This window comes from Brassica napus, chromosome C4 (genome assembly GCF_020379485.1).
Source record: "Brassica napus cultivar Da-Ae chromosome C4, Da-Ae, whole genome shotgun sequence".
Taxonomy (NCBI): Eukaryota; Viridiplantae; Streptophyta; class Magnoliopsida; order Brassicales; family Brassicaceae; genus Brassica; species Brassica napus.
The window spans coordinates 50,775,469-51,024,798 of NC_063447.1; the positions used below are offsets into that span (position 1 = coordinate 50,775,469).

At 33.4% G+C, this 249,330-nt stretch overlaps 25 protein-coding genes, 2 long non-coding RNA genes and 1 pseudogene across 37 annotated transcripts; 13 read left to right on the forward strand and 15 right to left on the reverse strand.

Moving 5' to 3' along the window:
• Window positions 1-2,171: 2,171 nt before the first annotated feature.
• LOC111209711 lies at window positions 2,172-3,745 on the reverse strand. 2 transcript variants are annotated; one of them, XR_002661139.2, is made up of 2 exons: window positions 3,637-3,745; window positions 2,172-3,486 (listed from the first exon to the last, which is right to left on the reverse strand). It is a non-coding gene; the product is annotated as an uncharacterized LOC111209711 (long non-coding RNA). The 2 variants fall into 2 exon arrangements; XR_002661140.2 differs by having other exon boundaries at window positions 3,602-3,701.
• A 6,670-nt stretch (window positions 3,746-10,415) lies between these two features.
• On the reverse strand, window positions 10,416-12,324 carry LOC106391202 (ribonuclease H2 subunit A). Of its 2 annotated transcripts, none has more exons than XM_013831800.3 (9): window positions 12,163-12,324; window positions 12,005-12,089; window positions 11,861-11,932; window positions 11,592-11,715; window positions 11,420-11,507; window positions 11,199-11,336; window positions 11,036-11,123; window positions 10,835-10,955; window positions 10,416-10,739 (listed from the first exon to the last, which is right to left on the reverse strand). In XM_013831800.3, the coding sequence occupies exons 2-9, from the start codon at window positions 12,078-12,080 to the stop codon at window positions 10,562-10,564; spliced, it is 885 nt and encodes a 294-aa protein (XP_013687254.2). In that variant the 5' UTR covers window positions 12,081-12,089; window positions 12,163-12,324; the 3' UTR covers window positions 10,416-10,561. The 2 variants fall into 2 exon arrangements, with proteins under 2 accessions (XP_013687254.2, XP_013687255.2); XM_013831801.3 differs by having other exon boundaries at window positions 12,005-12,082; window positions 12,163-12,235.
• A 14,276-nt stretch (window positions 12,325-26,600) lies between these two features.
• LOC125586169 (receptor like protein 24-like) lies at window positions 26,601-28,562 on the reverse strand. The gene has a single exon (XM_048755992.1). The coding sequence runs from the start codon at window positions 28,560-28,562 to the stop codon at window positions 26,601-26,603; it is 1,962 nt and encodes a 653-aa protein (XP_048611949.1).
• A 16,864-nt stretch (window positions 28,563-45,426) lies between these two features.
• LOC106385182 (non-specific lipid-transfer protein 3) lies at window positions 45,427-46,214 on the reverse strand. The gene is made up of 2 exons (XM_013825129.3): window positions 45,793-46,214; window positions 45,427-45,641 (listed from the first exon to the last, which is right to left on the reverse strand). Exons 1-2 carry the CDS (start codon window positions 46,128-46,130, stop codon window positions 45,632-45,634), a joined length of 348 nt encoding a protein of 115 aa, XP_013680583.2. The 5' UTR covers window positions 46,131-46,214; the 3' UTR covers window positions 45,427-45,631.
• A 7,266-nt stretch (window positions 46,215-53,480) lies between these two features.
• Window positions 53,481-55,693, forward strand: LOC106446691 (stromal cell-derived factor 2-like protein). Its single transcript, XM_013888466.3, has 6 exons — window positions 53,481-54,018; window positions 54,097-54,237; window positions 54,682-54,822; window positions 55,025-55,074; window positions 55,168-55,297; window positions 55,433-55,693. The coding sequence occupies exons 1-6, from the start codon at window positions 53,911-53,913 to the stop codon at window positions 55,517-55,519; spliced, it is 657 nt and encodes a 218-aa protein (XP_013743920.1). The 5' UTR covers window positions 53,481-53,910; the 3' UTR covers window positions 55,520-55,693.
• Window positions 55,694-64,092: 8,399 nt separating this feature from the next.
• On the forward strand, window positions 64,093-70,017 carry LOC106446690 (potassium channel AKT1). The gene is made up of 11 exons (XM_048756440.1): window positions 64,093-64,432; window positions 66,661-67,017; window positions 67,084-67,141; window positions 67,223-67,540; window positions 67,631-67,876; window positions 67,960-68,058; window positions 68,162-68,194; window positions 68,284-68,469; window positions 68,562-68,756; window positions 68,850-68,925; window positions 68,998-70,017. Exons 1-11 carry the CDS (start codon window positions 64,260-64,262, stop codon window positions 69,837-69,839), a joined length of 2,583 nt encoding a protein of 860 aa, XP_048612397.1. The 5' UTR covers window positions 64,093-64,259; the 3' UTR covers window positions 69,840-70,017.
• Window positions 70,018-72,929: 2,912 nt separating this feature from the next.
• On the forward strand, window positions 72,930-76,948 carry LOC125586387 (uncharacterized protein At3g43530-like). The gene is made up of 6 exons (XM_048756441.1): window positions 72,930-73,810; window positions 73,884-73,964; window positions 74,532-75,290; window positions 75,364-75,525; window positions 75,618-76,497; window positions 76,579-76,948. Exons 1-6 carry the CDS (start codon window positions 73,274-73,276, stop codon window positions 76,842-76,844), a joined length of 2,685 nt encoding a protein of 894 aa, XP_048612398.1. The 5' UTR covers window positions 72,930-73,273; the 3' UTR covers window positions 76,845-76,948.
• Window positions 76,949-77,753: 805 nt separating this feature from the next.
• LOC106437085 lies at window positions 77,754-80,264 on the reverse strand. Its single transcript, XM_013878020.3, has 2 exons — window positions 79,866-80,264; window positions 77,754-79,375 (listed from the first exon to the last, which is right to left on the reverse strand). Exon 2 carries the CDS (start codon window positions 79,368-79,370, stop codon window positions 77,754-77,756), a length of 1,617 nt encoding a protein of 538 aa, XP_013733474.2. The 5' UTR covers window positions 79,371-79,375; window positions 79,866-80,264.
• Window positions 80,265-80,288: 24 nt separating this feature from the next.
• LOC106449938 (FBD-associated F-box protein At2g26860) lies at window positions 80,289-82,238 on the forward strand. Of its 3 annotated transcripts, XM_048756444.1 has the most exons (5): window positions 80,289-80,469; window positions 80,693-81,354; window positions 81,430-81,553; window positions 81,635-81,772; window positions 81,851-82,238. In XM_048756444.1, the coding sequence occupies exons 2-5, from the start codon at window positions 80,696-80,698 to the stop codon at window positions 82,088-82,090; spliced, it is 1,161 nt and encodes a 386-aa protein (XP_048612401.1). In that variant the 5' UTR covers window positions 80,289-80,469; window positions 80,693-80,695; the 3' UTR covers window positions 82,091-82,238. The 3 variants fall into 3 exon arrangements, with proteins under 3 accessions (XP_048612401.1, XP_048612400.1, XP_013747052.2); XM_048756443.1 differs by having other exon boundaries at window positions 80,289-80,532; window positions 80,693-81,553; XM_013891598.3 differs by having other exon boundaries at window positions 80,290-80,469; window positions 80,693-81,553.
• A 4,583-nt stretch (window positions 82,239-86,821) lies between these two features.
• On the reverse strand, window positions 86,822-89,850 carry LOC106446688 (two-component response regulator ARR12). Of its 2 annotated transcripts, none has more exons than XM_048756446.1 (6): window positions 89,459-89,850; window positions 88,919-89,071; window positions 88,447-88,806; window positions 88,198-88,274; window positions 87,163-88,101; window positions 86,822-87,075 (listed from the first exon to the last, which is right to left on the reverse strand). In XM_048756446.1, exons 1-6 carry the CDS (start codon window positions 89,586-89,588, stop codon window positions 87,007-87,009), a joined length of 1,728 nt encoding a protein of 575 aa, XP_048612403.1. In that variant the 5' UTR covers window positions 89,589-89,850; the 3' UTR covers window positions 86,822-87,006. The 2 variants fall into 2 exon arrangements, with proteins under 2 accessions (XP_048612403.1, XP_048612402.1); XM_048756445.1 differs by having other exon boundaries at window positions 86,822-87,081; window positions 89,459-89,843.
• Window positions 89,851-98,948: 9,098 nt separating this feature from the next.
• LOC106446687 (deSI-like protein At4g17486) lies at window positions 98,949-100,718 on the forward strand. Its single transcript, XM_048756447.1, has 3 exons — window positions 98,949-99,335; window positions 99,536-99,823; window positions 100,101-100,718. Exons 1-3 carry the CDS (start codon window positions 99,194-99,196, stop codon window positions 100,418-100,420), a joined length of 750 nt encoding a protein of 249 aa, XP_048612404.1. The 5' UTR covers window positions 98,949-99,193; the 3' UTR covers window positions 100,421-100,718.
• Window positions 100,719-102,567: 1,849 nt separating this feature from the next.
• Window positions 102,568-103,224, forward strand: LOC106449937 (60S ribosomal protein L39-1). Its single transcript, XM_013891597.3, has 3 exons — window positions 102,568-102,707; window positions 102,817-102,920; window positions 103,014-103,224. Exons 1-3 carry the CDS (start codon window positions 102,705-102,707, stop codon window positions 103,060-103,062), a joined length of 156 nt encoding a protein of 51 aa, XP_013747051.1. The 5' UTR covers window positions 102,568-102,704; the 3' UTR covers window positions 103,063-103,224.
• Window positions 103,225-104,112: 888 nt separating this feature from the next.
• Window positions 104,113-107,294, reverse strand: LOC106446694 (probable receptor-like protein kinase At1g80640). 2 transcript variants are annotated; one of them, XM_022701207.2, is made up of 10 exons: window positions 106,973-107,294; window positions 106,396-106,557; window positions 105,995-106,257; window positions 105,789-105,921; window positions 105,557-105,620; window positions 105,345-105,441; window positions 105,097-105,199; window positions 104,791-104,909; window positions 104,621-104,710; window positions 104,113-104,454 (listed from the first exon to the last, which is right to left on the reverse strand). In XM_022701207.2, exons 1-10 carry the CDS (start codon window positions 107,112-107,114, stop codon window positions 104,326-104,328), a joined length of 1,302 nt encoding a protein of 433 aa, XP_022556928.1. In that variant the 5' UTR covers window positions 107,115-107,294; the 3' UTR covers window positions 104,113-104,325. The 2 variants fall into 2 exon arrangements, with proteins under 2 accessions (XP_022556928.1, XP_048612405.1); XM_048756448.1 differs by lacking the exon at window positions 106,973-107,294 and adding an exon at window positions 106,662-106,809.
• An 844-nt stretch (window positions 107,295-108,138) lies between these two features.
• BNAC04G56340D lies at window positions 108,139-110,533 on the forward strand. Of its 2 annotated transcripts, XM_013888456.3 has the most exons (5): window positions 108,139-108,680; window positions 109,604-109,657; window positions 109,736-109,798; window positions 109,876-109,944; window positions 110,047-110,533. In XM_013888456.3, the coding sequence occupies exons 1-5, from the start codon at window positions 108,327-108,329 to the stop codon at window positions 110,275-110,277; spliced, it is 771 nt and encodes a 256-aa protein (XP_013743910.1). In that variant the 5' UTR covers window positions 108,139-108,326; the 3' UTR covers window positions 110,278-110,533. The 2 variants fall into 2 exon arrangements, with proteins under 2 accessions (XP_013743910.1, XP_048612406.1); XM_048756449.1 differs by having other exon boundaries at window positions 108,145-108,680; window positions 109,604-109,798.
• Window positions 110,534-111,392: 859 nt separating this feature from the next.
• On the reverse strand, window positions 111,393-114,952 carry LOC106449936 (hydroxyproline O-arabinosyltransferase 2). Its single transcript, XM_013891596.3, has 8 exons — window positions 114,379-114,952; window positions 112,774-112,841; window positions 112,404-112,605; window positions 112,216-112,313; window positions 112,058-112,127; window positions 111,894-111,965; window positions 111,693-111,806; window positions 111,393-111,617 (listed from the first exon to the last, which is right to left on the reverse strand). Exons 1-8 carry the CDS (start codon window positions 114,769-114,771, stop codon window positions 111,558-111,560), a joined length of 1,077 nt encoding a protein of 358 aa, XP_013747050.2. The 5' UTR covers window positions 114,772-114,952; the 3' UTR covers window positions 111,393-111,557.
• A 2,475-nt stretch (window positions 114,953-117,427) lies between these two features.
• Window positions 117,428-119,179, reverse strand: LOC106391265 (protein MEMO1). The gene is made up of 7 exons (XM_013831872.3): window positions 119,000-119,179; window positions 118,710-118,794; window positions 118,556-118,624; window positions 118,372-118,484; window positions 118,170-118,281; window positions 117,774-118,092; window positions 117,428-117,701 (listed from the first exon to the last, which is right to left on the reverse strand). The coding sequence occupies exons 1-7, from the start codon at window positions 119,049-119,051 to the stop codon at window positions 117,576-117,578; spliced, it is 876 nt and encodes a 291-aa protein (XP_013687326.2). The 5' UTR covers window positions 119,052-119,179; the 3' UTR covers window positions 117,428-117,575.
• An 8,747-nt stretch (window positions 119,180-127,926) lies between these two features.
• Window positions 127,927-128,763, forward strand: LOC125586170. Its single transcript, XM_048755994.1, has one exon. It carries the CDS (start codon window positions 127,927-127,929, stop codon window positions 128,761-128,763), a length of 837 nt encoding a protein of 278 aa, XP_048611951.1.
• Window positions 128,764-134,148: 5,385 nt separating this feature from the next.
• LOC125586171 (oleoyl-acyl carrier protein thioesterase 1, chloroplastic-like) lies at window positions 134,149-135,205 on the reverse strand. Its single transcript, XM_048755995.1, has 4 exons — window positions 135,146-135,205; window positions 134,612-134,782; window positions 134,451-134,536; window positions 134,149-134,326 (listed from the first exon to the last, which is right to left on the reverse strand). The coding sequence occupies exons 1-4, from the start codon at window positions 135,203-135,205 to the stop codon at window positions 134,149-134,151; spliced, it is 495 nt and encodes a 164-aa protein (XP_048611952.1).
• A 656-nt stretch (window positions 135,206-135,861) lies between these two features.
• Window positions 135,862-136,636, reverse strand: LOC106420774 (annotated as a pseudogene).
• A 6,437-nt stretch (window positions 136,637-143,073) lies between these two features.
• LOC106394077 lies at window positions 143,074-149,671 on the reverse strand. 3 transcript variants are annotated; one of them, XR_007322877.1, is made up of 11 exons: window positions 148,303-149,671; window positions 147,717-148,172; window positions 147,335-147,636; window positions 146,504-147,220; window positions 146,139-146,417; window positions 145,832-145,993; window positions 144,827-145,744; window positions 144,509-144,724; window positions 144,095-144,355; window positions 143,635-144,007; window positions 143,074-143,382 (listed from the first exon to the last, which is right to left on the reverse strand). XR_007322877.1 is itself a non-coding variant. In XM_048756452.1 (10 exons), the coding sequence occupies exons 1-10, from the start codon at window positions 149,630-149,632 to the stop codon at window positions 143,702-143,704; spliced, it is 4,944 nt and encodes a 1,647-aa protein (XP_048612409.1). In that variant the 5' UTR covers window positions 149,633-149,671; the 3' UTR covers window positions 143,412-143,701. The 3 variants fall into 3 exon arrangements, 2 of the variants coding, with proteins under 2 accessions (XP_048612409.1, XP_048612407.1); XM_048756452.1 differs by lacking the exon at window positions 143,074-143,382 and having other exon boundaries at window positions 143,412-144,007; window positions 144,095-144,352; XM_048756450.1 differs by lacking the exon at window positions 143,074-143,382 and having other exon boundaries at window positions 143,412-144,007.
• A 783-nt stretch (window positions 149,672-150,454) lies between these two features.
• LOC125586172 lies at window positions 150,455-151,488 on the forward strand. Its single transcript, XM_048755996.1, has 3 exons — window positions 150,455-150,921; window positions 151,014-151,303; window positions 151,361-151,488. The coding sequence occupies exons 1-3, from the start codon at window positions 150,455-150,457 to the stop codon at window positions 151,486-151,488; spliced, it is 885 nt and encodes a 294-aa protein (XP_048611953.1).
• A 12,482-nt stretch (window positions 151,489-163,970) lies between these two features.
• LOC106407731 lies at window positions 163,971-165,812 on the forward strand. Of its 2 annotated transcripts, none has more exons than XR_007322879.1 (3): window positions 163,971-164,480; window positions 164,865-165,220; window positions 165,345-165,812. It is a non-coding gene; the product is annotated as an uncharacterized LOC106407731 (long non-coding RNA). The 2 variants fall into 2 exon arrangements; XR_007322878.1 differs by having other exon boundaries at window positions 163,978-164,480; window positions 164,917-165,220.
• Window positions 165,813-171,483: 5,671 nt separating this feature from the next.
• LOC106366294 lies at window positions 171,484-172,134 on the reverse strand. Its single transcript, XM_013805884.3, has one exon. It carries the CDS (start codon window positions 172,132-172,134, stop codon window positions 171,484-171,486), a length of 651 nt encoding a protein of 216 aa, XP_013661338.2.
• Window positions 172,135-187,062: 14,928 nt separating this feature from the next.
• On the forward strand, window positions 187,063-189,593 carry LOC106394086 (putative clathrin assembly protein At2g25430). Its single transcript, XM_013834692.3, has 2 exons — window positions 187,063-187,286; window positions 187,399-189,593. Exon 2 carries the CDS (start codon window positions 187,422-187,424, stop codon window positions 189,360-189,362), a length of 1,941 nt encoding a protein of 646 aa, XP_013690146.2. The 5' UTR covers window positions 187,063-187,286; window positions 187,399-187,421; the 3' UTR covers window positions 189,363-189,593.
• A 9,913-nt stretch (window positions 189,594-199,506) lies between these two features.
• Window positions 199,507-201,398, reverse strand: LOC111205074. The gene is made up of 2 exons (XM_048756454.1): window positions 201,281-201,398; window positions 199,507-200,473 (listed from the first exon to the last, which is right to left on the reverse strand). The coding sequence occupies exon 2, from the start codon at window positions 200,463-200,465 to the stop codon at window positions 199,845-199,847; it is 621 nt and encodes a 206-aa protein (XP_048612411.1). The 5' UTR covers window positions 200,466-200,473; window positions 201,281-201,398; the 3' UTR covers window positions 199,507-199,844.
• A 287-nt stretch (window positions 201,399-201,685) lies between these two features.
• LOC125575270 (receptor like protein 21-like) lies at window positions 201,686-206,471 on the forward strand. The gene is made up of 8 exons (XM_048756453.1): window positions 201,686-202,253; window positions 202,885-203,040; window positions 203,128-203,196; window positions 203,332-203,406; window positions 203,520-203,588; window positions 203,698-203,772; window positions 203,888-203,962; window positions 204,088-206,471. Exons 1-8 carry the CDS (start codon window positions 201,866-201,868, stop codon window positions 206,280-206,282), a joined length of 3,102 nt encoding a protein of 1,033 aa, XP_048612410.1. The 5' UTR covers window positions 201,686-201,865; the 3' UTR covers window positions 206,283-206,471.
• A 2,647-nt stretch (window positions 206,472-209,118) lies between these two features.
• LOC106394108 (EIN3-binding F-box protein 1-like) lies at window positions 209,119-212,162 on the reverse strand. The gene is made up of 2 exons (XM_013834715.3): window positions 211,832-212,162; window positions 209,119-211,566 (listed from the first exon to the last, which is right to left on the reverse strand). Exons 1-2 carry the CDS (start codon window positions 211,854-211,856, stop codon window positions 209,720-209,722), a joined length of 1,872 nt encoding a protein of 623 aa, XP_013690169.2. The 5' UTR covers window positions 211,857-212,162; the 3' UTR covers window positions 209,119-209,719.
• A 27,674-nt stretch (window positions 212,163-239,836) lies between these two features.
• LOC106371452 (probable sugar phosphate/phosphate translocator At2g25520) lies at window positions 239,837-241,203 on the forward strand. Its single transcript, XM_013811523.3, has one exon. The coding sequence runs from the start codon at window positions 239,960-239,962 to the stop codon at window positions 240,995-240,997; it is 1,038 nt and encodes a 345-aa protein (XP_013666977.2). The 5' UTR covers window positions 239,837-239,959; the 3' UTR covers window positions 240,998-241,203.
• Window positions 241,204-249,330: the final 8,127 nt, after the last annotated feature.

The window sequence follows — 249,330 nt, forward strand, 5'->3', positions numbered from 1 at the left end:
AAAACTCACACATGAAAAATTCATCACTACAGTATATATATATATATTAAAAGCAATTTATCACAAAACCAATATATGGTTGAATCCATAGAAATGTATTTTAAACTATTATATATTTATCAATACATGTCTGTTAACACAATAACTTAACAAATATTGATACATATATAATGCATAACATAATTAATAATAATAACACTTATTATGAAAATACAATAGTGTTAGGATTTTAATATTTGATTCGATTTTATTATTTGCATGGTGAAATTCTAACATTATTTTATTTACATAATAAATATTAATTATTATTATTACTAATTAGATCATATGCAGGTATTAACTCTAGAATAATTAAATGTTATTATTATTAAGTATATGCAACTATAAGTATATATTGATGGAATAAATATATTTTCGAAATTATCAATATCTAATAATATTTTGATGGAATAAAAAGAGAATTAAATATCTTGTTAGGATATTGTTATGAAAATACAAAAAAAATAATGTAAGCAATTTTCTAAGAATGATTCATTTAAAATATCACACATAAAAAAAATCACGACTTCTCTTTTAATAGTATATAGATGAGTGTTTAAATATATTTTTGAAGGAAATGAAATTAATAAGAAAATTTCTATATATTTTATCACTATTTTGTAACAATTAGAAAATAGAGTAAGTAGGAGAAAGAAAAAATGGTTTCTTAGACAATTTTTTAAAAAAAATAATTAAAATAACTAAATTATATTATTGTATTTGAAATAATTTACTATTGTGAATATTCTAAAGTCCAACATAACGTAAAACTACGTTTGAAAAATGTCAAACAAACGTACTATAATTCAATACAAGTTTTTATATTGATTTATACATGCAACTCTACTTTACAAATTGTATCTGTTATACGAATTATCTAAATTCAAACCAACTGGTAAATTACAACTGTCGCCACAAATTAGAAGATATATTTGGCTATCAACGGATTTTAAACTTTGTGTCCATGCCATTTTGGTAAATCCATCTCGGTCTTTTGTTTATTTACGGTTGTGATTTCTAAGCAGGAATTTAACTATTAGAGTGCATAAGGTGAAACAGTAGATCTTCTTGTTTGTCTTGGCCTTCTAAAAAGGTGAGTGAAATCTGTGGTCTAACTTTTCAAACTATATCCCTGATACGTCCCAACTCACCCTCACTAAGCCCAGAGCTATTCAAACCCAAATCCAGAAAATCATTCTAGTCTCCATCAGGTTAGTGGTGATAAAATTTACCTGTCTATGCACAGCCTCTCTCATGCATGACATTCTTTTTGCTCGCTCAAAAAGAACCCCTTTTCAATACATTACAAATTTAAAATCTTCTGTTTATACAATATAATTTTCCGTTTCGTCAGAAAATTTGATGTTCTCTTGTGTTGTTATATACATGTCTTATGTTGTTGGTCGTTACAAAGTACTCACCAGAGATGAGAGAAAATCTCTGAAAGTGAAATACATACAATATTGTATATGCGCAGTGGCGTTGCCTAGATTTTTCACAAGATCTAGCCATGTGTGCGTTCATTAACACCGTCATCTTCATGGGCACATACGGATCGAGCCATCTAAGGTGTAAAACGAAATTTTGCGTGGTTGAAATCGAGAGAATCATTTAGAGGTAGCTCAAAAGTAGTTTATCTGAAAAATATGGTAATAGAACGAAGGGAAAATGAGAAAAAAAAAGTTGTGTTTGGTTTACGCATTTTCAAATGAGATGTTTAGTTCTAACGAACCGGCGGAGATATACAATAAAAATAAACTAAAATCCCTAACAAATTTGTCTTTGGTTTTAAAAATTTATGCACTTATCTAACTCTTCGATCGAGTTCATAATTCTAGACAATGAGCACGCTTTAGTTAAGTTACTCAACGATATTGTCCTCGACTGTGCTTGTTTGTCTTTGTCTAGAACCGCATTTGCATGTTGTAACATAATACAATTTTCTTTCAAATGAACGTTCTTTGAAAAAAAAAATTTACAAGCAAAAAATAGAATTCGTTTGATTTTACGTTTCCTACAGTTTACAAATAGATTTGAAGTAAAAAAAAAAAAATCTACTTAACCTAGAGAGCGCATACATGCACACAAACGAACCCACATAGCTGGAACCAACTAATTTTAAATCATTCAACTCAGAAATCGATACACAATATGGTTCATATTTTCCATTAATTTGCTTCAACAATATTAGTATTGAGTACTGACTTAGCTAATTAAAGCTAGAACATATTGTGCATTTGAGACACAAACATCACAACGATTGCAATATATACAAAGATCGCTTCCGATGTGATACACACATCTGACCACACAATTCTCACCGGTACCAGTATCACCATGGTTTCAGCCCAACGACTCATCAGTCAACCGAAAGATAGAAATTGTAACAGTAGGACCGAAAATTAATTACTGGTATTGATATTTGTCGACAAACAACAGTATTTTTCAACAGCCTCAACAGTACAAAAGCGGAAAGACATGACACATCACTGTGGAACCAACACAACAACTTCATACACTATAGGCTTTTTTAGTTTGCATAGAAATAGTGTGTTCTCAAATTAATCTAAGAAAACAAACCACCACAAGAATATTCTCAAAATATTCATGTCAACAAATGTAACATTATTACATGGAATCAAATATTAATTTACAAAATGTCAACTAATTATATGCCAACATAATTATTCTTTTGGTAAATGTATAGACTATAAAAAATAATTATATAATTATACTTCGTGGAATCAAAATGTACGAGCAAACCATTTAGATAACCAAGAAGCCAGCGACTCTTTCTTGTAATGCAAATATCATGACCAGAGTACTCTTGCAACATCTTATACACGCAAAATGAGATGATATGATGATCACATGAATCAAATGATATACTATGTATCTGAGTATAAAAAGTAGGAGCTAGGGATTAAAAAGCCCCGAGAAAAGGGACTAATAAATGATAGTATAATATATACATGAATCGAGAAAATTAAGGACCAGCCTATTAAAAACTAGGTTGACATGCTTAATTTCATTTAACCACGCGTAAACTCATAGATTAAGCTTTCTCGATACTACCCATACATTAAAGTATAATGAATGGTGAAAGTTTAAAGCTCTCACCTCGCATGCAATCAGATCGAACCAAAATCTATACAAGGAACAAGCCATCGTTTAAATCGCATATTAAGCTTACCTTTATTTGAGATGAACAAGAGAAGTAGAGAGATTGTGTATGTGAGAGAGAGAGAGAGAGAGAGATTGAGACAAAGAGAACAAGGACAGGCCAAAGAGATCAGCACTAGAATCTGACAGAAAGAGCAGTGAGCACGCAAGAGAAGTAAATGCAGTATATGCAAATTACCTTTGTGTGCTCACTCTCTTCTGTCAGTTGCTATGTTTTTCTTTTGTCCCAACTCATTCACTCGCAGTTCTTCCATCTCCAGAGATCTACAACATGAAAAAGAGAACATTAATCACGAGATCAGTGAAACGATGAGAAGATAAAGGTTAGATCTGGGTTTTAACTAAAGTAGACAAGGAACCATAGAGAGAAAATACACACATATGAATAGAGGAAAGAGATACTATTTAAGACACCTTTTGGAAAATCAAGTCTAGGGTTTTTGTCTAAATCGAGAAAAAACATAACCAAAAAGCAAAAAAAAAAAAGAAGAAACAAAGATCTGATGAGAAGATAAGAGGAGCCTTATCTCTTGCTCATTCAGAGAGTCACCTTTCTTTATGGCTTTTGTCGGTTTCTTTATCTCTCTTACATGCAAAGGGGACAGAACATTTTAATTGATATATAGAGTTCCGTTTCATGAGCTAAAAGACGCAACGCACAAGACTCCAAAGATCTTCATATTTGAGAGAGTAAATAAGGGCCTATTGACGATGGAGCGAGGTATATAAAGACTGTTAACAGGTTTGCCATCTTTGTTAATTATTTTTCTGTTTCGACAATAAAACTGCTTTTAATTTGTTGATTTGCATTAGTTTATTCTTGCCTTTAATTTAATTATTATTTTTACACTTAGTTTCTTCACTTTCCTTTGTTGGCGGAAGACCAACACCAACAACCCCAAAATTCCAAAATTGCAAATAGTAAGAATGATAGTTGGGCTATACGATATATCTTTACTCTTGATTTTATCTGTAATATTTTTAAATTATCAAATATATATATATATATATTAAATTTTAAAGATGAAATCCATAAAATAAATAAAATATTATATGAACTCTATTTACTAAAAAATAATTTAATAAACTGAAAATATGGTTTCAGAAATATATTTTTTCCTTTGTTAATTATCTTTTAGTTTATTCTCTAATATACCGTCAAGAGAAATGGGGTGATATAACCAACATTTTTTTTATAATTCACCGTATAATTAAAAGGTTGACAAAAATATAAAGATGAATCCATAAAATAAATAAAAGATTATATGAACCCTATTTACTAAAACATTAATTTAATGAACTGAAAATATAGTTTCAGAAATATAATTTTATTTGTTATCTTTTTATTCTCTAATATACAGTCAAGAGAAATTGAATGATATAACCAACATTTTTTTTTTTATAATTTCACCATATGATTAAAAGGATGACAAAAATATATTTTGTCAATACATACCAAATTGTACTTTGCTTATTTTCTTTTTCTATAACTTCTTCACCCCATCTATCTTATTAATCTCATAACTTTTTAACTGCCAAATATTTAATTTTAAAAATGTATGATTTTTTTTAATTTTTTGATATTTCATCACTTGGAAGTTTTTTAAACAGAAATATACATATATTTTAAAATAGAATAGTTATTAATTAAAACTGTAAGTCCATACTATATAACTTTCCAAAAACTAGAAATATAATAGAATACAATTTATCTATTTTACAAGTTGAATTTATTTTTAGTTCGCTAGTCTATTCCATTATTCATATTTATATAATATGATTTAATATTAAAATATTATATATTATTTTTAATTTTTAATTTAATTAAAAATATTACAAATATATATTATTTTTATATTTGGGTTTATGTTTTAGTAATTAGAATTTAGTGTTTGGTAATTAGGAGAGGTATAAATAGCCTCAAATGAAATCCATTAAGATATTAAAAATTTTAAATTTAAATTTTAAATTTATTAAAGATATTAAAGTTCAAAAAAATATCATTGCAAAATTGGAATATGGAGGTATATTGTCAAAGTGGTTAAGTTTTTAATATATTAAAATAAGTTTGTTTAAATTTGAAAACTATTTCTTGAGAAATGAACACATTATATATTTTCATATAATAATGAATAGTGTTAATAACATAGGAATGTGAAAGTTTATGTTATTACGGTTTTAATGTGTATGAAATAATTGTCATGAATAGTATCTACAAATTTTTTCTGTTTCCAAATTAAAAGAACCTAATCTCTATTTGTAGGGATAAAAACGGCAAGGTATTGTATAAAAATTAAAAGAAATAAAGAAATAATTAATTTTAAATAACTATATGGTACGAAAACCTATTAATTTCTAGAATGTGACTTGTGGTGTATTTAGTTCCCAGTTCATCATCATTCAACATGTTCAACGCTAAATAATTTACTTCGTCTAACTTCATTTTTAACATGCTCACTACATATTTAATTTTTAAATATTATATTCAATACTTTTATTATAAGTAATCTTATAAAGAAGAAATAAAAATAAATTTAATAAAGAGAAAAAATTGTTATAATACAAAATATCATTCGGCAGAAAGTAAAAAAATTTAAAGAAAAATTAATTTTCTTGTTATTAGTATAGAGAATTTTATGTACTTGTATCTAGGATCAATTTGTAATATAGTCAACTTCTCAATAACCATAAAAAATAGAGCATGCATAAAGGAATAATGCATTTAGTGATATCTATTCATGTCTTGATGACAAAAAAATATTATTCATGTCCTCTAATAAATTTTGTTACATTTAAATTTTTCTACCAGATGAATCCAAATAATAAGAAATTTCTCTCTAAAATTCTATTAATTATTCTAGATATGTAAAATTCTAATAATTATTAATTAATAAATATAGTGTTTAATTTTATTAAGCAAAAATATTATATATCGTATAAGCTGAATGTATTTTGAATTTTTTGGTTAAAAATTATAATATGAAATAGTAAAAAATAAAAATAACTTGTTGAATCTTAAAACCATTGTATATAACAAGTATATCATATGCTGAATATATAATACGTGTCTTTGTATGATTTATTTTACATCAAAACTTTGATTTAATTTAAATAAATTAGAAAATTAAGAAAATACGATTTCTTTTTTGCAAAAGAAACATACTATTTGTGATAAATGGTTTAGTTTAAGATTTTAGTTATTTATATTCAGTTACGATGTTACTGTTCCACAAAATACAACAAAAATCAAATGATCTATTTTGAGTCATGCAGAAATTATTTACTATCTTCCCACGAAAATTAAAGTTATGAAATTCTATACGTTCAAAATATAGAAGTTTGGTGTTTCCAATGAAAGTTTTTATTTTTTTATCATAAATTTATTCATATTAATTAATATAATTATTGAAATAGATTAAACTCTTTTAAAATATGATATTGAAAGGATTAAATTTATTTTCAAATATATAAATATCCAAAGCTCTTGTCTTGAGAGACAGAAAGAGTATCTGATTGTGTGACAGAAACTAAACAGTATGAGCTTAATTCTCCATAAACCGTGATCATCGCTTTAAAACTTTGTGTACATATCAAACCTAAAATGGTACTAATTTCTTTACTCTTATTATTGACTGCCAGAGATGATTATAAAATTACTTAGATTACAGTAATTATTGATCAAGATAGTTGACTTCCCAGTTCACATATTAGACATTATTGTTAGTGTTTGGAAATACAAATAAAATATGAAATTATATTTATATTCTATTAGCGAATATCTTCAAAATGTAAGAGACTCTCACCAAAAAGTTATTTGAAGGATTTTGAATAATTTTCTCACATTTAAAATACTTACTAATACAATAATAATAACATTTAAGAAATTGAATATTATTATATTTTGTATTTAGAAACCTTGATGAAATAGGGTTTTTAGTAATTAACCCTCCAACTAAAGATGAATCGTAAAAAAACCCTCAACTAAAAATCCTGTGAAATAAACCCTCAACTTTAATTTCGTTAACATATGTTACCCTCCGTCTAAAAAACCGTGACGGAGGGTAACATATGTTAACTGTTTATAATTAAGTTGAAGGTTTATAATGTTGAAAACTTAGTTGAGGGTTTTTTTACGATTCAAAAATAGTTAAACGGTTTTATCACTAAAAGTCATTAAATGCTATTAAAATATTTATTATCATTTATACATTGTTTTAGATTGATTTATAAGCCTTTAAAACTAATTTATAAATTTTAATATATTATTTTTTATAAATTAATTTATACATCCAAAATTAATTATTTTCAACACTACTTACAACTTATTATAACTTCAAAATATTAAATTATTTGATATTTGAAAATAGTGATATAAAATATTTGTGTGTTTATATCGTCATTGTCAAATATCAAATAATTTAAAATGTCTAAGTTATATTAAGTCTTAAGTAGTGTCGAAGATAATTCATCAATGAAGTCAATCTTTCTATTTAGAGCATGATGCACTTTTTCCTATTTTCATGATTTCCGTCATCCAGCTCATACTTTCCTCCTATCCCCAAAAATAATGCATGATTATTTGTATTCTCATTAATTTCTAAATAAATATGTTATATTTTTCTTTTCTTAATCAGTAGTATATTTGATATATTGTTCTTGATTTATTGTATTACTTTCTGTTTCAATATAATGTTGGATTATTTGATCCTAACAAGTAGCAGAAAATGTAAAAACTTATAAAATCATTGTGAAACTGTATTAATCATATGTAAAAGTATTAAAATATTTATGAAGCTTTATAAATCGGTTATAAAGTAATGTATTAAAATTTATAAATTATTTTTAAGGGCTTATATCAATCTAAATTAATGTATAAATGATAATAACTTTTAGTGATAAAACCCCTCAACTATTTTTGAATCATAAAAAAAACTTCAACTAAGTTTTCAACATTATAAACCCGCAACTTATAAACTGTTAACGTATGTCACCCTCCGTTGCGGTTTTTTAGATGGACGGTAACATATGCTAACAGAATTAAAGTTAAGGGTTTATTTCACAAATTTTTTAGTTGACGTTTTTTTTTACGATTCATCTTTATTTGATGGGTTTAATTACTAAAATTCCGATGAAATACTAGCAATACTAATGCTTTTCTCTCCAACATTTTAATTTTAATTTTTATTCACTGTCTAAAATGTTGAAAGATATAGAACATCGTATATTACTTCTATACATTGACAAACAGTCACATATTAAAAAAAATGTGATCACATTTTCAAAGTCATTTGGAATATAAAATAAGTTTATCAAGATAAAGGGATGGGTAAAGAATAGATTCACTGGAATATGTCTCGAATAAACCAAGAAACAAAGTTTAAAGTAGAGAAGCTTTATCGAAAGAAAAAAATTAAGAGAATTTATTGGCTTTTTATTGGACGAGTCATATTAGAATGACGTGGTTTCAATAACCTCTCTCTCTTCCTTTGTTTTCTCTAACCTCTCTCTAAGTCTTCGTTAAAAAAAAAAATCAATCCTGGTGGCCGGTGGGTTCACCACCGCTGGTCACCAACCACTTTTTTGTTTTTGTTTGTAAATATTTTCGTTAGGCGACTCTTTTCTTCCGTTTATCGGATAAAAACTTTGCAAGGTGACTTTTGTTGTGTGTTTTCCAAACCCGATTTCTCTATCCTTTGCAAATCAATATCCCGTTTGATTTTGTTAGATTCCAGTCTTCTAGTTAATCACACTTTTTCCTTCCCATATATGGTATTAATCTTAGCGTGCAGAATTTTATGACGGAGTATCCATTGTGTGTTAGAGATTAAGTTGTTTGATTAAGCGTAGAGAGAAGAAGCAAGCTCAGATTAGCTGGAGTTTCTTTATCAGAAACGTTTTGGCAAGGCCCAGCTTTCATCCCTTTGAAGCTATTCACCGGAGTTCACTTGTAACGAGCGGATGAAGAATCGAGCATAATTGACGGCGAACAGCGATACGAGGAACAGTCAAGTAGATTCAACTAGTCGAAGAAAGTTACTGAAAGTTCCCGTTCCGGCATGTCTCCGGCGAGACTGACAGTGCTATTTCTTTGACTCTAGAAACATCGTGACCCATCTAACTGTACACGTGTCGTTCATGCTTTAGAGTTTTTATATTAGCGAACACGTGGTTTTAATCTTATCTTTTGTTCGGTTGGGTTTCGATATGGACTGAATATATATTAGGATGGCTGTTGTATCTACTTGTTTACATATTGGCCCAAGAGGCATAATAAAAAATATGTTGAAAAAAAAAAAAAAAATGACGTGGTTTCACACTAAACTAGAGAGTCGCATGAACCGGTCTGACCGTCGATTTAAGACAATAACTCCCTGCCGTTGGATCTGTCACTTTTGGAAGAGACCTTTCCTTGTTTTCGCCATATTTCTCTAGGAGAAGGGGGTTCGATTATTCTGCTTTTGTCTATGCGGAAGTACGTATGTATTTATTCATTGTCAATGTATTAAATCCAACTAATCTGCTTCTTTTTTTTATAACACCATCCAACTTATCTGCTTATTCTGCTTATTTCTTTCGAGTATTTGAACCAAATCCAACTAATCTCCTTTATCGTCTAATGTCTAATGAAGATTACTAATGAATCATTTTCGTCTGGTTAAAGACCACTAGAACACTGTAACCCTTAGAACATCTCAGTAAACTTTTTGAACAGTTATAGTGAACTTTTTTTCTTTTTTTTTTTGAGAACCAACATTTATAGTGAACTTCTTCTAATGGTTACCAAGAACATTTCCTAATGCTTATATTTTTCTGAAAGACACTGCACAAATATTTGACGTAAATTATTAGGACATTTCCAATAGTATGGTTCTCATTTGTTAATGAAAATATTTTTAAAATATTTTATTATTAATATTTATTGTTAAAGATTTTTTAATTAATATATTAAATCAATTCAATCCAAAAATGAGACTAAAGTTCTAATTACAAGCCGACTCAAAATTTTTAATTTTAAACATTTCTTAACTAGCTTTGTTCGACCAATCATCCCAGGCACGTTCCATTAGTTTGAATCTGAAATCTTTGAGAATCGGTTACCGTTTTCATTAACGATAACCACACAGAGGTGTAAATTTTCTACAAAACAAATGGTTAAATGCAGGCTGACCTGGCCTAAGGGCTAGTTGACAGGATACAAGTAAAACTGGTTGGGCATAATAAAAACTAAGAAAAACAAACCAAACAAAAGTCATGCGAATCTAAATATTCAAAATAATAAACATTCAGCGATCACGAGTGACAGACATCTATTAGAAGTAGGATTAGGCCTTTATTGAGGCTAAAACTGAGAAATCTGTTGGATTTTGCGAGCCTGGAAAAACTTGCAACGCCCTTTTCCACTTGACTCGATTTCTTCGCTTCTGCTCTCGCATGTTGTGAACCCGAATTTGCTTAGTTTCGACTGTCTCTTGGTACTGCTATTTCCATTACCACTCTCTTCAGCTTCATCTGATTCCCTACACAAAAAAATTAAACTCAACATGAGATTCTGCCATAGAATGAGATTAATAAAAGATGCGAAGTCAATAGAGCAAAAAGAAAACAAACTAACCATGTAACTTCAACCTCGCTTTTTAAATGCGTAGTGCAAGTTCCCCAGCTGAAACGAACCAATGAAGGGAATCCAAACACAGAATGTTTGTGTTGGGTCAACCATGCCTTTGTCTCAGGATCTATATTTTGCATTACAAACATATTAGTATGCAACAGTTGATAAATACATAAACTATAAGACGCAGAAAAAACAGTATACCTCCAGGATATCCAGAACCGAAGTTTCTGTTAATGTTTTCTCCGGTTTCTTCTACCAACCATTCTCTCAAGGCTCTGTCTCTTGTCACCTGAGCAGGTAATATACATTTACCGGCTTTCAGCTAGTGAAAAAGTTTTGACATAGATAGTTATAATCCAATTACCTTAGCCACAATACTTGCCCCACTAACAACAGGATAAAGACTGTCTGCTTTCTTTGAAACGACAAACTTGATGGAAGAAAACCTCTCAGACAATTTGACTCTGTACTTCTCTGGATCTCCCACAGTATCAAGATAAACCTGCAAAAGGAAATTTAGAACTCTAAATCTCTAAAATGACATTCTCTCACAAAAGATCTTTCCATGGAGAGTGAATCAATCACCTCTGTAAGAAGTACTCCCATGTCTAGAACCTGTTTGATAAGCCCCATAGCGGAGTTATGTGAGATCTCATTTAAATTGATCTTGTTTCTGTAAGAAAATAAACCAAAAGCTATAATGTTATAAACAAACATTTGAAGCCAATCAAATCCGTTAGCTTCAAAAACTACTAACATTGCGAGCATCTTAGCAGAGAGCTCCCGTGGACCAATGACATCAACAGCCCATCCAAGCGACTTGTCAAGCTTTAAATTCTCATATAGTTCTTCTCTTTTATCTTCCTTTAGAGTCTTTGAATCTGCAAACACAGCACCAAAAACGTTTAAGTCATCGAAAGTGTCATGCTTTCACTTGAATACACAAAACAAATACTCTAATCTAAACGAAAGGTTACAACTTTGTTAAAGGGTTTTCGCTAATAGGCTTAAGGAATCGAAATTGACCTGCGAAATGGAGAGAGGCGAGAGAAGACTGGTAGGAGAGGGGGCAGTACAAGCATCCATACACCATTGGTCCTGTTTGTGAAAACAAAACTGAATCAAAAGACGTTCTTGCGAAATCATCAGAAGAAAGAAAGAAGAGGGAACCTAAGACAGGACCCCTCCCGGCTTCGTCGATGCCCATGATGCAAGGTTGAGAGGCCCACTCTGGCGTCGATTCCATTCTTTTCAACTAAAAAGATTATATGTCAAATTGGTGTCTATTAAACAAGGAAGAAGCGAACTTTAGAATACGAGAAACTCACCGGCTATCTATCTATCTGGAGAGCTCAGCAAACCGGAGAAGGTACCGGTTATTCCCGGCGAGCGATAACCTAGAGCCAACAAAAATGAGAATTTTAATAACATTGCTTGCCGTTTTGATTTTATCATATAGGGGAACACCAGGGTGCCTCTCCCAAAATAATAGTAATAAAAATCATAACGACTATTTTTAGTTTAAAATTATTATAATACAAATTATAAGATTAATTGAATATATACATTATAAAATACTATATAATATTTCAATTTAATTTTATATTTACTAAATTACAATATTTTTTATTTTTATTTATATATTCGCAACCAAATGTAAATGCTAGTAACAATTAGTTTTTTATTTTGAAAATTTTAAATTAACATGAAATGACATTTACAATGTTTTTATAGTTGTTGTAAGACTTCAGTAACCAATACAATCCCAAATACTGGATTTTTATAATTTAAAGTGCCAGATTTGATTTGGATAAATAAATTTAGGGATTTGGAATTTTAGATTGGGTAAAATTTTTTTTTAAAAATGATAAAAAAAAACACTTCTGTCAAAATAAACATGTATTATTTATAGATCTAATAATTTTAAGTCAAACAAAATATGAAAATTTAAATTACACCACTAGATAATTGAATAATAAAGTTATTAATTAAAAATACATGGGAAATTAATATGCATTTCGCCAAATTAATGACTATTTTTGATAAAAACTAAATGATTTATTTGAAAATACTGTAATATAATATAAATATATATTTTTGTTTTAACACACACAAGATAATACTTTTTTATCAGTATCATTAACTAAGAAAAAACATTAACTTATAATTGGTTTGGATTTTCTGATTAAGATTGATATTTAGGAGGTAATAAAGGCTTAGCTTTTGAAGTAATAGTGATTTTCTACTTTAATTAATAACTAGATTTTAATCCGCGCTTATAAATCACAAATTTTTATTTTATTTTATTTGTCCGAACTGATTTAAAAATTAACATTATGTTTGTTTTGTATCTTAAAAATTGGGTTTTTATATTTCTATGTTTTTATCATTTTTTTAATGTAGTATTTGTTCGAAATTTAATTAAAGATTATGTGTGTGATATAATAGTACACATTTTTTATATTGAAGAACAATACATTCTCATTATTGAAATGTAATAATGATATGAATTGTCGATTTTAAACAAAAAATGAGTTTTTTTGTCGTATATTTGTATCATAGTTCTAACCATCAATCTACATTATTTTTTATCCCTATTAGATTTAAAATCCACTGCTATTTTTGAAAGCTATGTATTTTTTTTTGAACTATTTTGATAAAATTTGAATGAATTTACCTTTTTTTAGAAACAAATAATTTAAAAGTTGTTCTATTATAATATTTGAGTTTCAAGCAGTGTTTTCATATCTGGTCCAGATCCGTAGTTGAACCGGTATATCCGACAGCCTATATATAATCCGGTTCAGATTTAATGAAAAATTCATTTATTAAAAATTCAATAGAACCCGATAAAAACCTAAAAATCCGCTATTAACATGTGATCTGATACGATGATAAAAAATCCAAAACATCTGATAATATTTTTTATTTTTATTTTATTAAATTACTCATAGACATTTTAATATTAATAAGCTTGTGATTCTTTAGACTTTGATAAAAAAATTATAAGAAAATAAAAATAGAAATTGTTTCTATTGATATGATATTATTAGTTTATTTTTTCTATTATTAATCTAGTATATTTTTATATTTTGTTTTAGATTCAAAATTTTACTTTATGATAATTTTTAAGATATTCTTAAATTTTCGCAATTTTCATATTAATATTATGTACAAAATGGCATAGTAGATAATTTTTTAAAAGTTTTGTGTATATACTCATTTTCGATTAATAATATTATGAACGGAAAGTGATATTCAAATAATATAATCAATATTGATAGTCTGTCGCAAAATATAATAGGAAGCGAAGATCATAATATTATAACCAGATTAAAAGTGCAGGATTTATATTTTTCTGAAAGTTATAAATATTTATTTATTGTAAAATTGTGTGACTTACAAATTTTGTAACCTAAAACATTTATAAATATGTTGATTGTGTTTGTGTATGTTTGCAATATAGTCTTAGTTTTTGAGAAAGATTTTGAAAACGTGGGATTTCATTTTATTTGCTGAATAAGAAATATTTCATTGCATATTTCTTATAAACTTATAAAGTCTTGAAAACCTAAATTATTAAATTTAACCAATTGATGTGTTTTCAATTAAGACCAGAAAACAGTTTTTGGTACTGAAACTAAAAATAAGTATAGATTATGAACCCTCAAATATTATTTATGAATTTATGATCATTATAAAAAAATTGCTAAATTATTTAATGTTTTGTGTACATTGTTTTCATAGATTTGAAAAAAAATTTGGAATGAAGGTTAATAAACTTACATCCATAATCTCTTTTCACCGCAGGTTTCAGAATTGTGTAAACGTACTTAACGTGGAAACAATAAAATTACTGCCGTCTACTTTTGCAACTATCTTCACACCCCTTTAAGCAAAAAAAAAACTATATTGGAATCCAGATTTGTAAATCATTCAAACATTGCCAATAAGTTTAGGGAAATTATCATAAATACCACATTCATAATACCACTTTTCATGTTTACGCCGCTAATTAATTTTACTTTTACTTTTAATGAAGTGTATAAGACATTTATATCATATGGTTAACTAATCTAGAATTAGGGTTTAGAGTTGAGGGATGGGGTAGAGTTTTTGGAATGTGAAAATTTAGAATTCTAATAAATATATAAATAAATACTTAATGTATATATATATATATTTATTTATTTTTTATTTTTTAAAATAGTTTCAAACATATTTTTCGATTTTCAAAAAGAAATTTTGAAAAAGTTTCAAAAAAAATTATAAAAAAGTTCGAATTTGAAAATAAAAAATATTTTTTAATTTAAATAATTATTTATTAAATATATAAAGAACAAAGGTATAAAAGTTTTTTACCACTTAATGAAAAATTTATTTTTCAAAATGTCATTTTATTGGTGGTAGAGATGAATAATGATACTATGAAATTGGTAAACCTGAAATTCTCTTAAAAAAACATGGTTCATTTGCTAGGGGAACACGGTTTCTGGGAATCGCCACCGAGGAACATCTCATGGATCTTAATCGGTGATTCTTATCTCGAAAACCGCTAGTACACTCGCCATCGGAACAAAACAACCGTAGGCGACTGGAACCGATCACTCATTGGTGTGCCATTTAGACACTAAATCTACATGTTCATTCTAAAAGAGCAAATATTTATTCTCAAAAGATATAATATCAAAGCATAACCGATAACACAAAGAGATCTACACATCAATCCAACATTTGGAACTTTCCAGAGTTAGATCAGAAAGCAATATGAACATGCATAAGCTGTTGGGGGACAGATTCTCAGGCTCTTATATATCCGATTCGAATATGTAGAGGCACAAGATTTCAGAACGCAAGGAACAAAAATAAGAAGAAAGTTGTAGTGGGAGAACTTGAAGATTAAGCTCAAAGTCGCTGGTATCATCATCGCCTTGATTCTCATCATCATCCCCTCGGTTTGTCCTGGCTTCAGGTGTACTTGAAAAGTATAACACGCTGAGAGATTATAAGCCGAGATCACTTCATTCAAGAGACCCACTGGTTTAAAGAATATGTCCGTCAAGCTTGTTCAGTGGCATAGGAAGTAAGAACACATGCATGCTTCATATATTGCGTTACTTGTGTGTTATTTGGGGTCTATCTTAATCCGCATAAGCTTAGATCTCAAGATTACCAAAGTCTAATTGATAAGGTGTTGGTCCGTGTGTCACCTTGGACTGTTAAGAACTTATCTTTTGCAGAAGGTTGCAGCTGATACAGTCCATCTTTACCAAAATTTTATAAAATTTGGAATGTCTTTATGTGGAGTGCAGCTTCTTATTCTGATCGAGCCGCGAAGGTAGCTTGGAATTCATGTTATTTCTTCGAAGGAAGCTGGTGGATTGGGATCGAGAAGCTTGGAGGGTTCAAACCAAGTCTTCGGTTGAGAAAATTACATTATTTAAGATCAGGTTTCTGGTCCTATGATTTTTACTACTCATGAAACTGGATTTGGCATTGATTATTAAAGCTTCAGTCTCTTTCTCGTCCTTGCTTCTGCCATTTTACTAAGCCCTAATACGATGGTTCCCTTTCACCATCTTCCTTACTTTTGCCATTTTACTCGATAGGAAAAAAGAACAGAGATGCATATGAAAATGACTACAAAACATTCACCATTCTTACTTTATAGAAAATGAAACAGAAAAAAACATCAGATAACGATGAGACAAAGCAATCAACCACTTTGACATACAATTGAAAGATCCTCAAACTGAAAACAAGCCTAACGGCTTGTACGTTTACTGGGACCAATTATCTTGAGGAGTAACTCCGGTTTGTATGAAGCAATGACTTGTGCTATTGCCAATCCAAGCAACACTCCAAGTCCATATCCAGTAACTACACCTTTCCAATTCAATACTTGTTCCTCTTCTTGGTCTTCTTTAGGTTGTTGTGTCGGTGGCGCAATAGTCCCAAAGCAAGTTTCTTGGAGAGGAAGACCACAAAGCTCTGCATTCCCTTCAAAAAAAGATTTAGCTTGCCCCGTAATCTGTGTTCCTTGTGGCATTTCGCCCTTCAGTTGGTTGTGAGACACATTTATGTACGCCAAAAAGGAGAGGCTTCCAAGTCCATTAGGAATAGTCCCTGAGAGGTTGTTTTTTATATGTCTAGTGACTCGAGCTTTCCCAGATTGGAGAAAGACCGGGGAATATGGCCTGTGAAGGCGTTGTTTGATAAGTTGAGTGAAATCAATGCTTAAGACCAATTGATTCACTAATCCGTCCTTCAATTCTATTCTCAGAAAAATCAATGGTGGCGTATAAGGTAAGGGCCAACTGGTGCTCCATTAATAGATCTTTGTATCGCAAATCTATAATATCAATAATGTTATAGAATGATGCCTCCTCGTACATACTACCACTGTGTACCATATATAGACCACCATCTTCGTTCATCGTAAGTGAAGATGCTTTCCAATTGACAAAATACCTTTGTGGCAAGCTTCCAGTAAACTTATCATCCGATATCTCAAATATACGAAGCTCTGGAAACCCTAGAGGACCTTGACCAGGAGGAGATATAGAGCCATAGAATTTGTTAGAACTGAGGATAAGGACTTGCAAATTCGGTAAAGCCTTGAGCCAAAAAGGAAACTTGTCTTTGATTTGGTTGTGGTCAACAACTAGAAACTCTAGAGATGAGCAATTTAGAAGAGATCTTGGAAGTTTCCCGGTTAGTCGATTGTGTCCAACGTCAAGTGTTCGTAGAGAAGAACTGAGATAAGAGGCGTCAGGAATACTTCCTTCCAAGTTGTTCTTCCGGAGATTCACAAGCTCAAGTTACTCAAGCATTGAAGAACTGTGACGACCAGCTTCACTAAAACCCAGACAACAGAAGATCCAACAGTTCTTCAGCAGTGCTGTCTTGAGTGTTTGGTAAATCCGACGGTGAGATCTTCTCTTATTGAGCTGAAATTTGGCAAAGGTGTTTTTGACTGGTTTATCTTGGATTTGTACGGTGGAATTAGTCTCTGGTTGCCGGAATCCTTGTGAGCTGAGGTCGTTTGGTTGCTGCTGGTTTTTAAGCTTTGTGTTGCTCTCTTGTTGTTGTTGTTCTTGTGTTGAAGGTAGCTCTTTGTAGCTTGAGTCTCTGTTCTGTTCAGGTTGTTGAACAGGGAGGACGTGGTTGTACTCACATACATTTATATAGTGGATTGTTGAGTGGACTACGGTCCCGTAGTTTTTCCTTCTCACATCGAGGAGGTTTTCCACGTAAAAAGTGCTTGTTTCATTTAGTTATTGCTTATACTATATCCTGCTATCATCGAAGTATTTTCCTCATAGGTTCACAGAAGGTCAGGGGAACACCACCGTTACATTCCGCTGCGCCTCGTGCCCGCTTTCCCCAGCAGGAGCCTAGATGTGGTAGATGAGTTATCAACTTCAATAGAACCAGTGAGGTAGTTTCCATGCAGATTAAGATACGTCAAGGATGGCATAGTGAGGAGAGAAGAAGGAAGGGTTCCAGAGAGCTGGTTATGAGAAAGCACTAAGTTACGAGAGCTTTGTTAGATTCCGCAGTAGTGAGAAACTACCAGTGAGTTCATTTCAGGAAAGCCTTAAAACGGAAAGAAGGCTGAGGTTATTAAATGAGGAAGGTACTTGTCCAACGAAGCCATTATTCTTAATAGATAAGACCTCTAACCTGTTGAGATTGCCAAATTCCTAAGGAAGTAAAGATGGGATGAAGTTGTTGTGACGGAGGTTAAGGTAACGAAGATGGTGTAACCGAAATAGGCTACTGTTGGACTTGAGATTTCCACTGAGGCAGGCTCTGAGTTGTAGCATAGTGACCACACCGGTCGAGTTGTCGCACTAGACTCCATTATAGGCATCGAGGTTGCAGTGGCTGCTATCAAACTCGTTCATGAACTCAGTGAGAGCTCGAGTCTGATGGGGACCACAAGCAACATAACTACTATAATCTACATTGAAAGTGAAGAAGCTTGAAGCGGAGATACAACATAGCAAGATTAGCGAGAGAAAATGCAAACGCTTAGGTGATTCAGACATGGTCTTATATGAAAATTTTGAAGAAGAGTTATTTTGGTTTAAGAAAAATGAGAGGGAAGGTTGGTGGTATAGATAAAAATACATGGGTTTCAATTGGAGATATGTCACCCATACAATTTGATTTAGAAGTTTTTGTATTTTGGGTTGGGGTACAGTATGGCCAAGTGGCTAATTGCCATTCAAATCACGAAGTGAAAAACGTGGATTGGAAAGACATCAATTTTGAAATTTCTCACATATGTGTTCACATATAGTGAATTGTTAAGTTTCAAGACTTGGTAACTTGAGGGCCAGTCAAAGACCAAAGTGGTCACACGTTATGGCGTAGCTAACAAACACCCTTACACGTGCCACACACTAAACGCGTCATCAGCAAATGTCAATATGTGAATTAGCGGAGTACAACTATGTGATTATTCGGATTAGATGTTTTCATCTCTTGGTTTGTATTTAAAACCCATGACTGTTTTATTCCTCTGCTTTTGGCCCTCCTCTGTAGAAGTCAAGCCAAGTTGACTTTGATGTATCAACGAAATGATTTTCTTTTTATTGAGCTTTTATTTTGTATGTAACTGTCTTGTCTTCTATTCTAATAGTGACATTTTTAAGGGTTAAAGACGTTTCTTAATTCAGAAAATTTCTGTGGCGTTTGCTTTTTTTATCCTACTCCTCTGTTTGGAGACTTTTTCTTCTATCAAGTGTGAAGTGACTCGAGTTGAGTGCAATCAGTATATTCAAGAGAGCAATGGATTCAGGAAGTAAGGACCTTAATTTGCTTGCTCCACTTTAGATTTTGTATTGCAAATCTATAAACTATAAAGTCTGTATAGGTATGGGAAATCACTTTGTAACCGGTCGTTTTGATTACCATATATAGACCACTATTTGTTATTCATTGTAAGTGATTATGTTTTCTAATTCAAAAAGTAATTTGGTGGTAAGCTTCCAAAAAAACTTATTATCAGATATCAAGTATTCATAGCTCATGGAAACCCCAGGGGACCTAGATGAGGAGGAGATAAAAAGACTAGAAATGTATATACAAATCTATATTATAATAGATGAGTTTTTGCTCATTCCTCAGTGCGTCACGTCAGCGTTTTATGGGCCCCACTTTTAAAAAGTGTGAAAAAATGTCAAGTTCATGGCTCAAACCCGGGTTATTGAGATATATCACCAACATTTATACCACTAAGCTAAATGATACTTTGTACATTGATGGTCGAACCTAATATATATTTATGAAGGTCAGAAGCTTTTGTCTCTTCGGCTTCCTCTGAGGGTCGGGCCTACAAGTGCGTTATGAGTTTCATTTTTTAAAAGTGTGAAAAAATGTCAAGTCCATGGCTCGAACCCGGGTTATTGAGATATAAACACCAACATTTATACCACTAAGCTAAATGATACTTTGTACATTGATGGTCGAACCTAATATATATTTATGAAGGTCGGAAGCTCTTGCCTCTTCGGCTTCCTCTGAGGGTTGGGCCTACAAGTGCGTTATGGGTTTCATTTTTAAATGAGATTCATCACGTTATATGAAAAAAAACTCAAGTTTACAACAATTATAGTTTTCTCATATTGTAAATTGTTGTCGTTTAACATGAGTTTGAGTTCTTTTCATCACTGTCTCAAACAAGTCTGAGTTACACAAAAAACGTCATGTGTCTGTTCGTAATCTATTTTTTCACCGGTGAACTCTTCATGTCCACATCTTAAATTGCTTGATCATAAATGTTCCTGATTTGTAGCCCATATATAAACCCTATATATATGATTCTCATCTTTGATGAACCCAATCTGCATCTCCACAAAACTCATTGATTCCTCTTTGATTTAACCAACTTCTAGAAAATGTTTCTCTCTGCCTCTCCAATTCGTCAAACCGGCGTCCCGGCGTCTGTCACTCAACCTTCGAATCTCTCTGTCTTGGTCGTAGTAGTAAGACCATAGCCTCTGGCTTCCTCGCTTCTGGGATTCCCTGAACTTCAAGAAAGACAGGGAATTTGTGGGAATCACGGTTCTCTTCCTTGATGAAAAGGTAAGTTAATCTTCGATCTATAACACTTATTTAACATAATTGTTTTAATTTATTTCTTAATTCTTTGTTGAATAATATTATTTGCAAATTCTGTGATTCATAGGTTTACTCCCGTCGGACGTGCTAATCATTACATGCCATCTTTGAAAGCTGGTTCCATTGTGAAAGTCGATCGTTTCGAGATTTCTAGGTGCTCAAGCATGTACAAGATAACTGATCATCCATTCCTCATTCGTTTCATCTCACTAACCATTATTGATGAAGTCATCACGAGTCCTCCTGAGATCAATCTTCAGTGAAGATTAGACTGTTCGACAATCTCCAAGTGATTGTGAACACAAACCTAGAACTCCCAGATATATTATCATATTGCATCTGTGTTTATATTATGTTTTAATATCATAACTGATATTTAAACTCATAGATGTGGTTGGGCAAATCCGTTCTGTCCAGGGCTCTGGCATCACCAAAAAAACAACTCGAGTCATTATTCGTCTCCTCATTGATCCGTAAGAAAAAATCAACACATAATTCACTTTATATTACTGTCTATATTGTGCTAACATCAATAATCAAAAAAATTTCATACCCAAGATTTGTGGTCGTCTATTTATCTCCCTTACTTATCAATCTAATTTTACAAAAATCTTTATTTTACTGTTTAAAAGAAACCACAATAACCCAAACAATCAAAACACTAGAAACTAGAATCCCAAAAAAGACGAATCATTAATGATCACCTCTCTTTTTGTCTAATCTTACAAATAAACTTCAAAACAAATATTCCAAACCAATCAACTCAACTAAAACTCAACGACACATACATTGAGCCAGCTAAACAAATATAAACTACACGGCCAAATATTTAACAATTTACAAACTTATTTTCACAGATGCTTACGAAAAAGACGAAGACGACAACCAAGATCAGTGAAATTACCTAAACAAAAAAGCAGAGTAAATTACAAACTCTGATAAATACAACTAACAATGATTTTTGTTTACATATTACCATCAAATAAAAGAGAAACAAACACAGCCACACCAGGAGATACAAGAGACAATCCCAAAAGACACAAAGGCGGCAACAACATCTCCACCTGCTCACTCCTCTTGTCTTATAAAAATAGCTTACATGCTCAATGTCAACATGCCAACGTTATTGTCTTCTTATGAGAAATACATATATTCGTTTAAAACCCTTTAAGACCCAAATACTAATTGTCACTCATTTTATAGTTATTTCTACAAGTCTTCATATATTTGTTTTAAAGGTCCGGTAAAAACAACAAGTTTAAAAGTAAAAAAACATATAACCAACGTAATAAGAATAAAAAAATTATTACTTAATACACAAAACTAAACTGGAAAAAAAATATCCAGAAACAAAAGGTACTCTCAACAAACTTAATATAATTTACGTAATCTCAACAGTACAAGTAACAAATTAAAAAGACAAACAAACAAACAATAAGTCTCAGTGACACAGCAAACAACAACACGAACTATATCAATCACATTACTAACACAGTTTAGTCATTCATGAGTGGAGAACAGTGCATACACAGTACATCATCACAACTCTAACCCTATAACAATAAAAAACTTAAAAAACAATGATCAGCCCAAAACGCAAAATTCACAACTACAATAACCCTAACAAATATTGAGATTAAACAAGAAATATGTCTACAACCCCGCGCTTGCGCGGGGGCAATGCCCCTAGTAAGATAAAAGAAGACTAGAGATGTAAACTTGTACGTGTATGTGTTCTATTCTATTAAAGATGTATATCTATATATATATATAAATATGTTTGTCTCTCTCCTGTGATGCCACGTCGGATCCAGGCTGGAAAGTCGATCGTCCACGGCTTGACACGTGTCTCAAACGCTGCGTTTCGTTAAGCGTTGACAAATGTGGGCTTTCTCTCCTGATTTTATTGTTGGGCCGTGAGGTTAGCTGTTCTGTCGGGCCCGATGGGGTTGTGTAGTTGCTCGGAAAAAAAATGAAAGGTGTTCTCGCCAACCCTAATACGAAACGAAGATCCCCTTTCCCCTTCCTGCGGCGGTGAACTGATGACGTTAAGGCTTCCTCATAATTTCCATTTATTAGCTCCATCTCGAATTGTATTCAAAGCTTTCTAATTATCTTAAAGGCGGTGCCATGATCTGTATACATAGAGGTTTGATTCCTTCACTTGAACACATATTGTTCGTGTTTAATTGAATTTCCTCCAGAAAGGTTTTGCAATTGCGAACCTCTTGATGTTTTGTTATATATTTAGTTATGGTTTTGATTTTAGAAATAAACCCTTTTTGATTGTTCAGTTTGCAAAATACTCTCTAACCATTAGTGTTTGTCTGTTTTGGTATTTAAGTTTTCCGCTGTCATATGAACTAGCTCGAGCAAGAAATGGAGATCAAATCAAGCCAGCCGAATCGTCCTCGAGAACCTTGGTATCAATCCAGCCGAATCGTACTCGAGGTCCAAACTCTTTTTTTTTTCAGAAAATTTTTCTTTGTTAAATCTCTCACTCATACTTTCTGATAGTGGCTTCTTTCGCAGATTCATCTATCTGAATTGAAGGTGGGACAGTCCAGGTAGCGTGTTGAGGCAAGGCTTTTGCGTTTCTAAGAATCCCGAAATGTTAAGAAAGATGGTGAGCTCATGGGCTTTGATATTCTTTTGGTTGATGGCAAGGTTAGTCTTTTCGACTTAATTTCTTATTTCCACCTTATTATCTCTTATGCCACCATCCCTTCATAGTCGTAGCTGAACTCAAAACTTTTTTTTTCGGAATTGTTTTCTTCGAAGTTTTATGCAAGTCTGATTATGATATGTTGTGACAAAGAATTTATATATAACTTTTCACAAAGATTCCTATTGATTCCTCCTCCATCTCTAGCTGATTCATTTTCTTAAAAGCTTTTAGTTCTCTTCTGAGCTTTTGTTTATTTAATCTAATAGCTCAAAAGAATTTTACGATGGAGCTAGATAGTTAAGAAAGAGGCTGAACAGTTAAGAAAGAGGCTGAACGCAGTATTTGATGTCATCAATGGAGATGATTAAAAAACTGTTAGCGATTCATCAATGGTGGGGATTCAACGTTACACTTATCATCATGAAAATGGATCTTCTAGGTAAAATAAATCTCATAGTTGAAAAGATGACATTTTGTTTGCTTAATTCCTGGTTCTGTGTTTTAAATGCGTGTATGTCTTCTGATATTATCTTGTTCTATATTTTCAGATATCTTTCTGTGGAAGAAGTTCAAAACATTAGAGCAGGTGTTAACACCTCGAGCCGGTTGTGTTATTGTTTCGCTTGAGAGAAACTTATTCTGTTAAATATATATATTTATATATGTAAATGGGTTAATATAATTTTCAACTATCTTTAAGTAAAATCACATTTAATATATATTTTTAAATCGAATAACCTATGTAAAACCCAACTAAATGAGTTTATATGAATTTTTATTTCTATTAAAAGTCCACATAACAAGATTTTACCATTGTTTTAGTTTGTTCTCTTTATATGTGAGAGTTCTACATTGCCATTGACAAAAACAAAATCAAATGATATATTTGCAGGTTCTGTACCAGTGATCATATATAATTGACTACTTATACCTGAGAGGTTTACATGGTGTTACTATGATTGGAAAAGTCCGTTGGTTGGTCCGTGGATTAATATCGAATGACTTATAGTATTAATTAATGTTATATTGCTAATATTTGTTTATTCATTAGTATTTAAATAAGGATAATTAATTATATGGGTTACATTATAGTGTCTGTGTTTTTTTTAGGATAGTTGTTTATTCATTAGTATTTAGGTAACTTAGGTGGTCGACATTTCATTTCTAAAGTACCTTAATGACTTCTAATTTTTAAAGTAAAACTGATGGCACAAAAATTAATATACGAGTATGGGTAATTTCATAAAGGGGTTCCTGAATTAATAGTATTGATATAATATATCCTACTACCTTATTCTTACAGAAAATAAAATAAATATATTTCAAATAAATCAACACAGGTGATGTGCGACATAACCTCACAAAATATAATCAATATATCAGAAATTATTTTGGCATAATTATAACCACATAAATATAATAGTAATATTTTTAGAAAAAAGTAACTAATTAGTACATCCATAATATTGTTAGGTTAAAAAAAATATTCATTCGCATATTCTGATAGAAAGAAATATAAATAAATAAAAATTCAAAAGTAAAATCATTTTAGTAGTTCCTAAGTGTTGTTTGAAAATTAAAATTAAGTTTGTTGTAAGCAATATATATATATATATCAAATATATTATATTTAAATATTTATTTAGATTTATATATTATGTATTTAATGTAAACGATATATATGTATATATATTAAAAATATACTTTCCATATAATTTTAAAATCATTTGTATTTTGTTATAGAAATTTAAACTTCGATCACAAATTTCTGAATGGGATCTAAAAGATATTCAAATTCAATGACATCTACAAAATTTAACTAATATGTAATTCTTATATGACAAAAAATTATATTAAATGTTTACTCTAATTGTTAAAATTATTTTAAAATTCACATTCCGCCCGTAGGGCGGGCTGGCCCTAGTATATATATATATATATAAAGACTAGAGAAAGTTTAGCTTTCTTAATTTAATGGACAAGAAATCAGAACATAGCATTGGATAAATATTTAAAAAGACTAGAGAAAGTTTAGCTTTCTTAATTTACTAGGACTGACGAGCAAATCCAGTGTGTATGCAGTGCCGGCCCTGATGAGAAGCACACCAAGCACCAGCTTCCAGCCCATCCAAAAAACTTGAAAAAACCAGCTTTTTTAAACAAATTATTGATGTATATATATGGTAATTTAGTAAATACTATACAAAATAGGCCAAATTTTAGAAAAATGCTTGTGGTCTTTCCAATGTCAGGACCGCTACTGTGTGTATGAAGAAGTGATTTGTGCTATTGTGACTCCACAAGACATAGCCTATACTTAGTCACTGCATTCCACTCTTGTTACTATGAGATTTGTTCTATTTGAGCAATTTATTAGTTGTCTCTATATCCCTTTTCAACTTAAATTTTCGCTGATGCATCATATATATTACTCCCTCCGTTCCCGAAAGTAAGATTTTCTAGATTTTTTTCTTGTTTCACAAAGATATATTTTATATATTCTTAAGGTACTTTGTATACTTTTGAGAAACATTAATTACAAATGTTTGAATTGATTAGATTTAATTGATGGAGGATAATTGAAAATTGTATAGAAAAATAAATAATAAATTAAACTGTAAACATTTATTATATTCTTAATAAACGTGAAATCTCTAGAAAATTTTACTTTCGGGAACGGAGGTAGTAGGTCTCAACAGTTTCTTGGGTTCTTCTTACCGAAGTGTGATTGATCAGATCCCATTTCACCACTTTCCTTGCCTCTGCCACTTTACTCGGTAGAAAGAAAAAACATAAATCCATATGAAAATGACTCAAAAACATACACCATTCTCGCTTAATAAAAAAATGAAACAGAACAAAGCATCAGATAATAAAACACAAACACAAATAGATGTTTCCATACAAGAGGAATCACATCAACCACTTGACATAAATTGAAGGATCATACACAAACCAAAAACATTCCTAACGCCTTATGCGCTTGTTCGGACCAATTATCTTAACGAGCCACTCCGGTTTGTATGAAGCATACCCTATTGCCACACCTTTCCAGTTCAACACTTGTTCCTCTTCTCCTTCTTTTTCCTCCTTAGGTTGTTGTGTTGGTGGCGCATTAATCCCAAAGCAAGTTTCCTGGAGAGGAAGACCACAAAGGCCTGCATTCTCTTCAAATGAAGATTTAGGTTGCCCCGTAATCTGTGTTCCTTGTGGTATTTCGCCCTTGAGTTGGTTGTGAGACACATTTATGTACCCCAAAAATGAGAGGCTGGCTAATCCATTAGGAATGGTCCCTGAGAGTTGGTTGCTTGATAGGTCTAATGACTCGAGATTGCTCAAACTGGAGAAAGACATAGGAATATGACCTGTGAAGGCGTTGTTTGAGAAGTTGAGTGCAATCAATGCTTTCAGAAGACCAATTGATTTAGGAATCTGTCCTTCAATTTTATTCCCAGAAAAATCAATGGTGGCGTAGGAGTTAAGGACATTCTCTTGCTCCATAGATAGACCTTTGTATTTCAAATCTATAGTTTCTACGTTGAAATAGGATAGTCTCCCGGAAGTACTTTTAATGTATACCATATATAGACCACCATCTTCGTTCATCGTAAGTGAAGATGCTTTCCAATTGACAAAGTATGTAGGTGGCAAGCTTCCAGTAAATTCATTATCAGATATCTCAAATATACGAAGCTCTGCAAACCCGAGAGGACCTTGACCATGAGGAGATATAGAGCCATAGAATTTGTTAGAACTGAGGATAAGGACTTGCAAATTCGGTAAAGCCTTGAGCCAAAAAGGAAACTTGTCTTTGATTCTGTTGTGGTCAACAACTAGAAACTCTAGAGATGAGCAGTTTTGAAGAGATCTTGGAAGCTTCCCCGTGAGTTGATTGTGTCCAACATCAAGTGATCGTAGAGAAGAACTGAGATAAAAGGCGTCAGGAATACTTCCTTCCAAGTTGTTCTTCCGGAGATTCACAAGCGTCAAGTTACTCAAGCATTGAGGAATTGGACCCGTGAGGTTGTTGTAACCTATCCGCAAATCCGTGAGAGACCTATAATTGCAAATTGAAAGAGGTATGCTCCCTGTGAATCTGTTGTGTGATGCAGAGAAGACGTTGATCGAGAGTGGTAGAACTGGAATTGCTCCTTCAAAACTGTTCTGATCCATAAATAAATTCTTCACCGATGAATTTACCAAAACATCCACTGGACCTTCGAAACCATCAAGCAAATTAATTGAAACCAACACTGTGTTTAGACGAGGAAGGTTCCACAACCACTCAGGGACTTTTCCTTTGATTCTGTTGTCGGACAATCCTATAAACTCCAACCTCTCAAGGTTCTTTACTATATTTGGGAACTCGCTGATACTGCATCCAGTTAACCACAAATTCTCCAAGTTGCTTGGGTTGTCTGACTTTGAACCTAGACTGTCCGGAGATATACTGTTACCAGAAAGATCAAGGAGCAACAAAGATTTGAGAGGGGAGAAGAGACTTAAGTCAACTGGATAGCTTGTGTTAAAGAAAGAAAGTTCAAGAACCTTGAGGCTGATGAGCTTTGAGATAGGCTCTATGATTGTTCCTTCAAAATGGTTATTCCCAAGGTACATGGACTCGAGCCTAGATGAGTTAGGAAATTTAAGAGATCCGGTGAGATCGTTTCTACGCAGATCTAGAATTGATAAGAAAGGCATGACTAGAGAAGGAATGGTTCCAGAGAAGTGATTATAACTGAAATCTACAAATGAGAGTTTGGTTAGATTTTGTACAAGTGGGAAACTACCAGTGAGCTGGTTGTGGTCAAGATACAACTCCATTAACGAGGTTAGGTTACTAATAGTGAGAGGAACTTGCCCGAAAAAGTCACTGGAGCAAAGAGACAAGACCTCTAGTCTGTTGAGATTTCCAAATTCAGAAGGCATTGATGAACTGAAGTTGTTGACACATAGATCAAGGTGACGAAGGTGGTGCAACTCAAACAGGCTACTGTTGGGATTTAAAGTTCCAGAGAAATGATTATAAGAAAGGTCTAAAACCGAGAGCTTTACTAGGCTTCGTACAGGTGGGAAACTACCGGTGAGTGTATTTTGGGAAAGGTCTAGAACGGAAAGAAGGCTTAGGTTATGAAATGAGGAAGGAACTTGTCCAACGAAGCCATTTTTCTTAAGAGATAAGACCTCTAACCTTTTGAGATTGCCAAATTCCGAAGGAAGTGGAGATGAGATGAAGTTGTTTTGACTGAGGACAAGGTAACGAAGATGGTGTAACCTGAAGAGACTACTATTCACTACAAGAAAACGTGCCCATAACAACGAACATTTACGACGAAAATATTTCGTCGTAAATTTACATGGTCTTTACAACGAAATTACGAGGAATCTAACTTTCGTCGTAAACGCCATGTAAATTTATGACGAACTGATTTCATCGTAAACTCCATGTAAGTTTACGACGAATGTACGTGGAATGAGAAATACGTCGTAATCATTACATCGACATTACAACGAAGCATGTTACCATTATATTTAGGTGAAAACGTGTATTCAATGTGCTTTAACTTACCTAATTTCGTCGTAAAGTCGTTGTAAATAATATGTTAAAACCATGTAAAATCCATGTAAAATATTCCTTGTAAAATCGTTGTTATATTTAAACTACCCAACTCGAAAATTTCTCTATATATATGTCATTTCTCACAACTCTTTTCCTCGCAACACACAAACGGGAGAAAAAAAATCAGAAAAAAAAATCAGAAAAAAAAAAGATTTCAAAAAAAAATCTAAGAAAAAAATGGCCGGTGGCGGTAGTATTTACGAGTTACGGAGTTGGATGTATTTGCACAAAGATTCCGACGGGAGGGTGACGAACGCATTTCTGAGCGGGCTAGAGACATTCATGCACCAGGCGGGCTGTACACCGATCACACAGGAAAGCGGTAAGATGTTCTGCCCCTGTCGGAAATGCAAGAATTCAAAATTTGCACGTAGTGAAACTGTATGGAAGCATTTAGTAAACAGAGGATTTACACCACAATACTACATTTGGTATCAACATGGAGAGGGTTATGGGGGAAATGAAGCTAGTAGTAGTAATAATAATTTTGAGGATGGTCATCATAGTGAAGAACCGAATCATTTGCATAATGAATATAATTATCATCAAGATCATGAGCAGATGGTAGATCATGATAGGGTTCAAGATATGATTAGTGATGCATTTTTAGAAACAACTACAACAATAGCTGATGGAACGGGAAATGTAGAAGAACCTAATTTGGATGCAAAAAGGTTTTATGAAATGCTAGATGCTGCAAATCAACCAAACTACACTGGTTGTAGAGAAGGTCTCTCTAAATTGTCTCTAGCAGCTAGGATGATGAATATTAAAACGGATCATAATTTACCTGAGAATTGCATGGATGCATGGATGCATGGGCGGAGTTGTTTAAAGAGTATTTGCCAGAAGACAACGTGTCTGCTGAATCTTATTATGAGATTCAGAAATTGGTTTATAGTCTTGGGTTGCCTTCGGAGATGATTGATGTTTGCATCGACAACTGCATGATCTACTGGAAAGAAGATGACAAGTTAGAAGAGTGTCGATTCTGCAAAAAACCACGATTCAAACCGCGAGGCCGTGGGAGGAATAGGGTACCGTACCAAAGGATGTGGTATCTACCAATTACAGACAGATTGAAAAGATTATATCAATCTGAGAGGACTGCTGCATCGATGAGGTGGCATGCGGAACATGTCCAGAGAGATGGTGAGGTTGCACATCCATCAGACGCAAGAGCGTGGAAACATTTCAACAAGGTACACGCAGATTTTGCTACAAATATTCGGAATGTCTATCTTGGGTTATGCACCGATGGATTTAGTCCATTTGGAATGTCTGTTAGACAATATTCTTTGTGGCCAGTCATTCTTACGCCGTACAATTTACCGCCGGATATGTGCATGGAACAAGAATTTCTATTTTTGACCATATTAATCCCTGGGCCGAAGCATCCAAAACGGTCTCTTGATGTTTTTCTTCAACCGTTGATAGAAGAGCTAAAGCAATTGTGGTCAGAAGGGGTGAGGACGTACGATTGTTCCTTGAAAAACAATTTTACGATGCGAGCAGTTCTGCTGTGGACGATAAGTGATTTCCCTGCTTATGGGATGTTGTCTGGCTGGACAACACATGGAAGATTATCTTGTCCATATTGTCTTGGATCGACGGATGCTTTTCAACTGAAGAATGGTAGGAAGAGTTGTTGGTTTGACTGTCATCGTCGCTTTCTTCCACTTGCCCATCCGTACAGAAGAAATAAGACATTGTTTCGGCACAAAAAAATTGTCAGAGACGGTCCTCCTCCATATCTCACCGGCCAGCAGATCGAAGCAGACATTGATTATTACGGAGCTCAGGAAACAGTTAAAGTTGGAGGAAATTGGCATGTTCCTGGAAATATGCCTGATGGATATGGTGTGTCTCACAATTGGCATAAGAAGAGTATATTTTGGGAGTTACCCTATTGGAAGGATCTTCTCTTACGCCACAATCTGGATGTCATGCATATTGAGAAGAACTTTTTTGAGAACATCATGAATACATTACTTAACGTCCCTGGGAAGACAAAAGATAACAAAAAGTCAAGGATGGACTTACCTGATATTTGCTCAAGAAGTGAGTTACATATCAAGAGCAATGGAAACGTTCATGTTCCCATCTTCCGGTTGTCATCAGAAGCCAAAACAACCTTGTTTGACTGGGTTGCATCAGAAGTTAAGTTTCCTGATGGTTATGTTTCAAATCTGTCAAGATGTGTTGAACGAGGTCAAAAGTTCTCCGGAATGAAGAGTCATGATTGTCATGTGTTTATGCAACGACTACTTCCATTTCTTTTGCCGAGCTCCTTCCAGCAAATGTCCATGAAGCACTTGCAGGTAATTATAAAACGTTAATATATATACATATGTTATGAAATGTTATTAATTTGATTACTTTTGCAATATACAGCCATCGGCGCTTTTTTCAGAGATCTCAGCACACGTACGTTCAAGGAAGAAGTCATCGAACAACTTCATCATAACATTCCGATCATATTGTGCAACCTGGAGAAGATATTTCCTCCTTCATTTTTTGACGTCATGGAGCATCTAGTTGTCCACCTACCGTATGAAGCATTGCTTCGTGGACCTGTTCACAACGGATGGATGTATCCGTATGAGCGACAGATGAAACATTTGAAGGGGAAAGCAAGAAATCTTGCAAAGGTGGAAGGTTCAATAGTTGCGGGAAGTTTGACAGCCGAAACATCTAACTTCACATCATACTACTTTGCTCCAACTGTTCGTACGAGGAAAAGAGTTCCTAGAAGATATGATGATGGTGGAGTACCGACATCATATCCAATTGATGGTGTTCCTGACATTTTCTGCGAAATTGGACGGTTTGGTGGTAAAACGAAAGAAGTATGGTGGTCATGTGAAGAGGATAAACATAGTGCCCACACTTATATTCTGCTCAACTGCGAGGATGCAGTGACCCGTTACTTTGAAAGGTAAATATTTTTGTGAATGTTAATTATATGAATTGCAGTTAATTATGTATGACTTGATTATTTGTTTAATTTGCAGCATGTTTGTATCTCAAGTTGAAGAAGCAATACCAGGAATATCTGCAACTGATGTGGACACACGTAAAGATAAGCACTTTGTCAAGTGGTTAAAATCACAGGTACGTAATATATCTCATACATTGATTAATTAAGTAAGTGTTTTGATACTTCAATATTAATTAAGAATAACTGCTTTTTGCAGGTTGATTATGACGATCCTTTTTATCTCGTATGGTTTCACGAATTGGTTCAAGGTCCAGTTGCAAAGGTCACCACATCACCTATGTATTTCACACGAGGATTTACCTTTCACACATACGAGTATGGGAGACATCGGGCAACGAGTAACTACGGAATATGTGTGAAAGGTGAAACGGACTTTTACGGGATCTTGCAGGAGATTATTGAAGTGGAATTTCTGGGGTTATTGAAGCTAAAATGCGTCCTCTTCAAATGTGAATGGTTCGATCCTGTTGTGAACCGAGGGATTCGGTATAACAAATTTGGTGTTGTGGATGTCAATTTTGGGAGAAGATACAACAAATTTGAGCCTTTCATTTTAGCTTCACAAGCCGAGCAAGTAAGCTTCCTTCCTTATCCTCGGCTTCGAACTTCCGGGATAAACTGGTTAGCTGCTATCAAAATTACACCTCGTGGACGCATTGTCGCTGGAGAAGAACCGCCCTTGCAAGAAGAAGACGCTATCAATGAAGTTGAGGTACCAGAACAACCAACTGATGAAATCCTTTTGATCGACCCGCAAAACTTTCAATATGAAGATATTCCCGAAGATGCGACAGATGAAGCACGTGAAGACGAGTTCGAGAGAAGCGACGATGATGATTGTAATGATAGTGATGAGAACGAAAACGATTTAGAGTGATGTAATATTGATGAGAACGAAAACGATTTAGAGTGATGTAATATATGTCTCTGATGTTGTATTTCTCTATTGTAACGTATGTTTAAAGAAATATTGTTTTTTTACCATCCTAATGTATGTGTAACAAATGTTGTTTTATATAATATTTATTTGTGTTAATTTTAAAAAAATTATTTGGAGTTTTAGGGATTTAGAGTTTAAGTTGGAGAAAGAGCACAAAGTAGTAGAGAAGAAGAGATATGATGTTAGATGATATGTGACTTTGGGGTTTAGGGATTTCATTCTCGGTGTTTAGGGTTAAGCGTTGTAAAATCGTCGTAAACCGATGTTTCGACGTAATTTCGTCGTAAATGGAAAAACGCGGGCCTGGTAACTTCGTCGTAAACGTGGGCCTTGTAAATTCGTCGTAAACCAATGTTTCGACGTAATTTCATCGTAAATCGAAAAACGCGGGCCTGGTAACTTCGTCGTAAATGAAAAAACACGGGCCTGGTAACTTCGTCGTAATGTTACTTAATGTATGAGTTGTCTTGTATAATATCTATTTCTTAAGGTAAAAAATTTTATTTTGTTGAAGTTAAGGGTTTTAGTTGGATAAAGAGGATGAAAGTATGAATGAGTGATAATGGTAAAGATGATAACTTTGGGGTTTAGGGATTTGATTTTCGGGGTTTCATACTTTCCTCGTAAATTCGTTGTAAATAAAAACACGGGCCTGGTAACTTCGTCGTAACATAAAATATTATTTCCATGTAAATTCGTCGTAACATAAAATACTATTTCCTAGTAACTTCGTCGTAAATGAAAAAACACGGGCCTGGTAACTTTGTCGTAAATGAAAAAACACGGGCCTGGTAACTTCGTCGTAAACCAAAACATGGGCCTGGTAACTTCGTCGTAAACGAAAACACGGGTCTGGTAACTTCCTCGTAACATTACGACGAAGTTACGAGGAAACCGTTTTTATATATATGGGAGAAGTCTTTCAGACGAGCACTGCTCGTATCTTCCTCCCTAACTCCTCTCCCCCTCTAAGGTAACTTTCTCTCTCTATCTTTTTTTTTTTTTTTTTAAGTTTAGGTGGTTAGTTTAGGTGATTAGTTTAGAGAATTAGTTTAGGTGATTAGTTAACGGAATTAGTTTAGATGATTAGTTTAGAAAATTATTTTAAACAATTCGTTTAGGATATATATTAATTTAAATTTTTTAAATTTTCTAGATGGCTCCTAGACCGAGACCAACAGCTCCTGCACCTACGTATGCGGATTTGTTTGGCGATGGATCTTCCTCTAGCGGTCCATCGTCTTCTTCCGGGACAGTTCCGGACTCTCACACATCTCGGAGAGTTTCTTCGACCCCTCCTCCTCTTCAATCTCAGATGCCTCCCCCACCAGCTCCACCTGTCGCCCCGGATCAGCCTGCCCCACCGGCTGCAGTTCATCCCGATTTGCGGGTGCCAGCTCATGCACCATTTGCAAGATACACCGTCGAGGATTTGCTTGCCCAGCCCGGACGAGAGGGTTTACACGTTCTGGACCCCGATAGACCCCCGGGTACTTATTGGTAAGTACATAAAATTATTAATTTTAAATTTAAAATCTTTGATCAATTTTTTTAACAAATTTGTTATATTTGCAGGTTTGGGGCTAACAACCGTGTTAGCCGGAGCGTTTCAGAGACGATGAAGGGATATTATGACGGCCCTTATCCCAACTGGACCATGACTCCCGATCACGTCAAGACGACGTGGTTTAAATGTTTTGCGGTAATTATATTTACATATTATTAATATTTATATTGTTAATTAAATAATTATTATTTTTTTTCTAATCTTTTAAAATGTTTGTTTTTTCAGCAAAGGTGGAACTGGTCCGTAGGAATCACCGAGAGGGTGAAGAGCGAATTTATTGCAAAGGCGAAAACTCGTCTTTGCAACACCGTCTCCGATTGGAAGGACAAGTGGGAGATTTACGGCTATGAGGGGAAGCCGAGCGGGGTCACAAAGGAAGCATGGGATGGCCTCATCACCTATTGGAACGAACCCAGCTCCATCCGCAAAGCCAACTCCTGCTCCGCTTCCCGAAGAACGAGGGATAAAGATGGCCATTTGCCCATGGTTCATAGAACCGGCCAAAAACCCCATGCCGGAATTCGTCTCGAAGCTGTAAGTTTTATTTAAATTTATAATTTTCATTATTTTAAACTTGTATTTATTAATTATATTTAATTTATTTATTATTGTTGTTTATTAGTTGGAGAAGACGGGAGTTTTGCCATCTCTCTCTGACTTATTCAAGATGACTCACGCCTCACCAGATGGGGTTTTTGTGGATCCTGCATCCGAGAAACTCTTCAACGCTGTGGCGTCTCGGGTTGAAGAGCAAGAGACGCAACTTACCCAACAGTCTGCAGATGGATTACCCGTCAAGTTGTCAACCGAAAAGGTCGACCGGATCTTCGAGGAGGTAAAATTTAATAATTTTAATTCTTTTTCTTTATTTTATTATTAACTCTAAATACGTTTTTATACATATACATATAGGTGGCTCCTAGAAACAAGGGAAGGACGGTCGGAATAGGTTCCGTTAACGAAGTTTCAAGGGCGACTTCGTCATACTATTCAAGACGGGACCAGGACAACGACCGGATGCATGCTCGCATGGATACCCAGCAGCAGCGTTTGGACTCTCTCGAGGGTTTGCTGGATGTGATGGCGGTGGGAAATCCAACTTTGCAGAGAGCTTTGGCGGAGAGACGAGCAGCTCTCGGGATGAGCCAGCCGGATCCCGAAGCAGGAACGTCTACAGACCCGAACCCCTCAGCCAACTACTTCGATGACGATGATGTTGGCCTTTAGTTTCCTTTTTAATTTCTTTTGTTTTGTATAAAAAATTTAAATTCTATTTAATTAATGAATTTATAGTTTTTTAAAAAAAAATATTTGGTTTCATATTTAATTTTATTTCAAATATTTTAAATTTTAAAATTATTGTTTCTAAAATTTATATAATTATTATAATTAATTAATATTTTAAATATGGAGATGTAAATTCGTTGTAAAATTCCACGTTAAGTCCTCGTAACGTTTACGAGGAATTTACATGGAGTCGTTGTAAAGTCCTCGTAAAGTTTACATCGACTTTACGTGAAAGGCTTACGTGGCTTTTACAACGAACTATTACGAGGTATTTACATCGTCATTTACGAGGGCATTACGACGAATAGTTTCCTTCCGCTTTACGAGGAATTGACTTCCTCGTAAACGTAACTAGGACTTTACGACGAAACCTCCGTTACGACGAGCGTTTAACAACGAAACGCGTATCGATGTTAATTCGTCGTAAAGCCCCTATTACGACGAATTTACAACGAATACCGCCCTCGTAAAAAATATGTTTTCTTGTAGTGATTGCGCTTTAGAGTTCCACTGAGGCAGGCCCTGAGTCGTAGCTTTGTGACCGCACTGGTCGAGTTATCGCACCAGACTCCATTATATGGATCGGTGAGGTTGCAGTTGCTGCTATCAAACTCATTCATGAACCCAGTGAGAGCTTGAGTCTGATGGGGACCACAAGCAACGTAACTACTATTGTCGATGCTTATAGTGAAGGAGCTCGAAGGGAGGACACAACAGAGCAAGATTAGCTTGAGAAAATACAAACGCACACGGGATTCAAACATTATCTTTATGAAAAGAATCTGTTGAAGAAGATTTATTTTGGTATAAGAGAAATGAGAGAGAAGATTGGTGGTATAAATAAAAGTACATGGGCTTCAACTTGAGCGGCGCACCTAGGCAACTTGATATATTTTGGTATAAGAAAAATGAGAGAGATGGTTTGGTGGCATAAAAAATACGTGGGTTTCAACTTTAGCTAAGCACCCAGGAAACTTGATATATTTTTTTATAAGAAAAATGAGAGAGAAGGTTGGTGGTCTAAAGAAAAATACGTGAGCTTCAACTTGAGCTAAGTCTCCCAGGCAACTTGACCTAGAAGAAGTAGAGCTAAGCTAAGTGAAGTCTTTGTATAATTGTATTCTAGCTTGGAAAAAAAAGTATGGCTAAGTGGTTAATTGCCACTCAAATCATGAAGTGAAATCAACGTTAATTAATTTTTCTAGCGCATAACTTTGACTGGTTTAGCTAACAGAAGACCTTTACATGTATCAAACACCAAAACCCGTCATCAGCTAATGGAATCTTCAATTGGTCTGTGTAATGTCGTGGGGAGAGATGGGTAAATTAGCAGAGGTGTTTTCTGAGAACAACCCGAATTTCTCATCAAATATTTCTTGATATACATATATATAGTGTTACAAAAAAAAACATATATATATATATATGCATGTATATATAAATATTAGTATTTAATTGCAGATTTCTAAACACTATAGAAAATTCAACCGAAAATATCAATGGGGTTATTGGGAGATGAATTTGTGTAGAGTTTGTGAATTTTAAGAATTCATTGTTATTGGTTCTTAGATTGCAAAAATCTTAGTAGAATCTATTATTATTGGTTTAAGAATTTTCAAAATCTATTCAAATCTCTTGTTATTCAAAAACTTTAGTTATTATTGATTCTCTAATTCTAACTAAATCTAATGTTATTGGGAGATGAATTCTATTCATTTTTACTCATAAGACTCAACTTTCAAAATATCATATGTATCCAAGTGATTTTCAAAATCCTTGTGATAAAAATACTAGAATACAAAATAATTATTCTTACCAAATATCTATTGCACTTTAAATCCAAATTATATGTTCAAAACTATAATTCATTACATTTATATACTTTTACATTTTTGAATATATAATTATTTTTAAAATATTATATTTTTTAATATAAATAATGATAATTACATTTACAAATCTTAATAATTTTAAAATATTTTTTTTAACTAGATTCAAAAAAAAAATCGAATTTCAGAAAGAAAATTTGAAAAAAAATATTTTTTTTATAAAATAGAAACATAATAAAAATTAGAAAAATGTTCAAATTTGAAAGAAAAAATATATAGAAGCAACTTTTTATTTTTTTATTTTTTATTACTTATACATCTATACCGTAAGGGGTAAAATAGTCTTTTACATTTTTAATGAAACTTCTTCGGTCATTTTCTTTTTTTTAATGCTTTTTTGTGACAAATTTTTTTAAAATAGCTATTTAAGAAAATTGTTCAATTTTGTATGTATCAGTATTATTTTCTATTTAATTTGAAAGCAAAAAATAAATAATCATGCTATATGATTTAGAAAATAAATATGTTATATATTTATTTTTAAAAAAAAGATAAAAAAAAGTAACACAAATTCATGAAAATCTATATCAATCTAAAAAAGTTATGATCAAATTTCATAAGTCAATGTATATAAATTTTCACAATCCACATAACTTTTTTAAATCTATCAACTTTCAAAATTCACAAACTCTACACAAATTCATCTCCCAATAACCTCCCCCCCCCCTATATGTGTATGTATATATAATATTAGTATTTAATTGCAGATTTCTAAAAACTACGGAGAACCCAACCGAAAGTATCTAAATACTAATATTTATGTGTATATGTATATTAAGAAACTTTCGATGAGAATCCCCCATTGGAGGAGAGGTGTTCTGAGATTTTTGGCGGTTTTGTGAACTAAGTAGTATAGGCATTAAATACAAGAAGACTAGGTATTTATTTGCATCACTAGGATAAGATCCGCGCCTTGCGCGGAATTAAGTTATTATTTTTATTATATTTTGGAGAATGAAACAATAGTTTGGCTTCATTTGGATTAGGGGTGTTCAATCCAGATATCGGGTTGGTTTCGATTCGGTTCGGTTTTTTTCGGTATTTTGGTTAGTAAAATATAACTACTATTCTAAATTCCTATTTACTTTGACTTTAGTCTTTCACATACTTTTGAAAGATTTCAACTGGACAACTAAATTGATCAGCCAATCTTGTTGCTTTAAATCATTAGTATATATAAATATATATATATATATATAAATATATATATATTATTTAGTTTGAATATTTATTAAATAAAAATTCATATGCGTTATATTTTATGATCATTTGTAACTTATTATAACAAAAAAAATAATCTATTGATCACAAAATTTTCAGAGTGAGAATCTTCAAATTTCTAAAAATATATAGACGTTTTGAAAAATTCAAAATATAACATATAAGAAAAAATATAAATGTTTTTATTATATATTTAATGTGATTTTTTTAATATCTTTTAATAATATAAAATTAAAAAAAGAACTAACATACCAAAATTGTTATCAAATATTTATTATTCATAATAATTAATTTTCATATATACGTTAATCATATTAGGTAATTTTGTAGCTTCTAATTAAGGAAAGTGCAAAAACAATATTTGGTAGATTATTTATCAATTCAAATATTCGATAGTTAGTTTAATAAAAAATATAATGTAAGTTAACATGGACCAACCTATTTTTTTAAGAATAGTATATTTTATATAGTCATTTATTAAATGAGAATTTATAATCATACACTTCTATGATCATTCATATCGTTTTATAACTGAATATTTAAATCATCGATAACAAAATTTTCAATGTGAAATCTTTAATAAGTTTATAATTTATAAATGTTTTTGAAAATTCATTGAAAGTTTTAATATTAAAATATTTATGTAATCTTATGGTATATAGTTTAATCTATATATATATATATATATATATATGTTTTATTATTAAATGATATTTTTTACTCATATGGTTTTAAAATCATGTGTATCTTCTTATAATATTAAATAAAAGTTCATATTAATACAATTTTATGATCATTTGTAACTTATTATGACAAAAAAAATAATCTATTGATCACAAAATTTTAAGAGTGGTGATCTTCAAATTTCTAATAATTTATAGACGTTTTGAAAAATTCAAAATATAACATATAAAAAAATATAAATGTTTTTTATTATATATTTAATGTGATTTTTAAAATCTTTTAACAATATAATTTTTTTAAAAAGAACTAAGATACAAAAATTGTTATCAAATATTTATTATTCATAATAATTAATTTTCACATATATGTTAATCATATTAGTTAATTTCGTAGCTTTTATTTAAGGAAAGTGCAAAACATTTTTTGGTACGTTATTTATCAATTCGATAGTTAGTTTAATAAAAAGTGTAATATAAGTTAAGATGGACCAACCTATTTTTCTAAGAATAGTATATTTTATATAGTTATTTATTAAATAAGAATTTATAATCATACGGTTCTATGATCATTCATATCATTTTATAACAAAATATTTAAATCATCGATAACAAAATTTTCAATCTGAAATCTTTAATAAGTTTATAATTTATAAATGTTCTTGAAAATTCATTGAAACTTTTAATATTAAAATATTTATGTAATCCTATGGTATATAGTGTTTAATATATATATATATATATATATTTTTTTTTATTATTATTAAATGATATTTTTTACTCATATGGTTTTAAAATCATGTGTATCTTCTTATAATAAAAATGTTAAACCATTGATCATTAATTTTTAACATAATAATTTTAATAGTTTTAGTCATTTATTGTCGTTTTTAAAAATTCAAAATATAACATATACGAAAAAATCTAAATTTTACTTTTATAGCTAATTTGATTGTTTAATTTATTTTAATAATATAAAATTAAACAAAAAATGATGGAGGAGATATAAATTGTTATCAAATCTTTATTATTAAAATCATTAATTGTCATATATATATTAGTAATTTATGGTAATTCCGTAGGTTTGATTTAAGGAAAGAAAATAACATATCATATCATTATATCATATAGTTTGACCAACTTATGTATCTAACAACACATAAAAATCAAATGTGGACCTACTTATTTTTCAATTGAATGTAATTGACTACCTAATTGAGTGCCACCTATGCATTGGGGCCTATTTTAATTAATACAAAATTGAGGTTACATCTTTTCAAATGTTCCTCAATTAATATATAGGGATGTGCAAAAATAAAAAAAAAATTAATATTAAAATGAGAAATTACCTAAACAACCACATTTCTAATACAATTTTGCATGTTTACTTTAACCAAATTTACCTTCATTTTTAAAGATGTAAATAGACAATTAACCCTAGGATCAACTAATTTAAACTTACGATTTAGAATTGAAGGGTGAGATTTCGGATTTTAGTAAATATATAAATAAATATCTGATTTTTTTTCAAACTCTACAAAATAGTTCAAAAAGCATTCTCGAACTTGAAAAGGAAATTTTTTAAAAGTTAGAATTTGAAAACTTTATCGATTTGTTTTCTATTTTTATCAAAAATAATAATAAAAATACTATATGATTTTGAATTTAATAAATGATTTCTATTTTTTTTCTAACTGATTTTGTTATAGATAAAATAGATCCACACAAGACCAACGGACGAAGATATGTCTGTGGTTAACTATGCCGGCGAACAACATGATGTCTCCGGAACCTTAAACCCACACAGGGGCAGCAGAAGCCCAAACACGATACATGATACAGGGCACAACGATTACAATCAGACTTTAGACTAAGCAACTAGATTCCAAACTACTAGTATCCATCTCAAGAGTACAGAGAAACCTAAAGAGAAGAGAACCTATGAAAGTTGCTTGATGTGAATGTCCTCGGCCAAACCACCTACAAACCACTTCCTCCTAGAACAACGAGGCTCCACCTCAGAAACCAGTAACACGAGCTTCACAAACCGGCCAGTAATAATCACTCATAGATTCTGTCACACTCCCGGATACGACTGAGTCGAAGACGACTAAAGTACGCCTTTTTGTTTTGACTATTGAACGCCAATATATGAAACCACCACGGACACAGATCTCCACGAAATCTGCTCAAACAACTAGGAGCGAAGCCCACCCAAGCCGGAGAACATCGAACACAGGCCACGAACGGCAGAGAAACGGCTTAGACGGAACCCACAGCGAACTCATCGAAATAGACACACCCTGAAACAAAGAGTACCCCACCAGTAGCCTAGGAGATATGAACAATCAATAAAACTAACCAGATCTAACAAGAAATTCGAAGACAAAAGCTTCGGAAACTAAACCACTCTGTAAATCAACAGATCCAGAACTTCTATCAAAAGAATCCACAACAGATCTGGAAGTTTCAATCGATCTGGGTAAGCCACATCTCCTTACAAAATGGAACCACAGTCACAAACCGAGTTACAACTAAGCAAACAAGAAAGAACAAGAGAGATTTGGACCGGCCCAGGCGCTGAATGAGCCGCCTCGCCGGTCGACGGAGCTCAGGCACAGATGAGAAAGCAAAAAGACGCAGAAGATAAGAGCTCAGGCACCGCCTATTGCGTTAATAGATGATTTCTATAATTTCACTTTTCGGGCTCCCAAAATAATAATAAATTTGGCCGTCATTTAGAGCTATTCTCAAGTCTCATTTTTATATATGCATATAAACTTATTTTAATAAATGAATTTTATAATTTCACTTTTCAGTCTCCCAAAATAATTATAAAAATATTTGTTATGATTTTATTATTATTTAGCGAGGGATTACCTAGAGGAAAAAAAATGAGAACTTGTTTTTATTTTAATAACATTGCTTGCCGTTTTTATTTTATTATATCCAGAACTTAATTTTTATTATTATTTTGAGATAATTGAATAATAAAGTTATTGATTAAAAATACTTGGGAAATTAATATGCATTTCCCAAAATTAATGACTATTTTTAATAAAAATTAAATGATTTATTTTAAAAATACTATAATATAATATAAAATATAATTTTTGGAAAATGTGTGTATAAAATTTATAAAATGTATCCAAGTTATTTTCATTTTTACTATCGATTCTATTATTAATTAGCATATATCGTAGTGTGTTTGTAAAGAATACATAACTGCATAAAAAATAATAGATTTTCGTATATAGGAATATTTTGATTTATGATTTTATCTATTAGATTTTCTTATGAGAACTAAAAAATTTGTAGTTTTTTTACGTTTTTAGAAGAGCTAAATTTTAGGAAACAGAGAGTTATACATTAGCTATGCCATAACTATTAGGAATATTTGTAGGAAGTAAGGAATATTGTGACAATCACAATCTTAGATTGTGATTTCTAGTTTTATTTTATTTTGTTATAACTATAAGACTATATAGTAACCCGCGCTTTAATGTTAAAATTATATATTATAATTATATATTATAACATAATGTATACTTTAAGTGATAGAACTAAAGGTATAATTGTTATCAGGGGCAAAGCCATAGACTTTTTATAATGGGTGCACTAATATTAAAATTTGATATATGGTGTTTGCAAGTTTGAGGATAAGCTTTGGAAAAAAAAATTGTATATTTCGTCTATCACGTTGTAGTAGTTACAGACTTTGGATTTTAACAAATAAATTCGAAAAAAGTGGATCAATAACATATTATAAGCAAAACAATAACCGTGTGAAATTAAAAAAAAAGTATAGCTCATTTAAATTCAGAAAACATAGTTGCACAATAAAAGAAATTGAAAGTTATTCGATCCTCTAAACTGTAAAGGTTGTTCCATATGCAACCAGCACGTGAGACTTGCTGGTGGTTCGTTCCTAGAAGTTTCTTCTCATCTTCAAGGTCGTCTAATGCAAAGCTCTCATGGCGGCAAAGGTTGTGACACTCGCATGCTTATATTGCTTGCTCGAAAAGACTAATACACTAACCCGAGACGATTTATAGTGATTCAATCTCCTCGAAACAGATATCATCTCATCGAGCCGTAACAAAACCGAGTACGACACATTTATCTAAAAATAGATTCTCAACGTCCTCTTTCAGTAATGAGAAGCGGTTCTTAAGAACGTGAGTGCTCTGCTAAATGCATGAAGACATGTATGGAGAAAATGGTTCTTTCAGTAATACTTGGCATCATACTAAAGTTTCATCGATTTGTCGTCTCTACAGATCTGTCGACTTAATGGCGATAGATCAGATGAGTTACTTTTTTTAACAAAAATGTATAGAAGAATAAGGAAGCTTTATTGATGCTATGATTATATTGAAAGGATTGATAAATCAACTAATCGAACTTGAAGCTGAAGGTTTATCACGTAAAAGTGTTCGTCGAGAAAATTGTAGATGGTATGAAGTTATTTTAAAGGAATGTTAGTGTGAACGCATTAAATTCACTGTTTTGGTGAGAAATGTTTTCTGCGTGACACCTAAGCGTTTTACTAAATAAAAGCTTCTCGTGAAGCCACGTCACCACGTCACATTCTTTGCCAATAAACTTTTAAGATAAGTTCTAAAAATGTTTCTCCATTAATATACAGGGGATGCCACGTACGATAGAATGCTAGTTTCTTTTGTCCAATAATATGAGTTGTGTCTATCTCGCTTTGAACTTGGATGACTGATACATCGAAATCGAATGCCCCCTATGAAGGCTAAAAAAACATAATGTATTTTTCAGGTACAATAATAAAAGAAACATAATTTTTCAGCAAAAGTTTTTTTAGTGGTATTGCAAAGATGTAGATATATTTAATTCTCAACACTACGCACATATTCTTCCCGTTTCAAATTGATAAATGTTTAAGAGTTTACACACATTAAATTTTGGTTAGAACTTTTTTTTTGTGATTAATTTTTCTATAACTTTGAGCCGATACAAGTTTAAGAAACACAATTTTTAAAAATTTATAGTTTATCATTATTATCTAATAAATATATATTAAAATATATAAAAGTATATCTTTTTAAACAATTTTTTATTAAAAGCATGGATCATTTTGAAATGGAGATGGTATATGATAATGTAATAAAAAGGATTATAGTAAAAATCATATTCACTCTTAGAATTTCTTTAGTAGACACAGCTTTTTATATACATGCAAATAGACTAAAATATTTGTCATGTTGTAAACTCAGGGGAGGATAGCTGCAGGTTCTATCGCTGGTCGGTTATTAGTTGTAGTACTATCTACTATGTAATTGTATGGGCATGCATACACATATTCTCCTCGTTTCACCGTGAATATTATATATTCTATAGATCGTTGTGGCTGTATAACAAACACCGTACGTTCTTTATTTATAAATTATATCCACAAAAATGTTAAAAACCATCTATATATATATTTGTTGTTATTTGGGTGGGGGTGGGGGAAAAAGTTTCTTGTTTACATTCGTCATCGTTAGACCAATGTATGTGTCATTGTATATTTTAATAATTAATAGTTTTCACCATAACAGTTTCAGTTAGACTCTATATATAGAAATCTCCCGCCAGTATTGGATGTAGGTATTAAATTATAGGATTAAGATAACATCATCATATCTCAAAACATATTAAAATACAACTGAGGAAAACAAAAGATCACAAAGCCATAAGAAAAAGACATAGTGTGAGATAAGCGTCCATATATAGACGTGTTTTATTTTATTTATGCTAAATCATACTCATTAAGCTCCCACTTCACTTGACGCTGCAACACCACAAAAAAAATCAAGACAAGTTAGATCATAAGAAGAATTAAATCACGTTCACCAGATCGAGTAATTAAACAAGAAAGAAATCAAGAGAATGTAAAACTGAGAAGGTACACTTTCACAAAAAGAGGAAACTAAAAGACATACTTGTCGCAGTTAGTGCTCATGGAGATGGGATAGGGAATGCTAACACCGCACTTTCCAGGAAGACCAGCGGCTAGACTTGGGTCGAGACCAGAAACGGTCTTTGCAGCGGACTGTAGGCATTTGCATGCTTGTTGACGGTCTGGTGTGGTTTGAGCCATACCGTTCAACTTTGTGACTCCAGCACAACACGGAGGAGGAACATCCCCGCCTTTCGATAGGTAATTGGCACATGGAGCCAAGCTACTTGTCACTGTGCCACATGAGACTGCTGCATCTACTGATGCAACTATGCACACCGTCAATACAAGGCATGTGAAGAACCTCAGGGCCAAAGCCATTTCTGATTGCTTTTCTTTGTTTGATGAAGAATATGGATATTCTGTTTACTTGTTTCTAGTTATGCTTTGTTGTTTGATATGAGATCTGAAGAAGCTCATGATGGGTTTAAATAGGAATTTTAGATGGTAAAGGTAGTGACTAAGCAGGGTTAGTTTGTTGGTAGTTGGAATGCATTTACTTAATTTTGTTTTAGTTTCTTATACTAATTGCGAGAAGAATTTGAATAATAAGCAAAACATGATCTTCAACACTGTACATAATAATTAAGATTTTCCACTTCTCAGCTATATATATGTGTGAACTATGTAAGTGAGGTTACAATGCCGTTCGTTTTAGTGCATTGTGTAACTAAGGGACATAATCAATTTATCAGCTGTGTACTACGTAAATTGTTCTTTTTACTATTATCAGATATCAATTATATATGTTAATTAACTTATTTATCGTTTATCTTAACTGTTTAAAGATCCTTTTTAATTTGTAAACGCAAGGTTGCACGTAAGGTTTCTTAAGATGTACTGTAAATAGGTAAATAGGTAAAAAGGTAGGAAATGGTCGTAGTTGTAGTTGTCAATCACTTGTCAACTACTAGCCGTACTGTGTCTAACTAACAATTTAATACCGTCCTATTAATGCAAATTTGTAACTGAGGGACACGTGTATCAAACATCAAACCACACAACCCTCCCAACTAGCATGGACACACTCTCCGAATCCATTGGACCACGTTCTTATTTCAATTAAAGCATTGTCTACATTATAGTAACCTAACTACAATTATGGGTTATTGTTGGTTATTACGATCTCAATTGTCTACGGATTAAACCAGGAGTTAGTTCCAGCCCAACTGGTTCTTGGAATCATTAAATTGCACCAGCTGGGCTGGAGATTGAGCTATGGTTAAGTAAGCAAAACCGGATTTGTCACGAAGTTGTAAACCGATAGTTGTAGCTTGTGAGTTGTGATTCTTGAAACCACCATCTAGATCTACGGCATGTGAGACAGATCGATCGAGCTAATTAGGATATATTTGATATAAGATCGATCATAAAATTGTTAGAATAGTTATATCCAAGATGTTAAAAAAGTTATATCCAAGATGTTAAGAATTTCATTTTCAAATCCTGAACTTGCAATTTTATTGTGCATATATTCTCTTTGCTTTTTTTCTTAATTTGTTTCTCTCTTGTTTTTTTTTTGAACTTTATGTTTCTCTCTCATTTCGACAAAGCCTTTGATGGTTCTTCGGGACTGTGAACTATGGATTAGACGTTAGCTCATTTAGTGAATATTAATTGACGTCTATATCATAATGACACGAGAATGTCATAAACTCATAAACCGTACTCTCCATATACATAACGTAGTAGGTCAAGATCTGTGAGGGAAATCAATATTATATATATAAATTATTTTATGTATTAAATATTTTTATATATTATTAAATAATAAATATATTTAAAATAATTAAAAGTCAATAACTATTAAAAATATAATTAAATTGGTGCGAACATATAAATCAATTGTATTAATCCAAATTTTTTTTTATTTGATAGGATATGTTATTAAATTTAAATGATATTAACATAGATAATATATTTTAGTATATTTTTAATATTAATATCTATTAAATGATGATTTATACTCATATAGTTTTTTGATCATTTGTATCTTTTATAGAAAAAAATTTAAATTACTGATAACAAAATTTTCATTGTGGGATTAATAGTTTTAGTAATTTATAATTAAAAAAAAAATAAGTTGTCAATGATCGTTCAAAACTTTTATCAAAAAAATTGTTCAAAGTAAATTTTGAAACTAAAATATTGTATTTTATATGGTTTATAGTTTAATTTAAAACGATATATATATTAATCTTATTAATTAATTAAATTAGACTTTTTACTTATATAATTTTTGTAATCATTTGTATTTTGTCATAACAAAAATTTTAAACCATGGATCATAAAATTTGAATGTGAGACTTTTAACAGTTTTAGTAATTTATAGCCGTTTGTAAAAATTCAAAATATAATATATACATAAAAATCTAAATTTTTATTATATGGTTATTGTGGTTGTTTAATTTATTTAATAGCTTAAAATTAAACAAATATGATAGAAGATACACTATTTTTTATCAAATCTTTATTATTCAAAATCATTAATTATCATATATATTTTAGCCACATTAGGCAATTCCGTAAATTTTATTTAAGGAAATAATAAAGTACATTAATGATGAATTTATTGTTAGTTTAATAAAAAACTTATTATATAATTAGATGAACCAACATATTTCTCTAATGATTCTAAGAATCATTCTAATGATGACATGTGGCTACAAAAAGAAGTTGTAATGCTTCTCAAATAATATATATACTAGATTTTGACCCGCGCTTTCAAAGCGCGGGTTTATTTTTGTTTTTTTTTTTCAATTGACAAATATTTAGTAAATGTCACATTTTCATATATTTGTGTTTTATTTTATAAAAGACTTAAAAAATTTATCTTTATTTATCGTATTTCATTTTAAATGACTATTTATGTTAAAAAAATTAAACTTTATTTTTTTAATGAATTAAGTTGGTATAACTCTGATAAATTAATTTTATTATGGGGTTAATATTTTAATTAAAAAATTATATACTTTTAATAAAGATTTATACTTTTCAATAAAAAAATTCAATTATTTTTATGAATGCTTAAATTATATTAAGAAAAGAAAAAAATAATAATTAAGAATAGTTGAAAAAAAATTATTTGAACTTAGACTCAATGGTCCAAAAGAAAAAAAAAAGGTGAGAATTGAATCTGATTTTTTAATAGGCCCAAATGGCCCAAGATAGATTTGATTTGGGCTGGATCCAAAAATAATGACCCAATATAGATTTGTTATTAATATTACTTAATTGCCCTTAATGAAACATGCAATGTTAGTGAAGGAAACATGCCCCTAAGGTAATTATGACAATAGGATCCTGCTTTAATAGTATAGACTAGATTTTGATCCGCGCTTTCAAAGCGCGGGTTTATTTTCCTTTTTTTTTCAATTGACAATATTTAGTAAATGTCATATTTCATATATTTGTGTTTTATTTTATAAGAGACTTAAACTTTTTATCTTTCTTTATCGTGTTTTATTTTAAATGACTATTTATGTTTAAAAAATTAAATTTTATTTTTTAATGAATTAAGTTGGTATAACTCTGATAAATTAATTTTATTATGTGGTTAATATTTTTAATAAAAAAATTATATACTTTTAATAAAGATTTATACTTTTCAATGAAAAATCAATTTTTTTTATGAATGCTTAAATTATATTAAGAAAAGAAAAAAAATTAAGAATGGTTGAAAAAAAATTATTTAAACTTGGACTCAATGGCCCAAAGGAAAAAAAAAATGTGAGAATTGGATCTGATTTCTTAATCGGCCCAAATGGCCCAAGAGAGATCTGATGTGGACAGTGGGCTGGATCAGAAAAAAATGGCCCAATATAGATGTGTTATTAATATTACTTGATTGCCCTTAATGAAACATGCAGTGTTAGTAAAGAAAGGACATGCTAAGATAAAAAGGACAATAAGATCCTACTTTGATAGTATAGATATATAGGGGATTTGGTGTCTTTTACGGTTGTGGTATAACTAAATTTTAGGAAATCGAAAGTTATATATTAAGCATATCATAAATATTAGGAATATTTTTAGGAAGTAAAGAATATTGTGACAACATTAATCGTTAAATTGCTATGTTTTTTAATATATCCATATAATTTGTGGAATTTATAAAGTTTGTGAGCTACAAATAAGACATGTTATATTTAAATGGAAAATGTATAAACGGTTTAGTTAATACCGAATCTTAGGATTGTTTTAATATCATTGACAAAAAATTTAATATTCAATGGTAGAGTAATAGTTATTTTATAAGTGTAGTTCAGTTTTAATAGATTAGACATCGTATAAGAAGGGTTCTATAATAACATGTGATGGTAAGTTATTTACCAATTTATCATACAAATATATGCAAATGGCAACCAATTAGTTAGAAATTAGGGTTATGAGATTACATCTTAGCTCTTAAATGATTTGATATGTTGTTAAGAAATTAGGATAGCGCTACACACGTAGTGTCAAGAAGCAACCGTCTTTCGTCGTTCACATGAATCAAGATCGCTCGGTGTGGTTCACAGAGTCAGTATGAGTCTGTATAAGCTGATGACCAAAAAAAAAAAACTCGGCATTATATAATTGGAAACAATCTCTGATTGGTTAGGTAGATATTTTTTTTTGTCGATTGTATTATTAAGCCTTTTACGCAAAGAATTCTAAACAATGAGAACGATCAAAACAAATATAGAAAAGGAATACACCAGTAGGGATCCAAAGTAAACTAACACAAATCTATCTTGCGTGTGGATAACCAAAGATTTTTCATATAAAAGCTCCATATTTGCTTCTGGAATATTTAAATATCAAGGGAGATAATCTTCATATTAATCCAAAAACACCACGTTTCAAACTGAATTGGGAACGATTGCCACTCTCTTGTTAATACTCCAGCAGGAGTCACCGAGACGAGATAAGTCTTTATATTGCTCTATTGAAAATAACATAATCAAATAGATTACCATTCCATAGAATTTTATGCTGCCTTTCGAAGTAACCATAGTTTACAGCAAGAACTTCATCACCATCAACGATTGAAGCCGGTAAGACCCGTCGCCACCATCCGCAGTAAATCTGTCGATTACCTTTTCTAAATGGTTCAATTGAACCGAAGTTTTTGTCTTACCAAATCCATTGGAAGAAACATACAAAAGAACAATAAAAAAATATTGCCAGATTTAAAATAAATTGACAATCAAACAAACCAAGTGATAGAAAGTAAAGCGAATCAAACAAGCCGATGTCAGAGCTATAGAAGACTCCGGCTATCGGCTTGAAACTTAAAAAAAAAAATCTCTCTTTTTCTCTTGACGTTTAGGTAGATATTTAGGTGAACTAATGGTTGAATAAATAGTTCTACCGTTAGTTGCCAATTTTAAAAATATATTTACATGATTAAGCTACATTTAAGATGTATATTTACTAATATTAATGCATTAACTATTAAGCTAAAATATTATGGGAAAATATGACGTTTACCATTTTCAAGTTACCATTATTCATCTTTATAACCACTAAATGACATTTTCAAAAATACATTCTTTATTAAATGTCAGAAGATTCTTATACCGTTGTTCTCTATATATATAATAAATAATTATTTATATAATATAAAAGAAATTCTATATTTTCAAATTATAATTTTTCAAATTCGAACTTTTTTATAATTTTTTCTTTTTTTTTTGAATATTTTTTTTCAAAATTTCTTTTTGAAAATCGAAAATTGTGTTTGAAACTATTTTTAAAAAATAATTATATTTTTTAAAAATATTTATTTATATATTTATTAGAATCCTAAATTTTATATTCCAAAAATCCTACCATACCCTTTAACACTAAACCCTAAGTCTAAATTAGTTAACCCTAGGGGTATAAATGTTTTTTTATCCTTCATTAAAAATGAGGGTAAAAGTGGTTAGTGTAAACATGAAAAGTGGTACCATCAATGTAGTATTGGTGACAATTTTCCAAATATTACGGGAAATTGCCACAAATACCATATTTATAGTACTATTTTTCAAGTTTACACTAATCACTTTTACCCTCGTTTTTAGTGAAAGGTAAAAGATACTTATACCCTTACGCTTAACTAATCTAAACTTGGGATTTAGAGTTGAGGTGTAAGGTAGAGTTTTTGAAATGTGAAATTTAAGATTCTAATTAATATATAAAAATATTAAAAAAAATTAAAAATGGTTTCAAACACAATTTTCGATTTTCATAAAACAAAATTGAAAAAAAATAAAAAAAATTCAAAACAAAAATTTATAAAAAAGTTTGAATTTGAAAAAGTATAATTCGAAAACATAAAAAAAAATATTTTTTTATTTTTTTTATTTTAGTAATGATTTGTTTTATATATAGATAACAATGGTAAATGAGTCTTTTGACACTTAATGAAAAATGTATTTTTGAAAATGTCATTTTATTGGTAGTAAAGATGAAAAGTGGTATCATCAAAGTGGTAAACATAAAATTTCCCCAAATATTATAGTGTATAGTTTTGTTTTATTTTTTTACCTACAATTAAATTGGGTCGAACTTTGTATTTATGTTTTAATAGTACATAGTAAACTATAAATATTTTTTAACAAAATCTAATTTACATTATTAATCGATTTAACATTTTTTCGCTAAGTAATATTTTAGCATTTTTATTTAGTGTATTTTAAAGTTGCAGAATAATATTATTATTTTATATTAAATAGGAAAATTGTCTAAAATATTACTTAATTTTTAATTATTTCAATCAGTTTTATTAGTTTTAATAAAATATCTGTGATTTGTTTGATTAAATCTCTGATATATACTTATTTAATATATTTTTAATTATAAAATTTATTTGATGTTAATTTATGGGAAAATTTTATGTTTGAAACTATTTTGTAAGAAAAAATTTATATTTTTAAGTATTTATTTATATATTTATTAGAATCCTAAATTTCACATTTCAAAAACCCACCTCACTCCTCAACTCTAAATTATAAGTCTAGATTAGTTAACCTTAAGTGTATAAGTGTTTTTTACCCTTCATTAAAAGTGAGTGTAAAAATGATTAGCGTAAACAAAAATAGTGGTACTCTGAATGTGGTATTTGTGGCAATTTTTCTTAATTTATTGAATCTAATACTTTATTTGTATAAAACTATTTGATGTCAACTTAAACCAAACATAATCCCGAATGTATAATTATATGTTCATAAAAATAAAACGATTTAAGAATAAAAATCTAATATTTATTAAGTTTAAAGGAATGAAATTTTTTATTTATGAAAAAAATCTATTAATTTAATTAATTCTATATGAAATGATTTTTTTGTAGTATCTTTTATTGTCAACTTGTTTGTAGTATATAAACCCGTAAAAATAGTTATACTTATTTTAAAAAAAAATATATTAAAAATTTGAGTAATTTTAAATCAAATAATTTAAAAAAAAGATAAATAAAAAGTTGTTTAAAAAGGTTTGACGCAAGATTAGTTATTGCGTTGTTTGGAAACACATTTTTATTAGTATAATGTTATTTTTCATAATTAGAAAAATAAATTTAACTATATATTAGAATGGTGTATTTAATTTAAAAACTTACAAACAAACAAAAAAAGTTAGGTAGAGATAGGATTCTGTTTCAATAAGATAGATATTTTGAAAATTGTATTCTTGGGGATTCAAGTTTATTTTGTTTTTATAGAAAAACAAGAGAAGCAATTTAGCTTTGGGTTTGCCTCTTGGCAACCTGATGGACCATTCATAACGCGCCACCTCACTAAAAGTACACGTGTAATATTATTATTTGCTACATGAACGTAAGCGTGCGTGTTGTCTCGTAAACGAACTTGTAGAAGACGTCCGAGACGCGCCCATAAACCGAGAATCCAACAGATTCAGCGACCTTCCTTCCACTGTCTCCGGCGAGATCTCATTCTGATCCTTCACGGTGGCGTCAACGTCAGGGAAACAGCAAGCTCTCTCAAGAAGGAAGCCTCCCCCCTCATCATATCCTCCTCCTTCCTCCGATTCGCCTCTACGAACTCCCTCGGCGAGGAAAGCGATCCCCGAATTTCCCTTTTATCAGCAGAACTGGTTCATCGCTCTCCTCTTCCTGATGGCTCTGGGATTCTTCTGCCTCGCTCTCTTCCTTTACCTGAGCCTTGATCCCGATTCCGGCTACACCCCTGCTTCCGCCGCACCTTCCGGTAAAGAAGGTGTCGAGGTATTGCTTTTCGAATTCTCTAATCGAATACGAATTGTGGTTTGATCAGATGCATAAATGCTTTAACTCCAATGGCAGATAACTTATGGGAGCGCGATTAAGCTGATGCACGAGAAGACTAAGTTCCGTCTGCATTCACACGATGTGCCTTACGGATCCGGAAGTGGTCAGCAGTCTGTTACTGGCTTCCCTGGCGTCACTGATTCCAACAGCTACTGGGTACACAAACATCATATAGTTTTAATCAGATTGGAGTAATCTTATCTTGTGATGGAGTAATAGAGCTTTTGGTTAGCGTATAGATTACATTGTGAGAAGTTCTCACAATGCTTTTTGTTTTTGTGTTTTTTACCCAAATTGAAATACATTCATAATAGAAATATCAATATCCTTAGGCCGCAAAACCAAATAGCCCCAGAACCAAGAGCCCATAGGAAGCCGCAACTAGAATAGTGACTTAAACCCACACTGGGGTGGACATAGAATATATTGCACAATCTGTTTTAGCTCACACTCTAAGTCCCTTGTATTTCTAGCTCTGGTTTAAATAATGATTTCTTTAGGAACCCATTTGTGCACTTTGGTGATGTTTTTTTAATTTATAAAAGTGGTTTATGACTTATGGTGGAGTAATGGAGAGCTGATTGCATTATCTTGTAACAGATTGTTAAACCTGTGCCTGGGAAGACATTCAAGCAAGGTGATGCTATCAAGAATGGAGCAACTATCAGATTGCAGCACATGAAGACCCGAAAATGGCTCCACAGTCACTTGCATGCATCCCCTATTTCAGGCAACTTAGAGGTTTGTATTCCCTCATCTGCTGAGCATGGATGTAAAAGATCTGTCTTAAAGAGTTTTTTTAAAACAATTGGACACTATAGACAGCTACTTCCAGGATATTGATTTAGAGAGCTAGTAGTATGTGGATTCTGAAGTTCTGTGCCGGTTTCATTATGTAGTTGCATTGCACTCTCTTTATTGCTAACCCATTTTCTTTGTTCAGGTTAGCTGCTTTGGAGATGATTCAAATTCCGATACTGGGGATCACTGGAAGTAATAATACTAATAGCTATTTCATATTTGATCTAATTATTTAGTCTATTCGCATCCACCTAAAAACTCGCATAACTTACCATTTGCTCACAGGCTTACAATCGAAGGTAGTGGAAAGATATGGAAACAAGACCAAAGAGTCAGGCTTCAACACATTGACACTAGTGGCTACCTCCATAGCCACGACAAGAAGTACCAACGCATAGCCGGTGGTCAGCAAGAGGTATAGCTAAATCCCGATGTTTTCTTGTTAAGTCTTCAAAGTTTATGGCAATTGTCTTGAAAGTTTAAACTCATGCCTGGATATAATATTAAACAATATCTAACCCATGATATTTGTTTTTGGTTGGGTAAACAGGTCTGTGGAATCCGGGAGAAGCGGGCTGATAATGTTTGGTTGGCAGCAGAAGGAGTCTACCTTCCCGTTAATGAGAGTAGCAAGTAAGGTGAAGGAGTTGTGTTAACTTCTCTGGACGACTTTGAATCTCATCTTTTACTCTCTAAACTCAAAAACAAAAAAGTAGAAATATATATATATGTATGTTGCTAATCTGCGATTGATGATGATCTCTAGTCGCACGAATTTACATATTATTTTGGTAGGTATTTCGCATTGATCTTTTTTTTTCCTTATTTAAGAGTTTAATTATTATGTGTTTGTGATTGGAAACTTCGATTTCTCTCATCAAACAAACATCACCGAGAGTCGATTGACAAGTCCACAACTCAACAGTGACCATACAGCTCATAATTTTGTTTTAAATACATGAAACTCAAAAACATAAATGCATATAGCTCTGTTCTTTTCATTAACGTTGTGGTCAGCGTCAGAAAAACACACTAACGGACCGTAGCCGTTTCAGTCTTTGTTGATTGCCGCGCGACTAAAAAAGCAAGACGTAGCTAACGCTAAAATTTCCGGCATCCGTTTTACTCTTCACTGATTGCCGCGCGACTGAAAAACAAGTTACGTTGTTTCGCGGATGTTGTGTCAGCCATGGTTGATAAGAGTAATTTTCTTGACGCTGGTGCAAGCCGCAGCGTTGTGAAAATAACAGAGCTTATGAATATTGCAACAGAGATATCACCATGCTTACTTTATAAAAACCAAATTAATCAAGCATCATAAAAGATTACACTAAAAACACAGGGAAATGCTTCAATACACACTAAAAACACAGGGAAATGCTTCAATACAAGAATTTTCGCAACTAAGACAATGAAGGGATCAAAATCAAAACCGAAACGCTCATAAAGGTTTCTTGGCCACCGTCTTCTGCTTTTATGAAGCAACTGACTTGTGCTATAACTCATAACTACATTCCAAGGCCCTGCATATTCTATCGCCCGTTCTTTCACATTCATCACTTGTCTGGTTCTTCTTTGTTTGCTTGTTTCTGGTGGTGTATTGAAGGTTTCTTTTCTTTTGAATGAATGTTAAATTTATTTGAATCAAAAAAACATTATAATGAATGTGTCATGTTTGGCTTTAACACAGGCTATCTAAGAATTGTGAAACCAGTCATCTAGTAGCAAACCAAACCCCCCATAGCTTTATCATGTTTTCCGTCTCACTTTCTCTAAGACTGTCAATGCGGTTGCGGATCTCTTATCAATATCGTTTCTGAGCTTGTTCCCCATGACGTCTATCGTTTCATTCTCTCCATATGGTGTGGATCGCAACTTGGAAAGCGTACGTAAGAAGAAACATAGTTGTTTTATTGAAGGTTTCACTAGCGTCAAATGCAACTTTTTTTGATAAAAAAACTGTTGGAACTATATTTTTGACAAAATGCAGAGGGTGATTGTTCCGGAAGCTGTTTGGGCTAAACTGGTGGTCTTCATGGCCAGACTAAAAACCCTTTGCGCAAAAGATCTGCTGAAAACAAGAGATTACAGTGAGGGTGAAGATGATAGATAACATAACGATGAAGCACCCAGGGGCGTCCCTGCAGTACATGAGACCATAGGCAAGAAAAAAAATGGGGGCCTACACAATATTATCGAACATAAAAGAAAAAGCTAAAGAGAATTCTCAAAAAAAAAAAAACTTAAAAGTAATGGGGAAAGAGGAAGAGAGACAAAGTTAATAGTCGATGGAAAAAGTTAAAAAAAATACATTTTATTTTTAATATTAATTGTAGGTCCCATTATAATTTTGTATTGTTGTTATCTTTTTCCATTCTTCATTTGCACATTTCCCGTGTATATGAAACTGTCATTGTGATAAAAAAACATTAACTACATATTTCTTTTTTCAATGGAACCTTTAGAAAATGGGGGTCCAAGGCCTAGATTTCATTTTGCTCCGTCAAGAAACGCCTCTGGAAGCACCATCGGACACGGTAGGCCAGTTGGTTTAAGGTAGGCGTTGATGTTGCTGTGTTCCTCGTTTGAAACCCGGTGTGAAGAGTGATTTACGCCATTAATAAATGGTATCATCAAAGTTTTGTTCCGGATCACGGGGAAAACTGGGGTCCAAGGCTCAAACTTCTTGTTAGGCATGGGCATTCGGGGTTTCAATCGGGTTTCGGTTTTATCCAATCAGGTTTCGGTTTTTCGGGTTTATCAAAATCAGCCTCATTCGGATTATATAAAAGTTCGGTTCGGGGCCGGTTCGGGTTCTATCGGGTTCGGGTCGGGGTTAGTAAATCTTAAAAAAACCGGTACAACCCAATATACTTTCGGGTTCGGGTCCCAATCGGTTTTTCGGTTTAAAAGTACCTGATTTTTACCTATTTCATAACCAAAACATGAGTAAAATCGGTTCTTCAGTTTTAAAATACCTGTTTTGTACCTATTTTGTAACCAAACCTTAAGTAAAATCGATTCAAAAAATAAGCAACATCAACCGTGATCATTCAAAATCAAACGAAAAGTAAACATATTTACTGATAAAAAGAAAACCAAATAAATAAAAATATAAAACGAAAACCAAGTTCTCATGAAATGAGAAACATTGTTTAACGAAAACAAAATCTAAAACTAAATACTTCAAGATTGAACGGCCATCTTCAACCATCAACCTAATAGATAAGTATTTTAGATTTTCAATATTTCTTAGTGTATTTTGGATACATATTAGGAATTGAGATCATGTTTGGTACAAGATCTTTTCGAGGTTTTGAATGTTTCGGGTTCTATCGGATATCCATTTAGATTCGGATTCGGTTCGGATAATACCCATAACCCGAAATACCACAAAACAAGATCCATTCGATATTTACGTCGGGTTCGGATCGGTTTGGACTCATTTTTATCGGATCGAATTCGGTTCAGGTTTTCGGGTTCGGTTTATTTGCCCAGCCCTACTTCTTGTAGTTAACAAAAAAACATATTGAAGAAAGAAATGTTAAAAGCATATGAAAATCTATATAAAACATCTATATCAAGATTAGGGATGGGCACTTTACCCAATATCCGAAGTGGCACCCGAACCCGATTCGAAAAACCCGAACTGAAATCCGAACCGAAGTAGAAGAATATCCGAACGGATATTGAATTATGAGAGATTGGATATCCGAACCCGAACGGGTAATATCCGAACCCGAATGGATATCCAAAAATAACCGAACATATGTATAATTAACCTTATATTTCTAGTTTATATCTATTATTTTATATAAAATATTTATATTGATACTACACATATTTTAAGCTCATATGATATACATACAATTACGAAGAAAAATATTTGCTACTCACTTAAAATACATGTCAAATTTTTTTATTTCAAAAATTAACAAAAAGTTACATCCAAAATTTAAAAACAATAACCAAATTAATGTCTTTTTAGTTTCAAAATGTTATGTCCAAATCTATTAACCATTCAATCTATTAAAAATAAAAAAATTAGTTAAGTGAAAGTTATATTTTTAAATACGAGAAATTTGAGAAATGAAAATTTAATTTTGTTTTTTCAAAATCTAAATATCCGAACCCGATCCGAAATAACCAAAACCGAAGTAAAAATATCTGAACCCGACCTGAAGTACAGAAATGCCCGAACGAGTTCTACACCTCTATACCGAAATACCCGAACGGATACCCGAACGCCCACCCCTAATCAAGATGTTTTTCAATTAACTTTCTGTATTAAACGGAAAAATCATGTGAGTTGGAAGATTATGAGCAAATTTAGAGTAAAGATCCTACTATAAACTACATGTTACCTATTACGAATCTCTGTTTTTGGGGTTCTAGTTTGTTTGATTCAAAGATGATAAACCTCGGTGTAGGTGCTCGGGGAAGTTTTGACAGGCGGTCGTCTATAACTCCTCGATGGCTTCTTTGGTGTTTCTGCACTACGGACCTCCTCTTCACGGACTTCTTTCCCCTTGGCTTTAGTCTATGGTTCGCAGCGCTTACGTGTCTCCGTTGACATGCCGAGGCGGGTTCTTTCAGCTTAGTATTTCGCTCTTCGGTTCTTGAAGGCGACAAATGCCGAGGCGGTACTCTGGTGTTGTCATTGATCATCTTAGTGTCAGCATTTTGTCATTGCTCACATACCGGCGCCACTTAAGCTTGCTTGATCTTTTGTGGTGGTGTCTTTGACTTTGCCGGTTTAGAGACATACATGACAAGAAAAAACAGTGATTTGGCTCGATTTTTTCTTGATTCTTAGCGACGAAGGCGGTGTATAGCGTGGTCATACTCTTTTGGTAAGAGCTATTTTGGACCTTTCCACTTTTTGTTCACTTGGGCTTTCAAAAGACAGTTAAGATTGCAAGCTTAGATAACATCATCAAGCACCAACTACTCTGTAGGCAATATGGAAAGTCCCGACATCCGACGAAACAAGGTGAATCTCACTTTTGTGTGGCTATCGTCTATGGTTGAGTACAGCTACTGATACTCGATAATTAGGAGTCTGATCTATTAAAACACATCGGAGTGATGGGGGCGAACGAAGCTAGTTAGAATTCTTTAAATTGAGTAATTTTGTTCGAGTCGGCTTGTAATCAAAACCGTATCCTGCTGTTTTAATATAAATTTAATTATTAAAAAACATGATAAACCTTAAGTCACTTACTTACATGATTATAATCTCATTAATTTGCTACAACCAAACGAAAATTCAAAAACTGAATGTGCATACTTTTGGCATGAGCAGAAGTTTTAATCAATTCCATGTTGATAGGTCTTTCCGTCTTGACTTCTAAATCAAACTTACTATGATAGTATGTGTAGATTTTACTGATTTAAATAAGAAGAATAATTCAATAAGTCAATTGGTGTGAGACTAGGTTAGCCCAGGACAATTCCAAAAGTCAATTGGTGTGAGAGACTAGGTTATCCCACGGCGATCCCAAAAGTCACCCGGTGCTAAAACGAAAGAATACATGTTAAACTAGGGTCGGACGAGATATAATTTACTTGTAATCAAGAGTATTATTTTTTATATGATCTGTAGTTTGTGTTTTATGTTTACATTTGCAAGAGATGTATATGAGATATAATATTTTCTTAATTTAAAATTAATCAAAAAACTAATTTTTACTATTAACATAATTTTTTTTCTCTCTCTATTCATGCTACGGGCGTGTTAGTAACCAAAAATACATAAATTTATCAGTTAAAGAGTATTTCAAAATGTTTAGCTTACTTAAAATTTAAAGTGATATTAACTTTTATTGTGTATGTTTTGTTATTCTTTTTATAGATCATGATCATCATAATATTAAAATGTTCATGAATACATAATAGTTTTACATATTTTCTTTGTTTATTCTACTGTAATTATGATAATTTTGATAATAAGTAAAATAATTTTTAATACAAAAATCTTAGATTATATTTTTTCTTATGAATATTTTAAAATTTATGTCTTTGATATTATATTATTAATTATGTGCTAAAATATTATTTTAGGTTTATGTCAAATGAAACATTATTTTCATATATATATATTTGAAACTATTGTTTCTCATATCGTATTAGTTCTAGTTGTTTTTTCCGAAATAGGAGGTACGGTTGGACGAATTTTATTTCAAATGTGTCAATGCTGTGATTGTTTTTTTTATTAGGTTAGCATGTGTCATTTGTCGAGAAGAGAGTATATATGTTATGGGAAGTAAGTGTTCTAAATAAAACATAAGTTAGTGTTTGGACAAAACTACAACGCTTCAATTTCATGTAAGAACATGTTTTAGTATTTCACACTCAACTCATTCGTCCACCGTTCTCATTTTATTGTGATATATGCAGACTCAAACTTAGAAGTATAATAAGAAAAATGCATCTTATGTATATATCAAAACTCAGCCAATTTTGGAGACACAGAAGCAGCCAAGTTAAATAGAATTCACAGTCCAGTAGTCGGTGTGGAAAAGATGTAATTGAAATATACTCACAAATCACAATCATGCATACATAGGATTCTATATCCATAAGTGTCTGCACTAACTGTTGTATCTTTGAGATCAGAGCCAACAACCTTTTAGGGAGCCACAGTAATGAAAAATCAACACCAAGATGTTGGAAATTATTATGAGCTAAAGATAAATAGATCTTTTAAAGAAAATGTTCACTAAAAAAGTCATTTCCCCTCTTCTATCGTCTTCCTCTTTTCTCTCTGTTTATTCTGTTTCTCATCTCATTTTTCTGTTTTTTATCACTTTTCTTTCACAATCCGTTAAGTACAACAATGGGCTTAACAAATTTTTTTTCACCACCATTTTGTGTTGTTTATTAAGAAAAATGAATTGATGATTTTGTTGGAAAAAAACCTTCGTATTTATAATGGAGGATTAACACAAAAGAATGGATAAAGGGATTCATTGAATGTGAAATCGTGTGAGAAGTAGAGAGTAGGTATTAATGTGAATGTTAATAAAGATGCATGAACCAAGTTAATTTCCGTAACGGCACCATATTAAAGAAGTCTATTTGGCTTCCAACTGATATTGATCGGAATCGTTCGTCATCGGTTGGATTTCTATTGACAGTTGGCTGAACGAGAATTGTTGCTCGACAGCCACTTTCCCTAAGTTTCATATACAGTTTTTTTAGAGAATATGTATTTGGACCGTAGTAAACACATAAAACTCATTAAACTCAAGAATTAATGAAACATTGAATTTTGATTGACTGTGACACGTGTCGTCACCACAGACTCCGAATTAATGACATGAGATCTGATGTGGATGATCTAGGAGTGAAGGAAACCATTCTTTATATATATATATAGATTTAATGCTTCTAATGAAGCTGACTCTACGTCTTAAATTTCCTGAATACGATCAGCACAAGAAATGGGCCCTCGAGAGGTAGATGCATTTTGCTATTCTCAAGTTGTCGTATATTAGCTTAGTGGTGAATATCGTCAAAATGCACCTATTGTTGAAAATTGTTTCTTCAGCAAATTCTCCTATTAAAAACTAAATAAATATTGTTGAAAAAACAAAAAAATAATTGTCCTATAAAAAAACTTTTTCCTGGGTCTAAAATTCACATTCATCTAGATTAGGACCCACCCTAAGCAAAGCCAAGCTGCATGCATGTAGTCCACATTTCTTTCATGCATTTTTTAAACGTGGATTGAAATTCACTCCGTAATATATATAGTTAAGGTTCTTTCTCACATAACCAAAATAGTTAAGGTTTTTCTTTCATGCATCTTTTAAACATGGATTGAAATTCACTACGTAATATAGTTAAGGTTTTTCTTTCACATTCATATATTAGGACCCACCCCAAGCAAAGCCAAGCTGCGTGTATGTAGTCCACATTTCTTTCATGCATATTTTAAACATGGATTGAAATTACTCCGTAATATAGTTAGGGTTTTTCTTTCTCACATAACCAATATGGAAGCAGGCTTCCATTTTGGTGTTTAGTTAATCAGAGTTTGACTATAATCTTTCCAAACTTTTCACTTTTATATACATTTCCCATTCATTTTTTAACTTTACTTTTGGAAAATAAATGCGCTATCTTATAATCCTCATTACCAGTGACTCTAAAATCTAATCATTTAGGTGACATACTTCACCAAAAAAGTCGCCGGAAAGTTAGCATAACCCATTTTGTCAAAATTCAAGTTCCAACAAATCAACAATACGTTGGTTTTTATGATGGCCTATCGCTTTTTCCTTCATCTCAAAATGTAACAAAAAAATGAAATAAAAAAGCAACCAAATTTAAAATAGTTAGGCAAGATAAAAAACCTAAAGTATCTTTTGAAAAAATTAAATGTTTACTTCAATTAAGTGAAAATTATATTTTAATCAGCTAACATAATTTAAAATACATTGATTTATTTGTTTTGTTGTATAGGTCAATCAAACAATATAATTAGTAATCCTGATGATTGGGTTCATTTTAGTCAACTCTTTAAAAAAACTTTAATGTTACTGATCAAATACAGAAAAAACTGTGTGTACAGTTATGTGCATCTGAGTTTGAAATTGAATTTAAAACTTGAAAATTGAGAACAAAAAATAGAGGCCTTTTGACCCCCTCCCAAAAGACAGAGCATGCCAGTTTCTTCTTTTAGCTTATGTATTTTCAACGCTTTTAGTTTATGTTGGAGCGTGTGCCAAACCACAAAATAAGCCATGTCGCTTCACCTCACGAAGAGATGTTATCAGGTTTCTAAGATTCTTGTCGATCATTTTAGCTTTTCTTGCCCAAAGGGGATGGTGTACATGTCTATAAATGGTAGATACTTACTTGGAAGGTGTACCTAATTAAGAACAGTTGCAGTCGGTTGGCAGATTTTGATCGTGGAGAAGCAATAAGAGCTGATCTCAACCTGTCCAGCTGCTGAACTTATTACAATACCGTTTAAGTCAACTCTTCTTCTTTCGTCCATTATTTTCTTTGTTATCTTTTTTCCTCCAATGTTTTTAATATCATCGTAATACAGCTTTTACTACTACTAGGCAAAAAGGGATATTCTATTTTATTTAATTACGATTAGAGAAAACAACAGTTATTAACGCTAAGACGTGATGGTGGGTCCTATTGATACAGAAAGCAGCCACATTTTCTTGAAAATCAAGGGATATATACAAGGTCAGAGATGGCACACCCAATATTAACACGTACTCTGCCTCTTATACAGAGACCTGCAGAGAAAAGAGTCATGAAGAGAAAAGAACAGTCCTGAGAGGGAGAGAGAGAGAGGGAGAGAGAGAAGATCGGTCAAGAAAGAGAGAGATCGGTAGAGAAGAAAGAAAAGCATGGGGAGTCTCAGGAGTAGAGGGAGACACGAGATAGATGAGATCGAACAGCTTTCGAGAGAGAGTAGTCATTTCAGTCTTTCTACTGGAATCTTACCATCACTTGGAGCTAGAAGCAACCGACGAATTAAGCTAAAGAGATTCGTCGTGTCTCCTTACAATCATCAATACAGGTCAGGTCTCTCTGTCTTTTTACCACTTCTTGTTTGTTCTTCATAAGTACAGTTGACTTGATTCTTATTATTCATTGATTTCCGAGGATCGGACATACCAAAGTTCAATTTTCTTAGCTAAGAACAATTTTTTTGTTGGAGTTGTAATTCTTTTAATAATTAGATTAGATGGGAATAAAAGTAATACTATAAATTAAGAAAAGTAATCATACACCCACGTAATACTCTTTTTGGACGGCCGACCAAAAAGTATAAAACAACGATACAAAACAAATTTAGTATATAAGATAACAACAATACAACCACATTAGAGCTATAATTAATAAAATAATCATAATAGTGGGATGGTTAGAATATAGTGTGTAATATATATTAACATTTGGTGATATACACGGTTGAGCATCTGAAATCATTTTTACTTATTTCTATATGTTTATTTTCTTTTTAAAATATATCTATTATTAAATTTATTCTCTCTTCATTTTAATTACTTTCCTTCTCTTAAAATATGATAATTTAAATCTGTAATTTCGTTGACAAATAAAAAATCTGTAATTTCATTTTAGAATTTAGATTTTTCTATATCTAACATGTTTAAAAGTATAAAAAAACGAATATATTTTTTGTAAATATATTAACATTTTATGATGAAGTAAGAAATTTTCATTCTATTTAGAACATAAATTCCGTCTAATCTATATATTAATATACTAATTAGAATGACACATAGTTATTTTTATACATTTACATGATTTGTAAAGTTATATGTATTTCATATTAGCTATGGTACGCAAGTAATACATACTACTCCATCTGTTCCTAAAAAATGTATGTTTTGAAAAAAAAAATTGTTTTAAAAAGATACATTTTTTACTTTTTCAATGTATAAATTTATGAAAAATTGTAAGTTTAAAAAAAAATAATGGTGTTTATTAAATTTTTATTGGCTTAAAGTTATGAAAAATTGTTATTCACAAAAAAAAAAAGTATATTTAATGAGTTTTCTTAATATATGTTAAAAGTCTAGAATATGCATCTTTTAAAAACAGAAGGAATATTTAATAGTTTCAAGTTAGTAATATATAATTTATAGTAACAAAAATATGTGATGTAAACATAAAAAATAGTATACATAATAAATTTAATGATGTGTAATAATATACATGTATTTTCTTCCCAAAAGTACTGATTTGCTTAGTGAATTAAATTGTTAAATAAGATGGCTATAGCCTATAAGCTTTATTCTAAAGCTTGATAGAACTAATTAAACCTAAATTCTATCAAGGGTAACTATTCTTTAAGTGAGAACTACTGCTGCTCCACTACAATTTGATTACAAATAAATATATTTGAAAGATTTCAATAAATAACACAATAACATTGTACTTTTTCGTAAATTATAATATATCGTACAGATGTTACTTTATGTCAAAATATATCTATTTGCTTAACTTTGTCAAGTTGCACAGCTTTTTGGATTATTTTCTCTTTATTATTTTTTGTATCTCTTAGAAAAGAGATTATAGTATAATCATTTTTTGTTATTTGATTTACCAGACAATTGTAGCTCCTTTTTATTCAATATTTAGAATATTCAAATCCTAGTTCCCTATCGTTCTCGTTTGACAGTCAACAAACAAGATCTTATAAATGCGAAGGCAAATGTAGAAAATTCAAAGCGTTCTTTATCACATTGGTTGGTTGGATAATTGGCTTAAAGCTCCTTTGCTTTTGACCATAACACGTGAATGAACACGTGAATGTGGGGAAAATAATAAATGATATAGTGAATGTGCAGAATTCAATGCTTTGATTTCAACAACGGATGCAAACTGTGCAAATAAGTTATTCCCTCCATTTCAGATTATTTGTGTTTTAGGGTAAAATTTTGTTTCAAAATAAGTGTCGTTTTATAATTTTAATACAAAATTTATTGATTTTATATTTTAATATATATTTTTTATCGGTTGAAATGTGGTTAGGTGTATTGTTAATGATGTTTTTATCTAGTAAATATACAAAATTAAATATTTTTTTAATGTGTATGTCGAAGTCTAAAACGACAATTAATCTGAAACATACGTAATAAAAAGTAGAAATACTTCTAATTCACGTTTCATATTCATAGCATCATCAAACAATAACACTTTGAGGCTACCAAACAATAACGAAAACTATGGAATGATGATTATTGATTAATATACTGAAAATGGACGTGTTGAATGCAGGATATGGGAGGCTTTCCTAGTGGTTCTTGTGGTTTATACTGCATGGGTTTCCCCTTTTGAGTTTGGGTTCTTGAGAAAGCCAAGGCCACCACTCTCTATCACCGATAACATTGTGAATGGATTCTTTGCGATCGATATCATCATGACGTTCTTTGTTGGTTACCTTGATAAATCAACTTACCTCCTCGTCGATGATCGTAAAATGATTGCCTTCAAGTACTTGCGTTCTTGGTTCGTCCTCGACCTCATATCAACTATCCCCTCTGAGGTGGCTATGAAAATCTCATCCCAATCTTACGGATTATTTAACATGCTTCGGCTTTGGCGTGTTCGCAGAGTCGGTGCCTTCTTTGCCAGGTAATATATCAATAACCTTTTATTATTTCCTTCTCTTATCAGAACCTTGGCATTGTCTTTAAACAGGCTTGAAAAAGATCGCAACTTCAACTATTTTTGGGTCCGGTGTGCAAAACTCGTTTGTGTAAGATCATCAAAACATAAAATGTTCATTTACTTAAACCACACTACTCTCGAGTAACTCATTAGTTGGAGAATCTTGCAGGTTACAATTTTTGCGGTTCATTGTGCTGCATGTTTCTATTACCTTATCGCCGCACGGCACCATGACCCAGCAAAGACCTGGATTGGAGCATCTAACGCGAACTTCCATGACGAAAGCTTGTGGATGCGATATGTGACTTCCATGTACTGGTCCATCACTACTCTAACCACTGTTGGTTATGGTGATTTGCATCCAGTGAACACAAAGGAAATGATATTTGACATTTTCTATATGCTCTTCAACCTCGGGTTAACAGCATACTTGATTGGTAACATGACCAATTTGGTAGTCCATGGAACAAGTCGAACAAGAAACTTTGTAAGTTATCATTTTCATCACCTAACTAGATGTATAATAATTACACGAGGCTATTACAGAAACCTCAAACTTGGTTCTCCTTTTGTCTAGAGAGATACAATACAAGCTGCTTCAAACTTCGCTCGTAGGAACCATTTACCACCTCGTTTGCAAGATCAGATGCTTGCACATTTATGCTTGAAGTATCGGACAGACTCGGAGGGGCTGCAACAGCAAGAGACCCTTGATGCACTCCCAAAAGCAATTAGATCGAGCATATCACACTTCCTTTTCTACTCTCTTATGGATAAAGTCTACCTCTTTCGCGGAGTATCCAACGACTTGCTTTTCCAGCTGGTAAAACTATTTAAAAAGCATATATACTCCTATCCCATTTAAAAGATTCATTCATTTCATTTCTTCTCATTTCTTACATGTAGGTCTCAGAAATGAAAGCAGAGTACTTCCCACCAAAAGAAGATGTAATCTTGCAGAACGAAGCGCCAACAGATTTCTACATCCTTGTGAACGGTACTGCGGTAATAATCTTTTACAAAACTCTCTACGGTTTGTTGAATAGAAATATATATTATAAGAATGCAAGATGATTTTACCTCTTTGTACACTTTTGTTATGGTACAGGACTTGGTTGTTCAAGATGGTGGAACAGAAAATGTAAGTCAGCATTTTATGTTTATTACTTTTTTTATTTATAAAGAGTGGAGTTGAGAATTCATAAAGAGTGGTTATATGGAGAATTTCAGGCTGTGAAGGAGGTTAAAACTGGAGACATTATAGGGGAGATAGGTGTGTTGTGTTACAAACCACAACTGTTTACTGTGAGAACAAAACGGCTGTGCCAACTATTGCGTATGAACCGTACAACTTTCTTGAATATCATTCAGGCTAATGTTGGAGATGGTACCATAATCATGAATAACTTACTTCAGGTAAGAGCAAATATATATTTTATAAGTGTTAAGAGTATACTTGAAATTTGCACAACTATTTACTGGTTTTAACTCTCTATCTTTGAGAGCAGCATTTAAAAGAGATGAATGATCCGGTTATGGCGAGTGTTCTATTGGAGACAGAGAACATGCTTGCAAAGGGTAAACTGGATCTTCCTATCAACTTATTCTTCGCTGCTATGAGAGAAGATGATTTGCTTTTACATCAGTTACTAAAGAGAGGACAAGATCCAAATGAATCAGATAACAATGGCAGAACGCCTCTGGTCAGTGAACTTCATTACTTTTAATTTTTTTCCGCATCTAAGCTCTCTGGAGTCTATATAACTTAGATCCTTTCTTTTCTTGTCTTGAAACAGCATATAGCAGCATCAAAAGGAAGTCTCAACTGTGTGCTTCATTTGTTGGAGTACCATGCAGACCCTAACTGTAGAGGTACTTGCGGAAAAACATTTTTCAAGATACTTGTATATTGATTATATTGCTGAAACCATAATGTAAATGCAGACGCGGAAGGGAATATACCACTATGGGAAGCAATGGTGGAAGGGCATGAGAAAATTGTAAAAGTACTGTTGGAACATGGTGCTACCATAGAGGCTGGGGATGTTGGTCATTTTGCATGCACAGCGGCTGAACAAGGCAACTTGAAGCTACTAAAAGAAATAGTTCGACATGGTGGAGATGTTACCCGTCCAAGAGCCACAGGGACCTCTGCACTCCATGCTGCTGTATGTGAAGGGAATATCGAAATGGTTAAGTATCTCCTCGAGCAAGGTGCGGACGTTAACAAACAAGATATGCATAACTGGACGGCCAAGGATCTCGCAGACCAACAAGGGCATGAGGAGATTAAAGCATTATTCAGAGAAAAGAAAAATGAGAGGACGCATATTGAGTCGAGTGCCTCGGTTCCTATACTCAAAACCGCGAGACGATTCCTAGGAAGAGGTACTAGTGAACCTAACATCCGCCCTCCATCAAGAGAGGTGTCTTTTAGGATCACGGAAACAAGGCCAAGGCGGAAAACAAACAACTTTGATAACTCGTTGTTTGGGATATTAGCTAGTCAAAACGTGCAAAAGAACGGGCTAGCCACGGTGGACGAAAGCAGAGTCGTGAACCAGGTGAGGGTGACGATTAGTTGTAAGGAGAAAGATGAGGTAGCAGTGAAGCTGGTGCTGCTTCCAGGGAGTTTCAAGGAGTTGCTAGAATTGGGTTCCAGCAAGTTTGGTATTGTTGCTGCCAGAGTTATGAGCAAAGATCAGAACATGGCAGAGATTGATGATGTAGATGTTATAAGAGATGGAGATCATCTCATCTTTGCAACTGATTCTAGCCACTCCTAGAAGACATCCAAGTTCTGTATGGCTTGTAATGAGCAAATTGATAACGTTTGCTTTAAAAGCATTGTTCAAAAAAAAAAATGAATTTGAGCCTTGATAAAGATTGCGTAAATGTGGATCGACCATTGACCATTGACATCTTGTTTCTATGAATGTGAATGTGAAGAGAGCCCTTTGTATTTTCCTCTTTCTGCAAAGCCTCGAGTTTGTCGGTGCATCTAAATCCCAAACCAGAAAGATAAATAAATAAATTTCACGTACATCAAAATATATTACAGGAAAACAGCGGAGAGTAAACTAGTCTCAAGACTCAAGAGCATGTGACAAAAGAAGCTGCTGGGTTATTTTTGTTGATCAGTTACAAAGAAAAGGAGAAAACCAATGAAGTAAAGACAAATGGCAGAAGATGAGGTCAGTTCGTCATGTTAATCAAAGAAACAATATACTTTTCCAGCGGAAGATTCAACCAAGAAAATAGTTAACGTGGGTTTGTATCTTCTTTTTCTATTCCCTGTTGTTTCACTGAGATTTTTTTGAGGATTCTTCTTCACCGCTGTCTTAGAGCAATTTTAAGGGGTAATATCTCCAAATAGGTGTTTCAAATACAAAATAATATTATCTTAATACTTTTGTAAAATATAAGTATTACTTTATTTAAAAGGATGAAATTAATTATATGTTGACATATGACTCAAAATTTTTAGAAAATATTTCAAAAGTTCTTCTTTGATATATTCTACAAAAAAAATCATTCTCTTTTATACTCTTACATTTTTTTTTGAGGTATTCTATTGAAAACATTACCACTAAAATTATTAAATTTATAAAAATAGCAATATTTTATAATAATTTTTAATTAACATAAATTTATAAAAATATTATTTTACTAATTAAGAAATTAATTAATGCATTATTTAATAATAAAAAATCCAAACTTTTAGTTAATTTTGTTAGATATTTTCTCAAATTCTTTTGTTATAACTAAAAATAAAGTTCAAATTTATATTTAAAATTTATTTATTGTTAATATTTAATATTTTATAAAAAATGTTATATATGTGATTAATTAATGTAAATAATCAAATATGTCATATTAGGAGATTAATTAAATGATCGTATTATGACTTATCAACAGTAGATAAAAATATGACTCTATTTTAATAAAATATAGACTATAATATAATATGTCGATTATAATAATAATATTTATATAAAAATTAGCAAGAGTTTTTTTATATAATAACATTTTAATTAACATAAATTTATAATAATAATATATTATTAGTTATGAAATTAATATATTATTTTATAACAAAGATATTTAAACTTTTGTAGGATTTTGGTAGCTTTTCTCAACAAATTTTGTTATAACTAAAATAAAGTTAAAATTTATTTATTTTTAATATTTTATTGATTATTAAGATTTTCTATAAATATTATATGTTTGATTAATTAGTGTAAATAATTAAAATGTCATATTAAGTAATTAATTAAATGGTCCTAGTATAATTGTCAATAATATATAAAAATAATTACTTTATTTTAATATAATGTAGATTCTGAAATGTTTCTTCAACTTTATTATGAGTTCTGTTAACCAACTTCACAGTCAAAATTTATGTTAATGGAAAACTCATTACATGATACAAATTACTTGCATTGTGTGAAATAACTTTAAGATATATATATATATATAACACCATAATAATTTATTTGTAACTACCGCAAAGACATAAGGTAAATAAATAATTAAATTTGTGTATTATGTTGAAAAGACAACATATGCTCATCTTATACTAGACGTTGTTAATTCTAATTTTCCAGTTGGATCTTTACCTTTTAATTGGTTTTATATAATTGAAGGATTTACAGAAGAAGAAAAATAGTTGTTGCATATTCTAAATCATAAGAAATGGCAACAAACAAGTTTTCATCTCTTTTGTTATTTTCATTGATGGTATCTACGCTTATCCTTTTACCAATGGCTTCAGGTAATTTTCTTTTTTCAAATTTAATTTTTCTTAAATAAATAAACTGTGTACTAGAGTAGCTATTGTTGGAGAAAAAACTGTGTAGTAGTGTTCTACATAAGAAATTAATTGATCATTTCAATTTTTTGCTTTCCCAATTAGGAAAAATCCGTATATGTCCGGAAAGGAGACCACCTTGTAAGGCCAGCCAAGCATGTATACAAAACTGTGAAAATTTAGGGTACAGAACAGGAGACTGTGAAGAAATATATGCCGATGTATATTGTTGTTGTGTAGACAAATTGAAATCTCAGGATAATCCTCATTCACCTAGTGCATTCCCAAGTAATTAACCTCTCATTTATATGTATTTATATGACTAGGAATATATTTATAAGAATAAAAATAGAGAAAAGACAAAAATAGCAATAAATCAAGTTTTTGTTCCCAAACTATCACTCAAGGTCAAAAGTCACAAAAATAACACTTAATGTTTTATCAAAAATCACAAACTTAGGGTTTAGAGTTAAAGGGTGGAGTTTAGGATTTAGGATTTAGGGTTTAGGGTTTAGAGTTTAGAGTTTAGGGTTTAGGGTTTAGGGTTTAGAGTTTAGGGTTTAGGGTTTAGAGTTGAGAAATGAGGTTTTGGGGATAAGATTTCAAATTTTGAAAAATAAAAAAATTAAAATTTTCAAAGGATAAACTTAGAAAGATGCTATTTTGGTCATTTTAGTTTTTGAGTGCTATTTTTGTGATATAAACTTAGGAAGGTGCTATTTTAGAGATTTGACCATAAAAATATATTTATATGTGATTGATCTACATTATTATTACATTTGCCATGGCTACATTGTAAAACTACTTCTATCAAGTCTCCAACACACGTATTGACCAAAGATCCCAAGTTCCAGTTTCTGGACTAAACAATAATTTAACTTTAAAAGACTCTATCATCCGATCCATGTTATGAAAATAAAATATGACGTGAAAAATCAGTTCACATGATTATCAGCCCAGGCCCACCATAATCTAAATCAAAAATCAATATGATTGTATTCTTTGGGCCTTAAAGGATTTGCCAACCCAATCAACTAGGAATCAAATGCTGAGATCGACCAAATGGGCACACAAAAATCTGGAAAAGGACACTTCTGTTTTTATTTTTTTAATGAATTAATAATAAATCGAAATTAAGCTGAAAATACTATAAAACCTAAAACTTTAACTTATTTACATATCCAACCAACCTACCCCACCCACTAACCCGACCCGCGTGCCCTTCCCGGATCCTTCCCCCTAAATCAAACTAAATCCCTAATTCCTCTTCCCCGACATAACCAACAGAAAAAAATTCACGATCTCTCCCCCTTCCCTCTATCTCATCTCACTAATCAAACTCTACCACAATCATCACGATCTCCCTCTATCTCATTTGTTTCTCTATTTCGTGTTACTCTTTGAAACACTATGGCTCCAAAGACTCGTTTCACCGAACAAACGAACAAAGAAGGTGCGCCGGAGAAGAAGAAGAAGAATGAGTCAGTGGTGGAGAAGAAGAAAGCTGCGGTGGAGAAGAAGAAAGCTGAGGCGGAAAAGAAGAAGAAAGACTCTGTGATAAAGAAAAAACAAGCAGCGGTGAAAAGGAGGAGAGAAGCCGTTAAAAAAAAAAGAGATGCAGAGAAAAAGAAGATTGAAACCGCAGAGAAGAAGAGGAAGCGAGACAGTGGTGTAGACGATGAGTCCTCGTCCAATCCAACCAAGCGGCCTCAGACCGCATCTTCACCAGAACATCAAGCCGATCCTGATCATTATCCGCCACTATCAACGGAGTTACCTTCGCAGGATGATAGAGAGGGTACGCCAAGCCCATCAGTTCCGATTGAGCCACAAAAATCACCTACTCAAACACCCAATGAGGCGGAGAATCCACTGCAAGCTCCAATAACTTCTACCAACAGAGAATCAGGCTCACCCGAGGCTGCCATTAACAATGACGGGCAAACGGTAAACAAATCAATTAAAATGGTTTTGGAATTTTTATGATAAAATTGGACTAACAAATAGGAACCGTGAGCAGATTGGATCTAACAACATAGATTCAAATTCACATGAGGCTGCTATTGGATCTGCTGCCATTGACAACGACGCTCCAAGAACGGTAAACAAGTCAACTTAAATGGTTCTAGAAATATTTATCATAGGGTCGAAAAAAAAAATAAGTAGTGATTATATAAGAAGTGTAACTAGTACAACTAAAAGAATGAAACTAGTTCAACTGGTAATAAAATGTTGTAAAACAGAATCAATGGAACTAGTATAACTAGTACAACCACACTTCTTATAACTAATATAACTGGTATAACTATGAAAAGTATAATTAGTCTAACTAATACAACCGAGTATTAAATTACTAGTACAACTAAAAGAGTGAAAATGGTGCAACTGGTAATAATATGTTGTAAACAAATTCAGGATAACTAGTAAATTTTTTTTTATAAGTAATATAACTGGTACAACTACGCTTCTTATACGTAGTCTGACTAGTATAACTAGAGAAGTATTTTGTATAACTGTTTAATGAGATGGTGTTGTTGTTGTATAACTAGGCTTGCTGGTAGAACTAGTAATATTATTTTTAATTTAATTAGTGTAACTGGTACAACTAAGTGTTTATGTGTTGTATAACTCAGTTATTTATTCTTTGTATTTTGTTTGTATTTTTCAGGTTGAGAGTGATGATATGACCGTAGAAGCTGACAGACCTGCTGGTTTTTTCTTCAATCCGAGCAACTATGGAAAGGGTTGCAAGCTCTCCTCAAGGTGCCATCAACACGATTTTCTGAACAAGACGATTGGTAAGTTGGATGCCTCAGAGAAGAGTTGGTTTCAGGAACATCCTCAGTTCAAGCATATATTCCACATGGATTGTACCTCAACAAGAAAAGTGATGGGATTGTGGATGTTGCTACTTCGTACTATGCATACAGAGAAGGGTCGACAAGCTTGGTTTGGGGTAAACGGTGTTCCAATTAGATACTCTATCAGGGAACATAGCCTCCTCTCTGGTTTATACTGCCACTCATATCCAGAAAACTATCAGAGCATAGGGAGACTGAAGTTTGCGAGAAAGTATTTTAAAGTGAAGAAGACAAAGGATGGGAAGGAAAAGGGTCTGCAAGTGACAGAAGCGGATGTTAAGGAGAAACTTCAGAAGATGAAATTTGATGGTAGTGGCGATCGTCTGAGGATGGCGGTTCTTTACTTTCTGGCTACAGTTTTAAGAGGAAGGTCCAAAGCAGGATACTTCATTGAGTATTTCCTTCTCCAAGCAGTAGAAGATTTGGAGTTTTGCACCGAATTTCCATGGGGCCGTTACACCTTTGATGATTGCATGAAGGAGATTTTTCATGTAAGGGATCATTTTCGTGATGGGATCCCAGAGCATGCACAGTGGGTATTTCCTGGGTTTATCAACCCTTTGGAGGTATATGAATAACATTTTTCATAAGCATATTTGTTATAATATAACTAAAGTGATTGTGTGAAATGATGTGCAGATATTAGCATTTGAATGTATCCCTGTCCTTAGGGAAAGATTCAGAGAGCCTGTTCCAAACTGTTTTGATGGTTGTCCAAGAATGTGCAAATGGAAGTTCAAGAGGACCGGAACAACAGGATTTCCACTTGACATGATTTATCGGACGCTAGGAAACACAAAGGTAAAAGCTTATAATTTTTTTAAGTGTTGTTTATGTCATTTTCTTCAAGTTCATAGTTAATTAAATGTGTAATTTGTTGTTGGTCATTTCAGGAGATTATCAGTGTTTTGGAACCAAAAGGAAATGAAGTAGACCTTTTGTATGAAATAATGGATGAAGGGACTTTTGAAGACTTGGAGCTGATAGATGATTCGGATACGCTAGACATAGCTGTTGACAGTTGGAACAAGATCCTAATGGAACCAGGGAAAAAAATCTTCTGGCCGGATCTATATGAGATGGATGTGAGAACCCGAGAGCAACAAGAGGAGGCAGGAGGCGAGGCAGGGGGCGAGGCAGGAGGCGAGGCAGGAGGAGAGGCAGGAGGCGAGGCAGGAGGCGAGGCAGGGGGTGAGGCAGGAGTTCAAACAGGGGGCGAAGCAGGTCGTGAGAGTTTAAGAGAATTAGAGTTGAAGTTGAACAAAAGAATGGATGATGGATTTGCATTGAGAGACGAAACAATTCGTCTTCTGGAAGCAAGAGTAAAGGAGTTGGAAGAAGAAAAAATCCAGAGAGAAAGTTGGTCGTTCCAGGAGGGCGAGATGTATGGTGATAAGGAGGCTGAGATACTTGGTGATAAGGAGGGCGAGATGCATGGTGATAAGGAGGGTGAGATACATGGTGATAAGGATGGTGATGAGACTAACAAGGATGGTGATAAGGCTGATAAGGATGGTGATGATGAGCCTGATAAGGAGGGTGAGGATGGTGATAAGGCTGATAAGGATGGTGATGATGAGCCTGATAAGGAGGGCGAGGATGGTGATGAGGCTGACAAGGGTGATGAGGCTGAGAAGGATGGTGAGAAGCAGATTGAGGCAGAGGCTGACAAGGGTGATGAGGCTGAGAAGGATAGTGAGAAACAGATTGAGGCAGAGGCTGAGAAGGATGGTGAGAAACATATCGAGGTAGAGGCTGAGAAGTTGATGCAAGGTAAGTCATGATAACATATAACTTCAAATTTTATTTTTAATGATGATGATCTAAGTCAGGATGTATTTTTGTTCAATGTAGATACTGAAGATGGAGATGAGCAATCTACACTTCAAATTATGGCAGACACTGCAGAGAGATTTGAGAAGGCTGCTGCGGAAAAAGCTGTTGTGGACAAGACAGATGAGGTTGTAGATGATGATGCTTTGGAGAAGGAAGGTGAGGTTAGAGTTGATGACGCTTTAGAGAACACAGCTTCGGTTGGAGATTCACAGGATCCTGCTGAGATGCCAAAGAGGGTGCCCAAGCGTTCTCATTTGTTGAGGTCTCCTTTTACGCCAAACTGATTTGGCTGAACTATGTTGTTGTTTTTGGAACTTGTATGTGTTTGTTTTAAAACCTAAAACGGATGAACTTGTATGTGTGTGTGTTTTAAAACCTAAAACTTGTATGTGTGTGTGTTTTAAAACCTAAATCCAAACTTGGTGGTTGAACAGGTTGCAATTACAGGTGGGAAGTAAAACAACATTACAGCATCAACTATGCCAAAAAATATGAAAGTAGTATAACTAGAAAAACTAGTACACCTAGTGTTAAATTAAAAAGTGTAGGACTTATCTGGGAATCCACTTATTTGAAACTCATTATGCACACAAAGTTGTTTTAGTTTTTTAGTTGTACTGGTTTCTACAAAGTTGTACTAATTTATTAGTTATACTGGCTTGCACAAAGTTGTACTAGTTTATTAGTTATACTAGTTTGTACAGAGTTGTACTTTGGCAGTGAAACCTGAATATATTAGTTGTACCAAAGAGAAATACCATTATCTAAGTTGTACCACTCATTTATGTTAACATGTGTTTGCCCGGATACAATGAAATCATCACTATTGTGAAAATACTTGTCATGTATGTTTTTCAAAAAATATGTGGACAAATATGTTAACAAACCTTAAAAGTATAAGGTAGATCAAGCAAACTTTTGTGATGGAGGTAGAAATCCAGAAAAAAAAAAAAAACAATACAAAACACAAAGAAACCTATCCAAACACTTAAAATTAGACCATTTGAATGTTTTATTAATATGAAAAAACCTAAAATAATATTTAAATTTCAGATCCTCCATAGTTGTACTAGTTATTCCAGTAGAACCTATTTTAGTAAACTAGACATAGTTGAACTAGTTATTCCAGTATAACTTATTTTTAGTTTTACTAGTTGTACCAGTATAACAACACAAAAACATGAATGTTAGGTTTAATGAAGTTTTACCAATTGTACCTGTTGTACCTGACAGAAACAACACATTACATAAATAATTTTTCTGAACTCGACCTCTGTGTACATACCAGCAATTTTTCTAAACTTTCTGGCAACCCCTTTCTTGTTAACTTTGCTGCATGCTCCGGCAACATTATTAGACAAGTGAAAAATGCAATATCCATGGATCGCCATTGGGTACACCTCGTGCACCTTCTTGATGATGCATTGGTTTCTATCAGTACAAAAAACAAGCTGAGGATCATCTGGTATCAAAGTTTTCAGTATAGTCAAAAACCACTCCCAGCTCGCATTTTTCTCACCATCTACTACCGCAAAAGCGAGGGGATAATGATGATGATCTGGATCCTGAGCAGTGGCAATGAGAAGCACTCCTCCATACACACCCTTCAGGTGAGTTCCATCCATTATTATCACTTTCCTCATTGCTTGAAACCCTTCGATGCAAGCTTTAAGCGCAAAGAACATATACTTAAACTGCTTCTTCTCATCCACTACTAATCTTGTGATGGTACCAGGATTCATTCTTTCTAACATGTACAAGTAAGATGGAAGTCTAGCAAAACTCTCCTGAGGGTTACCACGCAAATCACTGACAGCTTTGTGTTTCCCTCTCAAAGCTGTAGAATATGAAACCGTGACACCTAGTTTGTTCTTCACCAACTTTATGAGAGACTTTGGATCTGGAGTCTTGTATTGGCCTGGATAATCTTCATGCACCACTCCTGCGACCAAGCTTGGTGTTCCTCTTTTCCCCCTCTTGGTTACACTTCCCTCTCCCCGAGTACACGTATGCATCTTTCTATACGTTCTGACACTGAAAAAGGCTGAGTTTTTCAGCCTTGCAGCTCGTAAATACCATCTGCATCCAACCCCACGACATTTCAATACATAAACAGTACGATTCGTCTTGATTATATCAACCTCAAAACAATTCGAATGCACTCCTGCGTCCACTAAATTCCTCAGCTCTTCCTTAGTCGCAAATTCTTGATACAAACTCATATCAATACCATCATCCCACTCAGCATTGACAATTGTGTCTACAGATGGTGTAACAGCCGGCAACTCCTCCCTATCATTCATTTCATCACCCTCTTCATTGCAATCCTCATGCTCATACCTATCTGATTGTCTTGGAGGAACAATTGCTAACTCCTCATGATTATACCCATCTGATTGGTTTTGAGGAACAATTGCCAACTCCTCAACTCCAGCCATACCATCATTAGCTCTGGCATCAATCTGAATTTCCTCGTTCATAGAAAACTGCTCGTTACTCTGATTTTCTGAGATATTTTCGGAAAACTCCACATGCAAAACACTACGCCGGTTTTTCCTATCCACCTCCATTAAATATCCTAAAACATCTTCATCATCCAAAATATAACAAGGCCTCTTATTATCCACGACCAGGGGATAGTAGCTCAGTTGAAGCTTCGTCGCAGCTACATCGATATTCATTTTCTTGCCTATTCTATCAACCAAGCGAGAATAGGTTATCTCCTCATATTTTCCTCTCATTACTAATGTATAAATATTTTTGTCTCCACCATGATCAAAATGTATCACCACAGCTCCAGTACCATCCATAGTTCCTGAAAAGAGTTAAAACCAACATTACAGCTTACAAGTTATATCAGTTATACGAGTTCTAAAGTCGCTAAAATACGGGTTATACTAGTATTACCAGTTATACTGGTTTACATGTAACAGTCGTTTATAAGTTATACTAGTTATACTAGTATTTGACTTGTCAAAGGACTACTAAGAGTTATACAAGTTTTACCCATAGTCTTATTCAGTGTTACTTAGAGTTGTACCAGGTTTACTAGTTGTACTAGTGTTATTCTTAACGAGTTTTACCAGGTTTACCAGGTGTACTCAACGTCTGTTGTACCAGTGTAACCAATGTAAAAAATGATTTAATCTACAATATCATGATTCATACTATAAGAACGTTATCTTAAACCATGGAACCTGACTCATAATGGTAACATACATATTATGGGACTAAAACTAAACAGAAAACAAATAAAAAAGAAGAGAAGAGTGAGAGAGAAGGAGAGGGAGAGAGTATACACTTACCAAGCGATTTCAAGACCAAGGACGAGGCACATTTGCTGTTTCAAGGACGAGAAAAGCTGTAGAAGAACCCTAAGAAACAGAATTAAAGGTTTGTGGATAAAAACTTGAAGAAGAGAACTTTGGTTGGTGATTGAAATGAATTTTCGTGGGTGGTTGAGTAATGAAGAAGATGAAGATGTGAGGGAGTTAATATGGATTTTGGGTGGGACCCAGGCGAGAGAAAGAGAAAGGAAGAAGAAAATTGGACGACCGAGATTAGAGTTTCCATTATTTGATCCAATGGTTCACATGCCACTTTCATTAATGGCAAATTGGTAATTTACCAGCCCTTGGTCCATGATAGATCACAATTGGTCTATGTAGACTTCTTTTTGTCTTTTTGGTCTGTTATAGATCATTGTCCATCAACTAGACACACAACGGTTGTGTTCCCAATATTTTCAGATTCCCACTTCCTTCCTCTTCCTCGTTTTTTTCAGACAATCAGTAGGCGAAATGGGTATTACAGTGGCGACAAATGCTTTCTAAGCTCTCCGATCTTTTCTGACTTTGTCGTCTGATTTCGATTCCAGAGCAAAAGTCGAGCCTCCACTAAACTTCACAGGTTTATTTTTCTCTGTAGGGTTTTGCTCCGTTCTAGCTTTCAACATTCTAGGATTTTGTGTGGGTACGTTTTTCATTTGTTGTTGCTAACTGTTTATTACATTGTCAACAAATGTTTCTTAGGTTCCAGGTGTTTCTGATTTATTTTTCTAGGGTTTCATCTGTGTGGCTATGTTACTAAACCGCTCTTGTTTTATTTGGTCATGGCCGTTGGATTGTAAAAGGTAATGGACAGAATCAGTGGACTACCCGATGAGTTACTGGTCAGGATACTAACGTTCGTTCCGACAAAAGTTGCTGTATCCACCAGCATTTTATCTAAACGATGGGAGTTTTTATGGACGTGGGTGCCTAAACTCGAGTTCGTGGATAATAAGTACGGATCAGACCTTGCAATCAGGGATTTCATCAACAAGAATCTGCCGTTACTCAAAGCTCCGGTCATAGAGAGCTTTCTCCTCAAATGTTATTCATCATTTTTTCAACCTGAGGATATCAACCAGTGGGTTGCCACTACGGTTTCTCGCCGCATCGTCGAGCTAGATATCGACTGTCAATATTGTTGGTCGGGAGAACCTTGTTTGTTACTGCCGAGCAGCTTGTTTACCTGCGAATCGCTAGTGACTTTGAAACTCAACGGCGAGATGATTCTGCTGGATGTTCCTCGGACAGTTTCTCTCCCTAAATTGAAAACTCTGCATCTCGGACGCGTGACTTACCTAAACAACGACTGTTTTCGGCTGCTTATATCCTACTGCCCAGCTCTTGAGGATCTGGTTATCGAACGAAATGGTCAGGACAACATGAAAACCGTAGCTGTGATTAGTGCGTCCTTGCAGAGGCTAACCTTACCGATAGGTCACGGGTTGTCTCCTTTCGTTGAGGAGTATGTGATAGTGACTCCTTCTTTGAAGTATTTCAAAGTTGAGGAATATATGTTAAACTACTCTTATTTGGTCAGACATATGCCCGAGGTTGAAGAGGCAGACATCAATGTCCATTATTATTTGTTTAGTATCTTCGATTCCATCACATCTGTCAAACGCCTCTCCTTGTGCGTATCATTCAACATCATTTCAGATGAGGTTACAAAAATCTGTTTTCATAATTTTATTTCATCACTTAGAAACACTAATAAGATTGAATGTGTGTCTGTGTGTTTGCAGTATATGTATCATGATGGTATATTCTTCAATCGGCTTGAACATCTGAAGCTATGTATACGCTTTGATTATTGGTCCAAGCTGCTTTTCCGGCTGCTCCATGATTCTCCTAATCTCCGAGTTCTTAATCTCTGTGTCTCCGTAAGTTTCTTCCTTTGACAATTTTTCTATCTATGGTGTGTGTAGTCTTATTAACTCTCTCTCTTTTGTTTTTTTCAGAAATATATACGTTTCAAGAAGTATGAACCAATTAACTGGAACAGCAGCGAGATCTCTGTTCCTAGCTGTTTGTTGGAGAGCCTTGAAACGTTCGAGTTTGCAGAGTACAGGGGAAGTCGAGAAGAGAGAGACTTCGTGAGTTTTATCATCAGACACGCTTGTCACTTGAAGTCCTCGACGATCACGCCTTGTACCGGGATAGAAACTGATTCCGTTTCAGAAAGTTCTGATGAGTGCTAAGGAGGAGTCTCACATTCGATTCTGGATTATTTTAGGTTCTTGTTTTGTTTTTAATGTCTAAGAAACAGTTTGGTGTTTAAATGATTCTCGAACTTTGGTACCTTTAACTTCTTTATTCAAAATTGAAGTTTTTTTTTTTTAAACTTTACTGGCTGATCCGGTCAGTCCCGGAAAGAATGCAGTTAGTGCTATAGAGTGGGACTAGTCCGAAAGCGTACCATACTACATGATCCAGTTTGGAATATTTTCCGACTAATCCAAGGTGTGGACTGATCATCTGTTACGGTCCACCGGGGCCGAAACCTAAGTTCAGACTGGTCAAGTGGTGATAATTTAGTTATCAGAGAAAATCGAACCCATGATTAATGTGAGCACGCCAAACCTCAAAAAATTGCTAATAGGCTACCGCCACTTGCTTATTTAGTTCTTAGAAAGTTATTTTGTTCTAGCAAAGCAAACACTTCAGCATGGGACATAGGCACAAACACATTCCATTAACGAACTTTCAAAAAAAAACACTTTTAAACTATCTCTAGCTAGCTCGTGGAAGTGGAAGGATACAAGGCAACTAAAGTCTATAAACACTGTCACTGTATCAATTCCTTCCATTAGAACATTTGTAATCTATTTATCATTAATAAAAATAGAACAACTTCAAAATATAACTAAGTTTTACTCTAATCTTACTCTACCTTTTACTTTAAAATAGAGAAATGAATACAAAACGTAGTAATTGCTCCACTTTAGTATAACCACTTTTATTTTAATATAAGTTGAAAACGTAATAAGGTTAATGATTTTTTTTCTTTAAACAAAATTTCGAATAGAAAACAGAGTAGGCTTAGATATGTTCTTACGTCATGTTCATATTCTTTTGTTATTTTTTTATACTTTCTGGTTTTGCTAACTACGACATTTTACATTTTCTTTTTAACTGCGTTTTAATATGTTAATTAACTAAATGACTTATTTTGGTTTAAACAAGAATTTTAGTTATTATTTTGTTTTATTATTTATTTTCTTGATAACTACCAAACTTTCATATTTTTATAATTTAATCAACTTAACAATTGAAAAAAACTGTTTCTCCCTAATATTGTTAAGATGGTGTTTTATGGATGGTTCGTGTAAAGAAAATGATAGTTTTTCAGGTCAATGATGATACAGTACCTTAAAAGGATTTGAGGGTTTAATGGGAGCAAAGAATGTTAGGGCTTCACTCTCTTCTCTTCATGCAGAGATGGAAGCTTTACTATGGGCAATGGAATGCATCAAAAACTTACGACAATTTCAGGTTACGTTTGCAACGGATTGTTCTCAATTGTTGAAGATGGTTTCAGAACCAGAAGAATGTCCAGCGTTTGCAAGTTATTTGGAAGATATACACAGTCTGAAAGAGAGATTTATTCGTGCAGAGATTATCTATGTATCAAGAATGCAGAATAAGAAGGCGGATAGCTTATCTCGCAGTGCTACGAAGGAAACGTCTTTTGTCATTCACATAGATCAATATCTCCCAGCGTGGTTCACATAGTCAATATGAATGCGTTGATGATTAAAAAAAAAGATTAAATTATAAAAAAAATATAAACAGGTTGGAGATCTCAATCTTCAAAACAGAAATATATGAACAATGTACACAAAATGCCAACTTGGTTTGACTTTAAAATATTGCTCGAGTGGAGTGCTGCTGAGTACAGGGGAATCTCTGCTACTTTTTATTCGTCATCATCACTTTGTTTGGGATAATAATTTACTCTCTTTTTTCTGTATTCTCTACTTTCTAAATATTTTCATTATTCGTTGTAGGCGCACTCGGATGGTTACTGGTAGGAACTAATCGATTTCAGGTGAATTAGTAAAGATTTGAATCTATTGAGTTCCGCAAGTGTTTCAGTTTGGTTTCGGTTTGAAAACTGTTTTTTTTTTTCAATTTTGGATATAATTCGATTAGATATTTATTACTCGAGGTATCTAAAAAATACTTATGGATTCAAAAAATTACTGGAAACTTGAAAACTAATATATATTATATTTTGATCGTGTAACCGCGCGAATGTTTGTTTTCATTTTTATATACGTAAATATTTTTTTCTACATCGTTAATGGTAAATATTATTAACATTAACCATATTTTTAAATATTTATGGTTTTTTTGAATAAAATAATGTTATAGTCAACAGATCTTATTCTTATTTTACTTCTTCTACTATTTGCAGATAATTTCATAATTTTTAAAGTCATATATTTATTTGCTTTTACTTCATAAATCTTTGTAATAGATATTTTAAATTATATTTCACAAACAAAAACGTATATCACAAAATAAATTTGCACCTTATATTCATAAATTTAGATTGAAAAATGAATTATGCAGTTATAACAAAAGTAAAATAAAATTTTAATAAAATATTATGATATAAATTTCAGTTATTCATACTAAAACAGTATAGAGTTGGGTCATAAATCTTTCTAATTCCAAAATTTTAGCACCCTTTAAAATAAATAAAATAAATTTAAATTTTTTTGGAATTATAATTTATATTAAAATAAATTTGTTAAAAAAGTTGTCCCGTTCTGTTATTGTTTGTTCCTAGAGTTTGACCTGCGACCGTCTGAATATTTGTTTTCACGTTAATTTTTTTTTGTACTAAATGGTATAATATATATTTGTAAATTAAAATGTTTTTACTAATTGTTAGTATAATAGTTTAAAACATAACAATTTTATTTATTACTTTGAATAATTATATTTTGTTATTTTAATCATTTATTATATCACAGTGTTTAATAAATTATTGGTATAATGGTTTCATATGTATAAGTCCAATTAGTTAATTAATTATGATATGTAGTTTTTACTTTATTATTTATTACTAATAAATATCAGAAAACATTTAATACGTTAATACAAAATATATTAGGAAATATATTGGAAAAACTATTTTTATTAAGGTTCGATTAAAAAAATCTACAATTTAAATAAAAAAAATACAAATATTCAATAAATATTTCAATGATATACTATTATAAATAAATGGTAAAACTAAAGGGTAATCTAATTTTGTACTCCATTTTTAGTAGATTAAATATATACACATTACCGACAAAAAAAAAAGATATATATACATTATATATATCCAAATTGTTGACTATATATTTGTAATACTTGAACTGGCCGGAGACCCAAAAATATAACTAATACATTTCATAATTTTAGATTATTCGAATATTTGGATATGTTGGGAGGCACAGAACTGAAGCGATATCTACAAGTAACAATACACAAGATTTAATGGGGGCAAAACAACAATAACTAAATCTGATCTGAAATCTATTCTATTAAAACAACAACAAAATCTATTTATATAGGCGTGATCCAACTATTTTAATATAATTATTAAAAAAAATTATCAGTCATTAAGAGAAATATTATAAAAACACAAATTTGACTAAAAAATATAAATATAAAAATTAAATTTCTAAAAAAAATGTTAAACAAAAAACATACCCGCCATTTTAAAGACGGATCAGAATCTAGTGATTTTTTAAATTGGAATTTTAAATTTGGAATAAAATGGTGAGATCTAATTCACTGTCTTTTTATAGGCTTTTTCTGTTGGTAGTCTATGGGGAAATGATTTTTTAATGTTAAATATTAACAATCAATATCTTTAATATTCAATTATTTTTTACTTTAATTTATTTTTCCACTAATCCTTGATTTCGCAAAATTGAAAGTATTTGGTGAAGTTGATATATCATATTAAACAATTTTGCTTTAATTTATGACCCATGTGTTCTTGTTCTAGATCTGTAGATTTGGTGTGTTTGTTTTAGTCTCTTTCTAACCACCTAGCAGGATTTGTTTCAGGTTAACCGGATTGTCACTGTTCTGATTTCCCCACGGGATTGGAAAAATATATATAATTATTCTTAAAAAAAAATTAACGGTTTCCGTCTAATTTTTAACGATTGACTATTGTAATCTTAATGTTGTGCAACAAAGGTTGGTTAGAGAATAAATATATGCATACAATATTTGAATACTGAATATGCCAATTGCAAATACTTGAGAAATAACAAACTAATTTTCTTGTTATGATTTTTAATGTCAAAATTCATATGTCATTGATTAAACTGAATTTACATAATCATAATACAAAGGATAATTTATGTACTTATGTTCAACTTGAGAAATCTTCTTAACTTGGATTTTTAGGGAATATATTAGTGTTCTTGAATTCAAAACTTATACGGATAATAATGAGAAAAATAGTTTTTTTTTTATTCCTGAAGTATTTATAATCTTTATGTTTAATATTCAAATATTGTATACGCATATTTATTTCTCAATCAACCGTTGACCGCACAAAATCAATAGTCAACTGCTACAAAAAAATAGACAGAAACTGTTAGTTTTCTTTTTTATTCATTGACGTTTTGACTATTTCGTTCATAATTTTATATAGTCAACAATTAATTAAAGAATAAATCTGCACAAACAATTGGTAGATATAAAGATACTGATTGCCAATAGTGTTTAGAAATTAAAGATGGTGATTGCACTAGTTGATGAATCGAAAGCTCATCGCCTGCTGTCTGCGGCTTGTGTCTTCGTAGACTAGTGATGTTATGTCATACAGTTACTTTTAGAGACTCGTGAATTTCGGTCATCTTTATATAAACTTGCAAGACAAAAAAGAAACTACTAAAAAAGAGTAAAAAAAATATTTATGAATTCGTTCTTATTATTTATTGGGAGTCCTAAATTACTATAACGAGTGGAAAAGTAAAACAAAAAAACAAGAGATACTGTAGTTTACAGTTTCATTACAAAGAAAATATGAGAAAGAAAGAGACAAAAGCAAATCACAAACGATGGTTCTGAGTTGTCTAAATGTTCTCTCTCATAGTCATATGCATGTTCTAAGTGAGCTAAAGCCTCCATATCCCAAATCACCTTCCGACAAGTCTCCTTGGCTCTGTTCCTAGTCACATTCACATTAAATGCAAACATGTCAGAGATCATTATAATAATATTTTATATCAGATGCTGAATCATCTCACACCTGTTTCATAGTGGAGTTGACTATATCGTCTAAAGAACCAGCTTCTCCTCCCACGAATCCACTCTGTAACTTCTGCTGTCCCACGGTGAACCCTTCCTTGGGGTTACTACTCAGCATAGCATCCGTGGTTGGACCGTAGTTGCCTGATTGTCTCATCTGCAATGAATCATAATAGACTCCAGGCTGCACATTTGCATTTGAATCCAAGTCCGTGGCTCTGTAGAAAGCTCGGGGATTTGTATGATCCAACGCTGGATTCAATGGAATTGTAGAGTCACAGAATGGGATGGAATAGTTTGATGAGGAGGCATCGAACTGATGACTGATGAGGCTATTACTGTTCTGACCAGGAGGAGGAAGAGTGGACGATGATGATGATACAGCGTTTGACCAATGTTCCAAACGTTTATTGATCTGGTGACCAGGGAAGGCTGAAGGAGATGCTTGTGGGTGACCTTCTAGAACCAAGTGATTGTTGTTATTAGGAAGGGAAGTAGGGAAGCTAGGAAAAGCCATTGAGTTCCCGGCGATGATGCTCTTGTTGTTGTTTGTCTGAAGCTGGTCGAACTCTAAAGGTATTGGTAAACCTTGAAGTATGTTTCCTCCGTCAATGTGGTTAAGAGGAAGTGATGAGACATGGTGAAACTTTCCAAGATCGGTTGGGTTTTGCAAGAACATTCCTGAAGAAGGAGGAGAAGAAAGGTTGCGGACACCACCGATTCCAGAAGGAGTGTTGAGTCGGCCAAGAATCCCATTATTTGGAGGGAACGGTCTCATCCCCGCAGCGGCGGCTCCACCATGGAACTGACCGGATCCAACGGGAATCGGTCGGTGGTGGAAACCGTCAAGTCCATTGCTCATTTGCAAGAAATGTAAGTCAGAGTTGGCCATAATAGCTTGTTGATTCCCACTGATCCTCTTCAAGTAAAGGCGAAACTTCTGCAGCCACAATGAAAGAAATAAAGCTTTAAAGATATATATAAAAAAAACAAAGCTTCATTTGAGTAATAGAAAACATGAAAAATTCTTTGTAACCTGAAGATGACTAGCCACATTCTCTCTAGTGAGCTTCTCAACATTCATCAGATCAAGAATCTTTTTAGGCATTGCCTCTGCCATCAGAAACAAACAGAATTAAAATTAAATCCCTCTGAATCTCGAAACAACATTATGTAATATCAGTTTCGTCCCAGGCATCATTTGATCTGCGACCACTAGACTTTATCCTAGATACTTTTCAAGTTGAGCTAACAACAATGCATGTGACATTTAAACAAAACTTACTCTCAAAACCCAATTGGTTAACCGCTGCTACGAATTTCTTGTGGAGCTCAACGGTCCAAACAACACGAGGCTTCTTTTGAGATGATGGATCATCGTTATCATCTCTTTCCTCGTCTTCATCTTCATTGTACTGATCTTTACGTTTTCTATTTGCTCTCCCATTGTTCTGATCAGAGTTTGCAACACCTTCGTTACCCGATCCATCTTTCTTGTCACCGTTATTACTCCCACGGTTCTTTCTCACCACATGTTGCCATATGTTTTTCAGCTCCTCGATACGAACCGGTTTCAGTAGATAGTCACAAGCCCCGTGAGTAACTCCTTTCATCACATACTTTGGATCGCTATGGGCAGATAACACTGCAGAGATTAAAAAAAGAACAAGAAAATCATCATAAAACTAAACCACGGATCAGGAAAAATATGAAACATTATTTGATTAAAAATAATGGAAAAAAATTAGTTGACTTACTAATGACAGGTAGGTCCATTTCAAGACCAACAAGCTCAAGCAGTTTGAAACCATCCATGTCAGGCATGTCAACATCGCTAATAACCAGATCAAACTTGTTCTTGTTCTCTCTCAATAACTCTAGAGCCTTTTGGGCCTGGTTCGTCGTTGTAACTGCAGCCATATAAAGTTTGTGTTTTTATTAATTTAAATTGAATTCAACAATAAGCTCTTGTGACACATGTAATCATTACAGTTGTGTGGATCCAAAGCAAATAAAATGTGATTTTTTTTATGGTATATGAAAATTGTTAATCTTCAGAATCGATCTATGATGTTGGAAAGATCCAATCAGAAACTAGGATTTCTACATGAAGTTAGGTAGCTAGGTATTTGAATCCTTGTCTTAAAAGATTCTATTAGTGATTAAAAAAAACTCTCAGATCAAGAAAATAAATAGAACTGAATCTAAAAACCCATTTGGAGAAACTCATCAACAGATCCAAAAACACGAAATGGTCGATGCAAGAAAGAAAGGAGAGAAGAGATAGAGAAAGGAACCATGGTATTGGCAACGATGAAGCAAGGATTCGAGGATACGAAGACAAGTCTGGTCATCGTCAACAGCAAGAACCCTCATTCCAACAGGAAACTGGTCCAAGGCTACACAATCTTGTTGTTCAACAGTCATCTTCTTGGACAGACCAAGATATCAAAAGTTGAGATTTCTTTTTTTTCTTCTTTTGCTTGTTCTTGCAAGTGTCTCGAAAAAAAGCTAAGAGAGAGAAAGTGTGCAGGAAACGTCGACGGAAAATGAGATTTATTGGATTAAATATGAATGGGTCTAGAGAGAGAGTGATTTAGAGAGTATATAATATTAAGATTTAGAGAGAGATACAAGATTGCAGAGTTAAAACAAAAGTTTCTTCTCTGGCGAGGGAAAAAGGAATCTTAGTTATCTATCTATATATGGATACTCTAAGCTGTGATGTAATGATCGTCAAGACTCGCAATCTACTTTATTCTGCAAAATTTTAATTTTAATTTTTTTACTATTTTAGGTTTTTACTTTCATTTTTTTAAATCTTTAAGTTTTTCTTATTGTTTTTGCTTTGCTTTTATTTTTATATAATCGTCAAAATTGAATTTTTAAATTCATAATTTCTTTCAAATTCGAAATTAATCTTTTTTAAAAAAATTAAAAAAATACTTCGATATGAGATTTGAACCGGAACAAAAACTTAATAAAATTTAACATTCATACAAAATTTAACCATAGCTGTTATTTGATTAAAAACATGGTTAAAATAGCTATTTTCAACAAAAAAAAACATGGTTAAAATAGCTGTTATTTGAAAGAATCAATTAATTTATAAATCTCTAGAGATGGGAAAGTCTTTTAAGTAGAAGATTTGGTTTACTATATAATGTTTATCTCATCATTATATTTGAAGATACATTTTGATTCTGGTTCAAGCTAGGATTGTCTGACTGTTACATTTGACAAACAAACTTTAATTGTTTCCATAACTTCAATCATTATTATAGACTTTTAGCATTTTGTTCTGAATGTAAATAAAATGTACTAAAACGTGTCGTATGTCGTCTAGAGAACTACCTCCCATACTTTTCACTTACAAACAAAGTCATTTCGGGTTTGTAGATAGTTTTTTGCAGTACTGTCTTCTTCTCTTGATCTTCTCTCTCTCTCTCTCGGCTCACATCTCTTCTTGTCGCTACACTTTCTTGTGTCGAACATCTCTTTCTTCTTCTTCTTCTTTTTTTTTCTTGATAAAAGATTTTCTATTAAAAAAAAAAAAGATTTTCTATTGAAAAACAAAATTTACAGAACATATTATAAATACTGCTAAATCGTTTCTTCCTTATTTAAGCCAATGAACATGTTTCTTAATTTCCTTCTTCTATAATCACTTCACCTTTATTGTCTTGTCGTTATTGTTGCTGTATTTTCTTTCTCCTTATAAACCCCCAGAAAAGATATAACATCAAATGTGAATGGGGGTCAAGCATACATAACTCAAAACCTTACCGGCTATAATGCTAAGGGGATGATTGGTTGGGGCTGTAGATGCTCTGGACAGTCAAAATTTAGTCTACAGCTATATATGTCAACCAATCGAGCTTTACTTTCCTTAAAAAACTCACAGCAAAAAAATCTCTGCAAAATCAAAATATGGCTGTAGAGAGCTTTATTTCCAGAGTAAAAAATTAGTGCTTTAGAAATTTACAGGAAGGAAAGCTACAGCAAATAAATCTACAGATTAAATTCTACAGCAAAAAATATAAAGTTACAGCACTTACCAATCATCTCCTAAGTTTTGGAAGCTTTTTTTAACTTAAGATTTGGAAGTTAATTTGACGTATATTATATATTATCATTAAATAAATTTATTATGTTTAAATTAGATGATATTCTAAATAGATTAACTTCAAGTATTATTTACATATATATTTCAAAAGAACATATTGTGAATTGTTTTGGATAAGTTGACCAAAAAAGGTTTTGGTTAAAAATGGCAGGCTTTAGAGAGGGCATGCTCGACTTTGCGAAGTGCGTTACAACTTACAAGTGTGAGCGTGCATCAAAAACTCTCTTTCGTGCAGTTTCAGCCTGAAATCTATATGTCTAGTTTAAGAAAAGGATCTGAAAAGCAAGGTAACTTTATTTTATTTTAGTTTTTCCCTTGTCTTGGTTTTTGTTTTACGGAATTACCTTCAAAATTTGAAATTTTCGGGTTTCCTCGCTTTTAGGAGAGCAAAACTTTATATTGCAAAAAAAAAAAAAAAAAAAACTTTATATTGCCTAAACAAACATACTAAAAACATGATCATTAATAGTACTAGGGTCGGTCCGCCCTACGGGCGTAATATACTTTACTTATAATCAAGATTATTATTTTTGTATGATTTGTGGTTTGTGTTTTAGTTTTACATTTGCAAGAAATGTATATGTGATATACTATTTTATTAATTTAAAATTAACCAAAAAACTAATTTTTACTATTAGCATAATTTTACTCTCTCTCTCTCTACGGGAGTGTTAGTAACCAAAAATACATAAATATATCAGTTAAAGAATATTTCAAAATGTCTAACTTACTTAAAATTTAAGGTGATATTAACTTTTATTGTGTATGTTTTGTTATTCTTTTTATAGATCATGATCATCTTAATATTAAAATGTTCATGAATACATAATAGCTTTACATACTTTCTTTGTTTATTCTACTGTAATTATGATAATTTTGATAATAAGTAAAATAATTTTTAATACAAAAATCTTAGATTATATTTTTTCTTACGAATATTTTTAAAATTTATGTCTTTGATATTATATTATTAATTATGTGCTAAAATATTATTTTAGGTTGATGTCCAATGAAACATTATTTTCATATATATATATATATATATATATTTGAAACTATTGTTTTTCATAACGTATTAGTTCTAGTTGTTTTTATCCGAAATAAGAAGTGCGGTTGGACGAATTTTCTTTCAAATGTGTCAATTGTGATTGTGTGTTTTTATTAACTTTTATTATGTATATTTTGTTATTCTTTTTATAGATCATGATCATCTTAATATTAAAATGTTCATGAATACATAATAGTTTTACATATTTTCTTTGTTCATTCTACTGTAATTATGATACTTTTGATAATAAGTAAAATAGTTTTTAATACAAAAATCTTATATTATATTTTTTCTTATGAATATTTTTTAAAATTTATGTCTTTGATATTATATTATTAATTATGTGCTAAAATATTATTTTAGGCTGATGTCCAATGAAATATTATTTTCATATATATATATATATATTTGAAACTTTTGTTTTTCATATCATATTAGTTCTAGTTGTTTTTATCCGAAATAGGAAGTGCGGTTGGACGAATTTTCTTTCAAATGTGTCAACGCTGTGATTGTTTTTTTTAATTAGGTTTGCACGTGTCATTTGTCGAGAAGAGAGTATATATGTTATGGGAAGTGAGTGTTCTAAATAAGGCATAAGTTAGTGTTTGGACAAAACTACAACGCTTCAATTTCATGTAAGAACATGTTTAGTATTCCACACTCAGCTCATTCGTCCACCGTCCTCATTTTATTGTGATATATGCAGACTCAAACTTAGAAGTATAATAAGAAAAATGCATTCTATGTATATATCAAAACTCATCCAATTTTGGAGAAACAGAAGCAGCCAAGTTAAATATAATTCACAGTCCAGTAGTCGGTATGGAAAAGATGTAATTGAAATATACTCACAAATCACAGCATACTCACACGGGATTCTATATCCATAAGTGTCTTCACTAACTGTTGTATCCTTGAGATCAGGGCCAACAACCTTTCAGGGAGCCACAATAATGAAAAATCAACACCAAGATGTTGAAAATTATTATGAGCTAAAGATAAATAGATCTTTTAAAAAATGTTCACTAAAAAAAAGTTATATCCCCTCTTCTATCGTCTTCCTATTTTCTCTTCTTCTCTGTTTATTTTGTTTCTCATCTCATTTATTCTGTTTCTTATCACTTTTCTGCCACAATCCGTTAAGTACAACCATGAGCTTAACAAATATTTTTTCATCACCTTTTTTTGTGTTGTTTATTAAGAGAAATGAACAATAATTTTTTTGGAAGAAAACCTTCATAGTTATAATGGAGGATTAACACAAAGGAATGAATTAAGGGATTAATTGAATGTGAGATCGTGTGAGAAGTAGATAGTAGGTATTAATGTGAATGTTAATGAAGATGCATGAACCAAGTTAATTTCCGTAACGGCGCCAGATTAAAGAAGTCTATTCGGCTTCCGACTGACATTGATCGAATCGTTCGTCACCGGTGAAACCGTTGGATTTCTATTGACAGTTGACTGAACGGGAATTGTTGCTCGACGGCCACTTTCCCTCTGTTTCGTATACATTTTTTTAGAGAAGATGTATTTGGACCGTAGTAAACACATAAAACCCATTAAATTCAAGAATTAATGAAACATTGACTTTTGATTGACCGTGACACGTGTCGTCACCACAGACTCCGAATTAGTGACATGGAATCTGATGTAGATGGTATGAAGGAAACCATTCTTTATATATATAGATCTCACATAAAATTTTAATATTAAAAACGATAAAATAAATAACTAAAAAGAATCGATCTTCAAAAACAAAATTCCACAAATTCAATTAATTTTTTTAAAATACTTGTCTTTTTAAGTTATGCCTTGTTTGTAAATAATTAAATTATTTGAATATTAATATTTGCTTATGAAAAAAATCAGCCTATAATAGTTCTCTAAACATCTAACTCCAGTTCAACTTTTGAACTATTTAATATTTATAAAACTGTTGACAGAAACAAATTTTGTTTAAAAAAATTGTGCATATAAAGATTGAAAGGAAATTTTCAAAAATGACATATAACTTACATCAATTTTCCACATCATATTTTGTCATTTCTCCATACAATGATCTACAGTTTCAATTATTTATGAAAATGATATTTTCAGTAATTAAGAAAATATCACAAACATCTTTACCACTTTCATTTATTTACGAAAATACCAACGTCATCAATTTCGTCGACCACCGTAAACAATCAAAACCAAAGTTCTAAATACTTAAATATCATTTTCATCTCTTCTTCCTTCATTCTTTCCATACAAAACTTTGTTATTTTTTATTTCCTAGAGGCCATAAGACGTTTAAAATTTTGAATATTTACATAAAAATACTTACATATTACAGAAAATAAACACACCTTTTTCACAATAATTAAGTGATAATAGTAAAACTGTCAACAATGTCTTAAAAATAAATAAAAATTGTCAATGATGTATTTTAGCAAACAATTTTTAGTACATCTATAATATAATGAGGCAGTTGCATCATTCCTGACGCGACACTTCAGCGGTCTGTGGGTCCCATTTTAAAAAGTATGAAAAAAATGTCAAGACTGTGGTTCGAACCCAGGTTATTGAGATATAAACACCACCATTTATAACACTGAGCTAAATGATTCTTTATACATTGATGGCCGAAACTAATATATATTTATGATAGGAGAGTTTATTCTGTACATGTATGATTTCGGTTTAAGTTCCATAAAAAACCCAAGTCGGGTGTAAGGCCATTTGGCCAATGTTTAGTTATATGGCCTATTTTGAAAAAAAAGGTCTGACGTTTTATGTTTTTGTCGAGGAAAGTGTGCCGTTTTTTATTCGTTAAACGAGTAACGATTAGGTTTTCAGAGGTTTCTTCTTCTTCGACCCTTCAATCTTACCAACCCTACTGTTTTTCCTAATCCTGTGAAAAACGAGTCTTAATCAACTCTTTACCTTCCAACTCTTTTCATATCTATTAATTCTTTTTACTGTATTCAACGTATACCTCTTAAATTTTACAATAAATATTTTTCTTTCATTAAAGCCATTTACGATCTTAAACTCTCCTTCTCCCTTCTGATACAATGAAACCGAAAAATTCACTTCAGCCCTTATAAATTGGAGAAGGTTGATAGCCGGATGGATCTTCACAGACGCTCTCAGTTTATCTTCTATCTTCAATTGGAGAGGGAGCTGCTCATCTCGACGAACATGTATGATTGATTTTTTTTCTGCAATTTCCTTCCTACGAAGCCCAAAGAGATCTATCGAGTTGCTGATCTGCGTTACCCATTTGATGAATTCCATCCCGAATGATCCCAGAACAATCAACGTCTACCTCAAAACACCAGGTATCATGATTTTTTCTCTCATCTCCTTTTTAGACAAGAACAAAAAAATTAGCAAAGATACTAATCTATGAACTAAGTTTCGCAAATGATGAGTAAACAGCGCCCAATAGACCTCCACAACCTGATGTAGATGATCGGAGGCCACTGAAAAAGAAGAAGCCTGCAACAATGTCAGAGGATGCTAAAGCATTGAGCATGATTAGACAAATGTTCAAGCACTGCTTCTAACTTTTCTCCTACGCTCACACCCATTACATTTTCATTAGTTTTTTTCTCCTGCACTTATGAGTTTTGTATTGTTTTAATGTCAGTACTGATCGTTATGTTGGACATGGCTATGATAACTGAGAGCTGGAAGCCTGCTTTGATGATATCATGAAGGAAGAGAGACAAAGGTAACATCAATATCTTGATCATGAGTTTCAATCATTTGCTTCTTCTTATATATATTGCTCAACAGTTTGTGTTTGATTTGTTAAATGCAGTGCGAGAATCGCAAGGGAGGAAGATGAAATGGAAGCAAAGCTGATCACAGAAGAAGAAGAGCGAGAGAGACAGAGAAAGTTGTTGAAGCTGAGGCGTAAGAAAGTTAGAAGAAACAAACCTTTTGATCATCTTTGTCTTCTTTTTTAAATATATGACAAGTTTAATCTTTAGTGATTCTCTCATTCAAATCTCTTTGGAGAATAGCGTGTTCTTGAAACTGTACAATTAGATAATAATTATATTTATTGGGTCACTCGAGGAATCTGTTGGTGACCTTCCAAGTTGGTGAAAGCCTGATTATTTTCTATGTGTAAAACCAGAGAATGAAAAGAGAAAAGAATATATCTTTATTCACGTTGGAGTTGCTTTAGTTTCACTTTCTTATAAGTCCATGAACATTATTTTTGTGATTCTTTTATAATCTTTTCTCTCAAAGATCTTTGTTTGAGGTATCAAATGGTGACCAAAGAAGAAGATTGTCTTCCTCCTGCGACAGAGCCGTTGAGATGTTATTTTCCTTCTTCAACGACTCCTCTTGCGGAGCTAGAGACTATTCAAAGCTTAGAAATCGTGGAACCATCCTTTCTCTCTCCCGCTTGGTATATCATTATTCTTTACTTACTCTTCAATTTTGAGCTCTTCCCTTCACCACAATCTAGAGATAGTTGAAACCTTTTGCTATGGTCTGACTGTATCTTTCAGTTCAATACGTTATAAAAGTTACTCTTTTGGTTCTTATAGCTTTGCTCGATCATTTATGTACTCCAGTTTGATTTTTTTTTCCAGGTTGCTGGTGACTTTTTGCATCTAGAAATTAATTATTTTTTTTTTAGTTTACGGTGTGGTTCTTATATATTCTTCTCTATATTGCGTACTATTTTGTTATTTTTATAAATGATCTCCATTAAAAAAGGTTTATGTTTACATGAACAAGATGAACCAAGTAAAAGACTGTTTTCCATGTTTCTAAAACGCTGCGAGAGGTAATCATACGCCGAGAAACAGGTAAAGGCTCCATATTCCCACAAAGTATGTTTATATCTTAATATCAAACTGTCTTACAAACTGAGAATTAATTGTGTATACACAAACAAATAGGTCAATGAAATATAGCAAGCTTAAGGCTAGGGTTGATCTTTTGGAGAGGAACCAAAGGTACTAATATATTTTAGTAATGAACATGTATAAATATTGTTCTAATTTTCTTACTTAACATTTGGGATTAACAATAGTGCGGATGATATTGATTCATTGCATGCATTATGTGGGAAAAGATTTAGAATCAATTGCGCAAGGGAACTCCAGACTCTAGAGTAACAGCTGGACACTTTTGTTAAACATATTTGCTCCAGAATAGTATATGTATATCTTTCTTACGGGCACATACACACACACACACATCTCTGTAAGATGTTTGAATTTGTGCACATATAAATATATGCTTAACTATTGTAAGTGATTTAGAAAGATTCTTCTTCATCATGAAAACAATGGTTATAGATCATGGTATAGTGTTTGTCTCATATGAATAAATACAATTTTGACTCATTTGTGCATAATCAACTTATGTACGAGTCCCTCAACCACCTTCAAAGAAAGTTATGTTAACACCACTTCATCTCTGAAGTCGCGAGTATGTGCGACTTATGTAAGCGGGGATGCCAGCACCAAGACAGCTCTCATATTGGAAGACTCATGAGGGACTTAGGGCTGTAGATTTTTACTGGTGGGATATTCAAGTTCCAGTGTTTTACTCCACTTTATTCTTCAACTTGAGCTACCATCACTTCACTTTGGACACCAAATGTTTCTTAAAATGAAGAATCAGTTGTTTTTTTTTAATTTGCATAATCATGCAGCAAGCTGCACATAAGGTGGGCTTTGTCCGTTTAGTATTAAGGTGTCTCTTAGGTTTACACTTGAACTGTCTTCACATTATCATGGTCTATATGAATACACTGCACAAACAATAACCATAAGCTTTATTTTAGTAAAAACATGCATGGTTTTTATTATATACGACTGCATACACCATCTCTGCTTCTCTTCTCCTCAACGAAATTAAGATAAAAAACACTCTCATTTACAAAACCCACTTTTGCAGGTTTAAACGAAGACGATGAGACTTTCGCCAACATTTCCTAATCTGCGTCAATACCAGGCAACAAGACAAACATTTAATTACAATAAAAAACACCTTCATGTATTGATTCTTTACTAAAAACAAAAATAATTCTACAACAGGAACGACGCCTTCATTTCAAATTCACAGCGGACAACTAAAAAGCTCGAAAAAGAAACATCTATTTTTTTGGTCAAAGATAAACAGTTATCGATTTCCCTCACCACCGAGAAAAGAAACATATATGGCCCGATTTTATAACTCCAAGCCCATTTAAACTATGCATTTATCTTAAACTTATGTTAAATTAAAAATCTCTTACGGCCTAACAATATATCTTCGTTTCAGACTATATGATTCATGCAATTATGACAAAAAGTTAGCAAAAAAGTTTGCATACGATCCAAATAGTCTAATTGTCGCAACAAATGGTAAAAAAGAAAAATTCAATTCAACAACTCCGCGCTTGCGCGGGGATCCGCCCCTAGTTTTCTATAAAAGCATACACAATCTTTGGTAATTTTAGATTTATTACCCGAAAATAAATGCAATTGGTCACTGAACATAAATAAATAAAAAATATGTTGACAAAAAAAAAAAAAAAATCTTACCGTATATAAAACCAATTAACAGAAACGGATGGGTAAAGTAACTAAAGGGTCGAAGGAACATCTATCCGTCGACACAAGACAAGGGAAGCGCAATAGAGACAGAACATAACACGCTTTTGCTTTCGCAATAGAAACACCCACTTTCCTCGAAACTTCAGAAACAGTTCAGGATATGAAACGACGAAGCGCCCTTTAAAAAGTTCTCATCTTTGAATCCCGGATCTACCCTTCTCTGGTTTCCACTTCGTTTACCCTCTCCTCCGAAAACCTCTGGTTCCCCCCGATCGGTGATGTATTGAAAAGCGGGAGAGAGATGTTGTGCTGGAAGGGTTCTTCGGTTAGGCGGAAGGAGAAAACCGCCCTGCTTCCGGTTTACCTGAATGTCTACGATCTAACTCCTATGAATGCTTATGGTTACTGGCTCGGACTCGGTGTCTTTCATTCTGGTGTTGAAGGTCAGTTTCTGTTTCTAGGTTTTGGCTGTTTCTATATGAATCTACTTGTAGTGATGCTGACCGATGATAAAGTTTGGTTCTTTGAAACTAGATTTACTGAGATTTTTTTGGTTGGTTTAAAAAGAAATTGACTTGAATTGACCAGAGTGATTTGGTGTATTGGTTCAATTGAGCGAAACTAGTATAAATGTTTTTTGTAGTTCATGGAGTTGAATATGCATTTGGAGCACATGAGGCTCCAAGCACAGGCATCTTTGAAGTGGAGCCAAAGAAGTGTCCTGGTTTCACGTTTAGGAAATCGATTCTTGTGGGGAAAACAGACATGGCTGCGAAAGAGGTTCGAGTCTTTATGGAGAAGCTAGCTGAAGAGTATCGAGGGAACAAGTACAATCTCATCTCAAGGAACTGCAACCATTTTTGCAATGAAGTTTGTGTTAAACTTACTCAGAAACCAATCCCTAGATGGGTCAACCGACTCGCTCGCTTAGGTAAACAAAATCAAGTTTTATTATTGTGTATGTTTGGTTGTTAGAAATATCATAATGTAAGTGCATCTCCAATGGCACCCAAAAATTATCTCTATATTTCACTATTAAATATAGTAACTCTATTATAGAGTTGAATTTGCTCCAATTGTTCACTTTATAACAGAGTTACTCTATAATATAGTAAAAGAATAACATTACTCTAAATTCCACTTTCTACTTTTGTGTACCATTGGAGATGGTCTAATAAAAAGGTTTTTGTTTTGTCTGAATTTTGTAGGGGTTCTATGTAACTGCGTGTTACCACCGCGCTTCAACGAGACAAAAGTGAGGAGGGTAGTTCAAGGAGAGCTTTCAGAAGAAGAGAGGAAGAAAAGGAGAAACCGATCTAGATCAGGTCCTTTACTCTCTACTTCTTCGGCTTCTTCGACACCTGATAGTCATCGTTCGCATATTCGAGCAAAATCAACTGGTAATAATCCTACTTCTTCAACTTCTTCGTCTACTTCGGGTTCTAAGAAAAGTAAAAAACAATGTGCACCACCTACTGCACCTAGAGCTCCAGACCAGAAGTCGCCGAGCGTGAGCGTCAAGACTTGATTCTTAGCATCATTATTTCAACATTTAATTATTGTCTATTAAAAAGGACTAAAGAACAGAGGAAAATGCCAAGCAAAGTATCAATCATACATGGGCATGCTTCGTGCTTTGTTCTCAATTACTTATAGAGGAGAGAGATGTTATGAGAATGTACAAAAAGAAAAATGAATTATGTATTTGTATTTTTTTATCTCTCATTTTCAATACTAAAGTTCCTAAGCACATTGTCTTTTGTGTAATGTTTTTGTATCCCAGTGGATGAATGAAATGATAATGGAATGTTTAAGTTGGCTGACTATAAAGGCATGTGATGTATCTTCTGCTACGAGGGATCTATGCATCAAGCCATAGCTTGTTTTGCCTCTAATGCAAATTATACTATGGTTATGGAAAACTAGGAACATGTTTCACTGAATTGAGAGAAGACATACTCCAATTCTTTTCTAGTCAACTTTGGAACCACAAAAACTTCACAGAGTCTCACCTTGAAAAATTAGGATCCGTTGATTTAGTGGGGTTTATTGGTTGTTGTATTTTAATGGATTTGAAAATTCGAACTAAATCTATTGTTATTGGTTCTATGATTTTCAAATATGTATTAAAATCATGTGTTATTGGTTTAATGATTCATAAATTCTATATCAAATCAAGTGTTATTCAATCGTAAGGATTTACTGATAAATTTGATTTTATAATGGATTTGAATGGATTTGTTTGGATTTTTTTGTTAAAAATACAAAAACTCAAATCCGAGGAAAAACCTCCAGATTTGTAAATACTAATCCGAAAAATTAAAAATCTGTATATTGTATTTGGATTTATAAATACTACATGGATTTTTAAATCAATCAAAATATATAAACCAATAACACCTTAGGTTTTTCACTTTGGAGACTAGAATTTGAGGATTTTGTCGTTTTAATTTTTTTAAACACGGTATTTTAGTTTTACGGTAGTTGTCCATATTTACTACACAATAAATGGAAAATAATTTATATTAAAAAGAATTAAAAAAAAATAAATATTTGTTGAAGACACACTTGATAAGGTTTTTACTATTGTTAAATTATTGTTGTCAAAAAAAGAAAAAAAACAAATAAGCTTTTTACTATTCATCCTATTAGAATCAAAGAAACTGAGGTTGAGCTCAAGGAAGAAGAAGAAGATAAAATTTGTTACAGTTTAACCAACATAATTAACATTTGGAAACTATAGATAGTAATACCTATCCGGTTTATAATACATAACCGGTATCCCTCAATATCATGTGATTGAGGCTTAGTGCTTGATACTAATAACTAGGCCTGGGCATATTTCTCAGAAGATCCGAATCGATACCAATCCGAAAAATCAGGTTTTGGGTCCGATCCGAATATGGAGAAATACCCAATTGAATATGTTTTTATTGATGTTTCGGGTACCGGGTCGGATTGGATATTATCTGGGACCGAACAACTATCTGAAAATACCAGACTCTTATGTCAACGAGGCATTAAACATAGATTTTACATGTATTTCTCTTGTCAATGTCTGAAGTTTCTATGTTTGTGCTACTGTTACAAAAAGTAGATTAAATGCGTTTAGCAACATGGAAGAGGGGATAGACATTAGAGACCAGATCTTGTTGATTTTCGTTTTATGAATTTTTTTTTATGGGTTTTAATTCAAACTTTTAACTCTTTTTTAAATTTCTTTGTTTGTTCGAATGATAGATTATTTTTTTTCGTTTGAAATGTTGGATTTGTTTTTTGTTTGGAGTTTGTTTAATACTTATTTTATTTGGTTTCATAGTTCTCGTATTTGTGTTTTATTTTAAATGAATGGGTAAGTCGGGTTAAAAACAAGTATTTTTGGTTATGATCGGGTAAAATCAAGACAATCCGAACCAGAACCAATTTTTCGATTTATTCGGATATACCAATAATATCTAGATCCAACAAGTATCAAACCGAATCCAAACCAATATTTATAATTACCCGAATGGTAATAATTTTTCTATATCCAAAATATCCAAAATTCGAAATACCCAATGCGAGTCCGATCAGGTACCGAATGCCCATGCCTACTGATAACCCAAGAAAATACTAAAAAGACATCGAACTATATGTAGAAAGGCCTATTTAAGGAAAGGTCTAAACAATGGGCCTTTTCTCAGCCCAACTGAAAACCTCTGCAACCCTAAAATCCTGTCGCCATATAAAAACTACCGTCGTCGATTACTACAGTTTTCTTTCTCAGATTTAGGGTTTCTCTCAGTTTCGGCTCGGTATCGCAGGGCTTCAAGATGGTACATCCTCTCTTTCGATCGTAATCTCTACTTTTACTTGCTTTGGATCGTGCTTAGTGTGAAATGTGACTTTGAAATGATTTTTGATCGTTGTTGTTATATGATGCAGCCGTCGCACAAGTCATTCATGATCAAGAAGAAGCTTGCGAAGAAAATGAGGCAGAACAGGCCAATCCCTCACTGGATTCGTCTTCGCACTGACAACACCATCAGGTTTTCATCCATTTTTGTTTCTTGTTCTATCGTTGATTGATCGATTAGAGCGTAGTCAGTGTATCTTATGTGGGGTTTGTGTTTGGTTTTCAGGTACAACGCAAAGCGTAGACACTGGCGCAGAACCAAGCTTGGATTCTAAGCTGTCTTACTTTTTGCCTATTTGTGAAAGCTCTCTTCTTTCCAAGACATTGTTTTCCTTTGTTTGTTTCTTTAGCGTTTTGTTTTTTCTGTTTCGTTTTGTGGCAGTTGCACTGTTCACAGTTCTGTAAGACCATCTTTAATCAATTATGTTTCCAGATTATCCATCCAAGAGTAATTGCGTTATTTGCCTCTAGTTCAAAGATTATGGAGATGACTTGTACTTTTGGTTAATATAATATCATCCGTAGGGCTGTTAATTTGACTATTTGAGTTTGATACAAAGTTTTTGGTTGGTTTATGACATTCTAAATTGGTTTAATTAAGTACTGGGTTATAGTTCCTCTGAGGCTTGTGAAGATGCATAAAGTATGTTTCTCTCTTATCTACCTAACCGAAAGCATGGGTTATTGGTTATATACACTTTTATTGAGTACCAGGCATTTCTCTGATTCTCTCAAATCAGTAAACCAAACCTTTGTGTATGCAAACATGATTTAGCAACATAAGACTTTGCACTTCTATTGACAAATCGATTTAGTTTTATATAAATTGTAAACTAACTCACTGCAAACAAGAGTTGGTAGCATGGCTTTTTCACCTCAACTGACGAATGGATTTGTTTGAAATTGTCAAAGTTGCGTATTATTTTGGTTTGTGGAATCAACAGTATACAAAACCCGAATGTAACACAACTCACAAAACGTGCCATTCTCTTTGTAATGCATCCCTTAGTGTATGTCTTTTGTTCGACTTTTGTATATAACTATGAGAAACTTTTATACAAGGGGTGGGTTAGTGATCTTTTCTGTATTTTTCAGATATAAGAGAAATCATTTAAAGTCGAGAAACATACCAATTTAACATTATTCAAATAATAAATTTATTAACAAAAAAATGCAAATTTAGCATCATTCAAAAATCGAACTACATATATAGAGAGAGGGTCCTTCAGTTGTCGGAGTTCCATGGACGCTTTCTTCTTTCCTTATATACATGATAATCCTAACTATTACTCTTCGGAGAGTTAATATACACTACTCTTTCAAACACAAACTTTCATCAATCTCTACATTTCGAATATACAAAAATACACACTAGTCATAAAACGTGATGTGGGAATTTATAAACTCAACAACCCTAGTAGACTTCTAATCTCACATTCTTACACCCCCCAAACTTTTGAGATGTTCGGATGATAATACTATACAAGGATAAAACGAGGCGAACTATAAATATGTGTTTGGAAGTGGCCTATCATCAATCATCGGGTTAACCGGAGAGTCCCTCCTAGCTCTACCGGAACCAATGGAACAAGTGAGTGAAGAACATCGGTTATCAGCGGCCGGTAACTCGGTTCTGGCTGAACGCACAACACAGCCATAGCTGCTACCTGAGAAAGGAATTAACAGTTTCGGTTCAGCAATTGTACAAGTATCTGCAATCTCACCGGTTTACATCGGTTAGATTCAAATCCTAATGGATTGTTATAAGCAACATTCAAGTTTAGTCAACAACTACTAAATGGACTTAAACCGGTTCGATCTTGAAAACTAAACCTGGTATAAGTGCTTAAGATCCATTGTATCTTTTATAACCGGATCCACGATGTTTGGGAGTTTCGATCTATCGGTAAGTTGTGGCATTGCCTGCAACATTATCAACACATCTATAAATCATTAACCGATTAAAAACCAACACATATTGTGGTGGACCGGATGATACATACCCAAGTCACAAGAGATTGACACTGAGATGGACTCAATTTCTCAACCGGCCTTCTACCCAACAAAAGTTCGAGAAGAACCACCCCAAATGCATAGACATCACTCTTATCCGTCAACTTTCCTGCATAACACACACACACACACAAAAAAACAGTATTATCAACAAAACCAACGATACTAGTCTAGTGACCCTGATTTAACCAGTTTCTGTAGTCAGGACATATATGTAATGCATAACAAAATGATTGGATTGTTCAATACAATCCCAAGATGTGAGAACAGAGTCAGAGCAAAAGTGAGAATACTACCGTCTAGGAGATATTCCGGGGCAACATAACCAAGTGTCCCAGAGAGTTTAATGTTGTTACTCCCATGCACTCCAACCGATACAGCCAGACCAAAATCTGAAATCTGCACTGTTGCAAAGAGATGTAACGCAATAAACTAGTACAACTTCAAGATTCAGGATTCTCATTTTACATGTAGTAACAAGAACCAAGATCTAGGACCTAAGATTTGGGTTCAGAGCCAGAAACATTTTCAAAGCAGAATTTACCTTGGCATTGAAGGAAGAATCAAGAAGTATATTAGACGATTTCAGGTCCCTGTGGATAACTGGTGGACGACAATGTTCATGGAGATACTCTAATCCTCTGCAGACAGCCAGAGCAAAAACCGGTTTACATGTTTATAGAGATTAAAAAAACAAGATTTAACCAATGAGAAAACCGGTAAACGAGCTGAAAAGTGTCGGCTATTTAATTATACCTAGCTGTATCTAGAGCAATCTTCATACGCATATGCCATGTTAGAGCGGATCCACACGAAGGTCCTAAGACATTAATTATAAAGATAAAATCAATAAATTAAAATGATTTAATCATTCATGTGGCCACTGACCTATTTAATTCATATCATTTCCATCATTTCTATTTATATAATATTATCTCTTTGGGTTAAACAAAATCATTATTAAAGTTTCAGAACATGTTTTTTTTACCATGTAACTGATCATCTAAGGATCCTTTCTCCATCAACTCATAAACGACGAAACTCGAGTTGATTTCACTTGCAGAGCCCAACAATGATATAATATTGGAGTGCTGGATCTTGCTCAACAGCTCAACTTCATTCTGTTTAGATCTCCATGAAATCAAAAATAAAGATCCAAGAATCATATAAACTTAGAGAGAGTTATTATGTTACCTGAAATTCTCGTTTTGCTTCTTGGCTAACGTTTTCGATCTTTTTAACCGCTGCTTTAGTGTTGCTGTCCAAAGAAGCCTTGTAAACGCATCCGAAACCGCCCTGTCCGATTACATTACTGTCTTTGAAACCGCCTGTCGCTTTCTCTAGCGTCTTGGAATCGAAACGCTGCACATAACCCTGATTGCTAGATGTTCTCTGAGTTTTGATTGAGCTTAGCCGCCTCACAAACATTGAAAATGATGAAGTCCCACTCTCAGCATCTTCATTTGAAAACATTTTATAAAGATCATTATAAAAAAAGCAAATAATCATAAACAAAACTTGAAAAACATAAGAAACAATCAAGAAACTTAAAATGACCAAATTCAATGAATCAACTTATAGGATGATGAAATTACCCGGAATCTTGATGGGTTTGGGAGCTTTCTTGCGACAGTACATCCAGAAGCCAAAGCAAATCAAGATTACGATACCAAGAGAAGAGGAACTGATTATAAGACCAATCAGGAGTTTCTTATGTGCATCTAATCTGTGTTCTTCACCACTTCCCATTTGAATTCCTGACACAAGAAAGCAAAATAAAAACACAAAGAAAATTTCTTTAGTTCGTCAATTCATTGAGTAGATTTCATCTGTGGAATATGTTAAGTTGAATCAAAGCTACCCAGGATTCACAAAAGAAGGGAAATATTAATTTTTCTTACAAATTTTTATTTGAAAAGACAAGGAGTGAGTAGCTAATAAATACTGTAGCATTTAATTATCGAATACAAAAACAATTTTCGTTTTGATTTTCGAAATTCGAGGAGCGGAGATAAAATCCAGATACCCAGAAATTAAATAGAGTTAAAGACAATGAAGTCAACCAAATGGTAATAACAAGAACACAAACTCCCAAATAATCTTCATTCAAGCTACAATCAATATTAATAATTGAAATATAACCAAAAAAATGAAACAAGAAAAAAAAAATACCTGGAGAGAAAGTAGTCATGGTGGTATAAACAGGAGCTATAGAAGGATTTGAAGCAGCAAAAGATGATGAAGAAGGAGTGAGGAATTGAGTAGCAAAGATCTTGACAAGAAACAGAAACTGAAGATGAACAAGTTTCTTCATTTTTGTTTTGTTTTTTTGCTAAGAAAAGAAGAGTTGTGAATGTATTCACTCTCAAGACGTTTTGGGGTTTTGAGATTCTCTCAGAAAGCGAAGAGTGAACGAACTATCGCTTTCTCTCTAAGCTGTCTCTTTCTCACTCGCTGTCTTCTTGAAACCTCTTTTTATGATTGCATAAAGGAGGGAAAGAGAAAGGGATTTCCTTTTTAAAAGAAGTTGGGGTTCTCGTTTATTGAACCGTTATTATTATTATACTAAAGGTGATGAAGTAACGAGGAAAGATTCGGGACAAATTCACACTTTCTTTACTACTGAATTTTTAAACGGAGAAACTATTTAGAAATTGTTCCAAAAAAAAAGAAACTATTTAGAAAATGTATTTTTTCAAAAAACAAAACTATTTAGAAAATGTGTTAACAAACGAGTTTGTGTAAACAGAGAGATGGTTAACAATGTTGCGTCCTATAATTCCTATCATCAAATAAAAAACAAGCAAACAAACCAAAACAAATCAGAAATGGATACCATGTCAAACTGATGATCTGGTAAAAGAAAAAAAAACTGATGCCTAGCAACATCCGATGATGAATGAGAAGTCAAACTTGCAACTTCCTTCTTAGAACCACTGTGAAAAAACAACACACAAAACAAATAAAAAGTCAGATGGTTGTGGTTAATGGCAATGTTTTGTTCATCATTTGTTTTATCATCTGGCTCAAGCAGTGTAACCTGCAGATATAAGCAAGCCTGTCAAGTAAATCCCATAGATCTATCACTTTATCAAGTTTAAAACCATAGTGATTTTCAGAGTCTGAGTTTAGGATAGTTTATTGGGCCGTTACTGGGCTGAAAATGGGAAAACACCGAAGAAGATTCCTTACCATCTCGACCTTAGCTCCAAGAGAGTAATAGGTGGGTCCCATAGCCATGGACCCAATCTAAAACCTTTTTCATCATCGTCGACAACAAAACAGAAAAAGCGAATCTCATTGAAACAAAAGAAATGGAAAAAAAAAACGATTTTCATTTTATAATTTTGACATAAATGAAGAAGAAAAAAAAAATGAATGAGAGGAATAATAATAAGGAAGGCTTGTATAATAGTCCCATCAATCTCATCTCTTTTCCATTTCTCTCCAACTTCCCCTCTCTCTCTCTCTTCTCTCGCTCCTTTATCGCCGTTTCTGAATCTGAGTTTTATCAGTGTCCATTTCGATGAAGAAACCGACGGCAGTTACGCAAGACGAGTGGGTGACGGCGGCTCTGACGGAAGACTCTGTGGTGGTGGAGCTTCTTCTTCGCCTCAAGCACGCCGGAACGGTAGAGTCCGCCGCGAATATACCTCTGTTACGGTGGGGTTCTCGTAAACCGAGGTCGAGATTAGGCGTCGGCGCTGGCGTTGGAGGCCTTTTAAAGAAGGAAACGGATTCGGCTAGAGCCAGTCCTATGACTCCTCTATGCTGGAGCGGCGGATCTGGTAGCGGCGGCTCTTCTTGTCCCTCCGCCGATGGATTTGAAGACGCTAGTCGTCAATCTACATGCTCTACATCTACCCGATACGGATCTAAGGTATGTCAACGTTCCTCTATCTCTCCGAATCTTCTTCTTCTTCTCTTGAATCGTCATTTCCTCTTACTTTTGGTTTCGATCTGGTCGATAATTGGAGGATCTCCTCGTCAAATTGCGAATTCGATTTTGTTAGCGGTTTTCCGTTTTCGATTTCCGGTTTATTTTGCTGACGTCATCGTACGTAAACGGTACATCGTCGAGCCTTTTTTAGCCAGATTGGGGTTTGTCAGTTTTAGTCGGAAAAGTTTTGATTATTCCGCCAGAAAATTAAAGCTTCGTTGGTTTTTACCTTTTTACCCCTCAGCGTAGGTGGATTTCTTGTTTATGGATCCAGCCATTGAGTCGAACGTTTTTTTTTTGTGGGGATTAATTATTTTATTTTGTGTTCAGATTTGTTTTTTTTTTTCTCTTTCGTTTTGGGAAAGTTGCACGATTCGTGGGCGTGACTTTAATATGCTAATCTCCCCCACTCTAAACGAGTCTTAAATCTTTTTACTGTGAATTAATCTGAATAACGAACCGGTAATTTCGTGAACCGGTAATTTAGCGTCGGTTAAAACCGGTCGGGTTTTGTTTGTATTGTTCCCATAAAAGATGGGGGATTGTTGATGTGCGGAGTCAAAAACTTTGTAAAGTTGAGTTTTCTTGGTTTTATAAACGCTGTCGTTTTAGACAAGTGGTGTAAATCTTGTCGGATATATTGTCGTCACGTGATGATGATGTCGTTTGATGGTGTCATGTGAACCAAGCCACGGGATTATCATGATGTGGCGTGCGTGCATGATCCATGTTCTATGAAAATAAAATATGTTTTATAATTTCGAATTAAAGAGTCCTCTTTAGCATCTAATACCTATTTAATCTCTTATTTAATTCCGTTAGATAATTATATAATCGTTAACCAATGCGTGTATTTGTGGCAGGCGTTACACGTAACAAATGAAATCAGCAGCTACAAGAGATCAAAGAAACAAAAGGTATCCACTTCTCTCTCTCTCTCTTTCTTTTATCTCGCACGATCTCTATATCTAATGCTCTTGGGGAATATTCTGCAGATTTTCTTGGACCTTAAAGATGCAGAGAACTTTCAGCTGAAGGAAAGACTTAACCTTCAAAAGGTTTTTTTTCTCTCTTTTCTTGAACATTTGCTTTTACCAAAACCGTATTCCTTATAGATCTCTTATCTTTTCATCAGAATATTGCAAATGTGCAAGCAACATACGAGAAACGAAGTGCCAAGAACCAAAGCTTGAAGAGAATGAAGGTGTGTGACTTTACTTTAATACATTTCCGTTCTCTCTCTTTTTTTTCTTTTTAAATTCCGCTGATCTTGAAACCTGAATCAGAATCGTTTGCTGTTTTGTAGCTTGAGTACTCAGATCGAATCAAGAATATTCCAATTAACAGATCTAATCTCGACGAGTCCCGGAAAAAGAGGCGGTTACCTTTCTCCAGCTCTCGAAAACCGGTGAAAAACGAACATTCGTACAGAACAACAAGTGAAACCAAGAGACCTGAAGAAAAGGGTTTCTTCTTCCTCCCTGATCTGAACATGACACCCATAGAGGAAGAAGAGACCTTGTACGGGACGCGTTAAACAAAGAAAGCTTTAACCCACAATGACGTCACAGGTAATTACTAGAGATCAGTGGTGTAGCTTTTTGTCCGTGGACGGAGGAGATGGGAGTAAGTGATGAGTTTGCCGACAAAGAATTCACACTACTCAACAAGGATTCGAGAAGATTTTATATAAGAAGATAAAAAGGGAATGAAACAATGTAATAAGAGGATTACCAAATATTATTCTCGATTTTATCTTCTCTGCTTATGAAATGAATTTCTTGGGTAAAACAGTTTTTGATTCTTGTTTTTTTTTTCTTGCGAAGTGCGCAATTCAAGTAAAAATGTAAGCCACCAAATAGGCTGTTTCTTGTAAAAATCTTCTTGTTTCACCAAAACAATAGTTATGTACATCACAAATGATTCATGCATTGAATGGTACCTAAATACAAGAGAAATGGCTTATGACACTAATACCTCAAGAACCTGCAACACAGCCATATCTTGAATCAGATACAGTGATGATGGAAGACAGGAGTTTCGTACATATCACTCGCGCATGCTCTGCAGTAATTGGCTCTTTCATCAGATACTTTACCTTTGAATGATGTCATTGTTTGTCCTCAGATTACCAAGTCTCTATTATCTGTATCTAAGATTACACAAGATTGCACTTGCTCTTTTAAATTTGATGATATTGGGATATGTGTTAAAGACAAGAGAATAAAGACAGTTTTCGTACGTGAGGCTAGTGTTAGTTGCATAGTTGTATATTGATTGATTAGTCGTGTTACGCAACTTGTATTGCTTGTGCATGGTTTATTGATTTTTTTAGTGTTCTTTTCTGTATTAATAATGACATTAATTTGGGCTTAAGTATTCAAGTTGACTGTTCGAATCATGATCTATTATTAACTAGAAAATGATTGACAAATATCTCAAGGGAGAAGAAGAAGCCTGCATAGCCAAAATACAGTTGCACACTAACAAGTATAACACATATTGAATTTGAAACACAGAAAGAAGTATTTGAGCACATATTTTGTTTTGCCTGGTATTGATCTGTTTACTTAAACATATTTTTGTTTTGCTTAATCAACAAGGCGATATTAAGTAATGTATGATTGGTTGTGGAACAGGAAACCATTTCCTAACAATGACTCGCATTTTGTCATAGCCGTCATTAGTTTTCTACAGCTACGGGTTTCTGTTTTCTTCCAACCCACATATGGATTTAGAATTTGAATATTGGAGTAATGAAAACTATAAAGGGAATGTAATCTTGCTCGCAAGAAGAAAAAATAAACAAAATTCTTTTTAGGATTCCCAGTTAGGAATATTAGCCGTAGCTTCGTTCACCATACTTACCAATGTCACCTGCGTTGTGTTATGTCCAATTAGTGATCAGGACTGTGCAAGAAAAAAAAAGGGAACGGTTGAAGCCATACATACCACGCTCTCAGGAACACCTTGGGGAGGCAATGTGAGATTTCTTGGGGGCGGTTTATTACCGTAAGACCGTTTATCGAATCTCCATTCTCCAATCTTCCCAGCCATCATCTTTCCCTGTAAGTTAGGAAACCCATAAAACACAACAGTACATAACCCAAACTTAATTCACTTTATTTATTTTTGTTTCATCATTTTACGTACCTTCATGTCGAAATCGCAACCGTAAGTGTAATGTATGATGTACGTCTTCTTTGATTCAGTGTCCCAAGGAGGCTACACAATAAGAAAAAGAACGTGACTTGTTACGTTCCAAAAAAGTCTGAAACTTCTCTGTATATACTATATAAAGTTTTATTGATCAAAACCTGAATCATGAAGTCTTTGTGTAGAATGTTGCTCACACCATGTAACGCCGACGAAACAGCATATGCATACCTTATAACAAATATCAAACATAGCATTTTTAATATAACATTGTAAGTTTAGAACTTGACGACAAAGAAGAGTAGAGGAATGTATATACATTTCAAGGACCCATCCAAAAGCTTTATCTGTTTGTGGGTCATTCTTCATACCTAAAGAAACGTTCATCCATGTTGGAGCAATTTTCATCAATGCATTCTAACAAACAAAAAAACACTAGATTATTTATGCATGTAACCATATATATGTACACCACAACGACTTTGATTAAGGGTGAGATTAATATACCTTAGAGACAATCACTGGAGAGTTGCCAATGGGGTCGATTCTTGATATCATGCCATTCTCCTTAGGGAAGAATTTGCGGAGAACAGATTCGTATTTCTTTGGTTCAATATAGGAAAAGGGAAATGCAGCCCCGAGATTGCCTCTGGCTAGGTTCGGTATTGGTTTAACTATGATATGATCAGGTTCCGCCATAAGAATGTAACTGAAATAGTGATCAACAAAAGCAAAAAAAAATATGAACATCAAAAGTGGCATTCTCCTACCTATATATGGGGGTTGAATTCCAACAATCTTAACTATGGTGTATTAAGAGAATAGGTAATTAAAAATATTATGAAAATAAGGGACTAAGAATGTAAATTGTACATACTCTTCCTCTATGTGTGCTTGTTGAAGCCATTGCACAAACGCCCAAGGCCTATTTAGAACTACATATCCCTGCAAATTATACACAAATCATCAATGATATCACCATATGAATTTTTTTTATTAAAAGAATGTTAACTTTTGTGTAATTATTTCTTGAAAGAATGTTCACCACCCTTGGAAAAAGTTTTACACATATTTAGAGATGGACAAATAAACAGAATCTGAAAATCCAAACTGACCCAATAAATTATGAATCTGGATCGATCCAAATTTGACATAAATATCGAATGAGTTTTGTTTAACGGTATTTTGGGTTATGAGTTTTACCCAAACCAAATCCGAACCCAAATGGATGCCCAAAAAATTCAAAAAAACTCTTACGAAACCTAAATATCAATCCCGAATTTATATCTAAAATATACTAACATATTATTGAATACCTAAAATAATTATCTATTACATGAATAATTAAATAAAATACTAAGTTTAATATATATTTTGGTATTTGGCCAATGTTGATGTTTTTATGTTTTGACATATTGCATTTGAATTTCAATTATGAATAAGTTTACTTATGAAGTTTAAACCAATGTTATTTTATTTTAAATTTTAAATAAAGTTTGTTGTGTTTATAGAGTTGCTAGTTGTTAGTTTTAATTTGCTTACGTTTCATGACATATGATTCTCATTCGTACAAGATTTCAGTATGTCATGTCGTCATGATATGTTTGATGTTGTCGCGTATGGTTCAAGGATGATTCTCATATGGTTGATAGACGAGTCTTCCAAAATTATTTTGAATGCCAACAATATGGTTAGAGGAATACATGTACACAAATTTATAGAAAATATTGTAAATATATTGAATTTAATCAAGTACAAGTCAATATTTTTGGAAAAAATATTCCGGTTAATATTCGAAACCAAAACTATTTCGGATTCAACCAGATTTTGGATATATAACTAAGCCTGAAATGGACCCGACTAAATTCAAACTGAATCCGACCCAAAATATTATAATATTCAATAGGACTGAATTCATGAACCCAAAAGTCTAAAATCCGAGTGAACTCAAACCGAATCCCGATAGGAACCCCGATTGCACAGCCCTAAACATATTCCTCACTGTTTATACGATTTTATTAAATAATGAAGATGATTTTGCCTAGGGTTGTTTAAACATCTTCTTCTATGTGTTCTCTGAACACCGGATTGTTGTTTCTGGGACACCGGCTTTTGTATCATTTGCGATGCCCTTTTTAGGGATAATTAATATCAACTATTAAAAAATGAAGACTATTATATTTATTGGAAATATGTTTTATTTACAACTTGAACATTATTTATTATTTTTTTGGTCGAACATGACTTGAACATTACTTACGTGATTTATTTATTTTTGACCATTACTTTTTTAATAAATCATATTACACAAGATTTGAGATTATATTCGTTAATGTGATGGCTATTTTCAGTTATAAACTTCAAAATAAGAAAATTAATAGCATGATCAGTCCCAAATCTAGGTAGTATATAATGAGTCTTGAGCTATATATGTAAATTTGTGCATCTATCATCAATAAAAAGCAATTATAAAATAATGAACCTGATCAACACCAGAGGGAAGAGGGTTTGCAACAAAGGTAGGGATCTCATTCATGAGCCCATCGGGTCGACCCGAGTGCAAGATTCGGGTATACCCGCCCATCTCCGAACCAGGTTCGTCCCTGAACCTGTTGTACCAATAGTACATGATCCGACACTGCCATGTGCTATACACAGAGTCAGTGGCTGTCACCGCCGTGTGAAAAAGTCTCTTAGTCTTCTTTGGCGGAGTCTTGATGGAAGATATGACGTCATCTCTGGAAGAAAATGACCGGCGTCCAGGGAGATCTTGCTGGAGAGGAGGATCACCGGAGAGTATGTAGTTGTACCTGATTATTAGAAATAACGATAGAGTCATGAGCGTTGGGAAGAAGAATTTCCCACGAAAACCCATTTTTTGTTCTTTTTTCTATGTTAACTTTTTTGTTTATGTGCTTATGCGTTTGATTTGTATGTATGTTTGTAAGGAAGAAGAAACACACAAAAACAGTTTCAATTTGTATAAAAAGTCGTCGCTAATTGTGTTATTGTGAAATGAGTAGTAGTTGCGAGAAAGTGGTTGGTCCCACAATGTTCTGGTCTTCGCTTCGTTTTTTTATCTTCTTCTTCTTTTGTAATGAAATACGATTTGTTGTTTTATGATTGTATTTTCTTGTTATAAAGCGGAATTTTCTCACTTCTTATCACATGTGTAAAGGGTTTGTTTACACGCATTTTTTTAAATCTTTTTATATTTTAGATTCTTTTTCTTTTAGATTATTTCAATTTGATTCATTATTTTTTATTTATGCACTATCTAATCCTTCTCACACTAACCATCATCATTTGAAATTTGATAATCTATTTTATTGTTCAAAAAATTGCAAAACGAATAAAAAAATAAGTAAAATATATATATATATATATTTTAAATATTTAATTTATTCACAGCTAAAAATAACATAAACTTTTGCTATTTTATTATTTTTTACTATTTTCTATTATTTCATTTACAACTATATATATATTAACCAAACTAAAGTAGAACATATAAACTAAACATAAAACCTCCATAATTACAGAAAAAAATGTTAAAGTAACACTAACTCAATAGCTCAAAGGCGATCAAGAACGAAAGCTAACTTACTCCACTTTATCATAGAGTGTCTTGGCCAGAACAATCAAAAGTTAGAAAAAAGTAGAAAGATAATCTTGAGATAAAACAATCTTTCGAACACAAAGGAGCGTGATCAAGGACCAATGCAAAGAACCAAGAAAACGGGTTAAAGGAAGAATAATCAACAGAAGACCAAAATCACCACGAAGCAAGAAGAGACATACATAATGAATGATAAGCACAACCACCAGCTAAGAGGTAAGAAGCACCTCACAAACTAAACAAGCACAAACAAGACGCCTATGCCGGTGAAGAACCACAAAATTCTGGATAGAAGGAACCAAAGCTCCAAGAGACTAATACCGCACACTTATACTAAGGGAAGCAAGGGAAGAAAAGAACAACCTGAATGAAGGAGAACGTAAGCCAATCCCAGAGAAACCAGAGCCCAGACTTGAGACCAGAAACAATCTTCCAAATCTACAGAGCATACTCGGAAGATAACACTATCCAAACCTGGAGTGGCAAACATGACGAAAGGGAAAGTCACACAGACGCAAGCAGCGATGAAAGCTGGAACGAGATGAGGGAACATAGATGGAAGGGTAGACAAAAAAAATCATCAAATCGTGGAGGCGTCCTCGAGCTATAAAAGTCATATCACCAAAACCCATATCTTGAAAACCAAGACAAGAAGAGACTATCGATGGTAAGCCAACGACGAGGAAAACAACTTTAAAGACGACTAAACTCGAACCAAACCAAGGAGATGCAGTTCCTAACATGAGCCGAAATCTAAGAAAAAAGAGGAGAAAAAGGTGAGGAAGAACAAGAGCACATATGTGAGTCTTTTTCGGTGATGGTGAAAATCACAACACACCGTAAAGGTAAACGAAATGCATAGACGGTGACGGCTCAATGTAAAAATATAGGGAGAGAGCACAAAACATCTTTAAAAAGTAATGTTCAAATAATTGGAAAAAATATTAATTTTTACCCTGAAATTATTAGCCTTAGAATCAACAAATGCCTAAATGTAAAATTATTGAAATTCAATATGCATTACATCACAAACTCACTCCACCACTAATAAGTACTATTATGCCTACAATAACACATTATTAAAAAACACATAATATGTTAGCATATCACCTATTATTACATAACATAATAAAAATACCAAATAATACTCTTAGCAAATAAAGATGATCACATAATTAGTTAACTATATCATCCGAAAAACAATAATTAACAACAATAAAACAATCTTCCGCGCATAGATAGCCCTAGTTCAATGTATAATTCTCTCTTTTCTCTTAGATTAGCTTTATTAATAGAAAAAGAAGAATCTACTCTACCAGCTTGTTGTACAATATTGTTATAGTTGGACCAGTTGATTAATAATTTAATAAATAAAACTAAATACATCTAGACATATATTTGAATACACCTAATATATCTCAATAAATGAGGCTGCGAGTCCTTAGCATTTTGATTTGTTCTTATTACAGAATTGGATGTGTTCTGCTATAGTCGGGTCAGCTCAGGCCTACCAGTCACTGATAAAACCACTAATAGCCAATGATATAAGAAATTTCCTCAGTTAGTTTTTATTATTGAAAAGGAATGTGTATTGATCATTGTTGTTATTGCAGGATGGTGGCGCTTAGTAGTTTCAATGCATATTTTGACATTTCTTAGTCTCGGTACTCTTTGTATAAATCCTGGGAGCTCATCATCTTTCACTACATGTTTATCAAATATCAACTAATGTATTATTAACTCTAGTGATCTTGTCTGATTATCTTCTCTTGCAGTTTCTTCAATTTTCAAAGCTTTGCCAGAACATTCAGAAAGTAAGAGTTTAACTTATGATGTATCTCTTGTTCTTCTCTGCCTCCGTAGATTTTGAGCAAAGTGTTTACTTTATGTGAACGTAACTTGTGAGAGAAATAAAAAAAGGATTAGATATCAATCAATGGAAGAGGTTCTTGTGTTTTTCTTATTACAGATCTTTGTAAAAACGTTCTTTGCATTGAAACCAAAAGACCTTAAAACCGAATGAGAATTTTTGCACACCCAAGTTTTTGATTTTCTTCAGTTCAACTTTCCAACTTAGCAGCAGCAGATGCATAGCTGACACTGCTGTCTCGCATTGTCTGGCACTGGCTTGACTGCTCATACCGCAGGAAATTGATCTTAATCTTGCTTGAGCAATGTTTTAGCATCTGAAAGTAAAACAAAAACATTAAACACACCTTCATTATCACTGGTTGGACCATAGCAAAGAAACTGCTTACATGGAGAAAAATACTAATGGGGTGGCGCCCACAAATGGTGTTGTCAAACTCCAAAAGATACTTCTTGAATGCATCTGGATCTCCTGTCTCTATTATATCCATACCCATCTGGTCCAATGCTTCAATCGATTTGTGTATTGGACCATGACTCTTGTCATAACGCACGTAATTAAACCTTGAGCCCCAGTGGCAAAAGTCAGATGACACTGAGAAAAAATTCTTGGGATCATCCACATATCTAGCTAGCAATTCACCGTACATGGCTTCGCTTGCAGCACTCACTGATCCAACCAAGATAGGTACAACTTTCACATTGTGCCTGATACCAAGTTATTAGACATTATTTATTAAGTTTTTTCACAAGAATCTAAAAACTGAGAGATGTGATGTGATTACCCTTGAAATACTTTAGCCAAATAGGGCAAGTGCATTTCCATGCTATGCTCAGCTTCGTCGACCCGGAGATCCATCATTTCGAATTTCCCCATAGCTCTTATCTCCTTAATCACTGGTGGTGGAGAATATATATCTATATATATAAGAACAAAAAAGAGAACATCTTTCCTCTCATGTATCATTAGAAAGAGAAGTTACTTACTCTCCACATCAACGGGTAGATCTCCTATTGGGGTTTTGTAAACCGTTGCGGTGGAAAGAGCGCACCTTGGAGTATAGTAATGATGAGATGGACCAAGAAGAAATATCCTGGAACTGAAAACAAGACATAATGATACACTCTTGAATCCATGTATCCAGTAAACAAAGTACGCGAGATTGGTTACATGTTTGTGGGATCTATGTTTCCAAAGGCGTAAGCAGCTGCACGACCGGAGTAGGAATAACCTGCGTGTCTGAATCCCTTGGAAAAGTTAAAGACAAGTAATAATCACACTTTGGAGGAGGAAATGACTCAATGAGAGAGAGAGAACTTATTACGGGGCAATGACGCCTCGGACATGAGGAGATTTGGTCAAACCAGATGCTCTTAGCCATTCTTCAAGATCCGATGACAACTTTGTAGCTGAGCCGTAAGAACAAGCGGAGACAATTCAAGAGAGAGATTAATAATTATAAAAAAAAAACGTACAAAATCAAAACCTTTGGCTCTCAGAGAAAGTAAAACTAAAATCAGTTATCAACAACAAGAATAGATCAACACAAAACCTAGAACCCTAATTATCTGTCCTAAAATTAAGATGATAACTGAGAGGAAAGACAGAACTCACGATTGTCGGTATACCAAGAGCCTGCATGCGATGCTTGTCTCACTTTCTCCATTCTCGTCAAGTGATTGAAGGATCGTAAGAAGAAGATTCTCTGCTTTTGTTTTTCTACTTTCTTTTCGCTCACTCTGGGAAAGAAAACTCTAAGACCATAAAACTTTGTGCCGTTTTTATCGCCATTCGTAAACTTCCTGCTGTTTTTATTGCTGCCCGGACAGTTTCATGACGTCTTCAAAATAGGTCTATGTTTTTTTCTTTTTCTAAAATTTTTAGCTTATTGGCCCTTGTAAAATATGTTAATTATAAGGTTGTCCCTCCTCAAAATAGGTAAATGTTCCATTACAAGATGTGTTAAACTGATCCAACTCGTTTCCGCCAGAAACAGAACTGTAGAAAATTTTGCTCCTATATTATATATAGTTGGATAATTTTAAATTAAGATATTAGGATACATACAAAATATCAACTAGTATTAGGGAAATGCGTAAACACTATTACGTCTTTTTAATAGAGTTTATAGTGTATATATGAGTTTCGATTGCAACATTATACAGTACAAATAGTAACAAAAAATCAGATAATTAGTAAAATATATTTAATTAAATAAAAGTCAGTTAAAATAACTTATTGAAAATGTATGCATATAAAATGGTCTCTAAAAGATAATATTATGCATATAAATATATAATTTAGAAGGTAGGCAACCAACCAATTTGAAAACTTTAATAAGTACTAGAGATTTTTTCCGCGCTTCGCGCGGATTGTATCTTATAAATTTATTTTATTTATAATATTATTTGTCGGTTTTTTTCTTTTATATTAACTTCTTGTTTTTCCAATGTTAGTTTTTTCTTAATTTAAATTTATATGTTTATAATTTTTCATTTTTCTTGTCGTAGATGGAGAATTATATTTTTTATTGATGATTTTTTGTATGTGAAAGTGACATAAACTTTTTGAAATTTAAAAATAATGTTATATATAGTACGATTAACACATTAAAGAAGAGAAACATATTCAGACACATTTTACACAGGTTTTATATGCATGATTTTAAACATTATATATGTATATATTATAAGTTTGAAACATGTAAATGCTTTCTAAAACTAAATACTTGTTCTGAGTTTACATAACTTATCGAAAATTTTATTTTTTTTAAAATTCAAATCACAGAAAAAATATCAAAAAGTCAGTATAGATGGGTTTTTTGGGCTTTTAAATCAACACTGAAAAATTACATGAATCAGATAACAACAGTTTTATAAACGACTGGATAAAATTTGACCGAGCCAAAGATTTTCACACAATATGTTCTTTCTTCTTCAAATTGCGAAGAGCCTATTGGCACAAGAAAAAAATCATAATTTTTGTTTCACTTATATAACATTTTTTCTCCTTTACACATGGAGTTTATTAGACTGCTATAAGCAATGGAGAACTCTATTCATATAAGATTCACATCTATGCATTTTGACAAAGAAGAATTTTAGCCATCTTTAGTTTCGGAATGGACCAACTTCAGTTATATACACTATATTTTCTCTATGATTCAAAACTTACAATTTTAATATATGTGCAGATTTCCATGTGAAAAGGCACACACACAATCTATCATTCAACCTATTACTTTTTCCAAAGTAAACACTATAATCCTCGTTTGGTTAACTCCACAAACTAATCTATTTGGATCAGTTTACCAAAAAATATGGATACTAATGTCAGAAAATAATATAAACACTATAAACAATAAATATTGGCACAAGACTATTTGGTTCAAGGAACATATTCCATGTAATGCGTTTATAGCATGGCTGGCTTTGCGGAGAAGACTGCCAACCAAGGATCGCTTGAGGCGTTGGGAGTTAAATGTCTCCGGAACGTGCGTCCTTTGTAATCTGGAAATAGAGACTCACCATCATCTCTTCTTTGAGTGCTCTTTCTCTCGCTTGATATGGGAGCCTGTTGCTGCTGAAGTTTGGATTTCTCCTCCGGCTGATCTACACTCTGTTGCAGCCTAGATCAATCAACCTCGCGTCAACGCAGATGCACATGCTACTCCAGTCATCAAGCTCTACTTTCAGTCAGCCATCTACCTGTTGTGGAAAGAGCGTAATGCTCGTGTGTTCACAACTGTCTCCTCACCTTCATCAGTCATCCTTGCCTCTCTCGACCGTATGATGTGTGACCGTGTCCTCTCTTACCCGACAAGTTCTTCTTTCTCCTCTTTTCTACTTCTTTTTATATTTCTTGTATAAGATCTCCTTAAGATTTTTTTTTACCTTGAGTTGTTGTTGGTTGTTTTTGTTTCCTTGCTGTAATAAGTTGTTTAAAAACAACAGTGTAACCTTTCAGAAAATGATAATCTTAATATCTTACAAAAAAAACAACAAATATTGACTTATTTATGTGAATATATATTTTATTTTAAATCATTATAGTGGACGAAGAAAGCACCATAATTTTTACAACAAATTTTCTTAGATTCATCATACTCACCATTTTAATCACATAATTTTACATGAGCTTCTCCACCCTTCCCGATTATTTTCTCTTTATTTATAACTACAATATAAAGTTATAAACTATATATATTATAAATTAATAATTTATTTACCCTTGAAGTCTAATGATTAAAAATAGAACATAATTCAATATAGATATATGATTCTATTAATAAATTAGCAGTTACAAATTTGAAATTTCTAGAAATATCAAAAGTTGTATGTTAGTTAATTATTTTCTAAATGACATTTATTTTTAATTCTTTTTGGATGAGAATATTTTGGCTGAGGTGGATAGTCTCAAAAGCCTTGAATTTAGTCCCTTTTATATAGTAGGATATGCCAAGCGATAACCAATATTATTTTAATTAGAGATTCAGATTTTAAGAAAATAAAATGGCAATTCATATTTGCTGGATACAGTGGTGATGATTGGTTGGGTTGTAATTGCATAAAGTTTTGTATACAATTTAGTATGTAGGATATATTGATTTATTTGTATATGATGTAGATTAAAAATTTATTGCTACAGGTAAAAATATTGTTTTAGAAAATAAAACTTTACATACATTTTTTTATTTTTGCTGTTTTAAAACCAAAAACATAATTGATAATTTTAAAGTCAATAGATAAAAATTAAAGATAAATATAGCTCTTACATCCCATCTAGAACTGATCATCCCAATGTTAAAAACTCATATATGTTGATAGATATCTTAAAGAATAATTATTATAGACTAAAAATTCAACAAAAATATCTTACATATATAACATATATATTAAGTGAAATCTAGATAATTATGTGGCATTTTTTATATTTCATTTAAGAAACATTTGAAGTCACCAATATACTAGTTACTTGTCTCGTAAAAATTGAGTATTTAGCATTGTCAAATCAAGTACCGAGTCAACAAATTTTACTACTTGCAAATCCGGGTCAAGTATCAAGTATTCTAATTTTTCTAATATTTACCTTGATACTTGCCCAATTACTTATTACTTGGTAATTACTTGTTCTAGAAAATATTTGTTATTTACTATAAAATACTTATTACTCGTTGAAAAGTACTTCGTACTAGGCCTGAGACTTATTATCCGAGATCCGAATTCGATCCGAGATCTGCTTCAGATCCGCTCCGAAAATAGGATATCCGGAGTGCTCGGATCCGAATCCGGATAGTAAAATATTGGATCTGTCCAAACCGAATTCGGATCCGGATATCTTAATTTTTAGGTTCGGATATCCGGATCTGTATTTTTAAAACACATTGAATTTTTAAATTTCATTAATATTTATATTTTATATAATAATATTTATACATAAATTAATTTTATAATATTATATTTTAGTTTTTACAATATTATATATATATATATATTTATAAATATTGTATAAATATTTAATTTATGTATTATTTTTAAAATTTTAGTATTTAAAAAAAATTAATTATTTTTACGGATCCAGATCCAGATATCTGCGGATAATAGAATATAGAGACGGATATCCGAAATTCTGATCCGGATATTAAATCCATGGATCCGGATCCGGGTACCCTAAATTTTCCAGATATCCGGATCCGTCCCACGCCTACTTAGTAATCATTAAAAGTCACTTATTACTCATTAAAAATACTTATTTTATGTATTTGTTTGAAGTAATTGCAAGTAATCAAGTATTCTATAGATAAGTATTTGATTTTGCTAAGTAACAAAGTCGAGTTAAATAACTTACAAGTACTAATGTTTTTTCTGCGAGTACTTGATATAATGAGTACTTGATTCAAACAAGCCAAATATAAGTATCAGATCAAACCATTCGAACGAGTCAAGCCAAATAGCAAATACCTGAAAATTTGCAAATACTTGCCTTGTGCTGAACCCTAGAGCCAAGAGCATTTAGTTAAAGGCAACGATTTAGTTTCTTTTTGTACTGGATAACTTTTAAGTGTTTTGTGAGTTAAAAGGTCAAGATTTAAGGGAGTTATTGAGAGATGAATTTGTATAGAGTTTGTGAATTTTAAGAGTTGATAGATTTAAAAAAAATATGCGGATTGTAAAAATTTATATACATTGACTTATGAATTTTGTTCATAACTTTTTTTAGATTGGTCAGATTTTCATTAATTTTTATTACATCTTTTCTATCATTCTTTTTGTAAATTAAATAATTTATTTTTCTAAATCATATAGCATAATTATTTATTTATTTTTCAAATTAAAATAATAGTGATACATACAAAATTAGACAATTCTCTTAAATTGTTTTTTGTCACAAAAAATTTCAAATTAAAATAATAGTGATACATACAAAATTATACAATTCTCTTAAATAGTTTTTTGTTACAAAGAGAGCATTCAAATAGAAAAATGACCGAAAGATGTTTCATTAAAAGACAAAAGACTATTTTACCCATTGCTTGATAAATATATAAATAATAAAAATATAAAACAATAATAATAAAAAAAGTTTTTTTTTTTCAATTTAGAATTATATGTTTTCAAATTCAAACTTTTTCTAATTTTAGAATTTTGTTTTCAATTGTTTTTGTCAAATTTTCTTTTAAAATTTAAAAATTCTTTTTGAAACGATTTTAAAATTTTTCATTTTAAATTTATTAATATTTTTATATATTTATATATTCGGAAATGATAAAAAAATATAAAAATAATTATATATTCAAAAATGTAAAAGTATATAAAATATAATGAATTATAGTTTTGGACATATAATTTGGATTTAAAATGCAATAGATATTTGGTAAGTATAAATATTTTGTTTTTTAGTTTTTTTTATCACATAGATTCTAAAAATCACCTCGATACATATGATATTTTGAAAGTTGAGTGTTATGAGTAAAAATAAATAGAATTCATCTCCCAATAACACTATATTTAATTAGAATTAGAAAATCATTAATAACTAAACTTTTTGAATAACAAAGGATTTGAATGGATTTTGAAAATTCTTAAACCAATAACAATAGATTATAATAAGATTTTTGAAATTCAAAAACCAATAACAATGAAATCTCAAAATTTTCAAAATTCAGGAGAATTCACTTACCAATAATCCTCCCTTGTATTTTGCTTAGTTGTAACTCGGTTTGTGACTGGTTCCATTTTGTAAGGAGATGTGGCTTACCCAGATCGATTGAAACTTCCAGATCTGTTGTGGATTCTTTTGATAGAAGTTCTGGATCTGTTGATTTACGGAGTGGTTTAATTTCCAAAGCTTTTGTCTTCGAATTTCTTGTTAGATCTGGTTAGTTTTATTGATTGTTCATATCTCCTAGGCTACTGATGGGGTACTCTTTGTTTCAGGGTGTGTCTATTTCGATGAGTTCGCTGTGGTTCCGTCTAAGCCATTTTTCTGCCGTTCGTGGCCTGTGTTCACTGTTCGATGTTCTCCGGCTTGTGTGGGCTTCGCTCCTAGTTGTTTGAGCAGATTTCGTGGAGATCTGTGTCCGTGGTGGTTTCATATATTGGCGTTCAATAGTCAAAACAAAAAGGCGTACTTTAGTCGTCTTCGACTCAGTCGTATCCGGGAGTGTGACAGAATCTATGAGTGATTCTTACTGGCCGGTTTGTGAAGCTCGTGTTACTGGTTTCTGAGGTGGAGCCTCATTGTTCTAGGAGGAAGTGGTTTGTCGGTGGTTTGGCCGAGGACATTCACATCAAGCAACTTTCATAGGTTCTCTTCTCTTTAGGTTTGTCTGTACTCTTGAGATGGATACTAGTAGTTTGGAATCTAGTTGCTTAGTCTAAAGTCTGGTTGTAATCGTTGTGCCCTGTATCATGTATCATGTTTGGGCTTCTGCTGCCCCAGTGTGGGTTTAAGGTTCCGGAGACATCATGTTGTTTGCCGGCATAGTTAACCACAGACATATCTTCGTCCGTTGGTCTTGTGTAATCTATTTTATCTATAACAAAATCAGTCAGAAAAAAATAGAAATCATTTATTAAATTCAAAATCATATAGTATTTTTATTATTATTTTTGATAAAAATAGAAAACAAATCGATAAAGTTTTCAAATTCTAACTTTTTAAAAATTTCCTTTTTAAGTTCGAGAATGGTTTTTGAACTATTTTTTAGAGTTTGAAGAAAATTCAGATATTTATTTATATATTTACTAAAATCCGAAATCCCACCCCTTAATTCTAAACCGTAAGTTTAAATTAGTTGACCCTAAGGTTAATTGTCTATTTACCTCTTTAAAAATGAAGGTAAATTTGGTTAAAATAAACATGCAAAATTATATTAGAAATGTGGTTGTCTAGGTAATTTCTCATTTTAATATTTTTTTTTATTTCTGCATATGGTGTAAATAAATACCCAGTCTTCTTGTATTTAAGGCCTATAATACTTAGCTCACAAAACCGCCAAAAATCTCAGAACACCTCTCCTCCAATGGGGGATTCTCATCGGAAGTTTCTTAATATACATATACACATAAATATTAGTATTTAGATACTTTCGGTTGGGTTCTCCGTAGTTTTTAGAAATCTGCAATTAAATATTGAGAGTTGAATTTGTGTAGAGTTTGTGAATTTTGAGAGTTGATAGATTAAAAAAAAGTTATGTGGATTGTGAAAATTTATATATATTGACTTATGAAATTTGATCATAACTTTTTTAGATTGACATAGATTTTCATGAATTTTGTATTACCTCTTTTCTATCATTTTTTGTAAAATAAAATATAGAATATATTTATTTTCTAAATCATATAGCATGATTATTTATTTTTTGCTTTCAAATTAAAAAGAAAATAATGCGGATATATAAAAAATTGAACAATTTTCTTAAATAGCCATTTTAAAAGATTTTGAAACAAAAAGAGCATTAAAAAAAAGAAAATGACCGAAAGAAGTTTCATTAAAAATATAAAAAACTATTTTACCCCTTACGGTATATATGTATAAGTAATAAAAAATAAAAAAATAAAAAGATTTTATATTTTAAAAAAAAAATTCGATCATTTTTATAATTTTTTATAATATTTCTATTTTATAAAAAAAAATATTTTTAAAAAATTTTCTTTTTGAAATTCAAAATTTTTTTTGAACCTATTTTAAAAAAAAACATTTAAAATTGTTAAGATTTGTAAATGTAATTATTATTATTTATATTAAAAAATATAATATTCTTAAAAATAATTATATATTCAAAAATGTAAAAGTATATAAATGTAATGAAATATAGTTTTGAACATATAATTTGGATTTAAGGTGCAATAGATATTTGGTAAGAATAATTATTTTGTTTTCTAGTAAGCATGTGATTGTTAAAATATAGAATATTATGTATATATAAGATGCAATCTTTGTGAATATTTTGTAGCTACGATATCAATTCTACTAAAACTGAAGTACAAAATAATACTTGCTTATTTTTAAATTGGCTTTTACGGATTTTCATTTTTTTTGTCATCGACGTATACAGACTCATACTGATTCTGTGAACCAAACTGGTAACTCTGCATCCATGTGAACGACAAAAGACAAATTTTTTCTGACACTGCGTGCTCAACTATCGGCCCTTAAATTTTCCGTACGAGGTACATGACTGGTCTCTAAGTTTATGAAACTTACTTTCAAAATCTTAATGTCTTCCAGATACATTTCAAACGCTGACCATTTTTCTGGTTCTGAAACCATCTTCACCAATTGAGAACAATCCATTGCAAACGTGACCTGAAATTGACGCAAATTCCTCATACACTCCATTGCCCATATTAGTGCCTCTACCTCTGCATGAAGAGGTGAGAGAGCTGCCCTAACATTTCTTGCCCAATTTTCATTTTTTTGACAAATTGTAACCAATTCATTTATTGTTTTCATTTAAGTGTTTAATTACATCTTTTACATTCATTTTCACTCTTCCAAACTATGTCATTAATTGTGGTTATCATAATAATTCAATGTCATTTATTTTACGCATTAATCATAAAAATTTCACATGTTTAAATGAAATTGTTCTATTAGTGACAAAAATTCAAACCGATTAACAAAATTATTTTTATTTGTTTACATAATCAGTTAGACATGAGCATCATATACAAATCGGTTTTTACGGGATTGTGTTTTGGATTTTACATTAAAATATGTTCGGATATTATAAATTATCGGACAGGGTTCGAGTTGGATTCTTCCGGGTCCAAGTAAGTTTGTTAGAACCTAAAAATATCTAAATAACATATATGTTTAAAAATGTCATTAAACAATTTATAAAAGGTAAAAATCAAACCCGCGTGGGTGTGCAGGTCAAACTCTAGTTTGTGTAACAACTCTGGCTATTTATGCGGTGTGAACTGAACCACTCTCCTCAACGAGATTTACCAACTTTCATGGTATCAGAGCTCCATGTGCTCTCTTATCTATCTTTTTCTCATCTCTCTTTTATCTCGCTTTCTTCTCTCTTTTTCATGGCTGTTCCTCAGGCTCATCTTGATCGAGCGTTTGGTGTGAACAAGTTCAAATCTCACATTCCAATCATCCTTGATTTGGATGATCATAAATATGATGTGTGGCGTGAGCTTTTCCACATGCACTGTCTCACTTTTGATGTATTTGGTCATATTGATGGACCATCTCTCCCTACTGGTGATAATGACGCAGATTGGCACAAACGTGACGGATTCGTGAAGCTTTGGCTCTACGGTACATTGGCGCATAAACTCTTCCTCAACTCATTTAAAACAGACGGCACAACAAGAGATATATGGATCCATATAGAAAATCAGTTTCGAAACAACAAAGAAGCAAGGGCTATTCAACTCGACAATGAGTTATGTACCACTGAGATCAGCGATATGACCATTCAGGCCTACTATCAAAAGCTGAAATCGCTATCGGATCTTCTCACCATTGTTGATGCTCCCGTTACTGACATAACTCTTGTCATGTATCTCCTAAATGGACTTAATGAAAAGTTTGATAACATCATAAATGTAATCAGGCATCGGGAACCCTTTCCTTCATTTGAATCAGCTCAGTTGATGCTCGAGATGGAGGAAAAGAGAGTCAACAAGTCCACAAAAAGTTGCTTCGTTGTCTGTCACTGCCTCATCCTCAACAGTTCTAGGTCGTGGAGGACAAGTCAGCCAACATCTCTCCTCACCGAAACAACAATCAAGGATACAAGAACAACAGAGGAAACATGCGTAGCAACAACAACAACAGATTCAGTGGTTGTGGCAACAACAACAATCGCTACAACAACCAGAATTGGGGTCCTAACGCATAGAATATTCTGTAGATAGATAAGATTCAATCTTTGTGAATATTTTGTAATTACAATATTTGTGTAACAACTCTGGCTATTTATGCCGTGTGAATAGAATCAGTCTCCTCAAGGAGATTTACCAACTTTCAGTGATCGACTCCCTTTCTTCGGATATCTTTATAAATAAAGTTGAACTATCTGCCTTTTCAGGCTGTCCACGTCAGCAAGGAGGATGAGGTTTTTTTTTGACACGTCACCCTGCTTTAAACGATGTCGCAAGCTTTATCTGATTCGTCTGGGCCTTTGGAGATTTCGGGAAGGCCCATCGTTTTGTTAAAACCCGTGATCAATGCCGTAACACACACATCAAGCTATGACAAATCCGAAGACTAAAAAATAATATTAATACGAACTTCCAAAATGAAATACTAAAACATAGAAAACTCTATACCATAACAACATCATAAAAAAATATCTTAGGTTTACCAAACAAAACTAAAAATAACCAAACAAAAACTTTTACAATGGATGAGAAATATTAACCATTCATATTCATAACAAATATCTTTCAATCTAAGAATAAAAAGTTTTCTGGCCGTTGCGAATGAGCCATTGACACACATGTAACGCAATTACATAAATGTTGAAAATCCAGAGGAAAAAATTAAACCGTCCAATTATGGGTTACAATAAATATACGAAAAAAATTGCAAAACGTATCAATCCACTTTCTCTAAGGAAAACAAACACGAAGCACCATCATCAGCCCTATATAAACAAAGAGAAGCAACGAAAAAACTAAAAAATAACATCAAAAGCAAAAATACACAAACAGAGGATTTTTTCATGAGTTCCATCAATCCGAAACAAAGTATCATGCAGACCCTTGAGGCCATGCCTGAAGACATGCGTCTTCTAATAGTTTCGAAAGTAGGCCAAAACTCCCCCGTCGACTACTTCAATACGGTTTGACATGCAGAAGCCTAAGCTTCCGTCCAGACAACCCCTCTGTTGCCAAAGATCTCAACCTCTCGCCTTTTGTTAAGAAGCCACTCCTATCCAATCAGTACGAATCATTAATGGACGCCTGCCTTAAAGCAGACAATATTGATGCTCACTTTGTAAAAGGTATGATTCAATTCTTCCAATCTCAAAATCAAGTCCTAGGTCTACATCACATCCACATAGCATCAAAGAGTGGTCACCTACAAGGAAGATACATTTTTGGTGTTCTCCTCATGGCCATCGGCGAGACAGACAAAGGAATCAAAATCATCAACGACTTCCCGAAAGAGAAAGGTATTTCGTTGGTTGAGGATTGAATGATAAATTTCAAGAGGGCTCTGGAACGTCCAATTCTTCAGATGAGGGATATATATAAGAGCTCGGTTCTGAAAATGTGGCCAGAGCTGAACTGCCATCCTGGAGACGGAACGGCGAACACGGTCTGCTCAAAGTGTTTCCACTTCTTTTTACTCACCGATTTCTACACGATGATGATGGGCTTCAACAACCTTCTGGATTAAGAACACCCGTAACACCAGACTTTATTAATATCAACCCGTTCACCTTCTCTATTAGCTTGAAATAAAACTTCCTACCATTTGATTTTACATAAAAGATCTGTGTGGTTGTACAATTTTAAACTGTTGCTTGGTTTTAGTTCCAATTTTAAATTTAAATAAAGCAGAAATTAAAATTTCAAAATTAAGAAAAAATAAACTCATGCAATGAGATAGTGCCATATAATTTTAGTTCTGTAAGTGTAATAATTATAATAAAAAACATACAAGTTAAAGATATTCTTCCAACCAAAAATATCAAACTCCGCTTCAAAAACTTTGCTTACGATCCCATAAACATAATACAAAATTCATTTCGAATTCATACATCTTCCATTGTAGTTAACACAGTAACGGAAATTTGACACATTAAACATTGACCAAACAAATTACAGTAGAGTAAAAAGTAAAACTAAGTTCAAGATACAAAACAAAAACCTTTCTATTCCAGAGAGAAAATTGCAATCAAGCACGACAACAACAAAAAACTACATACAGTCCTAAATACTACATAGAATACAACAATTCCCAAATTTTTAAAGGAAAACATTACATACGAATCCAGCTTTTGGTGTTCGTTAAAGATTTATGTTCACTTCAATGACAAACATTTTAATAAAAAACGCAAGGGTCTGTGCAGCTATAGCATCTTCGATATTAGATCACTTACTCTATTCATTTTTCTGTCGAGAAGCACCTGATAGAAGTAGGTAGAGGCTGGAGGTAAGTGATATTTGCAGGCGAAATTTGGTTTTCTTTTGGAGGTTAGTCAAAGCAAAAAAAACTTTGAATGTTGTCCATGTTCCAGGAGAAAAATATATTTAGTTCGAATGCAATGAAATATGACTGTTTATAACGTTTCCAAATAACTCTCTGCGAATTACTTAAGTCACAAGCCAAACTCACTGTACTTATCGTAATACTAAAATACAAACATCATGCAAAATATTCAATATTTAAAATAAACACAACCCTGCCTACACTCACTCATAACCCCTGTTCGGGAACGCGCTAGGCGCTAGTCGGGCGGTCGGGTTGGACCTAGCGCCTAAAGAGAAAATCGGGGATTAATCGGAAATTATGCGGGGCGGAATTTTTAGATGGTTTACTATGTTATAAAACATGTTAATCTTTAATTGTGTATAACATTAATACATTTTCATGTTTAAGATTGTATAAAACACACAAATAGAATATATAAATTTAATATAATGTAATTTTCATCAAAATTATGAATATAAATGATATTTATAAAATTTTAGATCAAATAAATAAATAAAAATATTATTAAAAAAAAAAAAAAAAAAAAAAAAAATAGATTAGGCGGCCGCCTAGGCGGCTAGGCGGTCATTTAGGCGGTCTAGGCGGAAAAAAATCGGATATCCGATTTTTTAAACCGATTTGGCATAAATCGGAGCGGAAAAGTGACGCGTAACGCCTAGGCGGCTAGGCGGCCGAGTTTTAGAACAGGGCTCATAACAACAAAATAAAAGAACACAATAATACCAATTTGAAATAGGAAAAAAATCTCAAACCCGGCGCGTAGCGCCGGCCAACCCCTAGTATAAAATAAGATTGATAATCATCTCTTTAGTATTATCTGAAACAATTACAAGGATAAAAAGTGAATTTCAATAAAAAAGATCCTTAAGCAATAAACGTATGGCTATAAATTATGAACTTTAAAAGAAAAACCCTAAAGAAGGGGGAAAATATCTCTGCAGAGCTTCCCAATCAAATTCGTCATCATCATTATTATATAAAAAATGATTCACGTCACCACTGGCTTCTATTTTTTGGCTCATCAAAAAATCAGATAGAACAGTTAAACTGTTAAAAGAAAGTTCAAGCAATAAAGAAGGAATCGAACTGCTAAATAGGATGAAAGAATATGCTTGTGGAGATGAAACCGTTAAAACAAAATCTAATTAAATTAAAACCATTCGATAAAGTATTTTTCTAAAGAAAAGAAAAACTAAACCCAAAAAAAATCCTCCACTACATCAAGTTTTCTTTATAATCTAGGCTGATTGTTTTTTTTTACTTTTCTATTAGAAAAATGTTTTAAATAATGGAAATTAATATGAAATAACATCATCTTAGTTAAACTGATTTCAAAAAAAAAAAATACAGTTTGAATTTTTTTGTTAGCATCCGTTTCGTATTGTTGTAAATATTATATCAATTTAATAAGTAATGTTAACAAAAAATAGTTACATCAATTATTTAATTCATATAAATATATATAATAATATCAATTAGGTTAAAGTGATACAAAATTCTATCACTTTGGTTAAGTGATGCCAAATTAATTAATAACTAGATTAAGATCCGCACCTTGCGCGGGATAAAAATTATATATATAAATTATTTTATGTATTATATGTTCTTACATATTATGAAATATAAATATATATTAAATAATTAAAAGTCAGTAACTATTACATATATAATTAAATTGGTGCGAACATATAAATTAATTTTATTAATCCAAACAATTTTTTTTAAAAATTTGATAGGATATGTAATTAAATTTAAATGATATTAACATACATAGTATATTTTTAATATTAATGTCTTCTTTTTTTTAAATGATGTTTTCTACTCATATGTTTTTTTGATCATGTGTATCTTTAATAGTAAAAACTTTAAATTACTGATAACAAAATTTTCATTGTGGGATTAATAATTTTAGTAATTGATAATTTAAAAAAATTTATCAATGTTAGTTCAAAACTTTTATCAAAAAAAATTATTCAAAGTAAATTTTGAAACTAAAATATTTATTTATTCAATATGGTTTATAGTTTAATTTAGAATGATATATATATACATATATATTTTAAATCTTAATGATTAATTAAATTATACTTTTACTTATATGAATTTGTAATCATTTGTATTTTGTTATAACAAAAATTTTAAACCATGGATCGCAAAATTTGAATGTGAGACTTTTAACAGTTTTAGTAATTTATAGTCATTTTTAAAAATTCAAAATATAAAATATACAGAAAAATCTAAATTTTTATAATATAGTTATTTTGTTTTTTTTTAAAGTTATTTTAATAGTTTTAAATTAAACAAATTTGATAGAAGATACATTTTTTTTATCAGATCTTTATTATTCAAAATCATTAATTGTCATATATACTTTACCCACATTAGGCAATTCCGTAATCTTTATTTAAGGAAATAATAAATGACATTAATAATGAATTTATGGTTAGTTTAATAAAAAGTTTATTATATAATTAGATGGACCAACCTATTTCTCTAGTAATTCTAAAAATCATCATAGTGATGACATGTGGCTACAAAAAGAAGTTGTAATGTTTCACAAATAATATATAGGGGATAATAACAAGCGTGGGGTTCGTTCGTAAATGTTGTATATCCCAGTATACTGATTTCCAAGATTCCTGATAGAATTGCTCTCATTTCTACCCTGAAGATCATAACTCACTTGGGAAAGGCACAATATGACCGTGCTTTGGAGAACATAGACAACATATCTTATGCGTTTGGTAATGCATTTAGAAAAGCAGCTCAAGAGAGTAGAGCTGATTACTTTCATGAGCTGTTTGAGTCTTCATGGATCGTCTTAGATGCTTATGCGGTAAACTCTTTCATGATTAGATTAACTGAGAAGCTTTGACATAGGACTCTCAAGGTATCTTTACTCTGTTTTTCTTTTACCAATTCTCTGTTTTCTATTTATTTATCTCACATTGTTTGAAACTTATGAGACTTTGTAATAGGCAGAATCTGTTATCAGTCATGTAATTTGTTTAATCAAATAGCCAAAGAGGTTTATGTGAAAATGATTGGTCCTTGACTCGTAATGGCTTAGGGATTGTCTATCTGGAGGGCTTCTTTCTCCACAGGGTTGTTCCATGGTTGATCTCCTGACCATCTCCGAAAAACCTTAGGAGATGTAAGAACTGGCTATCGTTGTGGCTTTGTGTGCCTGATGTTGCAAAGCCATTCTTTGAGGTGGTGAGTGAATCCACCACATCGTCTTGCTGACATTCTAGTCTATAATCCAAAGTTATGACCTGAATTGAAGTTTGTGCGTGTCTACAATCTCTTGAGTATGCTCTGACAATATCAGAAAACAAAGTCATATGATTATTACTGAAGTTCTTATTTTAAAAAGAACCTGATGATGACACTAACCTCAAGAAGCCATCCAATATAGGTGACATTGTTGATATGATGGTTCATGTCGAGATCAGCTCGTCTTGGCTGCAAAGAAACATGATTATAAAGACCTTTAGGAATGTTGATTCCTACAAAGAATCTTATTGTTCTATTTTATACCTTAAGTCCAATGATTGAGTACTTTTCCGGATCTTCGAGTATGGGGATTTTCTTCAAGCTTCTGTTATTTTCCTCCTCAGGAAATGCTAATCTACAAAGATATACATAAAACAGAGTAGTGGGCATTTCATGAATATAACGATATGATTGACCAGCAAGCATTGCATTGACCTGGACACAAAGTTTCTTTAGGACAGAACATCATAAACTTTCTATAGCCGTCTTGTGTCTTGGTTCATCATCACCCACTTGCTGAAATGGTAACACATAGGTACAACTAATCAGGACAGTCCCATAAATGATGACATTCTACATGTTACTTCTTGGAACTTTGAGGTAAAGTAAGAAAACATTCAAAACAATTCATATTAATTGATTCTCAAACCATCATCACCAAGGAGCTTGGCATAATCTATATAAACACTTAAGAAGTCGACATACTTTATATGAACTATTATGTTGAAATTTCTGTGGAAGTTTCATGTAAACCTCCTCCTTATGATCCCCATCACATTCTATCTCACAAAGAGATACCTTACCAGTTACCGCTTCGAGTCTAATAGGATAGTTTGGTGGATAATTTCCTCTTGGCATCTTTAGGTATAGACATTCACTATTCACTTGAGCTTAGTGGAATGTTGTGGAGTGTTTTACATTGTAGATTGTCTCTTTGAAGAAAACCTATGGAAAAGAGAATTTGGTAGAGTGCATCAACCTAAGTATTCTTATGTGATACACAAAGATGTTTTGAATGAGAAATGCAAATTTTCACAAAGAAACCTTAATCCCGAAATGGTTGTTTTCAGAAGCTTACAAAATGGATTAACTGGGGAAATAGATGCAAGTTAAGTCCTTGGGAGACAACACCATTAGTGATAGCTACCGGTACTTGTTACTCGTTTAGTCTCATGAGTTCTAAATATGCCTTGAAAACTTCATATACTTCTCCAACACGGAATAATATGAGATTAGGCTGTTCAAGCTAAAAACGATGGTAGTATCACGAAGATGTCCTCCTAGACTTGTCTTCAAATGTTTGTTCCTAGCTTTCACTGAATATCATTTATATGAAGAGTACCAATCTTCTAACTGAAAACCGTACCCTTCTATCTCATTTTCTTTTGTAAATTGACAGAAAATGTAACATGTTTATTAGCTTGTATCATGATGAAGCATTAAGATAGATGTTTTAGGCAGGTCATCAGATTAATCATGAGCAAAGTATTTGTGCCCCATAAAGACAAGAAAAATATCAAACCCAATCTTGTTTTTCAAAGCTACATCTTATATCCAACTTGGGGGGTTGGATCCAGGACCCAAAATATGAGAGAATCAGACAAATAGAAGAAGCATAAGAGACTCTTGCAACTGTTACTACAAAATATCTAAACCCAATCATGTTTTCTTTTGTAATATAGCATTTCCATCTCTCACACCGACCAAAACATTTCTTCTCGCTTTCTCATTCATCTCCGCCTTCGCCTAATTCCATGTCTGTTCATTCGGCGACGTCTCGCTGATATTCTCCCGATAAAAACTCAGCCGCAGCCTCGTCGTATGCACGCGCCGCCATCTCCGCCGTTGGAAACACTCCAAGCCATCTCTTTATTTTCAATCTTGGGATCCATATCTCCGCCGACCATTTACCCGATGGCTTTTTCCTTACTCCTTTGTGTTTCTTCTCCTTTTTTGTCTCTTCGTCCCTCCGTTGGAAAGCGCAGCCGTAGCAACCAGTGATTCCGCAGAGAGGACAGGGACCAGCATCCGGAAGGGGAAGATCAGCTCCGCTGGTGATCCCGTTTGGTGATGACGTGTCACTCCCGACGTTAGATATCACTTGTCGCAGTGCAGAGACCATGATCTGATGCTCTTGATCTCTTGTCAAATATGACGAAGAAGAAGAAGGAGGTCGTAGTGCAACAGGGTTTTGATCATCAGAGGGAACGTTGGATGAATAATCCATTTTTTTTGTAAAGAGTTGGAGAAAGATCGAGACAGGGTTGGGTTTATATATAGGGGATGCATATGCCAAACATATTTACATGATTTTCTTGACTTGAAGTTACCATGATCTCATATTTGCTTCTTCAATCCGGCTTTTACTATACACTATTTATGTTCCCTAAAAGCCAACAATTACACTAACTAAACATGAGTGTTCCACATTTAGACCGTTTCGCCTTACAACAGAAACCTCGTATTCATATTATAAGACGGAAAAGCTACTTGGTCCGCCGCATCATTCTCGTAAAGGTGCACGTTGTGATTAGTGTGAATACATGTGTTAAACACGCAGCGCGTAAAATCATTATTATTTTCTTGTTAAAAACTTTTGACATTATATTCTGGAATGTACTGAGATACAATGGATATAGTTTTCAACTATTTAATTCTCCACTTTTATGTTTTTAATCTATTTAGGATTGGCCCGCGGACGTTTGTTTTCTTTATATTTCTTTAGTATTTGTTTTAATTTAAAATCTTGGTTTATATTATATACAAATCATTATTTATTTCGTTGTTCTTTTTATTTTGTTGTCCAAATTTTATACTGAATTTGTTTTCTATAACCATTGGATCTTAAAAACTTTCTAGGTCCAAAAATTTATCCCACAAGACTTTGTATTTGGATACGCAAGTAATCCATCTAACTAGCACGGTTAGGTGACTTAGAGTACTTCTAATGGAGAGTTCTAGTTTAAGAGCTCTAAAAACACATATATATGTATGTATATATTATATATGTGTATGTAATTACGGGGTTTTAAACTTTACGGGAAATCCATCTTGTGTGTGTTCCCATCTTCTCATTCTCTCTCTAATCTATTCTTCAAACTCTCGAGACTCTGTTTTCTACAACTCTGTTTTTTTGCAGTGTTCTGTTTTTTGGACTTCAAGCAATGTCTCTCTTAGTTTGTTGTGAGTTCATGCTGAGACAAGTGACGACTTTTAAGCTTCTGAATCCTAACAATATTTACATGATTTTGTGACTTTCAGATGCGTTTACAATACTAAAGTTACAATTTTTACGTGATCTCAAATTGCTTACTCAGTCTGGCATTAGCTATATAGCCTAATTATTGCCCAAAAAGCCAAAAACTATTTGTTTCACATAAGACCGTTTCGCTTCACAACATATAAAATTATAAACTGCGTATTCAATATTGTAGGACGGAAAAAGCTACCTGATCGCCGCGTGATTCTGGTAAATGTGCACGTTGCTAAAACATTCAGCACGTCGAATTATTTATTATTTTTTGGGTAATTAGTTTGACATAATATCCTACTACTAATGATTAATCCTAGTCTCTGGATTTTTAGTTTCAGGTAAAAGATGATTCTTAATTTTTTTTTTAAATTTTAACTAAAAATAATTAAGAATATAAGAATTATTTCTTAGCCAAAAAATATAAAAAAATGTTAAATCATGAGTTAAAAATTTTTAAGGGAGAGATAACAAGGCCATCCGAATTGGTAACAAATTATTTGAGAGTCTCTTGGTAATAAAATAGTCAAATAAATGTTAAAAGTATGTAAGAGATCACAAATTGGAGAAAGACGTCTCTATGCCAGAGGGACCCTGACACCTTTAGAAGAAATAATTTCTACATTTGTTATTCTTTAATTGGTCTAATCCTTTTCTATTTTACTTTTAATTATTATTATACCAATATTATATTTGTGAGAGACGATGGAACATATTTTTCTTGCTGCGGATGCCCTTATTCCCTTAAATAATGATGTTGACCATATATTGACTATTTTCCATCACTTTCCTTTTTTTTATTAATCAGGAGCTGTTTGGAACCTATTCAAAAGTCCAAACTAATCCCTTAAATAATGACGTTGACCATATACTGACTATTTTCCACATATTTAAATGAGTTCCAACTATATATGCATGGCTTATGGCAGTTCCTTGGGATGGACATGTTATTCGTTAAATTTGATTCGATTCGTTATTCGTTTCGATTCAAAAATTTCGGATATCAGTAAACCTTCGAACCAAAGCAAATACTAAAAATCAATATTCGTTAAAATCGAAGCAAATCACAAATATTAAAATTTTAGAAAGCGGATATCTGATCCGATTCGGTAATATATAAATACATGTATATCTTAATTATATTTAAAGTTTTAAATGTATAAAATTATATAATTGTTATTCTAACATATGATTTGACAAATTCTATTCACATTATTATTTATATAAAAATATTACATAAAAGGAAATGAATAAATTTATGACAATTATAATTAAAATTTCGTCTTATTATAATTGTTAACTAAGTTTTAAAAAATTAAAAAATATGTAGATTCACTATTTTTTTCATTTTTATCTTATATATCAGGAAAAAAATATTTTACAAAACAAATTTGTATCAAATTTTTAAGATTATTTGCATTAATCAAAACATATGAGATATCCGTAAGTATTCGTAAATATCCGCAAATATCTATTTATTTTCCAGATATCCGTTTTTCCGAATATCCGTATTTTTCCGAACCAAAGCAAATTGAAAAATTAGATATTTGTGGCATACAAAGCAAATCACAAATACCTTCAAAAACCCGGATATCTGATCCGCCCAGGCCTAGCAGTTACACCGCTTTAAATAAAACAACCGTTTTATTTCATAATTTTTATTCTCAGTTATGTTTTTACAAATGACAAAGACTATATAATCTAAATTTCTTTATAGTATTATCTGGTAGTTTTGACTAATACTATAACAAGATCAATTATATATATACCTAATGAATTCAATATTAACTTAACAATTATTTTTTTCTATATATTACGATTTTAAGACAAATATACAAATTATCAATATAAATGAATTTTATAAAACTGATTATTTTAATTTCAAATAACTGAGACTTTAAAAATAATTAATCTCTTAAAATAAATTATTAAGGTATTACTATAATCAATACTCTATCTATTATTCTGATTTTGTTGGGTTTCCTTAAAAAATGATCTAAAATTTATAGTCAAACACAAAATTAACAATTTGTTTTTGAATTTTTAGTTTATCATATACACTGTAAAAGTTCAAATAATTAATGAAATATCTCTTGTTAGCTATTTCTTTTACATTTCTTTTTTGGGTTTACTAGTTCCAGCCTAGGTGTTTTCTTAGGTATGAGCTTGTTCATATCATGAATTATGTTTCATGTAAGTTTTTTTTCCACTATATATAAGACAGCATAGTCTTATCTTGTAAACGTTTGTTTTGATTTAAATTTGAAAGCCCTTTAAAAAAAATTAATGAAATATCATTACTTTATATATTTATTTTTCAAAATAGATTGTTTTTACTTAAACATCCTTATCTTCGTTACTTATGTATGAAATTATCATTTTCATCAATATCACTAACCATAACCAAAAACCAAGCTCTAAATGTACTAGAAATCTACATCTACATTTTTCATCTTACTTCTTATACACAAAAATCATTTATCTTGTATATATTTTTTTTTCCGTCAAAGTTTTTTTAAATTAGATAAATGGGCCAGGGCCAGTAAACGGCCGAAACCCGATTACAACCAAAGACGGCTACAAGCCCAAAAGATTACAGGCTAAATGAAAAAGCTAAACGGGCCCTCGGCCCAAACTCAGAAGCTGCACGACCCAGTCGGATAGCGTGTCGAGGAGGCTGGCTCGACACGTGGAGAGATCTGCTCCATTAACGGTCACGCGTCGTAACCCCCTCAACTTGACCACCTCCGCCTCTACGCAGCCGGAACAACACCATCGAAAACCTCGTTCGTCGGAGCTCAGTAACCGACAAGCCTCCAACGAACCCATAGCCGTTCTTCACCGCACTGTCATCACGCCGGAGAGTTCCAACGAACCTCGAGATCTCCTCTGACTTTAAAACACTTCAAACCCTAGACACTCGAACCGAGAACCATCGCTTTCTTTCCTTGAAAGTCGTCACCTCGCCGGAGAGCTTCATCGTCTACCGAGATCTCATCCGCAGTGACCCAACCCCACCTTGACGACAACCACGCCGAACTTGACACAAATCGAACCTAGTAACCTTAACCCAAACGAACACCGGGTTCCTAAGTGACAGCGCGGAGCTTTGCTAGCCTCCGCTCTCCGTAACCAAAAGCCGGCGAAGGCGAATCTGAAGGAGACTCCCTTCCCGGAAACTAGAGCCAGGGACGGTGGATCTGAGTAAGCCTCCACCTCCCGGAAAACACCACATCTAAACATGCAAGCCGCTCCCTCTCCACCTGGGACCTCCAGACGAACGCGTCGTTACTCCAAAACCGAGCCACCGTTAGGGATGATAGCGGTACCAGAGCTCGGACAAGGCGGTCGTTGACATGACGGCAAAGAAGGAGCGAAGGGGAGCCACTACGCCGGACAAGAAAGGACTCCGGCGCCGGCACGGACGCTCACGCGCCGGCCGAACGCCGGTCCCCAAAGTAGATCTAACTTCTCTCTCGAATCTACTATGTATTCCCCATTTATCTTGTATATCCTCTCACATTTTATCTGATAAACTCAAAATTTTGAATTTTAAGATTACATTTTCATTAAAATTACTCAAGTTTGATGATTTTTTTGTTAATAACGAATGATTATCTTTCGTTAAAAAGCTATGGGTGTTTGAGGAACCTAAACACAAATTACCTCATTCGCTATCTTTGGCCGTCCGGTCCTCGGATTGCTTCCAATATGTTAATGGACAAAGAGTACTCCATAAAGCGGATCATCCATTGTGAGTACGTAGAGTTACCGTCTTCGTGTACTTGCCTGAGCCACCTGTTTTTACTTATTTTTAGACCGTAGCATATGTCTGCCAGTTTGTAGGACTAAAGGGGCTTCTCATCTCGGTGCAAAAAAAAGGGGGCTTCTTATCTTTTCATGAGGCAGCTTCTGGTACTGGAAGCATTTTTTACTAATACGTTCATACTAAATCTGCACATGCTGGTAGTTGTTGTACGACCGCTTAGCATTACACAGCGATTTAGGGACATCAAATAAAAACTTTTTTTTTGTAACTTGGCATACATCAAATAAAAACTTTCTCCTACATAATCCCGACTCTGTGGTTTATCCGGGGAAAGCCAATTCCACTACTTGGCCCACTTCATCTGCTATTGTTATGCATTTATGTCATGCATTTGTATCAATATCGGTGGTATTATAGTGGTGGCTCCTCCACGCATCGCTCCACAACAACACACCAGTCATATTGCGTCCATTCCATTATTCGGAGCACTGTTACTATATAATCTATATATATTTTTCATATTTGAAAAAGAACTGGAATCTCTCTTTAGAGAAAGTCACTCCTCTCATTCGTCCATATAGACCCCATGCCCTTGGAGCAGCACCGGTCCAAACATTGCTAAACAAAATTTGTGACCCCAACTCCCTTGGCCAAAATGAAAAAAAAAAACCATGTTTTTCTTTTAACTGAAAAAAAAATCATGTTTTAGGAAAAATTAGAACATATAAGAAACATTTCAAGTGACGGGTTCTTTTTTTTTGGTGTAAAGTGACGGGTTCTTCGTGACAGCTACCAATACTTGTTACTCGGTTTCAGCTCATGATTTTTTTTTATAAGCACTATCGGCTGATCCGAATTTAGAATATCTTCCCACTAATACCAGAAGTAAACCGATCATCGGTTATAATTCACCATGTAAATCATTTGGACCGAATACCAAACCAAGATTAACAAAGTAATGATAATTTAGTTCGGAAAGAAAATCGAATTTAGGAATGATGTGAGTACGCACCAAACTCCAAATATGATGTGAGTACGCACCGAACTCCAAAAATTTATCAGGCTGCAATCACTCGGTTAGCTCATGATTTGTACATAAGCTTGCAAAACTCTTTATACATCTCTGGGAAGAATACAAGATCAAGGTGTTCAAAATAAGATCGATGGTAGTGCAGTTTCAACTCAAATTATTATGTTTTATTCAGAAAAATATTAACAGTATATTTTTTAAAATAGTTATAGTTTTGAAGTTACTGACATTTATACATGTTTATTTTTGTTACAGAAATTTAAGCTCCAAATTTAGAAAACTTTTAATTATATTGTTAACTAAAAAGTATAAGATTTTTTTTTTAATTATATTTCTATTTGACCGTTTTACTTCCACATGCTAAAAAATGGTCTTGATGGTATCAAGACGAGTCGGCGATGTCTCAGAGACTTGTCTCCAAACTGACTGTTCCTACCTTTCATTAAATATCTTGTTTAGAGTCCTAAGAGCATCTTTTAACGGGTAGGTTAGGAAAAGGATGTTTTGGAAAAAATAGTTTAATAGTCGGTGGACGTCACCCAAAATGTAACAGCTGCTTGATGCTCCTAAATAAACGTCGAATTATGTGGATTGTTTGTACTGTTCGCGGACACCACCGACACATGGCGACCTGCGATTGGTTTTTTTTTTTTTTTTTTTTAATCAGATAAAAAAAAAATTAAAAAAATAAGCACCCACTAATGGGGTGCTGCGTTAATGATGCTCTAATTTCTTCATATTAAGAGTACAAATCATCTAACTGAAAGGGGGTACCCTTCATCTCATTGTTGGTATATTGAACAAAAATGCAACATGTTTATTGGCTTGTATCATGATGAAGCATTAAGTTAGATGTTTTAGGCAGTTCATCAGATGAATGATGAGCAAAGTATTTGTGCCCCATCCTAAGGACAAGAAATTATCTAACCCAATCTTGTTTTCCAAAGCTACATCTTATACCAACTTGGGGGGTTAGATCCACGACCCTAAATATGAGAGAACAGACGAACGGAAGAAGCATAAGAGACTCTTGCAACTGTTAGTACCATTGGCGTAACATCTTTTACAACATATTTTCTTTCACAAACATATTTGCGCATCTGTATATATGCCTCTATATTTTTTATTCATCTTCTACTTTGATTCCCCCAATGGTTCTAGCAGCCGAAAAAAGCCCCTCCGAAAATCTCAGACAAAATTAAATATATATGTGGAAAATTAATGATTGATTGATTTACCTCTCAAAAACAACGTGGCGAGGCCATTCTCTTGTTGTAGTCTTCCTATGAAAAAGGATGTATTCTTTTAGGTGTGGTGGCTAAACCAAGGCCTGACAGAACCGTTAATATGTCCGTTTGAGTGAACCCCTGAGCCATTAGGAAGCAGCTGAGGTGGTGTACTCGGGTAAAGTGTGTGGCCGTGAGAAAGACCATGTGATAAACCATTTCCTTTACGTTGTTGATGGGCATGGATCTGTCTCAACCCTTCCTCATGGATCCGAGCTATTGTGTCCAGTTCCTTCATCGATAGAGAGTCTAAATTGGCACCGTATAGAGGCGCATGTCTTGAAATCTCTTCTCTAAGTGAGGATTCTAGTGTGCTGATGTATTGCTGTTGAAATAATTTGGAAAAGAAGAGTTTAATGAGCACTAAACAGATTAAGAAAGTATAAATCTGATGTCTCATCTTCTATCAAACCTGGCAAGCTTGGAGTTTGGATTCCATTCCATCAATGTAAGCTTCACAACGAGCAATCTGATTTTCTTTCTCTCGTTTCTCTTCTTTTGTTTGCCCTACTGTTCGTGTCAGTCGCCTAATTTCATCCTCAAGTGACTTGCGAACTTCTTCCCGAGTTGCATTCTCTGTTGCATACCGTTTCAGCTCTTCTTCAAATCTTTTCCGGGCTGCCTCTGTTACCTTTAGCTTCTCCGTTAGAGCAGTTTTCTCTTTCCCTGTCTTCTGTATTATTCACAAAGAAAACGGCGTCTTATTAAGTGAACAATACATGTACCTTGGAGGAGTCTTGGACAAATTACAATAGAGTAAATGATATAAACAAAGATGGCTGTAATATATCATTATTCATTTTCTGCGTGTGCATATGCTCCATACCTTAAGTTCATCACGCTTTCGTGTCTTTAGCAAAGAAAGTTGTGTCTCTGCCTCGGTAAGGCGATCCAGAAGAGCTTTCTTCTCAGAAGAGAGTTTATCTATCTCATCTTGACGTTCTGACCGAACCCACTCCAGCTGACTCTCCACATCCCGAAACTGTTCTACCAGTTCCTTCTTTTCCCGACCAAACCGGTCCGTCTCAGCTTTCATTTCAGACTGCAATTTGATACACTGTATTAATAACTTGTATGACCACAGAACGCCCAAAAACTCCAGCATAGTCACACTCTTGCTGCAGAAAAAAATGTAGTCACGTACCTTAAGACGGGTCTTTGCAGCCTCAGATTCACTCAATTTTTTCGTGATGCCAGATTTCTCCTTTGTCAGAGTTTGAATCTCTGTCTTCTTTTCTTCCTTCAGCCTAACAAGCTCTTCCTTGTTCACACGCAGTTGGTGCCACAGAGCAGCCCTGTCAATGTTCGCATGTTCTACTGCCTTTTTCAACATGGCTAAAATAGGTCTCGCAACCTCTCGCTCCTGAAAAATCAGAATATCAAGAATCCGCAGCTCTAAGTCTAACTCTCCGTTGCTACTCGTGGGGCTGGTAAATCTATCTACAAGTCTCCTCAGTATTTGAACCCTAAATGGCTGATCAGGAAACCATTTGAATAATACTGCGTATAGCCTTTTCACAAATCCCCTCACTTGAGGATCTTTGGAATGAGCTAATGTCTCCGCAAGATTAAGGAGTGCCCTGAACTCAATCCCTCCAGCGGCTTCTTCCTCGCTGACCTCTCCCTCCAATACAGGATCCCCACGAGTAGCACTCAGATTTGGCCCTTGTACACGTCGTTTTTCAAGGACCATGGCAACACACTGAACAACAATGGCTCCACGAGCAACAGCTCTTTCGAACGTCTGAGATGCCTCCACAGCTAGGGACGATATGGACAACATTTCCAGCAATATGTAGACATCAAAAAACTGTCTGTTTACATAGAATTCATGCTTATCCATCAGATCTTCCATTTCGGAGATGGAATCGTTTTCACCAATCAGAAAAGGCCCGAAGGGTAATGTCCCAAAATTGCCATCTAGACTGTCGTCACAGTTGATGTCTCTAAGTATCATTTCGGCAATCTCAGCCCAACTGTGTACAGTTTTGCTCAGATATTCAAGGACGCAAACAGATACATCAGCACCCAGACTTTTAAGCCGTTCACGGACTGACCTTACCTGTATAAGAAAAATTTTAGGTTAGCCACGACTAGGAAAATATTTAATCGCAGCAAGAAAAAAATAACTGAGACACAAGATGCTTACGGCTCCAGGTAGGTGTTGGCACTGTGAGGCAGTTTTAAATATGAAATGAATGGCCGCCACAAGAATTTCCTCACCTGAATCATTCAGAAGCTCAAGTGACTGAAATAGAATGTGCTCCCATACTTCAGTGTCACAATCTAACTGGCTAAGAGCATTGTATACCTGTGCCACCGAAAAACTTCAGATAATGGAAATGTATAAACTTCTAGTTCATTAAATGAACTGACACTTTTTTTAGGGATTCTATGCCTCCAACTCACAAGAAAAGTCTTTCACAAGGTGAGGGAAAGGCTAAGAGAAAACTTACTGGTTCACGCAATGCTGGTTCAGCTTCAGGCTTTTGAAGCCGTTCGATAAGTGCATACGCAGCTAGTGGGTGTTCCGAATGCTCAACCAATTTAGGAACCAGACTAACTAAATCTGGTTGCAAATGTCTAGGCGCTCTGTCTAAAACAAGAGCAATCTTTTGAGCAGAGTGTGGTCGTCGTCTAGGCTCTGGACAACCTTGTGGAACAGCCGAATCAAGAGTTTTCAGTGAGTTAACAATCAGTCCTAATAGCTCCTCAGATTGTTCTGGCCACTTTGTCTGAAGACCAAATTTTTTACAGATGGTCAGAAAAAACAAAGTTGCAAAAAGTCTGCAAAATAGGTTTCAGTAGTAAGAGAACCCACCTTTGACTGAACTGAAGTATCAGAAGACTGCTCAGCGTATGTTTCAGGGGGAGAAACAGGCTCTATTGCAAGGGCTTTCTCAAGCATATCGATCCCATTCACCTCGGAGCTTTGTACAGCTGAGGTACTGAGAGTAGTAGCATCTGCATCAGATTTAAATCTCTCGTCAACAAGATGTTGTGAAGCTTCTGCTGCTCCATTTTCCCTAGTTGCCTCCAATGAAGTTGAAGCCACGCAGCCATCTGTCTTTGCATCCAGCAAAGAAGGCTCAGAATAAGACCCTTCCTCCGAAGGTTGGCAACACTCAACCATTATATCTAGAAGTAAATCGATAATTGCTTGCTGTAGAACTTTAACACCCATCAGCAAATTCATCAGGCTGGGTGAAGATTCATCACTCTTTGTTAGCTTGCTTCTATCATCACAAGACATTTTAGTGGGAAGAAGTAAACGCTTTACTTTAGTAGGGTCGTCAAGATAAACACGTAATCCAGTAAGAAACCCAGCAATTGCACCTGCATCCATTATAAGCTTCTCTCGAAGGGTCACCTGTGGCTGAGAAGGATTTTCCCCAAACGTGAGATGGAATCCAGCTTGGGAAAGAAAATCTCGGAATGTGTCTTCCTCATCTCCGCTTATGCCCTCACTTTCTTCAGAATCAATAATGTCATCAGGATCAGTGGTTAAGGCATCTTGGTCATCATCTGACGCCAAGACCTGGCAAAAGAATGGACAAAACATAATGTAGTAACACGAACAGATCTCCAACTGTGCATGGAAGAAGGGAATAACTCCACGATGCGGAAGATATATCTACATGAAAGAACTAACCTCCAAGTCTGAAAACTCGAACCAAGGACAACAATCCAATATTTCACACACAAAAACAACAGTGTCACGCACGAGAAACCCAGCATCAGCCTCCAGCATGTCAGACACCTTCATAAACTGTAAGACGGAGTTATTCCAGGTCTTGGTGCATATAGATGACTCCTTCCACACACTTTTCGCAGGATTCTTTTGGTTCAGAATACCCATCCTGTACTTGACCCAGAAGTTATTGTCCACATCTGTACCCGCAGATTGATCACTCTCTAAATATATGCATATGGTGTCAAACGACTCGTATACACCTGCACACATGAAGCAACTGGAGTTGATGAACATCAATAACTGAAGATAGGAGATGAGTAATAAAATCAAAACCACTCACCAATCCGGAGTTCACATCCACCGGCCTGAAAGAACTTGCTGAAGATCTTTCGTGTTTCCATTATTTCCTTAAAGGCGAGAAAATTCTCTACTTTCCACGTAAATGAACTTCTTTTTACGCTGTTATCAATCTGTGAAGCTGATTCTGCCTCCACATAGTCTTTCGTTACAGATGTCTCTTTCAAGATCAGAACCTCTGCGGAGAACACAACAGTGTCTTGAACGAGAAATCCAGAGTCCTGATCAAACAAACTCGTAAGTGTCACATACTCACGCCAACCCCAATCCTTTGCAGCTTTCGAGTAGCGGTTCTGAGATTCCTTTGTCACCGACTTCTCCTCCAACCTCTGGTTCACAACTGATAGTCTGTGGCTAACAAAACAGCTCCAATCACTAGAGCTTCGTGAATCTGTCACTTCAAGAAATACCGAAAGATGACACGGTGGCTGGGACTGCCCTGAGGCCATTAAGAGTAAGACAATCAGTTAACTCTAGAAATACAGCAACCAGAGAGCTCAAAAAGGAAGGAGATATATAATTTTTAACAACATAACATCAAATGGTGTGAATCTAGTCCACTTACATACCTCGGGGATAAACAATAAGTCGACAATCCCTGTTCCCAATTTGAAACCTTTTACTTTTGATGCAAAGACCTGTTACCTTCCTCTTCTTGAGAAGATCCTTCAACCTCGTGAAATTCTCAATCCTCCAAGTGAATTTACCCATGTGCGCATCTGATTTCCTAGCTCCACTCCCGTTTCTCCCCGCAACCAACCCTCCATTCTTAGCAAAGCTACTGAACTCTTTAATAACATGAAACGAAGTGCTAAAGACAGCAGTGTCATTAACTAAAAAACCTGATTCAGGATTCACAAAGTCAGACATCTTCATGTAATCGTTCCACCCCAAGCTCGTGTTATCGCCGCTCTTATTATCAGCAGCAAACCTCCCATACGAATCTCTATGCACGTGAGCGCACCCAGGCTTCTGATTCAAAGCCGACATCCTAAACAAACACCAACAGCTCCTATCCGATACCATAGTCTTCTCGGTCTCCTTACTCTCCAAACACATCGATATGTACTCCTGAGAGTTAACCACGCTCTGGTACACACTAATCCTAAGGTTACACTCCCCAGCTGGGAACACAGGGCTCATTATCTTCTGCGTCTTTATCATTTCCTTAAACAAGGTAAAGTTATTTACTCTCCAAGTGAACTTCCCATTCAAAACATCCGGCATTGGTCCTCCAGCTAATGAATTCTCCTTGTACAGTGATCCCGAATCGCTGTTAGAGCTAACTGACTCATTGAGAATCAAGATATCAGCAGTAATAAGCAACGAATCGTTATTAAACAAAAACCCCATCTTCGGATCCAACACACTCCCATTAAGCGTGAAATCGCACCACCCGTGCGATTTCTTCTTACTAGAGAACCTATGCCAAGAGTCCTTATGGATAGTGAGGGATTCGTCGACATGGTTGACGATCGAGAGACGGTAGCTAGCGAAACAGTCCCACCGAGACGACGACGCGCCGCGAGGGTCCATGATCTGGAGATAGATGCTGATGTATCCAGGGAGAGCCTGGGAGTCGCCTCTAGGGTAGACGAGGAGGCGGCAATCGTAGCCTCCCACATCGAAGTACTTGCTCCACAGTGCCTTGGCTTTGACGCGCGTGAAGTTCTCGACCGTCCATCGGCACACGGCTGTGTACTCTCCTCGGCGATCGACGGCTACGATCTCTTGAGCCCCTCCGCTCCCGTCTCGAGATGATCCGAGGTGGAGGTCTTCGGCCGGGGAAATCGAGGACGAGCAGAGAGGCTTCGATGATGGAGAAGGGACGGAGGGATGAGATAGGTCGATGGTTGATGACGACGAAGACACCGCCTCCGACGATGAGCTCTGCTTCATTGTTGCTATGGCGGTTTTTCTTGTTTTTTCTGTCTATTTTTATCTAGGTTCGGTTATAAATCAAGGATGTCCATAACCGGCGCGGTCCATAACCGGCGCGGTCCATAACCGGCGCGGTCCATAACCGGCCCAAACACTAGAAGAAAGAGACATAGCCGAAACCTTAGAAAGAGGAGAGAGAGTCGACCGCATGCCTTAGAGGAGAGAGAGAAAGGCGGCCACAAGCTTTAGAGAGAAAGGCGGCCACAAGCTTTAGAGAAAAAGAAAACTCTATTTCATTTTCCTTATATATGTAATCTTTCCATTTATGTATTTAGTAGATATCCTAAATCTAGTTGGATTAGAATTTGTAGTATTTCCTTTTATCTCTATCTTGTAAACTTTATATAAGGGATGTCTTATTCATTAATGAAATATATAGAATTCTCATTCTTTTACAACACGTTATCAGCACGATTGTTCTCTGCAATCTAAGCTAAAATCGCCAATCCCTTAAACCAAACCTAGCCGGCGACTTTAACCTAATTCCGACGAACCTTAATTCGTCCTAACTCGTGTTCCAGCTCGTCAGCAACCGATCAGCTCCATCCCTAAGGTGTTCCTGATCCTAGACGACCTCAGCTTCCGTTCGCATCACAGCCAGCTCGTGTTCCCGATCAACCAGCTTGCAATCCCGATCAGCCGCCTGCAAACCCGATAGGAAGCAGACGCGTTATGTCCCGTTCAGCTCGCATACGACGACAGCCAGCTCGCGTCCGCCCGTTTGCAGCTCGAGGTTCATCCGTTCTCTTTGGTGGTCCGGTTTCAACCCTACAAACAAAGATGTCGAAAATCTCAAACCTAGACTATGCTGCCCTTAATCTTTCCAGAGACAACTATTTGCAATGGGCACTTGACACAAAGATTAACTTGAGGTCAAAGGAACTCGGTGATGCTATCATCGAGGGCAACAATGAGACTGATAAGAATCGGTACAGGACTATATGTATTATACGCCACCATCTCATTGAGAGTCTAAAAGATCAGTACCTCACCATGGAGAATCCACTAGACCTTTGGACCGCTTTACAGCGACGATATGATCACCAGAAAACGGTGCTATTACCAAAGGCTAAACATGAGTGGAAGAATCTCAGATTAATGGACTATAAGTCTGTGGATGAATACAGTTCAGTATTGTTTAAGATAGTCTCAATGATGAGACTTTGTGGTGAGGAAGTAACCGAGAAAGAGTTGCTTGATAAAAAATTCTCCACGTTCCATTCGACGAACGTGTTGCTGCAACAGCAGTATAGAGAGAGAGAGGCTTCGCCTCATACACTGATCTGATCTCGTGCCTACTCCTGGCCGAGGCTAATAATGAACTCCTGATGAAAAACAGTGAGATGAGACCCATCGGAACAGCAGCATTACCAGAAGCCAATGAGGCTGAAAAGAAAGATCCCAAAGAGTGCAACCACGTCCATGATGATAAGAGATCACACGGCAAAGGCCGTAGTAGTTACAAAGGACATGGCCGTGAAAACTACTCATATGGCCGACAAGGAAACCACAATAACTGTGGTCGTGGTTCCAGCTATGGCCGTGGCCAAGGCAGTTATAGCCGTGGTCGAGGCGGCATATCCAAACCGTCTAACTCGACCAAATCGGCTTGTCACAGATGCGGGATGAGTAACCATTAGGCCAAGAATTGTAGAACCCCTAAACATCTATGTGAGCTATATCAAGAGAGCCTTAAGAACAAGTATCCGGAAGCCCATAGGGTTCATGATACCGGGTATGCTGCTGATGATGATTCTGACCTTGAAAAGGATGACCTCTTGGATTTTGAGACTTTTGATTGTCTCAAAGACTAAAATCGACATCTTGTCTTATTGTTTTATGAAATGCTTTGAGTTCATTGCTATTATATCTTGCCTAATTTTGCTTGATAATGTGAATGATTTTATTGATAAAGAAATTACCTAAAGGGCAATATAGTACGGGTATAGTAGCCTAGTAAGAAATCTATGGCCAAGGCATTGCCTAAAGGGCATTATATACACCCAAGAATGTATGACCCATTAAGTTATAATAAAATAGTTTCCAAATAGAAACAATGGGCAAAAGGAAATAAGTTACTTTAGATTTAAGAAAAAAAGAAAACGCCTAAGACCCTTTTAAGAAAGTGGTCAAGACTATACATATGTAATCTACTGATCAAAACTATGCTACAAATCAGTATGATAAGAGGCAAGAGCCGTGGTGATCATACTGATATATCCCACGAAAATTATACACTTTATAGCAAGACCGGATTAGCCATCCTAGTCTAAACTTGATGCAAAGATTGATATTGAGAAGGCACAAAGAGTTATCCCATAAGATCTCACGTTGTGAAACATGTACACAAAGGGAAACTCATTAGGCTTTATTGTCCTACATCACGAAATTATAGTATGTTCATGAAGGGGAAAGAGGATAAACCCGTGATACATGATCAATACTACAAATTCGTGAACAAATTCGTGAACCATGGTCTATGACCATGATATAAACGGCTTGGCCGTGCAGTCCATTACCTATAAGGATCGGACATCCATCGTAAAGCTTAGGGACATCATGGATTTACATGTATATAAAGTGAAAATATATCAGGCCATATAAATGAGCATAGATATTCCCATCTCAGATTGAATACGGGTCATAAACCAGACATACACCATCTTAAGAGACTTTGAATAAACCACCACAGACATATGTGCCGTCTAAGATGGAACCTCAGAAGAGGATTGAGAATATATGTTGGATAAGAGTATGACTTTCTCCCACGACTTCTAAGAGACCTTGAGCCAAATATGGGTGATCAGAAAGTGGTCAGGTACACAGATTGCATGATCAATGAATCCGACTATCCAACATTAAAAGGAGAAAGCTATAAGCTGGTAAAGAGTAAAAAATGATAAGAAACAGAATGGTATCAACCATCATTGTCTTGGCAAAGATCCTCAGATTAGACTTATAGACGTCCAAAGAAAGAAAAGATTATACATAGCTAGCTAATCGAGATGCCAAACACTGACCCGAAAAGAAAAGAAAAGAATGACCAAGTCATAACCAGCTTAGCACCAAACGAAATCTGATGTCCTAGAAAGAGACACAGTCAAGTTGCTACAGAGTCTATACAAGATAGACCAAAGTGTTCCATAAGATAAGGAACCTCGGAAAAAAAAAGAGAAAGGTGCATAGAATACAAATCTGAGGTCATAAGGAACAAGACCAGACATTGAGAAAAGGCTGCGCAGCTAAACATCTAAGGTACCAAACCATGTAGTTTGGGACGCCAAGCTACTAGGTAACAAAGGTCCTGGATAATGAAATCTCAAATCGATTAGATCATGTCTGGAACACAATGGAACCATATATAAGTGTCGACACATAAAGATATATTTGTACATAAGAGAGTAGCACTTGAACATAAAGATATAAACGAGGATCAGAACCCACAAAAGAGTACTCATAAAGATTAAAGATTAGATTGAAAAGATAAACGTGGGGTTTAAAGTATCTATAAAGAAGAGATATGCGTATTGGCCATACATACATATACAGAAACGCAATCTGATATAAACCAGTGAAATAGATGGGTCTTGTGAGGGAAAAGAAACTGTGAGATATGGTACATGATCACGAGGTCTAAAGGTGTTCATGTTTCCTACTAACAGCATACGATCATAGCTTGTTACACAAGGATACTCACAGAGACCATGGAACATATTATAAGGAGATAAACTCCTATGTGGTGGATGCTGCTACACAATTTCGTGACAAAGGTCTGGTCATAAGAAATAAATTATATTGACATATAAAGATGTAGTAAGCAGCATATGGATCACTGGATAAAAGACAACATTGTTCCTAAGCTGTTCATGGACTGAAACAAAGCAGCTGCATGTAGTATGTAATACTAGTAAAGGAGTTCTATAAGAACGATCAAATTCAGTCCATATGTAAACTAATAAAGAAATTCGAATTCCTTGTGTTTATACTAAACCAACCTAAAGAGAGGTTAAAAGGTTTATACAGATCTGTGACACTAGCATGGACCGACTAGATTGTAGTACGGGCTAGTGAAAAAGAAAGATCAGCCCAAAGAAAGGTAATTCGGATTGCCTCAGCTTGCTACCTCGGATAGCATGTTCTCCGGATAGACCAATCCAACATCAGATCCCTTAGATAAGGATCCGGCATAGCAGAACAGTTTGCTGCTGCTGTGAGGCTGAGAGGAGACATTTAATCTATCCTTCTCGATCGGATACCAATAGGTTGCAGTCCATAAGAATGTGTGATCGAAGTCCATGACCTAATGTATATTCAGTGTGTGATATGATCCATGGCAGAGAGGTCATGTGACGCCATCAAGATATGGATAAAGGACTGCAATGTCTGATATATATGGCATTACCGAATGCAAGAGAGATTGATAACCGAGGTCCACGAATGTATTTGGCCGCAGAGCCATAGTTTGATAAGACTGTAAAATCCTTGCAGCAATGATCTTGGACGCTCATGGAACGAGTTGCGGACATATATAAACAATGTCTATAATTCAAAACATGAATCGATCAGAATATAGTATGGTCGATGGTAGTCCGCACTTTATCACCATAACCAATCATAATAGCCAAGTTATTCGAGAGCTTATGTGGTTGAGATCTATGACTCAACATGATAATAGAGAAAGATCAATGGACAAGATATTGGTACACATCCGTGTAGAAGATACATCGGATCATAGGTTTACAACCTGAGATTATTAATTCATGGAACCATGCTCGGTATATTGTCCATATACACACGATTTGCAAAGACTCATGCACACATGGGTTTTTCCTGATAAGGTTTTAATGAGGTAACATGAAGCGTATTACAATCCTGTATGGTTATGGCATCCAAGGGGGAGTGTTATAAATCAAGTGATGAATGTGGATAACCGACCCGGTCCATAACCGGTCCAAACCTAGAAGAAAGAGACATAGCCGAAACCCTAGAGAGAAGAGAGAAAGGCGGCTGCATGCCTTAGAGGAGAGAGAGAGGCGGCCACAAGCTTTAGAGAAAAAGAAACCCAATTTCATTTTTCTTGTATATGTAATCTTTCCATTTATGTATTTAGTAGTTATCATAACTCTAGTTGGATTGTATTTTTTCCTTTTATCTCTATAAGAGATGTCTTATTCATTGATGAAATATATAGAATTCTCATTCTCTTACAATAGGTTGATCAATTTTTTTCTTTTGCTAAAGGAAGGGCGAAGACAGGATTTAACGTACGCCATATACGATAACATGCGCGCACCTTCGACTCCTCCCAATGGCATTTTGTTTCATTTTCCTAATTTAATTTCATCATTGTTTTCCATATTACTTTTGTTTCATTTTTTTTTCCTTTTAGGTGTTTATTTCATTTGTGGTATATTTTTCATGCTTTTGTTTCATTTTCTCTAAACCCTCGGAATGTGTTTGTTTTATTAGTACATATTTTATATAAAAAAAAATGTCTATGATTGGTTTTATTTTGATAAGCTTTACAGTCTTTTCTATACAAACTAACTATAAACTTTAAGAGGAAAATTTTACAGATTAAGTGAAACATCATACACATACACAGTTAATGTGAATGAATGAATATATATCTTAGGTTATTATTTGTGTTCAGGATTGTGTTAGGTGTAAGTGAGACAATCGATCCACGCATATTGAATTATTGAAAACTCTGAGATTAATTAAAGAGTACTCAGAAACTAGATTTAAGTAATTATATATTTTAAACAATTATTTAAAAATAAATACAGAAATAAATTATTTTTAAGTATACATATATTTTAATGATATCTCAAATCACTCTCGCTAATAATAAAATTTTATTTTTCTCATGATCTTTTATACTAAAAATAACAAGAATCTTAAATATTTATTTAAAATCCTATTTTTTTTCATAACCTTTACCTATTGTGTTATATTTCATTTTTAAACTTATTCACAACATTTTTCATTAAATTTACATTTAACCTAATTTATTAAGATAGAATCTTTAAAAAATTATTTAGTTGATGGGTTTATTTTATTTTTTTATATGAAATTTTATATTGATTGATCAAAAGAATAATGGTAATTTACGAATGGATTTGACTATGAGAATCTAAACTAATAAAAGAGAGCTTTTGAGGTTCCATAGGACGTCCACATCAGCGGAAAAACTTATTCTAAAAGATGACACGTGGCATTAACAAAAAATAAAAATAAAAATACATATAAAGAAAAATAAATAATAAGTAAATATACAATATAAGAAATCGAATCTATACTAATAAAAGAGAGCTTTTGAGGCTCCATAGGGCGTCCACATCAGCGGAAAAAACTTATTGTAAGAGATGACACGTGGCATTAACAAAAAATAAAAATAAAAATACATATTAAGAAAAATAAATAATAAGTAAATATATAATATAAGAAATAGAAATGTTACATTAATAAAAAGAAGCTTTTGAGGCTCCATATGGCATCCACGTCAGCGGAAAAAACTTATTTTAAAAGAAGACACATGGCATTAACAAAAAATAAATCTATATTAATAAAATGGAGCTTTTGAGGTTCCATAGGACGTCCACATCAGCGGAAAAAACTTATTCTAAAAGATGAAAAGTGACATTAACAAAAAATAAAAATAAAAATACATATAAAGAAAAATAAATAATAAGTAAATATATAATATAAGAAATAGAAATGTTACATTAATAAAAAAGAGCTTTTGAGGCTCCATAGGACGTCCACATCAGCGGAAAAAACTTATTCTAAAAGATGACACGTGGCATTAACAAAAAAAAATACTAATAAAAAGGAGCTTTTGTGGCTCCATAGGGCGTCCACATCAGCGGAAAAAACTTATTCTAAAAGATGACACGTGACATTAAAAAAAATAAAAATAAAAATATATATAAAGAAAAATAAATAATAAGTAGATATATAATATAATAAATAGAAATGTTACATTAATAAAAAGAAGTTTTTGAGATTCCATAGGGCGTCCACATCAGCGGAAAAAACTTATTCTAAAAGATGACACGTGACACTAACAAAAAATAAAAATAAAAATAAAAATAAATAATAAGTAAATATATAATATAAGAAATAGAAATGTTACATTAAGCAATAATAAGTAAATATACAATAAAAGAAAAATAAATAAAAAGTAAATATACAATATAAGAAATAGAAATAGAAATATTACATTAAACATCTATCGTAATTTATAATCTGTTATAAAAGCAAAAAAATTAGAAAACGTAAATGTATAATTAAAAAATTAAAAAACAAAATTAAACATTTATCTCAAAAATGTATCTACTTTTGAGGCTTCATAGGACATCCACATCAGCGTAAAAAACTTATTCTAAAAGTTGACACGTGACATTAACAAAAAATAAAAATAAAAATACATATAAAGAAAAATAAATAATAAATAAATATATAATATAAAAAATAGAAATGTTACATTAAACAATAATAAGTAAATATACAATATAAGGAAAATAAATAAAAAGTAAATATACATTATAAGAAATAGAAATATTACATTAAACATCTATCATAATTTATAATATGATATAAAAGCAAGAAAATTAGAAAACGTAAATATATAATTAAAAAATGAAAAAACTAAATTAAACATCTATCTAAAAAATGTATCTATATTAATAAAATGAAGCTCTATACAAATAAAAATGAGCTTTTGAGATTCCATAGAGCGTCCACATCAACGGAAAAATTTTTTTCTAAAAGATAACACATGGCATTAACAAAAAATAAAAAATAAATATACATATAAAGAAAAATAAATAATAAGTAAATATATAATATAAGAAATATAAATGTTACTTTAAACAATAATAAGTAAATATACAATATAAGGAAAATAAATAAAAAGTAAATATACAATATAAGAAATAGAATATTACATTAAACATCTATCATAATTTATCATCTGATATAAAAGTAAGAAAATTAGATTACGTAAATATATAATTAAAAATTGAAAAAAACTAAATTAAAAATCTATCTGAAAAACTTATCTATATTAATAAAATAGAGCTTTTGAAGCTCCATAGAGCGTTCACATCACCGAAAAAAACTTTTTCTAAAAGATGACACTTGTCATTAATAAAAAATAAATATACATATAAAGAAAAATAAATAATAAGTAAATATAAAATATAAGAAATAGAAATATTACATTAAAAATAATAAGTAAATATACAATATAGGGAAAAATAAATAAAAAGTAAATATACAATATAAGAAATAGAAATATTACATTAAACATCTATTATAATTACATTAAACATCAATCATAATTTATCATTTGATACAATTAAGAAATGAAAAAAAAACTAAATTAAAAATCTATGTGAAAAATGTATAGTAAAATAAATAATAACTAAATACACACAATATAAAAAAATAGAAATATTATATTATACAATTATCGTAATATTAGAATAAATAAATATAAAATATAAGAAAAACTAAATATTAAGTAAATATAGTATATAATAAATAAAAATATTGCATTAAATATATATCGTAATATTATCATTGATATAAAAGCAAAAAAATTTAGAATAAATAAATATACGAACTATACTAATAAAAGGGAGCTTTTAAACATCTATTATAATATTAAAATAACTAAGTATAAAATATACGAACTATACTAATAAAAAGGAGCTTTTAAGGCAGCGTCCACATCAGCGAAAAAAAACTTCTTCTAAAAGATCACACGTGACATTAATAAAAAAAATAAAAAAGTATACATATAAAGAAAAAGAAATAATAAGTAAATATACAATATAAGAAATACAAAAAATACATTAGACATCTATCTAAAAAATCTATAATAAAATAAATAATAAGTAAATATAAAATATAAGAAATAAAAATATTACATTAAACATATATCATAATATTATAATTTGATTTAAAAGAAAAACAGTTAGATAAGTAAATATACAATAAAATAAATAAATATACAATATAAGAAACGGAATAATTACATTAAACATCTATTTGAAAAATGTAGAGTTTTACATTTTTATTACTTCCAAATATTTTTATAAGTAAATATACAATATAAGAAAACTAGTCATACAATATAAGAAAAATAAACTTTACATGAAACATCTATTATAATATTATCATTTGATATAAAAACACGAAAATTAGAATAAGTAAATATACAATATAATAAAAATAAACAATAGGTAAAATACAATTAATAAATTAAAAAAAAACTAAATTAAAAAAAAACTAAATTAAAAATCTCTCTCAAAAAATGTGTAGTAAAATAAATAATAAGTAAATATACAATATAATAAATAGAAATATTATATTAAACATCTATCGTAATATTAGAATAAGTAAATATACTATATAAGCAAAATAAAAACAAATCTGAGAAACGTACAGTAAAATAAATTATAAGTAAATATACAATATAAGAAATAAAAAATATTACATTAAACATTTATAAATAATATTACCATTTGATATAAAAGTAAAAAAATAGAATAAGTAAATATATAATATAAGAAAAATAAAAAATAGGTAAAATACAATTAAGAAATGCAAAAACTACATTAAACATCTATGTGAAAAATGTAATGTTTTACATTTTTATTATTTAAAAATACAATAAATAAATATAAATTTTAAATATTATAATAAGTAAATATAAAATGTAAGAATGAATAAATAATAAGTAAATAGAATATATAAGAAATAAAAACATTACAGTAAATATATATCGTAATATTATCATTGATATAAAAGCAAGAAAATTAGAATAAGTAAATATAAAAAATAGGAAAAGATAAACAATAAGTAAATATACAATATAAAAAACGGAAAAACTAATTAAACATTTATCTGAAAATATATAGTTAAATGGAATAATGTATATTTAAATAAATAATAAGCAAATATACAATATAAAAAATATAAATATTACATTAAACATCTATCGTAATATTAGAAAACGTAAATATATAATTATAAAATTAAAAAACTAAATTGAACATCTATGTGAAAAATGTATCTATACTAATAAAATGAAGTTCTATTCTAATACAATGAAGCTTTTGAGGCTCCATAGGGCGTCCACTTCAACGGAAAAAATTTCTTCTAAAAGATGATACATGGCGTTAACAAAAAATAAAAAAGAAATATACATATAAAGAAAAATAAATAATAAGTAAATATACAATATCAGAAATAGAAAAGTTACATTAAACATCTATCATAATTTATCATCTGATATAAAAGTAAGAAAATTAGATTACGTAAATATATAATTAAAAAAATGAAAAAAACTAAATTAAACATCTATCTAAAAAATGTATCTATATTAATAAAATGGAGTTTTGAGGCTCCATAGAGCGTCCACATTAGCGAAAAAAAACTAATTCTAAAAGATGACTTGTGGCATTAACAAAAAAATAAAAATAAAAATACATATAAAAAAAATAAAATAATAAGTAAATATATAATATAAGAAATAGAAATGTTACATTAAACAATAATAAGTAAATATACAATATAAGAAATAGAAATATTACATTAAACATCTATCATAATTTATAATCTTATATAAAAGCAAGAAAATTAGAAAACGTGAATATATAATTAAAAAATAAAAAAAATAAATTAAACATCTATCTGAAAAATGCATCTATACTAATAAAATGGAGCTCTATAATAATAAAATGAAGCTTTTGAGGCTCCATAGGACGTCCACATCAACGGAAAAAATTTCTTCAAAAAGATGACACAAGGCATTAACAAAAAATAAAAAATAAATATACATATAAAGAAAAATAAATAATGAGTAAATATACAATATAAGAAATAGAAATGTTACCTTAAACATCTATCATAATTTATCATCTGATATAAAAGTAAGAAAATTAGATTACGTAAATATATAACTAAAAAATGAAAAAAATTAAATTAAACATCTATCTGAAAAATGTATCTATATTAATAAAATGGAGCTTTTGAGGCTCCATAGAGAGTCCACTTCACCGTAAAAACTTCTTCTAAAAGATGACACGTGTCGTTAATAAAAAATAAAAAATAAATATACGTATAAAGAAAAATAAATAATAGGTAAATATACAATATAAAAAATGAAAATATTACATTAAAAATAAAAAGTAAGTATACAATATAGGGAAAAATAAATAAAAGGTAAATATAAAATATAAGAAATAGAAATATTACATTAAACATCTATTATAATTACATTAAACTTCAATAATAATTTATCATTTGATACAATTAAGAATTGAAAAAACAAACTAAATTAAAAATCTATCTGAAAAATGTATAGTAAAATAAATAATAACTAAATACACAATATAAAAAAATAGAAATATTATATTATACAATTATCGCAAAATTAGAATAAATAAATATAAGAAAAACTAAATATTGAGTAAATATAGTATATAATAAATAAAAATATTACATTAAATATATATCGTAATATTATAATTGATATAAAAACAAAAAAATTAGAATAAATAAATATACAAAATAAGAAAGATAAACAATAAGTAAATAAACAATATTAAAAATGGAAAAACTAAATTAAGCATATATCTGAAAAATGTATAGTTCAATAAATAATAAGTAAATATACAACACAAAAATATTAGATTAAATATCTATTATAATATTAAAATAACTAAATATAAAATATACGAACTATACTAATAAAATGGAGCTTTTAAGGCAGCGTCCACATCAGCGAAAAACATTTCTTCTAAAAGATGACACGTGACATTAATAAAAAAAATAAAAAAAGTATACATATAAAGAAAAAGAAATAATAATTAGATATATAATATAAGAAAAAATAAATAAAAAGGAAATATACAATATAAGAAATAGAAATATTACATTAAACATCTATCATAATTTATCATTTAATATAAAGCAAGAAAATTAGAATAAGTAAATATACAATTAAGAAATGAAAAAAAAACTAATTTAAATATCTATCTGACAAATGTATAGTTAAATAAATAATAACTAAATACACGATATAAAATATAGAAATATTATATTATACAATTATCGTAATATAAGAAAAAATAAATATAAAATATAAGAAAAATTAAATATTAAGTAAATATAGTATATAAGAAATAAAAATATTACATTAAATATATATCGTAATATAATCATTGATATAAAAGCAATAAAATTTAGAATAAATAAATATACAAAATAAGAACGATAAACAGTAAATAAATGTACAATATAAAAAGTAGAAAAACTAAATTAAACATATATCTGAAAAATGTATAGTTAAATAAATAATAACTAAATATCCAACATAAAAATATTAGATTACACATATATTATAATATTAGAATAACTAAAAATAAAATATAAGAAAAATGAATAATAAATAAATATACAATATAAGAAATACAAAAAATACATTAGACATCTATCTAAAAAAATCTATAATAAAATAAATAATAAGTAAATATAAAATATAAAAAATAAAAAATAAAAATATTACATTAAACATATATCATAATATTATAATTTGATTTAAAAGAAAAACAGTTAGATAAGTAAATATACAATAAAATAAGTAAATATACAATATAAGAAACGGAATAACTACATTAAACATCTATTTGAAAAATGTAAAGTTTTACATTTTTATTACTTCCAAATATTTTTATAAGTAAATATACAATATAAGAAAACTAAGCATACAATATAAGAAATATAAATTTTACATGAAACATCTATTATAATATTATCTTTTGATATAGAAGCACGAAAATTAGAATAAGTAAATATACAATATAAGAAAAATAAACAATAGGTAAAATACAATTACTAAATTAAAAAAACTAAATTAAAAATCTCTCTCAAAAAAATGTATAGTAAAATAAATAATAAGTAAATATACAATATAATAAATAGAAATATTATATTAAACATCTATCGTAATATTAGAATAAATAAATATACTATATAAGCAAAATAAAAACAAATCTGAGAAACATACAGTAAAATAAATTATAAGTAAATATACAATATAAGAAATAAAAATATTACTTTAAACATTTATAAATAATATTACCATTTGATATAAAAGTAAGAAAATAGAATAAGTAAATATACAATATAAGAAAAATAAAAAATAGGTAAAATACAATTAAGAAATACAAAACTACATTAAACATCTATCTGAAAAATGTATTGTTTTACATTTTTATTATTTAAAAATACAATAAGTAAATATAAATTTTAAATATTATAATAAGTAAATATAAAATATAAGAAAGAATAAATAATAAGTAAATATAATATATAAGAAATAAAAACATTACATTAAATATATATCGTAATATTATCATTGATATAAAAGCAATAAAATTAGAATAAGTAAATATAAAAAATAAGAAAAGACAAACAGTAAGTAAATATACAATATAAAAAATGTAAAAACTAATTAAACATTTATCTGAAAATATATAGTTAAATGGAATAAATGTATATTTAAATAAATAATAAGCAAATATACAATATAAGAAATATAAATACTACATTAAACATCTATCGTAATATTATCATTTGATATAAAAGCAAGTAAATTAGAATAAATAAATATACAATATTGAAAAAATCTCTAGGATAGCCTTTTTTAAGTTTTTGTTACAAAATAGCTATAAATGAGAAAAATGACCAAAATAAGTCTTATTAAAGAGTAAAAATACATTTATACCCTATGATTAACTAACATAGACTTATGGCTTAGAGTTAAGGGGTGGGGGTTTTGAAGATAGAGTTTCAAATTTTTAAAAATAAAAATTAAATTTTTCAAAATAAAATGGGCTATTTTGGTCATATTCCTTATTGAATGTTATTTTATGACAAAGACTTAAAAGATCTATTTGAGAGAATTGCCCTACAATATAAAAAAATAAAAAATAAATAAATATACAATATGAGAAAGGAAAAACTATATCAAACATCTATCTCAAAAATGTATAGTTTTCTAATTTTTTCTAAGGAAATATGTATTTACACAAACATACAATTCAGAATTTGCTGTTGTTCAGAATACAACGTTCAAAAAAATAACTATATGGTTAACATTTGAAAATAAAAATAGTCTCGCGCTACGCGCGGATTAACTCCTAGTCTTATTATATAAAGTACAGTTTATTCTCTCCCCAGGGTGTCCACGTCGCCATCCACGTCATCAATTCGATCGATGTCATGCCGACACCTATCCAGCTTAATTAAACGCGGAGCTTCATTTATTTGGACACCGTACGGGCTTACGTTTATTATGCGCATGTCCAATGATAATGGGCTTAAGTTCGTATTTTGATTACGGCCCAACGAACCTCTCAAACGGCGTCAACCCTAACCTCTGTTCTTCGTTACTCTGAGTTCAGCAGCGAGGATGACGAACGATTGTCCTGGAAGTTTCTGTAACGGAACGCTTTATGAATTCTACGACTTTATTCACATTAATACAAATGACCACTAAGATCCCTTCAATGCGTCGTTTCCGTCGGCGAAATCTCTAATCTCTATATAAATAGGTTAGTATTTCTCCTCTGGAGATCGCGATCTCTTCATCTCTCTGAAAAAGGCAGCGTCTTGTGGGGTTAACAAGCTGTCCGTCAGCGAGTAGGTGAGGCCAGCGACCATTGGCATTACCCGGAGCAACCACAACTTCAATCTTTCTGACTATACAATGTCCATACGCTTATGGGTATTCTCAAACTTTGAATATTAATTTTTTTTTCCATTGTAATCTCTATGGAGGATTGAGGGTATGATTTGATCATGTGTTTAGATCGATCAATTTATTTTTCATTCTAATCTCTATGGAGGATTAAGGGTATGATTTGATCATGTGTTTAGATCGGTTATCTAGAATAGCGTAGCCAATATCTGATAAACTACAAGAGTGGTCAGTTCCTTTACTTTTAAGGATAAACTTCATAAGTTTCTGTAAGAAAAATCACTAACCTAATCCAATTGTACATGTCATTCTTTGTGAGCACTTGGAAATGTTGAAAAGGCTTCAAAAGAGAGCTTTGTTACAGAAACTCCAAATCTAATGACCACTTTTTGTGCAAACTGATGATTGTAGAGCTATGGTTACAGCAGCTAGGCTCACATATTTGATGGTGATTACTGGCCAGGCACAGCAAAAGAAGATGGCAGAAAGGACATTAAGTAAGGACTGATCTTTCTGGAGACTGATCTTTCTGGGAAGGCATTCAAAAATCAGTTGCTAATGCTTAAAGTAATCTGGACTTTCTATGAATTATACTATCTCTTTATTAGTTTGTTCTCCTTTTGCCTTTGTTTCCAGCTCGGTGAAACCATTACAATGAGGACTTTCTCATGGTCCACTTGCCGCCTTCTTACACACATTGCTTATGGTGATGGTATCTGGAATCATTGGGTCAGTAGTCAGTGCAAACATTTTCAGATTTGTGATAAGTAAGAATTTTCCTTTCTCTTATGTTCTTTGATGTTTATAATTTTTTGTTTAGTTTTTTTGTTGTTGTATTGCAATTGCACATAATAATATTATTGATTAATAAAATGTTATCCTCCCTTTCAGGTGTTATGAGGCTGAACAGATGCATGAAGACAGGGAAAGTGACATCTGTATGATCTTCAAGACCAATTCCACTGCAGATTCTTTGCATGCCGACAAATTTGCTGCTCTCGGTAAATCTCGGGTTTATCTGATTTCTTTTTTATCTACTAAATATGGGCTTTCATTTGGTTTCATTAGTTAGGGCTCTTCTCCTTTGGCATATTCGTATTTTCAACAGATCAAAGACATCCCTCTAAACAGAGATGTATCTTTTTATTCCTTTAAAGTTTAATAGAATTTCAGCTCTATAAAAAGAGATAGGGAAAGGTATCATGTCCCACTAAAAATAGATGTATCTTTTTTTTCTTTAAAGTTTAATAGCATTTCAGTTCTATAAATAAATACACGGAAAGGTATCATGTTAATTTCAAGGATATGCATGTATTAAAAACCGGCGTCCAGATATGAAAAATACTCCAAATTTTGTTATTTCTGAAATTTAAAATACTCCAAATTTTGTGATGTTCATATTTCGTTCTTGGAATATAATTAATTATTTATTTTTTAGTTATAGTTTTAACTTTCAAATGTGTGATTTTAAATATAAACAAAAGTAATTTAAAAAAATATATATTATATTTTAAATATGCTTTTACAAACATGAAATTTCTGTAATTTCTATATATTATGGTGCTTTTAAAACTATTAATAAACTTTAATATAAATATAAATCAGTGTTATAGAATAACTTACAAAATCCAAGTGAATGACTGATAAAAGATTAATTTTATTTCTTCAAAGAATAGAAATAGATGAAGTCGAAAACAAAAACTTATATGATGTATAAATCGTTATAATTATACATTTTGAATGATATACATGATATAATAGGAAAACCATTGAAAATACAAGTTAGATCAAATATAAATAAACAAATAAAACATTTTTGGATATTCTCATTTCTAAATTAAAATTATATTGTATAGGAAAATTTGTCAATGGTAATAAAATTATGTTTTCATCAAACTAAAAACCCACAACAAAAAATATAAATAATAATTAAAATAGTATGGTCTCACAACATGTCATATATCAAATAAAAATTAGAATACATCATAGTAAATAAGTATTTATCAAATGTTAAACTAAATAAATATAGACATTCCGCGCAAATCGCGGGGCTACCCTAGTAAGCTATAATGAAAAGATTATGAACATAATAAACAAATCAGCCAGCAAACACCTCGAACAGTTGATGGGTTTATTACAAAATATGCCACTGGTTTTTACTATTAATTTTAATTATTCATTAGTAAAAGATTAGACGACTTTTTGGATCATATAAATAATACCATATATTAGCAATCTAATATGCATAGAATATAATTTAAATCACATCTAATTATACCATAATATGTAACATTAATGCATAAAAGTATTTGATACAATAATATATTATGTGTAACATAATAATATATCTAGTTATACCATAAAAATAATAATAATACGTGTAAGTCATTGTTTTGAACTATACATTTAAATTATTTGATACAATAGTATATTAATTCAAATATTTCAGAAAATCTAATATCAACAATTAACTAATTGTTTACATATTTTTAACTATCCTATATTTTCTAATTTTCTTAAGATGTTAATCATTATATACAAAATTAACTTTCATAATAAATTTACAAATATATACAACACAATCGTATCTTTATAGATATAATTTTTTATTATAAAATGTATTAATATTTCAAGAAAAATTATTTCTCAACGATTACACTTCACTCAAAAACTCATATTTACTAAAGCATGACACATATCAGATATATTAGTTTTCTATCTTACTAATATTTCTATAAAACTAATCAGTTTTTTAAAAACATACAGATATAAAATAAGTATAATTTGAAATATCAAATAAGAAAATTCTAAACCTTAAATATTAGATATGTAGCAATATATAGTAGGGGTTATTGGTTGTTGTATTTTAATGGATTTGAAAATCCGAATTAAATCTAGTGTTATTTGTTCTGTGATTTTAAAATCTGTATTAAAATCATGTGTTATTGGTTTAATGATTCATAAATTTTATTTTAAATCAAGTGTTATACAATATTTGATTTTATAATGGATTTGAATGGATTTGTTTGGATTTTGTAGTTAAAAATACAAAGACTCAAATCTGAGGGAAAACCTCTGGATTTGCATATTTTACTTGGATTTATAAATACTATATGAATTTCTAAATCAATCAAAATATATAAACCAATAACACCTCCATACTAAAATCTTGAGACTTTCCAAAATTGATTAAATATCAGTATATTTCTAAATGTTTAGTATATATTTCATACTGATAAATTTCAGAAACTGTGAAATCATATAAGTCAGGTATAATATATAGTATTGAAGATTCGCAACATTATTACATTAGAACATAACTATATTAATTTTGTGGACCAAAAATGTTTTAAATTTTTAAATATGCTTTAGTATAAGTTTTATCATAAAAATGATGATGATGATTCTAAATACTTTATATTACCTCACATAAAGATTGGATATATGGCTAAGAAAAATATATAATATATGATAATTGATGTAAGAAAATGATTCCAACTATCGTCTATCTCTATATATAGCTAAAAATTATAATGCATAATAACTTGGAATAAATTATATATTATCTTGCAATTTTTTTAAATTTGTTTTTATCACAAACTGTAAAATATGGTGAATTAAAAACATGAACGCATAAAAATTACTTTGTCATAAATACTTTAAATTAGAACTAGCATAGGCAATTTTGATCTCTAGACAAAAAACCAAGATGCAAATAATTAAATAAAATACGTACTAAAAATTTATCTTAAAAATTCCATATTTGATACAACTCTAAACATTTACAACACATTTCCATACAAGTTTTTAAAGTTTTAAATCAAAACCATGAGCAGACAATGATGACAAACCATATCAAAGGGCAGACAATGCAGCAAGTAGAAGCAGTGGAAAGTACAACCATCCACCAATGGACAGACCCAAAGGCATATTGGTAACAATTTGGCATGATATCTCTGATCTCTAGATAAAAACGGAACTGGTCAGTGTTCTGAGGTAGATGATTTCAAAGTCAAGTGGCCTTATTAAATGAAGTCACTAGATAATCACTGAAATATAAATAACTGGCGTTAGTTGTATAATGACCACAAAACGGAAAATGCATCTCTCTGAAAAAAAGTTAATGAGCTACTAAAGAAACGATAACCCATAGGGATTAAAGAAATAAAAAAAGACCGAGAAAATTCTCGTTGGCATAAGGCGATTTCAGCAGGAACTTCAAAGTAGGACCAAATTACCCACTGATCAACGACAAGACAATATATTTAAACTGACCAAACTCTAACTGCTTTGTCTAGTCACACATGGATATGTGCATGGAATGAACCTATAGATAATAATGCACAAATTGCAAGTTGATCCCTAAAATATATTGGTAAGCAGAACTTGCATAAATTCTCCCTATAGTGTGATGCAATAATGAATGACGGTGTCAAAAACCTGCGGAATCCGGATAACGTTTTTCACCAAAACTGTGAATTTAATGCGTTCACACTAACATTCTTTTATAAGAACTTCATACCATCTATACTTTTCTCGACGAACATTTTTACGTGATAAACCTTCAGCTTCAAGTTCGATTAGTTGATTTATCAATCCTCTCAATATAATTCTAGCATCAATAAAGATTCTTTAGACTATGATTAACCCCAGTCTCTTAATTGGGGTTCTTAGCTTCGGCTAACAGACGGTTTTTAGCTTTTCTTAGTTTTTAACTAAGAAAAGTTAAGAACCGTCTCTTAAATAAGAGATATAAGAGCCGTCTCTTAGCCGAAAAGTGCAAAAAAACAAAAACAAAAAAAATGTCAAATCATGAGTTAAGAACCCCGACTAAGAGACCATGGTTAATCATGCTCTTATTCCTCTATATGTTTCAGTTAAAAACGATAGCTCGCCTGATCTACTGCCATTAAGTCGACAGACCCGTAGAGACGACAAAGCGATGAAACTTTAGTACGATGCTAAGTGTTAATGAAAGAACCCTTTTCTCCATACCTACTTTCATGCATTCGTAGAGCACTCACGTTCTTGATAACCGCCTCTCATTGCTGAAAGCGGACGTTGAAAATCTATTTCTAGATAAATGTGTTGTACTCAATTTTGTTACTGCTCGATGAGGTGATCTCTGTTTCGAGGAAACTGGATCACTGTAAATCGTCTCGGCTTTAGTGTATTATTTTTCTCGAGCAAGCAATATAAGCATGCGAGTATCACCACCTTCGCCGCCATGAGAGTTCTGCATTAGATGACCTTGAAGATGAGAAGAAACTTCCAGGAACGAACCACCAGCAAGTCTCATGTGCTGGTCACATTTGGAACAACCCTTACAATTTAGAGGGTCAAATAACCTTCAATTTATTTTATTATGCAACTATGTTTTCTGAATTTAAAAGAGTTACTTTTTTTATTCCACACAATTATTGTTTTGCTTATAAAATGTTATTGATCTACCTTTTTCGATTTTATGTGTTAAACCCATGAGTCCATAATTACTACAACATGATAGGCGAAATATAAAAAAAATTATTTTCCAAAGTTTCTTCTCAAACTTGCAAATACCATATATTAAATTTTAATATTTGTGAACCCATTATAAAAAAATCTCTGGTTTCCCCCTGATAAAAATCATACATTTAGTTCTATATAACTATAGCTTAAAGTATACCTTATGTTATACATGATCGTAATATATAATTTCAACATTAATATACATGATCGTAATATATAATTTCAACATTAATATAAACATTTTATCCCGCGCAAAGCGCGGAATACAATCTAGTGAGCTACTAAAGAAACGATAACCCATAGGGATTAAAGAAATAAAAAAAGACCGAGAAAATTCTCGTTGGTGTTTGAACCGAGACTGTCGGTAAACTAGTAAAGAGAAAAGGACGAGTTCTCGTCGGTCGGTCAAGACAAAGACGTGTTTCATTAGATCAAGGAGTCGAAACGGAGTTACAAAAGGGGAAAAGAGAGTGATCCGAATTAGTCCGGCGAAAGCTAGTTCGTCGAACCGTACAAGTCGGAGAGATGATAAGATATGAAACCCTAGATCTAGCCGAAAGTGAGTGTAGTAATTTACGGATCCCCTCATCGTTGCCTCTTCTCCTCCTTTTATAGACGGTCTCCGTTTGACCTAATTCGCCTTGACCTAACGGGCCTTCTCGACGATTGGGCCGAGATGTCGGGCCACTGAACCGAGTTGTCGAGCCGATGACTTATGGTTATTCGCTCTGTCGGCTAAAAGTAGTCTAAAGTCGAACCGACTACTGGTTCGCGAGTCGACGAGCCGAGCTCACCTGTTTTGATCATGTGTCAGGACAATTATCATGTGGGCCTTTTGGGAAGGTCAGGTCCATACCCAACATTTGGCATAAGGCGATTTCAGCAGGAACTTCAATGTAGGACCAAATTACCCACTGATCAACGACAAGACAATATATTTACACTGACCAAACTCTAACTGCTTTGTCTAGTCACACATGGATATGTGCATAGAATGAACCTATAGATAATAATGCACAAATTGCAAGTTGATCCCTAAAATATATTGGTAAGCAGAAATTGCATAAATTCTCCCTATAGTGTGATGCAATAATGAATGACGGTGTCAAAAAACTGCGGAATCCAGATTCATACGTGAAATGTAGTACACGGGCTGGTTGCAGACGTCGTGATCATACGAAGCAAGAATGGCAAGTGGCGAATATGAATATATACTTAACAGACTTCATGTGATCCAAAGGAAATCTGATTGGTTTCACAAAATATCTTTAATGAAATTTCTATGTGTGGCTTAAATTCATGCATTTCTCATAAATCACATGTTAAATAATGTTTTTTTGGTAAAAATGTTAACTAATGTTTTTTTTGGGTGTAAATGTTAAGATTTATACCATTTTTTAGAGTTTACAATGTTGTGAAACATAACTTATTACAAAAATATAAGAAGAAAACAGAGGGAGAGGAGCAAAAGAAAAGAGAGATGAGAGAGAGAAGAGAGAGTAAAGAGAGTAAGAGAGTAGCATTAATTATAAGGGGATATAAACCAAAAGTACAACTCAAGAAGAGAGGGAGCAACAACAGCAGCCGTTGGGTGAGACAAAGACAGAAGTCTATCATGCATGGCTCGATCGACGACATGGAAGAACGCCTCCTGGGTCAGTGTTACGCCTTTGAAGATGTGGGCATTCCGTTCACGCCAGAGGGAGTAGATGATGACTTGATTCAGAAGCTTCATGACTATTACAGCACGATCAGCATGGGGGCCTTGAAGATGTTGGCACGATTCAAGGACTGCAGCTAACGAAGCCGGGGGAGACGCCATGTACCTGCCACAAAAACGAGACCAAGTAGCAGCCGCAAAAACAAACTCAAAGAAAAGATGGCTATTAGACTCATCAGCTGCAGAGCATAGGACACAATCTGTTGGAACATATAGCCCCCATGAGATCAAGCGGTCCCTCGTAGGTAATCTTCCAAGATAGGCAGTCCAAATTATAAAGGAACAACGAGGGAGCTCCTCTTTGAACCACACGACGGACTGCCAGGGAACTAAAGGGCTAGGCATACGGATCCTCTCCCAAGTAACACGAGCAGAGAAAGACGGACCAAAGCCGCCAGATTGATTACGCCACAAATAAACATCACCACCACTTTCAGCAGACGGGACCGACATAGTCAATAGAATGATCTGTAGAGTCTCAGCCGATCCAGAGCGAGCTGGTGGTAGGTTCTAGTTTCCATTACTAACCACCTGAGAGACAGTAGCATTGAGAGGTATTCTCAGAGACCGAGCCCCTGAAGAACCAAACATGAGATGTAGTGGACCTAGCTTTGTCCTGTAATCATACCAAAAGGAGGCTGTATTCACGTCACCAACATTACATCGGAGAAAGGTTTGAAGCTCCTGCTTCAGCTGAAGCATGCTTCTCACAGTCCTAGAAAATCTAGGCGAATCATTTATTAGCCAAAAACTCCTGCCTCCAAACCTATTATTGGTTAACCGTGGAACCCACAAAGAACCCGAGCCATAGAAGAACAACCAAACTCGTTTTCACCTGAAAACCATCTCAAACTCTTCAAGCTTCCTGATCCCAAGACCACCCTCAGATTTTGGTTTGCAAATATTTTCCCAGGAAACTCTTGCCCCTGTAGCTGAACTGGTGCTATTTTTCCAAAGAAAACCGGAGCATAGAGAGTCCACTTTGGCATAGAACCATTTAGGCAAGACAAAAATAGAACTCCAGAAGTTAACCATACTGTATATGACAAAGTAAATCATCGTAACGTTTTCTGCAAACGATAAGAATTTAACCGTCTAGGAGTGAAGCTTTGAAGTGATATGATCAAGAAAAGGTTGGAGAGTAGCTGCAGAGATCCTTTTAAGACTAAGAGGCAACCCAAGATATCTAGTTGGAAACTCCCCTCGTCGGAAGCCTGATAAGTTACTCAGTTCCGAGGCCTGAACTTCTTAATAACCTCCATAAAAGATTTCTGATTTTGACTCATTAGTGTCCAAGCCTGACCATTCCTTGAAGCGATTCATAACCATTTTTATCCCATCACTAGAGACACTAGAACCATCAGAGAAAACTAATAAGTCATCCGCAAATAGTAAATGAGTGAGGTTTGGTGAGGAGCATAGATGATGCAGGCTGTAAGATCCATCAGATTCAGCCTTATCCAATAACCGAGAGAGTACCTCAATAAGCATGATGAATAGGTATGGAGAAATAGAATCTCCTTGGCGTAGACCCTTATTACCCTAAAAAACCCCGCTAACTCACCGTTGATAGCCACATAGAATCTAGGAAATGAGCTGCATTCAGTAATCTAGGTGATGAACATAGGAGGGAACTGTTGAGCCTCCAAGACCTTGATTACAAAATCCCAGCAAACCGTGTCAAAAGCTTTACGAATATCAATTTTCAGCATGGCACTTTTCAGACATGAAGATTTGTTGTAGTCCTTTATGAGCTCAGTTGCCAGCAACACATTATCTCCCAAACTCCGACCCTTTAAGAACGCTGCCTGGTTAGGACTTACACACTCCGTTAATATAGGTTTGAGGCGATTGGCGATAATTTTGGAAATAAGCTTGTAAACAATGTTGCAGCAACTGATGGGTCGGTAGTCAGATAGACAGCATGCTTTCGGCTTCTTTGGTATTAGAGCAATGGCTGTGGTATTCATGTCCCTGAGTAATCTTCCATTACGGAAAAATTCCTTAACAGCTCCAATAATGTCCTCTCCCACAATGTCCCAAGATGCTCTGATGAATTCCACTGAATAGCCATCTGGTCCCAGACTCTTGTTGAGTGGCATAGCGAATAATGTTGCTCTGATCTCAGCCGCTGTGACTACCCGCTTCAAATAATCTTGTTGCAGCTCAGAACAGTGAAATGGAAGCAGGGACCTGAGTTCCTCCGTAGAAGCTGGAGAAGAGGGAAGATCAGTAGAGCCTAAGATACCTTGAAAATAATCAGCAGCATGGGATTTGATCTCATCCATCGAGTAATACAAGTGATCATCAGCACCCTTAAGATAGTGAATATGATTCCTGGAGGCATGGCTAGACACCGTTCGATGATAGAAAGGTGTATTGCAATCACCCACATCTGCCCAACGTACTCTAGATCTCTGTCTGTAAAACTTTTCCTCTGCCCTAAGAAGAACATTCATTATCTCTCTCAGAATGTTCCTCTCGAGCAGTAGCTATATCCGGGGAAGTGAGCAACGATATTTGTAGGACATCGAGGCTGTCCCTTTGTGCCTTAACTCTCTGAGAGATACCACTGAAGTGGTTTTTATTCAGTCTACGCAATGGCTTCTTCAGCAACTTAAGAGAGCGAACCAGTTTGAACTGATCGGTACCTGTAATCTGAGCAGAGTTCCAAGCTTCTCGTATTGTCCCTACATATTCCGGGTGGTCAATCACATGATGGAAAAACTTAAAGGGTTTTATAACCTGTCGTCTGGTAGAAGGCATCCGAAACAGACAAGGAGCATGATCTGACTGAGAAGGATCCAAGAAGTCAGCGTAGGAATCTGGAAAAGCTATAGACCAAGCTTGGTTAATGAAAGCATGATCGATCCTAGTTGAAATTGGGCTGTCATCCTGAGTGTTCCTCCAAGTATAAGGTACTCCTTTGGCATGCGCCTCAAAGAGTTGAGCATCTTGGAGGCTAATATTAGCATCCTCCATTCTTGATTCATCAATCCGACAAGTAAGGTGGTTTGAATGGTGAGAAGACCGAAGCATCTGATTAAAATCACCAACAACAGACCAAGGGTAAGAAGAAACTGGAGAAGTAGCCTGCAAGTTTACGATACCAGTCCACAAGCTCCTCCGATCCTCAACCAGATTAAAACCATACACGAAAGTAACCATTAAAGTGATGTTTTCCGACAGAACAGAGATACCACATGTAACTGATTGAGCTGTTGCTTCATGGATAACCATAATAACCCTCGGGTCCCAAAAAATAACAATACGGCCCGAGTCGTCATCTTCATAATTCCCAAAAAAAATTCATCCCCTTGGAATAGCTCTTAATACTCTCTCCTTGTTATTCTCTAATATATGAGTCTCCAAAAATGCTCCAAAAAGTGGCCTATGGATATTAATCCAATCTTTGGTCATTGTGTGGCGTCTTTCACTATTCAGTCCACCAACATTCCACGCAAAAAAACATATCTAATAATTTAATGGCGTTTCACAGCCTTGCGGCCACTCCTCCTGTTTTTAACCAGGATAAAAGGGTTTTCTTGCTCCTGCTCCTCTACAGGATAGTTGGAACCATCTTTTCTCGATCCGTTCTGAGCAGAGGTCTCATGGTTAGAGGTCTCATCGTCCCACAGAGTGAAATCAGTATCACCTGTGTTTCCGTTGAAACTCAAACCGTCACTAGCAATTGGAGTGGCCTTAGACCCATTGGCAGAAGCCTCTGCTCCAGCTTCATCTGCAATAGGAGGTGAAATAAACTTGAACCCAGCAACATCAGACTCCAAAATATCATCGCTTGAACACTTTCCAGTAACATCCCCAAGAGGTACACCTTTTTCTTCGACCATATTCTCAGCAGCGGCAGGGTTCTCAACAACAGGGTTCTTCTGTTCCCCTGAGACCACAACCACAGATTGCTGTGAAGCAGTAAAAACCTCTAAGACTTTTTGGTAAATTTCTCCCTCCTCCAACTCACTGTCGTGTCCTTCCTGGAGAGAATTAATAATCAAGGGACTCTTTACATTTTCCTCTTGTAATTCAACTGATCCTGACTCCTTATAGACATCATGAGTGTTCCCAGTCACCGGAACATATCGAAGAGTCCCGTCCTTCACTTTCTTAGTAGTAGAACGATACGGTCTCAATTTTGAGCGTCTTCTTGATGTTTCAGTAATGGGTTTCCTCATACTCCTTGATGCAAAATAACCCTCAGATACCCTCACTGTGCATTTAGCTGCACTATGTCCAAATTTACTGCAATGATCGCATTTAACTGGTAGCCATGGGTAGGAGACATCAATAACGACCTACTTACCATTGGAGAAACCCGAAACAATCTTGTTGGGTAGAGGTGCAGTAAAATCAACCCTAACATAAAGCTTTGCCACCTCAAAGTTTAGTTTGCGCTCTGTTTCCGGTGCTAGAGAATCTGGTTTTCCAACAGCGGTAGCAATACGACTCAGACTCTCCTGATTGAAGAGTAGGACATTCCGCATCTCCACAGGTACAATAGCACTAGTGAGGGGCGGTTCTTCCGGAGAGTAGTCTGGAGACCATGGAGCCACAAACATAGGCAGACCACCAATGTTCCAGCAAGTACGAGATAGGAGAACCTCACGAGTTCTTGGATTGGTCACTCGGAGGAGATATATACCTTGTCCAATATTGTGGACAAAGATTTTTGGACCTTGTCTTGCCCAATTTGCGTTTACAACCCCAATGATTTTACCAATTGAAGGATAATCACCATGAAAACGCGCATAGATGAAGTCTTTAAATTCCCTCTTGGCAGCTTCAATATTCTCGTCAGGGATAAGAACAAACGGAGCACCAGAGACATGTTCCACCGGAGTACCTAGTTCCTGAAGCTGAGCAGAACTTTTGAGTAATGCTGCATAATTCTTTGCTTGAGAAGCCTCTGCCTCTCCGGGTATGGAGCCAAACTGGACGGCTCCCACACCAGTGCCAATGCGATGAACCTCCGTCATTGGAGGAAGAGAAGACTGTGGAGCTGATGGAGAGACCTCTACCGACGGTAAACTAGGTCCAGAAGAAGAACCAGGGCCAGTAACAGTACGAACAGAGACAGATCCAGATCCAGATCCAGCGATAGCAGCAGACCCAGAACCAGCAAGTGGAGAAGACTCAAGGCCAGAACGAGCAGAATCGATTGGTAGAGAAGCCAAGAAAGAAAGATTAGTCCCGAAGATCGGAGATCCAGAAGCAGCTGGGTCAACCACGCGAGGATAAACAATAGAGACGGACTTAGACTTCTTCTTAGCCATCGACGACCTTCTGACAGAACGAATCAGACGACGGGCTTTAAACGAGAACGGAAATGGCGGAAGATGTTTCTTCTTTGAACAGAGCATCGCGACATGAGTAACGAGACGAGAGAGAGCAGATGAGATGAGATGACGGAGGACTCGCCGGAGAGGCAGGAGCCCACCAACGACGGAGCAACGGTCGGAAACCTAGTCCCCTTTTAATAATCGCCTTTTTTATCGCCTAGAGAGAGAAAATAAATTTCACTTGGACTTTTTCTGGTATGTTAACTAATGTTAGTTCTATATTATGTTTATGTTGTAATAGATTAGATAGATGATGGAAACTAAAAAGTGTTTTGGAGCATTTTCATCGTGGAGGGATCTTCCGATAAGTATATATAGCATATTTAATACTAATAACTTTAGTATGGTCTAATACTAATTACTAAAATTTTAAATAAAAATAAAATAAACCAATCATAACTTATAAGGTACAAATGGAAAGAAAGTCAATGTCAAAAAAAACAAATGGAAAGAAAGTATTTTCCGATGTTACCATTCGGAGCCTTAATAAGTTTTTTAAAAAGAATTCTGAATAATATTTATTTGATGATTGAAAATGGAATAAAAATGGAATTCTGAGTAATATTAATTATATTAACAAAGTAAATATACATTTTTAATTTAAAAATCTATTAAAACTATCCAAAAATATTTGAAAAACTAAATTATTATAAAGTATCCAAACTATCCGAATGTATCTAAAAATATCTGAATATTTTTATCCGAAATATTCCAAGTAATCCGACATATCCAAAATAACCGAACATAACCGGAACCAAATGAGAACCAATTTTTCGGGTATTTATCCGTTCCTAGTTTTACCATCTGAACTGATCTCCAAACTATTCGAACCGAATCCGAACCAAAAATAGTTCAAATAGTAAATGGATCCTCTAGCTCTCTACCTGAATTATCTGATATCCAAAATACCTGAACCAAACCGAACCAATACTTGAAATTCCCAAGCCATGTGAGGATATCTATCTCTATCTTTTATATAAACATATATTTGCTGTACGTAGACAACATTATATTATTATTTGTATTGAATGTTATTTGTTTTTTTATAAATATAATGCAATATTCCATTTTAATCAATTAAATCGGTTGCGTATATATGCTACTATATTATATTAATTGTTATAAATGCAAAATATGAAAACAACTTTGTGAATTAGTTAATATAGATTCAATGAATAATTCAAGAATATTGATTAGACTGTATTAGTTCAAATATGGATAAAATTAATTGATTGTCTATTTTTACGGAAGATTATATTAAAGATATAGAAGATTATGATATATGGAAAGACTTAACAGAATTGATTTGACTACCTATGTTACCAAAGTTAACTTATTTTTTTCATCACACATCCGTTTAAAACTTCAGAGTTAAGTCAGTGTGCTTGAATTGGAGTAGTGGAAGGATGGGTGACTTATCGGAAAGTGATTTGCGATACCATGCGAGTGATGCCAAAGTACAGAGAAAAGTCGGGTGATGATTGCACTTTCGGGACTTTGAAATATTAATGCACCGACCGTTGGAACGGGATGAGACCCACGAACCAAGAGAGCGGGCGTTCGGGGCGGGGGTGTTATGTGGAAGTCAAAATCTAAAATTTTGAACATATACATAGAATCCAGTTTAAACGAAAATCATTCAAACCATTATAACCATCTTATAAATAGTTGGTTCATCTCGTTTCATATTAAAAACTGATAACATTATTTTTAATGTGAATTGATAGTTACATAAGCCATTATAGAGTGATTTTCGTTTAGAATTATAATTAATTTATGTATTCGACATCCTACAATTAAATTGATTTTGATATCGTTTAGGTGAATATGAGTTATGTTCCAAATTCATTAACTGCAACAACAACCGAAAACCATTTATGTAAATTAAGATCACGTTTTATGATTACATTAAATGACAAAATAACAATTAATGCTAAAATGTAGGATTAATTAGGTTTTCAGTGTCATGAATTGTAAATAATTAGGTGAGTTAATGGTTAAATCAAAACGGTACTTCGAGACCACATCTTAATTCATGATTTCGCGCAGATGTTTAATTTAATATTTATATAATTTAATTCTTTTTAATATGATTGAATATATACATATTTTTAAAAAATTGCCACTATTAAATACTCTCTCCGTTTTATATTGTAAGTAGTTTTAGGGATTTGTTTTTGTTTCAAAACGTAAGTAGTTTTCATATTTTTAGGTAACTTTAACATTTATTGAATATATTGTGACCAATCAAATTAAATAGACTTATTTTTTATTGGTTAAGTTATATCTATCCTATTTATTTTACAATACTTTTTAAAACATAATAATTTTCTTAATCTTTGTGCTTTTACCCAAAACTACTTACGTTGTAAAACGGAGGAAGTATTTGTTTAATGTATTTTGCACATAATAATTTTATAGCGAATTCTGTAGACAATCTAATTAATTAATTAAATTCGATAGCATTTTAAATTTTAAGAATATGATAAAGATTTACAATGCATAATATAGTAAAGTGTGATTTGGAAGTATATATATTATCGTTATTAATGTGATAGCTGAGTCTAGGGGGTTGTTATGTTAAGTTAGTAAGATATTAAATTATTTTAGGAATACATAGTTGATTTCTTAACAGTTTTGAATATACCCCATCTATAGGAAATTTGTTAATTCTTGTTTTAATTATATGTCCAACTAAATCCATAGGAAATATATTAAATCGTTGATTTTTTTGTTTGAAAAAATTGAATTAAGTTACAATTAATACAAACTTAAATCAAATGTTTTTTTTAATTATATCAAATTCATGTTACATATATAATCTGGTTTAGTGATGTTCTCATCAATTACATTTACTAAAAAAAAATTCTAATGAAGTTTTAATGTTAATTCAATTAGATGTTGACACATGATTTATAACTTTTGGTTTACGATTATAGATAAACGATTTTATGCAGAGATTGGGATTATGGTGCAATTGAAGATGGAATCTATTTTATGGTCTTAAATAATACGGATGCTATTAGTGCGTACATTACAACAAAACATAAGCTTAATGAGGGCGGTTTTCTTCGTGAGTTCGTCGTAAAAGAGGCTTTACGAGGAATTAGTGAGGAAACACGTTTTCTCGTTACTCATCCGTCGTAGCACATATTTCCTCGCCAATTCGTCGTAACTTAGTGAGGAAAATATTTCGTCGTAAAGACAAAGTACATCATTTCGTCGTAAAGACCACGTAAATATTCCACGTAAGGAGGTCGCTATATTTCCTCGTAAATACCTCGAAACGTCTTCCTCGTAAACTACACGTAAATACCTCGAAAGTGTTTCCTCGCAAAATACACGTAACTACCACGAAAGTATTTCCTCGTAAAATACTCGTTTATCTTTCCTTGTCATTTCCTCGTAAATGTTTCCTCGTAAAATACTCGTTTATTTTTTCTCGTCATTTCCTCGTAAAGTTTCCACGTAAATAGACCGTACGTTAGCTACGAATTTACTTCGTTTTATTATTTTACAGAATTTAAAAATATAATTAAATTATTTAATTTATTACTAAAATTATAATTTAAAATAAAAATGAAATCAATACGAAAATATTTTATATAAAAATAAGTTTTGAATTTATAATACAAGAACCGGAAAGAAAACAACTAAGGGTCGTTCATCGCCTGGTAGAATTCCTCACTTCTCCTCGCAACATCCGCCTCGTTATGTGTGTCGGATGACTCGCCTCGAATGGGATGTTGTTGTCGCATGTTCCTCAACATGGACTCCCTTTCCGGATTTGTGGCCGCTATAACGTCCAAGAAGCCCTCGACTCCACCCATACGAGATTTTGTCGCGGCCAACTCGTTACGCAGCTCAGTGACTTCATCATCCCATCGCTGACTATAAGACGATGTCGCTCTCGGAACATCATTGACGGAACCAATCCCCAACGTCCGTCCCTTTTTTTAGGAACAACCTTAAAAACAAAAATTAAATATTGTTAGTAAAAATTTAAAGTTAAATAAAATGAATAATAAAAAATTAAAATTTTAGAAAATTTTCCTCCTCGTAAATTTTATCCACTTCAAGTGTGGATAAGGTGACGGGTAATCCGTCGGTAGACTGCTGGGTCAGCTGGGTATGGCGGTCTTCAACCCGAGCAACCACGTCGTTGTAGATTTGCTCGGACTTGCCATCTACAAATACGCCCACCTTGTTCTTGTGGATCCTCTCGTAAAGTTCCATAAGAGACGAGAGATGTCCCGTCTCTTTGGCCTAAAAAACATTTAAGAAAGTTAGAATAAAAATATATATATTAAAAAAATTATTTAATAAAATATTTAATTATCATTTCCAACCGGACACCGGCGTGGGGTTTTTGGCCCGTAGTGTGAAGCATCGGCCCGTTTCCGTGCTCATCGGCCGTGTTATGGGAGTTAGAGCAAGACTGGGCGATTCTAATGGAATCAGGAAGTCGCCAATAACGGATGAGGCCATCCCACACATCCGTGGTGAGCTCAGCGGGTTTGCCACGCTCATACCCCTTCACGATCCAGTCACCCTTCCAGTTGGAGACCGTGTCCAACAAGCGAACTTTCGCCTTCGCGTTAAGCTTCTTCCTCACCCTCTCAGTGATCCCTAAGGTTCAATTATATTTTTTCTGTTGGAAAAAATAAATTAACAATTAGTTTATTAGAAAGTATATAAATAAATCATGAAAAAATTAAAGTATATATAATTAATTAATAGAAACTTACAGCGTAAATTTTGAACCATGTCTTTCTGACGTAGTGAGGCGTCTTACTCCAGTTCGGATGTGCCATGGAGAAGTAACCTTTGATCGTGTCGGTTACGTCCGATGCAAGACATCCGTCAACTCCCCACCTGGAACATACAAATTTAAAATATAAATTATTTTTTAATGTTATAAAAGAATTTTAAACGAATTAAAAAAAATTAATGCAACATACCACAAAGTTCCGTCCGGTCGGTCGGGGTCGATGACTGGTAAACCTTCTCTGCCTGGCAGACGGAGAATGTCCTCTACAGTGTACTGCGAGTAAAGAGCACTCGGAGGCACCATCAAATCGGGATGAATATCGGTGGGCATCGGAGGTGCCATCGGAGGAAGCACAGGAGGAGGCATCGTCGGGTGAGCCATCGGGGAAGGCATATGAGGAGCCGATGGTGCACTAGAAGAAGTAGACCCAGAGACTCTCTCAGTGTACTGAGTCTCGAGGACAGTCTCCTGACCCGAAGAACCGGGAGCTGAAGAAGACGGGTCTAAATGACTACCCGGCTCACCGAACATCTCTTTGTAATGAACAGTAAGTCTGTCTTTTTGAACCTGGGAAAGAAATTTAATTTTAAAAATTAACATCAACAATATATTTCTCAACATTATCCACCTAATCAACACTAAATAACAAAAAATTCGTAAACCTATCTAAATTCCCTATACTAACCACCTAATCTATCCTAAACTAACCAAATTAGAGAGGAATTAGAGAGGTTTACCATTGCCACGAAATGGAGAGGAAGTGGAGAGGAAGTAGAGAGGAAAGAAAGAGTGAGCGCTCAGGGGTATATATAGGATTACATATCGTCGGAATTTCCTCGTAAGGTTACGACGAAATAGCGACCAATTACAAAGGCCCGCGTTTTAATCTACGAGAAAACAGCGAGGAATTACAAAGGCCCGCGTTTTTATATACGAGGTATTAACGACGATTTTATTATCGTTGCAAATTCCTCGTAACTTTACGACGAAATAGCAAGCAATTGTACGAGGAAAGAGCGAGGAATTACAAAGGTCCGCGCTTTTATGTACAAGGTATTAACGAGCCGCGCTTTCCTATAAATATACCCACAACTCTCCTTCTCAAACCACACACAAACTCCCAAATCACACTCCTCAGCAAAATCCTATTCAAATTATAAATATTTGAAAAAAAAAAGAAGAGAAAAAGATATTAGAATTCATGTGGGCGAGACTTACGTATTATAATTGCTGGAAGTCTTGCCACAATTTGTTCTCCAGTTAGATATGAAGGAGGAGTGTCTCTCACAACCCTTTTGTGCCTAAACAAATTCTTGTTTCTTCGGTAAGGATGGCCAATGGGAAGAAATCGACGGTGACAATCAAACCAACTTGTCTTCCTACCATTCTTCAGTTGAGACGCATCTGTCGTTCCATTACAATATGGACAAGCTAATCTCCCATGTGTAGTCCATCCAGACAACATCCCATAGACAGGAAAATCACTTATGGTCCACAAAAGCATCGCTCGCATCGTAAAATTCGTCTTCGTTGAACAGTCATACGTCCTCACCCCTGTTGACCACAAATCCTTCAACTCTTTTATCAGTGGTTGTAGAAAAACATCCAGAGACCTTTTTGGATGGTTCGGACCAGGTATTAATATGGTCAAGAATAGCAACTCTCGTTGCATGCACATCTCCGGTGGCAGGTTGTATGGTGTAAGAAAGGCTGGCCACAATGAATATTGTCTCCCTGACATTCCGAACGGACTAAATCCATCTGTGCATAGTCCAAGATACACATTCCGGCTATTGCTAGCGAAATCCGGATGTACTTTGTTGAAATGTTTCCAGGCTCTTGCATCTGATGGATGAGTCATCTCACCATCCGTCTGAGTATGCTCGGCATGCCATCTCATCTTTCCAGCAGTCTGCTCTGATTGATAGAATCTTTTCAATCTGTCTGTAATTGGTAGGTACCACATCCTTTGGTACAGGGTAATTACGTCCCCGTCCTTGCGGCTTGAATCGTGGCTTCTTGCAGAATCGACATTCTTCTAGCTTCTCATCATCTCCCCAATAGATCATGGAGTTGTCGATGCAAACATCTATCATCTCCGAAGGAAACTCAAGACTATAAACCAGTTTCTGAATCTCATAATAAGAATCAGCAGACACATTGTCTTCCGGCAAATACTCTTTAAACAAGTCCATCCATTCGTTCATGCAACTTTCAGGTAGATTGTGATCAGTTTTAATATTCATCATTCTAGCAGCTAACGACAATTTAGAGAGACCTTCTCTACAACCACTGTAAAGTGGTTGATTCGCTGCGTTTAACATTTCGTAAAACTTTTTTGCATCTATATTAGGTTCATCATCTTCATCATGAGCTACGAATGCATCAGCTATCATATCACGAACCCTATCATAATCTACCATCTCCTCCTGATGGTAACTATGTTCATTATGCAAATGATCATCAACCGGTTCCTTTTCCTGAAAATTGTTATTACTACTACTAGCTTCATTCTGATCATAATTAAAACCTTCTCCATGTTGAAACCAGATATAGTAATTTGGCGTGAAACCTCTATTTATTAAATGCTTCCTAATATTTTTACGGTTTGCCAGTTTCAAATTGTTGCATTTCCGACAAGGACAGAACATCTTACCACTTTCTTAGGCGAGCGGTGTTGAATCTGCTTGATGCATAAAAGTCTCCAGGCCCGCAAGGTATTCTTTCGTCACTCTCCCGTTAGCATCTCTATGCATATACATCCACTTCCGCAACTCGTAAATAGTCCCGGAGCCAGCCATTTTTTTTTCTTTCACGTTTTTTGTTGTTGGTGTGTTTAAAATGATGTTCAAACATCCATATTTATAGGAAATTTCGAATCTGGCAGTTGTAATTTTCCTATGAATTTACGACGAAAATTAATTAGGTGGCAAAAAAAAAACCTGTAACACCTACAAAGTTGGTGGATTCAAAATTTCCTCGCTAAATACACGTAAATTATTTCCTCGTAAATAACACGCGAAGTTTACGTTGTATTTACGAGGAAATAGTATTTCTTCGTAAAAGACACGTCAAATTACATCGACTTTACGACGAATCGCTTTTGTCGTTATTTTACGAGGACATAACGATGACATTATGTTTCCACGTAAGTTTCTCGTAAAATCGACGTAAATTTACGATGATTGTTTTTCCTCGTTAACTTTCCTCGTTAAACATGTGTTTTCTTGTAGTGGTAACCAAACATTAATGGGCTTGTTGTTTCATATAATATGGCGTGAAAGTTTACTAATAATTAGGAAATGTCTAGAAAATTATCAGTGACATTAGATTGTAAGTAGGGGTTATTGGTTGTTGTATTTTAATGAATTTGAAAATTCGAACTAAATCTAGTGTTATTGGTTCTATGATTTTCAAATCTGTATTAAAATCATGTGTTATTGGTTTAATGATTCATAAATTCTGTATCAAATCAAGTGTTATTCAATCGTACGGATTTACTAATATATTTGAATTTATAATTGATTTGAATGGATTTGTTTGGATTTTTTAGTTAAAAATACAAAGACTCAAATCCGAGGGAAAACCTCCGGATTTGCATATTTTACTTGGATTTATAAATACTATATGGATTTCTAAATCAATCAAAATATATAAACCAATAAAATATTTGGAAAAAATAAGGATTAATTAAAATGTATTTCTGTTTTAATAACTTAGGTGTGCATCATATAATTGATGCGTATGATTAGTAGATTCCATTTAGTGAACCAAATCCTTAAAAATGTAATAAATACACTATCTTTTTTTAGCAAATATATAAATACTCTTTAAAACTCTAAATATAGTGCTAAAATGAATGTATTTTCCGTAAATCGCTCATAAGGAAAAGAATTCAAAAAATATTTATATATTTTAATAAAATAGAACTACATAATTTCTAAATTTCTTTAAATATCTTAAGGATATGATATCATCATTTAAAGATGATCACAAAAATTAAATTTTCATAAGATCTCATTTTAAAAACAAAACACCACAAATATTGCACTCTAATCATATTTTTCATATTCAAAAATCATAGAAATAATTATATTATGTGACTGATATGACATAAATCTCCAAATATATGCAGTGGCAAAATTACAATTCTGGATAAATTTTGACTATCTCATTTATATCTAATTTTTTTAAATATAGTTCCATTTTTAAAACCAAATATGATTAAAAAAATTTATGATTCTATTTTTTACCAGCTATTCCATCGAATATGTAAAATATTTTTTCAAATCAAACAGTGTGTACAACCAAATTAGCTATTGGAGCAACAAGTCATCAGACGTTCAACAACAATTATGGTATGAATGAACAAAACAATTAATAATTTTTCAAACTAAAAATAATACTGCGTTTTAAAAGTGCGGATCAAATTATAGTAACTAATTAAAATGGAATAAATAACTCTCTCTGTTTTAAAAATATTTATATTTTAGGAAAAAAATATTTATATAAACTTGAATAATTTATGCCAAAATACCTAAATTTTAACTAAAAATTGAGTTGGCTTGAATATTTGGATGTAGAATCAATAGATATTTCAAAATGTTCTGAGTATTGTTTAGTTGTTTTAAACATTTACTTTCGACTATTTGTATATATTTCGTGTATTTTAGACAACTTTAAAATATATTATATATTTTGTTTATATTTTTGGATATTGAATTTAAAAATAACTAATATATTTAAGTATATAAGTCTGATTCGGAAATCCGAAATATTTCGGTTTGGATCTGATACGGTTCCGGTTATCTAGATACTAGAATTTTGAACTCGTTCGGATATTAATTAATTTCGATTCAGATTAGGTACTACTCTTCTGATCAGATTCGGTTCGGTTTTTAGGGTTCTCGGATTTGTGTTCCAACCCTAGTGGAGATATTTAACCAATGACCAATGTTGATGTTCTTACAGTTTGAGATTTATATTTTTCAAAAAATAGTTTGAATTACTGTCAATGAACTCCGGTTCCCCCCATCACCACTTAGGTTTTTTACCTACATTTTCAAAAGCTAGAGTTGATTGATGTCTCACTGAGAAGACAATATGTAAAAAGTTAGGTAAATAACACATTTACCTTCCGACAGGCACACAGCTGCCGACAGTGCCGGTAAAACAAGTTTCGCATCTCTCTCCAAATCAACGGCTGTAAAATAGCCACGTCATCACAAACTCGAACTCTTGTCTTAAATCCACCTCTTTCTCTCTCTTTAGCCCACCACCACCTTTCTTTACTCCTTTCTCCGAATCTTCTCTACACAGCCTTCGAGATCTTCTTCTTCCTCCTCCTCCTCCACAGATCTAAAGATCTCAATAACCGAAGAAACGAATCTCCAAACAACCCGACACCGTTTTCAACTCCGACGTCGGCGAATCTTCCTCCGTAGATCTAGCAAAGAAAGCCTCTCCAAAATCTCCAAACGGTAATCTCTATTAATAGCTTTCCACATCAAAAACCAATTTCACTATTTTCAAATGTTTTTTTCCCGTTGGATTCAAATAGTTTTCGAACTCTTTTGTTATTTTTCCTCTCAGAAAATTCAAATCCGGATTAGGAGATGGCGCCGAGCATCCGAAAAGCGATCGGGGCGGTTAAGGATCAAACGAGCATCGGGATCGCGAAAGTCGCGAGCAACACGGCCCCAGATCTGGAAGTAGCCATCGTGAAAGCCACGAGCCACGACGACGACCCCGCGAGCGAGAAGTACATCCGCGAGATCCTCAACCTCACCTCCCTCTCCCGCGGATACATCCTCGCCTGCGTCACCTCCGTCTCGCGTCGCCTCGGGAAGACGCGCGACTGGGTGGTCGCCCTCAAGGCCCTGATGCTCGTCCACCGCCTCCTCAACGAAGGAGACCCTCTCTTCCAAGAGGAGATCCTCCACTCGACGAGGCGTGGCACGAGGATGCTCAACATGTCCGATTTTCGCGACGAGGCGCACTCGAGCTCGTGGGATCACTCCGCTTTCGTTAGGACTTACGCTTTTTATCTGGATCAGAGGCTCGAGTTAGCTTTGTTTGAGAGGAAGAGTGGTGTTGGTGGGGGGAGTAGTAGCTATCATAGCAATGGTGATGACCGTTACAGTAGAGGGAGAGATGATTTTCGATCTCCCCCTCCCAGATCTTATGACTATGACAACGGTAGTGGTGGTGGTTACAGTGGTGGTTATGGTGGTGTGCCTAAGAGATCTCGGTCTTACGGAGATATGAATGAGATGGGAGGAGGAGGGAGAGATGAGAAGAAAGCTGTGACACCTCTTCGAGAAATGACGCCGGAGAGGATATTCGGGAAAATGGGGCATTTACAGAGGCTGCTTGACCGGTTCTTGACATTGAGACCAACCGGTTTAGCTAAGAACAGTAGGATGATACTTATCGCGTTGTACCCCGTCGTGAGGGAGAGTTTTAAGCTCTACGCTGACATCTGCGAGGTGTTAGCTGTTTTGCTCGATAAGTTTTTCGATATGGAGTATACCGATTGCGTCAAGGCCTTTGATGCTTACGCGAGCGCGGCGAAACAGATTGATGAGCTTATCGCGTTTTATAATTGGTGTAAGGAGACAGGCGTGGCGAGATCGTCTGAGTACCCGGAGGTTCAGAGGATTACTAGTAAGTTGTTGGAGACGTTGGAGGAGTTTGTTAGAGATAGGGCGAAGAGAGGGAAGAGTCCTGAGAGGAAAGAGATCGAAGCTCCTCCTCCTCCGCCGGTGGCGGAAGAAGAGGAGGCTGAGCCTGATATGAACGAGATCAAAGCGCTTCCTCCTCCGGAGAACTACACTCCTCCTCCTCAGCCTGAGCCTGAGCCGGAAAAACCGCAGTACACGGAGGATTTGGTTAACTTGAGGGAAGATGGAGTCACTGGTGATGACCAAGGGAACAAGTTTGCGCTCGCGCTATTCGCCGGTCCGCCGGGAAGTAACGGGAAGTGGGAAGCTTTCCCGTCGGATGGAGTGACCTCCGCGTGGCAGAATCCTGCTGCGGAGCCAGGGAAAGCGGATTGGGAATTGGCGTTGGTGGAAACAGCTAGCAACTTGGAGAAACAGACAGCCGCGTTAGGCGGCGGGTTTGATTCTCTGCTGCTGAACGGCATGTACGATCAAGGAGCGGTTAGGCAACATGTGAGCACCTCGCAGTTAACTGGTGGCAGCGCGAGCAGCGTAGCTTTACCTTTACCGGGTAAAACCAACACTCAAGTATTGGCCTTACCTGCACCAGATGGAACCGTTGAGAAAGTGAACCAAGACCCGTTCGCGGCTTCGCTAACCATCCCACCGCCTTCGTACGTGCAAATGGCCGAGATGGAGAAGAAGCAGTATCTGCTGAGCCAAGAGCAGCAGCTATGGCAGCAATACCAGCGTGAAGGAATGAGAGGTCAAGCTAGTTTGGCGAAGATGAACAACACTGGTCCAGTTCCAGGTGGAATGCCTTACGGAATGCCACCTGTCAATGGGATGGGACCGCCACCACCGACGGGGTATTACTACAACAATCCTTACTGATTTCATTCTATTTGTTATTTGCTCCACCAAGTCTTATTATGATGTATGTGTAGATGACTCGTTTGTTTTTTTTTTTTTTTTTTTTTGTTCACCTTCGTTCTCGTGTGTTTTTGAAATGTTTCTTGCGTCTCTTGCTCGAGTTTGGATTTATAGTTTATGTACACTTTATTGAGGTTCTTGATTCCATTTTGTATAACACATTTTGATATCTCTAATGTTTTTCACTGTAAACTTCTTGAGAACAACTTTTGTTGGGTTTAAGAGTTATTGTTTGACTTGGAAAAAACGCTCTAGGACTTTGTTATGTTTGCTACTCCTATGAAATTTGAAGTCATTGGTTCAATTTTTTTGGTAATTATTAGGTGATATAGATTTGTCGCTTTCTTATCTTTTACCAGGCATAAACTATTCTTTTCTATAGTTGAGATTGGAAAATGACAGGGCGAGATGTGTGTATATGGAAGTCTGTTACACCAAGAAGTGGGTGACCCAATGGGTTATTATTTATATATATTGACAGCTAGGATGGGACCCTTTTTTTTTTTTTTTTTTTGTCAAACAAACAATTATATTAAATCTAAAAAAATTTTAAATTATTACATCCAGAACTATGCTCAACGGTAACAAAATAAAAACTGGAAGGAAACTCGACAGTTTGATGAACACCAACAAAACAGCAAGAAAAAACATAACAAACTTAACGAGAGTTACTTGCTAGGATGGGACCCTCCATTACCAAATATGTGTATAAATGATCAGTTCTTTTAAATTATGGAGAACGAATAATAATAAAGCTAAAGATAAGCTGGAGTCTCTTCATGTCCAACTCATGCAAGGGTGAGTCAGGTCACGTTCTGGCACACCGTCCATGACATCCGTGTGATACATATACAATAATGGTTGACTAATTTTGCGAATGATCGGGATCTTCTGTACTTATAAATGGTGTGGTCGGTTATAGTTATTGGCTAGGCTGGATCCAAGCCGAACAAGGAAAAGCTTTGAGTTTTTCTGGAAGAAGGGACATGGTTTGGTTTCTTCATGGGCCGAGAACCTTTATTTTATTTATTCACTTTGTTTTAAAACTATAGCCTGATCCGTGTGCGGATACTAATCGTTACTTTTATATACACATATTTATTTAAATGTTTATTAGTTAAATTTTTTTTTTTTAATTAAATAGTTTATTTGTTGTAAAAAAATATCGACCCGTACACCATACTAAACCTTCCACAAATATTGACTAATTGATATGTTTGATTAAATATTTCTTTTAACACGAAGTGGTTTCCCAAATATAATAATATTTTAAATATTTTGATAGATACGAGCCATATAGCGAGATTTAGATACATCAGACAATGAATATTCAATTATAAACATTAAATATTATTCTACAAGTAATTCAATGATATTTAAATCTTAATATAGATAGATTTTATTGTTGAAAATAATTAATAGTAACTGAAATGGTTACTGAAATGTTGTCCAAAAAAGTAACTGAAATGGTTAAAAATATATTTTAAAAATATTTGAAATATATATAGACAAGATTTAAATAGATTAAAAATGAATATTTATAAATACTCCAAATTATTCTACAAGTAATTCAAAAATATTTAAGCGTATATAGATTTTATTGTTGAAAATACTTAATGGTAACCGTAATGGTTAAACATATACTTTTGGAATATTTAAAATACATATATTTTAGGCCTTACAAGCTAAATGTGTGAAGATTATATGATATTTTGGAAATATTATGTAACATTATTAAAAATCGTTTTTAAAATTTCTTTTTCCTAAAATTTTAGCTAAATCATTTTATGAAATATGTTGGATTCAAAATTATAGCTAAACTTTATTTAGGAAATGATTTTGGAATTTTTTTTACTTTCTGTTTTTACTATTTTCTTTTTTTATAAAAATTAAATCAATTACGAAAATATTTAAATTAATTTGATTAATTAAAGGGTATAATAGTATTAAAAAATATAGTTCCTATTTAACTAAATAACCCTCTATAAAAATCCTATTGGGAAAAATCTAAGATGAAAGTGTCTTTTTTTTTTCTAATTTTCCCTTTAATTAAATAGGAAAAGACAATGATTACTTAAATTTAGGTTAAGCTGGAATTTGATTTTGGAAATGCATTAATTAAGAGAAAACAAAGAATCCTAAAAATTAGGTTAATTAATAATTTTAATTGCATGCCATTGTAAATAAGTTGAAAACTTAAGAGTATTTTCCTTTTTGCAACTTAAGAGTATTTTCTTTTTGTACTTCTCTTTTAATAATATAAGATTTTCCTTTTTATATTAAAATGAATCTAATATTGTATTTATATGAATTCAGGATGACAAACAACTTACATATATATGTATATACTATATATACTATATATGAGGTCAAGGTGTGGGAGAATCCTTGGATCCCTACAACACCAGCTAGACCGGCTCACCCTGCAGCCCCAATTTTGCACCTGAATATGAGTGTCAGCGATCTTATTGATCAGGAATCGAAGGAATGGGATATTCGACTAAAGGAGGATTATGTTGCCCATGCGAATATACCTTTTATAAGAAGCTTAGCCATAAGCTCAGCTCATCGTCGGGATAATTTCTGTTGGAGCTACAATAAAAATGGTGAGTATACCGTTAAATCTGGATATTGGGTAGCTCGGAACTTATTGAAGGCTGAAGAAGAGAAGGAAGTAATGGAGCCCAGCATAACAAAGCTTCAAGTCTTTGCTTGGAAAATAAAAGCGCCTCAGAAAATTTGTCATCTTATATGGCAATTGATAATAGCTCATGGGGCTGTAACGAGAAATTTGATACGGCGTAATATGAGATGTGACAACTATTGCCCGCGATGTGGAGAACCCAGAAGAGTCTGTCACTCATGCAATCTTCGAATGTCCACCAGCCCTACAAGCTTGGGCCCTATCAGCAACACCAACAAGTCCATATATCTTTTAAGTGCCGAGTGTCTATGCTAATATGGATTATCTATTCTGGATAAAGAACATCAGTGTCGAGCCATGATTAGACAAAGACCCTTATCCCTGGATAATCTGGTATATTTGGAAGGCCCGAAATGATAAGCTATTTAGGGGAATAAACAGAGACCCACTGGAGCTAGTTCGTTATGCAGAAAGTGAGTGCCAAGCATGGTTCAACGCTAATGAGATGGTGTCACCCAGGGGCGGAGGCAACATATGAGGAGGGGGTCAGCTGACCCCACTACTTTAAAAAAAAATGATTTTCTTAAAACATAATTTGTGTTGACCCCACTAAAAAAATAATTTTGACCCCACAAAAACAATTATTAAACATTGGAGATAAAATTTAATTGTACAACTAAAATAATTATACTTTTTATCATTGAAACTTTGGAGTTATATTAGTTTGAACCTCATTTTTTGATAATTATCCAAAAATATAAAATCCCTAAACACGATTTGTTATTTTAAACTTTAGTAATATGTTAGTTTAAGTCCAAGTTGTATTAGGTCCAACTAATTTACAATATAGAAACATTATAAAACAAGTAAACGTAAAAAAGAAAAGAAGACTATATTTTTAACTCGTGAACGGGAACAGAAAACGACGGCGGACTCCTAACTCGTGCTCTATAATTATTTTTAGTGCAATTTTAGGTTGGTTTTCTATATTTTTAGCCAATAAAACTGTCATAAAAAAATTTCAAGCTATGAGTGTGCGTAGAGTAGAATTGCTATAATCGTGTGGTTCGGTCTGAGAAGATTTTAAAGATAGAGATAGAGTTATGTTTTTATTCATTGTTGCTATTTTTTTCTTGAAAAATTTAAAAATACAGAACACTCTAAACAAAGAAGCGGTCATTGTACAAACGTTTTTCGGTTTGAATAAATTCTTACATTCAACGGAAAAGGGAGTGTGCCTAGAGTATATGTAGTTTTTTGTGGTTTATAAATTATTTTTTTGATTTTTTTCCGACCCCGGTACAAAAATTTTCTGGCTCCGCCACTTGTGTCACCTATTCCACAAGTACAAAATATTGAGGAACCCCAAGTCTTAATTAAGCTTGGGTAATATATGCATGATAGATGGGTTTTGGACATCTTCATCACAATTCAGTGGGTGTGGATGGGTATGGATGGATAGTTTGGAGAATGTTCAACTTATGGGCACGAGAGTCTGCATTGCATTCAGAAGTGGAAGAGCTACGATGGGCGATGGAGAGTATGCTTCAGTATTCAACATGTCAGAGTTTTGGGACGGACTGCAAAGATTTGATCGCTATGATTAGGGAGCCTCATGCTTGGCCAAGCTTTGCAACAGAATTGAAAAAGATAAAGACTCTGAAGATATGCTTTCCGGATTTCAAGATCACCCACATCCCACGAGCCCAAAACCATATTTCGGACTTTTTAGCTAAGATTACGAGGTCTTTCTGTAGAGATTTATGTTTTATTGGTTGTTTTATTTCGGTCTGACTACCCAGACCACTTCAAACTTGAGTAATAGAATAGCCATTCGTTGTAAAAAAAAAAAAAAAAAGGAGGCAGGTACTCTACGGTCAGCCTAAATTATTGAATTTTGTTATTGTTATTTGGTTTCGGTGGTAATAGGCAAGTTGAATTACCTGTTGAAAACTTGAACACAATTCTCCATGGAACAATAATTTTAAAACCTTTTAAAATGTAGTGCTATTGAATCTGTTATTCGGTAAATTATCTTGAAATACACTATTATTAAAATATTTAAGTTATAAATTTTATGATGCGTTAAATGGTTTTTAGAGTGTTTTGGTAAAGGTTTTTAGTTAAAAAATAGAAGTCCAAAATATAATGGTTTTAGATGAAATTTTAGAGTGGTTTAACTAGTATTTTAATTAATTTTTATTTCACCAAAACTCTACATAAAATTTATTAAAAACAAATTATTTCGATAACTAAATTTCATATACATTATTTAAAAATAATTTGATGTGTCATCACTACATTAATTTTAAAATAAATAATGACATGGTATAATAATAATAATGACATAATATACTAACATATTAACAATGATGACATAAACATTTACATATAATGTTGTTTTATATTTTTGGCAAATGTTTTTAGATATGGTAATAACTCATTAATCATCATTAATATACAATAAATAATATAATAGTAAAAATAGAAATATAATAATATGTAAAATTTTTGAAATATTATTTAATTCTATTTTTTATAGCTTCATAATTTTTATTACTAAAATAAATCTGCAAAATTTATGCATTTTTTCAAATAGTTGTAATTTTGTAATCCCCTTACCATAGTTTTTTTAATATCTACAAATTGTAGAAATATTATTTAGTTTTACGTTTTGATAATTATATACCTAAAAATTGTTTTAATTTTATAAAATTTGATTCAATATATTTAACGAAAAGAAATAGATAAAAATATTTCCAGGATTATAATTTTTAATATATACATATATATATAATTAACTTTAAATAAAAATATTTATTTTATCTTATTTTTTACATATAATTATAAATTTTAAAATTAAAATTTTGTAAGCAAATAATAAAATCTTAAAATTAATAATATTTTATTTTTAAAATGATTTAAATTTTAAATTTGTATCCTCTTAAGTGTTTCTAACATTTGGTCACAACTTTTACAAGATTTCTAATAAGATAAAAATCCTTGTTTTTATCTCTAGATTTTTCATGCGAAGGGTTTGGAGAAAACGGAAATGCAGGCATAATGGAGATTGCACCTTATTTCCCATAATATCATCAATTTCATCGATAAGAATGTTCGCAACTGATTATCATTTTGTACATCCGGAAACCACAGATATGAAGATGGACTCAAAGTCTGGTTCGATAACTTTAAACTACTCTCTATTTCTCATGTATTAAGTTAAAGCTTGCAAAAGTCTCAAAGCAATGATATATCTATTTCCGTTTTAATATTGGGATGAACAAATTCAACGTTCTTAATAAAAAAAACCTGAAAAATTGAAATCGATACGAACAAAGCGAAGATTGTTATGAAAAGAACATGAATTTTATTGTATCGCGAGAATTTAAATAAGGGCAAAATTTATACCCGTAGAATTTATAACACTGATAGAAAGATTATTACAGAGGGAAGAGAAGAGTGAATGATGCGTTTTCAAATGATCGAAATCGATCATATATATAGAAAATAAATTTACTGTGCAAATAGTGCAGCGGGCCCCACATCTTTTATATTTTCAACGAAAACGGCTCCTCCTCCTATTTTTGACTTTCGTAACACTCCCCCTTGGGGGCCGGTGTCACTATCCGCTCTTGCTTAACGTCTTTGTTGCCTCGTTAAAAACCTTTCTAGGAAAACCCTATGGGAAAAACCATAGTAAGGTAAAAAGATTACAACTACGTAAGCTCCCCCTCGAATGAGCAGTCATAGATCCTTCTGATGACGCATTCCAATGTTGTGGATGTGTTTTCTGAATACCGAAGTCGGAAGTGATTTTGTGAAGAGGTCAGCTGCATTGTCGCATGATTGGACATATCTTACTTCAATCTCTTTCTTCTTCACGAGCTCTTGAGTGTATGAGAAGAACTTCGGATGAATATGCTTCGTTCTATCGCTTTTAATATATCCGTCCTTTGTTTGAGCAACACATGCTGCATTATCTTCATATAGAATAGTTGGCTCCGTATTTTCGTCAATCCCGCTGCTTGAACAGATGTGTCGGCTCATTGATCTCAGCCAAACACATTCTCTACTTGCTTCATGGAGTGCAATGATCTCAGCATGATTTGAAGAAGTAGCCACAAGCGTTTGTTTCTGAGAACGCCAAGATATAGCAGTGCCTCCGATCGTAAAAACGTATCATGTTTGCGATCGGGCTTTGTGTGGATCTGAAAGATATCCTGCATCTGCAAAACCAACCATTTGACCTTTTGAACTTTTAGGATAAAACAAGCCTAAATCAATGGTCCCTTGGAGGTAACGAAAAACATGTTTAATCCCATTCCAATGTCTTCGAGTTGGAGATGAGCTGAATCTTGCCAAAAGATTCACAGCAAATGATATATCAGGCCGTGTACAATTTGCAAGGTACATCAGTGCTCCAATTGCACTTAGATATGGTACTTTCGGACCAAGTATCTCTTCTTTCTCCTCAGGTGGTCGAAATGGATCACTTTCAATATTAAGTGACCTAACGACCATCGGGGTGCTAAGAGGAGTTGATTTATCCATGTTAAATCGTTTCAACACTCTTTTAGTGTATGTGGATTGATACACAAATATACCATTTTGTGAATGTTCTATTTGTAGGCCAAGACAATATTCTGTCTGTCCAAGATCTTTCATCTCAAATTCTCCTTTGAGATAGTCTGATGCCTTTTGTATTTTCTTTTGAGTTCCGATAATGTTAAGATCATCAACATATACCGCGATTATTACAAATCCGGATATTATTTTCTTGATGAAAACACATGGGCATATAGGATCATTCACATATCCTTCTTTTGTTAAATGATCACTGAGACGATTATACCACATACGTCCAGATTGCTTTAACCCATATAATGATCTTTGCAATTTTATTGCACATAACTCTTTAGGTTTGGAACTTAATGCTTCTGGCATTTTAAATCCATCAGAAACTTTCATGTAGATATCAATATCTAATGATCCATATAGATAAGCTGTAACAACATCCATGAGGCGCATCTCTAGATTTTTATCAGCTGCTAGACTCATCAGGAATCTAAATGTGATGGCATCCATAACTGGAGAATACGTTTCTTCATAATCGATTCCAGGTCTTTGAGAAAAACCTTGAGCCACTAGACGAGCTTTGTATCTCGTAATCTCATTTTTCTCATTTCGCTTTCGAACGAAAACCCATTTGTACCCAACTGGTCTCACATCTGCAGGTGTGAGCACAATAGATCCAAATACTTTTCGTTTATTAAGCGAATCAAGTTCAGCTTGTATTGCATTTTTCCATTGTTCCCAATCATGTCTCTTTTGACATTTATAGACAGATTTTGGTTCTGGATCATCGATTTCTTTATTTATTTCACTTGACACAATATATGAGAAAGCATCATCAAGGTCATTTTGTTCATTTCTATTCCATATCCTTTTATTATGGATGTAATTAATAGAAATCTCATGATTATCTTTCGATTCATGATGCTCTGATTCATGATGCTCTGATTCATCAGAATCCTTATCATTTATTTTCTCCAAAATATTTTCTGCTATTTTGGGTGCATCATATATTTCAGCTTTCTTCTGTTTCCTAGGATTCTTATCCTTAGAACCAACAGGTCTACCACGCTTCAGGCGTGTTTTTGGCTCTCGTGTGTCATCCTCCTTTTCTTGTTCATTTGGCATTTTGATACGAGCAGGAGCATTTGCAGCTGGTATATGAGATTTAGTTACCGTCTTGGTATCTACAAATGCATCAGGTAGCTGGTTAGCTATACTCTGTAAATGCATAATTCGTCGAACTTCTAGTTCTGACTCTTTAGTAGGAGGATCAAGATATAACAATGATGGTACACTCCATTTTATATCACTTCCAACATTTTTGTTTTCTCCCCCTAGAACTGGGAATACATTTTCGTCAAAATGACAATCAGCAAAACGTGCTGTAAAGACGTCACCAGTCTGTGGTTCTAGGTATCTAATAATTGATGGGGAATCAAAACCAACATATATTCCCAATCTTCTTTGTGGTCCCATCTTTGTACGTTGTGGTGGTGCTACAGGCACATATACCGCACAACCAAAGATTCTAAAGTGGGAAATGTTTGGTTCTCGACCAAACGCTAACTGTAGTGGGGAATACTTATGGTATGCACTGGTCTGATCCGAATGAGTGCTTCTGCATGCAAAATGGCATGTCCCCATACAGAGGTTGGAAGTTTTGATCTCATGATCAATGGTCTTGCAATCAATTGCAGACGCTTAATTAAAGATTCAGCCAAACCATTTTGCGTATGAACATGAGCAACCGAATGTTCAACTTCAATTCCCATTACCATACAATAGTCATTGAATGCTTGGGATGTGAATTCACCAGCGTTGTCTAGTCTAACTCTTTTAATAGTATAATCAGGAAACTGTGCTCGCAGTTTGATCATCTGAGTTAGAAATCTCGCAAATGCCACATTTCGAGATGATAATAGACAAACGTGTGACCATCTACTGGATGCGTCAATTAATACCATAAAATAGTGGAATGGTCCACAAGGTGGGTGTATAGGTCCACATATATCGCCTTGAATTCTTTCAAGGAACTTTGGTGATTCTTTATCGATTTTGGTTGGCGATGGCCTTACGATCAATTTTCCTAGAGAACATGCAACACATGTCATTTTATTCCCTTGAGAAATCTCCTGGATTTTCAGTGGATGACCATGTGAACTTTCTATGATTTTACGCATCATTGTAGTGCCTGGATGGCCAAGGCGATCATGCCATAATGTGAACTCTTCTGGGTTCTGTTTTACTAAAAGATTTGATTCGATCTCATCGATATAAGTATGATGTAGTCCCGAAGGAAGTTCTGGAAACTTTTCTAATATGTGTTTTCTGCCACATTTCTCAGAAGTTACATACATGTATTTCTTTCCATCCTCAGTTGCAGACTGAGTATCATATCCGTGAAGATATATGTCTTTAAAACTCAACAAATTCCTTTTAGAACTTGGAGAATATAGAGCATTATTTATGGAAAATTTTGTTCCATTCGGTAAAGTAAAGTTTGCTTTACCAGTTCCTTCAATCACGTCTGCACGACCTGATATTGTATTGACGACAATTCTTGTCGGTTTTATATTAGAGAAATATTTCTTTTGTCTCAGAATAGTGTGCGTTGTTCCACTATCTGGTATGCATATTTCACGAATCCGTTTCTTGGATTTTGCTCCATTAGCATTATGATCCATTTCTGAAATTGTCATAAATATAAAAGAAACATAAAATTCATTCATATAAAGAAAAAAAAGACACAATAATTATACAATAAGATGACGTTAAAAACATCATTATTTGTTTTAAACATGAAATATAATAATTATACATGGTAATACTGAAAACTATTCAATACTCTTATCATAGGCATTTCGATTCTCTTCAGGAGTAATCTAGTCCAGCTCATTAGCGAAGTCGGAGGATTCAAGGTATGAGGTCCCTTCAACATTTTCCGTGAGGTTCACCTCTTTAGCCTTTCCTTTCGTGGACTCTTGATATAACTTACAGAGATGTGAAGGAGTACGACAGGTACGGGACCAATGTCCTTTACAACCACATCTGTAACACACTTTCTCACGCTTCTGGGTGGTATCCTCTTGAGTTTCTTTACCTTTGGAAACTTGCCCGGGTCTAACCCACTTATTAGATCCCCTCCATTTGGGATTGTAAGTTTTTCCACGTTTGTTGTTGAAACGGCGGCCATGACCTCGATTGGCATGGTTTCTTCTTTCCTAATTTTCTATCGCCGTAGCATTCACTTCAGGGAATGCTTTGGCTCCCGTAGGCCGGGAATTGTGGTTTTTGATTAAGAGCTCATTGTTCTTTTCAGCTAACATGAGCGCAACCATCAATTCAGAAAATCTCTTGTACCCGCATTTTCTGTAAATTTCGGGTAAAAAGTGAAGCTGTTTGTGGAAAGTGATGTATGTTTTATTCATCATTTCTGCCTCAGAGACAGAATTACCACAATACTTCAGGAGTGCAACTATCCGCAGGACAGCGGAATTGTAATCCTCAACCTTTTGAAAATCTTGGAACCTCAGATTTTTCCACTCTTCTAGAGCGTGAGGAAGGTTGATTTGTCTCTGGTTATCGAACCTTTCTTTTAAAGTTTGCCACAGTTCAGCTGGGTCCTCGACGTTTGCATAGTCGTGCGTTAGACTTTCATCTAAATGCTTCTTCAGGAAGATTATCGCTTCGGCTATATGTTCGGGTGGTGATTTGTTACCGATTACAATTGTTTCGGTTATCTTTTTCATCACCAGATATGGTTTCACGTTTGTGACCCACCCGACGTAATTTTCGCCAGTTATTTTCAGGGCCGGGAACTGGAGTTTCTCGATGTTTGCCATTTGTAATTCTAAAACACAAAATAATAATTTTATTAGAACTTCATAATTAAAAACCGTTTACATTAATCATACAAGCAATTACAAGGAGAAACGATGTAAAGAAAATTAAACCGATATTCATCTTAAATTCACTCGGAGTAAATTCTCCAACGAATAAACCATAAATAGAAACACAAATAAAAATGGCACATAAAAACAAAAGTGCGCGAATCATCTTTCTTGAAATGAAAAATCGGAGGAGAGCGATTTGAAATTTTTGAGAGAAGATGAAATGTTTTGGATGATGAAATGGAGTGAAAATGAGTTGTATTTATAGGTGAAAAATACTGTTCATAACCGTTGGAGAAAGGGGAAATTTTTGAAAAAATTTCTTTGTGACCGTTGGGGTTAAATCAAGTGCACCAAAAATTAGTCTGAAAATATCGTATTAAACGGTTAATCAAATCTATAAAATTTCATAAAAGTAAAAAATTATGACAATAAAATATTTATGTTATGACAACAAATCATGCGACGGCTCAGCCGATCAATGCTGAGTAATAAATAAATTATACGGCGGCTCGGCCGACCAATTAATAATAAACAGAATATAAGGCGGCTCAGCCGACCAATAAATAATAAACAGAATATGAGGCAGCTCGGCCGACCAATAAATAATAAACAGGATATAAGGCGGTTCGGCCGACCATTAAATTAATTAAATTACTAATAAATAATATATGCGGTATTCCGGCCATTATAACATGATATAAATAATAGTAGAGGCGGTATACCGACCATTATAACAGGGTATAAATGATACAAATAAATTTTACCGAATCGCAGAGTGATCGTGCTGATAACGTGTTATGAAAAGAACTGGAATTTTATTGTATCGCGAAAATTTAAATAAGGACAAAATTTATACCCGTAGAATTTATAACACTGATAAAAAGATTATTACAGAGGGAAGAGAAGAGTGAATGATGCGTTTTCAAATGATCGAAATCGATCATATATATAGAAAAGAAATTTACTGTGCAAATAGTGCAGCGGGTTCCACATCTTTTATATTTTCAACGAAAACGGCTCCTCCTCCTATTTTTGACTTTCGTAACAAAGATATATATATTGCACCCCAGACTTGACTTCACTTGCTTCTTGGAATACGGATATGGGTCTTAGGCCACATGTATATAATACAATTATAGGTGTTTTCGACATAGACTATTCAAAGTAAACGATATCTACACGCCTAAAGTTTTTTTCACTAATAGAGACTTCAACCTTTTAATAGTATGCGTTCGTACGTATCGTGTTGTATTCTTATAACCGTGTTAGAATTTTCATTAAAACTCCCATTTCCCAAATTGCTTTGAAGTTTATCTCATTTGCTTATTTCTATAGATATCTTATTTGCAATGGAACGAAAGCTTTTCTTGGGCCAATTCTTGATATGGGTGGTATTACTGTTGGGGCAGCTACATGGATGCAAAAGCTGCATTGAGAAAGAGAGAAAAGCTTTGTTGGAGCTCAAGAAACACCTTATCTCACTGAGTGTAGAATGGGGATACGATACTGTTCAACCTACTTGGACTAATGATACAAAAAGTGATTGCTGTCTGTGGGAGGGCCTTGAGTGCAATCGTACAAGCGGTCGGGTTATCGGGATATCCATTGGTGACATGGTGTTTGAAAACTTCAGTTCTCCCCTAAATATTTCTTTGCTACAACCTTTTGAAGATATTCGAAGTCTGAGCCTATCCGTCGAGCAGAACGGATTTGATGGCTTCTTTGATGATGTTGAAGGTATTCTTAAGGTTTTTCACAGCGTTAGATTACCCTTTCTGATGTCTAGGCCCTGTAGAACAACATTACAATCAATTAAGTATTCTGTTATAGTGAAGACTGAAGAACACTATGAAGTAAGAAATCTAAAACTTCTATATTGCTTGTATGATTCTAACAATCAATACTTCATCCATGTATATATTGGAGCTTAAAAGAAACAGTAACTAATACGTATCATATTTGTCTTAAGAGCAACTCCATTGTGGATAATGGATATCTTTACCATGGGGTTTTCAACCCAATTTAAAGTATATCTATAAATAAATATTAATGAACAAAAATGTATAAATAAATATTAATAATTAAATATAAGTATTTCGTTGGTAAGAAAATAAGTATCTCAAAAGTATGGAAACTCAACTCAAAAGTTTTCATTGGAAAATTTTTGAGTAGAGTTTTTCATGATTTTGATTGAGATACTCGCATAATATTTATATTATATAAATTTTTGAGAATTTTTTATGAGATATCTTTAATAAGGTTGATGTAAGTCCATACAGTTCAATTCTCCTATTTTCTTTTGCTTAAAATTATAAATGTACTTACTGAAGTGATTAGGATATCTTGTTAATGGGCGTTTTGTTTGCAGGTTATAAAAGCTTAAGGAGATTAAGAAACCTTGAGATTTTGGATCTCTCTTCAAACAGATTTAACGACAGCATATTTCCCTTTCTTAATGGTGCATCATCACTTAAAACTATTTTTCTTCACAATAACTTGATTGAAGGCCCTTTTCCTGCTGAAGGTGTGTTTTTCTAATTTAGTAACCGCTACAATTGCTATCACTCATTTTGTTCTTATTATTCTTACATTCTCTTGGACTCTCTTTTAGAACAAAAAGACTTGACAAACTTGGAACTGTTGGATCTGAGTCTAAACATGTTAAAGGGCTCCTTGTCAGGTACCATCTACGTCTACTATATGTCAATGTCTTTTGTCTTTAAGTGTATAACTTGTAACAGATTTAACTCGGTACATATCCTATATTCTTATTAACTAAATGTGCATTGATTTGTGTCTCTTTGATTTGCAACAGATTTTACTCACCTAAAAAAACTGAAAACTCTAAATCTAAGTTCCAATTACTTGTCCAGCTCAATGGAATTACAAGGCAAGATTCTTCCATTTTTCTTCTTTTGTTTAGTGTTAGATGAAATTAGCTCATTTATATTTAACAATGATCATTTTTCAAGGTGAAATGTCTTGGTCTATATTTTGTTTCAGAACTAAAAGATTGGACAAACTTGGAACTGCTGGATCTGAGTCGAAATTTTCTAAACGGCTCCATGCTAGGTAGGATATCTAAGTCAATTGTTCCATAATTGTTGAATTACTTTATGCCATCTCATAAATAAATCGTTTTTATATTAATTATAAGTGTCTTGTTTTTTTTGTGTCGCAGAGTTTTCTTACCTCAAAAAGCTGAAAGCTCTAAATCTAAGTTCCAATGATTTTTCTAGCTCTATGGAACTGCGAGGCAAGTTTTTTTTTTGGTTTATTTTATTACGAATGGACATGTATAGCTTCTTTATATTCAGACAACGATCATTTTCAAGGTATAATAATCCTTTGGCCTCTTCCTTATTATTCAGAACTAAAAGACTTGATCAACTTGGAACTGCTAAGCCTTGCTCAAAACAGTTTCAGCGGACCTATACCAGTAGAAGGTGACCTATGTTTGCTTTTCCTTTTAAGATTATATGTATGAGAAGTGTCTCCTAAATTCTTGAGTACAATACAACTCTTCTTATTGTTCTCATTATCTTCTTGTTTTCAAACCATCTTATTACAGTATTTTGTGAAATGAAGAATCTGCGGGAGCTCGATCTCAGTGAAAATCATTTTGTTGGCCAACTTCCACTTTGTCTAGGTAGCTTGAAAAAGCTACGGGTTCTTGATCTCTCATCCAACCAATTTAGTGGAAATCTACCGTCTAGTTTCAGTAGCCTTGAGTCCCTGGAGTATCTATCATTGTTAAACAACAACTTCAAAGGCATATTATCTCTCAACCCACTTGCCAACCTCACAAAGCTCAAGGTTTTAAAACTTTCAACAACGTCTGATATGCTACAAGTAGAGTCAGAGAGTACTTGGCAGTCAAAATTTCAACTCAGTGTTGCTGTACTACGATCTTGCAGCTTGAAAAAAATCCCTTCCTTTTTTCTGTACCAAAAGAACTTGCGCCTAGTTGATCTATCCAGCAACAAATTATCCGGAAACGTTCCTACTTGGCTGCTAGAGAATAATACACAACTTGAAGTCTTACTCTTGCAGAATAATTCATTTACTACCTTCCAGATGCCTACTACAATAGTGCATAATAATTTGCAATTATTGGATTTTTCAAAGAATGATATTGGTGGGCTGTTCCCTGATAACATTGGCCGTCTGCTTCCCTATCTTGTACACATGAACGGCTCAAATAATGGATTTCAACGAAATTTTCCATCGTCAATGGGCGAGATGAAGAACATTTCATTTCTTGACCTATCTTATAATAACTTCTCTGGGAATTTACCTAGAAGCTTTTTCACCGGCTGTTTTTCACTGAAATACCTGAAGCTCTCTCACAACAGATTTACTGGCCATGTCCCTCCTAGAGTAACAAACTTTACTTCATTGGATGTGTTGAGATTGGATAACAACTTATTCACAGGGGAGATGGGAGTTGGTCTGCTTAGCTCCAACGCTACATTGTCGATTCTCGACATGTCCAACAATCTTCTCACAGGTTCAATTCCGAGTTGGATATCTAACCTATCTAATTTGGAATTTTTATTGCTATCAGATAATAACATCCAAGGCACAGTACCACCGTCTTTGGGGAACATGTCCTCAGTTTCACTTTTGGACCTCTCTGGAAACTTATTATCTGGAGCCATACCTTCATACGTTGGTCACTACGTGAGATATCTCTTCCTACGAGACAACAACTTCACAGGACCAATTCCAGACACATTGTTGGCACGTCGTGTCCGAATACTTGATCTGCGGAACAATAAGCTCTCAGGGAGTATCCCGGAGTTTGTCAGTACCGACTTGGAGGATCCCCCAGAGCTAAGTATTCTTTTGTTGAGGGGAAACAGTTTAATAGGATCAATTCCAAGGCAGCTGTGTGATCTGAGAACTATTAGAATTTTAGATCTTTCACATAACAAACTCAGTGGTTACATACCTTCATGCCTCTACAACTTATCATTTGATCTCGGAGTGGCAGAAGAGGATACAAATATCTACATTGGTAGTGATTACAACCCTACGAGCTTTCAGTTGGAATATTACAAATCTACATTTGTGGTGGAGAAGCTCGTAGTAAAGTACACAACCTATCATGAAATTGCAATAAATTTTGCAACAAAAGAAAGGTATGATTCTTATACTGGTGGAACCGAGTTCAGTGAAGGTATACTTGGTTATATGTATGGAATGGATCTGTCAAGCAATGAGTTAAGTGGTGTTATCCCACAAGAGATTGGGAACCTCTCGAGAGTTCGAGCACTTAATCTATCTCAAAATTTCTTGTCGGGTTCTATACCATCCAGCTTCTCTAATCTGAAGGATATTGAGAGCCTTGATCTTTCCTACAACATGTTGCACGGCAGCATTCCTCAACAGCTGACCAGCCTTATTTCTCTTGCTGTGTTTGATGTGTCTTACAACAATTTGTCAGGAATGGTTCCCCAAGGAAGGCAATTCAATACCTTTGACAAGAGCAGCTATGTAGGTAATCCTCTTCTTTGTGGACTACCAACTAATATAAGTTGTGATCAGGCTACGGAGAGGTCAGAGGAAGAAGATAATGGAGGAGGGGAAGAGGACGAGGAAGTTTTTGTTGACATGTTGGTATTCTATTATAGCACTAGCTCAACTTATTTGACAGCGTTGATTTGCATTCTTTTACTTATGTGCTTTGATTGTCCTTGGCGTCGATCATTGCTACGCCTTATTGATGCTTTCATTGCTTCAGTAAAAACTATGTTTCCTTAAAATCATTTGAGCCAAATGTGGAATCTTATCGCACAACATGTTTTCGAGTGTTTCAGACTCGAGCACCTATTCCTAGTTAAACTTTTTGAAGAATATAAAAGTTTAAAAGTTCACATCTTTCTCTTTTGTTAAAATCTTTTTTTTTTGTTTTTTTGAAAGAATTTTAAATTTTATTCACTTCAAAAAACCTTTGTACAGAGTTTACTGCTTCTTTTTTACAAAGAAACTAGATGTTTTCCTAAGGAATTTTTTAAATTTAACTTATATTTAAAAATACATTTTATTAAATATTATAGATTTTACTATTTTCTTACTAATATTTAATATAGATTTGATATATATTAAATCAATTTGTATAAAACTAATAAAAATGATATAAAATTGTATAATTATCAAAAATGTAACTTAAACAATATTTATAAAATTTGTAGATATATAACAAACTAATGATCTTACGATTAAATATTTAATTTTTAAAAAAATTGTATAAATTTTTGAAAGCTTTAATAATACAAATTGTATAATTATACAAAAATAATAATATTTCAAAATTTGAAATGTTATATATGAATATATTTTTTTTATAATTGATGTATGAACTATTACCATATTTAAAAAAAAAACGTTTACCAAAAAGAAATATCAATATTAAATGTAATATATGAATTATTACCATATTCTAATAAGTTTTCCAAAAATATAAATCAACATTAAATGAAATTATCCATGTCATATTTTTCTTGAAGCCATGTCATCAATTTCAGTAGCCATGTCATATTTGTTTTGTGAAATTGATTGTGTAAATGACATGTGGCAAAATCACTTCGCAAATATAGTCTAGGGGATACTCAATCATAATCTCTAGACACTTTTTTTTAATCCATAAAACTCCATTATCTTCTTCCAAACCAAACTGCCATTGCCTTCTCATATTTCCCACCATTTTTTCTCCTTATCGAGGTGATTCTGTTCCGAACCAACTTATCTAGCTTAGCAATCAGACAAAGAGTTGGCTTTGACGGGTCACCCACTCTTCTGACGTTCCTCTCATGCCATAGTGCATAAACCACAGCTTGGAAACAATATCGAAATAGGAATGTCAAAGTTTCTCTTGTAATCTATTTACATATGAACTGCCAGAGACGATTGATATAAACTCCCATTACCCGCCATATCTCTAATAATCTCACTCCAAACTTTTTTGGAAAAAGAGCACTCAAAAACAATGATTTCTAGTTTTTGTTGCAGATTTACAAAACCAGCAAGTGGATATAGCCTGAGGATTCTATCTGAATATCCTATCCCATGTCGCTAGCTTGTTGTGCATTGCAATCCAAGAAAGAAAAGAAAATTTAGGAGTGGCTTCAGGGAACCAAATTCCTTTGAACCATGACACTTTCGGCGACTGGACTCTTGTAAGGTTCCATGTTTGAGATGTAAGGAAACCAGATTTAAATTCTCCATTCTCTCTTTTCCATAGACAGACATCCTCCAACTGATTAAGCCATATGTTTCTGAGATCCACAATTTCCTTTTCTATCAGCCGAAGGACAGGAACTCTGTGCCTTCTGGTCCACATATCTGGATAGCTCTTTCCACCGTATAGTTTACTTGAATACCAAGATCCATGCTTCCTCTATCCCCCGTTAGCTCAATTAATTTACCCAGTGGCAATCATTTATCAAACCAAAAGGATGTAATAGAGCTGCTGTTTATCTCCACTCTAGACAATTGCAAAGCCAAAGGTCTCAGTTTTAATAACTTCTTCCATATCCAAGACCCTAACACACTCTTCTCCTTAACATTCTAGAAAGAACCTTTCCTGATGAGATATTTCCACATCCACACTGCCCACAAAGATGATCTAGCAGACAGTATGTGTCAGATAAGCTTTAGACATGATACTCTGTTTGCTTCAGTTAGATTTCTCAGACCTAAACTTCTTTCGTCTTTCGGTTTACAAACATCTGACCATGCTATTTTAGCTTTCTGAGTCGACAAGACCGGGCCAGACCAGAGAAAAGCCGAGCATATACTATTAGTTTCATGTATGCACTTATTAGGCAATCTGTAAGCCGACATCCAAAAATTTGTTATACTATATATAACAGAACTAATGAATTGTAGCTGACCTGCAAAAGAAAAATGCCTCGCAGTCCAGGACGCAACTCTAGCTCTTATTCTTGATATGAGAGCCGTAATCTTGGACATTCATTTTCTTTGTTAATAGAGGAAGATCGAGGTATCTTAAGAGATCCAGTTTCAAAAGGGAATTGTTCCAGAATAGCAGTGCTATCATCTGTTAAAATCTATGCGATCACTTCAAGAGTTGTCCGTCTGTCCACTTTGTTTTTTATTCGTTTACATGTGCTTTGGATTTACCTTTTCTAAAAAATCCATGTTATTCAACCTCTTCTACTATCACTTACGATCAAGATTGTGTGGAAGAAGACGCTCAGCTTCCAATGATTCCTTGTCTCCACTTTGAGGGTTCATAATTTGGGAACTTGGCCCATCTTAATTAATGATTAAGATTAGTCAACAAATAACAATAATAGCGACAACGAATACTCTTAATAATGACTCGCTTTCTTACTTTATTATAATCCCACTCAAATCATATCGTATCCACACAAATATAATCGTTGGCCAGATTCTTCTCATCAACCACATTCATTGAACTAGACCACATTTCGTTTTTGACTAGGACACACACAAACGTAAATCAAAGTCAAAAAGTCATGTTTTCACATACAATCTGATTCTCTGTCCCATATACAGTCTTAAAGGTGTAATAATTTCTCAGATCTCGTAAGGATATCAAAAATAAAATATTACGAAATGAGAATTTTATTCAATACTTCATTAAACCATCCCAAAGAGCATATACATAACTTAGTACAGTGTTCATACAGATCGTAGTACAGTGCCAGGGAAAAAAAAACGAGGGCTCTGGAAAAAAAAAACAACAAGAAAAAACTCTTTAAAGAGTTTGTTGCAACAAAAGCCAGAGCAAACCTCTAAGAAAGAACCCATGGCAACCTGAACAAAATCTTGAACACGTGTACACATCACACAGACCCTTTCGAGGAAAACCAAACATGAACAAGACAAGCGACGCAAAGAAAACGAAACATACCAAACAGGAGATGATAAACCCTAAAATCTCGGTAATACCCGGTAAGTATATTCTCAAGCAACCACACGACATTCCGGTTTCATGGTAAGCTAGAGTTCCCCTGATCAAAAGGGAAACCCCTGCAAAAACAACATTAACTGGAAAAAGAAACCGGAAGCCGAACTACTTGGAAAAAAAGGGTAATACTGAGCCTAGCGAGAGAGAGACACACGCCTGAAAAAGAGCCGACACTTAACTTGGAACAGTTACTAAGATACCTTCATTATAGGTGGATAGAGTTGAACGTGGAATTGGTGGATCAGGAAAGGATGTCACATTTGTAAAGCCTCTCGACTAAGAAGTCGACAGTGGAACAGGACACTGATCGACACTGTTGGAGATTTAACCCCAGTAAAGTCGAACCCAACTTAACGATGGATGGTAAGCTCTTGTCAGTGACCCTAGAGCAACCTGCCATGGATAGGATCTGAAGTTTGAGTTTTTCAGAGGAAGCCAATGCTTGAATCCCAAAATCAGAGACCGAGCATTTCGAAAGATCCAAATCACTTAGAATCTGGCAGTTTGCTGCAATGGAGACTAGACTGGCGTCAGAGATCTTGCTACATCCATCCATGTTCAAGACTTCGAGAGTCAACCCGTTGCGAGCAGAGATGGCAGAGACGACTCTGTCTGTCAAACCGGAACAGACACTGAAGTTCACCTTCACAAGAGAGTTCTGAAGTAGATGTAGAAAGCCAGACTCTGTTACCCCCTTGAGCCCACACAGCTCAATATCTTCGAGCTGAGGGCATAGCTTCCCAAGAGCAGCAAGGTTTGCATCTCCAAAGCCAGGGCAGTTGCGAACAGACAGAGAGCGTAGACCACTGCGATGAGATGAAGCAGGTAACCCCGTGGCGAGATCTCTAATCCCCAAACAGTTCACCATTGAGAAAGCCTTCAGCTTTGCACCACAGTTCAAAAGAGAACCAAAAAACCCAAACTGGGTGACCCTGTGGCACTCTTCAAGCTGAATACTCTCCAATGACAAAGAACCCTTCGCAAAAGAGACCAAACCGTTGTCAGATAACAACGGGGATTTACTGATCAACGCCTTTTTCATGTTCGGACATCCCTTCCCCACAGATTCAAGCCCCGTGTCGGTCACTCCCTGGCAGGCTGTGATGGTTAGAGAGTTCAACTTTTGCAGTCCGATACCATTTCCCATCACCCAGAATCCCTTCTCGGTCACGTGAGACAGACCAGCGAGCACAAGTTCAGTGACCGACAAGCCGTAATGACCCACGACAGCAAGAGACACATCAGTGACATTAACCATCTGAAGCTTAAGCTTCGTCAGGGAACACGTGGTGTTAGACAATAGCGCGGCGATTCCTTGATCCCTGACGAGAGGACAGTTCTTGATAGACACCGACTTAAGCTTGGAGCAAGATCGTGCAACAGCTTGCAGGCCTTCATCTCCGATGTTCGAACAAGCCTCCAGTGTAAGCTCGCTCAAGTTAGGGCAGCTCTTGGCAATCGCCACCAAACCCTTGTCGGTGATTGCAGGGCAACGGCTCAGGTCAAGCTTCTCAAGCTGAGGGCAACCCTCGGCGATCTCCAAGAGACCAATATCAGTAACAGCAGAAAGGCTACACAGGGAAAGAGAGCCGAGAGAAGGGCAGCTCCGACCAATCGACCTAAGACCAAGATCCGAAACCTTGTCGCTTCCGCGAACAGAGAGTTTCCCGAGTCCACCACGGCCAGCAGTTCCAACGGCGATGGCAGCTAGTCTAACATCAGTAGCCTTCTTCCCATCTAAGCTCCTAGATAAGCATCCTTCAGAGTCATCTTCGGTTTTGTGGTCAACAACATCAAGCTCGCTTTGTCGGATGCTGGTTACAAGAGTAAGCCAGTGTTTGGAGACGAAAGCGCAAGCGGTCCTCTCTTGTGGGCCAGGTAAACGCCTGAAGATCTCAAAGAGGCACTCATCAGGAAGGACGTCGATAGAGACTGGCTTCTCCTCCTCGAACGCACTGAAGAGCGAAGGCGCAGCGACGACGCGAGACCTCTTGCAAGGAGGGTAATAGCAATCAACGAGGCTACCGAGGGACAGGAAAATGTTAGCTTCCTTTGGATTTGAGCCACGACGGTAAAACTCACTTTCACCTGAAAAATTAAAAAAAAAAAAAGAGAGAGAAATCTTATTAAATTTAGATTCAATTCCAGAATATTAACTCAAAATCTAGATCTATTAATCGCAGATCTATAAAATTATTCCAGCTCATGAAGATCTCGATTCATCCACATACACGATCGATCGTATTCAGATCTATAAAAACACATTGAAACGCCTAAAATCTAATCGAAGCACTTAGATCTAAGAAATCGAGCTCTAAAAGATGAGATCGAGTGAAAATAAGGAGAGACTCACCAGCAAAGCTATAGATCTGAGACATGATTCGAGCTCCAACTTCCCAGGAAAAACGAAAGCGCTTATTGATTCAACAAGCGAAAACCCGTGGGAGAGAGCAAAAACGATAGATCCGAAGACGATGAAGAAGACAACGAACGAATCAGCTTTGATTTTTTTGTTCAAGAAAGAGATGAACATGAAGAAAACCCTATCGTATAGGGCAAAAAGGAACAAGAGAGAGAGAGAGAGAAGGAAGAAATAAAAATAAAGGTGGAGAGGAGAGGATATGGGTCACAATGAGGTGAACATGTGGTTTTTTATACTTTGGATGAAATGTAAATGCATTGTATCTGTTCCTATAAGCTAAAAATTTATTTATTTATTTATTTATTTATTTATTTTGTCTCTATATTTATTGCCACACAAAAAAAAGAACTGCAGAGGAAGCCCCCTCCAGAGCGCGTTAAGGCAAAAAGTAAATAAAATGGGGTCGTTTGTTTAAATGGGGGTGAGAATCGCAGGTGTTTGGTACTTGGGATAACTCTATCCCTCTCCTTTGCATTTGGTATCTCCCATCTTCTTTTTCCTTGGGAATTGCGAGGCTATGTATGTAATTTATCAGAAATGCAGGTAGAGTAACGGCCGGGTTTCCTTGACCTTTGATTTCGAGATCCTCAAGTGGGAATAATGTGGGATCTAAACTAATTGAGAGACTCAAAATATCACTGCCGGTCATACAATTCTGCTTTTTCTTCTCTAAAAATATGATTTTCAATAGCCGAATAGTTAGATGGTTAGTTTCAATAAAAGTTCATAGTTTGACTGAATAAAACAATAGCTTCAAAATTCTTAAAACAAATTAGTTATGATAATTTGTTTGAAAGGAGTTTTGAGAATAAATCGAGAAGAAGGAAAAAAAAAGAGAAAAAAACTTGTTTGAAAGGAGTTTAGGATGTGCACGGGTGAAGATCGACCGATAATAGGATGTGATCGACCAATCTTAGGACTGGTCGATCTGATCGAGTATATCCGATCCTTCTCCGTTTGTATTTTTTTTTTTCTTTTTTCATCATCGAGGTGCTTAGGAACCAAGATCGACCGATCGTCGTAGATGGATTGGTTGGTCTGTCCTAGATCGATTGGTTGGTCTGTCCTAGATCGACCGAGGCTGAAGTTCATGGTCAATTCGCCGCCCATTCGTCTTTTCTCTTGTTGGAGGCTCGTATAAACTTGGCCAAGATCGACCTGTCTTGACCGTAAATTTCTGGAAATATCAGAAATTGAACCCACGTAACACATACTAAGACTGTCACATCATACTTTTGAAATGATAATCACGAGCGTGCAATTTTAAAACGTTCAATATATAAACCATCAGAGGAAACAGTTAGAAAATTGTTGGAGATAACACCGCAAAGTTTAATCAACAACTAAACCTCATCTTCAACCACAGCAAAACCAATGCATTCTTCAAAACCCCTAACATTTAGAAGCCCACTAACATTATATGAGAACCAATTGCAGCCAGCCCACGAAAAGCAATAGAAAAAAAAGAACATCTAAAGATACTAAAACCAGGATATCAAACCCTCTAAACGCGTCCACGTAGGATTGGAAATTCAAATTAATAGTAAATAGCCAGTTGTCCCATCTCCTAAAGCATCATTCTTTCTTCAGTTTTTATCGCAGTAAAATATAGAGAAAAAGACAAAAATAGCACTAAATCAAGTTTATGTTCCCAAACTAGCACTCAAGGTCAAAAGTCACAAAAATAGTACTTAATGTTTTATCAAAAGTCACAAACTTAGGGTTTAGAGTTAAAGGATGGGGTTTAGGATTTAGGGTTTAGGGTTTAGAGTTTAGGGTTTAGGGTTTAGATTTTAAGGTTTAGGGTTTAGGGTTTAGGGTTTAGGGTTTAGGGTTTAGGGTTTAGGGTTTAGGGTTTAGGGTTTAGAGTTTAGGGTTTAGGGTTTATGGTTTAAGGTTTAGGGTTTAGAGTTTAGGGTTCAGAGTTTAGGGTTTAGGGTTTAGAGTTGAGAAATGAAGTTTTGGGGATAAGATTTCAAATTTTGAAAAATAAAAAAATTAAAATTTTCAAATGATAAACTTAGAAAGTTGTTATTTTGGTTATTTTAGTTTTTGAATGCTATTTTTGTGATATAAATTTAGAAAGGTGTTATTTTGGATATTTGCCCTAAAATATACAACTTCTCCCTTCTTTATTGTAATTGTACGTATATTGCATCTTCCTGGATCATCTATAAATCATCAAATTATTTTTATTTTCCGAGCAAAAGTCTTAGAATCACAAGCTCCGGAGAAGAGCTACGGGATCTCGCCCGTGAATTTGTTCTCGGCTAGAGATAGATACTGTAGGCTTTTGAGTGGCAGTGACGGGATGTGTCTGACAACAAGGTTGCCGAAGATGATGGTGGCGAGATTATGTATCTTTTCATATATTTGGTTTGGTTTATTGACTCTTTTTAACCTTTTGGATTTATGTTCATATTTTCTTTCTTCAATTATATTGATCCTACATCTGCAAATGTTACTTTCTCCGAACTACATCTGCAAAGGTATGTAATCTTAGAAAACATGTCTTGATGCGCTGCTCTTTCCTTCGTTTGGTTAAACCTATCAGCCAAAAAAATCCTAAAAACATAAGGTAAATATCTTATATATCTGATTGTTTAAATTATATTTTCTTACCTAGGTTTTACAGAATCGTGCCCAATTAGTCTTCGTTCATGCCCTATCATGGGGAAGGCCAACGGCTGAGCCTCTCAAAAAGGTTCTTGAAAATGGCTTTTTTGAGATGAACAAACTGATCATTAAAGTGGAAGTAAAGATAGTTCAAGCATTTGATGAAAGAAAGTGGGAGGGAGATGGTAGATTCCAATGGTTTCCAAGTTCTTTGCACTCAGGTATGGTTACGCGGGCGCCTCTTATTGCATTTATTTGGTGTCTTTTTTCATAAGCTTTTATGGTATTGGATCTCTTGAATATAGAACTCAAATTATTAAAAGTCTATGTCTTTATTGTTGACAGGTTGTTTCAATAAACTCGCTTTACATGAAACCTCTGGTGTTCATATTGATAACTATTATCTCTCCTGCAGTGTTCATATTGGATAACTATTACCTTTCATGTGTTCACATCCTTGATACACGTCTGAAAAGCATTCTTGAGTCACATCTTCTTTAACGTGTATGTGTCTATGTCTTCATATAGTTTCTGGTCATGTTTTCCAGATAGGTTTGTATGGAAGAAATTGGAAACTTCAGGGAAGCACCTCGATCTGGTCACGTCAGTGTTGCCAGAGCTAGCCTTGATCAAAGTGTGTTAACACGGAACTCTTAAGACTGAATTGGAATCACTCAGTTGTTGTATATAATTTTATTGCAGGAAAGAGAGAATATCCCTTTGAGCATAGGCTAGATTGATCAATGAAATCGATTTTTCAAGCCATGGTTAGTGAGAATGACGCTTTAGGTTGCACTATAGAAACCATCATTGATGGAAGGGTGCTACACGGTGTTTTACTTTCGAAAAGCCACTACTCTATTCAAACGGCAGATCCAAGCTTTAGTACTAGGCAAGTCTGGGTTATTGTTCTCTTTTTTTTCAAAAAAAAAATTCTTGATGTTAACGTGATGAAAAAAAAAAATCACAAGAAAGTATCAAAATCGTCAATGCGTCTAATCTAAAAATCTTCGGGAAATGCTTGCAGGTGCTGCATTTCTCTTTATTCTTCTGAGCTTTGTCCCATACAGATTCCATGTTTCAGTAATAGAGTCTGGTAAACAAATTTATTGGATGAGCTAATGGAGTTACAAATCAATCAAGAGATAGAGATACTTGAAAAAAGGAAGGAAGCAATGAAACATCAACAAACGTGCTTTATCAGCAATTCTAAAGCTGTTAAAAAAGCGTAAGAGCATCACAATCACAGGTTCTTCATCTAAGAGGACCTAACAATATAATATATTTGTATAAAATATATACTTAAATTTTTAATATGTGTTAACTTTAAATCGATTTAAGTTTTTTTTTGAAAAACCAATTGTAATCGTAAGATATATGTTTTGAGTTAACTCTTTTGTTTCAAAAAGATATGTGTTTTTAGAAAGATTTGTGTCAAAAGATACATATTTCAAGTTTTCTAGGCATTAGCTAATAATAATACACTAGAACTTGACCCGTGCGGCCGTTCTGATATTGATTCTTACGTTTTTATATATTGATATTTGTTATTCATAACTTGTGTTATATATTTTAGATGTATCGGCATATAACTAATTGTATTCAAAAGATCCAAATTAAATCAAGTAATATGGTTGTTTTGGTACAAATATCTAAACCCGTTTTAGATACATTGGTTATTTAAATATTTTTAGGTTTCTTCTATACATTAGAACCGAACTCATCCAAACCTGGAAGGACCCAACGCGAAACCACACATAAATTTAAAATATCCAAGCGGGGCCTAATTCTAAAAAAAAAAAACATACTGAGAAGGAACAACTCGTATCTGAATGGGTACCCAATGTTCATGCCTTACTGATTTGTAAACTAATAAAAAGATTTTTTATATGTTTGACTAAATTAAGTGAAATATAAAGAATTTTTTATTCAGTAACATAGTTAATTGGATGAAAAATTAAGCGTTAATAAATGTATTACATTTTTATTATTTTTATTTAAGTTATTATTTTATTCACATAAACATGTGTTTGAATTATGTAAACTGATAAAAAGATTAACCCTAGGGTTAACTAATTTAGATTTAGGTTTTAAAGCTGAGGGGTGGAGTAGGGTTTTTGGAATGTAAAATTTAGGATTCTAATAAATATATAAATAAATACTTAAAAAATATAAAAATTTTACAAACTAGTTTCAAAAATAATTTTCAATTTTCAAAAACAAATTTTGAAAAAAATATCAATTTTTTATATAAAAAATTCGAATTTGAAAAGAATAACTCGAAAACATTATTTTTTTTTTATTATTTATTTAAATAATTATTTATTATATATATATATATAAAACAAAGATATAAAAGTCTTTTGCCACTTAATGAAGAAGATATTTTTTGAAAATGCCTCTTTAATGGTGATAACATGAATACTGATACAAGGAAATTAAAGTGCTAAACATGAAAATTCTCTTATAATTAATGAAATTATTAAACTGAATCAAAAATAGAAAGATAATTAATGTAATAGTTTGTTGAAAAGAAAGATAGTTTTGTTTATATTTCAGTTTTAATAGTATAAATTACAAATTTTAAGAATATTTTTATTATAATATTATTGTCTAAAATTATTGGAAACTGGAACAGTTATATGTTTATTATCAAAATAAAATATTTTTAACATGTGTAAAACATATAAATAAAGAGTATGTAAACCGCACGTAGCGCGGTTAAAAAACCTAGTAATTCTGGTAGCATCTCAAACATGTCATGCCGACCACCAAAACACATATTAAGATAAAATCTCAATTTTGAATAAAAACACATAAAAACGTGACAACACAATATCGAAAACACGAGTTACTATCTGTTTTAAATCTCCAATATAGTAATTGAAAAACATTACAATATCTCTTTGTAGCCACATGTTATCACTAGGAAGATTCTTAGAATCTTTAGAAAAATATATCGGTTTATCTAATTATATAATAAATTTTTTATTAAACAAACCATAAATTTATTATTAATTTTCTTTATTATATCTTTAAATAAAAGTTAAAAAAAATTGTCTAATGTTGCTAAAATATATGGCAATTAAAGATTTTGAATAATAAAGATTTGATAAAGATTACTATATTTTCTATCATATTTGTTTAATTTTAAACTATTAAAATAAATTAAATAACCACATTAACCATATAATAAAAATTTAGATTTTTCTATATATGTTATATTTTGAATTTTTTAAAACGACTATAAATTACTAAAATTGTTAAAACTCTCACATTCAAATTTTGTGATCCATGGTTTAAAATTTTAATTTATGACAAGTTACAAATGATTACAAAATCATATAAGTAAAATGTCTATTTAATTAATTATTAAGATTAAATATATATATATATATATATGTATATATATTATTTTACATTAAATTATGTAGCATATAAAATACATAAATATTTTAATTTTGAAATTTACTTTGAACAAATTTGTTTTTGATAAAATCTTTGAATACATATTGCCAACTTAATTTAAAAAAATTATAAATTACCAAAACTATTAATCACATAATGAAAATTTTGTTGTTAGTAATTTAATTTTTTTTCAATAAAAGATACAAATGATAAAAAGAACATGAGTAAAAAGCATCATTTAACAGACATTAATATAAAAATATATTATGTATGTTAATATCATTTAAATTTAATTATATATCTTATCAAATAGAAAAAAATTATTGTTTGGATTAATTAAATTTTCGCACCAATTTAATTGTACATGTAATAGTTACTGATTTTTTAATTATTCAATATATATTTATTATTTCATAATATGTAAAGACATATATTATATATAATGTTCATCCCACGCAACTACGTAAGACGCATATCTTAACCTAAAAGCTCACAACTAAAAGCTCCTGATGTTGAAAATATTTCTCAATACCTACTCTCTCACAACTAAAAGCTCCTGAGCGTTAATTAATTTCCACAAATATGTGGCTCTCTACTTTTTTCTCCGTAGGAACTCCTCTAATCATTACCGAATGACGAAAAAAAAAAACCTCTACGTCAGGAAAACAGTGCCTTATGTTGGACACAATGTTTGAGCTTTGAGAGGATCTTCCACCATCAATCTCCAACCGTCCCAAGGTGAGCTATCTTACTAAGCAAGCAACTTAGATCATAACTGAATTTTTCTTCCCTAACAAATATCACAACACAGGTTTTGAAGGAAGACACCTATGGTTAAACAAGCCGGTTACATCCCACAAACTCTTACGCAACTCAGTTACTACCCAACCAGAACCCCATAACTACGCGACAAAATATACACAATCACTCTCACATAACCAAGTTTCACAAACTCATATCGACAAGTTCCTTGCTAAACAATAAATACCAAATCATATACAAAGTTATATAAACATCCCTCTCCATCACACCACATTAAACCTTTTAACTAAAAACATCATCACCGCACGACAAAAACAAAAAAAAACGTACACATTGCTTCACTACAGAACAAAATAACCGAGCTCCACCATAATATCCAGTATCAATTAAAAATGAAACAACAACACACACAATGTTCAATACACAACAATTAAACTATTTCAAAACAAACATTTAACATTTGAATTTTCAAGTGTTTTATAAAACTAAAATAATTTTAATAATAAAATAATTTCATTGTAAACTCATCCGCTCCAACCCCTAGTTTGTAATAAAAGCAAAAGGTTTAATTCGTAGGGGACGTGCTTAAGAGAGATTCTGACACGTACTTGTTGGCCTTCACCTAAGAAAGAGCCCATTGTGTTTATTATCAAACAATACTAGCCAGAGCTATAAACTCAGTTATAGTTTATGAAATGTTAAGCATCAGCACAAGGTTTAATCCACTACAAACCACCAAACGTAGTTCACTAACATAAGTCTCTCAACATCAGATGACATACACTAGTCATCGGAAAAACAAAGTACCTGAGCAAGGTTTTGAGCAATGCATTGGAGCTGGACAGTGAGTGAAAGAACCTGGTTTTGAAGGCTAGGGATGATCTGCCTAGCCTCACAGAACTCTCGCATTTCGCTGATCATAGCATATTGAACAGAAGTGCGCTTGTCAGCAACTTTATCTCCTCCCTTTGCTTCAGACATAGATCCTTCAACTTCTCAACCTGCAAAAAAAAACCTCACTCTTTTTATCCAAAATACTAATCGATTTAGTTAAGAACCCCTAAATTATAATTTATAACACAGAGTTTTGCTATTTTTTTAAATGGAAGAAACGTTTCCTTAGAGTCTCGATTTAACACCAAACCTCAAGCATCGAGAACAAGAAAAATTTTGCATAACGAGAGATGTGCTTACCAAACCCACCACTACAAGAAAACAACGGTATTCTGACGGACATTCCGACGGAAAATGAAATCATCGGAATATACCGAGGAATTTCCGAGGAAATTCCGAGGAAACACAAAATTGGGGTTCCTCGGAATTTCCTCGGAATATACCGACGGAATTCCGAGGAAACCTCAGTCCGTCGGAATATTCCGAGGAAATTCCGAGGAACAATGTGTTCCTCGGAAAAAACCGATGAATTCCGAGGAAATATTATAGCCGTTGGAGAGCCGTTGGGGGATTTTACAAAATTCCGAGGAAATTCTGACGAACTAGCCTTTTCCGTCGGAATTCCGTCGGAATTTCCTCGGTATGTCGGCAGGATTTAAACTATAAATACAAGCACTCCTCTTCCTCTTCTTTCACTCCATATCTTCATCCTCTCTCTTACTCTATTTACACACGAATTTGATTCATAAAAAATATGTCTTCTTCAAATTATTTTCGTTCTTGGATCGATCGACCTCATTTGGATCCGAACACGAGATTGCTTACGGAAGAATACCAACGAGGTATAACCGAATTCATGGGGTTAGTTCACCGACAACCGGAAGCAAAAACAGGTATGTTAAGATGTCCTTGCTCTAATTGTAAAAATAGAAAGGTTATTAAAGAGTGGGATGTTTGGACTCATCTATATTTGAGTGGGTTTACACGAAGTTACAAAATTTGGTATCATCATGGGGAAACTGATTATGAACATGGTAGTACTAGCGAACCTCAGCCAGCGGTTAGATTAGAAGAACCAATTAGAACGGATGTAGATTATGGTGTAGGTACTGAGCAGATGGTAAATGATCATTTTAGAGGGGAAGATTTACCCAATGCAGAAGCTAGGAGATTTTATGATATGTTGGATGCTGGAAAGCAACCATTGTACGAAGGTTGCAGAGATGGTCATTCAGCTTTATCATCTGCTACAAGATTGATGGGCATTAAAACAGATTATAATTTGGCTGAAGACTGTGTGGATGCGATTGCTGATTTTGTAAAAGGTATTCTACCCGAGGATAATGTAGCTCCTGGTTCATACTACGAGGTTCAGAAACTCGTAGCTGGTCTTGGTTTATCGTATCAGGTAATAGATGTATGCAGCGACAACTGCATGATTTATTGGAGGGCGGATGAACAGCGGGTTACATGCAAATTTTGTGGAAAGCCTCGTTATAAAGATACGAGTGGAAGAGTTCCAGTGCCATATAAAAGGATGTGGTATTTACCTTTGACGGAAAGGTTGCAGAGGTTGTATCTGTCTGAACGCACAGCGCAACCAATGAGATGGCATGCGGAGCACTCAACAGATGGTGAGATCAGACATCCTTCAGATGCAAAAGCGTGGAAGCATTTCCAATCAAAGTATCCCGACTTTGCGTATGAGAGAAGAAATGTCTACCTTGGATTATGTACTGATGGTTTCAGTCCGTTTGGCAAGAGTGGAAGACAGTATTCTCTATGGCCCGTCATTCTTACACCATACAACCTCCCCCCAAACTTGTGCTTGCGACGAGAGTTTTTGTTTCTCTCGATTCTCGTTCCCGGACCAGAGCATCCTAAGAGATCACTTGATGTGTTTCTTCAGCCACTAATATATGAGTTGCAACAACTATGGGCTCAAGGTGCTGAAACATACGATGTTTCGTGTAAAGAAAACTTTCAAATGCGGGCAGTACTAATGTGGACAATAAGTGATTTTCCAGCATATGGTATGTTGTCTGGATGGACAACGCATGGAAGGCTATCATGTCCATATTGTCAAGATAACACTGATGCTTTCCAACTAAAACACGGAAGGAAAACGTGTTGGTTTGACTGTCACAGGAGATTCCTACCACCTGATCATCCATATCGTAGGAGTAGGAATTTGTTTACGAAGAACAAGAGGGTGTTTGACAGTCCACCTCCGGAAATTTGTGGGAAAGATTTGAAGATACAACTAAGAGATTTTGGTGCAGAAAGGACGCCAGAAGTCGGTGGACATGAGCGTTTTCCGGTAGATGCTGTTGGAGAACTACATAACTGGCACAAAAAAAGTATTTTCTGGGATCTGCCATACTGGGAGGATCATCTGCTAAGGCATAATTTAGATGTCATGCATATTGAGAAGAACTTTTTTGACAATCTCATGAACACGATCCTTAATGTTCAAGGTAAAACAAAGGATAATTTGAAGTCAAGACTGGATTTAGTCGATATATGTGCTCGTTCAGAACTTCATGTTGATGAGAATGGTAGGGCTCCTTTTCCCATATACCGACTTGATGCAGCGGGAAAAGATGCGTTCTTTGATTGGATTTCAAACGATGTGGAATTTCCAGACGGTTACGCATCAAATTTGCGTAACTGTATCGACAGAAAGGAAGGAAAGTTTACTGGCTTGAAAAGCCACGATTGCCATGTAATGATGCAGCGCCTCCTTCCGTTCGCCTTCAAGGAACTATTACCACGAAATGTTCATGAAGCAATTGCAGGGATAAGTGGTTTCTTCCGCGATTTATGCACGAGATCAGTGACTCTTGAAGGTATTGAAAATTTGAAGACTAACATAGCCGTGATTCAGTGCAACCTTGAGAAGATATTTCCTCCCTCATTTTTTGATGTTATGGAGCATCTTGTTATTCACCTGGCAAGAGAATTGGAACTTGGTGGTCCTGTGCAGTATAGATGGATGTATCTGTATGAGCGGTATATGTTCCATTTGAAGAAGATGGTGAAAAATTTAAGTAGGGTGGAAGGTTCTATAGTCGCACAGATGATCAATGAAGAAACTTCAAACTTTGCCGAGTACTACTTTCCAGCAGAAGTTCAGACCAAAAACAGAAGACCTGCTCGGCATGATGATAGAGGCGAACGGGCAGCATATCATGTTACGGTTCCAGACATTTTCACAGATGTTGGACGACTTAGCGGAAAACCAAAGGACCGTCGACTTACTGAGCAGGAGCGCAGTCATTTGCAAACATATTTGCTCACCAACTGCGAAGACGTTCTTCAATATGAGAGGTAAATAAATGAGCTTACAAATTTTTATTTTAACAAGTTGAAATTTAAATCTTAATTAATTACATTATTGTCATCATATACAGGATTTTCATGGCAGAAAAGCGGTTCGAGTATAGATACGCCACAGAGGACGAACTAGAAGAAATGAAGCAGAGAGAATTTAGTGGATGGATGTTTACTTATGTGAGTGCTTTAAACAAATTAAAATATATTTTATCACATATTTATACTAATTCACATTTATTGATATAATATATATATATGTGCTATTAATAGGTGTCTGCTGGTTTGGCCAGAGGTGAAACATTTGACGATTGGATACGTGAGATGGTCGTTGGACCAAACTTTGTTGTGAAGTCATATCCGAGATTTTGTACTCGAGGATATGCATTCACAACTCAGAAGAGGAGACGTTCGAGTACGACTTATGATGCTGGCGTTTGTTCTGCATCAGGAGATGATGTATACTACGGACACATACATGAGATTTTGGAAATTAAGTATTTGGGCATGGTTGGATTGCGCTGTACTGTTTTCTATTGTGATTGGCACGACAACACCCCAGATCGAGGTGTGAGAACAGATGCATTTGGTGTTACATCAGTAAATTCGAGGCGAAAGCTGCAATATTATGATCCTTTCATTCTTGCTTCTCAGGCCGATCAGGTAATTAAATGTTAATTATTCAGAATGATTCATCATCATGTGTATTAATTTATAATTTTTCTAAATGTTACAGGTTTGTTATATCAAGTACCCCCGGGTAAGGAACAGAGATGATCCATGAGTTACTGTTACAAGACTCAACCCGAGAGGCCGAGTTCAGGGAAGTTCTGAGCTGGAAGACCCACTACAACCAAGCACATCCGGCAACTTAAGTGCAGCAGAAGATTTAGCTGGAGTTGGCCTTGTAGTCGATTTAACCGACTTTGGAGAGGAAGCCGTCGTTCATGTAGAGGATGAACCAGTGATTGGAGAGTTTCACCAAGATCCAGATTCAGATTCATCTGGTGATGATGACTCGGAAACAGACTACCATTGAACTTTTTTTTTTTTTTTTTTAAGAAATACCGAGGAACACTTGATATAACCTCTTTCCTCGGATAATAGTTATTTGGTTTATCTAGCAAGGCAAAACTGAATACGAATTAAAAACTACTCAGAACACAACCAAATAAAATGAAGAAACCATGTAAAAAAAATACGAACTCATAATTAAGAAACCCAAAAAAAAACTCAGTTCAAAATTAACAGAAAATAAGACCATAAAACGTTAGAATAGAAAAGAAAATAAAATAGCCGGTGATAGCTCCTACTCCTCGTCTCCTGCTCCAGATGTTCCTGCATCGTTGGGTCTCTTGGACCTCTTTCTTACCCTGTGTGTACCACTCGAACCCGAACCAGAGCTGGATGGAGAGTTGTCCCGATGAACTACATCATCCTTTTGGCAACGACACGGCCTGATACGTGAAATGGCAGCCCAGATCTTGTGTAGCATGTCGTTGTTTGTCTTTATGCTCTGATCTCTCCAATGTTGTTGCTGGCGCGAAGTGGCGTTCGGTGGAAGCTCTTGCAGCTTGTACTGGCTGGAGTCTGATGGGAGTAGCTGATGGGGTTGTGAATCATCTGGAATGGCTTGTGCAGCCTCATCTTCTCCTTCTTCATCAACCACGCCCTTGCCTTTGGTCTGATATTTTGGCGTGAAGAAGGATGGCTTGTCTACTAGTGCGGTAGCAGGGGGTAGGAACTCAACTGCAGCCTCTGAAAGTAGAGAAGTCAGACCGATCTGAGGCAGGTGGCAGTAGAGTGTTTTCTTCGCTCGGTCCTGGAATACGTAGACGTAAGGACCATCCCGATGGATCCTCGAGTGGGGACCAGCTATGAACTCCTTACTTACTAGAGAAATGACATCCAGGTAGTTCCAAGCAATGTTGTTCGATCTGTCCAGTGCTACCTGCTGGTTCTTGCAGTCTACACCCACATGTCTAAGGATCCGAGTAATCACTGCACCAAATCCACATGCATTGCTCTTGGAATTGGTTACTTTCCCCTTGTATCCTGCTAAGTTTGCGGCCAGCACCGCTCCCATGTTGAAGGCAGTAGCAGGTGGGAATGTAGAGTTTCCAAATGCCGGTAGCAAATGCCTCACACCTTGGTACAGGAGGCACAACTCCCATTGCGTGACTGATGCGGCTGTGGTTGTCCCGTATAGCAATGAGCCAATGAGGCGTGTGGCATATCTCAGTACTGGGCTCCGGATAAGTGACTCCTTTGCCTGAGAAGATCTATAAACCCCTGTGCCAATCGTTTCCCAGAAGTTCAACAGCTCTGAAGTCCAATAAAGACCAGATGTCCTCTCCCCTGCACTCAATCCAAATAGTCCGCAGAGGTCTGTGAAAGATACCTCATAGTATACTTTCTGCACTACGAATGCCAGAAAACCTTCCTGATGGCTATCATCGGGACGGGTGACGTATGCGGATGCTATGAACTGGCGTACCAACTCCGGATAAGTGGGTTCGTTGAGGTTGCATAGTTGGCCTAGACCCATGTTCTGGAACAGTCCTTCAATGTCTGCTTGGATTCCCAATATTGTCATCGTCTCAGGACATGCTAGTTGTGTAGCCGGAACGGCTACCTTCTTCATGTTGTTGTAGTGGGTGGTATCAGACTTATCCCACTTCTTTGGCCTTTGCTTCTCCAGCTGAGACGAACCCTCTTCTTGTGTGTTCTTCTTTGCTGACATTTTCGTGCGCTTCATTCTCTACAAAATAGAATCATTGCTCTCAACATGGTTATAATCAATTAAGAACTCAAAGCAACATGAAAATGAAAAGCGAAATCGAGTTGTGATAAAAAAAAAACCAAATTGAAAAAAATTCTCAATCCCTAAATCATCTCAAATCCTGTTCCAAACTCGTTGATCACAGACAATTGTGTTCTATTCCATGTTTAAACATCTGTTTCATGCATATTTGATCAAGGAATCAACACGGAAATAAGAAATTCACAAAACCCAAAAAATTCCTCAAGAACACGATTTCAGAATGTGGAGATTCGCGGAGTATACCTGTCTTAGGGTGAAGACGAGTGTAGGAATCAGGTAGAGCTCGAAAAATCAAGTGGAATGGAGCCCAAAATTGTTCAAATCGGATGATTATAGAGAGAGAAAGGGGGGGCGAATTATAGGGAAAATCGGAGGGGATGAGAGTTCTAAGGCTTAGATCCAGAAAAGGTCGGGTTTTGCCTTATAATTATGTTTTCCGAACACGCATCGATCGATGCGTTTTTGTTCTATAACGCATCGATCGATGCGTTTTAAAAAAACATACAAGATTTTCCGAGGACATTCCGAGGAACAATTGAGATTCTCGATCGATCGATGGGATACTCTCATCGATCGATCACAATCTTACGGCCCGGTCCATCTTTGTAATCGATCGATTTGTTTTTGTTCAAAAACGCATCGATCGATGCGTTTTTAAAAAAACATACAAGATTTGCCGAGGACATTCCGAGGAACAATTGAGATTCTCGATCGATCGATGGGATACTCTCATCGATCGATCACAATCTTACGGCCCGGTCCATCTTTGTAATCGATCGATTTGTTTTTGTTCAGAAACGCATCGATCGATGCGTTTTTAAAAAAACATACAAGATTTTCTGAGGACATTCCGAGGAACAATTGAGATTCTCGATCGATCGATGGGATACTCTCATCGATCGATCACAATCTTACGGCCCGGTCCATCTTAGTAATCGATCGATTCGTTTTTGTTCAAAAACGCATCGATCGATGCGTTTTTAAAAAAAACATACAAGATTTTCCGAGGACATTCCGAGGAACAATTGAGATTCTCGATCGATCGATGGGATACTCTCATCGATCGATCACAATCTTATGGCCCGGTCCATCTTAGTAATCGATCGATTCGTTTTTGTTCAAAAACCTATCGTTCGATGCGTTTATTTTAAAAAAATTACGTTTTGAAACCCCAAACACTAGTTCCTCGGAATTTCCTCGGAATATTCCGAGGAAATTCCGAGGAAGAAGAGGGTTTCCTCAGAGTTCCCTCGGAATAATCCGAGGAAATTCCGAGGAAATAGGGTTTTTAAACTGAAAACAACGTTTTGCCGTTTGAATAACACCTATATAACCCTTATTAAGTGTCTTACGTTCATTATGAAGTCAAAAATTTGTTCCTTACCGTATAATTAACACTTTTCCGATTGTATGAACGAAATCTCGCAACATAAGACAAACACTTATACCTTTTAATGAACGGTAAAGGGAATACTTTCAATTAGTTTTTAAATTTTTTATTTTATGGTTTATGCTCATCTATACAAAGAATCCTCAATGGTATGCATTACAATTGTATTAGAAATGAAATACGGCAAAAAAAATTGATGTTTTGAAACCCCAAACACTAGTTCCTCGGTATTTCCTCGGAATTTCCTCGGAATATTTTCATTTTACCGGGCAAATATTTCGCGAAAATTGAAATTATAATTCCGACGGAATTCCGACGGATAATGTCCGTCGGACCCTAGGTTTTATAACCACAAGCCCGTTCTTCTTCCCCATTTCTCGCTTCTTCCTCTGCGCAAATCCTCTCTTCTCTCCGGCGATTTCCCCCTGAAATCCGACGATATCTCCGGCGATCTCCCTCTTCTCTTACACAAATCGTGTAAGGACCCTATCCCACTCTCTTAGGTTCTATTAGTTAGGTTTTTGTGTGGTTTTGATAGATTTTTTTTAGGGTGATTGGTTAGGTTTGTGATTTTGTTGTATAATAGGTTTAGAATTGTGATTTGGTTGAATGATTTGTTTTGTTGAATTGATTTAGAATTTTTTTATAATTTTTTTTTTGTATTTATAAAATCGATTTTTGTATATAAAATCGATTTTTGTATTTTACAAAACGATTTTTCTATATAAATTCGATTTTTTGGACTTTACAAAAAAAAAATTCTATATAAATTCGATTTTTTGGATTTTACAAAACATTTTAAATATCTATAAAACTTTTTTTGTGATTAAAAACTATTATTTGGGATTTAAAAATATTTTTAATATATATATATTATTAAACTATTTTTTTGTAATTACTAAACTATTTTTATTTATTACAACTATTTTTTGTTTATTAGAACTATTTTTATATATTTATTAAAAATTTTAAATATATATAAATCTTTTTTTGTGATTAAATTATTTGGGATTTTTTTTTAAAAAAAAATTAATTTATATATTTTTGTATTTATTAAATATATTTTTTAAATTTACAGGTCTCATGATGATCAGACCCGGCCTCGACAGCGTCGTGGTCGTGGTGGTACGGGGAGCCAGTCTCGGGATTCCAGCCATTTTCAGGATTCCCCTTCGCCCCACAGCTCCAACCATACATCTCCCTCTGCTGCACCCGCTCCTGCTCCTCTCGCTCCCGCTGCTGCATCCGCTCCTGTTCCTCCGGGTCCTCCGGGAGTGATGCGTGTTGCGGAGTTGGTTCAACAGCCCGGTCGTGACCATCTTCCGTATCTCACTCCGTATCCACATGGACGGGGTCAAACATGGTAATTAAACATTTTTTTTTCTTTAAATTTGGATTCATTATTAACCGTTTGTTCTTTTAATAAGGTTCAACCGATCCGGGAACGGGATCAGCGCATGGATCAACCGTATGATGTACTCGGCCCTCGACAGTGGACATCCGACTTTCACTCACTTCCCAACCGACAAGCAGGTTCTGTGGTTTCGTCAGTTTGCGGTAAGTATTCTAATTTTTTACTTATATTTTTAATCTTTAATATAAATTTTCTACTAATTGTGTTTTTTTTTCAGCAAGAGTTCAACTGGAATTCCGATGAGACGCTCTTTATCTATCACCACTTCGTCCATAAAGTAATGGACAACTATGGGAAGCAGATCCACGAGTGGAAGAAGAAGTGGGAAATCAATAAGGTTCGATTTAATTTATTAAACCATTTTTTAATTTATTAAACTATTTTTTAATTTATTAAACTTTTTCTTTTTTTTTTATTAAAAGGTCCCAAAGTCGATGAACGACACGGTCTGGAAGGAGTTGTGTGCGCATTGGGATAAGGAAGAGACGAAAGAAACTTCTTCCACCAACTCCACCAACCGCAGGAGCGACCGTAAAGGGAAGGGCATCTACAAGCATAACTTGGGTGCTCAATCTATTGCCACTCTCGGAGATCGCATGGTAAGTTCAACCGCTTTTTCTTCAATTATTTGAGTTTCAGAATTTAAATTTATTGTGCATTTCTTCTAATTTCTAATGTTTCTTTAATTTATGTTTTTTTTCAAGGCGGAAGAAAATGATGGCGAGCCGGTTGATGATCTCGCCCTAATGAGGAGGGCGTATACCAACAAGAAGACCGGCCAGATTGATGACGGTCTTGTGAGGGACGTGGTCGACCTGGTCCAAACTCAGGTGGTAGACGAAGTGTCTCAACTTCAAACCGAGGATGACGCTTCGACGGCTTCGACCAACTTGTCCCAGTTTCGAATCAACGAAATCGTTGAATCCGTAAGTTCTTTGTTTTTAAAAGTTCAATTCATTTATTTCTTGGTTTAAATTTCTAAATTTGGCTTTTTTCTATTCAGTCGGTTCCAAAGAAGAATGGACGTTTGGTCGGTTTGGGTCGTCGCACCCGGTCGGTTCCCCCTTCTTCTGCACCACGCCATTTGTTGATCCAGAAGTACTTACGGCCCAGTTGAAGGACAAAGATGATCGTATATCTTTGTTAGAGACCCAGATGGCGGCTCAACAGGCGGGCTATGAGGCACAGAGGAGGCTGAACCAACAAATGATGGAGATGATGCAGAGTATGTACCCGAACGAGGTGTTCCCGGACGTGCCAGACCCGTAGTTTTTTTTTTTTCCACAAACTCGGAATGTTTTATTTTTATTTGTGAAACTTTGAATATTAATTAATATGATTTCAATTTTACTTTTAATTTCATATTTTCGAATTTAAATTTCAGAAATTTTATTTTTTAAAAAAAATTAATATTTTTTACATTCCGAGGAAATTAATTATATTTTTCACTTGATCGATCGATGCGTTTTTGAACAAAAAAGCATCGATCGATGCATTTTTTAAAAAACGTTCGAGCTATACCGAGGGACAGGTTCCTCTGTTTATTCCGAGGAACTTTTCCCTCGGTATATTCCGAGGGACAGCTCCCTCGGAAAATTCCGAGGGAGCTGTCCCTTGGACAATTCCGAGGAACTGGTCCTTCGGAATATACCGAGGGAAAAGTTCCTCGGAATAAACCGAGGAAAAGGTCCGTCGGTATACTCCTATCGATCGATGTATATATGTCCAAACACGCATCGATCGATGAACTTCCGAGGAATTATACCGACGAAGTTCTCCCTCGGTATATTCCGAGGACATTTCCGACAAACTAGTGATCCTCGGAATTTCCTCGGAAATTTATTTCCTCGGAATTCCGTCGGAAAATTCCGAGGGATTTCCGAGGAAAAAAGAAATTCCGAGGAATTATTTCCGACGACGTGTTTCGTCGGTATGTCGTCGGAATAACGATATTCCGACGAAATTCCGACGATATTTTCCCTCAGAATCCTTGATGTTTTCTTGTAGTGCACGAGGCAGAAAGTCTCTCCCCACAACACTTTCTCAAAGCGATATTCCTTCACCATCATGATCTTCGAGGACAGTACAAGTCCTATGAATTTTTGTTAATCAAACCTATCAAACTTTTGATCGTTGCCATGTTTCCTCCAACGAATCAAAGAACTCATCACCGACGCTCGGATCTAGTTGACTAGTTCCAACGAAATCTGGAAAGAGGTTATCTCATGGTGGATTTGAAATGTCCCGTGAGTTTTTAAGGGTTCTAGAGGCGGTGAAACAGTCGCTGAATCCCGATCTTATCCACTCTCAAAAACTCCACCGCAGATACCCGAGCGCAGCCACGGCGAATCCCGAGCTCAGCCACGGCGGATCCCGAGCTCACCACCCTGAAACTCTACCGCAGGTTCCCCGAGCTCACCTGTGGCAGATCTGGAGCTCATCCACGACCGATTTCATTACAAGCTATGGTCTCATCATCACACCCATTTATCCTCTCTTGATTTTTTTGAACTCTTAAGTATTAGGGTTTGAGCATTTGAGAAAGCATAATTGAATTAGGAAAGAAGATGAACTTGTCAGGTTTCGTAATGATCTAGAAGAGAAGAGAAATGTGAAAATGAAATTTGGTCTAGTTTAGTGGTGTTAGTGTCTTTAGAACACAAAATGTGTGGAGTAAGTTCAATGTCTCCCTGAGTGTAATTGGAAATTCATAAAGTGTCTCTACGAATAAATTTTTGAAAAAACTACAGTAATAACATATACCTTTGGTAACGTCTCCCATCATCCCATGGCAGCATTGATTATGTCATCTTCAATGTTTCATGTTGATCTTGCTCTTACAAACGTCAAACGTATTTAAACCAATTTTATTTTTGAATATCTGGAAGACTAAACTATGGAGAAAAGTATTAAATTTCTCACCATCTCGTATGTTGAGGATGTTTTCAATCTATCTACTGATGTAAAACCTAGTGTACAGTAGGAAAACACTTTTAACAATATGATCCTTTTCTAGTGAAATAATAGAAACTCGTTTACCTTTTATCAAAAGAGCTTCTTCTGCATTTGTTTCTGTTTTTATCAACCTTTTCTTTCATATTTTCCTCTATAGATTTACTAGGTGTCTTCCTGCATCATGTGCAGTAAAAAAATTTAAAATATTTTTAACAGATAAATATAAATTATATTTTAAAATAAAATTTTATTAATATTGTAAATTTTCTTTTTAGTATCAATATTTTAATATAAATTTGATTTAATTAAACATAAAATTATATTTAAGAATATCCATGTATATATTTGAAATTGTAATCTTAGATAGATTTTCTATCTATTTATTTTAATTAAAGATATTAAATAAATTTGTAAAATTTGCATAATTACCAAAAAATAAAATTAAACAATATTTATAAAAATTTTAGATATATAAGAAAATAATGATTTTACGATTAAATTTTTATAATTTTCTAAAAAAATTGTATACATTTTTGAAAATTTTAGTAATAAAATTGTATAATTTAAAAATATATAATTAAATTATATTTCTAAATTTATAATGCCTTATTTGAATACATTTATTTTAATGATGATTTATGAGTTATTTCCATATTCTACAAGAATTTCCAAAAATATAAATTGATATTAAATGTAATATATGAGTTATTACCATATTTTAAAAAGTTTACCAAAAATATAAATTAACATTAAATGCAATTGTCCATGTCATATTAAGCTATAAGACATGTCATCAATTTCAGTAGTCATGTCATATTTGTTTTGTGAAATTGATTGTAGAAAAGACATGTGGCAAAATCACTTCGCAAATATAGTCTAGGGGATATTATGCGTTAGGAGATTTCTATTGCAAGAAAACATGGAACAAATTGCTCTTTTTGTTTTTTTGAACATTAACGAATTGCTCATATTTGCGATCTTACCCTTATAATAACAAAATGAATCACTTACTTCTTCCTTTTATAACCTGATGCTCCTGTTTTGGATAATTCAATCACAAATTAAAAACTTTTTAGTTATAGATAAAACATAGAGAAGAAAGCCCTACGTTTACAGATTATATAGGGAGATGAAGAAAATAGTTTGATAAAAAATGTAACTAACGTAGTATTAAAAATCAGAGAAAATAAGGAATTTAAGGTAGTTAAGGATTGCATAAAATAGGAGACGACCAAAAAAAATTCAAGTTGTTTTTATTTTTAATTTCTTTGTAAATTTTGTCAAATGTCAGAATATAATTGGTGAAGTGACATTTGCTTTAATATATAAAAGATTAAAAATAAATAAAATCAATTTTGTCCCCTATATATTAAAAGAGAATCATTACAACATTTGAGATAGTCATGTGTAACCATCTTTTTTTTGGGTGAAATGACTTCAGTCATAGCCTACTATGTAACCGTCTTTTCAAATAAAAGTATGTTTAAAAAAAAATATTTGAATTAGCCATGTGTCATCACCACAATGTTTTTTAGAATCTGTAGAGAAATATGTTGGTCCATCTAATTATATAATAAACTTTTTATTAAACAAACCATAAATTAATTATTAATGATATTTATTATTTCTTTAAATAAAAATTACGAAATTACCTAATGTGGCTAAAGTATATATGACAATTAATGATTTTAAATAATAAAGATTTGATAAAAATTAGTATATCCTCTATCATTTTTTTAATTTGAACTTATTAAAATAAATTAAACAATTACATTAATCATAAAATAAAATTTTAGATTTTTATGTATATGTTATATTTTGAATTTTAAAAAAACGACTATAAATTACTAAAACTGTTAAAATTCTTACATTGAAATTTTTGTGATCCATAGTTTATTTTTTTTTGTTATGACAAATTACAAATGATTATAAAATTATATAAGTAAGAAGTCTCATTTAATAAATATTAAGTTTAACATATATATATATATATATATATTATCGTTTAAATTAAATTGTGTATCAGATAAAAATACATAAATATTTTAATTTTAAAATTTGCTTTGAACAATTTTTTTGATAAAAGCTTTGAACACATATTGATAACATAATATTTTAATTTTAAACTCTATATTGAATTTTTTTTAAAAATTATAAATTAGTACAACTATTAAACATTCCACAATAAAAATTTTGTTATAAGTGATTTAAAATTTTTGTTATAAAAAGATACAAAAAATCAAAAAATAATATGAGTAGAAAACATTATTTAATAGATATAAATATTAAAAATATACTATATATCTATGTTAATATTATTTAAATTTAATTATGTTTATTTGGATTAATAAAATTTATGTATGTGTTCGCACCAATTTAATTATATACGGAATAGTTACTGAAGTTTAATTATTCAATATATATTTATTATTTCATAATATGTAAATAATATATAATATGTAAAAATAATTTATATATAATTGATAAAGGATCAACGAAGAATCATGATCGAATGAATCATTACTTCCCCTGAAGAAGGAACTTATCGAATTTCGTTTAGCAAAACCTAATCCCATGTTTAAGTTTCAAAATCTAATCTCTTAACTTAGGTAATTTTGTTCGGATCGGTTTGTAATCGAAACCGCTATTCTCTTCATGTTGATTTAATATATTTTAATTAACAAGTTTCAGATAACAAATAAAATCTAATCCCAGGTCGGTTTTTTTTTTTTTTTTTTTTTAACACCAAATCGATTAATCTTTGAAGAAGGTCTTAGTACAGAGTAGCAGCATGTAAGGCGTTCTTTACCAAGGAATCAGCCAACTTGTTTTGAGCTCTAGGAACAAAAGTAAATAAAATAAAGGAGAATTGCGAGGATATGAACTCGATATCTGATAGAACTCCATAAAGCTCCACCGGATAGGTCTTCGAGTTGATAGCTCTGATGTGCCCTTGGGAGTCGGATCGGAACCAGACTTTGGAGAGAAGACTTTGCTGAGCCGAGGCGAGGGCTTCACGCATAGCAAGTGCTTCGGCCATTAGCGGCGAGGAGACTTCCCAGGTCGTTATGTTCAATGATAGGAGTGAGGAACAACAAAAAAAAGTTATTGTAATTATAGTTTTGAGTCCATCATTTTATTGTCATAGGCCTGCTCAATTAGTTCTAAAATCGCGAGTGTTATGATCCATAAATTGGGAATTTAAAGCATCTTTGTAGTTGGCCCAACTATTTCTTCTCATTGCTCAGTTTTTAATTTCGTAACAAAGATAGAACACATACGACTATTATTTTAATCAGCCATCGAAGTATTTTGCATATTGTTTCACCCTGCACTTTAAGCAGGTCTCAACCTAGTAGGGTATGGGTGTCAGCTGACACCCCATAAATAATTTATATTTCATTTGTGGGCTAGAACTCACTAAACTCGTTAACCCATAAAAACTACTCTTTCCGTTCCTAAAAGATATATGTTCTGGAAAAAGAATTTGTTTCAAAAAGATACATTTTTTACTTTTTCAATGTATGATTTTATGAAAAATTGTAAGTTTCAAAAAAATTAATGGTGTTTATTGAATTTCTATTGGCCAAAAATTATGAAAAATTGTTATTCACAAAAAACAATGCATATTTAATGAGTTTTCTTAATATATGTGAAAAGTCTAGAATATGCATCTTTTAAAAACAGAGGGAGTATTTATCCGTTAACTTCCAAATTGTTAACTTACTAAAACCATGTACTGGTTTGGTTTGGATCAACTCATTAATTTTAACTCATTTTGACACCCCTAGCCTAGAAGTAATTGTCAAAAGTAGCTGAATCGGTTAAAAGCACCTCTCACGCCCCATAACTTGAGTTCGATGTACTCTCTGCACCTTAACACTTTATTTTTTTGAATCGAGCTGAAAGCCCAAATTTCATTTTAACTTTTCTGTTGGATTTTAATTCAGTTTATTTCATTTTCTGGGCTTAACTTAAAAATTTAATCTAATTATTTGTCCCTTTTAATATATCTGGGATTTTAAAACCAAATTCAACCTATGTTTTAATTAAAAGTCTGATAATCTTCATTTATTGAACAGTTTTACATATAACAGTTTTCATAAAATAATATATGCTTAAGATATCATACTAAATATTACAAATATTTTAATAATATTTAATTCCAAATAAATTAATTAATTTATGACACCTGTCTAGTAGGACTTATTCTTGGATTCACCCCCTAGGGTGAACCTTTAGATAGGTTCACCAACCAATAGGAATGTGTTATTTCATATTTGATATCTTTTAAAAAAGAGAATAAAATATTGTCAAATTATATTATGTTTTTAAAATTAAAAGGTAAAAATAAAAAAATAAAAAAATAGGAGTAATTAAAAAAAAATATTTTTAACGTTGTCAGCAAAACATTAAATCCTGAATCCTAATCCCTAAACCCTAAATCCTAAACCCTAAACTTTTGGGTAAACCCTAAACTCTATGATAAATCCTAAACTCTAAATCAAAATCACTAAACACTAAAACACTCAAGGGTTTAGGGTTTAGGATTTAGGGTTTAGGGTTTAGGGTGTTAGTGTTTTTTAATTTAGAGTTTAGAATTTATCTAAGGGTTTACGGTTTACCTAAAGGTTTAGGGTTTACCCAAAGGTTTAGGGTTTAGGAATTAGGATTTAGGGTTTAGTGTTTTGCTGACGATGTTAAAAATATTGTTTTTTAATTCTTTTTTCTGTAACTACTATATTTTTTACTTTTTTTTATTTTAAAAATATAATATAACTTGATAATATTTTGTTTTCTTTTTTTAAATATATCGAATTTGAATAACGAAACCTAAGAATAATCCGTCTAGTAGTATGCTATTAGGTCAGCGAAAGACAAAATTCTTTTTTACAAGTCAACGAACTTTGGTTCGACCCGAAGTTCATTTTCTTAAAAGTCACCAAACGTTACGAGAACTACAGTTGCACCAATGATACAACGTAACAAGAACGCAGCGAAACTGTCGCGATGCGTGAGATTCACGTGCTCTTTATCTAAACGTTAACTTTTTGTTTCACCGTTTTTCACCCACTTTTATTTACTTCGCATTTCTTGGTTACAATTTTCCATTAATTTAGTCATACTAATAGCTTAAGCGATTAGTAATAACTAATCACTTTAAGTCAGTGTTTTTAAAACCGGACCGACCCGATGGTTAGACCGGGTTCGACCGTGAACCGGTTATATAACCGGATTAGTCTAGTAATTGGTTCGACCATGAACCGGCCACATAGCCGGATTATATTTCAAAGTTATTAAACTAACAAAAACCACTAAAACTATCGAAAATCTATAAATCATCCATATAAACAAGAAACTAATTTATATTTATAATATTTTATGTTCAAAATTGATTTATATTTTAACTATGCATCATGTTTACTAATATTATTTTTATATTTACATATTAAAAAAATATTAAATCATATTATTAAACCAGGTTAGACCCGGTCGAACAATATTGAACCGTGATCCAAAATATTTCCGGTTCAGCTTTCGGTCCGGTTTTAAAAACACTGCTTTAAGGCAACGTAAAATCAAAGGAGTTTACAACTTTTCATTCATTACGATGTTTAGTAAAGTTGGAAACTGAAAGACTTCGGATAAAACTATAGTCATGTTTCAGGAAAAAATGTAAATAAAATACAGTTTAATCAAAGTACATCAATAATGCATCATCGCTTATTTTTATAAATGGCTGAGTAGTTGGTTTATAAGAAAATAATAACTAATAATATTATTAAGACCAAGATTGGACATTAGTTAGAATTTTTTTCCCAGCTATTTTTTTTTTAAATAAGAGACAATTAAATCATGATAACTTGGTCTTGGATACGAGCAATGGAAATTTAACCCAAAATTCACAATTCACTGCTTTAATGCACTTGGCTCTATTCACTCTTATTCTATTATTTACATATTTTGTAATTGTCTAAAAAGAAAACTGGTAATAATTTTTTGAGATAATTGGCTGTATATACTTTTTATGAGCCATAAATGTCCTAAGAGCCATAAAACTCCAATTCACTGTAGAATTTTGGCAGTATTGTTCCCATAATACCTTTCTGTCTACGATTTCATTAGATTTGACATATGTCTCTATTCATCTCTAGGTGTGCCAGCACACTGATTCTAAACCATATTTTTATGCCTTTAATATATTACTTTTTCATTGCAGTAAAACATCACAATCATCTTCTTCCTCTTTCTTAACTCTTCATCAACACATTTTTTTCTACTCCTTTCTCCTTTGCGTATTGATATTTTTCACAAAGGATCAATTTTTATTGTTTAATCAATTTATATATATATATATATACTCTTCGGTCGACTAACGATTCTCCTTCTATTTTTCATATGTAATTTGAGATTCAAAAAAGAAAAAGAGAAAAGCGATGATGTTTATGGAGGCTATGGAGCACAAACTGGTAAAAAGGATTTGTGTTGAAAAAGAAAGAGACAGATTTGGAAGATTAAATCGTAATATCCACCTTCGTATTTTACTTTTATGAAATTGATAAGTTTTAATGTAGCAACTAATATATTGTGTTATATATAAAATATACTATAACGGTTAACATTGTAGTTATCGGATGCATAATATTTTAGATGATATATAACACCATAGCTTAGCAAAAACAAATATGTGATGTTTGTCGGTGTTAGATAAATGGTCTGTATTTTTCTTTCAAAGCATCTTCTTTTTATCTTTTTGTACTTCATCGCATTTTGGTGGAACTTAAGGTCGTTTAATTAACAACATGTGAAAGGGCTCAAGCGCAACATTCTCTTTAGCAACTCGCTTGTTCAAAAGATGCACGAACAATCTAACAAATGATTAAGAACATATGCTTCTTGATGCAATACTAAGTCCGCTGGAGTTGCAAAACCAAAGTATAACACTATGATTTAGCGGTAAAACATTTTGTTAGCTGACACTAATCTGTATTGTTTATCGGTATTAGAAATATCATCTGTATATTTTAACCAAACTTTTATCAGTTAATGGTAACTTAATTTGTAACATGTAACAAACCAAGTATCATCTAACAAAAACTCTTCATATATAAGATAAACATTGGTCAATCACTCACATTTAACAAAACCATTAACCTTTAAGCCAAAAGATAGATAATATATCAATTATATTATCTATCTTTTTGGTTTAACAAGTAACATAATTTTTTATGTTAATCTGATTGTTGTTCCAACATAATGTAAATATTGTTCGCTTGGACAAGTTCAAAAATTTAACACATACTCCATGTACTCAATAGAATCTCATGAGGGCTAACAGTAAGCCGGCAATACCATATAATAACCTCTAACAATGCATTTTACATCTAACATCGGTTGTAGTGCCTAACACCATGCTAAGCGACCATAAAAGAATGTAACTAGATATACATCGGTTGTAGCACCTAACACCATGCTAAGCGACCATTAACAATGTAACTACATATGATTTAACAACAGAACCTAACATCTAACAAATCTTGTCATCAGATAACTAATATAATTTAGGCTAACATAAAAGTCAAACCAAATGACTAAGATAATGCATCTAACATCAAGTGATAAAAAACTGAGACGAAGACGGCGCTGTAGGAGAGGAAGATCGGTAGTGGACTCTCACCGTTCAACTCATGCAGGACACCCACGAGATCTGGCCATTTTATTCGGATGCAGCGACTCGTGTGACCTCTGATTAGAGCTACAATTATGATTTGGAATTTGAAAAAGTTTCGATTGTGAAGGAAGGTTAGACACAATTATTAAAGGAGAACTGAAATTTAGATACCTAACAACAAGGAGCTTAGGAGATTTCCATGCGACAGAGGAGGTAGGAGAACTGGGCACGAGCAGTTGCAGCAGAATCGATCACCGCCATAGGTCATCGTAGTCTAGATATTTATCATTAAAGGTATAGGAAGAAATCAAATATCGTGACGATGGCTCTATGAAATTGTTCTCTCTACAAAAAGTGGTAATTCTCCAACCAATGGATTCTTCACCTGCTACAAAATTCTAATAAAAAATGAAATAATTCTCTCACCATATGTATACGTAGAGTACGATCGTAGAGTCATTATTTCATCTGACACAATATCATGTATGCTCCCATTTAGAGTCATAGATTAATAGGGGTCAAATGGGGATTAAGAAAGTTCAACAGTGTCGTGGACATTTATTGAGTTATTATAGCCTAATTTCTCTAATTTTTTTTACTTGCAGGTCCCACCAGTAAGCCAATCGTCAAATAGCCAAGCACCCTTTCGCCACGTAGCATAGCACAGTCACGTAAGCCCTCCCTTTCTACCTTAAAACCCCATTCACATTGAGAAAAACAGAGAGAGGAGAAGACGCTCGGCTATCCTGCGCACCTCTCTGCTTATCCTGCGCACCACCACCACCACCACAATGGGGAAAGGTCGTGCACTAAGCGACGGAGTGATAAAAAAGATCCTCCTCTCCTACACCTACGTGGCAATCTGGATCTTCCTCAGCTTCACCGTCATAGTCTACAACAAATACATCCTCGACAAGAAGCTTTACAACTGGCCTTACCCAATCACACTCACCATGATCCACATGGCCTTCTGCTCCTCCCTAGCCATCATCCTCATCAAACTCTTCAAGATCGTCGACCCCGTCTCCATGTCACGCGACACCTACCTCAGATCCGTCGTCCCCATCGGCGCGCTCTACTCGCTCTCCCTCTGGCTCTCCAACTCCGCCTACATCTACCTCTCCGTCTCCTTCATCCAGATGCTCAAGGCCCTCATGCCCGTCGCCGTCTACTCCATCGGAGTCTTGCTGAAGAAGGAAGCGTTCAAGTCCCGGACCATGACCAACATGCTCTCCATCTCCTTCGGTGTCGCGATCGCAGCTTACGGAGAGGCGAAGTTCGATGTCTGGGGCGTCGTGCTTCAGCTTGGAGCCGTTGCTTTCGAAGCCACGAGGTTGGTTCTGATTCAGATCTTGCTTACTTCCAAAGGGATCAATCTCAACCCCATCACTTCTCTTTATTACGTCGCTCCTTGCTGTTTTGTTTTTCTGTCCGTGCCTTGGATCTTTGTGGAGCTTCCGGTTCTGAGAGAGGCTTCGAGTTTCCGTTTCGATTTGGTCGTTTTTGGGACAAACTCGGTCTGCGCGTTTGCGTTGAACCTTGCTGTGTTTCTCCTCGTTGGGAAGACTTCTGCGTTGACTATGAATGTCGCTGGTGTGGTTAAGGACTGGCTATTGATCGCTTTCTCGTGGTCTGTGATTAAGGATACGGTCACGCCGTTGAATCTTTTTGGGTACGGACTTGCGTTTTTGGGTGTTGGGTATTACAATCATTGCAAGTTGAAGGCGTTGAAAGCCAAAGATGCTCAGAAGAAGGTTCAGGCGAGTGATGAAGAAGCTGGGAAGCTTTTGGAAGTGAGGGAAAGTGAACGTAACGAAACTAAAGATTGAGATTCTGAATCTTGATCTGGTTCAAAAATGCTATGTCAGGAAACAAGAGCTGAAGGGTTAAAGAATGATTTTTTTGAAAAGAGTTTTGTTTTTCATAGGTATGTTTATTTGTTCGTCTGCGTTTAAGTTATTACGTAGTTGATTTGATGGTACGCATGGGGGTTTTAGATGTTTTATGAATCTTTGGTAACTCGACTTTGTCTTCTCTTTGAGTTTATTTATCTTTGTTTTCTGTACTTTTACTCCTTTGTGGGTAAAAAAGACTTGTTGTACTAGTAACTACTTTATATTTTTGCATATTGAAACTTCTTTCTTTCTCCAACGAAAACGTTCTTCTTTGGAAATCAGAAGATGGTCAAAGCAGAGACATTTCACTGTATTGAAACTTCTTTGATTATGTCGGATCGTTTGGAAGCAAGATCCATGAATCTCGGGTAAAAGTTAAAAGTTAAAACATTCACATACGGACGTAATAATAATGCAACATTCATACTGACAGAAGGGTCTTTTAAACATCTCCAAATAGCGTTTACTTTCTTAGAGTCCAGTAACTAAATATGAGTTACAAATCATACAACGCTACAAGAAAACACGCAAATCATGACGGAAAAAAATTGTCGGAAATCCGTCGGGAACGCGCAATCCCAACAGAATTCCGACGAAACTAAATCCGTCGAAAATCCATCGGGATTTTCTGACGAACTCTCAACCGACAATATTTGTCAGGAATTTTCATCGGGAACGATTTTCGACGAAATTGATCCGTCGGGAGTAGTCCGTCGGAAATTCAGACTAAATCCCGACGGATTATGGTTTCAAATTATGAAAAATAAAAAAGAAACTATCTGTTATAAATTAAGCATTGAAATGATCATCCACTTCTTTACCAAACTCAAGCACTATGATCATCCACTCCTTTACCAACTCAAGCACTATGATCATCTACTCATCAAACACTATGATCACCCACTCATTTACCAAATTAAGCACTATCTTTGTTATTTTATGTATTGTTGTTCACTATAAATACTATCACTCATCTCACTCTTTTGTACACCATAAACAAGAACAAGAGTAATTCATCAAAGAATCATTACATTTTCTTCTTCATTCTTATAATAAACTCTCTCCCTTATACTAGTGTTATTTGCTTCCTACGGGTATTAAATTCTACTCTTATTTAAATTTCACGATACTATAAATTATAAGTTATTTCATAACACGTTATCAGCACGATCACTCTGCGATTCGGTAAAATTTATTTGTATCATTTATACCATGTTATAATGGTCGGTATACCGCCTCTACTATTATTTATATCATGTTATAATGGCCGGAATACCGCCTATATTATTTACTAGTAATTTAATTTATTTATTGGTCGGCCGAGCCGCCTTATATCCTGTTTATTATTTATTGGTCGGCCGAGCCGCCTTATATTCTGTTTATTATTAATTGGTCGGCCGAGCCGCCGTATAATTTATTTATTATTCTGCATTGATCGGCTGAGCCGTCGCATGATTTGTTGTCATATAACATAAATATTTCATTGTCATAATTTTTCACTTTTATGAAATTTTATAGATTTGATTGACCGTTTAATACGATATTTTCAGACTAATTTTTGGTGCACTCGATTTAACCCCAACGGTCACAAAGAAAATTTTTCAAAAATTTCCCCTTTCTCCAACGGTCATGAACAGTAATTTTCATCTATAAATACAACTCATTTTCACTCCATTTCATCATCCAAAACATTTCATCTTCTCTCAAAAATTTCAAATCGCTCTCCTCCGATTTTTCATTTCAAGAAAGATGATTCGCGCACTTTTGTTTTTATGTGCCATTTTTATTTGTGTTTCTATTTATGGTTTATTCGTTGGAGAATTTACTCCGAGTGAATTTAAGATGAATATCGGTTTAATTTTATTTACATCGCTTCTCCTTGTAATTTCTTGTATGATTAATGTAAACGGTTTTTAAATTATGAAGTTCATAATAAATGATTCATTTTAAAATTGCGAAATTCTAAAAAAAAAAAAACAAAATATATATATATATATAGTCATTTTAGACGATGATATATATATATATATATATATATATATATATATATATATCAACGCTTGTCTATATGTAAGAATAATAGTTATTTATGAATTAAATTTTGCTTATTATACTTTAATATGCTTCATGATTTAATGGTATTAAGGAAACATACTTTATGATTCATGGTCTAACATCATAAAAGAAATTATTTGTAATCGGTTAGTTTTGTTGTCGATTAGTCTTTGGTCTAATATCATAAAAGAATTTGGATTATATGTTGATATTTACTAATGTAATGGCCATGTTTATATGAGCAAAAATTTAAAGTTTTCAGGATTGTGTATTCTCTCGGAAAGATATGTACAAGTTATCAGCCAATTCAGAAACGTGAACAGCTGAAACTTTCATCGCCGATATACTTCTGTTTATAAGATAAGTATTTTTATGCTTTATATACAAGTTTAACAAACTTGATTAGATAAATCAATTTGCATGAAGTTGGCAGTGATATAAATTTGTTCATTAAATTGATTGATAGGTTAAACTTTGTTAAAAAGCATGAGAGTAATAATATAGTCTATATAATAATTACTATGAAAGTTTTATTTATTTTCTGATATAATAAGACACCTTTGTTAATACATATTTATATATATTTGAAATATTTTGATTTTATTACCATTTATATTGAGGATTTTAAGTTTAAAGCTTGACTCTAAAAGATCCATAAGTTTTGGAAGATAATATATATAAAAAAGGTATTATCACCTGAAGTGATTACCTAAAGCTCATTTTGTATTTTGCATTTAAAGATTACAAGACCTGAAGTCGGTAAATAAAGCCAACTATGTTGGATGTTAAGTTTAAAAGTAAAATTTCTTCAAAAAATTGTTTTATGATGCATATATATTGAAAAAATATCTATTGATAAATCACGTCTAGTTGATTATGATTCATTCTCCTGAAGAGAATATGACATTTAAAAACTCATAAATTGTGGTTTTAGACGTGAGCATAAATGAGGTCAAGGTCCAAAGAGTTTCTTTATAGAACTCATACTCTCACTTAAAGTTGAGAAAATAAACATGGTAATAAAGAAAAGAAATTATGAATTCATCTGAAGATGAAAGAAAATTTATTGTGTGTACAATACAAGGTAGTAAAACTTATAGAATGCTTAAAAAGAGGATATATATGATGCTCCAGAAGTATACATAGTATTACTGCACATAAAAATTTAATTTAAAGTTCTTAAGAATGCAATTTAAAGTTCTTAAGGTATTGTATTTTTATAAGTATCAAAAGTTAAAAGGATCTACGAAAAATACATAACCCATGTAGGATATGTTGTTGATTAAGAAAATGAGATACATTCGAGATTGATAAACCTGTAGTATTATACTCTCGAGGGGAAGAGTTAAAGAATCTCACTTTTTATGATAAGTCAAACATCCAGAAGATTATGTTTACACTAAAACTAAGATTAATGAATTTTTCTCAAAGTAAATCCGTAAGATTTTGAGACACTTATGTTGAGACAATAAGCAAACGAAATGATATATACATTTCAATCAGAAATAATTCTCAAAGCAGTATAAGTATTTTAGAGAAAATATCTACAGCCTCTTATATATTGTACTACACAAAGATTAGTATAATGAAGATAAATGTATAGTAAACTAGAAGTTTACATTTGGCATGAATCAGTTAGACCATTTTGGTTCATTAATAATGCGAATATATACTTAAAGGTCATATGCATAGTCATATAAGAACCAGAAGATTCTTCCGAATGATTTGACATATGTTGCTTACCCATAAGATAAAAGGGTAATATGGTTTTCACCAGCCAAAATAAGATATTGGCATAAATAACGAAGATGTTAGTGGACTGATCACCCACTATGCATTTTTATAATATTGGTGAATTCACTTCTTAAAGTCTTTAACGACTATAGCACATTCACTGAGATAAGTGCTAAACATTTTGAGCAACATTGGATCGCATCAAGCCAATAAATTTTCACTAGTTCTCCCCATCATTGGTATAGAATCAGAAACCAATCATTTTCATCTAAGAATGTTGGATGTTGCTCCGCCACAGAGCTTCAAATGAAGATGTGTTTTCAAATGAGGTTGGAAATATATGTTGGATATAAATCTCTATTGACACTTAAGAATCCAGAGCCATCCCCGAAAACTATAAGTAAGGCTATACATGAATTCTAAAAGTGAGTTAGTACTTCCAACATAAGGGGGAGAAAATAAACAGCTGGAAAAGAAAATAAGTTGAAATGAATTATCATTGATCCTCGGGCTAAACACAATGTGAAATAGAAGTCCAAAAGATAATTCATTTCAAAACTTACTAAAGCAGTTGCCAGACACGACCCATATAAATATAGTGATCAAGTCACATATACCAGCTGTAAATGCTCCAATAAGAATAAATGTTCTACAAGAACAATATCAAACTGCTAGTCACGCCTGCAGCGTGGTAGCGTGGTAGACAGATTGGTTCCAAAGATAAATCCTCGTAAATGAAAAAGGAGCATATATTGATAATGGTCAAAACGAGGCAATATAGTTTTGTATGATCTCCAGAAGAGAAATTAAACATGACTGACGAAAATTCAGGTACCTGAGACAAATGAAGAGATCTCAATAAGTTATGTCATGTATGAAACAAAATGGAACCGATAAGAAAATTGACGTCGATGATATTATACATGCAAAGTAGCAGTTGATATAATAAATGAGAAAGAGGATCATGAAAGAAAGTCTATTGAAAAGTGTACACAAAGAAATGATTGGCCAAATCAGAAAGATGCAATAGACAAAGATATAAACTTCTTGTGAAATAGAGAAGTATTTGGACCAGTAGTCCATACACTAAAAGGTGTAAAACAAGTGAGATGTAAATGAACCGTTGCACACAAAGAATGATCAATATGAAATTAATTGTGAAGAGACATAATTTCATGTGGTAGATGCAACTAGTTTCAAGTTCCTTATAGTCTGGTAATAAAGGAAGAACTTGAATGAAACAATCCACTTGAAAAATGTTAATCCCTGAAAGTATAATCCATGAAGGATTGATGATATCAAAATCATGTTCCCGGGAACTCTGCATATTCGATCGAATTGAAACAAACTATTTTATGGAATATATGAAATATTATAAGGTTAACAAATGTATCCATTTGTATTTATCAAGAGATTATAAATCAATAGAATCATGATTTGAATATAATCAAAACTCCTGAAGAGTTATAGAAAAATTATATTTTGGAAGAAAACTCTTGACAATACTATATTGTTTTTATGTATTCTAAACTGGAGATCTAAAACTGAGATGTTATCATAAAGATCCTTAAAGTATTTTATTTAAGACGCTCGTATATGTTTGGTCCTGAAATACCATACGTAAGAGTGTTATTTAAGAAAATTATTAATCTTTTTCATTACTGAAAGATGTAATTTCATATGAAAAGAAAGAAAATCATAATAGTAACTTCTATAGTTACAAATGAATAATTCGTATGTACGAGACGAATTTCTATACGATTATATGTAAGAAATTTGGTTTGAAATCCAAATAGACCAATAAACTATTGTCTAAGTCAAAAGAGAATTATGGACAAGAAGTCTAAAGGACCTAGATATCATAATAGAAATGAATAGAGTTTATTCTCTTAAGCTTAATTCTCTGAAGAGAGTTGATTGGAATGCATATCCTGAAGATATTGTTTCCAGGGAAAGAAATATGATAGTAAGTGTGGTTGTACTCTTTTTCCTTATCATGGTTTTTTTTTTATCCCATTGGGTTTTTCCATGACAAAGTTTTAACGAGGCAACAAAGAACATACAAAAGATAGACAACCAAAGAGAATGTTACAATTTGAGAGATGAAAATCTATCATTGTTCTAAAGGTTCTATGACTACTCATTCGAGGGGGAGCTTACGTAGTTGTACTCTTTTTACTTTTACTACGGTTTTTCCCATTGGGTTTTCCATGACTAGGTTTTTAACGAGGCACCACGTAATACAAAATGGATGATCAAGGGGGAGTGTTATAAATTAAGCATTGAAATGATCATCCACTTCTTTACCAAACTCAAGCACTATGATCATCCACTCCTTTACCAACTCAAGCACTATGATCATCTACTCATCAAACACTATGATCACCCACTCATTTACCAAATTAAGCACTATCTTTGTTATTTTATGTATTGTTGTTCACTATAAATACTATCACTCATCTCACTCTTTTGTACACCATAAACAAGAACAAGAGTAATTCATCAAAGAATCATTACATTTTCTTCTTCATTCTTATAATAAACTCTCTCCCTTATACTAGTGTTATTTGCTTCCTACGGGTATTAAATTCTACTCTTATTTAAATTTCACGATACTATAAATTATAAGTTATTTCATAACACTATCAAGATTATCCAATTACGTTATACATCAAACATAAAAAAATTTATAATACTCACAACTAACAAAGACCCTTAAAACCCATTTTTAAAAAATTGTCTACGAATTCTCTTAATCATTTATATAATATACATAATGTTACTAGATGTTTATGATCCAATTGAATTACCTTTAAGGTGATGTTATTTTGAAAATAATTTTGAGTGTTTACTATGTCCAAACTTGTTTTTACATTTATCATATTACCCGGTAATCTTATTGTGACCATTGACCCCTAAATTGTTATATTTTTATGACCGTCGGGAATCTGTTGGGCGGAAGTCTTTTTTGTTTCGTCGAGATTTTCTCGGAAATCACCTTGTTTTTCTCAACAACAACATTTGAAAAAGAACATTTGGGAACTTCAACACTCGCTTTGGCATAAAGCTGTTTTGGTTTCGGAATACGATTCCTAAGCATGCATTGGTTTGTTTCTTTGTGACTCAGAAATGATATTCCTGTCTCTCGGCAGATCTTCCTATAGGAGTGTTCAGTTTCATATGAGAATCAAGCTAAAACTGATTAGTCCAACATTTGTAGATTGAACCAAACATTAAATATATGCCACGGTCGTCACGGACTGGACCACATCTGGGTGTGGCAGATTGGCATCCTAGTTTTGACATCTACAATAAATTTCTCACTAAACAAACCTCTACGATATTGACAAACCAAATCAGCAATTCAATATTCTACTCACTTCAGCACCTGCTTAGACTCCGTACATTGGTTCAAATATTTAACACCATATTTTTTTAATTTTTAACACTTCACCCCATCTTTTTTTCTTCTTTCTCCTAACAATTCGATAATTATGTTATAATAAATTTTGAGAAACATAACAAAGAAGATTATATAGTTGACAATTTTACATGCTTTATAAAAATTCATGTCTGACTACATCATCCTGAGCCATCCTATTAGACCCACGTCTGATGGTACTCCTTGCACATGTCTTGAAGACTATTGTAAGTATTTTCTTTTTTAATTTGCATAATTTTTCTGGAACATAAGACTTAGATCTCAAAGCATAAAATCATTAATGAACTATTAGTCAAACTATTGGACCAAGTGGATTTCCACCCTTAAATAGCTTTAAACATGTTTTTATTCTCAAGAAACTATAATAAATTATAGTTTCATTAAAAAAATAAATTATAATTATATTATTTCCAACAGATATATTAAATAAATAAAATTTTAAATCAATAATATTTTAAAAAAAGAACTTTTATAGTCCCTTTTCAATTTTTGAATTTTTGTTAAAACAAATTATTAGGAAACCATTTTTTCAAAAAAAGTTTAGGAAAAACAACGTTTATGACATCTTCTTGAATTTGAGTTATATTCATATTTAAGAAAACAATACTAAATAAATACGCTCTCTGTTTCGCATATAATGTCATTTTAGCCTTTTTATTTTGTTTCAAAACAAGTGTCATTTCAACATTTTCAATGCAAGTTTTTACATTGAATCACTTTTTTACTCTTTTAAATGATCAATGTTTAGGTAAATTAATATGCGTGAAATGTGTTTAAGTGATACTTATTATGAAACAGAGGGAGCACAATCTTCTAAGATAAATAAATACTCCCTCTGTTTTTTTAAGATGGATGTTCTAGAGAAATATTTTGTTTCCAAAAAATGTATTTTTCATGTTTTCAAAGCATATTTTGTCAACTAATAATGAAAAATTGTGTGTTTCAAAAATATTAATTACATTTCTTTTAATCCTATTGGTTTAAAAATATAAGAAATATAAAGTTACAAAAAACTATGCATTAATAACTAAGTTTT

Excerpts from the sequence above, each read along its gene's own strand:
- LOC125586172 (XM_048755996.1), top strand. The coding sequence starts at position 150,455 with ATGTCGAAAATCTCAAACCTAGACTATGCTGCCCTTAATCTTTCCAGA. Across the intron at positions 150,922-151,013 it reads AACGTGTTGCTGCAACAGCA|TGAGATGAGACCCATCGGAA; the intron begins GTATAGAGAGAG and ends GATGAAAAACAG. Across the intron at positions 151,304-151,360 it reads TTGTCACAGATGCGGGATGA|AGAGCCTTAAGAACAAGTAT; the intron begins GTAACCATTAGG and ends AGCTATATCAAG.
- LOC106446688 (XM_048756445.1), bottom strand. The coding sequence starts at position 89,588 with ATGACTGTTGAACAACAAGATTGTGTAGCCTTGGACCAGTTTCCTGTT. Across the intron at positions 88,275-88,446 it reads TAACCAATTGGGTTTTGAGA|AGGCAATGCCTAAAAAGATT; the intron begins GTAAGTTTTGTT and ends TTCTGATGGCAG. Across the intron at positions 87,082-87,162 it reads TCAACTCCACTATGAAACAG|GAACAGAGCCAAGGAGACTT; the intron begins GTGTGAGATGAT and ends GAATGTGACTAG.
- LOC125586387 (XM_048756441.1), top strand. The coding sequence starts at position 73,274 with ATGGCTCCAAAGACTCGTTTCACCGAACAAACGAACAAAGAAGGTGCG. Across the intron at positions 73,965-74,531 it reads ACAACGACGCTCCAAGAACG|GTTGAGAGTGATGATATGAC; the intron begins GTAAACAAGTCA and ends TGTATTTTTCAG. Across the intron at positions 75,526-75,617 it reads GGACGCTAGGAAACACAAAG|GAGATTATCAGTGTTTTGGA; the intron begins GTAAAAGCTTAT and ends TGGTCATTTCAG.
- LOC111205074 (XM_048756454.1), bottom strand. The coding sequence starts at position 200,465 with ATGGCAAACATCGAGAAACTCCAGTTCCCGGCCCTGAAAATAACTGGC.
- LOC106394086 (XM_013834692.3), top strand. The coding sequence starts at position 187,422 with ATGGCGCCGAGCATCCGAAAAGCGATCGGGGCGGTTAAGGATCAAACG.
- LOC106366294 (XM_013805884.3), bottom strand. The coding sequence starts at position 172,134 with ATGTCGGTCCCGTCTGCTGAAAGTGGTGGTGATGTTTATTTGTGGCGT.
- LOC106446690 (XM_048756440.1), top strand. The coding sequence starts at position 64,260 with ATGGGGAGTCTCAGGAGTAGAGGGAGACACGAGATAGATGAGATCGAA. Across the intron at positions 64,433-66,660 it reads CCTTACAATCATCAATACAG|GATATGGGAGGCTTTCCTAG; the intron begins GTCAGGTCTCTC and ends TGTTGAATGCAG. Across the intron at positions 68,757-68,849 it reads ACAATGGCAGAACGCCTCTG|CATATAGCAGCATCAAAAGG; the intron begins GTCAGTGAACTT and ends GTCTTGAAACAG.
- LOC106391202 (XM_013831800.3), bottom strand. The coding sequence starts at position 12,080 with ATGGAATCGACGCCAGAGTGGGCCTCTCAACCTTGCATCATGGGCATC. Across the intron at positions 11,508-11,591 it reads TCTGCTAAGATGCTCGCAAT|AAACAAGATCAATTTAAATG; the intron begins GTTAGTAGTTTT and ends ATTTTCTTACAG. Across the intron at positions 11,124-11,198 it reads GGGCAAGTATTGTGGCTAAG|GTGACAAGAGACAGAGCCTT; the intron begins GTAATTGGATTA and ends TTACCTGCTCAG.
- LOC106449938 (XM_048756443.1), top strand. The coding sequence starts at position 80,696 with ATGGACAGAATCAGTGGACTACCCGATGAGTTACTGGTCAGGATACTA. Across the intron at positions 81,554-81,634 it reads TCAACATCATTTCAGATGAG|TATATGTATCATGATGGTAT; the intron begins GTTACAAAAATC and ends GTGTGTTTGCAG. Across the intron at positions 81,773-81,850 it reads TTCTTAATCTCTGTGTCTCC|AAATATATACGTTTCAAGAA; the intron begins GTAAGTTTCTTC and ends TGTTTTTTTCAG.
- LOC125586170 (XM_048755994.1), top strand. The coding sequence starts at position 127,927 with ATGGCTGTTCCTCAGGCTCATCTTGATCGAGCGTTTGGTGTGAACAAG.
- LOC106394077 (XM_048756450.1), bottom strand. The coding sequence starts at position 149,632 with ATGAAGCAGAGCTCATCGTCGGAGGCGGTGTCTTCGTCGTCATCAACC. Across the intron at positions 147,637-147,716 it reads TGGATGTGAACTCCGGATTG|GTGTATACGAGTCGTTTGAC; the intron begins GTGAGTGGTTTT and ends TCATGTGTGCAG. Across the intron at positions 144,356-144,508 it reads GAAAGCGTGATGAACTTAAG|AAGACAGGGAAAGAGAAAAC; the intron begins GTATGGAGCATA and ends TGAATAATACAG.
- LOC106391265 (XM_013831872.3), bottom strand. The coding sequence starts at position 119,051 with ATGGAGAAAGTGAGACAAGCATCGCATGCAGGCTCTTGGTATACCGAC. Across the intron at positions 118,625-118,709 it reads GTCCGAGGCGTCATTGCCCC|ACACGCAGGTTATTCCTACT; the intron begins GTAATAAGTTCT and ends CAAGGGATTCAG. Across the intron at positions 117,702-117,773 it reads CCATTAGTATTTTTCTCCAT|ATGCTAAAACATTGCTCAAG; the intron begins GTAAGCAGTTTC and ends TTTTACTTTCAG.
- LOC125586171 (XM_048755995.1), bottom strand. The coding sequence starts at position 135,205 with ATGCCAAGAGGAAATTATCCACCAAACTATCCTATTAGACTCGAAGCG. Across the intron at positions 134,537-134,611 it reads ACTCAATCATTGGACTTAAG|CCAAGACGAGCTGATCTCGA; the intron begins GTATAAAATAGA and ends GTTTCTTTGCAG. Across the intron at positions 134,327-134,450 it reads GAGGTTAGTGTCATCATCAG|ACTAGAATGTCAGCAAGACG; the intron begins GTTCTTTTTAAA and ends TTTGGATTATAG.
- LOC106394108 (XM_013834715.3), bottom strand. The coding sequence starts at position 211,856 with ATGTCTCAGATCTATAGCTTTGCTG. Across the intron at positions 211,567-211,831 it reads TCAGATCTATAGCTTTGCTG|GTGAAAGTGAGTTTTACCGT; the intron begins GTGAGTCTCTCC and ends TTAATTTTTCAG.
- LOC125575270 (XM_048756453.1), top strand. The coding sequence starts at position 201,866 with ATGGAACGAAAGCTTTTCTTGGGCCAATTCTTGATATGGGTGGTATTA. Across the intron at positions 203,041-203,127 it reads AGGCCCTTTTCCTGCTGAAG|AACAAAAAGACTTGACAAAC; the intron begins GTGTGTTTTTCT and ends ACTCTCTTTTAG. Across the intron at positions 203,589-203,697 it reads TCTAAACGGCTCCATGCTAG|AGTTTTCTTACCTCAAAAAG; the intron begins GTAGGATATCTA and ends TTTGTGTCGCAG.
- LOC106449937 (XM_013891597.3), top strand. Across the intron at positions 102,921-103,013 it reads CGCACTGACAACACCATCAG|GTACAACGCAAAGCGTAGAC; the intron begins GTTTTCATCCAT and ends TTTGGTTTTCAG.
- LOC106437085 (XM_013878020.3), bottom strand. The coding sequence starts at position 79,370 with ATGGATGGTACTGGAGCTGTGGTGATACATTTTGATCATGGTGGAGAC.
- LOC106371452 (XM_013811523.3), top strand. The coding sequence starts at position 239,960 with ATGGGGAAAGGTCGTGCACTAAGCGACGGAGTGATAAAAAAGATCCTC.
- LOC106446691 (XM_013888466.3), top strand. The coding sequence starts at position 53,911 with ATGGCTCTGGGATTCTTCTGCCTCGCTCTCTTCCTTTACCTGAGCCTT. Across the intron at positions 54,019-54,096 it reads CCGGTAAAGAAGGTGTCGAG|ATAACTTATGGGAGCGCGAT; the intron begins GTATTGCTTTTC and ends CTCCAATGGCAG. Across the intron at positions 55,298-55,432 it reads TAGCCGGTGGTCAGCAAGAG|GTCTGTGGAATCCGGGAGAA; the intron begins GTATAGCTAAAT and ends TTGGGTAAACAG.
- LOC106385182 (XM_013825129.3), bottom strand. The coding sequence starts at position 46,130 with ATGGCTTTGGCCCTGAGGTTCTTCACATGCCTTGTATTGACGGTGTGC.
- LOC106446694 (XM_022701207.2), bottom strand. The coding sequence starts at position 107,114 with ATGAAGAAACTTGTTCATCTTCAGTTTCTGTTTCTTGTCAAGATCTTT. Across the intron at positions 105,922-105,994 it reads AAGCAAAACGAGAATTTCAG|AATGAAGTTGAGCTGTTGAG; the intron begins GTAACATAATAA and ends AGATCTAAACAG. Across the intron at positions 105,442-105,556 it reads ATTGCTCTAGATACAGCTAG|AGGATTAGAGTATCTCCATG; the intron begins GTATAATTAAAT and ends GGCTGTCTGCAG.
- LOC125586169 (XM_048755992.1), bottom strand. The coding sequence starts at position 28,562 with ATGCCTTCTGAATTTGGAAATCTCAACAGACTAGAGGTCTTGTCTCTT.
- LOC106446687 (XM_048756447.1), top strand. The coding sequence starts at position 99,194 with ATGTTGTGCTGGAAGGGTTCTTCGGTTAGGCGGAAGGAGAAAACCGCC. Across the intron at positions 99,336-99,535 it reads CTTTCATTCTGGTGTTGAAG|TTCATGGAGTTGAATATGCA; the intron begins GTCAGTTTCTGT and ends TGTTTTTTGTAG. Across the intron at positions 99,824-100,100 it reads CAACCGACTCGCTCGCTTAG|GGGTTCTATGTAACTGCGTG; the intron begins GTAAACAAAATC and ends TGAATTTTGTAG.
- BNAC04G56340D (XM_048756449.1), top strand. The coding sequence starts at position 108,327 with ATGAAGAAACCGACGGCAGTTACGCAAGACGAGTGGGTGACGGCGGCT. Across the intron at positions 108,681-109,603 it reads CTACCCGATACGGATCTAAG|GCGTTACACGTAACAAATGA; the intron begins GTATGTCAACGT and ends TATTTGTGGCAG. Across the intron at positions 109,799-109,875 it reads AAAGACTTAACCTTCAAAAG|AATATTGCAAATGTGCAAGC; the intron begins GTTTTTTTTCTC and ends TCTTTTCATCAG.
- LOC106449936 (XM_013891596.3), bottom strand. The coding sequence starts at position 114,771 with ATGGGTTTTCGTGGGAAATTCTTCTTCCCAACGCTCATGACTCTATCG. Across the intron at positions 112,314-112,403 it reads CTCCAGTGATTGTCTCTAAG|AATGCATTGATGAAAATTGC; the intron begins GTATATTAATCT and ends TTTGTTTGTTAG. Across the intron at positions 111,807-111,893 it reads GTTGCGATTTCGACATGAAG|GGAAAGATGATGGCTGGGAA; the intron begins GTACGTAAAATG and ends CCTAACTTACAG.